This window comes from Microtus oregoni, unplaced genomic scaffold, assembly GCF_018167655.1.
Source record: "Microtus oregoni isolate MIOR12 unplaced genomic scaffold, Mior012 000004F_ref0000308, whole genome shotgun sequence".
In the NCBI taxonomy this organism is placed as follows: domain Eukaryota; kingdom Metazoa; phylum Chordata; class Mammalia; order Rodentia; family Cricetidae; genus Microtus; species Microtus oregoni.
This window is the reverse complement of record NW_024543063.1, coordinates 8936093-9210645: the sequence shown is the minus strand read 5'-3', so window position 1 is coordinate 9210645 and position 274553 is coordinate 8936093. Positions and strand designations below refer to the sequence as shown.

At 48.1% G+C, this 274553-nt stretch overlaps 4 protein-coding genes across 7 annotated transcripts; 3 read left to right on the top strand and 1 right to left on the bottom strand.

The window, feature by feature from the left end:
* The first annotated feature begins 7211 nt into the window (after positions 1–7211).
* Snorc (secondary ossification center associated regulator of chondrocyte maturation) lies at positions 7212–12530 on the top strand. Of its 2 annotated transcripts, none has more exons than XM_041649513.1 (3): positions 7212–7313; positions 12116–12298; positions 12421–12530. In XM_041649513.1, exons 1-3 carry the CDS (start codon positions 7241–7243, stop codon positions 12528–12530), a joined length of 366 nt encoding a protein of 121 aa, XP_041505447.1. In that variant the 5' UTR covers positions 7212–7240. The 2 variants fall into 2 exon arrangements, with proteins under 2 accessions (XP_041505447.1, XP_041505448.1); XM_041649514.1 differs by having other exon boundaries at positions 7241–7313; positions 12119–12298.
* A 1536-nt stretch (positions 12531–14066) lies between these two features.
* Positions 14067–107160, bottom strand: Ngef (neuronal guanine nucleotide exchange factor). 2 transcript variants are annotated; one of them, XM_041650713.1, is made up of 15 exons: positions 107011–107160; positions 83078–83412; positions 78888–79002; positions 50944–51086; positions 45220–45518; positions 28638–28798; positions 27178–27330; positions 25533–25662; positions 25027–25101; positions 22684–22773; positions 18532–18695; positions 17970–18125; positions 17051–17130; positions 16298–16402; positions 14067–14967 (listed from the first exon to the last, which is right to left on the bottom strand). In XM_041650713.1, exons 2-15 carry the CDS (start codon positions 83337–83339, stop codon positions 14777–14779), a joined length of 2124 nt encoding a protein of 707 aa, XP_041506647.1. In that variant the 5' UTR covers positions 83340–83412; positions 107011–107160; the 3' UTR covers positions 14067–14776. The 2 variants fall into 2 exon arrangements, with proteins under 2 accessions (XP_041506647.1, XP_041506648.1); XM_041650714.1 differs by lacking the exons at positions 78888–79002; positions 83078–83412; positions 107011–107160 and adding an exon at positions 51793–52132.
* A 113-nt stretch (positions 107161–107273) lies between these two features.
* Neu2 (neuraminidase 2) lies at positions 107274–134125 on the top strand. 2 transcript variants are annotated; one of them, XM_041650605.1, is made up of 3 exons: positions 107274–107372; positions 131215–131426; positions 132828–134125. In XM_041650605.1, exons 1-3 carry the CDS (start codon positions 107366–107368, stop codon positions 133764–133766), a joined length of 1158 nt encoding a protein of 385 aa, XP_041506539.1. In that variant the 5' UTR covers positions 107274–107365; the 3' UTR covers positions 133767–134125. The 2 variants fall into 2 exon arrangements, with proteins under 2 accessions (XP_041506539.1, XP_041506541.1); XM_041650607.1 differs by lacking the exon at positions 107274–107372 and adding an exon at positions 125356–125485.
* A 23111-nt stretch (positions 134126–157236) lies between these two features.
* On the top strand, positions 157237–269240 carry Inpp5d (inositol polyphosphate-5-phosphatase D). Its single transcript, XM_041650784.1, has 27 exons — positions 157237–157472; positions 173416–173479; positions 209095–209245; positions 211637–211808; positions 214078–214218; positions 220579–220666; positions 226649–226729; positions 226851–226922; positions 228198–228321; positions 237246–237352; positions 239843–239945; positions 241761–241957; positions 242311–242428; positions 243375–243471; positions 243977–244115; positions 245559–245667; positions 245823–245911; positions 248473–248554; positions 252294–252383; positions 254535–254648; positions 255939–256021; positions 257043–257130; positions 258044–258193; positions 259219–259315; positions 261610–261885; positions 266134–266728; positions 268110–269240. Exons 1-27 carry the CDS (start codon positions 157330–157332, stop codon positions 268110–268112), a joined length of 3573 nt encoding a protein of 1190 aa, XP_041506718.1. The 5' UTR covers positions 157237–157329; the 3' UTR covers positions 268113–269240.
* Positions 269241–274553: the final 5313 nt, after the last annotated feature.

The following is a 274553-nucleotide window of genomic DNA, read 5'->3' as shown; positions in this document are numbered from 1 at the left end:
GTTTCCCCTGCCGGGAAGTCTCCAAAGCAGTGTGGCACGGCTTCCAGAAGGCTCCATGTCAGCATTAGCCTCATTAACCATTCTTGTTTCTGGAGCTCAGTGTCCTCACCTGTCAGATTGTTTGGGGGTAGGGTCATCTGGGAAACTTGAAATAGAACTAGAACCCCTGCAAGCCTCACAACTGGTAGGGAGAGATCCATATAGTGATATATTATTTGTGTTTAATAAAGCTTTCCTGAAGATCAGAGCACAAAACAGCCACACTAGTTAACCACACAGGCCAGGGAGTGGTGGCACACACCTTTAATCTCAGGACTCGGGAGACTGAGACAGACGGATTTCTGTGAGTTCAGTGCCACCCTGGGCTACACAAGATTGAATCTAAGAGAAACAGCTCATACAAAGGTGATCCTAGCATTTGAGATAATAAGGCTTTAATCCCGGCACTAGGGAAGTGGAGACAGGAGTTATGTGGCTGGGCAGAGGGGACTATAAAGGGGAAGAGACAGGAACTCATTGGAGTGTGGAGGCTGTGGATTCATGGAGACAGGATCTCACCCTTTCGGCCTGAAGATTTGGTAGAGGTAAAAGGTTTCTCGTGGATGGCCGTTTTGCTTTTCAGATCTTCAGCTTGAACCCCAATATCTGTGTCTAAGTTTTTATTATTCATGCTACATTTGGCGCCCATTGTTTGGGGTTTAAATTCACGAGAGGTGCCAAGTGGTAACCACATTGCTTCCAACAAGCTAAAGTGCTGGGAACATCCATTAGAAGCACTATGTGTCTGGGCTCTCGGGAGGCAGAGGCAGGCAGATATCTGAGGCTAGCCTGGTCTACAGAGTGAGTTGCAGGACAGCCAAGACTGGAAAGAAACCCTTCTTGAAGTGGGAAAAAAGGTACTGTGTGACAAATCATCCTTACGGGACAGTTACCTCTCTAGTCAGTTGCAGATCCCAGTAAAATGATCTCTCACGGTCCTCTTGATTTTTCTACTAACTATAATACACATAAAAAAAATATGCTTCTGGATTGTTACCAGTTCAGTTTCAGATTACAGCAGGCAATTAGTAGTTATGTTTGGGGGAAACAAGTGTCAGTACCCCTAACTTGAGTATTGTTGAGAGTCAATTATATCTCCTCAGTTGTTCGCTAATGATATGCCATAGTAGTTTTGTAATTGTTAATCTGTGCCCCTGTGAAAGACAACTTTGCAACTTGAGGTCAATAGACTCTTGCTCCCTGACAATGCTTTGGTCTTCACAGGACTGTAGTCCTGTAAGACCAAACAGACGAGTGATGTGGTAGCCATCATATTGCATACTCTCTGGTACTTGTCCAGTGATAAAGTTGCCCAATGATGAGTATTTCAAATGATATCCTATTAAGTGGTATATCGCTATACTTACAGAAATAACTCCAAAGTGAGTAGCAGTTGTAGGTGGGAGGTTGGGGAGAGTGTGAAAATGAATGAGTGACTTTAGTCTGTTCAGAGAGGTATAGAGCCTATCTCAGAGGAGAACAATTATGCTCCAGCCTAGCAGAGGGTCCCTTTCCAATCCACAGGCTGTGATACGTGGCAGCTCCATGGTAAAGGCAGGATGAGGAGGTGGGTGGGTGTTGGCTTCTATCGTGGAGGGCAGATGTGGGGCTGGACTCAGCTAAAGCAGTTCAGCTGCTGGAACAGCCACAGGAAGCAGTTTCCTAGTCCCAGTTTCGCTTCTATCTTACCCTGGTTAGTCACACCTTCATGGATGTGACCATCTGGGACTCAGGAGCAGGTGTGACCATGGGAGAAGGTGAGTCAATAGCTCATGATACTCAATCAAAATCTTACCGATCCAGAATTCTGAGACCTAGGCCCAGACATCTCCAGAGGGTTGTCTTAAATATACTGAGGGGTCCAGTTTGGAATGTGGACACAGTGAGATCACTAGATGTTGAAGGTGTTAGTGTCTTAGCAGGGCAGGACTCTCAGGGACAGTGATGGGTGTGCACTGCTATGGGACTAGTGTGGGGATGCCATCTAGGTGACTCAGTGCAGAGGCAAGTGGACTTGGAGAAGTATCACAGTAGCAGTCATGCTCTGGAGTGGAGTCCAGGTCAGCCTCACTGAAAGATAGGACACTTGACCCATTTACCTCCCCAACAAAGCACCCCAAATCAGATGAGAATGGGAGACCCTGGGGGTCCAAATTCAGCTTGATCAACAAGCTCTGTGGGCTCTTGCTCCTGACCAAATGGAGTGAGACCAGAATAGACTCTCACGGAGGGAGCTCGGTCGGTTTTCCTTCCAGCACTCACACAGACTCGTAAGCATATCTAATGGGCCGTGAGGGCTCTTCAAACCCTAAGTCCTAAATACTCAATAGTCCCTCAAGCCAGTTCCAAAGGCTGAAGACCTACACAGTCAAGTTTCTCAGAGTGATAGCCCCATTTCTCAGAACTGATTCACTTCTGCTGTGATGAAATGCTGTGGCAGAACCAACTTACGGGAGAAAGGACTTTATTTTCCTCGCCGTTCGAGCTCGCCATGGCCAGGAAGACATGGCTTGTCACATTGCCTCTAGAGTCAGGAAGCAGGGAGAGTTGACTGACAACACTCCTCCCTCTCCTTCTCATTTTCAATGCCTCTGGCCTAGAATGAGTTTGGCCATTCAGCCCACTAGACTGTTGGAGCAACTATTGGTGCCCTGGCTTCTGAATTTCCTTAAGCACCCCATCAATACATGTTACTGACCCTAGTCCTAGCCACATCCTGTCCACTCTACCATCTGAGAAGTCTGACACCTCCAGGTTTCTTGTAATAAAAGCAGCAAACTCTTCTTTGTTTTTGTCGCTAGTGTACATTAATAGTAGAGTTTTGTCCTTGACTCTGAGTCAGGCTCCGGGCTTGTCCTCTGGGAATGCTGGCATCTGGCTCATGTGGACAGGGAGAGAATGAGTTACCTGGGCATCTTCTTGAGAGGGAATTTAGCAAATGAGGTGGTAGTGTAAACAAGAATAGGTTGCTACCACTGCCAGGGAGGCCTGTACACTTGGTGGGACACTCTTAGATTTGTCTGTTCTGCCCGAGTATCCCCACTCAACTCTCAAGGTCTCAGTGGTTTAAAGGTTGGTCACCTATGAGAACTGACAAGGCTGTAATCTAATTTGACCATCCTGCAATCTGCCCAACTAGATTTTGGGCCTGATTTGCAGTCAAGGAAACTATGAGAAATAAGAGATTCTTGTATCAACTCTCTAATTCTCTGCTTGGCCTTGAAAGTAAGTCCCGAACTTATCCACTTTGTGTGAGCATTCAGTTCATGGCATTGTCCTTCTGATCATGCCACCATGAATGTCTGTGTACAACTGGCCTTTAAGTTGTCTTCAGTGGGTATAGTAGCTCATGTCTGTAATCCCAGCACTTGGATGAGGCAGGGGGATTGCCATGAGTTTGAGGCCAACCTTGTATTTATAATAAATGAACTATAAGCCTACATATGATATGCCATGCCATGTCACCAGTATCTCACTTCCACTGGCAATGAGGTCTTCACTGCACTGGAGGTCAAAGAACAAGCAAATCCAGCCAAAAATAGACCTCTGGGTGTCTCTTTCCTGGGACAGTCCCAGATAACTGTTTTGGTTAGAGTCTGTAGGTATCCCAAGCAGAAAAGGTTCAGCTACAAGTATGCTATATTGACATTTAAGATCCATTTCAGGGGAGGTGGGGCTTGTGGTATGTAGCCCAGCCCTGCTTCCTGTCCTGTCTCTGCTTCTGATCTGGATGCAAGCAAGCAACTTCTACCCACACGAACTATCTGCGACCACGCCTTTCCCCGTGATGGACTGTGTCCCCTCAAACTGTGAGCTAAAATAAAACCTTTCTTCCTGGAAACTGCTTCTTTTAGGCATTTTATCACAGCACTGAGAAGAGTAACACCCCCGGCATCACAACTATCCAGCAGGGATCCGGGAGCCTGACACCTGCCTCCTGTGGCTGTACATACAGCCGCCACCATCACTGTTGTCACACAATACGCTGTCAGAAGTCTGAGCAGAGCCATTGCTCCCATCCTCGTCTCCCACCAGTGCGGCTTTCCCACGGACGAACTCGACAGAAAGTTCACATCCACATGCCAAGTTCCTGCTGGATGAAACATGGCACTGGCTGGTCTCTGGGAGTCACTAGGGAATAAAATCAGTTTCCAATGAAGCTGGAAATGTGGCTCAGTGTTAATGGACACTTACTACTCTTCCAGAGAACCAGGATTCAGTTCCTGATACCTACTTGGTGGTTCACAGTAATCTGTAACTCCAGTTCTGGGGAATCTGATGCTCTCTTCTGGCCTCCCTGAACATCAGGCTTGCATGGCGTGCACAGACGTACATGCAGGCAAAACACACTTGTACACATAAAGTTTAATGAAATTCTTTTACAAAAATGAGCTGGGGCATATAGTCATGGGGAAAGAAACGGTGGGGTTGGGGGAGCCAGTGTACACTTTATCTGAAAGGACTGTCCAATATATATGACAGAGGATTTTTATCTGGAAGGTACAAAAACACCCTAAAAATAAGTTAAAGTATTAGGTACAGGGCTGGAGAGATGGCTCAGTGGTTAAGAGCACTGGCTGCTCTTCCAAAGGTCCTGAGTTCAATTCCCAGCAACCACATGGTGGCTCACAACCATATGTAATGAGATCTGGCACACTCCTCTGGCGTGTGGTCTTACATGGAGGCAGAATGTTGTATACATAATAAATAAATAAATCTTTTTTTAAAAAAGTATTAGGTACAGAAATAAGCAAAAGACAAAACAACCAGGTCCAAGCAGACATACCTGATTTACTCATCACGGGAGGTAAATAACACATAATTACCTAGGTGAGTACTAATAAAATGTCAAAGCTGGGGGGTGGCACAGTGGATAAAGTGCTTGCCACCCAGCATGAGGACCAGAGTTGGAGCCCCAGCACCCCCATGAAAGCCAGGGTGAGCAGGATATCTCGGCTGTGATCCCAGAACTCGGGGCAGAGGGCATCCCTGGAGCAAGCTGAATGAAGCAGTTTGATCAGCAAGCTTGGGGTTCAGTGCAACCCTGCCTTGTTAAATGATGTGACAAGTGATTGAGAAAGACACCTGATGTCAACCTCTGACTTCCACATGCATGAGCACAAGAGCATGTGCGCCCAAATACATGTGAACATGCATACATACACATAGACCACATGACCACATATACATACAAAAAGAATTTTTAAAGTCTGGCAACAGTTAAGTACCCTTGAGGAAACAAAGCAACTGGAAACTCAAACCGTTGCAGAGAGTGCAAACCAGAGCACATTGCCTGCATTCGGACCCAGGCGGTTCATCTTCAGACCCGTAACCAAGAGATACTGACATCCACAAAGGAGCATGTGCAAGAACATGGAATCTGTATTCAGAAAAGCCCCAATCAGGAAACAGCCCTGATCACTATGGATGTCCACGAAGACACACGCTTACACCAGTGCTCTCAGCAGGGTGGGTGAATGACACCGCAGAGAAACTTCTTGTATGAAGTGAATCGCTAGGGTACTTACTGGCTGGGGAGGGGCTCAGAGTGTCCTGTTGGCATGCTGAGCATGGTTTTGGTTGAGAGGGGTCGAGTTTATACATGTCTACGTGATGCAAAAGCTCCTCAACCTGTAAACAAGATTTATGCACATCTTTTATTATTTGGATATGAAGTGTCACCTTAAAGTTGAAGACTTAGCCCCCAGCTGGTGGCACTATTGATAGGTGGCTGGGTTATGAGAATGGCAACCTCATCAATTGAGTTGATCCATTAATGAGTTCACAGCTGGAGGAAGCACAACCTGGTTGGAAGAAGCAGGCCTCAGGGCATGCCTTCCGAAGGCTGTCTTGTCCCCAGACCCTCTTTTTGTCCTCTGCTATGAGAGCAGCAGCCTCCTCTGTCACAGTCACCAGCTCTTCGTAGGCTCACAGCAATGGGGCAGGCTGACCAGAACCATAACCCCCGGATACCATGCGCCAATGTAAGCCTGTGCTCCCTCTCAACAGCTTCCTCCCTCGGGTGTTTGGTCACGGTGACAAACGGTTGATTGACACACCTAGAAAGAATGCCTTTCTTCAGAAAATGGACACAGAAGGACGAGGAACATGAAAATTCATAAATACTGAAGTGCTACGAAGAAATTCGAAGAGATACGATGAAAGGACGCAGGCTGACTGACCAAGCCGAGACCTGAGGGGAAGGAGGTGCAGACTGAGAAGTGTAGGCGCTACCTTCTGGCCAAGGAGCGCCAGCGCAAAGGCCCTCGGGCAGTATCCAGTCTGGTGTCATGGAGCTGAAACACAGCGAGGGAGCAGGGGAGTGGAGGGAAGCCTGGCTAGGGGAAGCCCTTAATCTGGCTTTTTGTTTGGGGATGTATGAATTAGAATTAGCAGGGCCGTGGGGACTTGGAAGTGGGCACAGGGGAAAGAGACTTTGGGGACTTTCATGGTGAGCACACCTGAAAGGCAAGAGGGCTGGAAGTCCATCTATGGGCGTGGGCAGAGGCCTGGAGGCCAGTGTGCTTGGTCGTGAGTGGAGGCTCGGCAGCTGCCTGACAGAGCTTTAACAACTTCTCCAGAGTCAGCTGAGAACTCAACGGGGAGGCGACCGAGCGAGCTGAGTCTCCTTTGCAGGCTGCTGGACCACTCAAGAGCCCTGGGCACAGAGGCCCCAATGCAGTGGTCGTGCTCAGGGTCCCTGGGTGAGGTTTCTGTCTTGGAAACCTGGATAGTTCACACTTCCAGTCACCCAAAGATACATGCAGATGGTGTGTGTGTGTTAGACAGAAGAGAAAGAAAGGGGATGGGGCAGAGTCAGAGGAAAGGTAGAATAGAGAAAAAGAGAGGTAAAGAGAAATAAAAAACAATTTTCTCCGTTCCTTTCCAGGGTGGGGCTGTTTGCTCGTTCAGGACTGCAGGTCTGCTGAGCTTTAAACTCTCTCTTTCCCTCTCTCTCTCTACCTCCTTCTCTCTCTCTCTCTCTCTCTCTCTCTCTCTCTCTCTCTCTCTCTCTCTGTGTGTGTGTGTGTGTGTGCATGCGCGCGTGTGTTTGCATGTGTGGGGGGCGGGCACACTGTCCCAGGAGGACAGAGTTTGCATTGATGAAAACCCTTCCCAGCTCTTTGAAGCTCCTTTCCCTGCTGCCCGAGCCCAGCCGCTTAGTCCTCTGTGTCCCACACACTGCTCACTCACTGCCAGGATGGCATCTTGTCTGACCCTGCACATGGTGCTGCTGCTCATCTCTGGGGTCCTAGCCCCTGCGGTGCTCACAGGTAAGGGGCGCGGGCCGTTGGCTCTGCTGCCACCAACTTCTCAGGGCCAGCATTTACCAGTGGGGGATAGATTCTGCAGTATCTACAGAGCACAAGCCTCTCACAAGAGGCGGGATGATTCTCACAAGAGGTGGTGATTCTGGGGGTGAAGGGGATCCCCACAATGCTGACTGGTAGAAGTGGAATAAGATGATGTGTCAGGGACCTGTTAGCAGCCGGGATGGGTGACATTGACTTAGGAGGGCGACCAGGGTATCAGAGTTGAGGACATTCAGTTGTCTGGAGTTCTGGGGCGTATTTTGTCACTTAGGAGAGCTGGAGGTTTCTGGATCTGGGAGGCAGGAGGTCTCATCAGACAGAGGGCAAAGGGCTAAGAGGCCAGAGCCCTGGATGCTGAGCAGAAAACCTAGCGACTTGGAATTCCTTTAAAACCTGCAAACCCTTCCATGCTGGCTTACGACCTAGGTTCTGTTCCCATAGAGGTAAATAGCTCTCAGAGTCCTTTACAGCACAGTGAAGGCAATGCACAGAGACCCAGATGGCTGCATCGGGGGTCTGATGAGAGAGGCCGCATTGGCAGGGCTGTTCCAGGTCACCTTCAGAGCAGGGACATAGGCACAGGTAGGCTTGGCTCTACAAGGGAATAAATTGTCCGCAGTGGTTCAGTAGTCAGCAGACGGGCAGCCTGCCTCTGAGTTCCCCAATTGTCTCACAACATTGCCGCCTGAACTTCAGGGGTGTTTGCGAATCTCTGAAGGAGAGCAGTCACCTCCGTTATGAAAGCAGGGCCTGGGAACTCCCAGTCACACTCCAGGAGGCGCAGTGATGGTGGTCTGGGGGCCTTTCTCTCCTCCTCGACACCCCAGGAAGCAGCTTAAGGCCTGCTGGTCTCATAGCTCTCCTGGCCCTTTCCCCACCTCCAGGAGGTAACACTCACTCCACTGCCTCTCTCACAGGGGCATGGTGAGACCTCACCAGGTCTGATGTGCAGGACTCTCAGGGTGGCCAAGTGCCCAGTCAACAATCTGTCTTCAGAGTTTGAGCAGGGTTCCCAGCCCCTCAGCTAAGCCCAAAGGGATCTTAGGGAGAGCCATCTCTTCTTACCGATTAGGACACACCTAGTTTTTTGGGGAGTGGGAGCAGTGCCCAGGGATGTAGTCTGAGATACCCCTGATGTTGGGAGATGTGACTTACAGTGCTGGGAGGCATTTTCCATTACCTTGGACCCAGGGCTGAGACCCATGCAGCTTCCTGCCACAGTGAGGCAGTTGCTTGGCAAAGCCCTGCAGCTCAGGCCTTCCTAGTGGCTCCTGCCCAGATTCCCGCTGCCTCTTCCAGCTCAAACTTTTAGCCAGAGCCCCGGTCAGGTGGTGCTCACACAACTTTGGTAGGTGGGCTTTCTGCTCCCACAGAAGCTTTGGGAATAGTCAGGACCTCACCTGACCTCACCTCCCTCTTCCTTCCACGGGTGCCCACCTCCAAGTACAGGCAGGCCCACAGCAAGCATGGGAACGCCAATTGAGTCTTGGGGTTCTGACTGTTCTGGCAGCGGGGAGATAGGAGCCCTAGACCCACAGGTCTGAGCAGGTAATGTACAAGGTCCACAGCCCGACTCTCTCTCCTGGGCTGTAGTCCTGGATCAGGAAAGAGATGGCATAGTCCTGGGGTTGAGGCCCAGGCCAGCCTGCTACCCTCCCTGCCTCAGCCAATGGCCATAGCCACCAAGGTAGAGGAGCAGGCCAGGGTGAGCGGGCAGGAGGCCAGAGTGAGGATGAAAAGACTCTTCATGATTGCACAAAGGCCGTCTGTGAGCCTGGGCGCCTGGCCTCAGGGCCTGTGGTCAGACTAACCGTTGAACAAACTTATTTACCAAAAGGTAGAGCAGCTTGGGGTGGTGGGGCTAGGGGACAGCCTGAGGTGTCCGAGCTTGTGGCACTGACACCGTGCCCCCTCTGCCAGAACGGAAAGTCCGGTGGCATTGCTCACTCTCCTATGGTAGGTCTTGTTGTAGCCAAGGTGGACAGACCCTTCTCAGGAGTCTCCTGCCATGTCTCCCTTCCTTAGCCTTACTTGCTGTCACTCAGCCTACTCCCTCCACATCCTGTTCCTGGGGCCCAGGACTACCCCCCCCCCCCCATTTCTTCTCATCGTTACCCCTTTCCTGCTGGTACACTGACCCATAGTTCCTGGCTTCCCCGGAGGACTTGGAGGGAGCCAGCTTGTTGCTCTCCCTCACTGTTCCAAGTCTGGGGAACATGGAGTGTGTAGGAAAACAAGATAAGGCCTGGGCTATGGCCCACAGAAGCATCTCCTTCTTTGGTGGGTTGGGGCAAGCACAGTCCCTGGCCAGGGAACAGGCACTGCTTAGGCAAACTTGGCCTGATTGAAACTCATTCCTTGGGCGGTTTTCCTGGCATTGGTGGTGAGCTTTGGCCAGGAGTGATGGGAGAGGGAGAGGCCTGCCTGGCTGTTTGGGGTGTGTCCTGAGGAGTCTCAGGGCAGACTGTCAGTCTACACGGCCCAGACCTCAGGGCCGTAGGGCAGGCATGCTCAGGGCTTTTCTCTGTCCAGCCCTGGGAGCCTGAGGCTAGACTGCTTGAGGCCTTTCAAGAGGGCTTTCAGGCTGTAAACACTGCCTTCTCTGACCAGGTCACTTTGCCCTCTTCACAGAGGGCTCTTCATAGTTAGCGGGGGGGGGGGAGGGGGGGGGGGGCTGACCTGGGCGCCAGACCTGAACTCTATGAGAGGGAAGCAGTCTTGGGAGGCCTTTTGCATGACAGTACTCCTTACCTCCAAGTTGAGTCTCAAGTTTGGCCCAGACTTGTGAGAGGTTTCAGGGTAGAACCTAGGGAGTCAGGGGTCGGCCAAAATCTTATAGTAAAAAGATTCCAACAAGATTCCAAGTTTACCAAAAAAAAAAAAAAAAAAGTAAAATTATCTACGGAACCCCAACACAGCCTTTACCAACATCTGCCACGCTGCTCCTTCACCAGTTACCAGTGTCTGCTACACTGCTTCTTTGCCTAGTTACCAGTTACCAATGTCTGCTACGCTGCTCCTTCACCAGTTACCAGTTACCAACATCTGCCATGCTGCTCCTTCACCAGTTACCAGTTACTAATGTCTGCCACGCGGCTCCTTCACCAGTTACCAGTTACTAATGTCTGCCATGCTGCTCCTTCACCAGTTACCAGTTACTAATGTCTGCCACGCTGTTCCTTCACCAGTTACCAGTTACTAATGCCTGCCACGCTGCTCCTTCACCAGTTACCAGTTACCAGTGTCTGCCACGCTGCTCCTTCACCAGTTACCAGTTACTAATGTCTGCCACGCTGCTCCTTCACCAGTTACCAGTTACCAGTTACCAGTTTCTGCCACACTCCTCTTTGACCCCAGATGCAGAAGCAGTCCAAAGCCAACTTTATTTGTCCTGAGTCGTTCAGTTAAGAACAAAGACACTCTCTTTCCCAACCCGAATGTGGCATCAAACTGGCACATTTGATGGTCCTTACCAGCCTTCCTGGGAGTCTCTGACAGGACATCTGACTCCTCCCTTGTCCTGGCCACAGATCCTTCTCATTCCCAGACCTTGGCGGTTTTGAGGACTTGGTTATTTTGAGGCTGACTGGAGTCAGGCTTTGGCTGTGTGCTCTGTTTGCCCCGGGTGGGCACCATGGGCAGAAACACACAAATCACTTGGGTCTACCCTGAGCAGTCCCTATCCTGAGCTTGTCCATGGGGGGCAGGGGGAATCACCCAAAGATGGAACCCTTGGCTCAAAGGAGTCTCAGGGACCTGCAGGTTGTGGCTGGGCTGGTAACAGAGCTGCAGCTGGAGTTCTGTCAGATGACATGGCCATCGCCAGCCTGCCCCGAGCTCAGGACCAACCCGCCCTGGCTCTCTCCTCTCAACCCAAGTCTTGGCCCTCCAAGCAGCTAGAATTAATAGAATGAGATCCTCTGGGTCTGTGTGAGGGACCTGTTTGGGGACTGAGTGTTCCTGGATCACTTGCCTTCCAGGGACCAGCTGAGATGCTGGGGGGGCAGGCCAAGGGGAAATCTCAGAGCTTTTGACCAGCCTGGTCTTGAACTTCTGTCTGGGGGAGGAGGCGGTGCTCTTTACAGTGGTGAGTGTTAGGGAGAGGGAGGACTGTGTCAGGTGGAAACATCCCTTGACTCCCGTAATCCTGTGTTTCCTGTCTCCTTCCTTCCCTCTGGGATCCCTTGGGTGCCCCCAAACCATGCTGACTCCAGCAGAGGACTCTTGGTGAAAAGGCCACTCAGGGACCCATGCTCTGACTGAGACTGACTTAGTGTGAGAACCGCCTTCTCTTCATCAGCCCTCCTTCCCGTAGGCAGTGATGTCCTTGTCTTGGGTTGAGGGAGGGGCTGTTAGATGCCTACGGTTGGTCTCCTGATCTGAGGCTGTGGCTTAGGTGGGCTTCTCCTGGTCTTTCCTTGAGTAGTGGCACCCTCAAAAGTCCTTGACTCTCAGCTTTTGCCCCAGGTGAAGACTGAGCCGTGTCTGCCCTGAGGGACAGAGGAATCCCCTTTTTGCAACTGCCCCTGTCTCTCTGCCCCAATCAGTCTGACCTCCTGTGAGCATTAGCTCAGTGGGTGTTCTGGGTCACACGTGGGTGGTCTCTCAAACTTAGGAGTGAATTTCCTAGCCAGGTGCCCCACCCTATGGAATGTAGGGGCTGGGGTACTCCTAAGCATGAGTTCTCAGTTGTTTTGGTGGGGAGGGTCGGCATCCCTACCAGCAAACCACCTGAGTCCCACTACTTGTCCTTGGCTTTGCAGCAGAGGGTCCCCAGGTGCCCAGTCCCACCCTGTGGAACGAGCCCATTGAATTGGCATCAGGTGAAGGTCCTTTGGAGAGCACCAGCCACAGCCAGGAATTCGCAGCCTCAGGCCCGCCGTTCCCCACCTCTGCCCCAGGACCAGAGGACAACAGCCCTCCTGCGGGGGTGGACCAAGACGGAGGTAGGGTGTGGGCCGGGCAGGGAGAGGGAGGAGGATGAGAGGGAGGGGAGGGAGGAAGAACAGCTTGAAGGGTCAGGCTTTGGCTGGACCTCTGAGGTGACAAGTTCCTCTGTTCTCCACAGGATCACTTGGGCCTGGCGCCATTGCAGCCATCGTGATCGCCGCCCTTTTGGCCACCTGCGTAGTGCTGGCACTCGTGGTCGTTGCGCTGAGAAAGTTTTCTGCTTCTTGAAGCCAATAAAGAGCTGCGCAGGCCCGCCCGCGGCGACTCTGCAACCTGTGCTCTCCTTTGTCCCCTCCGCGTCCCCGATGTCCCCGCGTGTGTGAGCCTGCGTGCAGGTGTAGCGGCATGTGAACCTGACGGGGGGGGGGGGCGTGTTGCTGGGCCACGCCGCGTGCCTGGAGCCGTGGGTGGAAAACTCCAGGCGGGGAACATGTGCACGCGTGGCAACGTGTGTGTGTGTGTGTGTGTGTGTGTGTACGCGCGCGCGTGTGTTGTGTGTGCCGGGAGTGCACGCAGGGCGCGGGGAACTCCGGTGTCCACTCTCTAAGGACCATTCGCGGCGGGATTTAGGGCCACCGAACTCCTAGCCCTTTGTGCTTCTGCCTGGCAAGACTGGGGGCGGGGAAGCAGAGCTGGAGAGCTTGACCCAGGTTCCTTCTGTTTCTTGAGACCAACTGGCAAATGGTGGAGGACTGACATTGGGTGGGGTAGTAAAGGCTTTTAACCTTGACTCAGGCAGGAGGGGCCATCTCCTAATTCAGAACCCCAATCCTTGTGTCTTCACCCCTCCTCCCAAGGCTCCAAATTTTCCCATTTCCAACCACACACTCTTCTAGGCCTCGGGTTCACATATGTTCTCCCTGGGGCTGTTCCTCTTTCTCTATCTGACCCAGAAGTTGGAGAGCACTCCCGGACAGAATGAGGAGGGGAGTGGAGATGAACCAGCCAAGTAGGACAGGGTAGGAGCTGCGGCCCTCTGGTCGCACCGTGGCAAGGGGTCATCTCCTCCCAGGAATGCTCAGGGGTCTGAGGTCTCAAGATCACCAAGAACTGTGCACGATCGGTGGGAAGACACTACAAAGTCCAGCGGCTCAAACTCAAGGCCTGCTCTGGGTCTGGCATGGTGGCACATGCCTGCAATGCCAGTACTTTGGAGGCTGAGGCGGGACGATGAATTTTAAGTCCAATCTGGGCTATATTGGGACAGAGTCTCAAGAGACTAAACAAACAAAAGGCCTGTTTTGAAGTAGAGCGTCTCTCTGGCGGAATCGCAGTGCGCTGGACACTTTCCTGGGACAGAACTGGAGGAGACACTCTGAAACAGAAACAGGGTGGGGGTGGCTATGCAGGCCTGGGTAGGTGCAGCCACTCGGGGAACCAGCTGCCACCGAAGGCACAGGGGAACATCTGAGGCCAGTGTCTGGACCAGGGAGGGAGTCCGTGTCCCAGGGCTGGGGTCAGATCCCCTAATGGCCACTGCTGACTGATACCTGAGGGTCCCTGTGGCCTTGTAAGCGTGTACTTATACAGCAGCAGTAATCTCCCATTCTCTCAGAGAGCCCTTTCTTGAATCCCCCCATAAGCAGAAGCCCAAATCCATTCTCACTCTGAGACCCAACGTTAGCTGTTCCCTTTGAAGTGTTTGCAGGGCCCCTCCTCGGGGAGAGGTTTCTCCTACCAGCTCCCCCCTCCCAACCCAGAACCAAATGCCTCATTGCTGTGCGCATGGGGGTGATAAAGAATAGGCCTCCACCCCTTACTTTATACAGGATGCTTCTTTTAATGCAGCCAAAAAAAAATGATATTTGCTTTTCTCAAAACCATGACCATAAAGGATGCAGTGACCAATTCATTCTGCAAAAAAACACCTGGGCTCCTTCAGGGGCCAGGAGACACAAGCGACATCTAGCCCTTCAAGGAGCCAGAGACATGAACCCTCAGCCAAGCTCTGGGAGGCCTGCTGAGGGCAGGGCTTGGCCGTGCAAGAGAGGCTGGCAGAGGCGCAGGGAGGGGCGGGCAGCTTCAGCACCGCTCACAAGCTCCCTCAGGCAGGGGCGGCCCATTGCTGTGCCCGGTGGACTCTTTCAAAGTAGGGAAGGACATGTGCAATTCAGGGGACCTGACAGTAGTCACCTCCTGCCTGCCTCGGGCCAGGAACCCCTGCGTGGGCCTTTCTAGGCGCTGGAAGGTCTCCGGAACATTCCTACCCTCTTCTAGCTCGGAGAGACTGGGAGGTGGTGGTGTAAATCTGCTTAAGTACTTAGCCATGGCCGCCAGTGTGTAAGCAAGGGAGTGACCAGGACGTTAGTGCCCCCTACAGTGCAGGTAGGGACAGTGCAGGCCCAAGCCATTCCTGCTGCCTGGGAAGGCACTGACTTTTCCTCCCTAAGACCCTCTGTATCTTTTGGGGTTCTCTGCTGGGTCTGCACCCCCCTGCCCACACCCCTCCTTCAGGCTGGTGCCTAAGCTGGGGTTCATTGCCTATTCCGGCTGCCCAACTTCCTGCGGTCCTTATTCTGGCTGCGCTGAGGGTCCTCCATCTTGTGGACTCGGAAACATTCCTTGAGGTTCTGGGAGCGGATCTTGGGGTTGAGGATCTCCTCTGTCATGGAACTGGGAAACCAGCCTCTCTCCTGGTCATGCAGGCGCTCGCCAAAGATCCACCCTGCAAAGGAGGCGGCAGGGTCAGGGTGAGACAAGGCTGGGCTTTCCTTACTAGGCTTCCCCTCTGTCTGGGAAGCAAGGACTGAGCCACACTCAGGAGTTCAGCATTTCCCACAGGGCAGTGGCCGGGCACCCCACCTAAGCTCGGATTGCTCCTATGATGTGCTAGGAAACACATGGAATGTGAAGAACCAGGCGTCAGGCTCTCCCATGAGTGGCAGCCTATTTCTGAAGGTTCCAAGGCTGCCCCATACCAGGACAGGAGGAGACCTGGAGGGCCACCCCTAACAGAGGCATCCAGGGGGCCAGTATAGGAGACAGCTGATCACTGGGCAGTGAGCTCACCCGCTCACTGGGCATATTTTCTCAGAATCTCACTTGGAGGGCCAAGTGGTTGCTGGCGGGTGATGAGGATAGCCATTATAAACTTTGAGGACACCCTGAGTCCCCAAGTGCCCTCACATTTCTCTGTTGCCTCTTCTCTCCTAGAAGTCTTTTGCCAGGCTTGTTGCTAAACAGCCTGTCCCTACCCAGGTCGGAGGTGTGCCTTCTGCTGGCCACCTTGGGAGGAGTGTGAGGCAGTGGATTATGCTGGGGAAAGGGCAGGGAGGTCCCTGGGACCCCCAGAGGGATACTGTGGAGATCACTTTGTTTCCCAATCATGGCCCGGGACAAAGGAGGGGATAGGAGAAGGGGTCTTTGTTCTCTTCAGGTATGTTGATGGCCTCTGTTGTAAAGACATCCGGTTTTCACTCTGTGGCCAGGCCACTCATGAAATTTCAGGCATTTTTTTTTTCTGCCTCTGCCTCCCAAATGGTGGAATTACAGGTACATGCTCCTGGGATCTGGATCAAGAACATTTCATATACAAAAGTGGGGATTACTACATTGGTTACTTGGGGTTAAAAAGGGCAGGGGCCACAAGAAAACTCTTGTTTGGAGCTAATCCTGCCTGCCACCCACAGGGTGGGCAGGAACAGGGATTCATAGCCTGGTGGTCTCAGGCAACCCCAGAAGCTTGTGACCAAAGAGGTTGAGGTCAGGGTTAAGCTCCCTCCTAGGGGAGGGCTGAGGCCATAGGCAAGGCTGGTGAGAGACCGAGAACACCTGCCAGGCCTGCTGGAAGGGAAGGAGCACGGCAGCTCACAGGATGGAAGAAAGTCTGAGGAAAGCCAAGGATGCTGGGCCCAGTGCTCAGGCAGGATGTCCTGGGTAGTGCTAGCACCAGCAAGGATGCTGGGCTCTGCCTGCCCACCTGCCAGCTGTGCCATCGGGTCCTACACCCAAGCTACAGTCCTTTATCCCCTCCCAGGGTCTCCTGGGAGCCTCACCGTCCTCTGTCTTCTCCAGGATGTTCAGGATGTCTGCCAGTTCCAACGTCAGCTCATCAGGCTGCTGGGCCACGTATGGGTGTACACACTGGACCTGGGGACAGTCTGCAGGATGGGAGAGTGTATGGTGTGTCCCCATCACAGGTTCCACCCTGCCCCACATCCACACAAGCAAGGACGACAGGCAGTGACCCGGGACAACGCTGCTAGCAGCAGGTGGCTAAGTCCAGTCTTAAACAGGACCCGGGACAGCACATCAGTGAGAAAGGTCCCCTCTGGGAGGGAGGAACTCACATCCTAGGGAGGCCTCATTAGACTACCAGGAATTCTGGGGAGAGGGAGGAAAGGATTCGCTAGCTATAATGGGGTTCTCAGCCTAGAAGGCAGGAAGAACCTCTTATTCTCAGGTATGACCCAGTGAGCAGCTTGGGGTGAGGACAGGCCAGCAGGCTGGGACAGTAACTTTCTTCACAAGCCAGGCTCATGCTCCCTTGGGTCTTCTAGGAGTTTTAGACAACTGGAAAATCCAAAAGAACAATGGAGTTTGGGTCCAATATTCTGCCACCTGACTCTTAAGACTCAGGGACTTCCATTTCTTCCTTAACCATCCAATTTGAACGAAGCTGAGGCAGCCAGCATACACAGGCACTAAGCTTCCGGTTGGTCCCAGGCAGTCAAGGAACCCTGGAGCTGAGGCCCAGTGAGTCTTAGCTAAAGCCCATCGAGAGCCCCTTTTCTAAGTCAGGGACTCACCCAACAGCCGGGATGTGAAGGACACGAACTTGGTCCTCCTGTTGGGGGCCAGTGAGGTCATCCAGCGCTTCATCTCACTCCTGCATAGGAAGGGGACAGACAGTGCCCCAACTTTAGAGCCAACAAACTCCTCCCTATTGTGTGCACTTGGGCCCCCAGGTCGGCGACATTCTGAGTCTGGCTCCAGGACAGCCAAGTTAACTGCACAGGGAACCCAAGTACATTCCTCCCAGGCTAGGGGTTTGAAGCCCGACAGAGTGAGGAGCCGCCATCTGCGAGGTCCTCAAGGCTAGCTTTCAAAGATGTGCTAAAGTGAAGTCTCTCTGCTGTGGCAAAGCCTGGAGTGTTATCACCACTTCCTGTCAGTCAATCCTGTGACCTAGGGCCCAGAGTCTCAGCAGGGCAGGAAGCAATTCCTGGTGGGGTGTGGTTCTGGGCAGCTGAGCACAGAGGAAGGAGATGACGCCACCTGGGCAGGTCTAAGAGAAAGCTGGGGCTCCGTGGTCCACCAAGCAGTTCCTACTGTCTTATGTATCCCCCAAGGGCTTGGGACTGTAAAGCAGCTGCTCTGATTGCTCAGACAGAGAAAGTGAAGGACTGGAGGTCACACAGAGAGTGAACAAGAAGGGGAGGAGGGGGATAGTGGCTCACTGGCATATCAGCTGTAAGCATCCCATTTGACAAGATGGACTTGCTCTTCTGCCCTGCCCATAGGCAAAGCCAGGAACGTGCAACCATCCCCTGCCATCCACACCCCAACAAGAAGAGCCTGCAAAAGTCCTTTATACAGGGTCCCCATGGGAAGGATGGGTGCTGAATACTGAGAGACAAGCCTCCTACAGAAGTGTGTGGAGGCGTTTTACCTGGGAAAGACTGACCTATGAGTCACTGGGTGTGGCTCATAGCACTGGATACTCACTGGGAGGATGCCTTCAACATGTAGGTGGCCTCCCGGTCATCTGCATTTTCCAGCAGTCGCAAGATGAACACATTAGCCAATGTTTGGCCCTGGTCCTCCAGTTCCTCTACTCGCAGCAGGCCCCTTGGGGCTGAGTCGAATACCTGGTACTTGTCTCTGGGAGCAAAGGAGCCAGGGTGAAATGGTTGGTCTCAGAGAAACCTTCTGGCTGGCTGGAAGAGCCCTAGCCATTCCTTACCACTCCCACCTAAAGAATCCCAGCGTGCCTAGAAGAGCTCCCATCCTGGGGTGTGGCAAGGCAGTGGCCACTTTATTGAGCTCAGTGGTAGATACAGTGCCGGCTTTCCACATTTGCAGGAAGGAAACTGAGGTTCAGGGATGTTTCATCGTGACCCAAAGCTGGGCAGGAGCAGAGCAGACCTTTGAAAACTTGACCCTAAAGACTGTTCCGTGACCAAACCAAGGTTGGGTCCTCTCCAGTGCTTGTCAGGGGCAGGCTCACCCAGCCAGATCCACTGCCCCACTATGGGTCCTCTCCAGTGCCTATCAGGGGCAGGCTCACCCAGGGATCTGCCGGCAGATCACCAGCAGGTCGTTGAAGAGGAAGAGGTAAATTTCTCTGAAGAGCTTCTTGGTCCGCAGGGTGCGGGAGGTCTTGGGGCCGGACATCTGCTGCAGCTCGCCCTGCTTCAGCAGCCACCGGGAGTGTGAGATGATGGGCACTGACTGGGAGGGAGGGGGGTGTCAGGTGGCATCACCCTTGCACCCCCCCTAAGGGTCCTACAAACACCACAGCCAGAACAAAGCTTTGGGATACGGTGTACAAGGGCCGCATGGGTCATTGTACTACGCACCACTAGCCAGAGTCCTGACAGCAAAAGAGCAGCAGGTGCAAATTTGCTTCTGAACACATGCATTCCTCGTGTGTGTATGTACATTTGTGCACGTGCTGCTGTGCATGTGTGCTGTGTTTCTTTGGGTATTATGCTGTCTGTGTACTGACATTTGAGCTTCTGTGCTCATGCCTGTGCTTTGGTGTGTGTCTGTGTGTACTTGTGCATGCATGCCTGTGTGTGTGTGTGTGTGAGAGAGAGAGAGAGAGAGACAGAGAGAGACAGAGACAGAGACAGACAGAGAGAGACACACACAGAGAGAGAGAGCATCATCCCACTAAGCTCAGCTTGCTTGATGTAGTCTAAGAGGTCAAGCTCACAGAGGAAAGGATGTATTGGTGCCCATGGGTTGAAGAGGTCACGTCTTGCAGATAGTTTTCTCAGGAATGGGAGCTGGGCACTCTGCAGTCATCCCAGTGAGTATAACCCTAAGAGGTATCAGAAGACCCTTCACATCCTCCATCTAGGCTCAGCTCCCAAACCTTGACCTCTGACCTCTGGGACCCTTTTATTTTTGCTCATGCTAGACAACTGTTGTCCTCCTGAACTACACGCACAGCTTTCCAAGGCCGTTAGTAGGCACCATGTGTCAATATGCAAGTCACCAGAAACCTAGAGAAAGGAAGTAACTTGCAAATCTCTTAGCACTGAGAATCCCTTGAACAGTCCCTGTCTCCACACACTGACTGCTCAGGATTGCCTCTGTGGTAAAACTGTCAGATTCACACAGGCATGGTGTGGGAAGTTCTTCCGTATATGTGTTGCTTTTATTGGTTAATGAATAAAGAATTTGTTTTAGCCAGTGGCTTAGCAGAATAGAGCTAGGCAGGGAAAACTAAACTGAATGCTGGGAGAAAGAAGGTGGAGTCAGGGAGCTGCCGTGGAGCTACCAGCCAGAACCTTGCTGGTAGGCTATGAGCCTCATGGTAAAATATAAAATAATGAAAATGGGTTAATTCTTGATGTAAGAGCTAGCAATCAATATGCTTAAGCTATTGGTCAAACAGAATTACAAATAATATAGTTTCTGTGTATTGATTGCAGGACCAGTTGGGACAGAAACCTCTGCCAACAAATTGGCACACCAACATGGCTGACTACATCCATGTAAAACCTGAGAAAGGTTGGAAAGGAATTCTACACACACACACAAAACAGAGCTTAGCCGTACCCCCCCCCCCACCTCCACTGGCTGGTAGCATGCCACAGCTTCCTTAAGAGAGGTCTTCCTGATTCAGCAGTAGCAGAAGAAAAAGCATGCAGTTTCAAAATGGTGGTTTCCTGGTTTGCCAGCACAAATGGCTCTGATTCTTTAGGGAGGTCCGGCTACAAAGCATTTAAATGGGGTTTGTAAACAGAGTGCTATAACTTCCTTAATGGCAACACAGACCTGCTGTGACCTAGCCCTGGATCTGGGGCAGAGAGAACGGCTCTCAGAGGCAATGAATGGACTTTCAACATGTTAGTCTGGGCAGATTCAAAAGGCTTAATCCTAGTAATGTTGTTTGTATTTTAAGAGGTACTCCTGGAGAGAAAAGGATTTCAGATACACAACAGGACAGATTCAGACATGAGACCTCTAAACAAGACACAGTTGTTTAAAAAAACCCTGTCTCGAAAAACCAATAAATAAATAAATAAAAAGGTATGTAGGCTTGGAAGAGAGAGAAAAAAGAGTAAAGAGACAGTAAATGTAATATAAAAGAGTATAGGGCTGGAGAGATGGCTCAGCAGTTAAGAGCATTGCCTGCTCTTCCAAAGGTCCTGAGTTCAATTCCCAGCAACCACATGGTGGCTCACAACCATCTGTAATGAGGTCTAGTGCCCTTTTCTGGGGTGCAGGTACACATGTAGACAGAATATTGTATACATAATAAATAAATAAATATTTTAAAAAATATTAAAGAGTATAGACAGCCATATATTAGAGGAATAAAGATAATAAACTTGTTGAAAAATTAATAGAGTAAGAAAAACAAGCCACATAAAGATAGAATACACAGGGAGTCTGGATTATGTATACTATTGTGTTTTATTTGAATGTTTTGACTGCAGAGAGATATTTGATTCTGGGGGCTGTGAAGATAAGCCAATATAATGGTATCTTGACTTCAAAATTTGAGTCTAAGGATATGTTGCTATAGAAAAGAGGTTCTTTTGTTTCCACAGAGGATGAGAACCTATAGAATCCTCCCAGACTAATGTGTTTGATGGACCAAGACCCCCCCAAAAGGTCATCATAAACACTTCCAAAATTACTCTGCCCAACAAAAAGTAGGAAGCAGTTTGGAGAGAACTACGCCCATATCCCCAAATATTGTTTATAAACATTTCTTTACATTTAAAGGGGGATATGCTATAGAGATTTGCATTGGTATGTTTCTTGGTTTATTGATACAAATTTAAGGTCAATTTTGTTATATGTATATTTCTGTTCTTGATTAAGCTATTGTATTTGTGCAGTTTATTTAAAAATGTAATGTATAATTAAGAAACACAGGTTAATAAATAGCCATCTATAAGAAAGCTTATAGTCATGTACAGAGTTGTAGTTCATATGGATAGGCATTCTTCAAACCTTTCAAAGACTATAGAATATGGCATTTAAAATATTTTAAGAACTTAGGACTTTTCATGACAATGAGACACATCTTCTCCTGGCAGCACCAATCTACTTCAAGAGGAAGATAGTCATAGAAGAGGAGTTGGTTAGCCATTTGGGCAAGAAACTGCTCTTGCCTGGACTGTTTGATGTTATGCTATGTGAACTGGACTTGTAGAACCCACAAAAATGACTGCTGAAGCTGCTTAAAGAAGGTGAGACAGTCCAAAGTTCCTGCTTCATGAAAGAGTCTGCCAGACATTCTGCAGAACACAGAAGAAAGTGACTGACAAACTGCCAATATAGGCGGAACTGTCTTTGGAATTTCCTCCTTCATGGAAGAGTCTACCAGACACTACGGGCCTATAGGATGAAGATGGATACCCCAACAGTACAGAAGAATTTTGGGTGACTGTTCAGGCAGTAAGATGTCTCTGTTATTTCTAGAGTTTTGGAAGTTGCTTACAATGCATTTCTTCTTTACTTAGGTAATATTATATACTTCTGATGTCTTTGATGGAGTTGAAGAATAGTTTAATTATAGTTTTCCTTAGTTATGATAAAAGATAAAGTAGATATTAATATTGTAACTGTAATAACTTGCTTGATACCTGTTTTGTTATATATAATCTTGCTATGTTAAAGCTAAAACCTTTTTTTTTTAAATAGAAAGGGGAAATGGTGTGGAAAGTCCTTCTGTATTTGTGTTGCTTTTACTGGCTGATGAGTAACAAAGCTGTTTCAGCCAGTGGCTTAGCAAAATAAAGCTAGTCAAGGAAAACAAAACTGAACGCCGGGAGAAAGAAGGTGGAGTCAGAGAGCCACCATGGAGAAAGAAGAGAGAGACAGAGGAGAAAGAAGTGAGCCACCAGCCAGAACCTTGCTGGTAAGCCATGAACCTCATGGTAAAATATAAAATAATGGAAATAGGTTAATTCTTGATGTAAGAGCTAGCTAGCAATATGCTTAAGCTGTTGGACAAACAGTATTGCAAATAATATAGTTTCTGTGTGTTTACTGCGGGACCTGGTGGGACAGAAACCTCTGCCAACATAGGCAGGCAGCTGTGCCCCGCCCCCTGCCACAGCTCTGGGAGGGTAAACTCGGGCAGATAGTGCATGATGATTGGCTTCCACCACTAGGGAGGGCTGTGGGGTGTAGGCTGGACCACTTATGCTTCAGAGTAGGGTGTGACTGTCATGACTGGGCAGAAGCTTACCTTGATCTTGAACTCCATCTTCTTCTGGATGCTAATCATCTGTTCGGTGCGGCTCATCTTCCGGACGCCCTCGTTGCATGCCTTTACCACCTGGGACAGGGAGGACACGTCAGGTCAGCCTGCCAAGTATTTCCAGCTACCACTGTGACTGGTACGTCCAGGAGCTGACACTGACTGATAAGCCTCATAGCTTCCAGTTCTTTCTTCAGCACAGTGTGGAACCAAGTGGGACACCATGTGGGGTCAGGAGGATGACTAGAAAGCCAACATCCCAGACCAAGAGGAAGTGGCCTTCTCGGCTGGACTGGAAAAGGAAAGGCTCCTCCAGGCTGACCTCTCACCCACTGGGGATGCACAGGCTCTCTACCTCCCTGGAAGGCACTCAGGAAACAATAATGCTGCCATTCCCTAGACTTCTGGGCCTCCATCTCCAGAAACAGAGCTTTTAATGGCTCATGGGGTCTGGGGCAGAGCCTGACCTGCTGCAGGTGCTTGGTCAGTAATTGTGAATAAGCACAGAGCCCAAACAAGCAACTACAAGGATGTTCCTTGTAGTGTTGCTTAGAAGAGAAAATCCATCAACTTAAATTGTCCATGAAATAGCAATGACCGAAGCACAATATATCTGTGTAACCGAGGGCTCTGAAATCATTGACATGTTCTCAACTGAAGAGCAAAGGCTGTATTTTAGAAACAGCGTCTGTTTGTAAAGAGCATGGTGACAGTGTGTATGTGCGTGCTTGTGTGTGTGTGCGCGTGTGTACATGCGTGCATGCATGTGTGTGTGTGCGTACGTGTGTGTGATATATCTGTATGGATGTATACGTGCATGCTTGTGTGTGCGTGCATGCGTGTGTGTATGATGTATCTGTATGGATGTATAGGTGCATGCTTTTGTGTGCATGTGTGTGTGTGCGTGTGATGTATCTGTATGGATGTATACGTGCATGCTTGTGTGTGCGTGCATGCGTGTGTGTATGATGTATCTGTATGGATGTATAGGTGCATGCTTTTGTGTGCATGTGTGTGTGTGCGTGTGATGTATCTGTATGGATGTATATGTGCATGCTTGTGTGTGCATGTATGCATGTGTGTGTGATGTATCAGTATGGATGTATATGTGCATGCTTGTGTGTGTGCGTGTGTGTATGATGTATCTGTATGGATGTATACATGTATGCTTGTGTATGCATGTGTGCATGTGCGTGCATGTGTGTATGTGTGATGTATCTGTATGGATGTATACGTGTATGCTTGTGTGTGCATGTATGCATGTGTGTGTGATGTATCAGTATGGATGTATATGTGCATGCTTGTGTGTGCGTGCGTGCATGTGTGTATGATGTATCTGTATGGATGTATACATGTATGCTTGTGTATGCATGTGTGCATGTGCGTGCATGTGTGTATGTGTGATGTATCTGTATGGATGTATACGTACATGCTTGTGTGTGTGCATGTGTGCATGTGTGATGTATCTGTATGGATGTATACGTGTATGCTTGTGTGTGCATGTATGCATGTGCGTGCATGTGTGCATGTGTGTGTGATGTATCTGTATGGATATATACGTGCATGCTTGTGTGTGTGTGCGTGCGTGTATGTGTGTGATGTATCTGTACGGACGTATATGTGTATGCTTGTATGTGCATGTGTGTGCATGTGTGTGTGGGTGTGCGTGTGTGCGTGTGTGTGTGATGTATCTGTATGGATGTATATGTGTATGCAGGCATCTGCTCAGGAGTTCTGGCCAAAGTGTTGTTGGCAGGGAGTATGGGCAGTCAGACATCTTTGCTATCTTTATTTTGCTTACGCTAATTTCCTGAAAGACCTCATATGGATCACTGATATGAGCCAAGTGCCCAGGACAGCACTTGAAGGGCACCTAAGGCTAGAGAAAGCTGCTGATGCCCACACAACCCATCCCTACCAAGGAATTTTCTCCAAGGACCAGGGATGGGGTGATGCTCCTGGGCAGAGCTCTGGGTCAGGTCTACACCAGTATACACTGGATCCTGGAGGATGGTTTGACACAATGGACCGTGGCAGTCATGGGGATTACAACAGACTTCTATGTTGGTAAAGAGTGCCAGGCAAGTGTCTCCATAGCCACCCTGGGCACATGAACAGAGAGAGCTGTGAAGGGGTAGGGTGGTGTAGAGAAGGATCTGATGAAGCCACATTGGGTGTGATTTTTTTCCAGCCCCAGTGACTCTTCAGGATTGCAGAAGTCTATCTCAGAATAAACGGAATGCCAAGAGGACACAGTGATAGAGGATGCCACTAGAGACAGTGGTTTAGAGGGGAAATGGTTCCTGGGCCACATAGGAGGGAACAACTCACCATCTCTAGCTCCTTGTGGGCATCCAAGGCAGTGCCTTCGCGGTCAGACCTTTCTTCTACTCTCTTCAGTATGTTCTGAAGGCAGGGTGGAGCTTTGTTACTCCCATCCCTTCCCACTTCCCCTCCCTCTCCCTCCCTGGAAGCGGCATTGTCTCTTAAGCATAGTTTTAACGGAGGCAACACACACAACCCTGCACCCGAATGGACCGAGGGCATGGAACCCTCAGCTAGGCCAGAGATGGATGTCGTGGCCCAGGAGGATAATGGACAGTTCGAGCCTCATAGGATGGGGTCCCGAGGGCCTGAAGATACTCTCTGACAACACAGAGCCACCAGACCATCAAGAGCAAATCACAGAGGCAGTGAGAAGCAGCAGGGGACCCTGGTCGATCAGGAAGGTCTAAGTTTAATAAATAGATTCCCTAAAATACCAGCAGGGAGCTGGAAGGAGCGAAGGCCTGGACAGGGGAGGCCTGCAGAGCCCGGGGCACTGTTAGGGGTCACACCTGGACCAGCAGCTTGAGTCTCGTGATCCTCTGGAAGGGCAAGATGAGGAAGGAGGAAAAGGGCAGGCCCTTGCACTTGGGGTCCAGCTCCAGCTGTGCGATCAGCTCCCGGAAAGCTGCCTTCTCCTGTCTGAAGATCCAGACACAGGGGACTGTCTCTGAGCTCAGACCCCAGAGGTGTGAATAGGAGATGCTCCCCTTCCCCACGCACAGCCTCCCAGAGACCAGACAAACCACAGGCACATGCTGAGATCTATCTCCCTTTTCTTCTCTCCACCCCTCCACCTCATTTCTTTTTAATGGAAAATAAATCGTTCATGTAAACGTCAGATAACAATAGTGGCTCCATATGCCAGGCCATGAAGACTTGGCAAAGCATAGTTTGTGTGGGAGGGGTAAGAATCCCATTGTAGTCAAGGTTATGAATCAGACATACAATTAGATGACTTCACCCGGCAGGAAGCCGTGGCAAGGTAAACCCACGGAGTGATGCAGAGATGGAAACCGCACCAGGCACGAGGCACCTGCCAGGAGAGCCTGGGCTATTTTTTGACAGGTTGGCTTGGGCACGTGGCACAGTGCTGCTGAAGGCCAGGGAGATGACTGCCAGAGACTTACTGTAGGGCAGCTGCAGATATCAGGGCAGCACACGGTACCTGTTGTTTCTAGCGGGGCCAGGGGGAACTGCACTTACAGGGTAACGTGACAGAGTTACCAGCTATCTTGGGGATTCTCAGGAACTGCAAGACGTGAACCCCTATTCTGCTTGCCTTTTGACCTGGCAAGTAGCACTGACTCCCTCCACTCTCCAAACAGTTGCTGGAAAGCATCCAAATGCCTGGATACTCAGACATTAAAATGTCTACTTTAACCATGTGGCTTGGTAGAAAAACCATCAAAATCTAGATGCTGTTTGAACAGTGGGCACACAGCACACAGAAACCTTCCTGGCCCAGCAGCTACAACAGAGCCTAGAAGCCATAGGGATCTCTCTGTCACAAATGACGGCCCTAAAACCTCTCCCTTGGGGCCAGCTGCAGTACTGTTTCTTAGTGACTGTCACAGGACTGTGCCTCTCAACATAGTAGCTGCTGTCACGTGACAAGCAGAGCTTGCCAGTCCCCTCAGGCAACTTGTATAGATTTGGCTGTCCTAATGAGGTCCCCAACCTTGCCTTTGTTCTCAGGACATTTCACAGACCCCTGTGCCTGTGACTGGGACTGCAAACCTGGTCTTGCTTCCACAGTGCCCTTACTAGAGAGTCTTTTATTTCTAACATGGGTGGGTACCACAAGGGAAGCCCTTCCCCGTGGTGCAAAGCAGGCTCATGCAATGGGAGACTGGCTCCCAGTTCCCAGGCATCACTAGCCTTCCTGCCCACTTTTGCCTTTCCCACGGCTTCACACCCATGTTTCCAATGTTCTGGACCTTGGATCATTCCTAGGGCTACGTATTCTCTCTTACAAGGCTTTACTGGCTGTTCTAGACACAGGTACTGGGGACATCAGGTGACTCTTCCAGAGTACAGGTGGAGTTGAGATTTTCTAGTGACCCCGAGATGCACAGGGATTTGGATGTCATCACCAGCCTGGCCAAATTCTGGTGAGTTCCCAGACAAGGATGGCTGAGCCCCGGCAATACTCACAGGAGCTGCTTGTACGTCCTCTCCTGGTAGGTCTGGTTACTGACGTAGGTGATATAGACTGAGAAGTGGTCAGCCGCGTAGCGGTACACGATGTCGCACACGTCCGAGATGACAATGTTCTCCTCCATGCGGTGTTCCAGCTCCAGCAAAAACCTGCAAGAGGCAGATCCTGGGCTGAAGGCACCTGCAAATCAGCCTGCCTGGTTAAACAAACCAGCATGCTCACGGACAAGGTGAGCGGGTCTCTGTGTCCTGGTGGCGCATCTGAGCACAGTCAGGAACAGGTTGTGTTTTTAGGTGGATAGCGCCGTCAGGAGCACGTGGAGAGGGAGGAGGCACGGGGCTCATTGTTATCTCTTAAACGTGTACCAATGTGTCCTGAGGTAACAGAATGGCAGTCAAGCTGTGCCTCACAATGGTCCCCTGGGTACTGGGAAAGGCGGGATCAGATGAACCTAGACTGATTCCCATGCCCGTCACTAATTAAGCCAGCAGCCAACACGTGGTGTCTCTACTTCTGTATTCTGGGATTTTTCAAGTTAAAATTTGAATTGATAAATAAATGGCAAGCTCAGAGACCTCACGGGTTGCTCTGGCCTCACCGAGCCATAGTTACTGGATAGGATGGCTACCAGGAGGGGCAGACTACAGAGAAAAGGCAGGTGTCAGTGCAAAGGGGGCAACCAGAACATCTGGGCTTCCACATGTGACATGGAGGGACCCTTCACTGCATGGGAAGGCTGCCTCTGCCATTTCTTGCCTCATTTGAACGGGAAAGTGGGCTGCCCAGGTTACTGGGGCATTGCTTAATGAGTCCTTCATCTTAATTTTTCTCCTCCTCCACAGGAAACACAGATCTCACATCCTTTCCTGGATGGCTGATGCCTCATGGGAGGGGAAAGGGAAGTAGCAATCTGGGCTTCATTGACATTGGCCTGCAGGGGGATTTAGGCTTTGGCACTTCAGGGTAAGCAGTTACTCCCAGATGACCTTGGACCTTAAGATTCAACTCAACATCACTCCATCTAGTGTGGGAGAGTCCTGTAACTCACGGCATCATAAGGATGCACAGGTCCCTGAGGCTGATGGGAAGAGACCAGGGGAGGGGGTACCATTGGCCAACCTGCTGGAGAAGATGGTGGGCCTTTGGGCTTACATCTGGGTGTGTGCAGACTTGTGTGTGGAGGTCAGAGGTCACTCCTCAGGATCCATCTGCCTAGTTTTTTGGGACAATCTCAATTAGGCTAGACTGGCTAGTTGATCAGCCAGACCCAGTGACTCTCCCGTCTCTACATACCCAGCACTGGAATTACAAGTGTATCCCACTGCACACATGTGGGCTCTGGGGATCAAATTTGTGATTTACAACTTTATCCTACTTTTTTACGTAAAATCCAAAGCATTCAAAACACGCCCTGGTATGGAGAAGAGATGGAGGGAGGTGGCCCTCCAGTGCTTACCGCTCACTGACAGCCATGACATCCAGGACATTGGAGAAGAGGATGTGTGCCTCGGACGGGTGCAGGATCTTCTTCAGCCGCTCATTCTCCATGAAGTGTGACACCAGCAGGTTCAGGCTCTTGTAGTAGGAAGCCTCGGAGGTGACCAGCTCGAACATGGCCTGTGCAGACACAGGAGAGACCTTTGTGGTTACTGCTAAGACGAGCTGAGGATGCTCGTAGCTGCAGAGCTACTGAGGCCTGCGGTGGCCGATGTGTGGCAGAAGCCAACCCACGCCAGTGTAAAGGAGAAAGCTCTTCCTCCATGGGAAGCACAGTGTCATAGCCTGCCGCCAGGACATCTAGTAACAAGCTATGACAGAGCCAGATGGTGGCAAAGATGACTCTTGCCCGTGACTGTTGGTGTAGAGATGGGCGGGGCAATCAGCAGAAAACAGACCAAGATGCCAATCAGGAAGGGTGTGATTTGGGGTAACTTTTACACTTTTTTTTTAATTATCTGAAAAAATCCTAAATAAGCCTCTATTATTTCTTTCAGCATCTGATTTTATAATGCAATCAAGAAAACCATTTTCATTTTGGAAAAGAGAAAAAGAAACACAAAATCTACTTTACCTTTCAGGGGCACCTATCAACAAACACTGTTATCGTCCTGCTGAAGTGATAGATTCAAAACTCCCCAGCAGCAGGCCTGGCTAGCTTGCCTTTAGTGCTTCCAAAAACCTCCCCTGAAACCAGTGGGAGCCAGGCCCACCCTCTCTCCTAATCACCCTCCAGGACTGGTTCAGATGCCTGAAGGGACAAGGCGGCAGGTTAAACTGTTGACCCCTGAAAAATCTCTGTTCATACCCTGTTCTCCGGGATCAGCAACTGGACCCTGGAATGAAATGAGTCTTGGTGGCTGTGCTTGAGTTGAAAGTCTTGAGGTGAGACCATTCCGGAGTCAGGGTGGGTCCTACCCCCAACGCTAGGTGTTCAGTTTTGTTTCTGTCGCTGTGATGGAACATCCCAACCAAAGTAACTTGAAGAAAGGTGTAGTCAGCTCACACTTCCAGGTCCATCCCGTCATTTGGAGTTAAGTCGCGGGGGAACCTGAGCAGCTAGTCACCCCATGGTTAAGAGCAGAGAGAATGAATCAGGTCTGCTTACTCAGCTCACCCTCTCCTCTTTTATACAGTCTGGGACCCAAGCTCAGCCTATGGGACCATCAACTTTTAGTCTGGATCTTCCTGTGTTGCTAGGTGATAAAACAACCCCCCACAGACAGACCAACAGGCCAACCTGATGTAGACAATCCAGATAAAACTATCCCCATAAATTTACCCACAGGCCAAGCTGATCTAGACAATACAGATGATTCTAGATTATATCAACTGACATTTAAAACTAACCACCATTCCAGACATCTTCATGTCTAGAAAGGAAAAGGAGAAAAAGGGAGACACAGATACATGAAGGATGGGCACCTCTCTCCCTCCCTCCCTTTTCCTTCCTCCCTCCCTTTCCCTCCCTCCCTCCCTCCCTCCCCCCCTCCCTCCCTCCCATCTCTTTCTTCTCTTCTGCTACTCCTGTCCCCAGAGGCTGGTCTCCCTTTTTCCCTACCCCCCTTTTCCACTCACTTTCCCCCAATAAAAAAACCTCCCCACCTGAGCTCTATCACATGACATCTTGCTTTCATGTGCTTTTTTTTTTTATTACAACAGTGGGGACCAGGCTGTAGCCAGAGACTAGAAGAGGAAGGAAGGCTCCTTCCTTGGAGCTCAGGAGGGAGAATGGCCCTGCTGACAGCTCCACTTCAGTTTCTTGTGTGTGTGTGTGGGGGGGGGGGTAAATTCCATCATCTCATGCCAGCTAGTACGCAATAGCAGTCCTCAGAGACAAGTCCATCAGACTGAGGACAGAGAGCAGCAATGGTCAGGGGTCCAGCAGTGCAGGTTCCAGCTTCAGGAATTATGAAGGGAGGGAGGTGGGTGGTGGAAGGGAGGGAGGGGCTGCTGTCTGTCCCCAGAACACATGCGCCTGGGTGTGGCTGAGGTGGGCGATGGATTTCCCACACTGTCTCATTAATCCTCAGGGTCTTCCAGAAGGGAGATGTAGAAACTCCGTCTCACCAGAAGAGCACAGATGCAGAGTGGTGACCAACACCCTCAAAGTCATGTGACTTGATGCAATAACCCAGATACCCAGATTCAATCCAAGGGTTTTCCATGTCCTGGGCTCTGTTATGGCTCCTGCCAGGCTGGGTCCAGGCAAAGCAGGGTTAAGTGGGTGTTTCCAGCCACCTCTCCCTGTGAAGCCCTGTCAGCCAGTAGGTCTGGTGAGGCCCTTTTGAGACAAGGGATGCATTTGTAAGCTGGAGACGTTCTGCAGCAACAATAAGAAAGTCTACAGAGATATCACAGCCACACCAGACCCCAGGTCCCCGGGCTGCATTTGACTTGATACAGTGCCGATAGGGTTGAGATGCCATGAGTTGTGGCCCTGGGACCAAATGCTGGCTGAAAATCCATCTTTGGTTTTTGTAGCTGCCTGTACGCAGCTCAGACTAGAAGAAGGCTATATTGGACATGACATTTTCTGGAAGCTTCTCCGCTACAAACACATTAGTAACTCATCTTCCTGCTGTTAAGTTTAATTTCTCAAAAGGATGCTGAGATAACTGAGTGGCCAGGCTCCAAGCTCATATGTGTAACTGACCCAACTGACTGCAGACGACCCTATCAGAGACTGAGGGGTCCACCACCCCCACGCAGTGACACAAGAGGCACACCTATCAGACGGCTCTAAGGACACTGTCAGAGACACCGAGGACTATCCTCGCAAGTGCACCCTGCTGAAGACAGCATTTGTCCCAGTGACTATGAGGAGCAGGGTCTGGAGACTTCAGGATTGGCTGTGCTGCGGTTGCCACCCAGCAGGCCTTGTCCTGAGTCACTACTGATGCTGGCTGAGCCCATTCACTCACCCTTCCCCGCCTTATCCATTTATAGGCGGTTAGTCATCTGTGAGTTTTCCTTGGCCGGGATGTTTATCTTTATTTAGCAGGCTACATTACTTGCTACACCAATGCAGCTGTCTTTTCCTCATCAATCTTGCTTTGACTGTCAGCCACTCAAGCCTTTACATGGTTATACCGGAGAGACGAGGGGTCCGGGCACGTGAGTCACTGGTAGGGGTTTTGCCCACCATGTGAAAGGCCCTCAATTTGATCCCCAGTGCAAACAAAACTGCTAAAAAACCTTAAAAGAAATGAGGGATGAGGGACCCAGACCCTGTGTGCTCTTCACTTAGGCATCCAGCCATCTGTGCCACACACTCACTGGGCACCTGCTGCGAGGGTGCAGCATCAGGCTCTAGGGGTGATTATCCCACCAGTGTTACAACTGCAACCCAAGGGAGCAGAGAAGGGCACACTGGGTGACGCCTCTCAGGCAACACCAGGTAGTGAGGTGCGCCTGAATGTGGGTTTAAAGAGTGTATGTAGGCCAGGCGGTGGTGGCACCTTGGGAGGGAAAGGCAGGTAAATCTCTGAGTTCAAGACCAGCCTGGTCTACAGAGGGAGTTCCAGGAGAGTCAGAGAAACCCTGTTTCCCAAAACCAAAACACACACACAAATACACAAACACACAGTCAGACACAGACACAGACACACAGACACACACACACACACACACATGAGTATATATAGATGTGGTTTGAATATGAGATTTCCACTCCACCCCCAGGCTCGCATGTTGAAAGCCTGGTCCTCAGCTGCTATTTGGGAGATGGTAGAAACTTCAGGACATGGGCTTAGCTAGAGGAAGTAGGTCCCTGGGAGTGGTAGCTCCTGTCCAAGACTCTTCCTGTCTCCCCCTGCTTTCTGTGATGAGGTGAGCTGCTTCCTGCCATGGGATTCAGCCTGATCTCTAGCCCACAGCAACAGAGCCAGCGGAGTATGGGCCAGAACCTCTGAAACAGAGTCAAAATAAATCCCCCTCCTCCTCTTTGAGACAGGACCTCTCTATGTAGCACTGGCTGTTCTGGAACTTTCTCTGTAGACCAGGCTTTCTTCAAACTCAGAGACATCCTCCTGCCTCTGCTTCCCAAGTGCTGGGATTAAAGGCTTGCAACACTATGCTGGATTCTTTACTTTGTCTCAGCTATCCCATCTCATTCAAGAAAAATGACTCTGTGTTCATATTTGTTCACACACACATATGAATGTGTGTTCACGTGAATGTGTGAGAATGTGTGTATGAGTAGCTAATATGTATAGTGTGTGTGTGAGAGAGAGGGGGGAGGGAGGGAGGGAGGGAGAGAGGGAGAGAGGGAGAGGGAGAGAGAGAGAGAGAGAGAGAGAGAGAGAGAGACTACAAAACTTTTTAGCGGCCATCGCTACACTTCATGAATTAGGAACACCATAGCTTCCTCCCTGACTGCCGGATGGTGTCCTCAGTCACACAATTAGACTGACCCAAGTTTCATGAATCACAGCTTGGTCCCCCAGTGGTGCTCTTAGATCTCAGCTCTTCCATTTGCTACCTGCCAAGAACCATGAGAATCACAGGACGCCCTGCCTGGATTCTTTGTGCAGGCTAAGAGCTGGCTCACATTTGCTGTTTCCCAGAAGGCCAGTGCAGGTGAGGACTGTGACATGTCTGCTTGCTGTGAGCAGCTGGGCTGCCAACAATGCCCTGGCTTTGGGAGGTCGGCGATAACTGCCTAATTAATAATAATGTGGTATTATTATTATATATATGTATGCATGTGTGTGTGTGTTCATTCTCTAAGTTTTGTTTCTCTGGTGAGCCCTGTCAGAGAGGGTGCTTGCTATCTCACTGTCCTCCACGTCTGACTCAAGGCTGGGCCCTTTCTCTACAGGCTGTTACCTTACTTGTCTTAAACTTTGGACTCTGCACTTCACCGAGATCTGGATGTCAGGTTGGCTCCTCAAACTCCCTGAATCTTGGATGCTCCAATCTCCAGGAAACCTCTGTGGGACTCAGCACCAGGGGCCTACAGACCAGAGACTGAAGATAGATATCTTCTTCCCACCTCCCACCTCCCTCACGTGAAACAGAAGCCCCACCTCAGGGTCCCAGAAGGTCCCTTTCTATCCTCTCAAGGGAGGAGAGCTGGGCTTTCTCAGACAAAGGATCATCTCAGGGGTCGAGGCTGAGTCTGCGTCTGAGCCCCACAACAGAGAGCAGCCTGTGTTTCTCCACTGGTTAGAGACTGAAGCACCTCCCTCTGTCTCAGTGGGGGTTTCTGTTGCTGTGATAAAACACCATGATCAAAAACAACCTGGGGAGGAAAGGATTTATTTCACCTCCACTCCCACATCACGGCCCATTGTTAAAGGAAGTCAGGGCAGGAGCTCAAGTGGGAATATAGAGGCAGAAGATTTTTAATGGTTCTGAGGCTGGAGGTCCAAGGTCACATGCACCAGAGAAGAGGGGTCTGACTCATTCGGAAGACAGAATCCCCTCCATCGATAACGAGCCCATTCCCACCCTCAAGGCCTAGCCCCCCTTTAAAGCTTCTTTCAACACTTTACTTGGGGATTAAATTTCTAGCCCCCAACTCAGGCGACACATTGAAGCTCTAACCATGGCTTTGCTGTTAGCCCATTTGCCTATGTCTGGAGGCGGGTGCAGGGCAGAGAAAGCATGAACCATAGTGTCAGAGGCCTTGGGGTGTCCTTAAGCTCTGGGTTTCCTTAGAGGCTGTGGGAACCTTACCCACTGACGCCATTGTTCAGACCCACCATCCAGTCCCCATGTCTTCAGTAAACCATCAGAGGTTACAGGGGCTCTGAACACTGCCAAGGATCAGCCTGAGCTTCAGGTGCCAAGCACTCGGCTCCCCAGACACTCTGAGGGCCTGTGGGTACTGTCTTGGGTCAGGGTAGTGGCTCGGGTGAGCGACTGTCTCGGGACAACTCCACAGCTCCTCTCAGTAGGGTGTCACAGGAACAGAGGAGTCCCTCTACCCCTGGGATGCCTGCTTTCTGCCCGCTCTGGTCCTCAGAGCAGCCACACAGGGCAGTGAGGGGTGTGGGACAACCCACACCTCACTCTTCCAGACATTCTTCATCTCTAGGGTGATTGGCCTGCAGAGCTGGAGCCTGGGACCAGCACACACCACAGGCTTGAGAGTGTAACCAGGGTCTGGAAAGTCTCCTCTAGTCAAGAAGAACCTCTGGGCAGGAGTAAGCTGTTAAGGGGACTCCAGGTTCAAGACTGAGCCCCTGGGGCTGAAATCTTGTGAGCATGGGGCCTGCCAACAGAGCTGGACCCAGCAGGGGCACCATTGACAGCTGCCTGGGCCACAGTGCCTGACTGGGAGTGACAAGAACCTTCCCACGTAGCAGCTGTGTAGTGCAAGAGCTGAGGGTCTAAGGTTCCCTGGCCCAGAACACCAAACCCAACCCTCAGCAAGTATCCTGTGTCACAGAGCCACTGATGAAGTATATGCAAGAAGACCTGGCTAACAGAATAGCTCACAAAATCTTTTAAGGTACAGGACCATGAAAGGGCCTGGCTGACAGAAGTGTATAGACAGAAGCTGTAAGCCAAGAGAAGCAGTGAGATAATGTGCCACAGAGACGAGGAGCTGGGGCACTCACACGTGGCTGAGGTGGGGGAGCATCGTCCACATTGTGAGAAGCAGCGAGATAATGTGCCCACAGAGACGAGGAGCTGGGGCACTCACATGTGGCTGAGGTGGGGGAGCATCGTCCACAAACTTTAAGATCCCTCAGCTGTAACCAGGAATTCTACATAGCAGCCATGATGCCCTCGGCACTGAGATGTGTACACGTTCTATTTCTTATGATATACGGCGTATATAACAAAGTCAATTGCAGTTGTTCATCCCCAGGAACTGGCTACGCTATGGGACAGCTGCACAGTAAGTCCCATAAATCTGGGGCGGGGAGAAGAATCAATATGGGGAGATGTGATAAGCAGCTTGCTAAGTGAAAAGGAATGAGCAACCCTGTCCCCATCCCTCCTCACTTTCTTCTACTCTGAACACGTGTCTCAGGGGACACAGGAACCTGTGAGAGACAGGAGTAAGAGATACTTGGTACTTTGCTTTTTTTTTTTTTTTTGAGACCACCTTATTTTTAGCTGATGTGTATGAGTGTTTGCCTGAATATTTGCCTGTGTACCACATACACACAGTGCTTGTTAAGGCCAGGAGAAGACATCAGATGCCCTAGGACTGGAGTTACACATGCTTGTGAGCCATCAGGTGGGTCCCGGGGATTGAACTGTATGAGTGGCCACTGTTCTTAATTCCTGAATCCAGACCAGAGATAATTTTGTCATTTTGGGGCTCTATATCAGATACACAAACTACTTTGCTTTGCTGGAGCGTTTTCTGCTTGCTTTCTTTAACAAACAGACCAGAAATGTGATGTTTTAGGAGATAGCTACTGGCTACCTTAGAGCAAGGGGCCAAACTTCCCATCCCTCTCCATTTATTTAGGACTTATTTGCAGTGTTGTTAGGGTTTTCTTCATTCAGGGATCTGATAAGATGATATCATGACTAAGAAAACTTGCTGCTCACAACTGACTGTAACTTTAGTTCTGGGATATCTGACACTCTCTTCTGTCCTCCAAGGCATACACACACACATTCACACACACACACACACACACACACACACACACTCACACACACACTTACACATATAATTAAAAACCAAACAAGTCTTTAAAAGCTCCTAATAATTCAACGGGGGTTGGGAAATAACCTAATAATCATAATTTAAGTGTGTGTTTGTAGTACTAGGAATCCAACCCAACACTTCTCATGTCCTAGGTAAGTGCTTTATCATCGAGCTACACATAGCCAATAATTTAAGTTTTTGTTAGAAGTCTGCCATACAACAACAGGAAGTACTTTCCTTCTAAAATAGTTTCACTGTTTGCGGGGGTGGTGGTGGAAATGGCTGCTCTAAGGTATAAAAAGAGGGTGAAAACAATAAATTACAAGTCTCATTTCAGCCTCAGTAGACTCAGACTGTGGTTGACTGTAGGGTTCCCTCCCATCTCCTTCCCCAGAAGAACGAGGCCCATTCCTGTCTGGGCATGCTGGGCCTTGCTGCCAGTCCCATTGCCAGCCTGTAGGCCACTCCACCTGTGTGCTTGAGTGTCTCTGTGCCCTGGAGATGCTCAAACACCACTTCCTGTTCATGTCCCCAGTTCTGTCTGGTCTGCCCCCTCGATCAAAGACGCCCCTTTGCAGAGGTAGGGTCCTGAATGGAGTTGGGACACAGGCCACCACAGCCAAATCAACAGCCATTCCAGGCGCCCTTGGCTTCTTCATTTTTCGTCATGCCAGGTGGCAGGCATGCACTGTCAAGCAGGTTGAGGTTTTGCTGGGTGGAGAGCCCCACCCTCCCTGTCCTTGCCTCCTCCCTGATCTGTAGTCTCCTTCCATTCCTTCCTGCCACCTTCTAGAAAAGACCCCTGTCCTCCCTGTTGAGATACCCTACACATTTTTTTCTTTTGAACCTCAAGGACAGTTTTACTTGAGTTTAAAGGAAAAACCCTCGGGCAATAAACTCTAAGTCTCTGAAGGTGCTGGGAGAAAAAAGATGGAGATAAAAGGGGGGTGAGGAGCCACTCCAGTTCAGCTAGGTCAGCATGAGGCACCTGCCACATTGTAGATAAGACATCACATGGTGGGGAGGGGGCTTTAAAGAGAGAGAGAGAAAGCTTAGAGCACCGGAAGTATATGGAGGCTCTGGACATCTGAAAGAAGGAGGCAGAGAAGCAAAAGGCAGATCTGTCTTCTGAGTCAGGGCTCAGCAGGACGGACAGACCCAGCTGAACCTCATAGCAGCTTGGAGTCACCACCTTCCGACACCTTTTACACACTCCTTCCTTCTGGTCTTTTAATTTGAATCAGTTCTAATTATTATTTTTTTTTTCAAACTGCCCTGCTTTTAAACAGTGACTCAAAAAACCAAGGGCTTCTGAACAAGCTAGCAACTAAAAATCAGTGGAGAAATCCCCCCACGGTAGCGCTTGCTTCCCACCCGCAGGCTGTACTTAAGTAGACGGAAGCACACACCTTTGCTTTAAATCCTGATTCTTCTAGAACCAAGTCAGACTCAGGCTTACCCAAGGTTGTCACGGGGATGAGGGGGTCACGGACACTTGCCACTTACATAGCTAAGGGACCAGGGATGCTCTGGCCGCACACTGACTTGGTGGGACCCAGAGGCTGCCTGTCTCACAGCAATATAGACGGAAAAAGAGGTCTAAGGGGCCTGGAGAGATGGCTTAGTGGTGAAGAGTGTTTACTACGAAATCATGAGGACCTGAGTTGAAATCCCAGCAGCCACGTAAATATAGATCTTTGTCACTGACTCAAAGAATAAAACCTGAACATCTCAGGTCCATTGTCAAAATAGAAAGCACACATTAAAAATTTTAAAATCAATCTGTAAAGCCAGGCTCTAAACATCCAGAGCAGGACCCATGGACATCTGTGTGTGTGTGTGTGTGTGTGTGTGTGTGTGTGTGTGTGTGTGTGTGAAGGAGAGAGAGAGAGAGAGAGAGAGAGAGAGAGAGAGAGAGAGAGAGAGAGAGAAATTGCTGCTGAATACAGTAGTGCATATCAGCTTGGACTCATTGAGTTTTTAGATATATCATTCCGATCCATGGGAAATTGCAAAAATGTGTAAAGGAAGTATTTTCTTTTTAAAAATTACATTTTATTAATTTGTGTGTGGGTTTGTGTATGTTGCGCGTGTGTGAGGCAGGCAGAGGATGACCCTGAAGCTGGGTCCTTTCCTTCCACCACGTGGCTCTGGGAGATGGAAGTCAGGTTGTCAGGCTTGGCAGCAAGCATTTTTACCCACTGGGCCATCTCAGCTGACAGTCTGCTATAGACGTGATGCTCGACTCTTTGGAAACACTGTATGCTGTGAATATCCACTACTTAATTCTTTGAAAACCTGTTTTTACCCCCCTACCCCCCTTGCTGAGGATAGGACCCAGGGGCCTTGCACATACCCTGCAAATCCTCCATATTGAACAGCACCCTGGCTGCTGTAAACCCATTTTTAACTACCTGTAGTTCAATCTTAGTAGATAATTCCTCCATCTTTGAGCATTTAGGCTTCTCCCCTCACTTTCCTAATTTTTACGGGGCCAGACATCCTAATAAGCAGATACTTGTGCACGTGCCTGACTATTTTACAATATGGAGTGCCAGGTTAAGAATGACTGGGAGCCATGCAAATACATTCTTTATTGATCTTGGTAAAAATATTGCCATATCTTTATTGCTGGTGCTGGCAGTGCTCATAAAGTATTCTCCTAAACTAAATTTTAGGTGTAAGTACATGGCTGGAGCTGAGGATGTAGCTTAGGTGGAACTAAGCATGCATGAAGTCCTAGGTTTCACCCCCAGCATTCTCTAAACTGCCAGGGGTGTACAAGCCTGTAATCCCAGCATTTTAGAAGTGGAGGCAGAAGGAAAAGAAATTAAAGGTCATCCTCTGTCACTCTGAAGTACAGAAAACAACCTGGATGCCACTTTGGTTTGGATTTTTTTGATTATCAGTGAATTTGACTTTCACTTCTTCCATTTACTTAGTGGCCGTTTGTAGTTTTCTTTTTTTTTTAAAAATCATGTGTGTGTTGTGTGTTTGTGTGTGTGTGTGTGTGTGTGTGTATGTGTGCGTGCATGTGTATGTGTGTTTGTGTCTGTGTATATGTGCACATATGAGTGGGTACCCACAGAGGTCAGAGGCACTGGATGCCCCTGGAGCTGGAGTTACAGGCAGTTGTGAGCCATCTGATAGGGATGCTGAGACCCAAACTCAGGTCCTCTTCAATGGGAATGCACACTCCTGACCCTTGAGCCCCCTCTCCAGTCCTGTTCTTCTAGGTGAACGCTTTGGTCATTTTTCTCTGAGTGGCTCATCTTGTCACTGTTGATCAACCTCCATAGCTGATTGGAATCGGGGGTCACCAACCCATATGAAAATAGGAGATTTTTTTTTTTTAAATTCACTTCCCATCTATCCTTTTGCTTAAGATAGGGTCTCTCAATGGCCTGGAACTTTAGGCTAGCTTGTCAGAGGGCTTCCAGAGATCTGCTTGTCTCTGCCTCCCCTCTCACTGTTGATGGTATGACAGCCATACCACTGTGCCTGGCCTTTTATGTGGGTTCTGGGGACCCGAAGTCAGGTTTTCACACTCTAGAAGTAAGTATGCTACCCAGTGAACCATTGTTCCAGCCCTCCACCGTTTGATAGTAGAATATGGGGCGTTGTGAGTGCCCCCCGAATGCAGCTCAGGCACGATGAGTCCACAAGACTCTCAGTGTAGCGCCCTCACCACTGCCGGTGATATAGACTGAAGTTATTAAGCTATCCCAGACTCACTATATGGCTGGCCTTGAGCTGGGGAGTCTCTTGCCTCAGACTCACGGACGCTGGGATACACATTTACAGATGTGCACTGCCATACTGAAGTGCCCTCAGCATTTATACACTTTATTGTCTTGTTTTACTGTAATAGACTAGGTAGCGAGATGTTATGACTTGTATAATTTCAATAGATAATAGTAACAAATATAAACTTTCCTTTTTTAAAATGAAAGTTTTATTTTAAGTGTGTGTGTTTTGATTGCATGCATGTCCGTGCACTATGTGTGTGCCAGAAGACTGTGTTGGATGCCCTGAAATTGGAGCTACTGATGGCTGTGCATTGCCACGCAGGTGCCAAGAATTGAACTCGGGTCCCCTGGAATGGGAAGCCAGTGCTCTGACCCATTGAGGCATTTTTGGTGGTATTTATGGTCCCTAGAAATAAACGCCCCTCCCCTTTAGGGCGGAAATAGGAGTCTCAGGTTGGGCAGAAGACTCGGTGGGTAAAGGTCCTTGCTGCATAAGCCTGAAGACTTGAGTGTGATCCCCGGAACCCTTGCAGAGGTGGAAGGAAAGAAGTAATGCTACAAAGTTGCCCTTTGACCTCATTATGACTCAGTGGCATACACACCCAGACACATACAAGTATGCATGTACATACAACAATAGTAAACTTGAAACTATGTTTAAAAACAAGATACAAGAGTCTCCAGCAGTTCTCCTGCCTCAGCCTCTCGAGTGCTGGGATTACAGGCACAAACCACCAGACTGGCTCTAAAGATTTTGAAGAGGTGGCTCACATTCTCTTTCACTGCGCTGTCTTTGGACTACGGTGTTTTACACAAAGTACCCTAGGATTCTTCTTCAGGCTCCTGTGTCCCTGTTGTGTCTCTTTCCTACAGTACAGCATGGTGTGCAGCGTCCTACGGGATCTTAAGGCCAGATTCATCATGGCTCCTCCACCCGCTGGAGCCTGCCTCTCTTCCTCCTCAGACATCCACCACCACCATCACCACACATAGACAACTAGGAAGAAACACATAAGCAGGCCAGAAGATTTTCTAAGAAAAGGAAGAGAGGAATTCCATGAAGGAAGACAGCTGTCACAGAAGGAGAAGCCTGGGTTATGATGATCTTGAACTTGGAAATTCTCTTGATCTGCGCAGAGCAATGGCAGGAACCAGGAGAACCCTGCTATGGCTTGTGTCCCCCCTAACGCTCACATGAGGCCTGACTCTCAGTTCGGGAGGTGCTTGGGTTGCAGAGAAGGTGACCTCATGAGTGATTGAAGCTTTCCTCTTGGGAATAGGGAAGCTATTGGGGGATTTGGCACCTCTTGCTGTCTTTGTGCCTGATTGCATTTGGCCTCCCGCTGTGAGTGGAAGCAGCATTACCCCCCCCCCCATCAGTCGAAGCTCCTTCATTTGACCTCCTTGCTTCCCGAAGCTCAAGCTGAACACACCTCTGTTCTTTATAAACGACCCAGTCTCTGTACTAGTATGGCAACGGAAAATAGATCCAGATAAGATACTGGCATTTTATGGATTGGCCAGTGTCGTCCAGCTAAGAAGAAACAGAGTGGAGAATCAAAACCCAGGCAGATGGGTGCCGGCACAGGTGTAAGTTCTATCACTTCCCCCCGCTATACTGTGGGGAAGACATTAAAAGTGTGGAAAGAATTAATATCCAGAATATATAAAAATTATAAAATATATAAAATATGTAAAAGCTGCTCATCAATCAAGAACCTGAATACAGAAGCCTGACAGAAAAGGGGCAATGAGGCTGGGGTTCATGCAGTTCAGTGGGTGGAGTGTTTGTCTAGTATGTGTCCTGGGTTCCATCCTCAGTACCAGCTAAATATGGCACGGTGGCATATGCCTGAAATCCCAGTACTCAGGAGGTAGAGGCAGGAGGATGGACAGTTCAAGACTGGGGCTCGAGAGGTGGCTCAGCAGTTAAGAGCACATATAGTTCCTGCAGAGAATGTGGTTTGGGGTCCCACCACCCACATGGCAACTCACAGTCCTATGGGACCTAAACACCTTATTCAGACACCCGAGGGCAGCAGACACACATGAGGTGCACAGACAAACACACAAGCAAAATATGCACGTAAAATAAATATTTACAAATAAATAAGAAAAAGACACTATTTTTAAAATGACCAAGGCCATTCTTGGATACCTAGTGAGTTTGAGGCCAACCTGGGCTATATGAAACCTAGAAGAAAGATGAAGAAAAAAAGAAGAGGAGGAGGAAAGAAAAGAAGAGAAAAGAGGGCAAGAATAAGACATACTCTTCATTCAGTAGATCAAAGAGCAAGTGGTGGTTTAGGACTGGGGCTAGAGATGTGGGTAACCACAGCCTCTCCCACGGTTGGTAACAAGGTGACATTCTAGTGTCTTTAGCCCAACACTTGCGACCAGCAGAGTTTCTGACTTCAGATTTTCATTTTTGGATTTGAGGATATTTGCACAAAAATAATGAGCAATGTTGGAAGCAAGACCTGGATTAACTATGGAACTCATTTATGTTTACAAGCATTTTATGCGCACAGCTTAAAAAGTAATTTAAATGGAATTTGTGTGTGTGTGTCTGCAGAGGACAGAGTGTGTGTTAATCCCCTAGAGCTGGAGTTTTCAAGTGGTTGTGAGCGATCACCATGGGCAATGGGAGCCAAATTCCAGTTCTTTAGGAGAGCAGCGAGTGCTCTTAACCACCGAGCCATCTCTCCAGTTCCCTAAAAGTAATTTTACATAAAACATTTTCGATAGTTTTACACGCGAAAAGGTTGGCTGGTGTAGAGTGGTCGGCCTGTGGCATCACATCTGTGCTCAAAAATTTCTGGGTTTTGAGCGTTTTATTTTAGATTTAGTGTTTTTCAGACTGGGGCTGCTAAGCCTATACCGCCTGTTGAATGCCCTGTGCTGGGATCTGATGAAAGATGCCCCTTTCACTGCTGTGAGGTGCCCACAGTCTTGCAAGAGTAAAAGGGTGTACCACACACATGACTGAGTTCTCTTGAGCCCACACTGCCCGATGCCACCCCTGCACCATATCCACAGAGCACCCTGGCCAGCCAGTGAGCATTGTTGACCCTTGGTCATTTATGCTCCTCCATCCTCATTCAAACTTCCATCCTTATTCGACACAGTTGTGTCTAACACTAAAAAGCAAGCAGGTGTGGATGCTGAGGGAAGGGGTTGTTGTCTTGAGACAAGGTTTCCACGTGCAGTCTGGAAGTCTGCCTTCCAGCTGGGAAGGGATCAGTGGCCTGTGCTCTCACGCCTAACAGAGCAGAGATTATTTTCATAAAAACTCAGCTGAAAGCTACAAGGGGCCCATGAAGGCTCTGGTATTGTCTGCTTTTGAAAACATCATGAAAAGGTGGCTGGTGGGCTACTTATGGAATTTTAAAACATTTAGAAGTAAGTGGCACCTTTATCCACCTGAAGGGCCTTCGACAGTGCTTTCTATGTCTGATAATATGGTTGGTGTGGGAAGTCCTTCTGTATATGTGTTGCTTTCATTGGTTAATGAATAAAGAAGCTGGCTTGGCCTGTGATAGAGTAGAGCTAGGTGGGGAAAACTAAACTGAATGCTGGGAGAAAGAAGGCAGAGTCACAAGATGCCCTGTAGCCGCCAGAGGGGAAATATGTGAGTTGTCAGCTGGAATCTTGTTGGTAGGCCATGAGCCTCTTGGTAAAATAGAAAATAATGGAAACAGGTTAATACTGGATGTAAGAGCCAGCTAGCAATATGCTTAAGGGATTGGCCAAGCAGAGATTTAAATAATATAGTTTCTATTTGGAGTCTGGGCAGCCAGAAACAAACCAGTTGCCTCCTACCACACATGGTGGCTTGGTTTCTAATCCACTAGTGAGCTCCCTAGTGTTCATTTACCTTCATAACTGAGGTGTGTGTAAGTGTGGCCACTGTATGGTATTTATTTTTTGCTTCTGTTTCAGTTTTTGCAGCAGGCTGTCATGTAGCCTAGGCTGGCTTCTAGGGCCTATGTGGGTGAGGATGACTCTGAACCCAAATCTTCCTGCCTCTGGCCATGGTGCACTGGAATTACAGGCATGTGCCATACATCCAGCCCCTCTTCTTTGCCACTTGCTCCTTCCTGTGTGATATATAAAGGGCACATTCCTCTGTGTTTAGCTCTATTTATGCTGGAAAAGGTTTATACTATGTTTCAAAGTTTTAAATATATGCATTGATCTCTAAGTTTTACTTAATGACAACCACCACCACCCAAATAAGGTCTTGATGTAGTCCCATGCTAGGTAGGATGTCAAAATTGAAATATATTTCTACTTGATTCAGCCAGACAGACACACCCGTGGAACCTAGGGGGTCCTTCAAAACTACTTCCTTCCCCAGTAGCGGAGCCTGAATTGAACTGGGTGGCACAGGCAGGAGCTGGGCTCTGTGTTGGGCATTAGCCTTTAGACATTGTGACATTATTACTTTCTTCTACAAAGTTCATACTCAAGAACCACAAGAGCAAGTTACAAATCAATCTCTCTCTCTCTCTCTCTCTCTCTCTCTCTCTCTCTCTCTCCCTCTCCCTCTCTCCATTGACCACGCTTTCTCCCATGGACTATCCTCTCCTCTCTACCATACTTTCCTGGCTCTTAAAAGATTAAGACCATTGCTCAACAAAAACAAACACTTGTTACACGTTTCTGTTACTGATACTTTCCCATTGATTATTTCTCACTGCTAGCAACCGGCCATTGTACCGCTCACCTGCTGCCTCTACCTCCTTGACCTCTGGGAGACTGTCCAGAACCATCACACAAAGGGTCTCTTGGACCCTCACCCATCCAGAATCTACAAGGCCCCCAAATGTGAAAAGAAGCACGGCTGATCATCACCTGCAGAGGTCAGGAGTCACTTCACAGACACCAGTTCTGTACCACCTAGGGTTTCAATGTCATGATACAGACATGCAGTCACCCTGCCTAACAAAAAGTATTAATGCTTCTAACCCTCAGCACGGGCACTGAGCCAGACCAGAAAGTGGCTGGGTGCTCTGTGACCTGTGAAATGTTTCTTTTCCTATCTGTGGTAGATAGACACATTCAGCTCTGAACGGCTTTAGCAAGCCAACTGGGAACCTCAGCTCTGCAGAGGACCCCTCAGACTCCCTGCACCTCCAGACCCCCTCTGCTCTGGAAACCTTCCTTACCTCCTGCAGCTTGACCTCCTCAGGCTGGAGAATGTCCAGTATGCCGCTGCTCTGAATTTCAGGGAGGTCTTGCCAGAGGTTGAACCTGGAGTGGGGGTTGCTGAGCAGGCAGATCTGAGGCAGAGCCCTCCTCTCAGGTGGACTGGCCAGTTCCTCCTCCTCCTCTTCCTCTTCTTCCTCCGGTGTGTCTTCCCCAGCCTGGGACTCATCTGAGTTGCTTTGTATTTCTGCATCCTGTTGCCTCCGGGTTTCGATTTCTTGGAGGGTCGATTTGTCTCTATACTCTTGGTACAGGAGCCCTGAAATCAGAGTTACAACAAAGACAAGAACAGGAGGTCAGGCGAAGGTCCTTTCGAAGCCCCAGGCACACACAGAGGAAGGCAGCACACCCTAGGCCCCAGCAGCAGCTCTGGCCTTGCAGGAGAGACCACCCATCGCCTTCATTCCTGTGGAAGAGCAGCATAAGTAGGTTTCCTCTGACAAGTAAAGAAATCCTTGAGTAGACTCAAAATCGCTTTTCCCACGCACACAGGAAAAAAAAAAAAACAAGAATACAGACCTTGATGTGTTAATAAGTATGCTTACAAAATTGATGGAAATGTCCCAATTATGTTTCAGTCTCCCACCAGGTTCCTTTCTCCAGCTTAAGTGTTTTAGTATTAAGACGTGTAGTCTGTACATCCTGTGAACTGGGAGTGGCTATGAGTTTTCATGTTGAATCAGTGTCTCATCAACTGAGCCCAAAGCCAAACTGCTGTCTCCGCTACTCACACTTGAGGCGTATTCCCTGACCAACCACATTTAAAAACAAATGTGACCCAAATCTCAGGGAGGATGCTAGGGATGTTGGTGGATCAGTGTAAACTCAGCACCTCCCGGAGAAGAAATGAGATGAACATTTGGGATATTCTGGCTACAGAACAAAGTGACAGTCCCTCCATACAGGCTGGCAGGGACAAGGTGTGGGATACTGCCTGCCAAGAGGCAGTGGGAGGGGATTTACTCCAAGAGTCTTGCAGGTCATGCTACAGAGATAGAACTCTGCCTTGAGAGCCTGCACAGACCCCAGATAGGCACGTTGATGTATCTGCATGCACGGCAGGGAGGATAGGGCCCATGGCACTTCCCAGGACTATAAGGGCAAGGGCATCAATTAAGCAGGGGCAGGGCAGAGACACGGCACGGTAACAAGGTAGAAGATGAGCCCCGACAGCTAGCTGGCACTGGATCATGAACAATATTAAAGTAACCAGTTTGGCAAGAGGTCTGATAGCTTCATTGGTGGAGGCAGGGGGCAGAGGGCTAAGGTGACAGAGAGATGCAGGTATACTTGGAGTGCCCTGGAAAAGGTAAGATCCAGTAAGTCAGACCCTTGAAAAGTCTGTTGATGGAGGCAACACGGACATGAGCTGAGCTACTGTTCCTTCTACACGTGGTTCCGAATTATGTCTAAATGGCAGAAAGGGGGAAAGGAGAAGCAGATCACTGTGGAAGTCCTGACAGCAGCGGGATAAATAGCATTCACTGGCAGGAGTGAGTCTGGCATAAATCCATCCCATGAATTAAATTATTTGCTTCCGACACTTGGTGACTCTGTGACTGTACATTATGAAGCCTCTACAACAAGGCAGGACAACCCTGATTTCCAAGGATTAGGATCCTGTGTTTTTACAGTTCTCCTAGTCGCAGAATTCAACATGGAGTTCATTGCTCGGAGGGATGCTAAGGAGCAGTCAAGTCCATGCTGAACTCCACTTAGGTTATGCTCTCCAAGGACAGTCTAATGTCACCTCAGAAACCAGCATAACATACGCACACCATACACACACGCATGCTGGTTTTGTGAATGCTGGGGTGCACATGTATGTGCATGAACATGTATGTATGCATGCATGTAGGAGGCATGCATCATTCTTCAGGTGCTGAGCACCTTGGATTTTTTATTCTTTTGAGACAGGGTTTTTTATTGGCCTGGGCTCATCCAGTAAGTTAGGCTAGCTGGCCAGTGAACCCCAGGGGTACCCTTTAGCAACCTCTCAGCACTAGGGCTACAAACACGTGCTTGCATGCCTGCCTTTTAGTGTGTCCTGGGGGTTGAACCCAGTCCTCATAGTAGTCTGGCTGGTGTTTTATTTCCCTCTCAGCCCTCCATGCTAATGATCACGCAGAGATTCTGACCATGTTTGCTGGGGATACCTCCAGATGACTTAGCAGAGGGGATGCTTAGTCATGGCTGAACACCTTTCGAAATCACCATTTCTAAGCGTCCGGAAAGCGTCTAGCTTAGCATGTTTTAAAGGCTCAAAAAACACATGCCACAGCCAGCACACTGCGGGCAAACACTACCCCAGACTTCTCGGTGGCGCATGTACTGACAGGAGACAAAAATACCAGCACTGTGGGTAGCTGTGTTGAAAATGGTATTCCTGAAAGAGCTTCACAGTGGACGCCGCCTCTTCCCAGTCCCCTCCCTTCGCTGCTTTCCATTGGAGAGGGGAGGGTTGGTCTGGACATTCTGTGCTCAGGGAAGTGGATGGGGACTGATGGAGGCTCTCACCTCCACCACCAGTGGGTCTCAGTATCTGTATTTGCACCACTGGAGGACCGAGGTCTAAGTCCTGCTGCTCCTCTCTCCCACTTCCCACCTCCCTCCCTACCCCATTCCAATGCTGGGGTCTGGAGCCCAGTGTAATCATCTTAGGAGGAAGGGCCTTTTGGGAAGAGGGTCCCCTGGGTGGAGCTCCAGGCTGGAGGGTGCTGCAACTGTTCCTTCTGCCATGTGGGATCTTAGAAGATCCATGAAGCAGAGAGAGCAGCCCTCACCAGACACAGTCTCCTGGCAGCCCGGATGACTGACTTGCAGCAGAACTCGGAGGGAAAGCATCTAAAACATTATAAATTACCCCAAGCTAAGATTTGGATGTAGCATTTTCCCCCAAAGGCTCATGTGCTCCTGCTGGTCTGATTGGTCTCCACTGTAGCAACGGTGAAGCCTCGCTGAAGGTAATTAAGTAACACAGGCATCTCCCCCTGAAAGGGTCCATCTGAGCTGTAGCTCAAGAGCTGGTCCTTCTACAAACAACTGTCTAGCCCGGGACCTCTCCAGCTTCCCTCTCATAATCTTGCCTTGCTATCATTTCCTGTGTGTGCCATGGCCCTCACTAGGGCCAAGAGAAATTGGTGCCCTAAATAACTGCTTTTCCGGATAAGGGTCCTAGCCTCAGGAATTTTTTCAGAGCAACACAAAATATACCAAGACAACCAATCTAAGGTATGAATTAATAATCTAGCCAATGAGACAGAAGAAGGGAATATCTTCTAAGGGTTCCTTAAAACGACACCTGTGGTCCTTGAATAAGAATGGTCCCCATAGGCTCATATATTCGAAAGCTTTGTTACCAGTTGGTGGACAGTTGGAAAGGATTAGGAGGTGTGGCTTTACTGGAGTAGGTGTGTCCCTATTGGAGAAGGTGTGTCACTTTCAAAAGCCCACACCAGGCCCAGTCTCTCAGTCTCTGTCTCTGTCTGTCTATCTACTGTCTGCCTGCCTGTGGATCAGGATGCACCTCTAAGCTATTCCTCAGCTCCATGCCATGCTCCCCACCATGTTGATAATGGTCCTCTGAAATATTAAGGAAGCCCCAATTAAACACGTTCTTTTATAAGTGGCGTCCCTTCACAGCAACAGCACACTAAGACAGTCTCCACCCGCAGTAGACGCACGAAGACAAACGGCTTTCCCTGCCATTACACACCTTGGCTTAAGGGTGTGGTTTAGCCACCTCCTAACAAAAGCCCAAATAAAGGAGGGGATGTACCACAGCTGGGTGACCGTGTAGGTGAAGGAACCAACTCTTGAACCTTTCCCCTCTTGACTCATTAAACGAGATGGGCCACCTCCATGGCTGAAGACCCTTTGCTTCTGGTTATTGCTACTTCCAGCCAAACACTCAACACAAGTCACGTGCGAACATTTCAGAGGGCCCCCCACTTTTCCGAGGTGCACTCCAGCTCTCGCCTTTCTGGGGTTACCGTGATTACTATTGTCTAATGCACCATTTTTTTTTTAATAATCTTTCATTTTTACCTTAAAGTCTTTCTCTTAAATTCTAATTTCCACATAAATGGAACAGGTTTATCTCATACAACCCTTGTCCTCGTGAATGCCTTGTGGTTTGGTTTGTTGTTTCCTATCTGTGCCTCTGGTAAGTATCCCCTTGGGTGTTAACTGTCCCTGTCAGGGCTCAGACTGACATGATCTGCAGGCAAAGCAGAAAGGCTTCACCCCCATCTCTTACTGAAATGGTCTGTACTGGGTTGGCCATGTTCTGTTAGGGGGGAGCCCCCAGTTCTCCTGACCAAAGTACCCCACCCCACCATTCAAAATCTCTCTTCCTGAAGAGAAAGCATTTTTTCCTTCAAAGCTTTCAAGCCTACTTGTAAAGGGAAAGCTCCTCACTTATTATTTAACACATAAAGTCTACGTGCCAAGCACCCTGTTCAGTGCCCGAGACAACGCACAAACACGCTCGCATTCCCCGCACCCTCCGCTGGACTGGTAGAGAACCACAGAGATAAAACCAGGGTTGGTGTGGTTTTACCCTCAGGCAATAGTGTCTCTAGCCTCCTGCTCCCTCCTCCCAGGGCCCTGGTAGGAAGCTTTGAGCACAAAAGAGCAGCAGCCTCCCTAAGAAGTCTTCCTACAGCTGGGTTTGCTCCACATCCTTCCTGGAGACCTCCCAGGGTTTGGCAATGGAAGATAATCATTACATTTCATATATATGATATATATTGAGTATGAATATATTCAAACTATAAAGTCTGTATTTAAGAGAATAGACTGTGGATGGCTTTGAGAACATCCCAGACTATTTTCAAAGCGGCTAGCATCGTTTTCTGATTAACGAGAACCATTCACAGGTGACCCTGGTGGTAACAGAAGAACCAGTAACGTTGCTACTACATTTTTTTTTCAAGCGCAAACACTTCAGCTCTTGGGACACCTCAATTCTCTGAGCACTCCCAGGGCTCCCTCTTATCTCTGAGGAGTAGGACCCCCAAAAGTGCTGTTCCCTTAGGTCCATCCTGGGCAACCTTCTGGAAAGAGTCTCTTTGTCTTCTGGGAGCCGGTGGTATCCCCACCTCTATCATTTCCCCTCGTGCAAAGAGGGCACCGCCAGCCTGGCTCTTCCCAAAGCTCCTGAGTACAACTTCAACTCATGACCACCTTTCCAGGTCCTCTCAGAACCTCCCTGATGCGGCCAAGAAAGGCTCCATTCTCTCTCTTCAGCCAGGCTACTCCATTCCCTGACTGGGAGCAGAAGCGACCAGAAACAGCGTTTTCTGCAGGAAAGGGCTGGACCAAGAGTGTTCTCCAAGAGATACCAGGATCAGAACCACTGCTACAGCCCAGCGTCTCAAGCTTCTAACCTTAGCACTCAAGCTCTTGAGGCAGGGGCCCTGCTCGAGGTTCAGGTTAGCCTGAGCTGCTGAGTAAATTCCAGCCTAGCCAGGGCTGCCGTGTGAAACAGTCTCACAAATAAAGCGCAATCCCCGGCTAAATTAACCCAGTGGTGCAGCACTAATAAAACACAGCAGTTCTGCCTAGGAAACCATTAGAACAACTCGTGTCAAAAGCCGCATGCCTGCCCGGCAACCAGGGACGCCCAGAATCCCCCAGACTCTCATGGCCCAAACGAGCTGCTGCCGGCCCGGGACTCTCACCTATTTGTTCAATAAGGTTTCTCCAGGAGTCGGCGGGAATGGGATGGATCATCTGCAGGGCCTCAGTGAGCGTGGTGGGGCTGTCGGTGAGGGCCGGGCACTCCTCGGGCGTGGTCCCATTTCCAGGGGTGGAGGATGACTCGCTGTAAGAGAGGGAGGAGAACGAGGGCCGTTTATTTTCAAGCAACGACACACCTTGGCTAGATCGCAAGAGGTGACTCTCCGTGGGCACAAGCGGTTGCTGGCCAGGGGTACTGCCTTGCGCGCGTCTAAGTCGAGGGGGCCACAGTGGCCGCCACGTGTCCGGGGCCGGGCGAGCCCTACAAACCCTTTTTGTCACTATACCAGGGTGCGACGGGGTGATTCACTCCCACACCAGTCCGCCCAAGCCTTCATGTTTTTCGAGCTCGCGGGCAGGCATCGGAAACTTGGCGAACCCTGGCCGCTCTGCAGCGCGGAAGGCCGCCCCAACGGGTCCTGCCAGCGGCTGCCACCCTAAGCCCTTCTCCGTCGCGCGCCCCCTGGTCCCACTCGGGGCTCTGATCCTCCACTCCCAGAGACTCGGAGCGCAGAGAAGGGCGCAGGGCAGGATACGCGCGCTCTGGGCGTCCAGGGAGAGGGTCCAGAAGGCTGCTCCACGCAGGGACTGGGTGCTAGTAACCTAGACCAGGACGCACTGCTCTTCTTGGGGAATGAAGGTCCGACGGGTTAGAGTTAGTGGGGGACAGCAGAAGCCCCGGGGCTAGGAACCCGAATAGGCCATAGGGGTCCGTGAACATCGCCCGGGACGCGAGTGGGAGGAAGTACGCAGGGAAGGCGTGCGGGGGCCGGGATGCTACCGGTCCTCACCTGCCGGGCAGGTGTCCCGCCGCCGAGTCGCGCGTGTCGCTCTCCGAGGTGGAGCTGTCGTGGTCCACGGCGCAGGCGGCGCTGAAGGCTGCAGCCAGCAGCTCCATGGGGACAGGCGAAGGGACAGGCGTAGAGGCCGATGGGGGGCCACGTGGGGGGCCCAGGACCCGGCCGGAGGCAACACGCGGGCTCCGGAGAGAGGTCGCAGCGCGCGCGGCTTGAGCCGGAGCTGCCGCCGCCGCCGCTGCCGCCACTGTCGAGCGCTCCCGCGGACGAGAACGCGCCTGGAGGCTCCCAGAGTTGCCACGGCAACGGGGGAGGCGGGCCGGGCGCGCGCGGCGGGGGCGAGGCCAGCGGCGGCGGGGTGGGGGCGCTGGGGCCTGATGCACCCGGACCAGGGGGCGGTGACTCCCCACATGGACTGGAGCCCCGCGGCGCCTGCCTCCCCCGCGGCCTCTGGGTGCCGGGAGATGCGGGGACAGAGGGACTGCGAGCTGCTTCCTCCAGTCTCCCACTCTTACCCTACCGGTGGGCCGGTTGCGGCAGCTCCCCCCGGGGTTCCTGGAAGGACCCTCGGTCCCATCCCTAGATCTGCGCCTTGCCCACAGCGGGGACCCTTGGCAGTTAGTTCCCATTATAGCCGAGTCTCTTGGATCGCGTCTCTGTCACTCGGCCTAGAGAATGTATACCCTCTAATCCCAGTTGGAGGTGAAACAGTGCTGCTCCCTGCGCTCCTGCTCTTGACCCTCACGGTGTGTGTGGGGGCTAGAGGGGGACCCCAGTGCAGGTGTTTCTCTTGAATGAATCTGTCTGCTGGAGCAATCTCTCCCAGCGACCCCAGAGGATGGCAGACCGTAATTAAAGAGAAAGACCGAAGTTCCCTGAAACGGCTCGGCTCGTAGGATTTCCTGCCCCTTGGTCTTTGAGCTCTGCTCCTACTGTTTGTTAGCGCAGATAAGTGAGAGAAGTAGGTGAGTAGTGTAGCACAAGCTCAGCTCCACTCAGAGGCAAGGGGAGCGTGGGCCAAGGCACGCAGTTCTTCCATCACAGCATCCATCCCGCTGCCAGGTCTGGTGTGATGTGGGAATATCTGGAGGGCCTGCTGCCTGATTCCCTTAGCGGGAGGCCAGCCTACTCCTCTTGGTCGGTGTCCAGAGGACAGCTGCGTTTCTTTGTCTGAAGCAGCTGTAGCCAGTTCTGTAGGTACCTGGGAGTGAGGGTGGGGTCCAATTTTCCTATGCACGGCTTTACAGAACCAGTTCCTGGGGGTTTGGGGCAACCATGCTAATGGTTGTTTTGCCCCCTTTTATGTGTGTATTTTGCCTGACTGCATGTATGTGACCAACGTGTTTGCCTGGTGCACTTGGAAATTACAAAAGGGCATTGGATTCCCTGGAACTGGAATTACAGATGATTTTGAGCCACCATGTAGAGCCTGGGAACCCAGCCCTAGGTCCTCTGCCAGAGTAATAGGTGCTCTTAACCACTGAGTTGCTCCAGCCCCAAGTTTGGCTCACTCTTGGATGATAAGACCGGAGGCAGGGCTGGACAGGCAAGAGAAACAGGGAAGTTTAACTGAGGGGAGGGCTATTTTGCTGGGGGAGGGTGTTTAATTTTGATTGTCATTTGACACAGTCTAGCACCAGCAGACAGAAGTCTGAAAGAGGGGTTAATTGCTCAGCTATGTCTGTGGAGGGATGGTCTTGTTAGGTTAACAGAAGTGGGAAATCCCAGCCTGCTTTTGGCTGTGCCATTCCCTGTTTGGGTCACAGACTGTGTAAGAGTGGAAACAAACAAACAAACAAAAAAACAAACCTAAGCTAAGTGGTCCAAGCACGCACACCTTCTTGTCTCTCTGCTGTTAACCTTGGGTGTGATGTGACTAGCTGCTTCAAGTTCCTGCCTTGACCTGAGTCAGATAAACCCTTTCCTTGGTTACTCTTGGTCTGAGTGTTCCAGCACAGCAACAAAAATGAAGGCTCGGCAGGAGGGCTCTGCTTTTCCCAGGTTGCAGGAGGCCAGAAGTCCCGTCTCTCCCTGACTCAGTGAAGGGGATTCAAGGTGGCATGAAACCCCCTGAATCCTGAAGCTGCAACTCATCCATCCCTAGTTCCCTGTGATACAAGGTTCTCTCAAGGCCTTATGGGAGTTGAGAGACAACCTCGGGGCCTTCTTCCCCAGCCCAGTACCTGCCTTCGTGTTTGCCTCCTGGACACTGCTCACCCAGCCTCTTCCTTCTGCAGTTCTATTTGCTCCATGGCCATCCCCATCACTTCCATCCCAGGCTCTGCTCTGGCTGCCATGAACCATCAGAGATGGGGCAGCTTCTGCACAGCACGAGTCTTTTACAGCTCTGGAGGCTGATGTCTGAGGTTGGGAACTGCAGAGCTCTGCTTTCTCACTGCATTCTGGCAGAGAGGGAGGGAGGGTGCTCTCCAGGGTTGGGTTGGCCCATTTATGAGGGACCCACCCCCATGTGATAGCTTCCCAAAGGCCACATGTCCTAATAGCACCATATTGTGGGGATTATTTCAACATGTGAATTTGGAGAATATATTCAGTCCATAGTATTCTTCCACTGGAGCCTCCCACCCTGAATTTATTTCCACATACTCAAACTGCATTTCATTCATCCAAATAATACAACCATCCTAACTTCTTGCAGTAACAGCCCTAAAGTCTCATCAAAATCAAGTGTGGTGGGCAGGATAATTCCATGGTATAGTTCAAGAACCTGGGTCGGATGCCCATTCCCCAGGAAAAAGAAAAACCAACAATAACAAGTTAACTATGGTTCAGACCCAAGGTCTGGTTTAGCCTCAGGTAACATTTCTTGCCAGTTGTGAACATCCAAAATCAAACATGAAAATGCCCTTCTAAATATAGTATTTGAACAGGTGGGTGTTGGGGGCTGTGGACCCCCAGACCCTGAATTTCTTGTAAACAACTTGCTTGCAGCTGCTCTGAGCAGAACAACTTGTTTTCCTATGTTTGCAGCTGCTCAGAGCACGAGACAGGGGAGTGGTGTTTGGTGGCTGCAGCTGAAAGATTGGATCACGAGAGCTGGGGAGTGGCCAGAGCACTAAATAAGCTGCCCCTGAACACAATATAGTTGGCATTCTTGGCATTCTTGTTTCAAGGATGACCTGTGTCTCTGTCTGTGCCCATATGTGGTCTTTGTGTGTTTAAATCTCCAGGCCCCTTTCCCGGCTCGCGAACGTCCCGTAGTGCAGGCGCCACACTACGGGCCTAATACCATAGTACACATAGTAGCACGGACGGACGTTACAGGTGGGAATTTATGTCCCAGTTCCAGAAGGGAGGAATAAGATTGAAGAAAGAGGTGACGGGTCCCTAGGAAGAATCCTGGTGTGATGGTCCATCTTCATTGTCACCTTGACTAGGTCTAGAATCATCATGGATACACACCTTTGGGCGTACCTAAGAGGGCTTCCAGAAATGAAGGAGACCCCCCATGAGAGTGGTTAGCACCATCAATGGACTGAGGTCCCAGGCTCAGGGAAAAGAAAAAGCTGGGTGAGCAGTTTCACTCATCTCTCTGTGTTTCCCGCCTGTGGGATACAATGTGGCCAATTGCTTCATTCTCCTGTCGCTACCGCAATGGACAGCACCCTCCAACTGTGAGGCAAAATAGTGTAAAACCTCCCTTCCCGAAGTTGTATTTGCTGGGAAATTCTGTTTTGGATGCAAGAGCGGCAGCTAAAACACCTGCTCAAGCAAATTCCATGTGGCTTGGGCATGGATCTCTCTGGATTGTGGCTCTGCCTTGAGCATCCCTGGAGAGGTGGTCCGGTCCTCCCTTGAGATCACCTAGTGGGCAATGTTACCTTGCTGCTCGTTGGGTTGGTTCATGCTGCAGCGCTTTATGGTCTGCACTGAGGCCCCACCAGGGTTTGCAATATCCAGGCCACAACTCTATATCTGTGGTCCTTAAAGGTGAGAGTAGACCAGTGGTTCTCAACCTCCCTAATACTGCAGCCCTTTAATACAGTTCCTCATGTGTGGTGACCCCAACCACAAAATTGTTCATTGCTATTCCATAACTGTAAATTTGCTAATGTTATAAGTTGTAATAATGTAAATATCTGATCACAGAACATCTGACCCAAAGAGGTTGCACCCCACAGGTTGAGAAACCCTGGAGTAGAGGCAGCTCTGCCCCAGCCTGGACTCTCTGTTCTGTCACTAGCCCAGGGTCAGCCTGAGAGCTAACCTCGACTCCTGTGCCTTCTAGCACACGCTAAGGTCTTACTAAGCTCCATAGATCTGCCCAAACCCCTCAGAGCAATCTTTTTCCTTGGTATCTGAACTTTCCTCTCAGGATTTTTTGGGCCTTGCTGTCTGCCTGCCTAACTCCAGGTTCAGCAAGAGACCTGTCTCAAAGGAATGAAGCAGAAGAAAGTGATACAGCTGGACCCCGATGTCCTCCTTTGGCCTCTGTGTACAGGTGCACATGAGGCATGATTGCTCCCCCATATACATACAATGCACGCACATCCCATGCATTCATATACATACATAAAAATGCTTTTAAACTACTTTTCCTCCACTAGTCTTCCCCCTCTGTCCTCTTCCTAAGCTGTGGGCTGGATTTTAAACACTGCCATTGGAGCTCTGTGACCAGAAGGCAAAGCCCAGCCCCCCTCCTGCAGTCCGAGCCTTCCAGTGTCCCCAGCTCTCCAGGCAGAAGGATACATCCCCTCCCCCTGCCCAGGTTTTGACCTGTGCTTACTTTCCTAGGCTTTTAAGAACCGTTACCTCTTCTAGGACCTTGCTGCCTTGGTGATACCTTCCATCTGGAAAGCTGTCCCCACCCAGCCCCCTTCCCTTCATCCCCAGCGGCGGCTGCTTGGCACTGGGATGCTCTGTGAACCAGGCATTCCTGGGAAGAGCAGAGCCTGCTGGTTTGCATGGCTCTGATGTGGCACGAAATGGAAGCTGTCACCTTCGCACTCTCCTGCACCGAAGAATAAAAACCCAAAAATACCACAGCAAAATTACATACATTAACATGAATATAATAAAATCTTCCAGTTGAAAAATAAGCTAAAAATATGCTCCTAATTATAAAATCAGTTTAGAGACTCGCTGAGTTCTGAGACATGTAACCTTAAGCTAAATTCCCCATGTTCTAATTCCCATCATATTTAGGGCTTATTAGGCAGGCTATTATTAAAATCTCTGCTTCCCTGACATTTTTCTCTGAATCATTCAGAAAGCAAAATGCTAGGATATATTTCTACCTGGCTGACACACAGTAGGCTCTCTATACACATGTAAGAATAATTTAATGTTGTTTTTTTAAAACAGTATTTTTCTGGCAGTTTGTCTAAGAATTATTTATGTTTTCTTTTAGGTCACAAGTATTGGCCTTTTCTTTGTATGGCAAACACCAGTCTTTAGGTATCTTTGTTTATGCTTCCTGAGCCCTAGGTCCCGTAGGTGCCTCATGGCACGTTAGGAAGCAGATTGTGATGGCTAGTGTCCTAATTGTCAATGTGACAATCTGGAGTCCTCTGAGAGGAAAATCTTCAACTGAGGAATGGCCTCCAACAGGGAGATTGTATTGATTACTAATTGATGTGGGAGGGCCCAGCCCACTGTGGTCAGTAGGGTTTCTCAGGCAGGTGGTTCTGGTTCTTAGAAACTAGTTAAGTATGAGGCAGGGAGGGAGCCAGAGAGCCAGCAAGCCAGCTAGGAAGCAGCATTCCTTCATGGATTCTTGCCATCAGTGATAGATCATTACTTGGATGTGTAAGTAATAATAATAATAATAATAATAATAATAATAATAATAATAGAATCCTCCCTTCCTCGAGTTGCCTTTGTTGGAGTTTTATCACAGCAACTGAGATGAAACTAGAGCAGTTAGATTAACTCTCAACTTGACCCAGCTGAGAATCACCCAGAAAGAGCATCTTAAGAAGGGATGGTCTAGGTGGGTTTGGCCTGTGGGCATGTCTTGGGGGGCAGGGTTGATTGACTAATTGGTGTGGGGTGAGCCAGCTTGAAAGTGGATGCACTACTCTTTGGCTTGGATCTTGAGTTGTATAAAAGTAGAGAAAGCTGGCTGAGGGCTGAGCCTGGGTGGGTTCCTCTGCCCTTGGCTGTGGATGTGCTGTGGACAGCTGTTTCAAGTTGCTGATGCTCACACATTCCCACAGTGATGGACGTGAATAAACCCCTTCTCCCCTAAGTTGTTCTTTGTCAGAGTGTTTAGCATGACAACAGAAAGGTAACTATGTCACACATCACAGTCCACATGACTTTTGTGGATAAGGAACCACAGTTTACTTTTCTAAATAGGAGATTAAGCCCAGAGTCCTTTGCATGCTAAGCAAGCAAGCCCTGTACCCCTGACCTATGCTCCAGGTCTTGAAGACACAACTTTCTACATACCCATTCTATTTTCAGAATTGCGTTGTATGCTGTCGGGCTAGCCTATCTCATAGGAAAAATTCCTTATGTGTGTGTGTGCATGTGTTAATATAAAAGATAAAGATATATTTTTAAATATAAACGTATTCCTCTGTGGTAGTTTGAATGTAATTGGCCTGCATAATCCCATACAGAGTGGGCATGACCCTGTTGGAAGAAGTGTGCCACTATGGGGGCAGGCTTTGAGGTTTCCTATGCTCAGGATACTGCCCAGTGTCTCAGTTGACTTCCTGCTGCCTGTAAGATTTAGGACTCTCAGCTACTCCTCCAGCATCATGTCTGCCTGCATGCTACCATACTCCCTACCATGATAATGGACCAAACCTCTAAAATAGTAAGCTTCCCCTCAATTAAATGTTTTCCTCATAAAGGTTGCCAGGGTCATAGTGTCTCTTTACAGCAACAGAAACCCTAAGACATCTTCAGTATACATTGCAAACCTCAAAACTCCCAAGAGCGTTTGTCTGTATCCTTCATCTATAAGCACAATTGCTTATTTCTGTTGCTTCATGGGATAGCCTGTACATTTGAGACTGTCATGTGTCACAGAAATGGTCTAAACAAATTCAGCCAAGTTCTGTGGAGAGAATTCAATGTACCTCAAAAGAGGTCTGGCCTTTTGCCTGACCCTTCTGGGAAGTGAATTCTGAGCTGTGGGAGGGCGTGGCTAAAGAGTATGTTTGCTTACTTGGGGGCTTTGGAGCACAAGGTATGGGTTCAGACCTCAGAGTTGAAGATCAAGATCAGCTGAGTAGCTATCAAGTTCCCATATTCCCTCCCTACTCAAAAACTTAACAACGAGGCTCAGGTGAGGTCCTCTGGTTGGCTGTTCTCTTTGGTATGCACATTGCCATTCTGTGCCCAAGAAAGTACTGTCCCAGGGTTCGTGGGAGAAGAGAAGACCTTGGGTGTTTATCTCTGTGTGGAAGTCTCTTGGCTCCACCCTGCTCACCTCATCTGTCTGTTGATTTGAATGTCCTTTCCTGGTAGCCACTACAGTGGGGGTTTAATAGCCATCTGTGGAGTCTATGAGTCCTCCCAGCAGATTATTCAAGCTGAGGGTGGCCTCACAGACCCCCGATAGGCTTATAATTATTCCTCAGTTTGTACTAAATCACGGCAGCCGCGGTTCCTCCCAGCCTCCCCTGCTGCTCTTTCCTCTCCTTCCATCACCCACCAGGTAGGTTTCCCCCAGCTCGCTCATCCCACACACCTGTTACCTCAGTGCCTTCCTGGCAATTCACTGTGTGCTGGTGTCAATGCCCAGGGAGGCTAAGGGCAGTGGGGGTAATGTCTGACAGCTCCCGTAGCTGGGCCCTTATCTCTGTTAGTACCTCTGCCACCCCTGAACGTCTTGGGTATCATTGTGAGCTGCGACTATGCCACTTATCTCTGCAACCCCAGCCTCCTGCACATCTTGGGGCCACTGAGGGAGACGTCAGTAAATACAAGGAACACCATTAGGCGTGAGCTGTAGGGCCTGGCTTTAGATGTTCCTCTGTGGCACAGCAGCAGTGGTACTTGCATTGCATCTTGGGTATCTTTGTCCAAAGGCTCCCTCAGTTGGCTTTCCCCGGAGGGAGTTAGCAGCTCCTGCAATGAGAGCCCCCCCCACCCCCCGGCTAAAAGGAGGTAGACCCACATTGCTGGGGGTGCTCTGCAAGCTACTTTCCAGAACACGATAGAAAGTGACATGGGTATTGTCGCCTGGTGGGAGAATGCATAATTCGCTGAGATGGAGATGGTGTTACCAGAAAGATTTACATAGTACAGGAAAATATGCTTGGGTCTGCTGTAGACTAGTAGCTTAACTGGGCAAAGACGCGTTGCATTTGTTTATGCGGCAGAATATTGCTTTCACTGTGTACGGGTGTGTTACTTTCGTTTACGGCTGCAACTGTTTAACGATGTAAGAATGCGTGTTTAATGATGTCAAAATGTGTTATATCTACTTCACCTTGCCTGTCTAAGGCTCCTGATTGGTCGAATAGGGAGTTGAACTGCCAATAGTTAGGCAGAGAAAGGATAGGTAGGGCTGCCAGGAAGAGAGAATAAATAGGAGGAGAAATATAGACTCAAGAAGGAAGGAAAGAGGAGAGAACGAGAGACACACCTGGGACAATGAGCCAGGCATCCACCAGCTGGACAGACACAGAGAAGCAGTAAAGTAAGCTATACAGAAGGAAGGAAGGTAATAAGTCCTGAGGCAAAGGTAGATAAAGAGAAACAGGCTAATTTAAGTTTAAAAAGCTAGCCAAAAACATGCCCAAGCTAGGCTAAGCATTCAAAACTAATAATAATAAGTCTCCATGCCATGCTATCAGAGCTGGTTGGTGACCCAAAAGAAAAAGCCTGGTACATGGGTCTCTGGATCTCTAACTTGCTATGTAGTCAAGGAGGACCTTGAATTCCCAATCCTCCTGCCTCCACACTCCAAATATTGGGATCACAGGTGTGTACCACCACATTTGAGTTTTATTTGGGGTTGTGATTTAAGCCCAGCGCGTCATGCTCACTAAGCAAGCCCTGTATATACCGAGCTACACTCTACCATATAAGACATGAAAGAAAAACTGTGTATCCATAAAGTAAACTTGAAAGGATGGCATGTAGTTAAGAAAATTAATCATTAGGAAAGAAAATTAATCATTAGGAAAGAAAATTAATCATTAGGAATCATAACTGAATTTTAGAAAACGGGCCATAAGCTCTGGGGTAGCTTTTAATTTCGTTTGGAAACAACCACCTTGCCCTTACTGTCCTTTTGGCCTTGGCTTATTAGCAGTGGCTGCCTAAGGGCTGAGGATCTCGCAGAAAGATTAGCATGGTCTTGAAGGAGATGAGTTGTGTTAGAGACACAGGGAGGTGTCCATCAAAATGCCCAGTCCCAGGTCCTCGCCTGTCTGTCATGAGGCTTAGAAAATGGTTTTCTTTCCTGGAATTCAAAGCTTTGTAGGCAGATGTTTTAAAGAAAAAGTGTGACAGCTCAAAAAAAAAAATCAGAAATCCATCAAGGGGTTTTTAAATGCAGAGCAGGTGGTCGCCCAGGCTGCATGAAGACCCAGAAAGGTCCGGCCCCGAGAGGGTGGGAGTGTGAACTGGCCTAGCTTTTCCGAGGGCAGCCTGGTAACTGTGTGCTGCAAATCTGTGATTGTTCCTGCTCTCCAGAGAAGACAATCTACTTCTAGGAATATATCCAGCGAACTATTATGTCTGTGCAGAGAAATCGCTGCAAGGATGCACTATTTATAACTGCAGCACTTAGATCTGTGTAAATATCCAGTTACTGAAGATTGACTGTGTGTGCACGTGTGTGCGCATGTGTGTGCACGAGCCCATCCATGTGTGTGTGAAAGCCAGAAGTCAGTGACAGGTGTCTTCCCGAATTGCTCTCTCTCTCTCTCTCTCTCTCTCTCTCTCTCTCTCTCTCTCTCTGACAATCTCTTTGAACCTGGAACTTGCGGATTAGGCTACACTGGACTAGGGATCCTCTTGTCTGCTCAGTGCTGCCGAGGTCAGCTTTTCACGTGACTGCTGAGGATCAGAATCCACGTCCCCATGCCCGTGTGGCAAGCACTTTACCCACTGTCCCATGCCCCAGTTGACTTTAAATAGTGACATAGTTCTCCTATGGGATACTGAATAATATTTAAGAATCTGAAAATATGCCTATGTAGCTTAATACATTATATGGATGCCTATATGATTTTATAGTTTGAAAGCAAATATTATGACAACTGGCTTGGTTTAATTTTTGCTTTCAGAGATAGGCTCATACTCTGTTGCCCATGCTGGCCTGAAATTCATTATGTAGTTCAGGCTGGACTTGAACTTGGGGTTTTTCTGCTTCAACCCCCAAGTGCTGGATTATAAGCACACACCACTACATCCAATTTGTTTTGCTTATAAGTCAACTTTTAAGCATGGAATTTTAAGTTTTTGAGTTAAAGGACTGATGGAGAGGCTAAGGGGATGTCTCAGTGGGTAAGCGCACTTCCTGCAGGAGCCTAAAGACAGAGTATGAACGGTGAAGGAGAGGACCTGCTCCCCACTAGTGCTGTGGCATGTGGCCCTGCCCCCGCAGGTGACATGTTTCACATATGTGATAATAAAGAAATAACTGGGGGCGGGGGAGGGGCTAGCTACAAGAACAATTACCAAAAGTATTGTACTGTACTTGTAGCTGGCTGGCTGGGTTCTGCGGGAACTTTCTTCTTTGTACTCGTGTGTTTAATTTTTTTCTACAATAAATGTGTCACTTACATAACAAGGGGGAAAGTTACTTTAAAAACAACATCAATCTTTTGATGTGCATAAATTTAGAGCCCGAGTTGAAAGTGCGCTGTAACTATGGGAGATCACGATGAACTGGGAAAGGGTGGGGCTGCTTCTGCAGTCTCTCAATTTACCTGGGAAAAAATATCTCAATCTGTCACGTCCATCAATCTCTGGGGGGAGGGGAACCCTTCAGTTTCCAGAGAATCTCGAAGTCAAAGTTGACCGTGCTATTTCCTGGCACCATTAGCATTAAGGCACTTACCAGATACTCTGATCTGTCTGTTAAAAAAAAAAATAGTCTCTTTTCCAGAAATTGCCCTTTTCTTTCCAAAAATTATGGCGTAGGCGTTGTAATCAGAATGCTGCTTCCATTTCAGCCAGAGCTGTAGTTATGGGCACTCACTACCTCTCGTTGGAGGTGGGATCCTCCAGCACCCCTGGCTCAGCTCCATGCCTTCCACTTGGCAGATGCCTCCCCTCTTAGAAAGACCCTGTCTCCTGCTCAAGAGGCAGAGCTGGGGGCCTCTTAGGGTCTGAGCTCCCTTGATTCGAGAGTTGATTTGCTGGCCTACTACGCTGTGCTTAGAGAGGAAGGATGACCGGATTGGCTCTGTTTCCTTCCCGGGCTTCCAGGCAGGGTGTCTGGCACACTTCTGAGGTTCCTTGATTGAAACAAACCGGGAGGGAGGCTGTGGGGGAACACGACCCTCCTAGCACCCTTCAGCAAAACACAACCGCAAATGCCATCAAACCCATTTTCTTCTCGCCTATTCATATAAATCTCTCTTTCCGGCTTCCTTGAAAGAAGAGTCCCCTTAGCTAACACGCTATTATTTTCCAGGGACAAGGTCTGTTTGCCAGCAAGAGCTGTTACTCCACTCCTGTTTTCCTCCCTGCTGCCTGTTCGTGCCTTCCTGGGTCTGACCAGTGGCTGCCGCTTTTTGTACTTTTAGAATCATGCCTCATTTTTTCCATGCAGCATGTTACATTTTTTCCCCCTGTTTCTAAAATGCTGTTCAGCCCTTGGAGTGGCTTTGATTTGTCACAGTGAGTGGGCTCTCCTGGCCTGGCCCCTCTCTCTGCTTAGCTCAGGCCAAAACGATGACCCATAGAGGGCTCCTTTTCCCTTCCTTTTTTTGTGGGGGTCTTAGAGGAGGGTCCTTGACTTGGGAGCAGCACAGGCTTCCAAATGGAATTGAAATTCGTTCCTGAGGAAGGGACCTCAGTTGTCAGTAGCTATTGTCCTCTAATAAGTGATGGGCTCTTCCCAGGAGACGGGCAAGTCTGCTCTATGGGTGTGAGTCAGAAAAATGACAGCATAGAATGGAAAATTCCCTTCCCTGGAAGAGCACCTTGGAGCATGCCTGTCCCTTCTCCAGCCAAGCCCTGGATCCAGCCACACCCCATCTCCTTGTGTGTGGCCATCACTCCAGTCTCTTAAAGATAGAACAATATGAATTTTCTTCATTAAAATCTATTGTGACTATAAAAACATAAGTCAGAGAAGTATGCAATAACACATGCTTCTGTTGAGAGGATGAAATCATTCCAGCCCCTATGGAGGGGAATCAAGCAAAAACTTCTAGATGCATGCTTGCTTGCAAGCAGCAATTCTAGTCTAGAATGTGCTCTAGAATACGGAACAAGAAACGCACAAAGTTAGTTAATTGTGGCATCATTTCTCAGAGCTCTCTATTGGAAACAACCTGTGTCCCCACCAAAGAAGACTGGCTGGACACATTGCAATAGCTTTATACCAGTCAGTGAGATACAGCTGTAGGAATAAGCTTGGGGGGGGGGGGGGACACCAAACTCATGATGTCCAGGGTTGAACTGAAGAAGCAAGGTTGGAAGGAGTGTGCAGCTGCTATTGCAACAGAACGGAGACAGAAGATATTAAATGGCAAGATGGTTCAGGAGTAAACGCACTTGCTGACAAGCCTAAGGACCTGAGTTCAATCCCCAGACCCACCTTGAGAGAGGGGCACTAAACTCACGATGTCTAGGATTGAGCTGAAGAAGCAAGGTTGGAAAGAGTGTGCAGCTGCTATTGCAACAGAATGGAGACAAAAGATATTAGATGACAAGATGGTTCAGTAGTAAACACACTTGCTGACAAGCCTAAGGACCTGAGTTCAATCCCCAGACCCACATTGTGGAAGGCGATAACTGAGCCATGCATGTTATCCCTCTGACCTCCACATGCACACCGTGACATATGCATGTACACACACATAAGCAAATGCTGACAACACCTTTTAGACATGTATATCTTCACTGACTCCCCCAAAAGGTATAACTAATAAGACTACTTTCAGAGCAGGGACAGGGACTAAGATTTTCCCGAGTATACTTTTTGACTTGCAAGTATTTTGACTATTCACACAGAGAGGGAGGGAGGGAGGGAGAGAGGGAGGGGGGGAGGGAGGAAGGGAGGGAGGGAGGGAGGGAGAGAGGGAGGGAGGGAGGAAGGAAGGGAGCGGGTGAGGGAGAGACTTGGTTACATCTCAAATCACAATCCCAGCTGGGCCATCAGCATTTGTGTAAAGCCAGGCATTGGCTTTACTACGGAGCGGAGCATGGTGGACCTCCACCTATGTGTGGAACCTCCTTATTCTTAGGAGCTGCACGCCAGGTATTTCAGGGTGAAGACTTGAGAGTCTTGTTCACTTTCACACAACTCAGGAAACAGAGAATGGAGATAGAACCTAAATATGCAAGGGGCTGCCATCTTTTGAGTCTGAACTGAGAACACACAGGAGTTCAATGTGCCATGTTTAATCCCCTCCCTCCTTTTCTTCCTTCAGAACCGGGGGTTATATTCAGGGTTTCATATACAATATATGGATAGTCTTATGTGGTCCTCTGCTGAGCTAACAGCCCTAGACTTTTTTTTGCCACTATTTATTTTGAGACAGGGTTTCTCTAAGTTATCCAGTCTGTCTGTGAACTTGCTTGTAGCCTGCTTAGGCCTTGAATTTGTGATATGAGATTGCAGGTCTGTACTACCAGACCCATTCTTCTTAAAACTCTTCTTTATAAGGTCTGGAGAAGCTTGGCATAGTGACTGAAGGGCCATAGCAGGCCTGAGCATGGCAAACATGGCACGGACAGGTTTTACCCTTCACTCTCCCCTCTCTCTTCCTAAAAATTATTAGGTTAACCTTTCTAAAGCTAGCCCCCAAAGACCATTCCCTTATTGGACCACTGACTCAACCCTGAGAATAAACACCAAGATCCAACAACCAAAATCATTATTTGGCTAATATGTCCAACCAGGAGTTTACCAACTTGCCATAGCACAGACACACACACCCCTTTTCTCTTTAAAAACCTACTTCTGCAGAAAACGCTTGCTGTTGCCGCCACCACCACCACCACTACATTTGCAGGCTCCCCTCCACCCTACTTGCCCCTCTAGGGTAATAAATCTCCTTTATGCTGAGAATTTGGTGTCTGGGTGTGCCCTGGACCAACTCCAAGAGGGTTGCCTTCCTTTACAGTGATATATTTCTGTAATCTGAGCATTTAGAAATCATAAGTTTGAAGCCAGACTGAGCTACATAGTTGACACCCTGTGACAAAAATAGATCAATAGGGGCCACTGAGCATGCTCAGTGAGTAAAGGGGCTTACTGCCAGCCTGATATCTTGACTTCGATCTCTAGATGCATGTACACATGCATGCATACACAAATAAAATATAACATTTTTGAAAAGGTCAAGGAAGGGCACCAAGTGTGGCTCAGTGGGTTCCATTCCATCACCCCAAAACTCAAATTTGGGGGTTGGAGGTGTGATATAGAGGCCCCATTTTTAGGTGCGGTGATTTGAGGGGTGAAGATGCTGAGTCTAGACGGTACAGGGATGAGGGGTGAAGATACTGAAGCTAGACAGTACAGGGATGAGGCATAAGATGCTGAGTTTAGACAGTACAGGGATGAGGGGTGAAGATGCTGAGTTTAGACAGTACAGGGATGAGGGGTGAAGATGCTGAGTCTAGACAGTACAGGGATGAGTGGTGGGGAGCTTTGCCAGTTCCCCAGTATAACTCAGGAACTCTGGGTACCAGTGCCAGCTGCAACGTGGGCCTCTCAAAGTGGGGCTCTCTGTCTCTTTGAGTCCCTGCTATGTCTGCAGTGTCCTACAAAGCTAGGATCACAATGGCTGCTCAAGGAGAAACTGGAATGTCTTGGGGCTGAGCCTCCACATCTGGCTTCTTTTAGTTGAAGATTAGGAGCAGTTTTTATTGTGTTTCTATGTTCAGATGTCAGGGAAGTCAAGCCAGTTTGTACTCAGTCACTAGTGTCTCCTCGGTGCTCTTTCCAATATCAGAGATTTGTTTCTGAAGTGTCAATTTTCTCAACGAAACCAATGTCCTTTTCTTTTATTTGTGAGTTGGCTTTTAAGTGGCTTTGTAGTCTGGCGAATAATCTTTTCATGCCTTTTTCTGCTTCCAAGTTTTGGATGTTTATGGTTTTTCTAATGGGTTTGTAAACACAGCGTTGTTTCCATGAATATTTTACATATATTTTTAACATGACCCATTTCCACGAAAGGAACTAGCATCTAAGGGTATGTGAATCAAGATAGCAAAGAGGGCCAGGGATGGTGGCCCATGGCTGTCCTGCCAGCACTTGGGAGGCTGAGGCAGGCACATCACAAGGTCAGGGCCAGCCTGGGCTTCCTAGTCAATTCCAGTCTAACCTGAGCTGCACAGGAAGGCATTTTCTCAGACAAACAAACAAACAAACAAACAAGGAGAAGGCAGTGCTGGGAGCTGCTGTGTGCTGAGCATGGGCTGAGGGACAGCGATGAAACATCTGTCCTTCATGGCTCCCGCTCTTCCTGAAGGTGAAGATTGGGGAGAAGCAAGCCTCACAGGTCTTGTGGTCCAGCCCTTGCCTATGTGCTGGCAGGACAGATGAGTTCCAGAGAGCTCTGCAAACCTTGGCAGGTCCAGAGGCTAGGGTTGGGGGAGGGAACTCACATCCTCCCTGCCTCTCTTCCAGACTCAGAGATCATGTGACCTGCAACTGTTGCTATGAAGCCTAGACCTTGTCTGTCACCTCAGCCTCTTTTTCATGAATATGTGATTAACTCCACAAGCTTCAGAGAAACAAGAAAGGGGCAACAGCTGACGGATTTGTATTGCTAGCTGCTCGGGGATGAAGTTATTATTAATCAAATGGCCATCACCCATCCCCTGTGAAGCCCCAGCAGAAGGCCAGGCTGCAAGCCCCACGTGTGACTATGGCTGACGTCAGAGACCCGCAATACAGTAGGGCCTAAGAATCCGATTCGGAGAGAGCTGATTGTCCTACCAGGTCCTTCTGGAAAGGTCTCTAAAGAATTTGCTTTGTGGACACTCCTGTCAGTGCCCTGGCAAATGCTTTTGAAAAGTCATTGGATCAATCACATGTTTGAATTTATCTGCATCTATTTTCTTGGTTTAAGAATCATCTTTGTTGATTATGGGAATGGAAGAAGGAATAATGCTTCTTTTTGAAGGTGGCAGAGTTCAATATGGGTGTCTTGATTCGGGTTCCTGGGAGAGCCAGGCATAAGACAGTAAGGCAAGTTCCCAGAAGCCCATGAGGGTGTTGAAGCAGGCATGGGGATAAGGAAGAAGCCAAGCTTCTTGCATGCCATCTTGATATCCTGGTCTCAGCTGCCCGGAGGAGAACACAGACTCCCTTTCAGAGTTCATTCCTGCCTGCTTTGAAGATGTCGGCAGCAAGCTAGTTCTTCTCTAAGGGCTGTAAGGAACTGGGCCAGGAAGGTCAGCTGCAGGGATCCCATTGACAGGGACCAGGAGAAAGTGGTCTCTGAGAGACACAGTGTCGGAATTCTACCCAGCATCATCGGCATGTAAGGAATTACCTTCTATTTCTCACTTCTAGAAAATGCTACCCTTATATTGCTTATTGGTTGCCATGTAAAAATAGCCCAAAGACTTACATTTACTCTTTCCATTAGCTTCTACGGACGATGAAGCTGGTGGTTTTGGGCTGGTGGTTCAAGCTTGTAGGCAATCGCTGGCTGGGTCTTCAGGCTCATCTTCCAAGTTCATGGCTCCTGCCACTGGCAGGAAGTCTCTGCCGCCTCAGTCTTCCTCACCACCAAGCAAGCAAGCAAGCCCTGCCCTGGACTGCCATGGGAGCACACATATTCTCTTGCTGTGCTGGCCAGGGTTGATAGATTTCAGATCTTTCTATCAGAACAGTGACTAAGCTCCATCTACTCTTGGGTGTGAATACGGGGCTGGGAGGGGCTTGGGGGCCAACCTGAGGTGGGCTTCTGTATGATTCTTGAGTTTTGGCCAGAAAAGTAACAAAGGCAATAGAGTTAACACTCCCAGGGGCGGGCTGTCTCTTTACCCGGCTTGGAGGAGGTGTGAACTTTGCTGCCAGGTCCCTTCCTAGGGTCCTCTGCTACTTGATGATCTGTCTTGAACGAGTCCCATCTCATTTCTCTCTTATGCACAATTAGCTCTCTCCAGGCCAGGGCAAGGCAGGTTTTCTAGCACACACGTGACATCGTCACCTGGCAAGGCTTGGATCCTGGCAGTCATTACACTGGGTCAAAATAGAGCCTGCTATTATTCTGCACCGCAGAGTCGAGGTCTTAATTTAGAGGTTCGACGATGGCATGATGGGCGGCGTCGGGATCCAGCACTGACGGCACCAATTACCCGAGTCAGAGAGAGACGACTGAAAGCAGGAGAGTTCCTGTCTCCTCCCAGGGCTCAGGGTGCAGGCTGAACTCTGGAACTGCCAGGATGCCAAGGATCAGGTTTGGTGCTCCTTTTGGTCTCTACAGCACTTCCCCGACTCATGATGGCAATCCCGAGACGTTGTTCAAGGGTGGAAGGAAGGAATTCTCCCATAGGTTCTTGCGCAGGAAGAATGCGGCTCTTAGTGCCCTGTTGCAGCCAGCGCAACAGAGAAGTCTTGAGTGGCAGTGTTTCCCGAGTTTCTCTCCACAGGCCCAGGGCACAAGCTAGAAATGCAGCTCCTTGTCCACACTTCCACAAGAGGAGACGGCTTGCGGGACAGAGCAAATGGTCGGGTCTGTGTATGTAGCCCAGATGTTTGGTGCGGCATGGGAAGAGAATCCGAGTTCTCCAAGATGCAGGCTATGAAGCCTTGAAGGATAGCAGGGTTCTGGTGGGGGTAGGGGATGTGCAGAGGTGATGAGGTGTGGCTGAAACCTCAGGATTGCTTGCCTGGTGATTAGGGCAGATCTTTAAAAATATGGGTAGTAGCTGGTCAGGGTGGTGCACACCTTCAGTCCCAGATAAAAGTAAGCAGACGCCTACTAGTTCACGGCCAGCCTGGTCTACATAGGGAGTTACAGACAAGCCAAGGCTACACAGTGAGATCCTATTTTAAGCTGTAAACCAAACCAACAGTAAGTAGTGCTGACAGGTGACTTAGGTGCTTGCTGAGCAAGCATGAGGACTTGAGTTCAAACCTCCAGACCTCCCCTAAAAGAGCTGGGTATGCCAACACATGCCTAGAATCCCAGTGCTGGGGAGATGGTGACAGGAGGATTTCTGGAGTCTAGCAGAGTCAGTCAGCTCCACTTCAATGAGAGACGATAGAGAAAGATTAAGGAAGATGATACAGATATGAATAATTTGCATTGGTATGGATCTTGGTTTATTGATATAAATTTAAGGTCAGTTTTGTTATGTGTATAATTTCTAATCTTGATTAAGGTATTGTGTTTGTGTAGCTCATTTAAAAATGTAATGTATAATTAAGAAATATAGGTTAATAGGTAATTATCTATAATAGTCAAGCTTGTAGTCATGTTAGATTTTTCTAGATGTATAGAGATATGTTTCAGTTAGATAGGTATTATTCAAATCTTTCAGAGACCTTCAGAATATGGCATTTAAAATGTTTAAAAATTTAGGACTTTTCATGACAATGAGACACATTTGCTCCTGGCAGCACCAAGCTACTTCAAGAGGAAGATGGGCATCGAAGAGGCTTCTTATGGAGCTGGTTAGCCATTTGGGCAAGAAACTGCTCTTGCCTGGACTGCTTCACTGGATTTGCAGAACCCACAGAGAAATGACTGCTGACCTTGCCTAAAGGTGAGACGATCCCTCAGGATTCTTGCTTCATGAAAGAGTCTATCAGACTTTCTGCAGGATAAAGAAGAAAATGACTGATAAACTGCCAATATAGCCAAATCTGTCTTTGAAATGTCCTGCTTTGTGAAAAAGTCTGCTGGATACTATGGGCCTGTAGGCTAAATATGGATGCCCCAACGGTACAAAAGAACTTTGGGTGACTGTCCAGGTACTGAGATGTCTCTGTCAATTCGAGAATTTTGGAATTTGCTTACAATATACTTCCTGTTTACTTAGGTAATATTATATCCTTCTGGAGTCTTTGATGGAGTTGAAAAATAGATATAGTTATAGTTTTCCTTAGTTATGATAAAAGATAAAATAGATATAAATATCGTAACTGTAATTCTTGCTTGATAACTGTTTTGTTATATGTAATTTTACTATGTTAAAGTTAAAGCCTTCCTTTTTGTTTAAAAGAAAAAGGGGAAGTGGTATAGGAGGTCCTTCTGTCTTTGCATTGCTTTCATTAGTTAATCAATGAAGAAACTGCTTTGGCCCTTCTACTCTTTACCCTCACAAGACCACCTCCCGGCTCAAGCTTTTCTTTTTTGAAGGGGAATCTTGCATAGCTGAGGTCAGCTTCCTTCCAACACACTATAAAGTCAGTCAAGGATGACCTTGAACTCTAGCCTACCCCTCTACCTCTGGAGTGCTAGAATTGCAGGGTTGTTCCAGCAGGCCCAGTTTATGCAGTATTTTTCTTGCTAGACAAATTCTCTACCTCTGAGCTTCTAGCAGACCTGCACAGTTATTACTAAATGGTGGAATAAGTAAGTCTGGGCTCTCCAGCCTTTCCCATTAGAGTCGCTGCTCTTCTCGACCCCTGTCTGTTCACCTATCATGCCTGACTTAAGGCAGAGACGGTCAGAGAGCCTCGTTCACCCCCAGGGTCACACCTCAGAGATGTGTTTGACGTTCTGAAGAGGACAAGCTTGTCTCTTCAACATCAGGAAGAGGGGGGGAAGATTAGAAATTCTGTAAAGAAGACACAGCTGTCAAAGGCTTGTGAGCTGTAAGATGGAAGTCACAGACTGTCTAAAAATAGGAAGATGCTCAGAGGTGACACCCAGCCTCCCCGGAGACTGCACAGCCGAGGCCCTGGAATCTTCTGAAGCTCTGGTCCCTTCACTGAAGACCACAGAATGGGGCAGTCTATCTGGACACCTGGCGTGGAGAAGACTGATTTGTGTGCCCCTTGCTGGGCACGTTGTCTTCACCTCAGCTGGCAGTAGAAGCATGGGTTATTGGGCAGAGGCCAGGATGTCTTGTATGCTGGATAGTTTATGTCAGCTTGACACACGCTAAATTCATCTGAAAGGCGGGAACCTCAATTTAAAAAATGCCTTCATAAGATCTGGCTGTGAGCAAGCCTGTATGTAGGACATTTCCTTAGAGATTTGTAGGTGGTGCCATCCCTAGACTGGTGGTCCTGGTTTCTATAAGAAAGCAGGCTGAGCAAGTCAGTGAGCAGCCTCCCACCATGGCTTCTGCATCAGCTCCTGCCTCAGGTTTTGTCCTGTTTGAGTTCCTGCCCTGACTTCTCTTGCTGAACAAGTGATGTGGACGTGCAAGCCAGATAGCCCTTTCCTCTCCATAGGGCTTTTGGTCATGATGTTTTTTTTCTTTTCACAGAAAAACACCAAGACACCCTGTTACTCAGAATGCTGCACCCCTATGGCAGCCACTTGGCCTTTGCATGGGTGTATCTCTGAGAATCCAGGGGTGGAGGGCTCCAGGTCCTGGACTCTGTAGGAGCGTGCTTGTGTACAGGAATCATGTGCAAGACCCATGAGGTGGGAACGGAACCTGGCCTGGCCTACCTTCAGGCTTATATAGTAGCGCCCTCTGGGTGGCCTTGGGTGGCCTTGGTGGACAGTAAGACTGTAAGAACTGATGGCTCTCCCAAGCTCCTGGAAACATCAGATATGGCCTCAAGGATCTGGGATCCGGGCCACTTCTCTGAAGATCATCCCTTTTCCTTTTTAAGTTGGTTTTGTTTTCTTTTTAAAATAAGTTCCAGGATGTAGCATGTAGTTCAGTGCCCTGAGCTTGCACCAGGTCCTGAGTTCTAGCCCAGCATGACCAATAAACAAATAAACAACATTTTAAAAATCTTTCAAAAATGAACCTAATTTTTTTTAAAAAAAATCCTTTTTATTATGGAAAATTTCAAGCACACTCGAATAGACAGAAGAGTATGAGGAACTCCTCAAGCCTGCACCCCAAGCCCAGCAGTTCTCAGCTCAGGGCCCCGTGTTTTATCTCCACTCTCCGCCCACTCCCTCCTTGGCCTGGATTATTTTGGAGCAAATCTTGGACATCATCTTGCCACAACCAAAACATTCCAGACTGTCTCTCCAAAAGATGCAAAGATTTACACATGGCCGAAGAATAACTCTCCTGCCGTGAGACTGTCCGAGGAAATAAACAATCATTTCCCAGCGTCGTGAGACATTTGACCTGCGTCCAAAATTTCTCGTCTTTGAACGCTTGAAGCCCCACCCCCGACTCCCAACGTTCCCTCCACCCTCACCCCTGGGTCTGCAGTGTGTTGGCTGAAAAAGGGAATTTTGAAAGAGTTTCTACGTTGCAATTGGTTAATACTACTTCTTGCGTCTCTCGGGGCTTGTTTACACTTCTGTTGTGTTTTATTTTAAGAAACTTTCTTACTGTAAGGCTCGCTTGTAGCAACAACCCAAACAGGCACCAATGAACAGGCTGCCCGCCCCCCAGGAACTGTTTGTGCCATTTGTGTGTTTCCATGGAAACACAGTTTCAACTATGGAACCTGGTCCCTGCCCAGCTTCAGCAATTCACACTCACGGTGGCACACTTGAGCCTTTGGTGCGACGCCGAACAGTTCACGGCAGTGGCCACGTTGGAGATGGGTCAGCGGACGATAGTCACCGGTGCTTAATAACCTCTCCACCTAGTTAAGTTACATAAACAATAGGCCATCGCTGGGAGCGGGCAGGCAGGATGGGACTCTTCGCTGGTTTAGCAGCTGGTCTGGGGGTCTCCAGTGATGCAGTTTTATGAGTTGTCGCCTATGCCAGGGACAGGATTTACTGTGATGCTCTTGTGTTCTTGCAAGCAACCCCTACCCTTGCTCCTATAGGAAACCCCAGTAAACTCATTGGATCACCACCCCGGACTTGGCAAAGTCATTTCTTTGGTACGCCTTTGCCCTCTCTACCTCAGGAGACTAGAAACACACTCTCCTGGAAAGGCCGCACAGACTCTAATTCTGATGTGCTGTAATTAGCTCGGCAAACAGAAGCACCTCCCAGCGCCCCTCTAGAAAGCGCGGTGCTCTGCCGTGCCGGTGCCTCCCACCTGCCACCTCGCTCAGCACCATTGTAACTCCCACTGCTCCATGGTGCACGGAAGAGTGCTGGGAAAACACGCTCAGGTAAGCTGCAGACAATTCTAGAACCTGGAGGATAGGTACTAACCATGACAACGTGATGCATGTCCACCACCCAGTCTGCTCAGAAACTAGAGGCCATTCTGAAGACCTCAGCCCTCTAGTCTGCAGACTCTGGTTTCTCCTGTTCCTACCTCCAACTGTGACTTTCGCCTTGTACACACTGCCATCAGTGTTCTCTTATGCGAGGCCCAGGGCCTAACTGATGAGACCGAGGGTTGCCTGACTCTCCTTGATTTTCTTTTTTCTTTCTTAAAAGATCATTTTTGTGTCTGTGTGAATATATATCATGTGTGTAGGTACTTGTAGATGCAGGAATAGGTCATCAGATATACCCTGGAGCTATAGTTATAGGCAGTGGTAAGCCACCGTTTGTAGTGGCTTGAAACCGAACCATATCTTTACTACCGAGACATCTCTCTAGCCCCTCACCTTAGGTCTTGCAGATGCAGGTCCCACTGAGTGTGAATGGCCCATTAATCTTGCCCTCCCTTCCTTTAGCTATCATCAGAGAGGTAGATACCTGACCCAAAGGTGGCCAACCAAATTCTTTCCCTTCACGGGTCTTCTCTAAGAAACGTGAAGGAAGTTCTCATTGGCTGTGGAGGGCACGGTGAAAGGTCACGTTGGCATGGCTGCTCTTTCGATTATGGGCAAACAGGGAGAAGAAGCTGGGCAGAAACAGATGACAAAAAAAAGCAGGGAGGAAGAACCCCAGAGAAACTGATCAAGTGTTTCTGGCTCCTGCCACTGTTACTGCTCCTGTGAAGATAGGCTCGTTTCTTAGATTCTTTGGAATTTCAGGAGTTTTCTATAATGAATTGATTGAGCACGTGAATAGGCTTCTGATCTCAACCGAAGCAGCCTGTGCTGGGGAATAAAATATGGATGTCTACTGTGGCTACTTCCATTCAACTTTCCCATCAATGACTGCCTCGCTAGTGCTGTATGGCAGGAAAAGCAAGAGCCCCGGAGGTTGAAAAGAAAGAAACAAGGCTGTATTCACAGTAAGTATGAGTCTGTGGGTAAGGGGTGATACAAACAGAGCAAAAAAGCAACTCTGTCAAGATCACCGAATACTAGAGAAACTTACATTACATCTCCCATTTAACCAAGCCTATTGCATTTTATGCACTACCAATGTGTTCTGTTCATCGATCAATAAGGTAAAAACAGACATACAAACACTAGCATATAAAGTGAGATAAAAAGGCAAAGAAACAGGGACAAATTTAATTAAAATACATCTAAAACTAGGCAGGAAGAATGGCTCAGTGGATAAAGCACCTTCCACTCAAGCTTGAGAAGTTGAGTTCAAGTCCACAGAATCCATGTAAGGCCAGACACACTAATGCACATCTGTAGTCTCAGTGTCTCCATGGAGATGGGAGACAGAGACAGGAGAATCCTTGCAAGCCATCACCGTAATCAAGTCATCATCACTGTAAGCCATCACTGTAAGCTATCTTCACTGTAAGCCATCATCACTGTAAGCCATCATCACTGTAAGCCATCATCACTGTAAGCCATCTTCACTGTAAGCCATCTTCACTGTAAGCCATCTTCACTGCAAGCCATCACTGTAAGCCAGTGAGCAGGCCAGCTAGCCCAGCTTACATAGTGGCGAACAAGAGACCCTGCCTCACACAAGGTAGAAGGCAAGGACTGACCTCCATAGGTACACTGTAGTGCACACACCTATAGTCACACGCATGAACACGCATATGCCCAAGAATACCCATGCACATATGAACAACACGCACAAGGATTTAAAATATGCATCATTGCTTGCTTAGTTTTAAAACATCTAAATAGAGGGGATGTATTCATAACTAAATAAGTTGGGATATATTCATGGTCTGAACAATTTAAGGAGTCAAGGATCCCCAAATTTATCTGTAAGGATCATGAAATTTCAACTGCAGAGCCCAACAGACATATTTTTGAGAGTAGAAATTGACATCCTGATTCTAAAATGCATATGGGAACACAAAACCTAAAATAGGCTTGTCTTTAAAAAGAAGGATGTAGGAGGGTCCACACTACTAGATTTTCAGCATAAAGCTACAGAATTGAAAACAGTGTGGTACGGGCATAAGGAGAATCAACGAGATCAATGAAAAGTCTAGCGACAAACCCACCTGTGTGTGCGCAGTATGGTGGCTTTTTAAAAAAAGGATCAACAAACTGGTCCTAGTGACGCATAACTTCCAATCCCAGCTCTTAGGGGGCTGAAGCAGGAACTCCACGCGTTTTAAGGTCAGGCTAGACTATGTAGTGAATTCAGGGTCAGCATGGGTTATATCTGTCTCAGAAAGTGAAACACACATAAAAGAAAGAAAAAATAAAAGTATGGCAAGGCACGGATGCCATTCACTGACAGGAGCCAAAGGCGGTTTATGTAAACGGCACTGAAGCAGCTGCATGGCCATATGGACCGCAAGACAGAAATGCAGAGCTCAAGGTATGACGGCCTGTGGAAGTCAGATATTTGTTAGCAAATACAGCGATGAGAGAACAGCATTGATAAGCTTCTGTCAACAAAATTAAAAATCTATGCTCATGGAAAGACAAGAAAATGGTGATACATGGGTATCAATGTGTGCGGTGCGTATCTCAGGACAAGAGCCTTTGTTTTTTTCGGATTTTTTTGAGCCAGGTCTCACTCTTAGCCCAGATTGCCTTGGAACTCACTATGTAGGTCAGGGTGGCCTTGAATCCACTGTGATGCTCCTGCCTCTGCGTCCTGAGTACTGAGATTACAGACATGATCACCATGCCTGGCTTGGTCATGGATTCTTTTATTTAACATATAAGAATTACAAACACAAAAAAATAAGGATGGGCAAGTGACCTGAATGAGCACCACCCGAAAACAAGTGGAGAGCCAATGAAACCTTCATGGTCATCAGGGCCATCGTGTGTCAGAGCAGAACTGAGTCAGAGTGACAACCAGGACAGCGAGGGACAGAAACAGACCTGACATGAAGAGATGCCTTTCCCAGTGTCCTTGACACTGATGGAAGTGTCACACAGCGTGGTTTTAGCCAATGAGATGTAAGCAGTGTCAGTGGGATCAAGGAAACCTCTTAAAAGAAAGGCAGGGAGCTGGCAGGAACCATCCACCCCTCCCATCTTCCCTCCTGAACTGTGGCTGTAACGGCTGCAGCTCTGGAGTCATCGTAACAGATGGCAGAAAGGAATTCCAGTCATGATCTTCAGACTTCTTTTATACAGAAGCCAAGTAGACACCCACTATGGTGAACTGGGTCGTGTGGCATTTGGTTATAAGGAGTGTGCTAAATAGTTTTATGTTAACTGGGCACAAACTGAAGTCATTTGAGAGGCAGGAACCTTAATTAAGAAAATGTCTCCAGGGTTGGGGAGATGGCTAGGTGGTTAAGAGCACCGGCTATTCTTCTAGAGGACTCAGGTTCAATTCCCAGCACCCACCCAGCAGCTCACATCTGTCTGTAATTCCGGTTCCAGGGCTTCTGAGACCCTCAGACAGGCAAAATGTCAATGAACATAAAATAAAGTTTAAAAACTAAGAGAAAAATACCTCCATAAGATCTGTCTGCGTGCGAGTCTATACGGCACTTACTTCGTGATCAATGAGGAAGGGTGAGTGATGCCATCCCTGGGCTGCTGGTCCTGGATTCTATAAGAGCAGGCTGAGCAAGCCATGTGAGCAAGCCAGTAAGCAGCACCCCTCCATGACCTCTGCATCAACTCCTGCCTCTAGGTTCCTACCCTGTATGAGTTCCTATCCTGACTTTCTTTGACGACAAACAGCATGGAAGTGTAAGCCAAATAAACCCTTTCTTTCCTAAATTGATTTCGGTCATGATGTTTCATCACAGCATAGTAACCCTAACTATGGCAAGAGCTAAATTCAATTCTAACTGGTACCATACACAAATACCCTACAAATAAGAGTGCAATGAATAAATCAAAGTCCAATCACCCTACAGCACATGGTATGGCTGGCTGGTCCACATATGTGTAGAAAATGATTTAAAACGCTGTTGTTTGTGATACATGAGTAGACAGAAAACAGAACGAATAGCAGAAGCTGTCTGATGGAGACAAAGTATGCATAAGATGCATAAAATGCACAGGAAAAAGACCAAACACAGGCAAAGTTTATTAAAGCCTCTCTAGGGTGGTGGAACCATAATATTCCTTTTCTAATCCCCAGTGTGCATAATATCCCCAAATTCCTATTTTGTAATAGAATAGCTTTTTACAGAAGAAAGTTGTGAGTTTAAAAACAAAGTACATGCAAGCAGCCAAGTCATTGTAAGGGGAATTAAAACTAGCAGTTGTGAGTGCAGTTCAGGTAGTAGAGTGGCCATCTGGCATGTAGGAGCCCTGCGTTTAAACCCCGGTGCCATGTGAACCTGGTATGGTAGTGCATTCTGTCTGTAATCCCAGCACTAGGGAGAAAGCGGCGGGAAGATCAGGAGTTCAAGTCCTGGTTCCGCAGCTATAAGCTGGGACTCAGAGAGGAAGGCAAGAACTGACTTGTGCAAATCGCTTATGCAGGCGTGCTCGTGCGTGCATGCGTATGTGCACGTGCATGTACACACACACGCCAAAATAATCTCTGGCTATCTAGTGATTTCTTTTGAGGGCAGCCTGGGCTATATGAGATCCTGTCTCACATCAAAACAAAATAACAAAAATGACAAACAACTCCCTGTAGCTCTGAGAGGACTCGGTAGTGTGGGTGTCTGCCATGCCCTTCAGTCCCAGACCCTCCTAGGCTTGCACGGCTCACCTGGCTTCCTGGGCTCCTGTGACCCTCTGTGCTGCTGTTCTCCAGGGAGACACTCCTCCCCGGGGCAGATTCAAGGCCAAGGGTTCGTTTACAGATTTCCCACTTTCTGACGAATCTGTGGCGTTTAAAAAATGGAGCAAGTTAGAAAATACGCCTCTCTCCCCTTTCAGGAAAATCCGTGAGTGACAGTAGTGTCTGTCACCCCAAGAAGAGTGAGGGTGGCCCTATTGTCACCCCAAGAGTGAGGGAGGCCTCTCTTCTCACTCTCCAAAGGGATATTTGCTATGCCTTGTGTGGTATTTGGTGATCTGGGATGTCATTGCCATGGACTTTTTAACTAAGATACCAGCATCTTCATATATGTGTACACACACATTTACACACAGTGGGGGTGGGCACTGGAAAATAGCAAGCTCACATGTGAGCTTGGCTGGTATTTCGAGGACCACAAAGCTGCCATTATGGTGAGCTCACTTCTGGACAAACATTTGTAGTTTGTCAACGCCTTCACATCTAATCTCAACCTCTGTGTCCTAATCAGCGGGCAGTCACAGCAGGTCTCGACTGCCCCATCAGCCCGGTGGGCAAGCGATGCTGCCGCTGTGGTAGGGTTCACAAGGGGCACATTCTCAGCAGATGACATGGGGGAAAGTCCCGTGCCTTGGAGCTCCAATCTGCACGTGGTGAGCCCAGAGTGCCTGCTGTCTTCTTCTGTCCTTGGGGCACAGGGTCAGAGAAGACTGATGGCCAAGAGCGTGTTGTCTGCGCAGTGGAGCAGAGCCAGGCTTCCCGCTGGGCCGTGGGTCGGGGAATCTCAGGTAGTCCTGGAGAGTTAACTCCAGAGAGGAGGGAGGAGTCACTTTAGCCACCAGACTGTCTCTAATGAGACTGACTTATCTGTGGGCTGAACACCGGTGGCACTGTTGTAGGTGACAGGGGAGGGGGGTGACCCTGCTCTAGCCTCCATTTGTGTCCTCGGGTTTGGCTAAGGGAAGCTACGGGCTCTCTTCTTATTCCACTGTGACCCTCTTCACCCTCCTCTGGGACACAGCCCTCTGCCACCTTCAGGTGGATGAGAAGTACCTAGGCTGACGTGTTACAAGTTTTGTCTCCAGCTGGTGGTGCTGTTGGGAGCTGCTGGACACAGGAGGTGGGGCGTGGGAAAGAAGCTGGTCATTGGGCTATCTCCTGGAAGGCTTATCTCTTCCTAGACCCTCCTTCTTTCTCTGACTGGTTCTTCCTCACTTTCCCAACATACTGGCCACCATCTAGATACCCTGCTCGTCTCTGGCCAAAGCAGGACAGCCTGAGAAGCCCCGACTGAACCCCTCTTGCAGCCATGAGCCCCAGGACACTTTTCTTCCTTCCAGTTGATGTATCTTGAGTATTTTGTCAACAGTGGAAAGCTAATGAATATACCCGTCTTGCCTCCCACCACAGAAGGACCCTGTGGCCCCAGATCTGGCAGCTACACGTATTTTTCAATACCCTACACGCCTGCTCTGTCCAATAGGGCAGCCACTGTTCACGAGAGGCTCTTACATACTTGGGATACGGTTGATGTGGCTGGAGAAATGCATTTTCCATTTCCTTTGACTTAAATCCAAACATGAAAACAGAGTGGTGGTTTGATGATGGGAAAACTAAGAATATTTGGAACAATTTGGGTATGTAAATTTACTTTTTTGACTGTACATTTTATGAGATCTAAATCCAGATCAAGTATTTATTTCCCGTGAGGATTTGGAGAGTGAACACAAAAGGGCTGCACTATAAAACGCTCAACAGTTTTCAAAGACAGTGCACACAAAGGACCTGGCTCACTGATAAGTCATTTTTATAAGGACCCGTCTCATTATGTAGCCAGGCTAGTCTCAAACTCCCAGTCCTCCTGTCTATTACTAGGATTATAGATGTGTGGGATTACACACAGATACATATATATTTATATACACACATGCATATTTATACATATATGCACATTTACACACATGTGTGCACACTCATGCACATATATGTACATTTGTATATACACATGTATATTTATATGCATGCATTTATATACACATGTACATTTATATACACATGCACATTTATATACACACATGCACATTTATTACACATGTACATTTATATACATATATGTACATTTTTACGCACATGTGTACATTTATATACATATATATTATGCCTGGGTCACTGATACTTTTTATGCTAATTATTAACTATAGGACATAGGATAATATTTTGGAAATGATTGTTCTTGTTTCTAATTTCTCTGTGTAACCCTGGCTGTCCTGAAACTCGCTCTGTAGACCAGGCTGGCCTCGAACTCAGAGATCTGCCTGCCTCTGCCTCCCGAGTGCTGGGACTAAAGGTGTGCGCCACCATCACCCAACATATTATTGTATTTAATAAGACATATTACTACAATAAACCTTATTCATTTCTTTGTTATTAAAAACCTTTTAGATTTACGTATATTATGCGTATGAGTGTTTGGCTGCATGTAGGTACATACACCACATGAATGCCTGTGCCCACAAAGGTCACAAAAGGTCATCAGGTTCCTTGGATCTGAAGTTATGGATGGTTGTGAGCCACCATGTGAGTGCTGGGAACTGAACCCATGATTCCTCTGCAAGAGCAGCAAGTGTTCTTAACCACCGAGCCATTTCTCCAGCCCCTCTTTGTAATTTTTAATATGGCCACTGAAAGGTTTAAAATGACCTTGAATACCAGCTTCTACAAGGGTGGTGTTTTAGGTATTGCATCCCTGTATCCATTCTATCTGGACCCAGGACTCTCAGTGTCCGTGATAGATTGCAGACTCAAATATTCTCACCCTCAAGCAGTAGAGTCAGGGTCTCCCCCACCCCCTTTCCCCCCCCCCCCTGGACTGGCCACGTGTGCTGTGCTGACCACATGAAGCTGAGTCTAACCCCCCCCCCCCCCCCGGGTTTGAAGGCTTCTGCCCATCTCTCCAGGATCCTGTGTTGCATGAAAACCAGTGTCCAGACTGAGGGAAGACGAGATACAGGTGGGGTGCAAGGGAGCCTTCTAACTGAGACCCCTAGACTGAAATGACTAGAGGGTTGGACAAGGCTGTCCCCACCTCTCAGTCCCATAAGCCACCAGCAGGCTGTGGAGACCAGGCACACTGTGTTGGTGAGGGGAGGCCCCCAGCCATCCCCACAATCAAGAGAAGCGACAGTATGTCTTTCTATATTGGGGGTAGTTTGACTTTAGGCTACTAAACAATCGGCACAGCAGTGATTCTTAACCTGTGGGTTGTGACCCCTTTGGGGCAATGAACACAGGGGTTGCTTAAGACCATCGGAAAACAGATATTTGCATTGTGATTCATATCAGTAGCAAAATTACAATTACGAAGTAGCCACAAAACAAATTTATGGTTGAGGTCACCAAACATGGGAAACTGTATTAAACAGCCACAGCATTAGAAAGGCTGAGAGCTGCTACAATACGGGGTTTAACGGCTGTTTTTGAATAGCCAGCAAAGCCCCTGGACCTCCAACACACTAGGGGAGACACGCTTTCAGAGGACAGCTGCCATGCCCAGGCTTTGGGAAGCCATCCCACACTCTGCAGTCCCAACGCAGTCCCTTCAGAGTCCTGGGGACAGCCCCACGGAAAGGTGTCCACCGCTGTGGCAGGCCCTACTGACAGAAGTTTCTGAACTTTATTCTGCTCAACAAGTATATATTTTGAGCAGATGAAATGTACCAGAACCGATGCAAGAGAATCAGGGGTCTCACCCCAAAGACCCCCTCCCAAGGTTTTAATCTCACGTATATTCATGGTAACAGAAACCCCGACACTAGCAGGAACAGCACAAGGCAGGTTAGACTGACACCAGTAAGGAGATTTGTGTTCCCAAATGACCCAGGATGTGGACACTGCCATCTCCCGACAAGAAGACATTCATATATGACTTCACCGTGTCCCTTCAAGAGAAGCCTGTCATGTCGTATGACCTAAGGTGATCCTTTCTCGGAAGAGGACATGGTGTCCTACTATGGGAAAGGGAATTCTTCATGGGAAAATGACCTCAAGTGTTCCACCTCGCTGGACCCAACCCTGGCCATTTCCAGTGCCTTTGGGTCTCCTTTCATTTCATGAGACTCGGAACATCAGTAGCTCACGTGACAGGTGTGCCCGGTACTGACCTGCTTGGTGGCTGGCGCTCTGCTCAGACTTGCCTCTGGACTTGCGCTTGTGTCTCAAGGCACGGTTGAGGATGGAGTTCCTCTGGATTGGGATGAGGCAGCGGGGCTCTTCATCCTCAGCCTGCTCACCAGCCTCGGGTGCCTCCCTGGACTCTGGAAGTAACTCAGGCCTCATCTCAGCGGGACCGTGATTGCTTTCCCACAAACGGCTCACTGATTTCCTCTGAGGTTGTTCCCAGTCTGCAGAGTCTTTGGTCTCCATGGCAACGGGACTAATGGTTTCTCAGCAGGGCTGCTGGGGTCAGTCACCTCTCTGACTTCATCAGTCTTCAGGGCTTTAGGATAGACAGAGAAGAATTGTCAGAGTTGTTGGGCTAAGTGGCCCATTCAGAGCATGGAATCCTTTTCCATTCGGGGTTGATGAGATTTGGGATAATCCACACACCCCACCAATCGCATCTTTGCCAACACGAGTTGCAGCACAAACCGCTCATTTGGAGGCAGTCGTGCATCGTCGTGTAATTGAAGCTTATTTGTCCTATTCATAGGCAGCACTTTAAGGGAAATGCTTAGAGTGGTTTGTAGAACTAACTCGCAAGTAAATATTTCCTGAATAACTCCAGACAAAGAGCACCAAACTGCGAGAGAAGCCTAGGAGAGCAGGGGGAAGGGAAGGGCAGGCTGTAGGGCAAGGGGAAAGGGTGTTGGTATCGGCATGCCTCACGGGGGTCCGTTTACATCCAAGCAAACTTGAACTCCAAGTCAAAGCTCTTCCATCATCTAGAGGCCAAGTGCAGCTGAGTTAGTGGTCTCTTTGTATAAAAAGCTTTGTCCCATGGCCTGGAGTCACACAGGGTCATCTCCCTCCAGGACAACTCTGACATGGACTTCCTTCTAGGACAGGGCTCTGAGGTAGTGAGGAACCTGAGAGGTCTTTTGAGAATGGGTGCCACACTGGCGGGACAGTGTTCTGGGTGGTGAAGCCATGGAGTCTTTATGGTTGCAAAAGTCACGCATAGATTCCGTGTATGTAGGAGCTGTTTTCTGGGTCATAGGTCAGAGCTGTCATTGCTCTCTCTGTGGGTCAGAGACTCGGGCACACTTAAGCGGTTTCATACCTTCTCTAAAACAGAGACAGTGGGAACTGTGCACAGGGCCTCCACACCTCTCCAGTCCAGCTGTTACACCTTATTCTCAGGGTAGCAGCTCAGCTAAGGTTCCCTGGAGACGGGGCGTGGCTTTGAGCAAGGCAGGGTTTGAGGCCTGGCACCCACATGCCAGAATCACCCCCCCCCCGTGGGGAATGCAAAGGGACAGCAGCTTTTTCCTACCTGTCAAAGGTCTGCTTGCATCCCACAAGCAGGCTTAAGCTGCATGAAGGCCTTAGGAGGCAGGGACTCACTGAGAAAGGGCCTACCTCAGAGCAATATGGCCAGGCATTGGAGTGCTACCTGAGTTCGTGGGATCTGGAGGCTGCCACTTTCCACCCTGGTCACCACTTCTTTTACTTTGTGTTTGCTTTGTTTTCAAGACAGGGTCTCACACTACATAAGTAGCTGCAGCTGTCCTGGAACTTGTTATGTAGACCAGGCTGGTTTCGAACTCACAGAGATCTGCCTGCCTCTGCCTCCCAAGTGCTGGGATTTAGAGGTGTGTGCCACTATACTTGGCTTAAAACAACAACAACAACAAAATATTGTTTTGTGTTGATTATTTTGAGATAGGGTTCTCTACATAGCTCTGACTGTCCTTGATCCATGAAAATGCCATGTTCTGTAATCTGTGAGGTCCCTGTCCAGCAAACTGTAATGCTGCTACCTCGGGTGCCCAAAGAACACCTGCAGTGGCCAAAAGACCATATTGTGGTCAGATTGTTAATGTCCCATCCCTTCTAAGAGCTCCGAGGAGGGATGACATTTATAAACGTGATGAGGAGCCTCAGCCCCGACAGCACCATGGGAAGATTCTCGAAACCGCGAGTTCAGCCTGAGTCAACAGGGGCGGTGACTGTAGTTAAGCTAACGTATCCCTGAGCCAAGGACAAGAACTAAAGAGGTGTCTGTCCCAGCCAGACGAGCAGGGGACCCTGCCCTGGCTCCGTAGCGAGAATAACTACTCAGGCCACAGGGACCGGGAAAGAGGAATTGGTGAATCAGGAACAGCTAGGTCTCTCTGTCTTCTGCGGGCAGAAAAGGAGGCTGGAATGAAAACCATGACTAAATATAAGGCAGGAGCTTGGCAGTTCAGAGCTCTCACCAGTTCAGAGCTGCATGGGGACAAAGACCCTACTCACTGAAGGAAGGAGAGGGTTTGAGATTTGAAGATTCAGGGATCCCCACCTAGCCTGACATCTCTCTTCTTCTGCCTGCTCTGCTTCTCACTGTGGTCATTTAAACAGCGCTGCGAAGAGAAGTCACGCCGTGCAGCAGGGCTCACAGGGGAGGTTTATTGGAAGAGGAGAGAGAAGGCACAGAGAGGAGGGCAGAGACCAGTTTCTGAGGACAAGAGTGGCAGATGAGAAAGAGAGAGGGAGAGAGAGAGGAGGAAAGAGAGAGATGAGAAAAGAGAGGATGAGGAGGAGAAGAAGGAGGAGGAGGAGGAGGAGGAGGAGAGAGAGAGAGAGAGAGAGAGACAGGAGAGAGAGAGAGACAGGAGAGAGAGAGAGAGAGAGAGAGAGAGAGAGAGAGAGAGAGGAGAGAGAGAGACAGGAGGAGGGTCTGCAGTGAATGTGCACAGGAGGTGCGTGCTCTCAGTGCCTGCAGCTGAGGACGTATTCTGGCAGCCAGTACAGACGTCTAAACACCAACACTCACCTCACACCACCTCTTCCACAAAGAGTATGTGCTTAGCTCAGTGCTAGATCTAAGACAGGAAGGCGGTGTCCCCGGGGAGGGGAGAGGTGTGGTGTACGGCCGCGGCCGTGATGTGTGGAGGCTGACCTGAAGCTTGCATGCCCTTGAAGAAAATGATCCAACAGGTATCAGGATCCTAAGTCTAGGGACACAATGACCATGCTGAGGTGTGGCAGGGTGTGGCCGGCGTTGTACAGGCGTGGCAAGCGGACAGATACCTGGGCCTGGGAGAAGGAAGGAATGTGAGGAATCTGGTGTGGTGACCCACAGTGAAAGAGCAGCCAGAGCTCTGCTGGTGGTGGCCAGGCTAACGTGCTGACGAGGCCCCTCAGAGATGTGGGTGGGGCCAGTGTTGGGTTAGAGCATGCTGGTTTCTAGGTGTCAAGTTGAGGAGAGTCCATAGCAGGAACACCTGATAGGAGCTGACTCTGCCTGGCTGCCATCTTTCTGCTCTGACCCGGCCTGAGGCCTTAGCACAGGCCTTTTGGTTTCCAAGGTCATTACGCTCACCATTGGGTCAGTTTTCATTTTGCGCTATAATAAAAGTCAGGAGTTTAAGAACTTTACAAAAGCTGAGTGTGGTGGTGCACGTCTTTAATCCCTGCACCAGAGAGAGAGGTGGATCTTTGTAAATTCAAGGCAAGAGTGGGTTATATGGTGAGACCCAGTCTAAAAAAAAAAAAAAGAACTTGCTGGGCATTGGCGGCTCATGCCTTTAATCCCAGCACTGGGGAGGCAGAGGTAGGTGGATCTCTGTGAGTTTGAGGACAGCCTGGTTACAGAGCAAGTTTCAGGACAACCAGGGCTGTTACATACAGAAACCCTGTCTTAAAAAAATAAATAAATAAACAAAAGGAAAAAAAAATAAAAGATCTTGTAAAAAAAATTGGGGAGGAAACTGCTCACCCAATGGCAGCTGGAAAGGAAAAGACTGGAAAGGGGCAGTGACCCCAACATTCCCTTTAAATGCATGTCCTCTAAGGTTTCTTCCCCCCAGGTCACGTTTCACAATGGTTCTGCCACCTCCAGGTATTGCTACAGACTGGGGACCTGGGACACTCAGCCACCATGTTATAGTCACATAGCTGTCGTGGCTGATGTTAGCTGTCGATCTGACAGGATCTAGAATCACAGAAGAGACAAAACTCTGGGCATGTCTGTGAGGGATTATCTAGATTAGATTGGTCAGGTTGTTAGGCCCACCCTAAATATGGGTAGTCCCGTCCCATGGATGTTGTGGACCAAGCACCAGCGTCTACCGCTCTCTGCTTCCTGTCAGCGGATGCACTGTGACCAACCGGCTCCTTCACCCTCACATCAGCTGCCGTGACTTCCCTTCCCCCCCTTAAACTGCTCCTTTCCAGGTCTTTCGTCACAGATAGAAAAGTGGCTTATTTGCCATTTTAAGCTTGCATTTTTACAAATTGAAACCAGATTTACATAGAGTAAACTAGGCTGTTTTTAGACCATATTTTATGAGTTGACCAATGTGTACAGTTCATGGGATGCCCCAACAAAACACAGTTCCTTTGTCCCTTACACCCCATCACTGCCCCTGGTGACCACTGCCAGTGAGGGTTTCCTCCTGGTCGTCTGCTCCTGATGACCATGGGGGTAGAGCTGGGTGTCAGGGGATGTCTTTATCCTGTTGATCTATATTTTCAAGTCTGTCCACCATTGTCTGGCCAGTGTTGGACATCAATAGTCACTGCAGGCTGCTATGGACATGTGGAAGCCAAGATATCTGAGCGAGGACCCAAGACCTGGCTTCCAGTCTCCACCTCTGCTGCCTTAACATTGGGCAAGTCAAGCTTCAGTTTCTTGTCTAGGACACAGTGTCTGTGGGCATGGGGTGGGGTGGGTGAGTGTGGGTGGAGGTGGGTATGGGTGCTACTCTCTACATCCTCTTCTGGCTAAAGTTCTGTGATCTAGGGAAGCTGGAAAGGCCACAGTGGGTGCTTGTGGAAAGACAAGAACGGGGGAGGGGGTAGATCATAAACCATTCCAACCAGTTTCTCTAAGAGAGCAGGGGTTGTGAACCTTGAGAAAATATATTTCTAGCTCCTACGATCTTTTGGGGGGCACAGAAACCTTTGTTATGCCCCACAAATACCTTTCGAGGTCTATAGTCATTAACCTCCCCATGTAGCCAGGAAGCTGCAACCCCAGAGCGCGAGTGATGTGCCCAAGGCCACACCATTGGTAAGTGGTGTGGCCAGGATCACACCCCATGTGTCTGACTCATGGTTGAGGAGAATGTGGTTCATACACAGCCTGGGGGAGTCAGAGGCAGGAGTGGCCATCTCCTTGTGCCTTGGTGCTTGGGGACACGAGCCAAAAGTGACTGTTAAGGCTCCCAGAGCTGGGCCATGGGCCAGGGGCCTCCTACATGAGTCAGTGGCCTGGGAGATTGAGACACTTGGGAGATCGGGATACTTGGAAGGAAGGCTATAGGAGGGGCAGGGAGCTGGCTGCAGGCCCAGCCATGGCATGTGAAGCCAGTTTCTGGGATGAGGAGGGCCAGTGAATAGAAGAGGTTCCTGACCCAGATCCCTTCAGACTGCCATGTGCGTAAATCACCTGGGATCTTGCTGAAAGCCAGATTCTGTCATGGTCCTGGTGAGGTCAAGACTGCATCTGTGACAGGTTTTCTGGGCCTGTCCATCATGCCAGCCTCAAGCAAGGACAGAAGGCCAGCATTTGCAGCAGATAAGATGAAACAGAGAAGCCAAATGAGGGAGCTGCCTGGGCTATTGCCCTTATACTCACTGGATCTGGGAATATCACAGGTCGGAGGCAAATGGAGGTCCTGAGATGAGGAGAGCTGGGGCAGGGAGGAGGAGGAGGCAGGAGACACAGCCAGGTTGCTGGAAGTACGTGCTGGTCTTGGTGTTGCTTTCCACCTCTTCAACTGGGAGTAAAGAGGTGGTGAGGCCACACACACAGCAGAGCCACACAGAGTACTTAGGTACCCGCTCCACAGTAGGCTGCTTTGGGGTAAGACAGGCTGCTCTGGGTGTTAGGCCAAAAAGATGAGGCTTGTTTTCCAAAGCTCTAGAGTCCACCAGAAGGATCAAGTGGTGACAAGGGAAAGTTACAGTAAAGAACAGGTCACAGGAGACTACAGCTCAGAGGAAGATCCCAGGTTGGGGACCCCTCCTGATGTTAGTCATTCTAACTGTCTCCATAAACCATGCAAGGAAGACCTGGAGTGTGTGTGTGTGTGTGTGTGTGTGTGTGTGTGTGTGTGTGTGGTGTAGGGGTGCCTCTTGTTCAGTGAGCAGCTATGAGTCCTTACTAATCTCCTCAGAGAGGGGACCCAGGACAGTATGTTGCCATGTGGCCTTCAAGAATGAGAGAGACTGTGGCAAGAGAAAGACAAAAGTCACTCTTGTTATTTGCCCCTCAGGTAAAAAGCAGGCTTTCCTGGGCTATCAGCAACCAAGGCTTTGTGGGTGGGGAACCAAAGGTGTGTAGAACTTGACAGGAAGCTTTTCGGCAGCAGAGGAAAAAACCAGAGACATTTTCCACAGGGCTGAAAGTCCCTTCCAGGAAAGACAAGGGGATAAAACACCCAAAGGGGAATATTCTGGGAAGGTTAAAAGCTGAAGTTTAGAAATTGGGGTACTAGCAGTGGGGAAGGGAAGGGAACGAAAATTGGGGGTAGGGGTCAGAGCAAGACCTGGAAGCCAATCAGCTCTGCCTATGGAGAAAGCCCTAACTATCTGGCTCGGTGTGGACTTTGAGGTAGAAGGTCTTTCAGAACCAAGTCCAGGCCCAAGGCAGAAGGTGCTCCCTGAGGCTTGAAGGGAGCTGAGACTCTCAGGTATGTGAGGTGGGGTTGCTGGCCTGGGAAAGAGACACCTGAGGAAGGAAGCCAGGGAGGTACCAAGAACCAACACCTGAGAAACTTTGTTGCCTTGTTGACTCCAGAAGGAGGGGAGTGAAGGGACACTGGTTGTCCTGAGGATGTTCAGCAGAGGGAGGAGAGGGAGAGGGAGAGGGAGAGAGCGGGGGAGGGGGGGAAGGAGGAAAAGAGAGAGAGAGAGAGAGAGAGAGAGGGAAAGGAGGGAAAAGGGGAGGACAAAAAGGTAAGCACTCTATCCCCCAACCACACTGCAGCCCAAATCCTAGGAACCTAAGCAATGTCTCTTTCTGGTGAGAAGACTAAAACACACTGAGGTTTAAGAACAAGCCACATCCTGCCCCTAGACTCTGGTAGCACCCATTTCTACTGCCTGGTTGCTGTCCATCTTACAGAACAGGGAGTGGAGTAGTAGCAGAGGGGACATTGCCATGAACAAGAAGTGATGTGCACACAGCACTCCTTTCCCGATGAGCTGGGACAGAATGGTTAGAGGGATTTCTACCTGAAGGAAGGAACTGAGACGTGGGCGTGACGTGGGACAGCAGGAACAACCCAGAGAGCCCTGCTAGCAGAAGAGTAGGGCCGGGAGTAGAGCTGGGACTGCAGAGGTCCGAGGCCCAGAGCCAGTGTGGGAGAAGGAGGAAGAAGGGATCTGAGTGAGGAAGCCTCCAGGCTTGGCAGGCAGGAGGCACAGCAGACCAGCTGCAGACTCTACAACATTCTGAAAAGCAAACTTGAAATGTTACGTTCACAGAAAAGGGTGCAGATGCTGAACTTTAGAAACCAGTTCTTCAGAGACCTGAAGGGCACTGAGCTTGAAATTAGAAAGTTCTGGATTTGGGATTTGGAGGGGTAAGTGTTTGCATACGGTAGTGGCAAGCAGAAAGGGCCAAAGGATAAAGCAGGCCAGGGGGAGTCGGGAAATGAAACTAGAAAAGGAGTCTATTAGAAGGATCAGAAACGTCCCCAGGATCTGCCAATCACACTCTGTTTGCTGGAGGGTTGTGAGCTTGCCGGGCATCATATTTTGTACATTTTTCCCAAGTAACGGTATGCTGTCCCTGTTATCGAGTTAGGCCTTTTGAAACGTTTCTCTAACCAGTGTGTCTGCATCCCTTAACCACCTCAGTCTCTTACAATCATTATACTCTCAACTTCTGAGAGGTTACCTCTGAAAAAAATTCGTTGCACGTATTCATCATACTTGATACTGTGTTGCAAAATGACATTCCACACAGGTATGTGTCATATACTGAGTAAGGTCCCACTAGTCCCACTCCTCTCTCCTAACTTCGGTTAGTTTCCATTGTGACAGTTTTTGCTTCTACTTTCAATGCATACACACCTGCACAATTGCATGCATCTACATAAAATGTAGCAACATGTAGAAAACATGTAACGTCTGTCTTTCCAAAACTGGCTTAGTTCTCTTAAAAGTTCAACTTTTTAAGATCCTACATGTCTTCAGTAGGGTTTCTGTTGCTCTGATGAAACACCATGACCAAAAACCACAGGGCAAACTTTCAGCTTCCAGTCACAGCACTTCGGAAAGTCCACCACTGAGTGAAGAAGGGAGGAACTCAAACAGGGCAGGAACCTGGAGGCAGGAGCTGAGGAAGAACCATGGAAGGGTGCTGCTTACTGGCTCGTTCCTCATGGCTTTCTCAGCCTGCTATCTCTTAGCACCCAGGACCACCTGCCACACACACAGAGATGCCCCCTCCCCCTCAATACCAATCATCAGTCAAGAAAGTGCACCGCAGGTCAGTCAAGGAGGGGAATTTTCTCAATTGAAGATCTGTCTTCCAAAACGATTATGGTTGTGTCAACTTGACAAAAAACCTAGAGAGCATGTGACCTGTGAGTGAGAACGCAAGATGCTTGCCTTTCTGTGAGTGGCTTCACGTAATATTCCATGTTCAACTAATTTTGCCACACTGATGAAGACACCCCCCCCACTTCTGTGCTGGACAGCATTTCATTGCACGTACTCCCCGTGATGTTCTTATCGTCTCTTCTTTGCTGGGTGCACAGGCTGCTTTGAACCTTGGCTTTTCTGAATAGTAGTGCTGTAAGATAATCCTTTGGTATTTTGATTTCATCTCTTTTGTGCATACACCCAGACACAGAGTGGTTCTAGATTTTAGTGTTTTTGAGGGTAAAACTGAGTAGAAAATAGAAAACAATTCTGCTAAAAGATGGCACAAACCCCTGACAAACCCCTGGCACACGACACCAGGTTCTTCCCCCAGCCCAACCCCAGCACTAACATAAAACATGTTCTGTGGTATCAGCAATGAGGGGACCCAGTCACAGCTCTGAGCTGTCACCTCCATCAGCCTGACAAGTCCCCCAAATCTTTTAGGGAGCTCCTCTTGGGCCAAAGTCTTGACACTGATGGAGAAAAGGACTTCAGGCCTAGACACCTTGAGGCAGAGTTGCAGAGTTTTATTAGATAGAGATTTTAGTACAGGCTGAGAGTCAGGAGAAAGAGAGCTATCCAGAAGAACGTAGGACATACCTGAGTCTGCTCCTCATGGGAGAAGCAAGGGTCACTGTCTTGCGATTAGCTGTAGGCAGACAGCATTGATGGCTCTCGAACTTCACCTGAAAAGGTTGGTAGGAAGTCCTTCCTTCTCCCTTCTTTTCTCTCCTGACAATGGAGATTACTGGGAGGCTCCAGAGATGGCGCCAATGGAGCTATGGTCTGATAAGGTAATGCCAGGAGCCACTAGAATTGTATAAGGTATTTAGGACTCTCCCTTCCCCTGGAGTTTTTTGGTGAAGTTTCTAGAAAATTGCAGGCGTCCAGTTGTTAACTGTGCTGGAATGCTGGTGAGATGCTTCAACAAGACTTCACAGAGAAGGGCTCCCTTCCCGGTGATCTTCCCTCTCTTTCTATCCTGCCTTCTTGGGATCCTCTAGGACGAAGGTTTTGAACGCCCTCTTTGGTGACTGGATGAGGCGCCTCCTCCTCTAGAAATGGTATCCTCACCACAGAAGTAGAGCAGACGCATTTACCAAAAATGGTTGCATTTGTTTGAACTGTGTGGGTCAACAGCTTCTCTCTGGTTTTAATTAGCCAGGCTGGCCTGTCATGTGTTGAGGCCATTTTGGGTTGAATTTGTGAAAACACTCCAGCCAAGGATAAAAGAATGCCCAGCGTTTAAGTCGCTGGAGCACATGAGGGAAACCCTATGGTCTCCCTGTGTGACGAGGTTTCAGGATGAAAGCGTGCATGCAGCTCTCATATGCTCTTATGCGTTTTCATATTAAAGCAAATACTAGTGAGCTTAGCCTACTAACTCATGGTGCTCATATTTAGTGTGCAGATTGCTGGACACACAGGTCTAACCAGACCCAGATTCCAAAGGAGTTCAGGATTGCTGTTCCCAGCATCCCCACCCTCAAGGATAACAACCGCCTCCAGCAAGGATCTCTGTGTGTTGGGGGACTTCTGTGAGGTGCTCCTGAAATTTGGCAGCTTTTCTCAGAACTGCCTGATTGTAGTTGGTTCTCAGCCTCTGACGGTGGCCCTCACCTGGGTGCCCTCAGAATCCCCTGGAGAGTTAACGCATGCGTTTTGACTCAGGGGGACTGGTCTGGAGTCCCAGAGTATGCATGTCTGAGAAGCCCTCAGGGGGCAGATCTTCCTGGAATATCTCTTTCTGTCTGGAAAAGCAGCCTATCTTTTTTCCCCCAATGTGCCTCCATCAGTAAGGCAGGAGAGTAAGGTAGAAAGTGAGGTCTCAGGGATCTTTAAAAATTTGTGTATGAAACAATAAAAAAAAAATGGTAAAGAAGAAGGCTGAAAGACGTATACAGCGGCCCACTGACTCCAACCCCTGGCATGGATACAGGGGCACTCCCATGTCCCAAGGTGGCCGTGGCTCATTATGATATAAAACGTGTATCCCTGATGGAGAGTCACCATGCTGTTCTAGTTGATTTCCGTTGCTGCGACACTTAAAGCAACATGGAGGAGGAAAGGGCTTATGTGACTCGCAATCCCAGGTCGCCATGGAGGCAGAAACTTAAAGGTAGGCCCACTAGCTAGTCTATACTACATGACCTCTGGCCAAGGAACTCACTCCACAGCCAATGAAGATCAGTAGGAGCTGTGGGGGATGCTGCTTGCTAGCTGGCTTGCAGGCTAATTCTTTCCTACTTCAGGACCACCTGCCTAGGGATTGATGCCACCCATAGTGGGCTGAGCCTCCTACATCAATTAACCATCCAGCCGATCCCCCCTAGACATGCTTACGGGCCCATCGGCTCTATGCAGTTCCTCAGTGGAGTCTCCCTTCCCGGCTAAGTCTACGTTGTATCAAGTTGACTGGTAAAGCTCCCCAGGATAGATGCTGAAGAATCACAATGTGAGAAGATGTATATAGCACTACGCCCAATAGAACGTGCTCCAAGAAGCTCATGATGTACAGATGAGAGAGAAAAAAAGTTGACACTCTTTCCCCTATCATTTGTGTATTAGAACCAGTTGAGTTGTCTAGGTTTGTACTCCACCAGTTTCATCATTTATAAAGTATCCTTTCAAAACAAAACCAAAACTATCTGTTTCTGTCGCAACTGTGTTTCTCTGATCATTTTTTTTATTCAAGGACGGCAAACCTGGAGTCCCACTGAAGGTAACCTCCGGACCCTGCTATTAACCAAGTAGTATCTCTGGACCAGGAGAAGACTAGACCAGTATCCTGAGGTGACAATGGCCTTTGCACTTGGATTAGGAAAGCTTGACTTCACTGTGCCCTGTGATATGGGGCACCGGGCCTCCTGGCTTATCGCTAGTCCCTTCTGGAGCATGCAAACTTATGGTAGGGATTTCCTCAGACCTATGGGATTTCTAGACCAAGGCCAGAAGGTTCCAGGGTCCTGTCACACACAGCAAATATTGACCCTTCCTCCCCCTACCCATGATATTGTCACCAACTTGGAGGACAGTGCCAGCATGGTCGGAAGACACAAGAACCCTCTGGACAGAAAGCACCGAGACACGGATTCCATAATCTTCCCATCCTAGTGAGGGAAATCAATGCTGACTAGATGCTGAACTGTCCCTTGAAGGCCCTTGCTTCTCACTCCCACCTGAGATTGGAGAGTGTGGCAGGGACCGTAACAGGTTTTCTCTCTGAGATGCTCAGTGACTTGCCTAAGATCATACAGCTGGGAAGAGGGTGAGGCAGAATTAGAATTCAGGTCCCAGGGTAACGGAGTGGCTACCAGCCACACAGGAGAGGGAGGGGGCTCTACCAGCCGTGGAAGCCTAGTCGCCCTTGCTAAAGAGCAAAGGTCAGGGCCATGACGACCACCAGAGAGCTGAGCATCCTCTCTTTAACGACCCCTCTTCCCACATAGTGCAGCCCTCCATGCAGGAAGCCCTGGACAGTTCACGGAATTGGAGTTCAAGGCAGGTGCAGATGCCCCCCTCAAGTGTGTCTGTGGATGCCCCCTCTTTCCCACGTTTAATGAGCGCTGGGTCAGGCTGATTGTCTCCTGCGAGTTCTTCTGTAGCCCAGAGGGTGTGGGGTGAGTGGGCCCATCTTCCCTTGGTATCTAATTGCCCTGAGACTGGGGAAGGGGAGAAAAGGTGGTCCTCTCAACATACCTGGCAGGACTTGGGGACAGGTCTCCGTGGGTGGTTAACACCCGTGAGGTATCATCAGGGTGACGCTTCCTACCTAGCTCAGACATGGTGTTCAGCATGGGTCCCTCCCTCTGAGCACCAGTATCCCCCAATGAGACTGGCCTGTCTTTTTTTTAGCTGCCAGCAGAAAGGGATTTCCTGGGCTCCTCATTTTCCCAAATATGAACATGCCCCACCCCAGCCTCTTTTCCTTCTGGAAGCTTCTGTCTGTGCAGTGACAGGCCAAGGATTAAGAGAGATGGTGGTGCCTCTTTTGTCAAATGGACAAGGCTTAGGCAAATCTCCTAGGCTGCTCCTTTATGTTCCCGGCTGAACAAATGGTCCATTTACATAAATTACTTTTATTTCTCTGTGTGGAAAGAGTCAAAGATTGTGAAATATATATATATAAAATGGGCAAAGGTTGCTTGAAAAATAAATAGAAGGATTAGAGGCTTTCCATTTGTACCGGAGTGAAATGTGTTCGCTGTCTCGGCATTGGCTGATGGCTAGACTGAGAGCCAGTCCCCTGTGGATGTGCTGGAGACGACAGCTCCTCTCAGCTGGAGACATAGGGCGAGGAAAGAACCCAGCCTTCTCTCTGGTTTTGTTCCTTTGCTTTTATCACGGTTAATTTTTGAGATAAGGTCTGACACCGCAGCCCAGGCTTGTTTAGAACTCACTGCATATCCTACACTGGCCTCAGGTTCATGGCAATCCTCCCACAGTCCTGAGATTAAAGCATGAGCCAGCATTCCTATCAACCTGTTTTCTCAGAGCAAAGCTGTGGGGTTAGCTGGAGGAGGCAGCTCAAGCCTTTAATCCTGGCACTCAAGAGGCAGAGGCAGGCAGATCGCTGAGAGTTTGAGGCCAGCCTGGTCTACAGAGCCAGTTCCAGGCTAGCTAGAGATACATAGTGAGACCCCTCCCCTCCTCCCCCCCCCAAAAAGCCACGGGGAAGCAGTGTTTGCTTGGTCTCTTCTATTCGTTGTCACCCTTAGTCAGGGTGTGATTCATGGGAGGAGTGACCTGGGTACAAGGATCGGGCTTCAGAGCCAGACACCTCAGGCCCCAGCCCTTGGCAAGTGACACACCCACGCGTGGGCCAAAGAGTGGAGAGCTGAGCTGAGTCTGGTTTGTAAAGCACAGAGGAAACAGACACTGTGGGTGGATGATGGCCTTCCCGGGGCCAAACAGGAACGCATTTGGAAACCTCCTCCCTCTACTGAGTCTATGTGGCTTTCTGAGAGGGGCAGTTTGCTGGTCCGAGTGTCGTGACTCAACCACTGGTGCACATTCCACAGCATTCACAGAGGCCTGACGATAGCGGGCTCCATACTGATGTCAGTCTGCCAGGACTGCCACAGCAAAATGCACAGAGACTATGACTTAAAAAAAATTCTAGCTTCCCAGCTCTGAAGGCTCCACGTGTGAGGTCAGGAGGCCAGCACAGTGGGGCTCTAGAGAGTGCCAGTCCCTGGCTTGCAGATGTCCCTTTCTGTCTGTGTCCTCTCCCGGCCTTCGCTCTGTGTGTGCATCCCTCAGTGTGTGTGCTTGGTGGGGGTGGGGCTTTCCCCTCCCTTCTTTGGAGAGGGATGTTCTGAGCCTGGACGCCCACTGTCCTCACCTCACCTCACACTAAGTAGCCTCCAGAGCCCTTTCTTCATGACCATCTCACTCCGAGTCTGGCCTTCAGCAGAGGAATTTCAGGGAGACAAATGTTGGGACTGTAACCATTGTTGTAATCTGCTGGTCTGGTTTGTTACCTGGGTACCCTGTCTGTAGGAGACAAGCTCTGCCCACTCCTCCTCCCCAGTTCTCTCTCTCTCTCTCTCTCTCTCTCTCTCTCTCTTTCTTCTTCTTCTGGAGAGGCAGCTTCTGCCTCTCTCTCTTCTCCCCCTCCTTCTTCCATGTTCCCTTCTCTCCTTCCCTTCCCCCTCCATAACCCACTAAATAAACTCTATACCCCAGCTCTCTCTGCATGGCATACCTGTCTGTCTCCTACCCGCCGTGGTCTCTCAACTGCCAAAGGGACCTGCTAAGGCCTGGGGTGGCCTGCCGCTGCCACTTGTGGGATGCCTCCCCTCATGGGACTGGCCTCGAGTGTCACCGTGTTTATAAATGATAACCGTTTGGAAAAGGGATGAGGTAAATGATTGACAGTCAGGAATGTGAAAAGAAAAGGGAAGAAACGCAATGACAGGAACACAGAAGAGCTTTTCAAAGCAGAGTCAGTCAGGAGATTGTCCTCAAGCAGGGCCCCACAAAATCCCAGCTCTGGCCCCCTCCATCTGTGAGTCAGCACCTGGTATATCTACACTGGATAAACACACTATGCCCCAAGGCTCGATGTGCAGACCCGAGTTTGTGGACTCTGGATCTGTGGGCATGTCCATCCTGTTCATGCCTTCTCTTCTATGTCTTCTATTGGCCGTGCAACCGTTATTCCCTCTCGAAATTCAAAGTCCACTTTCCCCTGCTGTTCTCAGGTTTTTTTTTGCACCTGGGTCTCTAAACTGTAATCCCCCCCCCCTTTTAAAGTATGTGTACCTCCAAAGTCAGCACCTGAATCAATTTTCCTAAAGCCACAAATCAACTCTCTTTTCTAGTGTTGGGAGTTGTTATTTTATTGGGATTCTCTAAGAGGAACAGAACCAAGGGGATTCATCCGTGTGTGTGTGTGTGTGTGTGTGTGTGTGTGTGTGTGTGTGTGTATGTGTGTGTGTGTTCTAGGTATGTATAAGAACATAATCAGAATTAAGTGAGCTGCCCGGCTTGAGCTTTAAAATAGTAACAACGGCTTTAAAATAGCAATGATGGCCAAATCCACCTGAGATGTTGAGAACCCCAGGCTTGGTTCTTGAAGCTGGGTGCCTCCATCAGTCAAAGTGATCCCAGAATAACTATCTGTCACTCTTGGGGGCTACAATAGTAGTCACCCAACTCACAAGGTGGGGTGCCTCAGTCCCAGCCTGGCAGATTTCCTTTCTCCAGCAAGTACCTTTTGCTCTGACAGTGATCATGCTGGCCCTCTCTGAGAATCCCAGCCTCTCCCTGTCCCTGCTGGTCATGGCTCAAAGACCCCTAAGAAAGTCTGAAACTGGAGGGGGTCAGGGTGTACCCAGCCTCTCACTTCTGAATCCTGCCCCACCCCTACTTCTTCCTCTTCCCATTCCCAAGCGTCCCAGCCTCTGTTCCTGGGAGGATGTTCCATTCTGACCCCTGTCTCCCCGCCTCTTCTCTTTTTTCCTGGAATCTTCACATCTGTGCATTCCTTTGAACAGGCTCCGCCCTCTCTGGAGCCTGCACCCTCCAGCCCTGTCCAGCCTTGACCAGTCCTGTCCAGTTTGTCAGCCTTGACTGGGGGCTGTTCTGAACGAGAAGTGCTCCTCAGGCAAAGGCTAGCCCTCCCTCCAAGCACGGGGCATTTTCTTCCAGATGCCCTGAAGAAAGCTCCTCAGGGCTGATAGCCAACAAAACAGTATATGCTGGGGACCCAGTCCACACAGAGACCTTCAGAATAAAATACATTGTGTCATGATTCTGCTGACAGTTTGGACATGGTACACTTGTGAGTATGGGTCTGTATAGGCTAGAGACAGCCTCAGATTTTTAACCCCAGGCCCCATTACCTTGACTTTTGAGACAGGGTCTTTCGCTGGGCTGGAACTCAGCAAGTAGCTAAGATGGCATGTTTGCCTCCGCCCATATGTTGTGCTGGCATTACAGGCCATGGCACAACATCTAGCTTTTTTGCATGGGTTTTGGGGATTGTACTTGGTTCCTTATGCTTGTGCAAGAAACACTGTACTACCTCAGAGCTCCCTCCTTCCTGCCACACCTTTTTCTGGCTCTCACTGTTGTTTTGGTGTGTGTGCTTGTTTGAGATAGGATCTTGCTACGAATAGTCCTGCCTGGCCTGGAACTTGCTACATAGCCCAGGCTGGCCTTCTACTTATAGAGATCCCTCTGTTTCTGCTTCTGCCTCCCAAGTTCTGGAATTACGAGTTTAAACCTCCATCCTCGTGATGTTTAAAATGCTTTTTCTAGGCCCTGCCTGGTCCTTCTTTCTCCTTTCCTCCCCCCCCCCCTCCTTTTCTCCCATTAGTTATGCTGCCAAAGGGAAGTCCCTTTCCTGCAATCAGAGCCTCTCACTTCATGCTGCATATGCGGGAGTCAGTGCCCACCTGTGACAGCATGGGGTACCTGGTCCCCAGCCTGGACTTCTGCTCCTTGCTCAGCCCTACCTTGTAAAGCCACCTGCTCCTAGCACAAGGCTGCTACTGCCTTGCCCCTTCCATGTATCTCTCTAACCCAGAGATTTTTCTTCAAACCTCCACCTCTCCCTGCTCAAACAAGTGTATTAAATATCTTCTAAGCAGACAGGGTCCATGGGGTAATGACGCAGGCTCAGATCTGCACCAGGCCAGGACCCATCACCAAGACAGTGCTGGCTGGCCAAAGATTGTTTCTGTGCACTCAGGCCTCTGCCCCACAGATACAGAGCCGACACTTCGTGACACCAGGTCCTATCCTTGATCATTTACTCAGAGGTCTGGAAAGGGCATTTCCAGCTTCTGTCATTTAAAGACGAAGAGGCAGAGACCATACCAGCCTACCCAGGTAAGGTACAACTTTTTCTTAGGGGTCCCAAGCATCTGTCTGGTCACAGATTCCCTCCCCCTTCCTCTCTATTAGCAGAGCAGGGGTGCACAGACTGTCACCTCTTTGCCAAGACAGACATCACTACTCGATCATAGTGCTCCTTCCTTTAAACTTAGATGGGACCTTTTTGTCCTGAACAGATCCTCTGGGCGTCAGCATGGATCAGAGCCACCGTGTGATGGATCCCATTTGCCATTCTGGAAGCCTGGCCGGAAGCCGATGAGCATTTGAGCTGCAGGAGCCTTGCACTGGGCTTCCTCATCCACCCCCTAGGATGATGAACCTACCAGCCTGGCCTGAAACATTAACCCTTTATCTCCAATTCCCCATCTTACTCTCTGAGTGACCCTAGACTCGTATGTCCTGCTTTTGCTCTCATGGCAACTCCTCAGATGCCTCTCTCATCCGTGTGAGGGGAGAGCATTCATGGGGCTTCCATATGACTCAAAAGCATGGGTCTATAGCTCCAGCAGAAAGCAGCCACACCCCAGTCCCATCCTCTGGGTCCTCAGCTGGAAGATGAGGGCCTCTTGACTTCATATCTGCCCCTCTCTAACTTGCTGTGTTCCTGAGATTTCTGTGGTGACACAACCAAAGAGATCCACATTCTCAGGCCTCCCAGAGTCTGGGACTGTGGTAGAGACACTCCCGGCAGGTTCCAGTGCAGGAGGCAGGTCTCAGGTATAAGCTTTGGGTGGTAGAGAGTTCAACAAAAATAGCAGGTATAATTGATTCAGCATGTATTAAATGAAGTTAAACATAGATATCTGTAGAAGCATGAATAATTTGGGATGTTTGATGCAAACAATCTATATTACAGCTTGTTTTTGACTGTTAGTGATGTGGTTTTCTACCAAACTGAGATATCACAAAGGGTCGTCCATTCTTTCTAAACGTGTATTTAGAAAATGGATTTAAAAAAGTTCTAGTTTCTCCTAGTGTAGTCTTACTGATACTAATACAGTACACATCCTGGACCCAAGACCAGTGGTTATATAAGTTTATGTGGCAAAGGGACTCCACAGCTGTGACAAAGCTAAGACCTTGAGACAGGGAAGAGACACGGGACCTGATGTAATCATGGCGGACTTAGACGCCAAAGGTGAAATAGTAGGAACAAGGCTGGGGCGCTGTGCTTCCGTTATTGAAGATGGGGGAAAGCCAGAAATCAGAGTCTCGTGAAGGACCATCTCTGAAGAGGCCTTGGTTTAAGCCCAGAGAAACCCAATTTGAGCTTTTGTCTTTCAGAGAGGTGAGATGACACCCCTAATACAGTACACTTCTGTGTTTTAAAACCACTAATTTGTGTCAATTGTTTGCAGCGACGACAGAAAGTTAATACTCGCATCCTCCCGATGGAGCATGACATCCACGAGGTTTGTCACCACCCAACTCCCCCAAATCCCTTCCAGTTGGCATTCACCAAGCATTTTTGTTTTAATTGAACCACCAGGATTTAGCTAGAAAAAAATATCAACTACCTTCATTTATCAGAAGCTATTCATTGCTGGAAGGAAGCAATCATTGGCTCCAATATGCTGATCCACCAGCAAGAGTTGGGGACACATAGGCTCCTGGCACCATGGAAAGAAGTGGGCTCCTACTTAGCCAAACTCACAAGCTTGAAGCATCTTGGCGAACCCTTCAAAGACAGCCAGTTCTCTTTAAATACTTTTTTAGAGCTACTTATTTTTAATATACATATATACACACATATGCACACATACACACACAGACAGGAACAGAGAACTTCCACTTGCATGGAGATGCACACACACACCCGTCTCTGAACAATAGAGTCAGTTTCTCCTCCCCACAAAAGCTATCAAACTTAGATCCTATTCAACCGTGCTCCAGTTCTGCCTTGGCACAAGGCTAGGGAGTACATTCAGCCTAGACTATTTGTGGGTACATGCACAGTGATACAAACGTTGTCCTCTGAGTGAACTTTTAGGGAGAATCCCCTATTTATCATCTTATGCATAGTTTGGCACGCATGTGATTAAAATCAGATGCGTTATGGAAAGGGACAAGCACTGTGAACAGAGACTTAGCTAATCCAATCCTGTCAATCAAAACGGAGAAACATCTGTATTACACGCTGGTAGCCAAATTCCTCCCTGTCTTGAACTTCATAAAAGGAAGCCTTAAACACTAACCGGGGCTTTTGAGTGCTCTTTCACGTGGGGGGGCCACTATCATTCTAAACAATGTATTCAGCCTGGATTGCTTGTGGGGCCCACTATCATTCTAAACAATGTATTCAGCCTGGATTGTTTCTTGGTTTTGAATAAATTTTCCTTGTTACCTTTGAAAATTCTTGTGTGCCTTTAATTCATTCTTTAAAAATACATCAAAACCTTGGAAGCACCTGACTCGGATCCCAGCCCCAACAACAATTCTATATAGTACAGTTGTTATAACTCTCCTTGTTCTGCTTCCCCAGTTTTTAAAGAAAGGACATGGACACTAAAAAATGCTAAGAGACTCATTCATGGCCACCCAGGAAGTAAAAGGGGCTGATGTTCAAATCAAGGCTGCCTGACTGATGCAAAGTTGCCCAGAGCCTGACTTCTCAACTGTTTCTTGCCGCCTTTAATTTAAAACAGCCACCAAGAGCACCCAGCCTTTCAAAATGGTGGCGAGGAGTTGGCTGTCTCTCTGTTGGTAGAGAGCTTTCCCAGCATTCCTGAAGCCCTGAGTTAATTCCTAGTGCAGAATAAAGCAGATATTGAGTTATGGTGGGGCAGTCCTGTAATCCCAGCCCTCCAGAGGTGGAAACGGGGATCAGAAGTTCAAGGTCATTCTCTGGTATATAGTCAGTTCAGAGTTAGCCTGGGATACATGAGACCTTGTCTCCAAAAAGGAAGAAAAAAATGTTGGAGAGCTCAGAGAGGGACAGAGACGGGCACCGAACCCCAGGTTTATAGGTCGGCTTGATCCTCCACAGCTGGTGCTGCCAGGCAACCCAGTGATCTGTTCCTACTCAAGCTGGTTGTGGGGGCACAGATCCAGCAGGCACAGGTCAGGGGGACAAGCAGCACAAATTAGCATCCTGAGAGGGCCCAGGACTAGAGAACCAGGAATAGAGCCTGACCCTGCAGGACACCAAGCCTGCTGTTTATCTTACGAGATTCTGGCTAACCTCCGGTATGCCTTCCTTTTGTCAATTTCTAAGACATTGTCTCCAACAAACACGTGTTTCCCAAAGACAACCTGGGTGGATCTAATTTTTATGAGTCTCAACACAGCTTCTTTTGGGTCCCTACACTTCAAATTCTTCATTCCCCTAGCTCAGCTAGCAGCCTAAGATGACCGAGTGCAGAGATGTTGCTTTAGACTCACAGCCTGCTCCAAAGAGGCCAGAGGCCCATGGGGAGCTACAGGCAACTATGCTGGTAGTTTCCAACACGAGAAAGGCTTGTCCCTGGGCCAGACACCCTTTTAAATCCAAAAGCAAAGGATCTGAGAATCACTGTAAGGGTCAAAGCCGACTTCCTAAAAAGGAACTCTGCAGAAAAGAAGGCTTCGGTCCAATGTCCTAGGATCCACCCAGGAACGCTTCTTTGAAAACATGGCTTTATAAATGCCCACACTTCCCTGAGAGGGTTTCCAACTAGAGGATGTCCAGGATAAAATAAGATCCTTGTACTGAGGTTCAAAAACTGGCAACGATTAAAGGATGTTTGCCCAACTTGTGGGGATCTGTTTGGATACAGGAATGTGAGGTCGCTCAGGGAGGGAATCAGATTTTTCGACTACTTATCAGGACAACAGAAAAGGAGGAAGATGTAGCCTGGGTCCTGAGAGGAGGGCAGGAAGTTGGAAGAGCACCCAGTGTTTCTCTTCTTTCCCTTTTGAGTCAGGGAGGCAGGCTCACTAACTGGCTGAGGGAGTGTCCCTCGGAGGCTTGCTATCATGATAGGCCAAAAGTCTCAAGAAAGGTGGCTTTCGATTATATGTGAGATTAGGTGATACTATGCAAGTCAGCTGCTGGAGACCAACTCTTTCGACTTCAGATGGGACCTGGGGAAGGATCCTTACACTCAATGTGGCCTTCCTTCCTCACCCTCTCTGGCCCTTGACCCAGAGTTCCCAAACTCCTCTTTTCCCTTTCTAGGTACCATCCAGGTGACTGGTTCTGGAGCCTCTGTCAGGAGACACCCTCATGAGATAAGGAGCCAGCAAATCCTTTGTAAGCTCTTTAAGAGTCTAGACGATGACTAACCCAAGCTTCAGTCCATAGAAGACCACATGACTGATGGGTGCCTTTCCCACCAAAGATAAAGGTGACAAAGGCAGAGCCAGCCTGCTGTGTCTACAAGTGAAGGGTGTATCTCCTGGGAGGCATGTTGTCTCCATGTATGGAGCCCCCACCTCTGAGTCATGACTCCATGGATGAGAACACTCCTCCATCTTGCACCTGCTTCAGCAATTCTATTCACACAACATTCTTTAGGCAGGCTTCTGCTTCCCCCCAGGAGCTTTCTAGTCTACTTAATTAACACCTCAAGTCCTCATCCTAGGGTGAGCACAGGAAGTTACTGCTTTATTTGCAAGTTCCTACAGCCAAGCCACCAGGTATTTTCCCAGCAGACACTCACTTCAGGACATTCTGGGAAATGCTTGTCATTAATATTCAAACTCACTGTGGTGTCCCTGAAAGAAAGGCCACAGGGACTGCTGTAGCTATCCATAGGAAACAGGTTGGGCTGGGTGTCTCCTGGGGCATTTTCTCTGCTCTAGAAGTTGAGCTTCTGTCCATGGTCTTTCTTCTCCCAAAGGAGACAAAGTGAGCAAAGCCAAGAACAGAGAAGAACTTATCCAGGGCCTGGGACTGCTCTGCACAGACACATCCTCCCAGGGCCACAAGCAAGGGCCCTAGAGAGACACCCCAGTTGGCTTGGCCCAAACCTCTCTCAGCCTTGTGACCCAGAGGCAGTGCCTAGGGTGAAGCCACATCCTTTGCTCTCCTCAAGGAGGGGCTTCCAGCTGACCTTTGGGTTGGGGCCCAGAACTCTTTGCTCTGCCACCCTGATGGACACTGTCATCTCACCTGTATCCCCAGCCCCATCTCCAAGCCTCATAAGTACAGGTGTTCAATTCCTTGATAAGGGAATAAAGGAATGGAGGTGGTGCTGGAGTGTAACTTCAGAGTACTGGAGCAGATGTGTACATGTGTGTGTGTGTGTGTGTGTGTGTGTGTGCATGTGTGTGTGCGCACACGTGTGCATGCATGTGTGTGCATGTGCGTGTGTGCGTGTGTGCATGTGCATGCGTGTATGTGTGTGCGTGCATGTGTATGTGCATGTGTATGTGTGTATCAAGGTCTCACTAGATAGCCCAGGCTGGCCTTGATCTATCTTTTCATTTCAGCTTCCTCAGAGGTGCCCACAAACCACCTCTCCCTGTCACACTGAATTCCTTACTGGGCAGGGGTGGTAGAGGAAAGGACACAGGTCCCAGGAGAAAGAATGTCTGTGTAGGGCTAGCAGGCTCACTCCCTTCTTGGGACAAGCAGTGACTCCTGTGTCTGGTGGAGTCATCAAACAATGGTGGATCTGGCTACTCTGGAACTCTTGGACAGTCACAAGTCTTGGCTGGGTGGGTTGTCCACTGGTGTGAGAGTGGCAGGCTGGGGCCAGAGCCTCCATGGGCTAAGTAAAGTTGAGATCCTCTGGCTTTCCTACTTTCCTATGGGGTACACCTCTCTCTCTCTCTCTCTCTCTCTCTCTCTCTCTCTCTCTCTCTCCTGGGAATGACATCCATGGAAATCTGAGTGGACTGGGAGTAGAGTTGACGAAGGTGGCCTATGGCTCATCTTCATGGCCCAGGATGCCGAAGTCTCCCAAGAGACACTGGTTTCTACTTTTCAAGGCTAAGTAACATCAAATGTGAGCCAGCATGAGGAAGGGGACATCTAATTGGAAAACCAGAGATGGCTGGGGTGTGTGTGAGAGAAAGAGAGACAAGGAAACACAGCAAGGGACCCCAACCAGAGCCTTAGTGTCCTCTCATTAAGACAACCATTCAAGGCAGCTCATCTCTAGCTGAGGCGGCAGAAAAGATAAAGCTACAGGAATTGCAAGTTCAGCTCCCTGCAGCTGAGGGCTGTGTGAATATTCCAAATATTGACAGGAAATGAAAACCTTGTATTGTTACATCCAAGAAAACCTTCCCCAACTGAACCACATCATATTTTGACCTCATGCCCACTAAACACAGAGGCCCGTAAGATTCTAAGGATAGAGAGAGAGAGCAGGAGCAGTCAGTGGAACAGCGACACAGGGATGGTGACTTGATAGCTGTGACCTCTCTTCCCCTGGGGCACTCGGGGACCCTGAGGTTTGAGGTAGCAACGCACAGAAATCACAGCACTTCTCAGTCTACATTTACGTTTACCACCAGGGTGTGTACAATAGAGAGCGCCCTATCCCCGGAAGGTTCCTCACCTGATACTGCCTCTCTGAGATTCTGGCTCAATTTTTAACATAAAGCCCTGCATGTGCCTAGCACCCGGGGCCCTGGGAGTTTTTTATCGAGACCTTTTCTGTATACTGTATTGTCTCCCCAAAGCCAGAAGTAGAGGAGCTGAAAGGAATCATCACCCCCCGATTCACGGATGTTTAAACACACTGGGAAGGGAAGGTGAGATAGTCAGGATGGGCTGGGATCTCACAGGTGGCGCCAGGACCTCAGAGGGACTCTGGGACATCACAGGCATATCTTGGAACCTTGTAAGGATAACCAGATTCTCCCACTGAGTGTCTGGCTGCTTTTTCCCTCATGGTTCTTTCTCAATCAATGCTTATAGCACTCTCTCCACTTCTGACCCAGCAGTGACCTCCAGTTTACATCTTCTTTAGTCTCATTTCATTAAAATACACACACACACACACATTTTGCTCACCTGCCAGCCAGAAGAAGTTTCCAGGTGTTGCGTTCCCTCGTTAGCTCTTGGGTTTCTTCTTTTCCCATCCACCATCCTGCCCAGACACCTCAGAGCAATCCTGTATGTCTCCAGCAAAGTGCATATGCTCCTGACCTGCCCCTGAGAACTGCCCGGAAAAGCCTCCCTGAGAAGCATGCCTGACCTTCAGACCCGCCTCAACCGTAGCTGGCTCCATTCCTGTGACAGGCACTTCCTGTCTGGGTGTTTACCTTGCTGGGTGCCCTGAGCCCAGGCAGGGTGGCAACCACATAGCTGCCCAGAAGCCAGGCAAGAGGGGAGGTGCCACCACTGGACATGACCGGAATGCCCCTGGATGCAAGGTAATACTGAAAGCAGACTAGAAGGGGGAGTCCCCACAACTGGCTGACCCGCACCCTGAGCCTGAGGTTGGGAAAAGGTTTAGGTTCTCTGGGGTTCTAGTCACTTTTGTGTGAGTATGCATACATGTGTGAGCAGGTGCACACACACACACACACACACACACACACACACACACGCGTGTGCATGTAGAAGCCAGTGGTGAACGCAGGCATCTTCCTCTATTGCTCTCCACCTTATCGTTTCCTTATTGAACCAGAATTCACTAGCTGGCCAGCCCCCAAATCTCATCTTCACCCTCCTGTCTCAGCCCCCTGTTGTGGGGATTAAAGGAACACACATTTAATAAAAAAAATTGGCCAGCTTTTTATATGGGAATTATGGATCTGAACTCAAGTCTTCGTGTATATATGACAAGTACTTGGTCAACTAAGCCAGCCCTTCTAATCACTCCTTTTCATGGCCATCAGGGCTCAACTTGACAGCTTCCAGGCAGGGGACACCAGCTGCTCTTTGAGGGGTCTTAATCAATTATGACTATCATAGTGAATTATTATTAGTGGCAGCTTCCTTCTGCCTGGTGTTTACCACATGGCAGACACTGAGCTCGGCATATTGTTTAACCCCTCTGTGTAGCCCTGAGCTCTCGTTGTAAGCTGAGAATTAGGTCCATTTTAAAGACACATATGCTTATAGACGTGGGTCATCTTGCCCAAGGCCACGTGACTAGTAAGCTGCTTCAGGATTTCAATCCAGATCAGCTGGAACCAAAGCCTTGGCTCTTAAACCACAGTCTTCATTCATCAATGTTATTAGCCACACTGGCCGTATTTATGTAAGCTTCATATGAGCTATTGTCTTTGTGACCTACCACTGGTAACAAATTAACCCAACCTGTACTGCCAAGAAGCAGAGCATACTTGTAATCTGGGCTTCTGTGGGCCAGGAATCTGGGCAGGACTTGGCCACATTCTCCGCTCAGGGTTTCTCACTGGCTTGAGTCAAGGTGGCTGAGGGCCAGGGCTCCTTTCAAGGCTGTAAGGGAAAGGCTCCTCTTCCAGGCCTCATGGGGTTGTTGACAGACCCGTGTTCCTCCTTGGGGGTTGCTAGACAGAGGGTCCAGTTTCCTGCTGAACAAGGCTGGGTGCCTGCTGTGTTTTGTTTGCCTCTCTGTCATGGCAGCTTGCTTCATTGAGTGTGCAGAAGATTCCAGGAGATGACAGTCACAGCCTCTCTCTCTCTGTGCTTCTCTCTCCCTTCTTCCCTCCCTCTCGCTCTTCCTCTTTCTCTCTCTCTCTCTCTCTCTCTCTCTCTCTCTCTCTGTGCGCATGTGTGTCTCCACTTTATTGAGGTAGGGGCTGTCATTGGACCTGGAACTAGCCGATTTCATTCCCAGGGATCACGTGTCTCTGCTTCCTGCATGCTGGGAACAGCCATGCCCACCTCGCTTTCATGGCCTGGAAACCTAAGCTCTACTCCTCATGTTTGCATCCCAAGCTCCATCTCAGCCTCGCAGACTTGTGTGATGTGCTCATGGAAATGACATTAAGTGGCACCCCATCACGTTGCCATGTCCTGCTTGTCAGAAAGCAGATATTAGGTACAGCCCACCCGTCACAGCAGGACACGGACGCAGGAAGTGGGCATCATTGAGTCCCGGCTATCTGCTTACTATGACGTCTGACTGCCACAAAATGTTGCTTTTGGTTTAGCCACTGAAAGCCAGATGGAAGTAATATCCCATCATTCATCCCTTCATTTTAAAAATAAGGCATCTGTATTTAAATTAACTTACAAATCAAATATTACACACACAGCTAGATTAAGGCAGTCACGGAAACCCTTGCCCAGTCTCAAACTCTCTCTCTCTGTCTCTCTCTCTGTCTCTCTCTGTCTCTCTCTCTGTCTCTCTCTGTCTCTCTCTGTCTCTCTCTCTCTCTCTCTCTCTCTCTCTCTCTCTATATATATATATATATATATATATATATACAGACACATAACACACATAACAAACAAACAAACAATAACTCTGACCCAGCTAGTCCATTCTGGGCATATGCTCCAAAATTCCTTATCTTATTTCAGAGATGTTTATATATCCATGTTTGGTGCTGTTTTATAGCAAGAAAGTCGGGCTGACCTAGACGTCTGCCAACGGATGGATAATGAAAGCATAGCAATGCACAAAATGGAATATTATTTGCTTATGAAGAAAATGAAATTTGCAGGCAAGTGTGTTGTGGGATATTTGTACACTGTGTGAAGATATATTGCTGTGATTGGTTTACTAAAGAGCTGAACAGCCAATAGCTAGGCAGGAGGAATAGGCAGGACTTCCCGGCAGAGAGAGAGGAAATTGGTGATGAATCTAGGCATGCGTGTGAGAGAGACGTGAGCGAGATGGCAGGTGACATGAATGAAGGAGGGTGGGCGGTAGGTGAGAGAATGGTAGATTAATATAAGTGGGTTAATTTAAGTTATAAGAATTAGGAACAAACCTTACCTAAGGCCAAGCTTTCATAATAAATAATAAGTCTCTGTGTCATTATTTGGGAGCTGGCTGGCGGGACAGAGAAAGATTAGTTACAAAAGTGGATGGAATCAGAGAATATAATACTCAGTGAAGTGACCCAGACTCAGAAAGAAAAAGAAAAGATGGCTTTTCTCCCTCATATGTGGTCCTAGCACGAATCATACACGTGTGTATATGCAAACAGGTGTAAGTGTGTGAATTAATTTATATAATTATCGCCACTATCTTGTGATGAGGAAGCCAGATGTACAGAGGTTAAATAGTTTGCCCAAGGTCACATGCATTTCCCTGAACACACAGAGATGACGGTCATGTATTTCTCTAAAAAAAAAAAAAATAAACATTTCTGTTCAAAATTAAGGTCAACCTCCAAGTGCCACGAATGAATGGCTAATTCTGTTGTTACTCCGATACACTCTTATGATAACCTCTGTGGTCTTTAATTGCTTTCTTTACTTTATGTGTGTGTCTCTCTGTGTGTATGTCGCATGCATGTGGATGCCTTTGGAGACCAGAAGAGGGTGTTAGACTCCCTGGAGCTGTAGGTCCAGGTGGCTGTGAGCCACCTGATGTGTATGCTGAGAGCTAAACTCAGGTCCTCCACAAGAACAGTTGGTGCTCCTTCTTCCCTCCCTCTCTCCCTTCCTCCCTCCCTCCCTTCCCCCTCCCTCCTTCTCCTTCCCTCCTTCTTTCCCTTCCTCCCTCCCTCTTTCCCTCTCATCTTCCTCCCTCCTTCCCCTCCCTCCCTCCCTTCCTCCCTCCCTCCCTTCCTTCCTTCCTTCCTCTCCCCCCTCTTTCTTTCAAATCTGTGCACATGCATGATGTTTGTGTGTGAGACCATGTTCACGAGTGAGGTGGGCATACATGTGCCATGGCATGTTTGGAGGGCCGAGGACAACCTGGAGTGTCAGTCCTCACTTTCCAAGATGTTTGAGAACGGGTCTCTTGCTGGTCACCACTGTATACATCAGGCTCAATGGCCCTGGATCCCCCAGAGCTTCCTGTGTCTTTGCCTCCCATCCCAACCGCATGAGTGCTGGGATTCAGACCCTGTTCCCACATCCAGCTATGCATGAGTTCTGAGGTCTGAACACGGGTACTCACATTTGCTCACCAAGCTACCCCCTCCTTTTGTTTGTTTAAAACAAGTACATACGAGAACACAAGAATCTGAACCCTGTGGGTGCAACAGCAAACTTGAAAAGAACTTTCAGTGCCAAAGTTGAAAAATGCCCCAGGCTGTGGAGAGAAATTAGAATTGCCTATGGGGAAATAGAAGCATGCACTGGGGCCACTTATGAGGTCTAACTCTTAGCTACTCCTGATAACCAGAAATCCCAACACGGAAACTGAGAAAGATATTTGAGAGTCTCCAAATCCTTAAATATAGAAAGAGGCAATTATGGGGGAGAGAGGCTATGTAACCCCAAACACCAGTAAGAACGATTCATCTGAGCACCCCGTGAGGGTGAGCTGACCCAGGAAAGCACTTGGGGCAGCCTGACATAAAGGGTAACTCAAAGAAATGAGAAGGGGGACAAAAAGAAAAATAGAAACAATAGAAAAACAGAAAACCCAGATTCTAAAAGCAATCATGTGAACTTTTACCCCCACTATGATTCCGGAGTATGGAAATTAAATATTTTCTCCCTTTTTTTGTCAAATAATAATAACCGAGCAAGCTAGACATCCATAAATGTGTGAGCTGACCAGAGGCAGGGGTTAGAACTGGCTGTGTGTGAAGCCGGGAGGTGTTCCGCTGGGTTTGCCGTAAGGAAGCACCATGGGTTAGAGCCCTTAAACAATAGAAATTTATTGCTTTACAGTAGTAGAGCTCAAAGTCTGAGATCAAAGATCCAGTAGTGTTGGTTGTGTTTGAGGCCGCTCTCTTTTGAAGTCCAGAAGAACAGGGCCAACAGGTTTGGCTCTCAACTTGCAGATGCCTGGGTTCGTGTGGTTTTTCTTCTGTGTAATGTGATGTGTAACATCCCCTGCTTATAAAGGCATCAGCCAGACCCCAGCCTGTACCTCATTTTATCTTTTCTCTTCGTAGACCTGTCTCCAAATGCAGTCACACTCTGAGGTACTACAAGTTAGGTCATAGACACCGGCTTAGGGTGTCTAAGCTTGGGGGGGAGGGGTTACTCAGCTCAGTCTGTGGTATTCTGAACTCCTGTTTTTTTGTTTGTTCGTTTTTTGTTTTTTGTTTGTTTTTCACATTTAAGTCCAGTTCTGCAAATTTTGGGGGGTGTGATATTGGTCTAGGTGCCTTGTTTCCTTCTTTGTAAGCAGACGTGACAGTGTCTGTGAAGTGGGGCTGCTATTAGAATTAAACACATCCATGGCTATAAAGCTTTAAAATAAGCACATGGCCAAAACGATGGTTCAGCGGTTAAGAGCACCTGCTGCTCTTCCGAGGACCTGGGTTAGATTCCCAGCGTTCACATGGCAGCTCATACCTGCCTGTAACTCCATTTCCAGGGGATCCCAGGTCCTCTTCTACCCTCTCTAAGGACCAGGCATGCACATGCAAACTCATATACACGTAAATGAACACTCCCACACACCAGACTTCTCTGACTCCCCAAGGGAGGCCTTACCCCCTCTGAGGAGTGGAGGAGGGGTGGGACTGGGGAAAGTAGAGGGTAGGAGAAGGGGAGGGAAGGGGAACTGGGGTTAGTATGTAAAATGAAAAAAAAATTTAAGCCAGGCGATGGTGGCACACGCCTTTAATCCCAGCACTTGGGAGGCAGAGGCAGGCGGATCTCTGTGAGTTCGAGACCAGCCTGGTCTACAGAGCTAGTTCCAGGACAGGCTCCAAAGCCACAGAGAAACCCTGTCTCGAAAAACCAAAAAAAAAAAAAAAAAAAAATTAAATAAAAAATAAATTTAAAAATTAAGTACGAAATATTTAAAGTAATAAAGATAGGAAACCTATAAAACAAGAATGGGAAATTTTTGTGGCTCCAGAAATCATTCTCGGGAACAGAGGGGTGATGGTCAGTCTTCTGTATCTTTTTCCATCTGACAAGGGACAGAGTTCTCACCTAGGAGGAACCATAACATTCTCCCTACTCTATCTCTTGGTCAGAGACAAGGCTTTGGATTCCCTATGGTAGGAGTTGGCTGGAATCCCTGTATCGTAAGTTTAACACAGACTTTACAAGATCTAAGCAAGAAGAACCAATGGCCAAGAAAGGGTAAGAGCTAAGAGCCAAGAAAATCTTGGCCGTGTTTGTTCCAAGAGAATCACCCTTGTATAGTTTGCTCTTGAGTAAGTGTAATCCCTTAGGTAGTTAAACATTTTTTTTAAAATTTTAATTACTTATAAAAGCAGATTCAGAGAACAAAGGAGAAATTATAAGACTAAAAACATTAAAGAAAATCCTAACTACCTGGGTGAAATGGTGCACACCTTCAATCTCAGCACTCAAGAGGCCAAGGCAAGCAGATCTCTGTGGCTTCCAGGTCTATATAGCAAGTTCCAGACCTCCTATGGCCATGCAGTAAAACCCTGTCTTAAAAAGAAATTTGAACTAGACAACTTTATTTTTTTTTTAAATTTAGACACAAATTTTGATTTAGTGATTTGGGAAATAGGCTTGGGAAAAGTCTTGAATGAAGCATCAGGCAGTAATGAGACAGAAACTATGATAAAGGTTCAAAACCAGCCACAGAATAAATCACAACAATGTAGGAGCCATTGTGAGGGAGAGCACCAGAAGTGGAGGAGAGAGTATTCAGAGAAATAATAAATGAGGAGTCTTCAGAGTCGAAGAGAGAGCCCCCAGTTTGAAAGGACGCTGGGTCCTAGACCAGGTCAGCGGAATTCACAACCAAATTCACATCCAACCCGGAACGCAGCTGCAGGATACCAGAGATAAAGGGGAACACCCTAAATGCCTTCCAAGAACAGACAGATTCCTGCAGTCATGTCCTGTTCCCATAAGGTTTGACACACTTCCTACCTCCCTTCCAGGGATGTTGCTGAGATGGTTAGCACTCTGCTGAGATGTTCTGTCTCTGCCTCAAGACATTTTCCTTTTCCTCCCCTGGGCCACCTCAAGAGGTTCTCCTGACCCCGCTTGTCCTCTCATCTCTTCCTCGGTGAGCCCTGGCAATCTGCTCTGCTGTTGTCCCTGCCTTTCCCAGCTCAGTTCCTCCCACATATTAACAGGCAATTCTGAGATTTCCACTGTAACGTTGTTGTCTCTTCCTTCCCTGTGAGCGTGGTGCTAGCTATGCTGAATGTGTTCAACAACATTTTGTTGAGGCAAATTTGGAGTCCGTATTAAGGGACTTTATATAGATTTGCAGCACTGGGGTTAAGAGAAAGAAAGGCATTGAGGAAGAAAGTGAGACACACCCACGCTGTAGAACGTGGATGTGGGCTTCTTAAAGGAGAATCACCCAACGAATGTTCTTTTTCTTAATTTTTAAATTTTTTATTGTTTTTATTGAGTTATATATTTTTCTATGCTCCCCTCCCTTCTTCCCCCCTCCTGTTATACCCTCTCCCATGATCCCCATGCTCCCGGTTTACTCAGGAAATCTTGTCTTTTTTTACATTCCATGTAGATTAGATCCATGTATGTCTCTCTTAGGGTCCTCTTTGTTGTCTAGGTTCTCTGGGGTTGTGAATTGTAGGCTGGTTTTTCTTTGTTTTATGTCTAAAAGCTACTTATGATTGAGTACATATTATATTTGTCTTTCTGGGTCTGGGTTACCTCACTCAATACGATGTTTTCTAGATCTATATACATTTGCCTGCAAATTTCAAGATGTCATTTTTCTCCCCGCTCTGTAGTACTCCGTTGTGTAAATGTACCACATTTTCTTCATCCATTCTTTGGCTTAGGGGCAATTAGATTGCTTCCAGGTTCTGGCTATGACAAATAATGTTGCTATGAACATAGTTGAGCATATATTCTTGTGGCAGGATTGAGCATCCTTTGGATATATACCCAAAAGTGTTATTGCTAGGTCTTGAGGAAAGTTGTTTCTTAATTTTCCGAGAACTCGCCATACTGATTTCTAAAGCAGCTGTACCAGTTTGCACTCCCACCAGCAATGCAGGAGTGTTCCCTTTACCCCACATCCTCTTCAGCATAAATTGTCATCAATGTTTTTGATTTTGGCCATTCTTGGAATCTCAGAGTTGTTTTGATTTGCATTTCTTTGATGCCTAAGGATGTTGAACATTTCCTTAAGTGTCTTTCAACCATTTTAGATTCCTCTGTTGAGAGTTCTCTGTTTAGGTCTGTACCCTATTTTTCATTGGATTATTTGTTCTTTTGATGACCAATTTCTTAAGTTCTTTGAATATTTTGGAGATCAGTCTTCTGTCCAAAGTGGGGTTGGTGAAGATATTTTCCCATTCTGCAGGCTGCTGTTTTGTCCTGTTGACTGTGTCCTTTGCTTTACAGAAGCTTTTCAGTTTCAGGAGGTCCCATTTATTAATTGTTTCTCTCAGTGTCTGTGCTACTGGGGTCATATTTAGGAAGTGATCTCCTGTGCCAATGTGTTCAAGTGTACTTCCTTCCTTCTCTTCTATGAGGTTCAGTGTGGTTGGTTTTATGTTGAAGTCTTTGATCCATTTGGACACGAGTTTTGTGCGAGGTGATAGATATGGATCTATTTTCGTTCGTCTATATGTTGATATTCAGTTATGCCAGCACTATTTGTCGAATATGCTTTCTTTTTTTCCATTTTATATTTTTTGCTTCTTTGTCAAAAATCAAGTGTTCGTAGGTGTATGGATTGATATCTGGGTCTTCGATTCGATTCCATTGGTCTTCCTGTCTGTTTTTATGCCAATACCAGGCTGTATCTCTGTAGTAGAGTTTAAACTCAGGGATTGTGATTGATTTATTGTACAGGATTGTTTGGGCTATCCTGGGTTTTTTACTTTTCCATATGAAGTTGAGTATTGTTCTTTTGAGGTCTGTGAAGAATTTTGCTAGAATTATGATGGGCATTGCATTGAATCTGTGGATTGCATTTGGTAAGACTGCCATTTTTACTGTGTTAATTCTACCTACAAAGAACATAGGAGATCTTTCCATTTTCTGGTGTCTTCTTCAACTTTTTCTTCAGAGATTTACAGAACACCTTCAGTAGTGTAGCAGAATACAAGATCAATGCACTGAATGTTCTTAAACACTTACTCTGTTGCTCCTTTGAACCTACATATAAGTTAAGCTTACGCATGGACTCAAGCATATCCACATAAGTGTGTTATTTTTTCCACTTGGTGATCCAGTTAGGACAGAGTCAGCAAGCACCCACTCTTATTCCATGCTTTAATTTTTAAAACGTGTTCCCATGTCCATGTGCATATATGTGTGCATGCATTTGGAGGCCAAAGGACAACCTCCCATATTGTTACATGCTATCCACCTTCCTTTTTACTTTTAGCTTATTAGTACTAAGATTGCTATCGCTGGCATTTTGAGACAAGGTCTCTCTATGTATTTATGTAGTCCTGACTATCCAATACTTGCCATGTAGATCAGGCTGGATTTGAACTCACAGAGAACCTCCTGCCTCTGTCTCCTGAGTTCTGGGATTAAAGAGGTGAGCCACCATATTTAAAGGGGTGGCTCACCATATTACTGTCAGCCATATTTTAAGATGGGGGTCTCTCATTGTCTTGGAACTTACTATTTAGGCTAGACTGGCTGACCAGAGAGTCCCAGGGCCCCTCCTTTTTTTTCTCTGTCTCTTGAGATTACAAGCGTGCATGCCAACACCCACAGATTGCTGTGTGAGCTCTGGGGATCCAACTCGGGTCCTCGTGCTTGCTGTGCCCGCTGAACCATCTCCCCAACCTCTCAAGCCACATTTCAGTACTTTCGTTAAATGCACGGCTATTGTTAAAGGCGTGGGTCAGAGTTGGGAGGGTACTCTCAAGTTTTCAGGTTCTTGCATCCCAGGATGAGGAACCGTACCAAGGAAACCCAGTAAAGTGGAGGAAATAGAGACATTTTTTTAAAATATTTATTTATTTATTTATTTATTTATTTATTTATTATGTATACAATATTCTGTCTGTGTGTATGTCTGCAGGCCAGAAGAGGGCACCAGACCTCATTACAGATAGTTGTGAGCCACCATGTGGTTGCCAGGAACTGAACTCAGGACCTTTGGAAGAGCAGGCAATGCTCTTAACCACTGAGCCATCTCTCCAGCCCCTAGAGACAGTTTGTTAAGAAAGAGAAAGACACTCCTGAGATTGGGAGCGAGCTCAGGTGCTGAGAAAGAGCTCAGAAGCAGGAAGCAAGGAGTCTCATGACCCTAGACAGGTCCTCTCCAGACCACCCACCTTCCCTCGCTTTTGTACATTGTATACTCTTTGGTGCCTGCTCTGTGGGTGATCTGGACTCGGGGAGAGAAGGTTCCACAGACTTTCTGCCAACTGGCTTCTTTGTGTTAATATTGATGTTGCTCACTCTGCATTCCTATCCTAAGGCCACCACGCCCCACTAAGAGCTGTGATCCCAGAAAGCTTTTGGGGAAGCATACAGTAACAGTCAGTCTCTGTTCATCTTCAATGCTGATAAGAGACAGAATCCCTCTCCAGGAGGGACTGAAAGCTTCTCTTCCTGTTTTACGCATTGGTTGGAGATGAGGAGGCTTTAGCTTCCCTGTGGCAGAAGCTGGCTGAATCCCTTCATCTCAAGGAGTTTAATTTGAAATTGCCGTGCACCCTAGAAGTCACAGATTTTTACAGGACTAAAATACAAGGCTTGTGTATGGGTTTGTACACAAGAATGCACAAACCCTCGGAGGCTAGAGATGACACTGGGTCCCTGGAACTAGAGTTTTAGGCAGTTGTAAGCAACTCCATATGGGGACTGGGAATCGAATCCTAAGTGCTGAGCCATCTCTAGGCTCTAATTTAATTTGAAAACATTTGCAATACCACGTTTGCATATAATATGCTATCATTCCATACCGCCCCACCTACTTCTACACCCCTCTACTTTCTCCTGGTTAGTCCCTCTCCTCCCCTTGAGCCTTCTTGCTTGCTCCCTCTTCCTCCCTTCCTCTCTTTCCCCTCCCTCTCTCCCTCCCTCCTCCCTGTCTCCGTCCCTTCCCAATCCTTTGATTCCTACAGTCCTTCCACCTCCCCTTCCACAGTGTTCCCTGGACCCTGGAGAGGGTGACATGCATGTCCCATTTAGGGTTAAGTACTCAGCTATCACCAGCTCTCAGCACTTGGACCAGTCATGGGTCCATGCTTTGACCATCTCTTTACGATTTACAGCTATTGACAAAACTCTTATTCCAGTTCTTGAGACTGCATGGTAGCATGTAGTTCAAGGGACACTATGTGAGGAAAGAAGTACCAGGAGCTCCCTCTCCTCTGCCCTGATCCCCAAGATCTATGGCTTGGAGCTCTGCTTCCCAGCCAGCCGACCTGAGTCACTGGTGGGTCTGAGCAGTCCTGGGAGAATTGGAACGGCTGCTTTGAATGGCCTGCTCTTCTGCAGTTACCTTGCCTGGCGTTTAAATCGGTTGCCTGTGTTGTCCTTCTCCCAGGACCAGGTCCCTGCTATGAGCGTGCCAGAGGCTATTTCTCTTACCTCCGTGGAATAAGGTCTGCCTCCTTAAGAGCTCTAAGAATAGTCCCAAGTTATTGAGCAACTAGGCTCAGAGAAGGAGCTGGCTTATGTGACTAGTGGTTTTGGAGTCTTCTGTTTAAATCCCCATTCAGGCTAAAAGAGAGAACAAGCTGGCCCCGCCTCCCCCATCTGGATTACAAGCTCAAAGAAACTGCCTTATTACCTGGGGAATTATCTCCATGCTCCCTGGGACAGGACTGTCCACAGCAAATGCACAGAGAGGACCTGAGAGGAATTAAGGTATGATGTAGCAGAAGCGAATATATCACAGTTATAGAAAGAGGGGAGCTTAGTAAATTAGGAATGGCTTGGCCCTGGCACCCTACAAAGGTGGTGGGCAATAGGACCCCGTGGACGGCAAAGTCAGCATTTGTGCTGCCAATGCCCAAGCTTAGAACTGCCTCTGTCTGAGTCTGTCATTCCAGCCACGCTGCCCCGGGGCACCTGGGAAGGTGAAGAGATGACTGGATTGTAGGGGTAAATGGCAGGAGAGCAGAAAAGTCTGGGGTGTTTTGCACATGGACCCCAAGCAGCCGCGTGGATACCCCTGTCTTTTCTGGTCTCCACCTGTGGCCATGTAGGTGTTTGTGTGAGCACGGGCCTCTGTTTATGCTGTGGGGTTCAGCAAAAGAACCCCTTCATCTCCCAGACCCAGCACTGGGTTGCTATGGGCCCTGCCACAGCTTAAAGGTGGATCACCCTCAGCTCCCAGGAAGGTGCCTTTGAGTCTAAAGTTCTGAAGGCCTGACAGCTGCCAGCTCCCTCAGAAGTGTGTTTGCCTCTGAACAAGCTTAGGTAAGGTCCCTAGGGCAGGAGTAAAGTTTTAGGAGCACCCACTCCTGGCAGCAGAAGCTGAGGGAAGGAAGGAGAGGCAGGAGGGAAAAGGAGAGACGCCCCCACACTAGCAACTTCTCATGGAGCTTGCCCCAGACAGTGAAGGGTGTGCCCAGAAGAAAGAAACAAGGAACAGCCCAGACCCTACCTCCTGTCTGTGCCAGTTGTCAAAGGTGCAGAAGAATGTCAGGAGGGTACCCACCCAAGTTTCCAGGTTCTCATGCCCCAGAGTAAGGAACTGCACCAACGACGTGTGGTGGGTATTAAAAATAGTTTATTAAGAAAGAGGAGTTTCCGAGAATGGGAGCGGGCCAGTGAGGGGGGTCAGGAGTCTTGTGACCCTGTGTAGGTATGTGTGCAGCACCAACCATTTTTGCATACCGTAGGCATATCTCCGCAGGCTGTGTTTGTCACCCGTGGCTTGGGTAGGGAAAGTCCTCCAGTCTTTTAAGCCGGCTGGCTTCTTTCATGCATTATTCTCGTCTCTCTGCATGCCTTGCCTTTCTTCTTCTGTTCCATGAGTGGAACTGGTCTGTGCATGGAGGAGCACAAGAAAGTAAGCAAGTGTCACCTGTCTAACATCAGGTAAGACAGATCGCCAGGGGCGTTTCTTTGCTTCCTATAAGCCTGGGTGTGGCAGTGCATGCCTATAATCGCAGATATTTTTGTTTGTTATAATGCAGGTTTTTTTGTTTGTTTGTTTGTTTTGTTTTGCTTTTCGAGACAGGGTTTCTCTGTGGCTTTGGAGCCTGTCCTGGAACTAGCTCTGTAGACCAGGCTGGTCTCGAACTCACAGAGATCCGCCTGCCTCTGCCTCCTGAGTGCTGGGATTAAAGGCGTGCGCCACCATCGCCCGGCTAATTGCAGATATTAGGAAGCTAAAGGAGGAGAAGTATTAGTTGGAGGCCGACCTGGATACCTAGCAAGCTCCAGGGCAGCCTGAGCTACAGGTGAGACTCTCTCTGGAAAAACAGAGAGGTAAATATACGTTAAAATAAAAAATAATAATTCTACATGCAAAAGGTGTTTACTGTGTTTCATTTGTGGCACCGTGCTAAGTTTGGAGGATGCATCAGTGCGTGGTTTATTTGGTTTTATCTTTTAACAGAGTTTTGAGAGTTTAGTAAACTTACCAAAGTGGGGCCTTATTTGCCATCTTGTACCCTACTTTCTCTTGCATTTAAACAGAGCTTTAACTGTTTTTCTCTCTTTTCTGTGGCTTTTCTGAGGCACAATTTTATTCTGCAACCTAGAACTCACCTAGAACTCATCATTTGTAGCCTCTTGCGGGGACACTCTTGCCTGCACCTCCCAAGTGCTAAGATTACATGAGACACCATGTTGAGCCATTTCCTTCATCTCCTGTACTTACTTCACTCTGAATCAACTCTTCAGGGACCTACCATTCTTCTGGTGGGAAAATACGGGGTCAAAGCATTCACTTCAAGGACATTACCTGACCTACACCTGTAGGTCAAAGAAGGAAGTTTACTGGGGCCTTTTGTGTGGGCTAGCCTTTGGGTGGAGGTGGTGCTCTGAATGAGAATGGTCCCCATAGGCGCTTAGACTTGAATACTTGGTCATCAGGGAGTGGTACTCATTGAGAGGGATTAGGAGGTGGTGTCTTGTTGGAGGAAGTGTATCACTAGGGGTGGCCTTTGAGGTTTCAAAAGCTCCAGCCAGGCCCAATGGCTCTCTCTTTTCCTGAGGCCTGTGCATCTGGATATAGAACTCTTAGGAACTTCTTTTGTACCACACTCCCCACCATGATGCTAATGGACTAAAACTATGAAAATCTAAGCAAGCCCCAATTAAATGCTTTCTATTATAAGAGTTGCCTTGGTCATGGTGTCTCTTCACAGGAATGGAACACTGACTGGGACAGGGGGGCTTCCACGAAGAAATCCCAAGTCCACATTGACGGCTATCTTCCAGAACTCATGCGAGAGAGGCTAAGACCAGAGCATGAGGACCCAGAAGAGGCTATAGAGGTGGACCATTGTGACCAGGGAGGTGGGCAAGTGAGATAAACCTCCCAAGAAGTAAAGAACTGAATGTATCCTTAGCTCTGAGCCAGGGAACACTCTAGACCTGAGCAGCCAATGGGAAGATATCATGAAAAGACTTTGGTATAAAAAAGGAAATAAAAGAAAATCCTTTCTCCCTCCTTTTTTTAATTGATTTTTATTGAGCTCTACATTTTTCTCTGTTCCCCTCCTTGTCTCTTCCCTCCCCTTCAACCATCTCCCAAGGTCCCAATTTACTCAGGAGATCTTATCTTTTTCTACTTCCCCCTTTCTCCCTCTTTTGTCAAGACTAAGAAAAAAAAATATGATTTGAAACCAACTTGACTTTAGCTAGCTTTTGACGTGTCCTGTGTTCAGCCCATCCATGTCCTGCAATGGACTGGAACGAGGTGGTACATGCTTTTGGCTGTGTGCCCCAAGTGACTTGTCCCTCTGGGAAGGGCCCCGGAGCCTTGCACAAGTTGGGCCCAGAAGATATGAGCTCATCACCAGGGACTGACATCTACTGGGTCTCTAACCTACTGAATGCTAGGTTAAAGGTTAGACTGGTTATCTGGTCCAATCTCCATGGATGACAGCCATCTGCCCATCATGGAGACACCAATGGTGTGTCAGAAAGTACCTTAGATTAGAGCAAGCAAGGCACTGGAGATCTTAGCTCTCTGTAGGTAGCTGTTGAGCAAGAGGAAGGGGTGAGGAGGGTAATGAGATATATTTGGAAATTGACATGGCCATGAGAACATGTGTGGGTGTTTTTTGAAGGGAAAGGGAAATAGGAAAACTTTCAGAGGCAAAAATGAAGATTCTGTAAGTTACTTTGAAGTCATTCTTGGCCACAAAGATTAGTAAGAAAGGTGGCCTCCATCTTGGGTTGGATAGGATAGTTGCTCTTGCAGTATTTTCTGTGTGAGCTTGAGTTGGCCTTTGTGTTCTGAAAGAGTCTTTTCTAACTGCTATCAGATATATATGTGTCCTGACTGGGCTTTTAATTTTATTTATTTATTTAGTCAACTTGACACAGCTAGAGTCATCTGAGAAGAACCTCAGTTGAGCAAATGTTCCTTCAGATTGGCCTGTGGATAAGCCTCTGGGCATTTTCTTGATTGATGATTGATGTGGGAGGCCCTGTCACTGTGGGTGGTACGATCCCTGGGCAGGTAGAAAGTCTAAGAAAGCAAAGTGAACAAGCCAGGAGGAGTAAGCCAGTAGTCAGCGATGCTCCAGGGTTCTGCTTCCTGCCTTGAGTTTCTGCCCTGACTTCCTTTAGTGATGGAATAAGGTACAGATGGTTTTGCTCCTGGTGTGTGTCACAGAAATAAAAAAGCAAACTAAGAAAATGCGCGCGTCCCCTGTATCAGAGCCGTCTGGCTGATGCCGTGTTACGGTCAGGGTTTCGCAAAGGGGGCTCCATTCCGATTCTGAGCGCTTTCGCGTAGTTTAGGATCGACATGAGGTTTTTCATTTTTCAGAGAACCTGAGGTTCCAAGGGGTCATTTGGCTATCACAGCTGAGCCAGAATGGCAGCCAAGTTCTACGTGACTCCAACCTACTCCTCCCCAGGAACGTTACATTTTCCCAAACCCCAGGAAGTCTGCTCCCACTGAGCGCGTGTTGCTCAGTGTAACCATTTGTAAGAGACAACTTGACTCACGCTGTGATGCCCGAGGTCATCTCTGATTCAGGGGTGACGTCGGTGGTTGGTAGCTGGCAGACTTGTTCCAGACTAATGAAAGACAGCATCCTAATTAGGCCAGGGCTGGGCCTGGACGCTGACACAGTCCCCGAAGTGTGCCTTGTCAGATGAGTGGGAGGCACACAGGAGGACTCCTTTAGCTGTATATAGGCATGGACGGACAGAGGGGCTGAGACGGGAGTCAAGGCCAGGGAACGACAGGAGCCACGGTGACCTTTCTAGAAACCAGATTCCTACTGCCTCTCTCTGTCTTTACAAGCCCAGACCTCCCTGGATCCTGCTTGGCACACGCTCCTGGAGGTATGATGTGACTTATCTCTAAATTGACCCGTATGTCCCTCTGTTGACATAAACAGGAGTTCTTGCTGCCAGGGCATCGTCTGAAGTGATGTGGTACATGGGAAAGCTTCCAGTAGGATCAGTTTAACAAGCATGATGGTTTCACAGTATCTCAGCCCATGCTGGTGGAACACACACCTTCATGGGTTCTTGGGTACCTAGAGGGCATGTAGGTTGGGGACAGGTTGGGGAAGGGGGCTCAGATAAGCAAATGAGCAGCTGATTCTACTCTTGAATGGCTGGCTGTCGCTCTAAACAACTTCTTCTTCTTCTTCTTCTTCTTCTTCTTCTTCTTCTTCTTCTTCTTCTTTTGATTTTTCGAGACAGGATTTCTCTGTTGCTTTTGGAACCTGTCCTGGAACTAGCTCTTGTAGACCAGGCTGGCCTCAAACTGACAGAGATCTTCCTGCCTCTGCCTCTGCCTCTGCCTCCCAAGTGCTGGGATTAAAGAGCTCTAAACTTCTAAAGAAAGCTCTCAGTATGTCCATTACATGTGATTCAAGGCCCCTTTCAGTTTAGAATGGATCCAGGTGGAGTTGCTGAACTGGCTGGAGATGAGTTTTCTTGGGAGAGAGACTGATGGCTCTCTACACTTTGGACTGATGGCGCTGCCCAAGGCTGCCTTCCTGGTGCTGACCCTTGCCTAGGGTAGGCAACTGCCATCCCTTGGGGAAAAGGCCCCATTCCAGGACTGCAGCCAACAGGCAATAACTCAGAACGACTCAAAACTCACAGCCTGGCTCAGCCCTAAAGAAACAAGCTCAGAACAAAGGCTTTTCTGTGGATAGCAGCACAGACCTCGTCATCCTTCGCCATATTACTGACGTTTGGCTGTTCTTTGGGGTTCCGGAGGGCAGGGCCAGGGCCTGGTTGCTTGTGTTTCCTGGTATTTAGAAGGTGCCACTTTGCAAATTATCCGGCATCTCCTTGAAGAGAAGAGAACAAGTGAACCAGCAATGAGATCCCTGGCTTTGCAAGATCTGTGCCGGGCTGTACCCCAGGGGGAACGGAAGAGGAGGCAGCGAGACCCTTGGGTAAATGTCTTCGGGGTGTGTGGGCTGTGGAATCTGGCAGATCCAGGCCCAGAGCCACATGCCTCTACCACCTGAGGCTGTGTACTCGTGGGGAGCCACCTACCACCTTCCTGACCCACTTTTCAGTTTCCTCACAGCTGTGGCAGCTCCAACGCCTGCTTCCGTGGTTATGTGGGGGAAGCGAGCTTCCTCAGGGAAGACGCTGTGAGCTTGGTGACCACAGCAGTGAGTACCAGTCAGCCTTGGGTAGCCTTAGGGAGGCCCAAACGAAATCTCTGTTATACAGTCCTTTCTGATCTATTGGCAGCTTCTTGCCTTGAACATGATGGTGTCAGTTTCTCGTTGCTGATCTACTCTCAGGCTTGGCTTACACTGAGACCCTCCCCCTCCAGGTCCCGTCCAGGCTCATCCGCTGCTGATGGATGGGATCTCTGTGGCTGCCTAGCTTAGTCTGCTGCTTCCTATGAGGAAAGAGAAACTTTTCCAACTGTGAATAATCTTTTAGGGGGTGACTAAGGTCAGAATCTGAGTTTGGGTGAGTGTGGAGGCCGGAAGTCAACCTTGGGTGTCATTCTTCAGGGTCTCTCGAGACCTTTACTGGGAACTCATACTTTAGCTCAGCTGGCTGGCCAGGGAGTCCCAGGGATCTGTCTGTCCCTGCTTCCCCAAGGATTACAAGCATCCCGTGTCACGCCTGGCTTTTTACACAGGTTCTTAGGGTGGACTTCAGGTCCTCATGCTTCTGAGGCAAGCGTTTTATCGACCGAGTCATCTCTCTCCAGCCTCAGAATCTGGGTTTTTGACTCTTGATTTAGTTCTGTTCCCACTGTGTCATCTGGAGGCAACTGCCACTGTTGGGAGTAGAGCTGTGTCAAGGGACCCCAGAGGGCCCTACGCACTTGCTCACGTGCTGAAGATGGAGTTCGAAAATACCTTTTCACTCGGCTTGGCTACTTAGGCATTGGTGACGTCATACTGATTTCTACCACGTGGGGGTGTCAGGACGATTCGATGATGAATAAATATTTGTAAGTACCAAAATTTCTAAATGCAGTTCACAAGGATTTCTAGAAACATCGGGTACTTAGAGAACACAAGGTCTTTGGTAAGGAGCACCCGGGTGGGGGTTGGGAAATTGCTAGTGGGTGTGTGAGTTTGGGCTGGAGGGGTGGGTAAGACACCTCGTGCTCACTTTGAAGTCCTTTTCGCCCAGGTCTTCTCCACCCCTGGGCTCAGTCTTGTCTCTAATGTACAGGGAGTGACTGCTTAGAGATGAATGTCCTGTGGCTGGACCATGATTAGCAGGCATCTGCTGTTCTCTGGCCTCTACTACAGCATCACTGGGCATCGCAGGCTTGCAGAGGACAGGGGATCTGTGGGATAGATGAAGTAATTGCTGTCAAATGCTCAGCCAGACCCTAGCCTTGGCAAGCACCATGTAGATATTGGCGATAATATTGACCTTTGCATCCCTGATGAAATACTCACTTCACCAGAACAGGCTTCTTGGCCTATTTTATTTCTGGTCCATCCCAGGTTCCCAGAATACCACATGGCCCTGTGATGGGAATGACCGTGTTGGTTGCCATCCTTAAGGAGGCTAGACACTAAAGGAGGGATCTAGAAAACAGCCATGGACACTGTGGAAGCCAGGACCTAGCTTCTTATATAAGCACTGACCAGGCCTGACCTGGTTTGCTTGCTGTTTTTCTGATAAACACAGAGGGAGCCCAGGGAGAAAAGAGTTTATTCAGCTCACACATCCTCATCAGACGAGGAACTCACAGAGGCCATGGAGGAACACTGCTTACTTCTTGGCTTGCTTTCATGTCTTGCTCAGCCTGATTTCTTATACAACTCAGGCCATATGTCCAGTGGTACCTATAGAGAGATGAGGGCCCCCCACATTAAACACTGATCAAGAAAATGCCCCCACAGACACACCCACAGGCCAGTATAATAGAGGCAATTCCTCAGGTGCCAGGTGACCTCAGTTTGTGTCAAGTTGGCGAAAACTAACCAACACATACTCTTGATCATATTGCTTCTGCTGCCTCAGTCTCTAGGAGACAACATCACCACCACCAGTTTGGTCAATGTTACCTGTTTCATCCAGATCTCTATCCTGTCTCACATGGAGAACTGTAGCAGCCTCATCTGCTCTCTCTCCCTGAAACTGAGAAAGGAACTTCCCTAAAGTTGATTCAATTGCCTGCCGAAAAAAATCCCAGAAACCTTCCACTTGCCTCTAGGCTAAAATCTAACTCTTGTGACCAGTAAGGCTGTGCAAAGATGTTCAACACCATTAACTACTATGGGACACAACCCAAACTACACTGGGCTATCCCTGCGCAGCCACAAGATGGCTAGAATTGAAAAGACACAATGACAATTGCTAGCTACAGTGTGTGTGTGTGGTGTGTGTGTGTGTGGGGGGGGGACTGGAACTCCTTTCACACCCAGGGAAAAGATGGACGTGGTAAGCTAACGTGGAAGAGATTCAAAAGTAACTCAGGAGGGCTGGAGAGATGGCTCAGTGGTTAAGAGCATTGCCTGCTCTTCCAAAGGTCCTGAGTTCAATTCCCGGCAACCACATGGTGGCTCACAACCATCTGTAATGAGGTCTGGTGCCCTCTTCTGGCCTGCAGGCATACAGACAGAATATTGTATACATAATAAATAAATATTTAAAAAAAAAAAAAGTAACTCAGGAGTAGAGTGCTCACCCAGAATACTGAGGCTTTGTGTTTGATCCCCAGTACTGTGCAGCGCTGCATAAACCAGATTGCTGGGCCCAGGATCACACAATGATGGGAAACAGACCACCAAAGTCTATTAAACCAGAAGCAAGCTTTTTTTTTTTTTTTTTTTTTTTTTTTTTTTTTTTTTTTGGTTTTTCGAAACAGGGTTTCTCTGTGGTTTTGGAGCCTCTCCTGGAACTAGCTCTTGTAGACCAGGCTGGTCTCGAACTCACAGAGATCCTCCTGCCTCTGCCTCCCGAGTGCTGGGATTAAAGGCGTGCGCCACCACCGCCCGGCTCAGAAGCAAGCTTTATTCAGAAAAAAAAAAAAGGAGAAAAAAAACCCCACAGGGCACACAAAGCTTCTCAGCTATAGCCATGAGCACAGCCAGAGATGAGGCTTCTAAAACTGTGGCAATGGGGGCTGGTTTGGGGCCTCCTCTTATAGCAAAACCAAGCACCAGGTGAGGGTCAAAGAACTTTTACAACCTCAAGGTCAGTCTTAAAGTCACATTACATTTTAAGTTTTACAACTTTTGGTTATAGGACGTTAAGCTAGGATGTTTGAGAGAGCCTGCGGCCGACAGCTGCTTCTCACTGTCCCTGTAAGGATACAAGGCAGAGAGTAGCACATGGAGGAGAGGTAAAGATTAAGGGAATACAAGCAGAAGGTCCTATAGAGGCAACAGTTAGATGCTAACCTTTGTCCACAGTACCTGCCTAGCACACGTCTTTAATCCCAGCACTCGGGAGGCAGAGGCAGGCGGATCTCTGTGAGTTCGAGGCCAGCCTGGTCTACAAGAGCTGGTTTCCAGGACAGGCTCCAAACCTTGCGAGAAATCTTGTCTTGGAAAAACAAAAACAAAAGTTTACGTCTGCACACAGTGGCTGCCAGGATGTCTGCTCTTAAGACAAAGTGTTCGTTAAAGGTTAGCAGTGACTGCCAACTTTATTATTTTTCTAAAATGTGTTTGGACTTACAATTTTATATTTCTGTAGTCCTGGACCAGACCCTTCATTTCTATATTCTATTCCTGGACTCTTCAAGATGTAGCTGAACATGTCTGCAATCCTAGTCCCTGGGCAGTGAAGGCAGGAGGATCAGGAGTTTAAAGTCACCTTTGACTCCATATTGAGGCCCAGGCCAGTCTGGGCAACATATTTAAAAACAACGAATAAATAAATAAGTACTGGTGCATGCTGTAACATGAATGAACTTAGAAACAACACGTTAGGAGAAAGAAGCAAGGTACAAAGACCATGCACTGGGCGACTGTACTTGTATACGACGTACACAACAGGCAAAGCCAGCGATAGGACTGATGGTTTCCTGAGGCTTGGGCTGGGATAGAGCAGAATGACTGCCCGCAGTTACAGGATTTGTTGGTGGGCAAGGAAAACAACTGGATTAGATAGTGGCAATGTCTGCGCAGCCTTCGGATGGTCCTTTGAGAAGCTGAATTGTGTATCCTACGATCTTAAGCATCCCTTTTGGAAATGGAAAGTGGCCCTTCTCTGCAGGGTGGACCATCCAGGATACGCAGTCCCTAGTTCTAGCCAGAGGTCTCCAGCCCTCTCCCAGACCCCATCTTCTCTCTCTAAGCCACGGGCTTTTGTCACCTCACTGTGTCAGAGCCCTCTGATCCCTCCTCTTGGTTACTCTCAACCCCTGCAGTTGCTCTGAAATCACATTCCCCTCTTTGGACCCAAGGGCTGACTCAAGCTCCTTTCTAGTTCCTCCTGACAACTCCTCTGCCTTTCTAGTTCCTCCTGGGGACCCCTCTGACTCCCTTTCCAGTCTCAAGCTTCTTGGTGGATGTCCTTGGCTCCCCTCCCACATTATATACCCAAGGCCACTCATGGAAACGGAGAAAGCTTCGGCCCTGAATACATCTAAAACCAACATTTAAATCTGATTACATGGATGCTGAAGAATTCTCTTCAGGACCAGCTTTTCAGCCCTTGACGGAGTTCCTAAGACACGGAAACTTCAACTTTCTTCTCAGTTTTTTATCTTAATTGTATTCAGCTCTTTCCTATTAAGTTTTATGACAGTTGTATCCATGGAGCAAGATGGCAGTTGGCAGGCCTAGATTTTTTTTTTTGTTTAGTTTTTTTTTTTTTAACTGTCTCGGTCTAGCCCAGACTGGACTTGAATTCCAAACACTCTTCCTGCCTCAGCTTCTCATGTGGACATAAGCCACCCAACTTAGCTTCAAGTCTCTGCTTCAAAGCAAGTCTGTCTCCACCCATTGAACATTTTTCCTTAGCTAGCATCTGCCCTTCTAAACGTCATTCTGTCGCCATGTTCCAGTAACATTCACTGTGGCTTGAACACCTCTCAAAAGAGGTTAAAGACAAGTATTATTGAATAATGTGTTACACGGTAGAAAAATGTCGGAAAGCCCTGTCTCCTGCTTGCTGACCCCAGGCTTTCTTTTCCCTTCTCCAGAGGTTAAGGCATGGGTAAGACTTCATAGAAAGCTGGTGGCTCCCTTGGCAGAAATTGGACTGAGGTTTCTGAACTTGTAACAGCTTTCTTGTTGGATTTTCTTTTGGGCCTCCATCCCCCCCCCAAATAATGACACAGAGACTTATTATTAATTATGAGAGCTTGGCCTTTAGCTTAGACTTATTCCCAACTATCTCTTACAACTTAAATTAACATGTTTCTGTTAATCTATTTTCTGACACATGGCTTTTGACTTTTTCTCCATTCTGTGTGTCCACCTCCCTTCGTGTCTCCCTGGAGTTCCTCTCCAAGCCTAGATTCATCCCGAGTTCCTCTCTCTGCCTGGAAGTCCCACCTAACCTCTCCTGCCTAACTATTGGCTGTTCAGCTGTTTATTAAAGCGATCAGGTGCCTTAGGCATGCAAGGCAAAACAGCAACATCTTTACAGTTTGCTCAAATATCCCACTACAATTATGCTTAGCAGGGAAGAAAAGAAGTTTTTATGTTTCTTACGTTCATATGTTTTATGTCTTAGCCTTTGCTTTCCTGTCTGCAGACCAGGCTGGCCTCGAACTCACAGAGAGCCTCCTGTCTTGGTACCCGTGTGTTGGGAGTAAAGGGATGTGCTACCACCACTTGGCTTTTTATCTTAGCTTTTTTGTTTTGTTTTCCGAGACAAGATTTTGCTGTAGCTTTGGAGCCTGTCCTGGAACTAGCTCTTGTAGACTAGGCTGGCCTCGAACTCACAGAATTCAGCTTGCCTCTGCCTCCTGAGTGCTGGGACTAAGGCATATGCCACCGCCGCCCAGCTATATCTTATCTTAACATCTGTTATGTTCTGGGTAGGTAGGTAGGTCATCAAATACAGTCCTTGTTGGGGATAATCTTGGCTTCTGGTTCTCTCAGCCAATGGTGGTTATTCCAGCTAAAAAGTTAGCTGTCAACTCTTCGCCAACCATAGTCACCAAGTTATCCCCTGACTTCTCAATTCTTTTCAGCAAATGCGCACCATTTTTGTCGTTCATTTTCTTATACCTCTAGGGCTCCACCCAGCCCCATTAGTAAGTAAAGCCTCTCTCTCCAGATCCACAGCCACCCCCTGCCTGCCTCAGGGTGGCACCCACACAGTGGGGGCAGCTGGTATATCAGCCGCAGGCAGCTGTGGGAGCAGAGCCTGGGGAATGGAGGCATTTTCTTTTTCTCTGGAACAGCTTTCTAGGGCTCTGGAGTTATAAAAGGCTCTTGTGTGTCATTCCCTGGCATCCGGACAGCTGCAGAGTGCCACTCAGCAGGCTCTTCTACTCTACCAGGCTCGGCAGCAGAAGGTTGTCACAGATCTGTTGTGAGGGGAACGGGTGACTTATAGCAGGAACCTAATACAAAGCACACTTTTCTGTTCCTAGATGGAGTCCTGCCAGGGTTACTGCACAACCGGCAAATGGGGTCTTGGGATATGAGAAAGGAGACACAGGTCACCAGACAGGACCTGGCTTGCTGATCAGATGGGTATCACCTGTTTGGCACAGATATGACAGCAGACAATGAATCTTCTCTCCCTGCCCAGATCTCAAGCCCATGGCGACCTGCCCTGTCCTGCAGAAGGAGACACTGTTCCAGACAGGAATCTATGCTTACAGAATCCCGGCTCTGCTCTACCTGTCGAAGCAGAAGACCCTGCTGGCCTTTGCGGAAAAGCGCCTGACCAAGACGGATGAGCATGCAGATTCAATCGTCCTGCGAAGAGGAAACTACAAGACAGCCACCCGTCAAGTCCAGGTAAGGCAGGACCCAGCTGCAGTAACTCCAGCTGGGGTGTCTCAACACACAGCCACATAGGTGCTGGGCGCTGTGGAACAGGTCATAGATCTCAAAGAACACAGGGACAAGCTCATCCCTTGGTGACTGAGATGCAGATGGGATCTAGGAAGCCTGGGAGGGACCTGGAAACCCATCCAGGGACAGGATGGCCAAGAGGCTCCAGTGCCCAACCCAGATCTCACTGGGGCTCAAGGAGCAAGATTTGTTGGCTGACCACATGCTTCATCGCATGCCTGGCTGAGTGTCCCAGCATCCTTGAAAGCCCAAGGGAGGAGCGGTTCATTGTCATTTAACAGGAGTGGTACCCTCTGAGGGCAATTAACCTGGGGGCTGGGGATTGGATGATTGTGTACACTCATAACATTATGAGCTACAATTCCATGGTAGCTGTTCAGAGGATGGCAACAAAGTTTCTTTCGATTGGCACCTAATTGTGATACGCAGTCATGGCGCTTGAAGCAGATGGGGCTGAGTTCAAAGCCTGGGTCCGTTCCTTATTCAAGGGACGGTCTTAGGCAACTTGGCTACCTGATTTAGGGCCTCTCATTCTCAAACTATGAAATGAAGCTAATGGAGCTAGCTGCACTTCTCCTTCAGCACTGGGGAATCAGGCAACACAGTAGCCATCTGTCTTTAGACATAGTGTCTCTGCATGGGGTACCGTACTGGGGCAGCTGGTGCAGAATAGGGAGAGACAGTGGCTGTAGCATTGGCAGCAAGGAGGTTCAGTGTGGATTTTCACTATGAGTTCACTGGTGGAGTATCATAAGCAAGTGATGCAGGGGTGACCCTCATCTTCTGTCTTGGATAAACCAGCCTGATGTGGTCCATACTAAGCCTTTGCCTTTAAGAATGCTGGACCAGCCAGGAAGAGGAAGGATGGAGTTCCTACCATTACTACTTACAATTTTTTAAAAATCACATTTACTCGCTCATTTGTCTATATGTGCACACCCTGGAGTAAGATGGTTCTCTTGTTCCATCACATTGGCTGAAGATTGAGCTCGTCATCAGGTTTGGTGGCACAACCTTAACTTGCTGAACTGCCTGCTGGCTCCTGAGTCACTTTTGTGTCCTGGGGGTCTGGCACATCACGGGTGCCCTGCAAATATATGTTCGTGGGAAGCAAAGTAACAGAGCCTTCAGAAAGGGAAGTGGGGAGGGAGGGAGGGAGGGAAGGAGGGAGGAAGAGGAGCCTAGCCCTGACTGCTCTGGGTGGTAACCGGTAGGTGAAGCAGTCCCTTCGTGGCCTTTGATTCCATCTCTCAGAGACACCTGCCCCATGGACCCCCCAGGGGAGCTGCTGTCATTGTCACAAATAAGTTTGTGTCTCTCTTTTTCCTCTCCCCTCATACTCAGTGGCAAGCTGAGGAGGTGGTGTCCCAAGCCCGGCTGGAGGGCCACCGCTCCATGAACCCGTGTCCCCTATATGACAAGCAGACAAGAACCCTCTTCCTGTTCTTCATCGCCATCCCTGGGCATGTGTCAGAACACCACCAGATCCAGACCAGGGTTAATGTCACACGGCTATGCCACATCACCAGCACTGACCACGGGAAGACCTGGAGCCCTGTCCGGGATCTCACAGATACCACCATTGGCAACACTCACCGGGACTGGGCCACGTTCGGTGTGGGGCCTGGGCACTGTTTGCAGCTGCGAAACTCAGCGGGGAGCCTGCTGGTGCCCGCTTATGCCTACCGGAAACTACATCCTAGCCAGACACCTGCCCCCTTTGCCTTCTGCTTCCTCAGCCACGACCATGGGAACACTTGGGAACTGGGTCACTTTGTGTCCCAGAACACACTGGAGTGCCAGGTGGCTGAGGTTGGCACTGGAGCTCAGAGGGTGGTCTATCTCAATGCTAGGAGCCACCTGGGAGCCAGGGTCCAGGCACAAAGTCCTAACGGTGGCCTAGATTTCCAGGACAATCAGGTAGTGAGTAAGCTTGTAGAGCCCCCCAAAGGCTGTCACGGAAGTGTGACTGCCTTTCCCAACCCCACCTCAGCGGCAGATGCCTTAGACGTGTGGCTGCTCTATACCCACCCTACAGACTCCCAGAAGAGGACCGACCTGGGTGTGTACCTCAACCAGAAGCCACTGGACCCCGCAGCCTGGTCAGAGCCCACCCTGCTGGCCACAGGCACCTGTGCCTACTCGGACTTGCAGAACATGGGGAGTGGCCCTGATGGCTCCCCACAGTTTGGGTGTCTGTATGAGTCAGATAACTATGAAGAGGTCACTTTTCTCATGTTCACCCTGAAGCAAGCTTTCCCAGCAGTATTTGGTGCCCAGTGATTTCATTGCATGGGACCCAAAATCTTTCCTTGTGCTTCAAAACATCCATCTTTCCCCCTTTCAGCATTCTCTAGACTGGAGGCCAGCTCTTGGGCTCTTCCTCGGGAGTATGCAGAAAGCTTGGTCTCTTGGCTCTTCACAGGTTCTGTTGTTCTGGCTGCCACAGTGGATTTTATTTCCAGCCCAGAAATCAAAGGAGCCTGGCTTTCCCCAGGCTTTTGACAGGGAAGGTGGGGGCAGAATATACAGAGGCTGCTCTCCTGTGTGTCAGCTGTCACTACGCTAGCTTAGCCTGCCTCTTTCCCCACTCCTAGTTTTTCAGTGAGTTCTTAATAAATTATTCAACCCAGCCTATTTCTTCCTGGAAAAAAAATGTTCATATAGTCCTTGGGCAAAGGTTAAGCCAAAGATATGAATTAACAAAGACCTGTGTGTATGTATATGTTGTGTGTGTGTGTGTTTCCGTCCTTGACAATGCTTTAGAGTAGACAGAATCAGAACACTTTTTTTTTAACCTGTTAAGTCATTGTATTAATCTCCAAGGAATGTTCTAACAAATTCAGAGGTACAAAACAGCAGTTTTGCAACCCCCAAGCTCAAGCTTGCAAGCCATGTTCTCTGGGTGCCTCTTCTTTCCTCCTCCACATTCTGGTGGTTTCCAGCAATTCCTGCCCATTCTTCACAGCTTATGGCTGCCTCGCTACCTCCTGGGCCTCTGTCTCCACATAAATGCCTCCTCCAAGTTCTCCCCTCTGTCACTCAAGACAAATCCTGGTTGGTTTAGAGTCCACCAGTTGACCCAGAATGGGCTCATTCCCAACATCCCTCATCACGCAGGCTAAGACACTCTCCTACATCCAGCTACAGTCACAGAGGCTGGGCGTTAGCTGTGTCTTGGGGGCCCTTACGCCACCCACTGCAGGTACCTTAAACATGGCTTTTCCATGCAGCTGATGTCGATGAAGGTAGGAAGGTGGTTCTGATGGAGCAATAAGTTTGGAAGAATCGGGGTGGGGGTATGGTTGTGGGATTGGGGGAGGTGGATGAGTATTAGAGGTATAGGGCTGCGTTGGGATACTCAGGTCTGTGGTGATGAGGCAGCCAGATGGCGGTGAAGGAAGGAGTCAGGGATGCCAGGTAAGTGTAGCTCTTCTCACAAAGAAACAGAAGAGCGAAGGCTCTCCTGGGCTGTCTCAAGGGGTCACCAAAGGAAGGGACTGACATCTCTCTGGTCCCCTGGGACTGCTAGAGGCCTCTGTGCCCTTTGTGTTAAGAGCCTCGTGTCCTGTGAAAGGCTTGCCAGACCCTCTGTCATCATCCCAGTGACACTAGTCACAGGTGTAACTGAGTCTCAGCAAGTGTGGAAGCCAGAGCCGTGTGTTTCATTGGAGGAGAGCGGCCCTATTAGAACGCTACACCGCCTCTCCTTGTCAGGGCTTAATCCAGCCAGCTAGGAGAAAAGCTAGTTCCTCTATTTGGGGGATTCCCATCTGGTGAAAAGCATTCAGAGTAGCTAGGGTAGGTCCTGGGCTGAGCGCCTCTCCTTGTCAGGGCTTAATCCAGCCAGCTAGGAGAAAAGCTAGTTCCTCTATTTGGGGGATTCCCATCTGGTGAAAAGCATTCAGAGTAGCTAGGGTAGGTCCTGGGCTGAGCGCTTAGAAGGTGGAAGGCTTGGAATGCAGCCAGGCAGTGACTCTGGCGATGATGAAGGCAGAAGACGGCGCAGTAGGTATCCAAATCCAGATACTCCGAGAGTGCAAGGGGTCCTAATAAATATTACAGCAGTCGATAGCTCTTACCCAGGACTATCCTCGGGGAGCTGCGAGAGTTAAGGGAGCCACACACGAGACTGAAAGGTGTTCTCTGGGAACCACTTGCCCGTTAGACCTCCCTGGGGAGGCTCCCACAGCTCTGATACCAGGGTCTCATCCGGTCCAGCTGATGCAGAATCTATAGCACTGGGGCCAAGGGTGTGGTATTTCATCAAAATCTCATGTTATTCTGATGAACACGAGGACTGAAAACCATGGACAAATATATTCCTAGAATTCCTTCTAGTTTTAAATACAAATGCCAAAGTTCTCTAGTTTGAAAGAAAATCAATTTGGTTAAAGCTGAACTGATCCATTCACCAAAAGAGGCTGTTATGGGTGAAAACAAAAGCTGCCGATAGGGAGGAGCTATTTAGGACATACATATCTGACAAAGGATCCCTGTTCTATAATACAGAAATTAATAGGAAAATCAACAAGCTGAATAAAAATGGGCAAATGTCCCAAACAAGCCCCTTCCCAGAGAGGATATTCTAAAGGTTGCTAAACATACAGGGAAACACCCATCACAACATTAGTCCTTGGGGTAATGCAGATTAAAACTTATCCATTAGAATTATAAAGATTTTAAAAATCAGGGCTGGAGAGATGGCACAGTGGTTAAGAGCATTGCCTGCTCTTCCAAAGGTCCTGAGTTCCATTCCCAGCAACCACATGGTAGCTCACAACCATCTGTAATGAGGTCTGGTGGCCCTCTTCTAGCCTGCAGGCATACACGCAGACAGAATATTGTATACATAAAAATAAATAAATATTTTTTAAAAAAAGATTTTAAGAGTCAGCAGCAGCAAGGCCTGGCAGGGATCTAGAGCCATGGAGCACCTGTGTACTTCCAGAAGACGAGTCACTGGTGCAACCACTCGGGAAATTGGTCTGAGCCCCTAAAGCTACACATACCAGTGTGTGATGCAGTAATCCCAACTCTGAAACCAGACTCAGAGAGAAATGAGGGCCTGGGTCCACCAAAGACAGGAAGTTTGTCCTCAGCAGTCACAGAGAAACAGTCGGCCTGGATGGATAATGGTGTACTACTCAGACATCAGAGGAGGAGCTGTTGCGTCACCCTGTGATGTGGGTAACTCTCAGCATGTGCTGAGGGAAGGAAGCCAGCATAGCTCATCCTTGACAAGAGTGTAGACTTTTCTCATGAAGGGACAGGCAAAAAAAAAAAAAATCTATAATATGTCAATCAGGATACTGGTTACTTCTGATGAGGGAGCTGTCTCCTGGAAGAGAGGAAGAGAGAGGATTCTGGGGTCCGGAAGTACTTCTGCTTCACATGTAATTGGTTAGGTGATCAATTCCATCCACAGCCGAGTTCTGTGATCTGTGCACATCCAGTTTGCATAGCTGATCGCACGTAAGTTCTGTCCTAAAGAGAAGGAAGTTGAAGTGAGCAATTTAACTTCAATAGTGACATACTATACTGGATTTTTAAAACCCTGGAATGGAACTTTTTAATTTTGGAAGAATTTTAGATTTACAGAAAAATCACAAAGGCAGAAAGTCTTATGTAACGGCGATCTATTTGTCAAACTGAGACATTTGCACTGGCCTGAGACTAGTAACAAAACTCTGGGCTTTATTCCGATCTCACCGGTTTCCCCTGGACATTATCCTTTACTAGTCTAGCTTCCAAATTAGGATGTAGTCAGCACATTTAGAGACAGGGTTTTTACTATAACAAATTTGGGTCTAGCTTATGCCACATTGTTGGTGAAATGCTAGCCAATCTCAAATGCAGTGCTACCTCCTGCTGTGTGTGTGTGTGTGTGTGTGTGTGTGTGTGTGTAACATGTGCACACACATGAGTAACTAGCACATGCTCGTCCCCTGGTCCAAGCTTGGGACTGGCAGCCCAGAACTGTTCAACACTTGTCTGGTAACCTGACAGCCAGGTTGTAAATGCAATAGGAACCAACAGATTACCAAAGACCAATGAGAACTAGAGCTCCTGGCTCGGGCCTCCATGGTCCTGGCTCTTGACACCTCAGTTCTGAGCAGCTGCATCTGAGAAGCCTCTCTCTTAGATGCCATCTTCAATATTACCCACTGATGTGGCATCCAGGTGGGGTGGAGCCACTGAGAAAGGCTTTCTGAGCTGGGGAGGGGATCGGTCAGCTTGAGCATCTGCCCCGGGAGGGGAGGTAGGTGCTGATGAGCCTCCCAGACTGCCTGTTGTCCACTTCTAGCCCTTAGAAGAGGTCAACGTTGCCTTCCAAGGACTTGGCAGACAGGAGTCAGTGAATCTGGATAGGGGGAAGCTATCTTAGATTAGCCAGGTGAGATACACACATCACTGCGAATGTGAGAGGGAGCGGGGGGCATTCTGTGGAGGAGAAAGCAGGATGAGCCCCAAAGTAAGACAACCTTTGAGGATGGAGGCAGTGGCTAGAGCCAAGGAAATGAGGGAGTGTAGCGCTGGGCAGGGAGGACTCTGCCCAAGCCTCAGGGGAGTCTGGCTCTGCAGACACCTGGACACGAACTAGCCCAGAGAGCTGCTGGCTTTGGACTTTTGTCCTTCAGAACTGTGAGGGAAGAAATTCGCTACTTCATAGGTTACCAGGAGTGTGAAGGCTATGCTATCTGAGCTGACTTGAAGCCATGACTGGAAACTCGGTGAAACTGGTTAAGACAGGAAATGAAAAGCTTACCAGTCATAATTTGGTGACATGTGTTTTAGCCATGTCAGATTCTGTCTTCTTGTCTAAAAGTTTTATTTATTCCAAAGTCACACACATACTGCCACGTGTATATGCATATGTGTACACACACAGGCACATATAGCCACACATGTACACAAATGCACACACAGACACATGTATGCACAGGTGTGCACACAGAAACACACATATAATGCCTGGCGATGGTGGTGCACGCCTTTAATCCCAGCACTCGGGAGGCAGAGGCAGGCGGATCTCTGTGAGTTCGAGACCAGCCTGGTCTACAATAGCTAGTTCCAGGACAGGCTCCAAAGCCGCAGAGAAACCCTGTCTTGAAAAAAAACCAAAAAAAAAAAAGAAACACACATATAACATGCACACAGGTACACAGATGTATACATGCAGACAAAGGTATAGAAATATAAAGCATATAGACACATACAAATATGCAAAATAAATTAAACGCATGCAGTCACACATGCAAATACAATGCATGCACGTATGCAAATATGTGTGCATAATCATTAAAGAATTTCTGCTCCTGGACTCTCCTCCCATAGACGTCAGCTTCTTCTCGTGTCAGATTATGCCATGAAAAGCCGTGCCTCCTAGACAGACAGCTCTTCTGCTTGGACACTTGTACCAGGCCCCTTCCTGGTGGAGACCTTTCATTGCACTGGAAACATTCAAACAGCTCCAGTAAAGAGCATGGGAGAGGAACCAACTGGAACATCTCCAGGGAGGTCGCCTTGAAGTTGCCCTGCTGTGAAATATACTTTAACTGTGTAAAGATGTGTTACCTTTGTTTCTGCTGTGGAATATTACTTTAACTATGTAAAGGTGTGTTACCTTTGTTTCTGCTGTGGAATATTACTTTAACTATGTAAGGTGTGTTACCTTTGTTTTTGCTGTGGAATATTACTTTAACTATGTAAAGGTGTGTTACCTTTGTTTTTGCTGTGGAATATTACTTTAACTATGTAAAGGTGTGTTACCTTTGCTTCTGCTGCATTTGTTTACCATGTAAAGATATATGTTTAATTATGTAACGAGGTGTTGCATTTGTTTCACCTGGTCTGCCTAAGGCACCTGATAGGTCTAATAAGAAATTGAACAGACAAGAGCTAGGCAAGAGAAAAGATAGGTAAGACCGGCAGGCAGAGAAAATAAATAGAAGGAAAAATCTAGGCTCAGGGAAAAACAAGAGGAGAGAACAACAGAGCGAGAGCGAGAGCGAGAGAGAGAGAGAGAGAGAGAGAGAGATACTTGGGGCAGGAAGCCAGGCAAGAACCAGTCAGTCAGACAGAAGAAGCAATGGAAGTAAGATACACAGAAGAAAGAAAGGTAAAAAGCCTTGAGACAAAATGTAGATGAAGAGAAACAGGTTAATCCAAGCTAAAAGATCTAACCAGAAACCAGCCTCAGCTAGGCCTAGCATTCATAGCTAATAATGTCTCCATGTCATGATTTGGGAGCTGGTTGGTGGCCCAAAAGAAAAAACCTGGCACATTGCCCAGCCTGGCCCTGCAAGAAAGGATGTAGGGTGTTGTTCTCAACGCAGCAATGTCTGCTAAGAAGAATCTGCCTCCCCTCTGTGAGCAGGGCTCACATCAACACGGCAGCTATAAAGGGATTCTGAGCGCGAAGGTCACAGCAACAAGGCAAGAAATGTTAGTTCTCTAGAGGGGGACCTGACCTTGAGGCCTGGTGTGCCTCCCTTACTCATTCCTCAGGTGGGTGAGATGGCAGAGTGGTTTGAATGAGACTGGCTCCCATTGGCTCAAAGATTTGCACGCTTGGCCCCCAGTTGGTAAACTTCTTGGAAGGATTAGGAGGTGTGGCCTTGTTGGAGGAGGTGCATCACTGGAGACCGGCAGTGAGGTCTCAAAAGTCCACAGCAGGCCCTGTTTCTCTCTCTCTCTCTCTCTCTCTCTCTCTCTCTCTCTCTCTCTCTCCTCTCTCTCTCTCTGTCTCTCTTTCTCTCTCTGCAGATTAGGATACAAAGTGCTCAGCTATTCCTGCAAGCAAGCCCCCAATTAAATGTTTTCTTTATAAGACTTGCCTTGGTCACGGTGTCTCTTTCACAGCAATAGAACACTCACACACTCACTAAGACAGATGGGGGCTGATGACTTCCTCCAAATCATGTAGTTAGTGAGAGGCAGGGCCAAGAAAGCTTTTGGGTTTGCCAGCCGTAGCACCACACCCCTACCTCTGTCTGAACATCCACAAAGTACAAAGGTTCTCCAGGTTCTGAGGCATAGGGTCCTATGGGCCTCCCTCTGGAGCCTGTGGGCACTGAGCTCCGCCCCTGCCCTTCCTGAGGAAGGGGGCCTAGCAACTGCTGCAACTGCTGCTGCTGCTGCTGGTTCCAGGCTGCAGACTCGCCAGCCCAGATGCCTGGACCCAAGAACATGAGGAGCTGAGATACAGATTCACCTTCTCTCACTGACAGCCTGAGACAGTGGCGACGCTCTCAGAGCCAAGCAGATCTGGGGGGGGGGGGGGGGTACTGTTACCCGCCCGCCTGGCATCTCCCCAGCCAGCAGTGAGAATGAGGGGGAACCCAGCATTCGAATGTGCTGCTCAAGGAGAGGTGAGAGCGCTGGCTGCACTTTTGGCAAGGCTGCTGCTTTTCCAAAACGCCGGGGTTTGGACTGCCTTTAGAGCGGGTTTTAAAGCAATAGGTACCAAATGTTTGGAGATAAAAAAAGAAAAGGGAGAAGATTAGTCTACTGACCACATTTTCTTCTCATCTTTAACCTGAGAGTGTCTTTTTTTCTCCCAAACTAGACTGTATTTCAAAACTGAGCTAGAATTGGACTTTCCCTCTCTTCCTGCTTTGTGTGTGTGAGCCTGTTCTCTGTAGCTCTCCTGCTGGTGGTAAGACACCAAGGGACACAGCCTGGATGCCTTAACCACTCCCCTTTGGGCTAGACACTGAGGCCACCCTTCCTTTTGGTTACAAACAACACTGGAGAAAACATCTTCGGGGACACATCTTGCTCTGTATTGGGGATTGTTTCTGTAAATCAACCCCTCTGAAAGGTAATATCGAGTCAGGATAAACATCTAACACTCTCGAAACGCTTTCACAAGGAAACATAGCTCCCCGTTTTGAGCTAAAATGTTATGGGGTGGCTTTCTAAACCTTCAAACACCTGAGTTCCCAGAAATATTGACTCCGTCATTCATTTGGGGTTGAAGCGATAAATCCCGGTCCCTGTTTTCTTCCTGGCGGGGACGATCTAGGTAAAATACCCAAAGCGGACAGGACTCCGATATTAATAACCCAGCCTGACTTTGGTCATCTGACCGGGGAGGGGACAGTTGCCTGGGAGGCTGGGTGACTTGCTAACCCCACCCGGGCCCAGAAGCTCAAGGAGCTCAAACATCAGCCATTGCCTCATCTTCTCCCTTCCTTCCAACAGGAAGGTTGTGGGTGGGGCAGTCAGATGCCCTGACAGCAACAGTCTCCTGTGCCATGTTGCTTCCTTATGAAAAGCTTCTTCCTTTCTTCTAGATCTTTCAGCCATGTTCTGAATGTGGTTTTGAGTGGATTCTGATGTCCCGGCTTCTCAGGCCTTTTCCTCCTTGAGCGGAGTCAGACACATACTGCAGACTTACATGCTTTGCACTGTCCCCATGGGAGAGTCTATTAAGGATTGCCATGTACCAGATTTTAAGCCCTTGGCGGTACGTGATCTGATTCTTCTGAGTGCCGGTGACCCCATCATCACCCTCACATTACCAAGAAAGAGACCAAGATAAAGGAGGATGCCATCTCTTGCTCATGACCTCACAGGCTGAGGAGGGACTAGAACAGACTCCTGAGTCTGTTTCTTTCTCACCTGGCCACAGAGCAACAGCACAACACCTAGGGAAGGCTAGCCCTTAGGTAAGTATCATGGTGCAGAGTAGGAAGGCCCCAAGAAACCCCAGCATGCTCTAGGAGGCACGAGTTTGTTCCCTGATGTGTCTGGTGCAGGCTGTCCAACATATCTGCTGAAGACATGAAGGAGGAGTCCCACAAGGTCCCAATTTAGTCCTGGGGCATAGAGGGGTGTGGTAGAGGGAGCGCAGAAGAGCAGGGTCAGGAAAGGAGGCAAGGGGGAGCTTGGGGCGATAGACAGGAAGCTGGCATTTTTACCCCAGGACAGAGACAAAGCAGACAAGGATTGAATCTGGAGGATCTGTGTGTCAGAAAGACAGCCCCTGCAGACATGTGAAGAGGTGGTAGTGGGGGAAGATGGCCCAGGAAAGGTCCTCCTGAAATAGCCCAGAGACAGCGTTGTGAGGACAGATGGCTGCAAGGCCTGAAGGAAGTGAATCCCAAGGCATCGTGGAACTCATCGGATGTGGGTGGTGGGAAGAGGTGGGAATGAGGATGTCACCCTTCGGCTTGGAAGAAGCCAGCTTGGTGGCAACAATCTGGGTAGGTGACGCTTGTGGAAGAACAGGTTTTCGCGTGAAAAAGGGAGGCTTCACAGGAGTAGGGTGTCAATGCCTCTGGGATTAGCCACAAAGGTGTGTGGGTGTGAGCCTCAGATGAGGTCTCGCCAGGAACACAGATTTTAGGGCTACAGGCAGAGAAGGTGTTTTCCGGCCAGAAGAGCATAAAGACATGAGGCAGGGAAGGGGGGCTTTGGTGCTCAGCAGAAATAGAGGCTTCCAGCTAAGGAGGCACCAAGGTCCTGCTTGTCTGATTCAAGGTGTACAGCACGTAGTGCGATTCTGTTTGATCACCAGATGTGAGCCGGGAGCTCCAGGCTGCTGCTAATTTGCTTATTTGGTTATTTAATCTGGTTCTCACTTCCTGGAGCAGGAGGATGGAGGTCATATCCACCTTGAGGAGTGTCTATGGTGGCCTGGATGAGGTAACTCAGATGCAAACTTTAGTGCAGTGTCCATGCCTAGAGTGAGCCATTGCTACAACCCAGGTATTGTTTTGGGGTGAATTGTGGTGACTCCCAAAGTGACTGTCTGTGGCGGTGAGGCATCTAGGTGGCATCTGAAGTCAAATGAAGTCTTAAAGGTGGGGTCCTAACCTGATAGGTTGAAAGAAAATGACGGAAGCCTTGTGAGGACAGAGTGAAGGCAGCCCTCACCAGAACCAGTCAGGCCAGCACCTTGACCGTGGACATCCACCCTCTAGAATGACGAGAAATAAAATGCCTGTTGTTGAAGTCACCATCAGTGGTATTTTCTCATGGAACCTGAGCTGACAAAGTCAAGTGCCCACGACGTGTCAGTGTGGCGGGGAGGGGGTGCGGAGAGCGTGTGTCACTGGAGGCGCTCTAAAAGCGTGGGACATTGTGGAGGCTCGAGGGTGGGGCAAAGAAGATGGACAACGTTTGGAAGGTGCCTGAAAAGGCTTACTGCCCGGGATGAGGCAACAGCAGGCCCAACCAGAGTGGAGAGCCATTTCAGACATGTTTTTGAGAGGTTTGGGGTTGCTAGTCAACTAGCCAGGGTGTAACCCCCAGAAACTCGAAGTCTGCTGAAGGTGGGGCGGGTGGCATGGGAGGAAGAGAGCCTGGGGAGAAGACGCTGGAAGGCACAGTGAGGGCTGTTTGGCAGATCGGTTAAGAGAGCTGCTGGCTGAGGAAGCAAAGAGGAAGAGGTAGAAAGTCTGAAGCTGGAAGCAGCTGACACGTATTCACCACGGAAAGCGGGTAGCTGTTGGCAGAAAAGGCATTTAGGAAGCGCGGCGACAGACCCTGCCAAGGGAGGCTGTCGTGATTCACGCTTGGGAAGTGCTGCAGGCCGGAACCAGGGTTGGAGGAGGTGCAGACCTGGGGTGAGCGAGTGGGACAGTAGGTGGCCTGGCAACTGGCCCGTGCTGACCCCCTCTGGTCTGGGGCTCGACTCAGAATGAAGTCCTGGGGTGGGAGAAAGGATCTTAGGAATCTGCCAGTAGAGTAAGCCTCTTCAGAGCAGCCAAATCTGTTTCCTGGTCTCTTTTCATTTACTACTGTGTTATTAATATAACCCCCTGTCCCTAAGACTCCTGATGTGAACTCAAGTCTCTGTTGTGGATACGGCACTTTCTTACTCAGTTCCTCCCAGAGTTGGTCCCACCCAGATCTCCGTGTCGCTGTCTGGTTTTCTGTCCCCCTCGGGGAGCTCCTCACAGCCAGGCTCTTCGTTCCCAAGCATGTCGTGGAGCACAGTTATGGACGATATGGTCCTTTTATCCGCTTGGGAAATGGCCTCGGATCCTGTTGGTGGCTTCATTTGGAAAGTGACCCCGCTGGTCTAGAAAGACACCTGAGCGCGCTATTCAGGCATGGGGGCCAGAGTTCAAGGCGCCCCCTGGTGGTAAGAACTGCAAGGCTCAGACCTTAACCTAGGGGTTTAGGAGCTGAGAGTCAAGTGTGAATTTCTGGGTCCCAGTCCTCTTTCAAAGCAGGGTTGCTAGCCAGTGCTGACGATTACTGGTGCTGGCTGCCCTCTGGAGCCCACCTGAACCTGTGCTCACCAAGGCCCTCCCTCCAGGCACTGGTCACCTGAACCACATAGGATACCTATGTGATAGGATAGCCATTCTTCACAGGCTCTCACCCTTCCCCACTTTACTGAGATACAATGTGACATATGGATGGGCTTCAGACTTTGGCCCTGTACTTCTGGATCTACCTGTACTGTTGCAATAGAGTTTTTGGGGGATTTGACTTGTATTATTGCAATGGAGTTTTCGGAGGTACAGCAAGGATAGAGGATAAACTGAGAACCCATCATCCCAGCCTCAAGGCAAGCCAATACCAAGAAGCCAGCCACGTGTTCTAAGACCAGATGGAATGAACCCTGCAAACCATTAGGACATCTGTGTCTGCTGAAGCCTGTGACTCCAAAGACCACCCCGAGGATGCGGTCCTGGAGCAGAAATGAAAATGGGACTGGGGAGGGAGAGAGGCTAGCAGAGCGTGGTGCTCTGACTGAGGCAACTTAGAGGGGATGTGATGGTTCTGAGGGACAGAAAGAAGACTGGAGAGAAAGCTGGGGTAAAAGAAGTGAATAGACAGATAAGAGAGGGGGGGCTAGATGGGAATGGGGCCTTCCCAGCTCACAATCAGGGTGCTGAGCTCCTCATGAGTGTCCTTGGTCTTTGGCTTGGAAGAGGCTAATGCGGTTCCATGCTGCGAGGGAAGCTCCGAGGACCTAGAAAGGCATGGCTGCTGCATGTTATCAGCTGTGCGACCTACCCTGGTACTCTGAGGATCACAACGGACAGAACAATGCAAGATCAAGTCAGGTCCAGGAGAAGATGATGCCTGGAGCTCTGGACTACAGGAAAACCTTTTCAAAAGTAGGAGTACAGCCGGGCGGTGGTGGCGCACGCCTTTAATCCCAGCACTAGGGAGGCAGGGGCAGGCGGATATGAATGAGTTCAAGGCTAGCCTGGTCTACAGAATGAGTTTCAGGAAAGTCAGGACTGTTACACAGAGAAACCCTGTCTTGGGGGGGGGGAGACAGAAAATTAGGAGTGCAACATAAAATAACGGCAAAAAGTATAGTGTGGTGAAGACTAAGCCAGCAACACAGCTATCTGTTATCACTGCAAAACATTTGCACCGTTATGAAATGTCAGTTACACGACTGTAATTCTAGCACTTAAGGACCTCATGCTTGAGGCCAGTCTGGGCTACATAGCAGGGTTTTTGTCTCAAATAAAAAGTCAAATAAATAAACAAATATGTCATTCTGTATGTGACTGTATTGTTCTGCTTTTATCCAGCCCACTGTGCAGTGGGTTTGAGTGATGCAACCAGCCTGGACCATCAGACGCCCATGGCATCACTAGCAATAAGAACTTTTCAGCTTCATGACTGTGTTAGGAGATCCCTGGCAGGGTGTTACTGGTGATATTGTCACATGTATAGAGTCGTCCACCACATGTGAGGGTATTTGAGAATTGGGGGGAATTCAGCATCAGCTGCTTGTGGAGGAAAACTCCACACTTGAGCACATGTTGTGTATGGCTGAAGTTTCCCTGCTCTGGGACAGAGACATGAAAGGGTTTTTCATCCCTACGGGGCCAAGTCAATGCCAGGTCTAGAGGTTCTTACAAACAGGGCAGATGAATGCTTAGGACCAATGTGGCAAGCTACACGTTGAATCCTCTGAGCTCTGGCCAGATGAGTGCCTCAGAGTCTTCCAGTCTATTAATAAGCACACACTGCCAGTGTCCTCCAGGACTGGAAGGGGTCCCAAGTGATTCAGCTTCTCTGCCAAGATGCCTCTGGACTTGGCAAGCTGCAGAGGTGGAGAAGTACTGGCTGGTAAACACCACACCTTTCAAGGGTTGTTTATTGTTGGTAAACATTCCTCCTTTTACTGGGGACTCTGAACCATTATCAAAATGGTGGTCTGCCCTGGGTCGTGGTTGGAATAGGAAGTGTACTCCGCAAGTTCACTTGGTCCCCTATTGGTGGAGCTGTGTTTACAGGTTGTAGAAATTGGCATTGGAAAGGATGGAGGGGTCAATAGGTCACAGATCAGCCTTTTTTCTTGCCAAACTCTCTGCTTCTTCGTTCACCAAGATGTAACAAACATTAAATACCTCACCCCTGCCTTCCCCCACCATGACATATGTACCCTTTCCAACTAACTAACTAACTAAATAAATAAATAAATAACTAAATAAATAAATAAAACCTTCTAAATGAACCCCCATCCTTCAAGTGCTCCTGTCAAGCACTCTGTCACAATGTTGAGATGGACTTCTTTGATCCAGTCCTGGGCCAGCTTTGAAGTCCTACTCTTTGAGCAGGAGAACTCAGGCCAAGCTATTGCTACAATAGAGGACGATGCTGGCAAGGTCCTGACGCAATTCTAGGCTTTCAACATCTATGATCACATCAAGTACCTTGCCCGGGTTAGAGGTGATGTCACCAAAGACTATATGAATGGCATCTAGAGGTCACTTGAGAGCATCATCCATGACTTCAAAGGTGTTTATCAAGATGAAAAAGTTGCACAACTCAGCAGGGTGGTGGACACTTGCAGCAGGATGTGGACAACATTGACTCTGAGGAGCTCCTTGCAGGTGCTTCTGACCAGACAACCAAGGAAGGACCCTGCTCCACAGACAGAAAAGAGGAGCCATTTAAAAAAAAAAAAAGCCAGGCAGAGGCAGCACACATTTTTAATTCCAGCACTTGGGAGGCTGGCAGAGGCAGACAGATCTCAGGGAGTTTGAGGTCAGCCTGGTCTACAGAGCAAATTTCAGGGCAGCCAGAGCTACACAGAGAAACCCTGTCTCAAAAACAAAAAGAAAAGAGCCACAAGGAATCCATAGCAAAGGCTTAGCAGAATTCTCTAGAACCCAGCAGTGGTAAGTTTGATTCATGGACAGGAATGTCCATGGCGCCCTATCTGCCAGCGAGCAAATCTGCCACAAGGGCAGAAAATGCAGGCAAGCACCATGAACGTGTTTCTGGAAAGAGTGGCCCTGCTCACAGATCCTCTGGAGGGTGCAGACCTTGTCACTGAGGTGGCAGACCCAGGCTGTCCCTGCCCTGAAGAACTGACATGGGAATAGAATGTGAAGGTTGATAACAGCAATATTGATGATCCTAGCCCTATAGCATCTTAAGTCAATGTGTTAATTGATGGCTGATTTTCTTGAAAAAAAAAAAGCAAAAAACATAACTTCCATAATAAAGACAAAGGTGGTTTTTTTTTGTTGTCTTACAATGTGTTTGTTTTAAATGGTGTTATTACAAAATCAAAAAAGTTTTAAAATCCCCTTTAGACATACATTTTATAATGTTAATAATAAAAAGCAAAAGAGTGGACTGGAGAGATGGCTCAGTGGTTAAGAGCACTGCCTGCTCTTCCAAAGATCCTGAATTCAATTCCCAGGAACTACATGGTGGCTCACAACCATCTGTAATGAGGTCTGATGCCCTCTTCTGGCCTGCGGGGATATGTGTAGGCAGAATATTGTATACATAATAATAATAAAAAAAAAAAAAGCAAAAGAGTGCCTTGTTGGGTAGAAGACAGAAAGAGAGAAGATCTGATTTTAGAGTGGAGTTTCTCTGACCGTGGTGGCTCAAGCCTGGAATCCCAGCATTCAGGAAGCTGAGGCTGGAGGATAGCCAGAGTGTACTGCCAGCCTGGGCTATTCAATGCAACTTTGTTTCCCAAAACCAAACAAACAAACAAATAAAAGCGTGTTCCTACTCCCATTCCTAAGATTGTCACATCCTCCGTACGTATTTTTTAAACAATAACTGGGATGGTGTCATGCACCTGTAATCTCAGCTTTGGGAAACTGACACAGGAAGATCGCCATGAGTTCAAGGTCAGCCTGGGCATGTTGTGAGTTCTAGGCCTTTCTGAGCTACATATAAGACCCTGTCTCAGTAAACAAACAAACAAACAAAAACCTTCACCGCCCCCCCCCCGCTACATTAAAATAAAAAATGTCATTCAGTTCCTGCTCAAGGACATCAAAGTTCTCCAGACCTGAGCTATGCCTGCCTCCCTTCCAAAATCCTAGGGAAACCCCAATAAATAGACAGTTCAGCTGCACATGTGCTCTTAAAAACATGCATACCATTGAGCTGTGGTGGCACATGCCTTTAATCCCAGCACTCAGGAGGCAGAGGCAGGCGGATCTCTGTGAGTTCGAGGCCAGCCTGGTCTACAGAGCAAGTTTCAGGACAGACAAGGCTACACAGAGAAAACCTATCTCGAAAAATCAAACCAAAACACAAGAAACTGTCATGTGCTAGATCATCACATTCTAGGACTTTCCTCTGGGTCCTCGAAACCATCAGGACCCTTTCAAAAGCTTGGGCTCTTGCTTTGAATATCTGAGGAATCACACACATGCATCTCTTCCTATTCCCCTTCGAGAGACACAGAAGGCTGTCCCACTGTCTGGCTTCCCAGTCAGGTCCAATTGAGAAGGGTCTTATAGAAACCCTGAAAGGGGGGCTGACCATATGTAGGGCAGACAGGAAGCTTCTAAGCCTCTTGTGGAATCATGGGAGTGGCCCCTGAAAGATTAGTGGATGTTCCAGGGAAAGGGAGGCGGGAGATGGCAGCTGCCCACTCAAATGCACTCCTTGGGCTTCACAGACCAGCTTCATGGTCTCCTACTAGGAGAGTTGTGTGTGGGGGGGTGGCTTTCCAGTCAACCATGAGAAGGGAAAGGAAGATGCCAGTAGTGGAACCAGGAAATATAGAGGTGATAGTCACCCATCACCAGAGCCTACTGGTCTTAAAGACCTCTGAGCCCCAGCCTTCAAAAGAAGGGGCCAAAGTCCAAGCCATGGGGGACAGGGTTGTTGTAAGTGGCTTCCAATGGCCAGCATACACATACAAGAAAGGTTGTACCTGTGATCTAGTGGAAGAAACCACTGATTATGTACAAGTGTGCCAAAGTGTAGGCAGCAGAGATGCCAGCTGGGCCCCTGGGATCTGAAACGAGGAGTTCATATTGTTGAAGCTCTCCAGATTACAGCCTCTGGAGGTTCATTTCCACTGTCAGCTTGGTTGGATTTAGAATCACCTGGGAAACAGCCCTGAGCGTGTGTCTGTGAGAGGGTTTCCAAAGAGGCTGAGATGAGAATGGAAGACTGACCCCAAATATGTGACACCATCCTGTAGACTGGGGTCCTGATCCAAATAGAAAGGTAAAAGAGAGGAAGCCAGGGGAGTGTTTGTTTCTCTCTGCTTCCTGACCGCAAATGAGACGTGACCAACCTTCACCTCCCGTTGCCACGCGATGTGACCAGCCATCTCCTGCTGCCACACAACGTGACCAGCCATCTCCTGCTGCGATGCCATGTGACTGGCCATCTCCTGCTCCTCTGCCATGCCTTCTGTAGCACCTACCTCTTTACTGTGACAAATACCTGGCAAAAGCAACTTAAAGACAGACAGAAGGGGCGGGTTTATTTCAGCTCATGTATGAGGGGAGACAGGCCATCCTGGCAAGGGAGGCAGGGCAGAAAGTGCAACTATAAAACCTCGGGCCAGCTGTGTCCACAGGAAACACAGATGACTGCCAGGCTCCACTTGTTTCTCCTTTTCATTCTGCCCTGGACCACAGACCATGGAACGGTGCTGCCGACACACAGAGTCTTTCCTCCTGTGGTAGTCTAAATGAGGATAGTGCCCATAGACTCTTGTGTTTGAGAGCCTGGACTCGAATTAGTGGAGCTGTTTGGGAAGGATTAAGAGGTGTGGCCTTGTTGAAGGAAATGTGTCACTGGGGGTAAGTTTAGAGGTTTCAAAAGCGTCCATCAGGCCCAGTCTCTCTGTGTGCTGCAGCCACGCCCATTGCCACAACCATCATGGACTAACCCTATGAAGATGTAAGCAAGCTCTCAATTAAATGCTTCCGTTTACAAGGTGCCTTGGTCGTGAGGTTTCATCATGACAGAAGAACAACAACTAAGACCCACTTCGGTTCACTCTCCCTGGACTCTCCACGTCACAGACACTCCCAGAGTTTGTTCCCTAAATGTTGACACCATCATGTCAAGTTGGCAATGGACATTAACCATCATACCTTCCCTGCCAGGATGGACGTGTGCCCTCAAACCTTGAGACAAAACACACAGGGTGACAGCCCAGAGGTGTCGCAAGCTACTCCATCTAGGCTTGTGTAAGGACACTTCATGATGGTCACGCTGGCCTGACAATGTCTTTCTTAGACTGTACTGTTATTAAGCAATGCACTACTATCTATAGATCTAATTGGTTTTTTCAAGTGCTGGGAATTGAACTTTGGGACACATACATATCTCATAGATCAGGGGTTCTCAATCTGTGGGTTGTGACCCTTTCACAGGGCTCGCATGTCAGATATCCTGCATATTCGATATTTGCATTACAATTCACAGCAGTAGCAAAATTACAGTTATGATGTAGCAATGAAGTCATTTTATGGCTGGGGGCCACCACAACATGAAGAACTGTATTAGAGGGTTGCAGCAGCATTAGGAAGGTTGAGAACCACTGTATTAGGTGGATAGGTGACTGAAGGATAGACAGGCAGACAGACAGATATTGGTTTTCCAGTAACTCAAGACACAAGCAAGTCCAAGTCTTTCAGGCAAGAGTGGAAACCACAGTTAGAATGAGCAGGGAACCTGCCGGCAAGTGCCCTCTTTAGAGGGAGGTCAGTCTTTCTCTCTTAAAGCCCTCAAGCCTTTGGGTGAGGCCAGCCCACCACAGAAAGGATAATCTGCTTTACTAATCTACTGATTTCAATGCTAATCTCTTCTTTTAAAGTGCCTTCACAGATTGGGTGGTGGTGGTGGTGGTACACGCCTTTAATCCCAGCACTTAGGAGGCAGAGGCAGGCACAGCTCTGTGAGTTCAAGGCCAGCCTGGTCTACAAGAGTTAGTTCCAGGACATCTACAGCTAGGACTGTTACACAGAGAAACCCTTTCTCAAAAAACAAAACAAAACAAAAAAGTGCCTTCACAGGGATACCCAGAGTAATATTTGACTAAATCTCTGGGTACCTCTGCTAGTCAATGTGCCTGATAAAATTATCATTATGACCTTCTTTGCATCTAGTAACGTAATCAGTGTCCATGCTTTCTGACCAGTAGTGGTTCCAGGTAGTAGGTGGCAGGCACTTGTCTTCCAGGCTGGCGTAGCAAGGAAGCCCAGAACAGTAAAGGGGTTTGATGGGCACAGGAGAGGAAAGGAGATCTGGTCATGAGTGCTGTAGCCTCTACAGGCTCAGTTCTTGTTCTCTGTCAAGTCCCATCCATACAACTTGGACTTGATGATTCTTCTACTGCTTCTCCATCTATCAATTATCTATCTATCTATCTATCTATCTATCTATCTATGTAGATTCATATTCAAGTGAGAATGTAGCTCAGTGATAGAGTGCTTGCAATTCTCAGAACGGAATAAAACAATGAAATCCATCTATATTACACACTGATGCAGTGATGCATTGCTTAACAGCAGTAGGCCCTTCTTAGCCCCCAGAGTCCATTCTATCCTAGGTGAAGGACCCCTGGGCAGGTAGGTTGATAGTGTCTCCATTGTACCTCTCTTCTAGCTTTTTCCAACCAAGAGACGCAGCCTGCTCTTGTAATCTGCCCTTCAGACACAGGATTTGTGAGGCCTGGCACAGCACTGGGTGCTGGCTCTTCCAACACAGCTCTCTCTGTCCCTTCAAGAGCTCTAGAGATGGCCCAGTGCCTGCCAGACCACCCTGTTGCTGTCACTAACTTGACTTCCCAGCAAATTTCCAAGTCTCCTCCAGTGCCCACATACTGGACTTAGCTGGCAGGGGTACCCTAGCTGGACTTGCCGACCATGTGAGTCTTAATCTTACTTCTCTCCCTCAGATATTATCCAAACCTCTGCCCCATATGAGAGATTATCAGATTGCCCAAAAGAATATAGAGCTTCATACCAATAAAATCATACGTGGCTTCCAGAAATAGCCTGGGGGACAGGTCATTGCTGTGTGACCCTAAGTGCAAGTGGAGCAGAGGTGTCATGTTGTGATTATTATTTTAAGACGTGTTACATTTGTTTCTGCTGTGGAGCAGTTGTCCAATGATGCAAGGCTGTGTCGCATTTTTTTTACGTTGCATTTGTTTAACTCTGTGAAGCTGTGGTTCTTTTCTAAAACACCTGTTTGGTCTAATAAAGAGCTGAGCGGCCAGTACCAAGGAAGGAGAAAGGATAGGTGGGGCTGGAAGGCAGAGAGATTAAATAGGAGGAGAAATCTGGGGAGGAGGGATCAAGCAATGAGAAACAGATAACAGGAGGACACAAGGGGCCAGCCATCCAGCCACACAGCCAGCCACAGAGTAAGAAGTAGAAAAGGTATACAGAAATAGAGAAAGGGAAAAGCCCAGAGGCAAAATGTAGATGGGATAATTTAAGGTAAGAAAAACTGGCTAGGAACAAGCTAAGCTAAGGCCGGACATTCATAAGAAATAACAAGCCTCCGTGTATTTATCCGGGAGCTGGGTGGCGGGTCCCCAAAGAGCAAAGAATAAGAACAAACAGCTACAGTGGGTTTCAGATCTGAGCCAGACAGCCACTCCTCCCCTCTGGAGGCTCCCTACCAGGGATCAGGCAGCTTTCCTCTCCAATAGCCTCTGGTAATTTGGAGGCACAATGCCCACAAGTGCCTCCAATCAGCATCTCTCCTGCCTCCCATCCCTGCTGCATTGCAACACGCCCTGGGTTGATGAGAAGTCATGCTGGGTGTGCAGTGAACATTTCTGGCAAGTGGGGCCACTCTTCCACATGGGAGACTAGGCTGTAGTCACCTCTGAAAAAGATCACCCTATAGTAGTAGGGCAGTGAGCACCTGAGATGTCAAGAGAACATGGCCCAGTGATATGTGTCCTCCGTTCATGTTATAAAATTCAGAGCAGAACATTCAACATAACAAGAAAACAAAATCCCCATGCCTGGGAAGCAGAGGCAGGAGGATAAGAATTCAGCATCACCTTGGAACACAACAAGCCTCCATCTTGTAAAAAGATAAACAATTTATCATTTTCTTTCATAGTTTAGGTAAATCGGGCAAGGGCACGTTGTGGTCATGAACAAAGCAAAGGTACAGTGTCAGCAGGAGTTATTGGAAGCCATATTTCAGGGCGGCCTGTGTGAACAAACCAGCCATGTTCTCTAATGAGCAGAAAGTAATGGTGCTAGGGAAATTCGGAAGCTGTGTGGTTCCAGGTTCTGCAGAGCTGTGGCACTGAATAAAACAGCTTCTTACTCTCAGTGTTCAGTGAAAGTGCAGAATCAGCCAGGACAGTGTCTCAGACAAAGGCTTATCATTATAAGACACCAGGACCGGTTCTTGGCCCTGTCTGGGGCGATGAAACAGAGAAGCATGAAGTGCACACTAGACTCTGAATGTTTGTAATTCATTCCTTTCCTCTCTAGCCATTATTCCTAGTATCCTTTGGCTCCTCACTTCATCCGGGGGTTCCGTGGACTTTGTGGCATATTTAATTGAGTTAGTGATGCAGACAAAAGCCTACCAAAAAAAAAAAAAAGACTCTCCCAGGCTCTGCCCACCGCTGGGGCAACGTTGATCCTATGTTGATATTTTCTCAAAGCAGAGAGGACAAGGAAACTGTGCTTATGCCTCAGGCATGTGTATAGGGAAGGAAATGAAGATGAATGGGCCTTGATAATCAGGGAACATGAATGTGCCGTGTGTGTTACATATGTAGTAGGTAATCTTTCTATGTTTTTTGAGACAGAGTTTCTCTAAGTAGCCCTGTCTGTCCTGGAACTTGCTTTGAAGACCAGGTTGGGCTCAAACTCACAGAGATTCGCCTGCCTCTGCCTCGCGAGTGCTGGGAGTAAAGGGATGTGCCACCACACCAGATTTGTAGTAGTCAATCTTATTGAGTTCAAAGGTAGCCAGGTGTGGCAATACATACTTTAATTCCACTTTAATCCCAGGAGACAGAAACAGAGGCATCTCTGTGAGTTCAAGCCCAGCCTGATCTGCATAGCAAGCTCCCAGCCAACAAGGGCTGTATAGTAAGACCCTATCTCAAAACAACAACCACCACCACAGCAAAAACAAACCAACAAACCAATAACGCCCCCCCCCCAAAAAAAACAATGGTAATGAAGAAAACAGAAAACAGAAAAGGGATACAGGGAAGGACTGGGATGAGATAGAACCCTAAAGGGCACACACACACACACCCAGTGACCTCTAGCTAGGTCTCACCTTTTACCTTCTCTCAATAACACAATAGCATGTATTCATTAAGGCGAGAGTCCTTGTGGCCTGATTATATCTGGAAATGCCCTGGCAGATGCTCCCAGAGGTGTGCTTCTTAGTCTCATGAAGCTGACAGTCAGGAGGGATGCTGAGAGGGGCAGAGGGGACTTATTCATCAGTGAGTCAGTCACTGATGCTGAGGAATCAGAAGAGCTGAGCTGAGCAAGGCACAGAGGGGCTAACACTGTGATGGACTCTGGAGGCTCCGGGGATAAGGACAATGGAACATCTGGCAGAGGTTTTAAAGAAAGAAAGGAGGGTTCAGGGATGCATGCAGATGTGTAGTACATGTGATGGGCAGAGATTTCCTAAGAACTGGATGGATGGATGGATGGATGGATGGATGGACGGACGGACGAGGTTCTGTGAACACAAGAGGCCTCCATAGTGCGTCCATTATAGAGTTAGCACCCTCAGCACCCAGGTGGCTGGGCAAAGTCAGAATGTGGAAGTAAGATCTGTGTCCCCTCCTTGTGGCTCAGGACCTGGCTGGAGGGAACTTCGACCAAGAGAGTGCTCTACTTGCTCACAAATTTCTTACCAGCCATGCCGGGCAGGCCCCAGGGCTCCTGTTAGGGATGACATCCGCACAGCTCCCAGGCTCTCCACACACTGGAACTCCTTCCAGAATCACACTCTGCAGGCTAAAGAAGAGGAAACTGAGGCTGAGAGTGACAAGAAACTCAACCGAGCTCCAAAGGCATGCACGTGGCGGTAGGGGGAGGTTGGGGAAGTTGCAGGGGGGGGGGGTGCGCTGACTGGCTTAGGTCTGTTGCCACATCTTATGAGACAGGATTCAAGTGAAGGAGTAAAGGACCACTATTTCTGCCATAGGCCAACGCTTTCCATTTTCCCACTGACAGACCTGGCCTGAGGAATGAGGTCACCCAGCCCTGGGGTCCAGGCGACAGTGGTTACCTTAGCTTGCAGAACTCAGCTGGTACTGAAAGGAAAATTTGAGAGATGTGCAAATATGGCCATGTCTAGCCACAGGGGGAGCAGGCTGACTGACTTTTTGGACTGCTGCCATGTAGTAATCAGTGACACATGTCATCCAAGGGGCCAGCTTGCCCCATGGGGACATGTCAGTCCCTCCATGAGGGGTCCCCCCCCCCCCGCAGCAAAAGTCCAGAGAGTCAGTGCCCCAGATACAGGAACAGAGTGTTGCCCGTGGAAAATGGTTGACCACGGAGTGTGTGAAATTCAGTGACGAAGCTGTCCCCAGACACTTGGACTCCTCGCCCTGGACAGGGATGGTGTGTGTCTGGAACCCTGGGAGTCTATGCTCCCTCCATTTTGCTCTGGTATGGGCACACGCCTCGAGAAGCTCTACTCCCTGGGTATGTTCTAGATCCATTCTTCCGACTGGGATGAAGCACCCTGACAAAAAGGAACCTTTAGGGAGGAAAGGGGCTGCTTTTGCTACAGTTCCAGGTTCTAAACCACCATTGTGGAGGAGCCAAAGAGGAGTTACTGTGAAGCACTTAACATAGTAGCTAGTCTATCCACAGTCCAGAGTAGAGAGAAATAACTGTGTGCTTGCCACCTGCTTGCTTGGGTTAGCGCCATGTCTCCATCCTTGTCTAGTTCGGCACTCACTGCCTAGGGATTAGAGCTGCCCACAGTAGGCTGGGTCTTCTGACGTCAATGAACTTGATTAAGACAACCCCCTGCCACATACACACCCACAGGCTGACCCATGTAAACATCCCCTCACCGAGGCTCTCTCTTCCCAGGTAATTCTAGGTTGTGTCAATTTAGCGATCAAAGCTGACCATCACAAGTAGGATGGGGGGTGCAAAAAGGAAAAGTATTAGGACTGCCCTTGTGAATACCTGCACAGATTTGCCAGTGGCCATTCCTTTGGCCCCCTCCACAAATATTAGGCCACACTTCAGAAGCCAGTCATGAAACCTGATGCCAAATAAGAGCTTTTGTCTCCCCCCCTCCCACCCATGCAGAACTCTGGCTGATAATGGAGGCTTCTGGAAGTTGAGTCCCATTCAGGAGATACTGAGAACCAGCGAGTTAAGAGGGTGGGGCAGGCAGCCAGCGACTGGGCTGGGTGGGAAGGTAGATGATGCCCCCCCTCAACTTGGTTTCTATAATGAGGAAGTTCTCTGCAGCTCAGTTTCCTCTCCCTCGCTGAGCGCCTGAAACAGGAAGTCAGTCAGTTAAGCTGGTAGTAGCAGCAGAGGCAACTTCTGAGAGACAACAGGCGGCAGGTCTCAGCGTAGGACCCTGAAGTGCTCTGCTGGTGTGTCCGTCCTGGGAGTGGCTGCTGACCCAGCCCAGGAGACCCATGCCTGCTATGGGCCCTGGGTGGAACCATGGCAACATCACCCGCTCCAAAGCAGAGGAGCTGCTTTCCAGGGCCGGCAAGGACGGCAGTTTCCTTGTGCGTGCCAGCGAGTCCATCCCCAGGGCCTACGCGCTATGTGTGCTGTGAGTACCCCCGTCTCTTCCCAACTGCCAGATCCAGGGACCCCTGAGGGGTGGATCAAAAGGGCAACCCCTGTAATGGCTTGAGTTAGTTTCACGTCACAGGTGAAACATGACCGGCTCCCTATGGGGAGAGCAGAGGTAGGCAGCTTCTGAGGCCCAATTTGGACCTTGGCTTTTGAGTTCTGGGAGCCTGTGTCCCAACAGGCTATGGTGCTAGGGCTCTTTGAGTTACTCTGGGCCCGGTTCACAGTGCAGCCCTTCCCGACCTGTTGTGCCAGGGGTCTCCCTGGGCTCCGGAGGCAGGAGAACGGGTCCTCATTTTGATCCAGGAAGAAACTTGGGCCTCTCTGGTGAAGGCGTGTTGAAAAGCATCTTGGTCAACTTAAGTGTCAGTCAGGGACCCAGCGAAGGGCAGCAGTGGCAGGAGGGATCCCTTCCTCCACCCAGGCACAGTCTTGGAGCTAGTTCTATTTGGGGAGCTGAGGCTGGGGTGCATTTATTCCGGAAGGGACTCTTCACCCAGAAGCTTTATTCCAGGTGGTAAGCTTAGACAGAGGAAGTCACAGAGCTGCTTTTGGAGCAGGTCTCCATCCCTCCCTGCACTCGGCTGCATCCCCACCCAGCTGGGTCTCTGCCCCAGTTGGTTCCCCCTACAGCCCAGCATGGAGATGTTGCTGAATGTGTTGGTTATCCTAACAACAGAGGAAACAGCCACTTGCCGAAGGTTCCTTTTTAACACTACATCTGTCTAGTGTTTGAGGAAGGCCCTTACCCCTACAGCCCTGTGGTCTAACCATGTCCTGGCTTCAGGTTGGAGCAGGGCAGGAACACAGTCAGGAAGGGTGTGTCCACTTGAACAGCTCAGGTAGCATCTGACAGAGTGTCCCTGAGCTGACAGAGAGCTTTCAAGAACAGCCAAGGCCCTCATATCTTCACGCAGGAGGGAAGTGGGTGACTGAGCACAGACAGTTCTGAGCCTGACTCACATTGGGATCTGCTGTGCTAGGCAGTTATAGACTGGTTTCGTCTTCAAGGCAACCAGGAGTGAGGTCCTCTGAACACCTAGACCTGGAGATGACGAGTGTGAGGCTTGAATAGGTTAGGAACTGATAACAGTCCAGGCTAAGGCTGTTGGCTCCCAGAGACCACTAGCTCGTGCTGCCCACCTCTCTCTGCCACCAACAAGCTGGGCATGCCAGTGGACTCGGGTGGAAGCAAGGGGAACGAGGGTGTGCGCGGAGCTAGAGGTGTGTGGGGGGTGGGCACTAGAAACCAGCTCAGGCTCATGGCTGGCTGACCTTCTTGTGGTGCTGGAGGTAGCAGCCAGCTTCCTGTACACCCACCAGTGAGTCTCAGGAGAAGCGTTGCAGGTGGCCAGAACCTCCCCAAAGCCCCATCCCTTGGGGATCTACCAGCGAGGGGCCCTGAAGAGGGAAGGAAGGTACTTTTCACCATCTCACAGGCTCAGCCGGACTCCACTGGCCCAGCTACAGTTCTTTTCTGCCCCAGTGGGATTTGGGCCAAGGGCAATTCTGTTGGGAGTTGGCTATGGGCTAAGAGACTGCGGTGTGCTTGGGTTACAGGCCTGTGTTCTCTTATGGTTTCTCTTACTCTAAGCATCCAGAAGGCTGAAGTCAAAGGAGGTGTTGGCTGAGCTGAGCCCACGGGGTCTTGCAGGTCCTTTAGGCAGACAGTCCCTGGCCCTTTTTTCTTCCCTTTCTCCCCTACCTCAGCTGCCTTAGGCTCATGCCAAGACAAGGTAATTTGGAGATTTCAAACTAATTGGACGATTGCTACAACCGCAGTATATGGAAAAAAGTATATTTCATGCCCCCCAAAATTTGCAAACTTGTTAGAAGCCACCCCTTTAATGCTAAGACACTTAGCTTCCTTAAAAAACAAACTTCACACCTTACTTCTCCCCAACTTCCCTGTGAATAATGGAGCCTGTCCACCTCATCCCCACCCCTCATCTCATCCCCCACTCCCTTACCCCCACCTTTCCCAGGCCCCCACCTTCTACCCTGGCCAGAATCCCAGCTCCTGCCAGAGGAGATCAAGGCAACAGTCTCAGGACAACGGCAGGGTAAAGGGGAGATATGAGGCTGCAAAGAGGAGATGGAATACAGGGTGCAGGTGGGGTGCAGGGTGGAGGTGGGGTACAGGGCAATAGAACCTTCTTTGGTCTCAGAAGTAATAGATTTGGCATGTGAGCTGTCTTCCTGGACACCGGTCTGTGTGGACTCTGGGTCATGCAGCCGTGGGTCAGGAACTTAGTGACCCTGAAGCTGGAGCTTCATCCATGTCCCTTCTTGTGACTGAAAGGACAGCAGCAGGGGCCCCATGTCTGTGGCTTAGGTGCGTCTGACACTCTGGGGAGAGCACAGTCTTGTCAGGATGGCCTTCGGGCTAGGAGAGTTGACTAGACACAGCCAGGGTAAATGCTTAAAGACAAGGGTGCATTCAGTACCACCCGTGTGATGTAGGACACGCATTCCCCCCACACCCTGACCCTCACTGCCTTGAGAAAGAGCAGCCCTGTCCTCTACCGCCAAGCAAGAAGGCTTTTGTCTCTTCTCAGTCACTCAGAGAGCCTTGTTTTAGGGGAGCCTGGAGTTACACTGAGGGCCCAGAGCCTGTCTTGTGGGGGGATCTTGCCAGTAGGATTGGAGTCCTAGTCTGCCTTCCTTGAAAGGGAGTGTGAGCTCTTCTAACTGGGGCCCATGTCATCACCTCTCATTTCTACTCAATTCCTCCATGGTGCATCAGCTACACTCCCAGGAGCCTGTGGGCCCTGGGTGGGATATTGGCCAGGTGGATGGAAGCCATTCAAGAGGCTATGAGGCTCGTGAGCAGGGACAGCAAGGCCTGGTACTGTGTGCTACAGAGAAGATACTGCTTTGGAGGGTAGGTCAGCAAATTCAGGGTCTGTGGGTCAGCCAGCTAGCTTCTTTTCTGCTTCAGCTACACAGGAAGAATTTGGGTGCAACTGCTCTTCCTGAAAGAGCTGGCCAGACCTAGACAGTACCCTAATTCAACTAGATCAAGTTAGCTACCATCCGCATGTGTGGCATTCTCCCATGAACCACTCTGGAGCCATCTGGCTTCCTCTCTTGTCGGGAGAACGTGGCTGCCTTTGATCCAGTCAGATGTGTGAGGGATCCCCTCGACAAGCAGCCTTCCATAGTGCCTGATGATGGGGTGAGGATCGAATACCAGATAGTTCCGGGCTTGTTAGTCCTGGCAGTACAGAAATGAAGAGGAAAAAAAACATGGGACATTTACCATCGAAAATGCCCTCAGGGGTGGCATTCTAGTCATCTGAAGGAAAGCAGTGACTAGCCAGCCCCTGGAGGGAGAGCAGGCCCCAAGCCTGCCAGAAGTGATAAAACAGGCCCGGTTTTTGGGATTCTTGAGAGTGGGGTGAAAACCTTGTCACACCTGGTTTTGGTGGAAAGAGAAGAATTGCAGAGAAGGGCTTTTAAGGGTGGAAATGCCCAGCAGAGGGGTCAGGGCATGGGCTGTGCTGTGAGAGGGTGTGCAGTTGGCTCCCTTCCTCCAATCTCCATTTTAAGTTTCTGTGAGGTTTCCACAGCTTGCTAACGCCTTTTGTGCAAAGGCAATGTGGAGTTGTTTTCCTGTATCTGGCCCTGAAGGCAAATGAGGAAAGGCCAGCATAGGCAGAAGCCAGAACTGGAGGTCCGCGGGCTCCTGACATCCTCTTGACATGAGAAAAAGCCTCTGTCTGAGGATGGTGCTCTTGGAGACCAGGAGGGAGGGCTGAACCCAGCAAGGCCTATTTAATTATAGCGTTTATATGAAGTGACACAGAATGGATCTGTCTTCCCAGGTACAGGGTAGGCACTGGCTTAGGTGCGCTTTGCAGCTCTGCCTACCACGTAGGTTACGCTCACCTGTGCAAGGACATTAGCACTCTTTAACATCAACCCCATCTCTCTGGGACACGAGGCTCCTGCCTCCCTGCCTCGCAGATGGAACAAGAACTCTGCTAATGCTCCCCGGTTCATGCCAGGCCACATAGCCCTGAGGGGCAAGACTTGCTTAGGATCTGCTTAGAGTCGCTTTGTTATATTAGCAAGATCCCTAGAACCCAGCTCCCAAGTGAGGCTGGCCAGGCCAGTTCCCTGGCTTACAGTGCTTCTTCTGAGGTTAGTGCTCACACTGTAAAGTCACACAGTGCTCCTTAATACAGCCACATTGTTGTGCAGCCAACACCACTGTCTAATTCAGAGCATTCTTACTGTCCCCCAAAGACCCCTCCACCATACCCTGAGCAGCTGCTTGCTGCTGCTCTTTCCCCGACCTCTGGAAACAGCCAATCCACTTTCTTTCTCTAAGGACTTACCTGACAAGTGAATTTCCAGTTTGGGGAACTATGGATTTGTTCACTTGGCATTATGCTTCAAGTTCATCTGAATTGCAGCAGGTGTCCATCTTTTGGTCAGTTTATGAGTTTATTAGTTCATTGTATGGGCACACCATGGGCACCTGTTGAATGACTTTTGCACTGTGTTTTACCTTTTCATTGTTATGAGCAATGCTTCTGTGAAGAGTTATGAACCAGCCTTTGTGTGGATTCTGTTTGCAGTAGTCTTGGGTATGGCCCTGAGAGGCGGGGCTGGGTCATGTGGTGATTTGATATTTAGCATTTTGAGGAACTGCTGATCTCTTGTGCTCAGCTGTGGCACCCTCTCACCAGCCATGTGTGTGTGGGGGGGGGTCCAGTTTTTTTACTGGTTTGGTATCTAGGGTGTGTGTGTGTGTGTGTGTGTGTGTGTGTGTGTGATAGAGGACAGTTTCAGGGATTGATCCTCTCCTTCCACCATGTGGGTCCTAGAGACGAAACTCAAGTAGTCAGACTTGGTGGCAAGCACCCTTACCCCCTGAGCCATCTCACCAGCCCCACCTTTTTAATTTTTATTTTATTTTTTTTACGACAGAGGTTCTCAATGCCCTGGAACTTGTCATGTAGATTAGGCTGGCCAGGGAGAGAGCCACTAAACCCAGTTTGTTGTTGTGGTTAGTTGGTTGGTTTTTAATGTACATTCTGGGCATCAAACTAGAGTTATCATGCTTTCAAGGGAAACGTTTTACTAGCACCTATCTCCCTCCCCATCCACTTGCTTGTTTGCATGTTTGTGAGCCGTGGTCTCATGTAGCCTAGGCCAGCTCCGTATTCCCTATTACAGTCAAAATTGAACTCCTGATCTTAATGCTTCTACTTCCTAAATGTGCCTGTCTTTTCTATTCTCCCCAGCTTAGTGGTGTGAGACAACATTTAACCGTGATTTTAAGTTGTATTCCTCATGTTACTGCTGCTAATGGGTCGTCTGTATGCCTTATTTGGAGAGCTGTCTATATAGTCTTTGCACATTCGAGTGGCTACATCATTGAGAGGATAAGATAGGAAGATGGGAATAAGATGGATATCCCCAGACCTAGCCCTAGACCGGTCAGAGTACACACACCATGTGCTTTGCATATGTAAAAATACATCTGGCCATTGGTTTTATGAGCTGAGAGCACCAGTGATGTCTCAGAAGCAGAGAAGCAGGGGACCCATCTGTGAAGAAAGTTCCATGACGGGAGAGCGGTGACACTGTCACTTCCGGGACTTCCTGGAGGCCTCTGGGAGACACGAGCTGTCATGTGGGGCCTCCACAGAGGAAGTGCTCAAAGCGATTGAGGCAGGAAGAGGACTTCACTGACGCAAGAGTGTCTGGTGGCTGCTGCACCACCAGGGCTGACCGCCTGGGAGCCTGAGAGAGGGAGGGGCCTGGGCACAGACACAGAAAAAAAAGAATGCCTAGAGGACCAGAGAATGAAGGTGAAGTCTAGAGGAGAGGCAGGCTCCTATAACCTTCTAACTCTAGCTCCACCTTAGTAAGGAGGTGCCAAAGGGTTGAAGTCCCACAGCTGTGGAAAAGCTACACAGGACTCAGAATATTCTATAAGAGGGAGCCCCACACTGGTAGCCGCAGTGGGTTCTTGCCCTTTGGGAGAGAGGTGGAAGAGGTGGGGAGAAGGAGTGTAAGAAACATTAAGAAACATATGGGGTCAGATTTCTTTTTTCTTTTAACAAACCCTACAAATTTGCCCATCTTGTAAAGTTGCCTCAACGTAGCGCACATGGTCTTTTTGTCTCCATTACTTAAAAAACCATCTTACTGGGCTAGGGAGATGGCTCAGTTGGCAATGCACTTGTCTTGCAAGAGCAAGAACCTGAGTTCCATCCCCACAGCTCACACAAAAAAGCCAAGCGGGATGATGAATGCCTGTAATCCCAGTGCTGGGGAGGCAGAGACGAGAGGATCCCCGGGGTTCACTGACCAGCCAGCCTAACGAAACCAATGAGCCTCAGGCCACTGAGAGACCCTACCTCGATAAAACAAAAAACAAAACAAAAGATGGCATCTGAGGGAGGAGGACACTAAAGATTGTCCCTGGTCTCCACTCCTATGTTTAAGCATGTGCACTTGTGCCCCTAAACACATACACGGAAGTGGACATGCTGTTAGCAGGCTTCAGAACCCATCAGTTTGGGTTTAGTTTGCAATTGAAATAATACCGTGCAGGGCTGGCCAAAGGAACCTCTGCAGAAAGGGAGTGCTCACCTGGCCCTGCAGCTGGAGTGGGCAGCGGAGGAGCGGACAGAGCTGGAGATAAACAGTGAAGTCTTCTTTCCAGTAACCGAAGTGGTATTCGCTCTGTGTGGTGGGCCACGCCTGTAATGCCACACTCAAAAAGCTGAGGCAGGAAGATTGCCATGAGTTCAGGTCAGCCTTAGTGAGACCCTGTCTCAACCTCCACAAACAGTTAAGCATAAAGTAAAAAGTATAAAACAAGTATACCCATCACCCAGTCACTGAGAGACTAGAATAAGCCTTGTTGATTTGTTTGTGCCTTCTCATTCTCTCTCCATATATATATATATATATATATATATATATATATATATATATGCAAGCTCTATTGTATAACACACACACACACACACACACATACACACACACACACACACACATACACACACAGAGCACCACCTCTCATTTGTGGTCTGAGGTTTCCAGCAACCTAGTTAGCAACCTGGGGTTTTCCTGCCTAGTTAGAATTTCTTCCTAAACATCACCCTTGCTGGAAGCACAGGCTTCTCTTCCAGGATGTTTCATGCTTTATGGAATGATTCTCTGATTATCTGACATTTGCATTATCAGCACTCATCCAGCAGAATTGTTACACATGTTACTGGTTGCAAATCCCCAGGGGACTATTAGATTACAGAGCTGGAGCCTTCAAAGGCTGTGGATACAAAATGGCAAATTGCTTAACAGAGATCTTGACTTAATTTATGCTTCTGGCAAGCGGCATGAGAGAACACCCACCTCCTTCCAATATCCTATTCTACATATGGTTATTTTTAAGAAAATTAGAGTCTAAGGTGCAAGGTCATCCTTGCTCATTTTGATTTACTTTTGATCGCTGATCTGGTTTGAGAGGCTTGCTGGCCGTCCTCTTTTGCAGATGGTCCTCTCTATTCTCTTAGCCTCTTTTCTTCAATTAAAAGTGTATGCAGCTTGGGAGGAAGGACGGTTATGCATCCCAGGCCACCATGGACCATATAACGAGGTCCTGTCTCAATAGAAAGTGGAGGGGCTGGAGATGTAGCCCAGTAGTTAAAATGTTTGCCTAGTATTCATGGGGTCCTGGGTTCAGTCCCCAGCATCAGGGCTACTGCAAGCTTCGTTATCTGCCTATGTGAGTTATTGTGTCCTGCTTTTTTGCAAATACATTTTCATGATGGTTTGTCTTTAAGCTTTATGTTCTCTGACATAGAAGGATCATAAATGTTCGTAAAATCTATCACTTTCTCTTTTTTCTTTGTTTTCATTTTTCACTTCTTCCTTGGATTTCCAATACAGAGACTCCTTCTGCATGCAGAAACTCACTTATGAGGGTTAGGACTGGGTCTTTGTAGCTAATCAACTCGGGTGACAGAAGGAATGTTGGGGAGGCCGCTTGTTAGTTCCCAGCTGCCAAGACCACAAAATAATCACTCAGAAACTATATTATTTGCAATGTTGTTTGGCTAATAGCTTGAGTGTGTTGCTAGCTAGCTCTTACATCTAGAATTAACCCATTTCCATTACTTTATATTTTACTACAAATTTCGTGGCCTACCGTAGGCAAGGTTCTAACCAACAACTTGCATCTTTCCCCTCTGGCGGCTACATGCTGTCTCACTGACTCTGCCTTCTTTCTCCCAGCATTCAGTTTAGTTTTCCCTCCTAGCTCTACTCTGCTAAGCCAGTGGCCAAAACAGCTTCTTTATTCATTAACCAATAAAAACAACATGCATACAGAAGAACTTCCCACATCAAAGGAACTTCCATCGTTTATCTAATTACCCTGGGCCTGGGCTCCTCATCTGAAAACCAAGCATAAGAGGATCGATGTGGTAGAATTATTGCACGTGCTCACTGAATAATGAATATTGTGTGTTTAGCATCCTGACTATACAAACAAATATAGCAGTGGCCTAGGCTGTTGTCTCCTTATTTTTTTTTAATTTTTTTTTACCCCGCCCCGTCTCCTTATTTTTTATTGTTCACATTGAAAACTTAAATCTTGTTGGCCTTAATGGATGACAAATGATGGAAATTTATGCTTATTTTTCTCAAGTAGCCATCTTTCCCGGGAGCTCTTATTAAATGATGTATCCTTTCCCCTCCATGATTCCTTTGTTTGATAATTGCTAAGTCTTACTAAGGTCCTTTTTGGTTGTTTATCTGTCCAAGTATGTCCCCCTACACCATTCTTCTTACAAAGACAATAGCATCATTTTGCAAAATGTTTTGGGATTTTCTTATATTATCTTATATTCAAGTGTTTTGCCATGTAAACCAGATAATAATACTTTTCAAGTTGGACAAAACTTTGTATTGTAACTTTCACTGGGATGGCAAGAATTATAATGTAATCTGTGGCCTTGACATTTTAGCGACATTCAGTCTTATTATGTTATCTCTTGATGGTGTAATATTTTTTCATACAGACCCAGAATATTTCTTGTCAGGGTTTCTGCTGGTGGCTTTATATTTTTATTACTATTGTAAATGTTACACTCTCCCTGTTGTTACTGGTTCACAATAACAAATTGCCTGCAGAGAATTTTATGCTTTCATCTTTCACTCTGTCACTTTCTTTGACAATTCCTCATTAATCTTTCAGCTGCTTCTTTTATCTTTGCTTTTTAAAGAAATGTTAGCATCTGTGGTGTGTGTGATACCGTGCATGTGCACAGCTGTGTGTGCACATGTGTGTGTTGGCCTGCTGTATTGGCTGGTTTGTGTGTGTCAACTTGACACAGGCTAGTGCCATCAGAGAGGAGCCTTAGTTGAGAAATGCCTCCATGAGATCTGGCATTTTCTCAATTAATGATCAATGGGAGAAGACCCAGCCCATGGTGGATGCTGCTATTGCTGGGATGGTGGTCCTGGGTTTGCTAAGAAATCAGGCTGAGCAAGCCAGGGGAAGCAAGCCAGTAATCAGCACCCCTCCACAGCCTCTTCCTTAATCCCTGCCTCCAGATTTCTTCCCTGATTGAGTCCCTGTCCTGACTTCGTTTGGTGATGAACAGCACTGTGGAAGTTTAAACCAAATAAACCCTTTCCTTCCCAGCTTGATTTTTGGCCATAGTGTTTTTGTCACAGCAATAGAAACCCTACCTAAGACACCTGTGCATGTGAGTGGAGGCCAGAGGAGGACATCGGATATCCTGATCTATCACTCTCTACATCGTTCCCTTGAGACAGTGTCTCACTGAACACAGAGCTTGCTGTTTTGGACTAGGGCTGACTGACCAGACCCAGCAAGCCTCCTGTCTCTGCTGCCCATCCCCTCCCAGCCCTGGAGTCTCACTATGTCACCCTGGCTGGTTTAGAATTCACAGAGATGTGCCTACCTCCCATGCTCTGGGACTCAAGGCATGCACTGTCACATAGGCTATACACCCCACTCTTTTACATGGGTTCTGGGGATCTGAACTCCGGTCTGAATGCTTGCTCACCAAGCCTCCTGCCCAGCCCTAACTCTTCTGAACAGGTCTTCATATCATCTAGAAATCAAGATTATAGTCTTTTCCTTCCAAACGCTTACACCGCTTACTCACATCCCATGGCTCATGACATTGGCCAGTATTTCTAAAGTCATATAGTGGAGCAGGATGGAAAAAGAAAATGTCTTCCTCAAGGAGAATCTCTTATACCCTGCCAAAGTAGTCTTTTCTTTGCCTTTGGTTGGGGTAGAACTAGGATGTATGGGTTCTAGGAATTCAGATTTACCTCCCTGGGCCTCACCATGCTGTTTTGAAACAATGGGTTTATTTAAGACAGAGATTACTCCTTTATGTCCTTCTGGGGTGGAGGTCTCTTTTGAGTGGTGGTATATTTCACAGATCCAGTAACAACGAGAGAGAGAGAGAGAGAGAGAGAGAGAGAGAGAGAGAGAGAGAGAATGTGCATGTACAACTTCTTTTAGAATCAAAAGTTCATCTCTGCCAAAATTATCTTATCAAGCAAATAAACAAAATGTAAGAAGGAAGGAGATAAGAACTCCCTCCCAAACCAATAAGAATTGGGTGGTACTGGGCCAACTCTCAACAGACAGATGGAAGGCTGCCTTCTAGGGGCCTTGCTCCCATGCCTCTGCTTCCTAAAGCTTTAGGTCAAGAGTGACCACTTGGGTTCCTATGACTGAGGACAGTGTTGTGCCTGCCTACTGTCAGCTTCTCACCTGCTGGCCACTTGACCCTCCTCCTCTTTTCTCTCTTCTGGAGGGACCCATGTGAGCCACAGATGGCCTCTGTCACTCTATCTTAGCCCTGTGACTCTGGAATTCTTTAGGTTTGGGTAGCAGGTGTTAAACACTCTTGATTTCTGGGGCTATGTCCATTCTCTTAGTTCTGTGTTATCCAAAATGACTTGACTCCTCTTTTGACTGGAGCATGGGGGAAGTGTCACATGTTGGCTTTGAATTCTCTATCCTCCTGCCTCAGCCTCCCAAGTGCTGGAACTGTAGGTGTGCAGGACCATGCCCAACTCCACATGGCATCCTAAATGCAGACTTCCCATTTTGCTTGTCTTCTATCCCATCTTGCCCAGAAGTGTGCCATATGTAACCTTGAAAAGAGAAAACGCAAGGAGTATTTTCTAGAAATTAGAAGTGGTGCTTAGCAAGAGTCAGGGTGGGATTTACAAGCAATTCCAGGAGCAGATCGTGGAGTGAGACAAGCCCTGGTGTCTGGTTTTCAAGTTCGATTTCTCTGCCTCTCTATGGGACTCACAGTGTGGAAGGTGATTCTAGTTATTGCTAATGTCGTTGGCTAGGAATCATCAGACTTGACCAGTTTCCTACTCACATGTGACTGCCCTCTCCTCTTGTGGTGAAACACAATTTCTCATACTATTCATTCCAGAATTGTCCCCCGACTCTTCACCCACCTCCTACCCCAGCAAAGGCAACTTCCCACTTCTGCTCCTCCCCCAGGATCAGCTCAGGACAGACTTCTGTCACTTGTCACCAATGGAGCAAGTTAAGTGGCAATTCTGCTCTTAGACCGCCTTCCCTTGAGGACGGAAGATGTCCTTTGGTAACAGAAGAAAGATTTGTCCTGATCTGGATCCCATGGGGATCCCATGGGGCCATGGGGCAAGGTAGAGTCACACAGCTGAGAGTTAGCATTAGCAACCCCACATTGGTACCAAATCACCGAGAAGAATGACAACGACTGGTCAAGAGTCATCATCCCCAGCATGCAATGAACACAGTATCTGGAGATGCACTTGTCAAACAGAATTTACCTGCGGGATCTTTGCATGCAACATATTAATTTTCCCCCATGGAGTCGAGGATTCAATCAGGGCTGCTCACATGCTAGGCAAGTGCTCTACCACGGAGCCACACACAGCGTGCTCTCGAGATTATGGCTGTAATATCTTGTACGTGTGTTAGAAGTGTGCTGTGCATCCATGTGTGCATGTGTGTGTGTGTGTTATGTGAATGCACATGTGAGCATATGTGTCATGCACATGAGCTGGCCTGTGCACACATAAGTATGTGGCTCATACTCTACATAAGACCAGGGAGAAGGGCAGCTGCTGATGAACGGAGCTGGGGTGGGGGCTAGCCTCTCTGTGGAGGCCCCAGAACTCTTTGAAATTTAATTTTGGACTGGTGTTTGCATAAGGGTGATGGCTATGATGTTGTCTGCATAAGGACAGCTCTCAGGCAGGGTCATCTGAGATGCTCCTGTTGTATTCAGTTCTGATTTCGGCCTTAGTCCCGTGAGACTTGTTTCTTTGTTTCAGTTTCTAGAACATCTTTGAAAAGGCCAGGCAGGTTTTCCCCCCAACATTTAACTAAACTAAGGGGGTTTTCCTGTTTGGAGTAGCCCCTCTTTGCCTCTCTGTTTTTTTTCTGTCTGTGAGTCCATGTGTTTTGCCAGCTCCTTGTGGCTCTTCCATAAGTAGCTGCCCTCAGCCAGAGAGAGCCATTTTCACCCTCCTGAGCCTTTCGTTATCTGTAGGAGGAAATGTCAGGGCTCCTGAGAGATAAGCCCTGAATAGGGCAGAGCAGGCTCTACAGTCCCCTGGCTCTGCATAGGGTTGAGGTTAGGAACCAGGGGGATGGCTAAGGGAGTGTTGTGAGGATTCCCTGTGTTCCCAAGAGATCTCTGAGACCTGAGATGACATCAGGCCAGATAGTGGTGGTATTAACTTGGGCCGTGGAGACAGGTTTGGAGGTTGGGGAACGGGGACAGAAAGTTGGGCCTAAAGCCACATGAGCTCTCCTGAGAAGTTTTCCCATGGGGAAATGAAGCAACAAAGTCATGCAATCTCCCAAAGCATTGCCCCAAATTTTCTTAAAGTATATATGAATGTCACACCGTAAAAGAAAAGCTTATAAAACTGACGACATAAAAACGTAAAATTACCCAGCTACAAAAGATAACGAGCAAACGTCATTGAAAAAGAGTAGCAACACAGATCAGAGTTCTGTAAATAAGCACAAGATGACAGAAAGAAAAAGCGAGACAAAGACGTAAAAAGGAATTCAAAGAAAAAGAAACAGAAACAGCCAAGAACAAGAACATGCTGAACCTTTCTCACAGGGAGAGGCAAATGAAGGCAAGCTGTCATTGTTCTTCCCCCTCTCAGATTTGCAAAGATTAAGAAATCTGATAAACCAGTCAGCAGGGTGTGAGGAAATAGACACTCTCATATCCGTTAGGAGGAAGAAAAAAAATGACAGTCTTGCTGGATGGCAGATGGTAGTCTCTACCAAAATGCAGACTGCCAGACAGACACAGTGGCTCACACCTGCAATCCCAGCGCTTGGGAGGCTGAGACAGGAGGATTATCACGAGTTTGAAGCAGGTCTAAGCTACATAAAAGTGTGCATGTGTGTAAAATGCCTATGTCTTTTTGTCTGGCTGACTCTGCCTAGTTTTATTTATACATGATAACTAAGCTGGGTGGTGGTGGCACACGCCTTTAATCCCAGCACTTGGGAGGCAGACACTCGGAGGGTCCAGTGTAAGCCAGGCACTGCTCATAAGGCTTTCAATACATGAATGCCGTTAGTCTTCCCGGCAGCAAGCAGATGTGGCATTGCTATCCTCTTCGTCTTATGATGACATGAAAACAAAGAGTTCATCCAGTGTGCACAGATGTAGGAGCAGAGCTGCTTGTTCACTGCAGCATTATTGAATAAAGGCAAAATATTCAAATTACCACTACCATCAGGTCCTGGTCAAGGGCATAATGGGGTATCTATGTGGAAGAATGCTGAGACCATCAGCAAACCATCTCTCTTAGCTCACGTGTCTTGGTTATGTCCCTGTTGCTATGAAGAGATACCACGTCCAAGGCAACCTATGGAAAAAAGAGTTTACTAGGATTCCAACAGGTTTGGAGCCTATGATCATCCTGACAGAGACCATGGCAGCAGGCAGGTAGCTGAGAACTTACATCCTGATCCTTTTAAAACCTCACTGTCCACCCCCAATGACACACCTACTCCAACAAGGCCACACCTCCTAATCCTTCCCAAACAGTTCCACCAACTCGGGACCAAGTATTCAAACATAGGAACCTATGGGGAACATTCTCACTCAAACCAACACAATGTGGAAGAACTCCGTGATATTTTATGAAGAAAGAAAACTTTAATACAATGTAAACAGTATAATTTATATACATTTAAAGGTATATATAGATACATAATCGTATGTATATTTTAAAAATATTTTACAAATAAGAATAAGTCTAAGAAACTCATAGGATGGAGGAAACATATTTTTCATTTTACAACTTTCTGTGTGTGTCATTTTTTTTTCAATATACAGTCATTTTTGGATATGTTTGTTAGTTTCTGGTTTTGGAGACACAGTCTCATGTAATCCAGACTGACCTCCAACTCCGTGTGCAGCTGAGGATGTCTTTGAACTTCTGATCCTTTTGTTTCCACTGGCATTAGAGATGTGTGTCGTCATGCCTGGTTTGTGATGGGAATTGAACTCAGGGCTTCATAAATGCTAGGCAAGCACTACCAACTGAGCTAAACACCCAACCCTCAGTATAAAAACTGTAAACTGACTGTAAACTGAGTTAACTAATAACACATGTGAAATCGTGGTACTGAGTCTGGCACATGGGAGGGGTTAAGTGACTTTTTGTAAGATATAGTTGTATGTGTTTTGCCTATGTGTGTGTGTATGTGTGTATGTGTATGTAGTATGTACATGCCGTATCAGCAGAGGCCAGAAAATGATGCTGGATCCTTTAGAATTTGAATTACAGTTAGTTGCTGGTCTCCATGTGGGTGCTGGGAATTGAGCCCAGGTCCTCTGGAAGAGTAGCAAGTGTTCCTATCTACTGAGACTTCTCGCCAGCCTCCCTAACTCTCAGAAGCATTGTGTTGTTGACAGAACTTAGCCCTTGGGGCAATAAGGATACCTAGCTTTCACTGTTTACATAAACCCCAAACAGAGGAAGGTGGGGGAGAGGTCATTCTAGCAGACCTCAGGAGGAGCTAGTAGTGATGGTGTTCCCCAAAACTTCTTACAGCCTTCCAGCCTTGGCCACCAGGAGACTCCCATGGCCACCATGCTATCAGATACCAGCAAGCTGGAGACTGGTCACCAATGGCCCCTTACCATAGGGTCCTTAGCTTAAACAAGTCCTTACTTTCAGAGATTCTAGGAAGGTCAAAAGTGCCCGGTATCCTTGAGCCAAAGAAGATAGAGAAGGAGATCTTAGGTACTGGGCCCTTCCTCTACAGAAATAGCCAGAGATTTCCAACCCTCTGCAAATCTGAGTGTCTGAATGGGTAGGGCTCACTTAAGGAAGAAGGAAGCCATAAAGCAAGGAGTCCACAGGGAAGGAGCCAAGTAGGGAGAATGAGGTCCCAGCGGAAGGTAGGTACTGGGAGCCACACCTTGGCCAATGTGTTCCCTCTGCAGCTGTACTCCAGACCCGGTTACCACACCATCTTGCTGAGCCCCTGGGAGTTTCAGTTCTTCAAACACATCTCTTGCTCCATTCTCTTAGACAACATGGCAGCTAAGCAATTGAGGAAGCCCCTGTGGATGACGGGCGCATTTAGATCCGACCCCCATGGCTATCTAGCAGTGACATAAACGGTACATCCGTGGCCACTCTTGGTGTACTGAGGCAGTGGAGAAACAGTGCTGTATGCAGGACTGTGAGACATTGGCTCAGCTTCGCCTCAGAACACCATCAACGCTGACCTTTGGAGACTTTGTGCAGACTCCCCACGGTGTGTCAAACAGCCTTGTTCTTCTTGGTCCGAGCAAACTTTGTTTCCTTGCACAGTTTCTAATGTCGTCTTTGATCTATTTCAGGTTCCGGAACTGTGTTTACACTTACAGGATTCTGCCCAACGAGGATGATGAATTCACTGTTCAGGTAAGTCCCGAACCAGCTGGTGCCTACTCTGGGAGAAAGTGAAAAAGAGGAGGAAGAGCAGGTGGCCCGAGGAGCCTCAGTGTGAAGACCTGGCAGAGCTTAGCTTTGTCCCCAAAGCACACGTTTTGGGCTGAGTAAATAACCGTGACTCTTCACAGATGACGAGTCGTAGGATGATAGTCACGCATGTCAGGGACTGTTGGCGGCCGTGGCTGAGAAAGGGACACGATGGTGAAGGGAGCCAAGCCAGTGGCTGTGTCTCGATCTACTGTTTTCTTTGACTACTACCAAGGAGCAAATGTAAGGGGCCCAGGAAGCAGCAGAGGGGGGTGAACTTGCAAGGGAACAAGATGAGGTGAGATGGTGCCTTTAACTTCCCATAGCCCCCTTCTGCCCAATGCTGATAGCCGTGGCATCTGAATTCACTATACAAAGGCAAAATACACAAAGCTATAAATAAACTCTATCTATCTATCTATCTATCTATCTATCTATCTATCTATCTATCTACGTGGTGTGCTCGTAGTGGTCAGAGGACAATTTTCAGGAGCTACTTCTCTCTTTCTGTCATGCGGGTTCTGGGGATTGAACTCAAATCCTAAGCTTTGGCAGCAAGAGCCTTTACCCACTGAGTCATCTCACCAGCTACAGGTGAACTTTAAAAAAAAAAAAAATCAAGAGTGCCAGTCAGTCCGCGAAGACCACCATGGTGGAGCTGTGGTGCAAGCATGAGGGCTTTGTCTGACCACAGTGTGTGGCAGCCGGGTGATGTGGAAGGCAGGGAAGTTATTTTTTGCTGAGCTTCGTTAAGAGAACACGGGAGTGTGCAGAAAGGAGGTGACAGTCTCGGGGTCTTGTGTGTCACTAAGTTCACGGGGACCACAGGAAGAGCCACAGTGGCGTGTGGCTCACATCCGAGCAGTGCAGGAAGAGTAGATGAGCATTTAGGTCCCATGTCACCAGAGCGGCAAGGAACAGAGTTTTCAGGGTTTAGCTGAAAAGAAAGTAGAAGCAGGAAGGGGCGTTGGTGACTTCCAAAACTTGAAGGGCATGATTGATTACTTAGGCCGAAGAGGTAGACTCGCGGCTGCCTTGACCAAAGGCGGTGAGTGCCTGGAAAAGCCCCTGGAAACATGAAAGAGAGCAGCCATGACTAAAGGAAGGCCTCCCAGGGTGACTAATAATGAAATTAAAAAAAATCACTTCGATCACTTCCACCAGCTGCTTGCTTCCGGGAGTTCGAGGCTGGAAGGGGACTGGCTCCATCCAGATGTGGCAGAGCTGCCTTCTAGGGGACAGATCTGCTCACACCAAGCTTCCTGTGACAGGCCAGCATAGGCCACTGTGGGCTCAAGTAACTGCCCCGCGGCATGGCATGGTGGTCAGGCAGTTCATGCTTCTACCCGGCTCTCATGTGTGCATTAGCACCAGGATGGATGGAGGGTCGGCTGGAAGGTCTCAGGTTGGTCTAGGGATCAGAAAGTACCTGTGCCCGCCTAGTGTTTACTGGGAATCGCCAGGACAGACTTGGGTCCACTTAAGCAAACGCTCTGTTCTAGGTTTCAGCTGATGTTCATCATCCGAATATTTTCTCACATGTGGACGCCGCAGCTTCTGAGGACGTGGCTGGCCCAGGGGAGGTGGCTTAGGCAAGTGGTGGGCCTCTGTGGTCTCTGCTCTTTTATCCGAGCCTAGGTCTGTGTGAACTTTGCCTGGTGGCCTGGGGTCCTTCTCAGGTGGCTTCCTGCTAGGAGTCAACTCTCTTAAGTTAAAAGTTAGTCGGTGTCTTTGATCTTTCTCCCCCTTTGTGGTTTCTTCTATTCCTTCAAAGTGATGACAATTTTGAGTGTGACTGGAAAAGGCGTGACTTTGTGGCTTCTTGTTGAGGGTTTGTGCCCACAGCTCGTAAACCCGTAACTTCATCTGTCTGGAGTCTGTGCCCACGTTGTCTTCACTCTCTTGCTTTGGTGGCTTCCTGTGACCTCATAAGTGACCACAGACCTTCAGTGGCTCTTCACTGGGAGCTTCCGTGGGTTTAGGGGGTCGCTCTGGCTGATTAATGCAAGGGGCTACTGTCCTTGGTGGCCAGAAGGACAATAGGAAAGCCCAGAGCTTGGGCCCAGAGGCGCTGGGGCCCTGGCTGGGTTCTACCTCAGTGAGTCAGCTCTTCTGTGGGTTTGTCCCTCCCCTGCTGAGAGCAGTGCCCTTCTCACGGCCCAGCCCCCAACGGGAATCTGATTGGCTCAGACACCAACAGCTTTCTCTGCCTGGACCACTCACAGGCTGCTGAGCTCTGTGTTGCTTGGAGATTAAGAAGCAGGTGTCTGCCCACCACTGACAGATGGGGACAGAGCATAGCCTGCTATGGCCACCTCAGCAAGGCAGTGGGCAGGCAGTTTTCAAGGAAGAGATATGGCATCTCTGGGCATAATTGTTTCCAATCTTGCACTTGACCTAAGACCGTCTCGATCACCAATACTAACCAAGAGGCAGGAAGCCATGGACCTAAATGGTCTAGGGAATTCCCCGTTTGTAAGGATGTCCTTTCTTATAAAAAACAAAAACAGAAGGAAAACAAACAAAACAACAACAAAAAACAAATGCTAGTGGCAAGGCCTGTTGCTCAATTGGTAGGGAGCCTGCCTAGCATATGCAGCCCACAGCTGGATTCCCTGCAACTGCATAATGTCTGGCATAGTAGCACATACCTGTAATCTTAGCACTTTCGGGGCTAGAGCTAAGGCGATCAAAGTTCTAAGTCATCCTCGGCTACATAGTGAGTTTGAGATCAGCCCAGACTACATGAGACCCTCCCTCAAACACACACAGGCACACACACATATGCACTCACACATATGCACTCACACACGCATGTGCGCGCGCACACACACATATGCACTCACACATGCATGCACGCACACTAAAATAACCAATAGCATATGACTACTGAGGAGCAAATCAAAGCTCACACCCAGTGAAGCCAAGTCAGAGCTGTTCTTCAGGAAGCCCTGCGACTGGTCCCAGCTTATTTTAACTCTAGTTCCCCTTTTCACATTGAAACGAAAACCTACATTCTTTCCTGAGCTTAGCCACAGTTTCTGTATAACTCATTCCTACTACCTGAACCCGTTCAGTGTCAGCAGAAGCGGGAGCTAGGCTGAGACACTGCACATTGCAACACCAAGACTGTTTCGTGGATGGGAGAGGCAGGGCAGAGGGCCCTCTGAGATGGGCCCTTCCTCACCTGCGTGGCTGCTGTTTGATCATGAGTAGCACTCGGCCATGGGTTCCGTGCGTTCAGGACTTTGTCCAGCGACTGCTAGGAAACCAAACAGGAAAGTAGAATGTCACATTTTCCCTGCTATGGTCACAGTTCTGTGAATGGAGGGAGGGAGTGGTCTGCATGGACCCATTCCTCCCTTTGCTGCTTAGAAGCGATGCAGCCATGTCCAGATCTTGGTAAGAAGGGAGACAGCCGCGACTACTTCCTTAGTCTGCAAGGTGAGAAAGGGACGGAAACACGGAAGAAAATGAGAGGGAACGAGATGGAGAGGGAGAAGGACAAAGAGCAAGAGAAGACACAAGGAGGGGGCACGGTAAAAGAGAGAAAGGGAAGGATAATGAGGGAAGGAAAAGTCTAGGAAGAGGAAGGCTTTGGATGAGATGGGAGCAGTTCCTGCAAATGAAAAGAGGTGGGTGCCAGACAAGAGGCAGCAGAGCCTATGGTGACAGGGGGAGGCTATGGGTGTGGGAAGGTGTCTATGGCGGCTGTCTACCCCAGGCTCTGTCAGTCTGCTCTCAGTAAGGATCTGCAGTAATGGCAGGGATCTGTGAAGCCGTTTAAGACAGGTTCTCAGACCCAGAGAATCTTCTGTATCTAAGGTTCACGTTAACTTCCTCTGGGTACTGTGTGAGGCCAGAGACAGACAGGATGCTCAGCCCATCTGGTCCCAGGTTCCCACACCCAAAGATGGGGTTCTTATGAATCCTGGGTCCTTCCTGAAACTACAAAGGAAGTGACTCTCCCCTCGGGGAAGTGGCACCCATCTTGGGCCTCTGACTTCAGAATGAGCTGTTTGCCCAGTGCTACCCTTTGGAGTAGCTCTGCTCCCTGGGAAGCAAGGGAGGGTCTGGGTCAGGACAAGGAGACCTAAAAGACACTGTAGCTGAGGGAGGCTGCAGGGCTCTGAGCAGCCTTTAGACAGGGTACCCCAACCAGGTCCACCATTGAATTGAATAGGGGCCTCTAGACTTCACTTGCTGCCAGACACTTATTCCTGTGAATAAGAAGAAAAATAGTCCCACTCATAACTCCATCACACTGATATCTCTGAGAACTTCCTGTCTCTGCTGAGCTGGCAGCATGTCAGGGATAAGGACTGTGGAGATGGGGGTACCGAGGCTCTTGATCCATGTTCTGAGGAAGATAGACTCTGAGATGATCTTTCCCACAGACTCCGAGGCTACTCTTTCAGACAGAAGGAAACCCCAGAGGCCAGAGCCTGCCGTGACCTATGTAGTTCAGACGTGTGAGTCAAGTTCCTGGTCCCTGGTGGTGTCTGTCACATTGCTCTGGACAGTGTGGCATCTGGAGAAAGAACAAAACCACGCTGTAAGAGCTGACCCGTCACAAGTGTCTGGGAGGGCAAACGGTTGAGTAGTTGTTATGAAGTTCAGGAAGCCGGTGGCAGCTGTTATTGTTCTGAGTGGTCACCAAGTGAAATAAAGATTCCGTCTGAACCTCTGGGCAAAGGATGTGGCTCAAACACACACTTCCTGACGTTGCACAAGGAGGGACTCAGAACAGGTTCAGGGGCTAACATGGCCATGTGAGGACACGGAGGCCCTCTTTGTGTCATGGCAGCTATATCCTGGGGTCCTGCATTTTAATTTCTTTCTGTCTGCTGTAAACACAGACAGGTCTACTTTTCTACGTCTTTGACTGTACAAAACATCTTGCAGCTGGGTTCATATTTGAAAGGGAGATTCTTGGGACCAAGTTTCCTTTCGACATTCCCCAGAGGTGTTCCTCTGTAGCTTTCGAGATGCAGTGCAACTGAGTCCTAGACACCAACCCAAATCCAAGTTCATGCTGGTTCTAGTGGTGGGAGGGATGGGTCCTGCCATCCTCTCTCCACGTCACCCCCCCCCCCCCCCCCGTGGCTAATGTCTAGATTATTTTGAACCTGGTCGCTTTGCAAACTCAGGTTTTTCTTTGACTCAAAGGTTTTTCTTGTTTCGCTTTTTTTTTATTTGTTCCAGCTCATCTGTTTTATTGTCTCAGATTCTCCTGAGAAAGTCAAGTCTCTCCCTCATCTGTTAGCTGCCTGGAGCATCCTTACTCTCAGGAGCAAACAAAACACCACCCTCTTCTCCGTGTGCCTGTAGGATAACTAATTCATTCCCAGGTGACTGGGCAAAGATATTCATTCCATCTACCATCTCTACCTCGAAACACTAGCCTTTTCTCCCCCATCTCTGCACACCCCCAGGCTATCTTGTTGCTTCATAGCCCAGAACCTTAGGGTCTGCTTTGTTTTTGCTGGAAACAGCATCCTTTCTTGTCCCACACAGTATAGAGCTGACGCTAGCCCTGCCTTGCAGTCGATGGGCTCAGACCAGGGAACAATATGCAATTACAGTCAACGAGATGTGACAGGAAGGCTCTCTGTGGGGCGTCTGATCAAAGTCCTTCTTAGAAACAGACACAAGGAAAACTGGCTCCGGACCCACCAACTAGGAGATGATAGCTGGAGTCACTGCCGCTGTTTGGTGACCATAAGGGAAGGCAACCAGAGAGTGAGGTCAACGTGCAGATGGCAGAGCAGAAACACAAAATGAACCCCAGCCCGAATGGTGCCATTGGATTCGCTGAAAAAAAAAAAAAGCAAACCTAGGAACTGGCTGGCCCCTGGGTTTCCTGTTAGTGAGAGGGTTCCTTTGGGTTTAAGTTCTTAAAGGGGTCTGTTACCTGCAGGTGAAAGGGACCTAACATATAAGGTTAGGTCTACTCTAGGAGAATCTCAAAACAGAAAGTGTACATTTTAAATTGAGCACCAAGTTTCATTGCACCACAAGCCCCTAAACCACGGTTGGCAGCCTCTGATACACCTCCCTTCTTTGTCCCTGTCAGCGCTATGGTGACATGATTGGTTCTGTCCCCTACCAGACATTCCTAACGATTTGTCTGTGTGCTCAGTAAACTTAAATCAGAAAAGGGGAAAAAAAATCAATCCCCATTTAGCAACCTCTGTGCCCAGGGAAGACATCTCAATTTCTGGCTCTCTGTGGGATGATTTAGTTTTCCGTCTCAGTTTGCCCTTTGAGATCAGGGGCCACTCAGAGCTGTATTGAACAGTGTAAATCTTTTCTCTCGGGAAATACCACTGCCTCCAGAAAAGCAATACTAGATCACTTGTGAACACAGCCACCTTGGGCTGGGGAGGTAGCTCACTCACTCAGTAAAGTGCTGGCCATGCAAACTTGAGGACCTGCGTCCATGGCAAAGAAGGGCACAGCTATGTGTGCCTGTAATCCCAACAGAGGAATGGGAGGGGCAGAATAAGGTGGATCCTGGGAGCTCATTGGCCAGCTAGTCTAGCCTAATTGGTCAGCTCTTAGCTCAGTGAGACCTGGTCTCAAAAAATAAGATGGAGGGGCTGGAGAGATGAGAGCACTTCTTCTAGAAGAGCAGAGTTTGATTCCCAGCACTCACATGATGGCTCACAGCCACTTGTAACTCTTCTGGTCTTTGTAAGCGCCAAGCTCATAAGCTTGTAAGCTCAGGCCTACATGAAGCAAAACACCCATACACACAAAATTTACATTTAAATTTTTTTACAAAGATGGAGAATAACTGAGGAAGGCACCTAACATTTGCCTCTGGCCTCCACACATGCACACACACGTATGTGCATACCTGCACACACACGCATATTCCCCCACAAATGCATGCACGTGAACATGCACGCGCACATGCACACAAACACACATAAAAAGACAGACTTCTCGCCCTCTACCTTCCAGGTGACTATTCAATTTGATGTCTTTGTTCTGCTTATTTGGGATTCCCAAAGCTCCTCCCAGTCCACAGTGAGCATCCAGTAGCCACTGATGGATCACGTCTGCTGGCCCCTTGAGAAGACAGAAGCAGCTGCAGGCCCCACTGGACAGCAAGACTTGTTTTGCCCTGCTGCAATTGTTCTTAAGCCTCCACGACCCTCTCTGAAGTCATCACCCACTGACACATGCCTTTCTTCCTGTGGTCAAGTTCTTTTGAACCCTGGGAAGGCTTCTCTCCCCAGTGACTCACTCTTGCCGTAACTACCTCCCAGGAGGCCTGCTCTTCAGTATTGAGATACTGGCTGTGACAAGCTCGCCTCACTGTCTAGTCACTTTCTTTACTGACCCTGATGCCAGCTGCTCTTTCACCATTCCTTCCTGTGGGTTCCCACTCCTGGTCTCCGTGGCCTCATGGCTTGAGGCTGCTGTGTGCTGCCCAGGTAGTCACTCCTGCAGCCCTGTTTTCAGAGAAGGCTCTTGGCCAGGTTTTAGGTGACACTGTGTACTGATTCCCTTGGTGATACCGCCCATGCTCCTGAACCTGTCTCATTCCCAGAAGCAATGGGCCACTATGGCAATGCTCTCCCATGAAGATTTAAGAACTGAGAGAGACCGTCACATAAAGTACAGAACCCGGGATACCACAATGATTGGTTTTACACGATGGAACAGATAAACCCAAAGTCCAGAGGCTGGTTAGCTGCCGCACCAGCACAGGGTGACCCTGGCAACCACCTAGGCTTGCTCAGATCTGGGAACACCAGACACAGAAAGGAGAGATAGCGATGAGACATGGAAGACTTGAGATCTCCAGAGTCTGGGAAAGGCGGTCGGAATGTCCACAGGGGAACTGGAACCAAGGCTGAGTGGTCATGGACAGAGTGGGGGGAGACCCTGGATCCTGTGTCTAGGAAAGACTGCCGACACCTGCTCACTGGGGCAGAACCCCTCTGCTTGGAAGAACCAGGAAGACAGAGGCAGGGATGGAGTCAAGGCTGGTTGGTCCCTGGAGTAGTCCCACTAAGGGAGGGTCAGAGTGAGTCCATTATTTCACTCAGTGTCTATCATATCATCCCTTGTTGACATGGAATCCATTTAGTGAGCCTCCGCAGGAGCCGGGCACGCAGGACACACTATTTCACTTAATCCTGGAAAAGGGAATATTATTCTAACTTTAAATTTAGGGAAACAAGGCAGCGAGATGGCTCTCCGGGTCCGCCTGTGGCTGATCACCACAACATCTCGTCTCAGAGCCTTTCTCCTCAGACCTCCCCATCTAGTCCCTCCCCACCGCTCTCCTGTTCCACACCGCTTACCTCTATCTCAGCTGTATTTGTTTGCCAATAGTGATACAACTCAGTGGTGTGCAATTCCACACACTCATCATTTCGTATTTTCGGAGACCCTAGGTCCGAAAATGGCCTTCACTGGCTGTGCCGATATCAAGGTATGAGTGGAACCGTGCCACTTCTGAAGGCTTCAGGAGAAAAGAAAATCCTCTTTCTTGTCTTTTTCTGTATCTTGGGTTCCCTGGAATCCCTGACTGGCGGTCGCCTCCTCTGTCCTTCAAGCCAGTAATGGCGGTCATCACTGTTTCATGATGCCAGTGGCCTAGCCCTGTGATTCTTCTGATGAACTGGTGTCCTTTCCTATCTCAGATCAGACGTGGGCAACTTGAGTTCACGCTTGCTATGTGACAGCTTATTCACAGGTTCTGAGGTGGAGACACGGACCTCTATGGAACCGGGTGGGGAAGCCATTATTTTGCCTTACACAGCAGTTGTGTGCCTGATCTATCCACTCAACTATCTTATCTGTCTCCGTTCTGAGAACAGAAGATGTATCCAACCGAGCTGAGACCTTGTCTGCCTTGTACTGAAGAACTAGAGATGCCCCTGTACCCATTAGGTACACAATAAACATTGGCTAAATGCAGGCGCCATTAGGGACTCCATAAATATTGGCTCAATGCAGGCTCAGTGGTGCCGGCTCGCCAGCTTGTGCTGAGGAAGTGAAGACAGGAGAATCCCTGGGACTCACTGGCCAGTCAGCCTAGCTATGAGTGAGGCCAAGCCAATGAGAAACTTTGACTCCGAAGCAGGGTGAACACTTCCTGGGATGTGTGATACCCAAGGTTGTCCTCTGGCCTCCACACGCATGCTCACACGTGCTATATACAAACACACACACATGCACACACACACACTCCCCCACAAACACGCACACACACATAAACACACATAAATAAAGATCGGCTAAATAATTCAGCACACAGAAAACCTCTAAGGAGAGGAGATGAGCCATTGTGTCCTATAGCCCTGTCCCTCATGGCGTCACCAAGGTCCCCCAGTCGGTACCTTCAGGGCCTCCCTGCAAGCCCAGTGCACCTGGGGTGACACCAGGGCATGGAGCATCTGGGGCCAATCACACATCTACTGAGACAGCTCTCCCGAGTTGCTCCTTGAGGCAGCTCTTCTCTGGGCTGGCTCCCGGGCCAAGCACGCCCACCTGTCTGCCAGCTGTCACTCCTGTCTCCCAGAGTACCTTGAGAGTTTTACAGAAAGTAAAGAAAGAAGCAGGGAGGAAGAGCCACTCGGGGATATCATTAAGGATAAAAATATGCCACATCGCTGGCTCTGGCAACCTGGAAATGGAGAACCAGGAAATTGCTCGTGTTCCCAGAACTGTGGTGTCTGTATCCGAGTGGTCCCAAACGCTGTGTCTAAATTCCTAACAGGGGACAATTTAAAAGTTATGTAAGTGTCTATCTCTTTTCTTTTTCTCGTGATGCTAAGAATTCAACCCAAGCCAGGTGGTGGTGGTGTGCGCACTTGGGAGGCAGAGGCAGGCGGACCTTTGTGAGTTCAAGGTCATCCTGGTCTACAGAATGAGTTCCAGGACAGACAGGGCTACACAGAAAAAAATCCTGTCTTGAAAACTAAAAAAAAAAAAAAAAAAAAAGGAATTCAACCCAAGGCCTTGCAGACCCTAGGCAAGCTACACCCCTAACCCCGCAGCATGCCACTAAAGACAGATTTTGCTTGTGTGAAGTGGGAGAAGGACTTGGAAATAGTGAAAAGATGCCCTTCCCTGGTTGTATGCAATAGAAGAAGGCTTCTTAAAGTCTGATGTCAAGCATGGGAGGAGGAGACTGACAGGAACATCTCCTGTCCCCAACTTTTCACCTAGTCTTCTGCCTAGAAACACAGCCTGGCCAATGAGCCCGGCCTTTGCTATCTCCAGTCCTCAGGGACACCTCCCCCATACCATCCACCCAGGGCTCAGTAGATTCCCTTAAGATAAAGGATGAGTGGGTGGAATAATCTTGACCTCAATAGGAAAATGAGCACACAGGAAGAACAAGGGGAAACTGTCATGGCCTGAGAGAAATGGAGGAAGCAGTAGGCACCCTTCCAACCTAAGGGAGCCACACACACATTTACAACACCTGGGAGCACTGTGTGCTACCATCCTAGTGGTTACATCTGAGGGTTGCTGCGATCGAATATGTGCTGTTTCTGCTTCTTCTTTAAGGAAGGTAGAAAGCAGGAATGAGGGCGTTCAGATCGAAAATATGAAACACAAGTGAAAGCCCCTCACCCCGAGACCAGTTTCCCTTCCTGGAAAGGTATCAGTGGGAGTGCGTGTCTCTCAGATGCAGCTGTAGAATTTGCAATGCATTTGGCACCATAGAAATCGCGTTGAAGCATGACAAGGGCTCACAGAGGCATTCTTTAATGGTGTGTGGCGGGGACGAGCTGCAAAAACTTGACAGGAGCTGGGGCGGTGGCTTAGTCTGGAACGCACCTGCATTGCAAGGTCAAGGACCTGAGGGGATCCCCAGAAGCCACAGAACAGCTCTGGGTGGAGTGAGAATGATCACACCCTCAGCACTTTGTGAGAGACAAGAAGATCCCCATCTTATCCAGCCTAGCATAATTGATGAGTTCTAGGCCAATGAGGGATCCTACTTCAAAGGATCCTGAGGAGGACACTTGAGGGAACCTCTAGTTTCCACAGGGATGTGCACATACACATGTACAAAACACATACACATACGTGCACAATACATGTATATAAATTTACATAAACAAGATGAAGAAATTGTTGGCCTCCCAGCAGCATCTCCTGGCTTCCCTATGACACCACATACAAACAAAGGAATGCATAATTTAACATTGTTTTTAATTTGGGAATAATTGTGTGATGTCTCCTCAGCAAAACAGTTGTGCCTGGTTAGAAGTGCACTGGGATTTTGGCGGTTTCGGGGGTTGTTGCGCAGGAACAGGCACTACAGGTTGAGTGATCCTTGTCAACCAGGAATTAGTCTGGGAGGAGAAGTGGTTTGAATTATGGCTTCTTTCCCCCTGGATGTTGGAATATTTCTACATACAACCTGAAGCCAGAGGCCAAGGCAGCACCAAGACCCAAGTGAAAACACAAAACCCTTCTGTTTCGTGTAGACCTTACACAGCTAGCCTGAAGGTCGCTTTCTGTAGTACATTAGCATTCCTGTGTTTTGACTGAGACCTGTCATGTGATGTCAGGAGTGGAGTTCCCCACTTGTGACATCTGTTGGCTTACTCAAAAGGTTTTGAGTTTTGAAGCATTTCGGATTTGGGGTTTCTGGATTAGAGGTACTCCCTGCCATAATCACTGTTCCATTGCTGTGAAGAGACACCATGACCAAGGCAACTCTTACAAAAGGAAGCATTTAACTAGGGCCTTGCTTACTGTTTCAGAGGTTAGTCTGGTGTCATGGTGGGGAGCGTGGTGGCACACAGGCAGACATGGTGCTGGAAAAGGAGCTGAGAGTTCTACTTCTTGGTATGCCAGCAGAGAGAGAGAGAGAGAGAGAGAGAGAGAGAGAGAGAGAGAGAGAGAGAGAGAGAGACTGAGCCTGGTGTGGACTTTTGAAACCTCAAAACCCACCCCGAGTGACACACTTCCCCCAACAAGGCCACACCTCCTAACCCTTCTAATTCTTTTCAAATATTGCCACTCCCTAATGATTAAGCATTCAAATGTATAAGCCCATGAGGACCATTCTTATTCAATGTAATAATTAATTATTATTCATTATTACTAATTAATTATTTATGAATGTAATAATTATTACAGTTCCTCAGTAATAATTAATGTAACAGCAGCATTCATCCCTTGAGTCCTCAGAAAAGTGTGTGTGTCTTATACTTAAAGCCTCCAAGGCAGAAACTGGCTGGCAGGGTAATCTTTTGATTCTTAAAATTTTATGAATTAGTTGATTAAAGCTACACTAGCTGCTGGCCTCCTGGGAGAGAAGACTCCTCCCTAGGCTGGAACTCCCCTGGGTCGAGTCCAGGCTGGCGGCTACTGGGCACTGTGGGGGAGAGAGCCAGCCTGCCTCACATACAGACATCCTTTCTTTTGTGTTTCTTGTCTTGGCTTTTGTTCTTTCTTCCGCCTAAGAGAAACACAAAAAGCTTTAAAAAATCATTCTGGCAGGGTCTGGCTGAATGACTCAGGAATAAAGGCACCATTCACACAAACCTGACCACCCGAGTTTTCATCTCCAGAACACACATAAAGGCCAAAGGAGAGAACCACGCCACACCCGTGTGTGTGTGTGTGAGCCCCTACCCCACATACACACAACAATAACAATAGTAAACCTTTTACAATCTGGGCCAGGCTTTGGTGACACATGCCTTTAATCCCAGCACTCAGGAGGCAGAGGCAGGCGAATCTCTGTGAATGTGAGGCCAGCCTGGTCTACAAGAGAGTTCCAGGACAGCCAAGGCTACATAGAGAAACTCTGTCTCAAAAAAATAAAAAAATAAAAATAAAATAAAAAACCTTTTTACAATCATTTTAAAGAAGATTTAGCACAGCCACACTGGGCTTGTAGCTCAATGGTAGGGCACCGGCATAGAGAAGGCCCTGGGTTCCAAGCCAGGAGCTCCAAAACAGTCTCCATCCCCTCTCCATCCCCCTTTCCACTTTGAACAAGGCTGGCTGCTAGACTCCTTCAGGCCTCATTTCAGCAATGAAATGATCCCATACCTCTTATCCTTCACTTTTCTTTCTCCTCTCATCATCCCTTCATTGGGGTCTGTCGCGGTCTCATCACGCACCCTGTGCTTTGATTAGCGGTGACAGGCGGGCGGGCATACTGTTCCTTCCTTGCTGGTGGTGCTGTTGTTGTAGAGGGCACTGTAGTAGTGAGGTCTGTCTGCACAGGCCTGTACATACACACACATGCACACGGACACCGTGCACACCACACACAAGCTTTCTTTAGTAAGAAAGAGACCTCCATTAAAGGAATGCTCAGTTTTATTGTAGATTTGGCCAAGTCACCTTGCCCAAAACCTTGTCAAGTGAGCCTCTCCCCAATAAATCTTAGCACCTCCCAAGTCCCTCCCGCCTCAGTACTGGACGTTGTCAGGGCCTGCGGGGTTCCTCAAACAACAGGTGAAGTTTGCATTCTCGGTAATGTTGGTTTGCATTTTCCATAGTAGAAGTGACAATCAGCCTTTTTTTCACATGCGCACTCATCATTTGTATTTCTTTTCTTGTAGTTTGCACATTTACCTTTTGTCAGTATCTTCCTGCTTTGTTTGTTTGTTTGTTTGAGACAGGACAGGTCTCATGTCCCAGGCTGGCAGCACACGCACTGTGTAACTGAGGCTTCCTTAACGCCTCCATTCTTGTGCTTCTGCACTTGGTGCTCGTTTAGAGGACGTGGGTTTGATCCCCAGCACCCACGTGGTGGCTTATCATCATCTGTGACCCCAATTTCAGGGACTCCAACAAGCACACATGTGGTAAACATACATGTATGCAGGTAAAACATTCTTACACGCAAAATAAAAATAAGTATCAAAAAAATCTTTTTGATTTAAAATATGCTCTTCCCATGTATTTGGTCAATTAATTTTTATGTGGTTAGTTTACTTTTTCTTTTAAAAGCTCTTACTTACGTGTGTGTATTGTTGTATATATGTGAGGGATGTGTGTGTGTTGTACATGTGTGTGGTGTGTGTATGTGTTTGTGTGGTATGTGTGTATGGTGTGTGTGTACCATATGTGTGTGTGGTGTGTGTATGTGCGCATATGTGTTTGTATGTATGTGGTGTGTGCATGTGTTTGTGTGGTATGTCTATATGATGTGTGTTATATGTATGTGTAGTGTGTGTATGTGTTTGTGTAGTATGTGGGTATGGTGTGTGCATGTGTTTGTGTGGTATGTGTGTATGGTGTGTGTTATATGTATGTGTAGTGTGTGTATGTGTTTGTGTAGTATGTGGGTATGGTGTGTGTATGTGTTTGTGTGGTATGTGTGTATGGTGTGTGTGTTATATATGTGTGTGGTGTGTGTATGTGTTTGTGTGGTATGTGTGTATGGTGTGTGTGTTATATATGTGTGTGGTGTGTGTATGTGTGCGTATGTGTTTGTATGTATGCGGTGTATATATGTATGTGTGTTCTGGTATATGTGTGTTGTATATGTGTGTGGCATATACGGCATTTGTACCTACAGGCACATTACAGCTGGAGGGCATTGTCTAGTGCCTCTCCTTGCTCACCCTCTTGCTTTATCTTTTGAAACAGTATCTCTCATTGAACCGTTAGGTCATGAATTCCTCTAGGTTGTAAGGCCAATGAGCTGCAGGGATCCACCTGTCTCTACCCCCCACCACATGACTGGGGTTACATGCACACCCCAACACACCCTGCTCTCTGTGTGAGCTCTGGGGACCCTTTGCACCTGTACAGGAAGAATTTATAGACTAAATCACCTCACCAGTCCTTACCCCCCCCCCTTTTTTTGGTAAGATTATTTAGCATCTATCATGTCCTGTGAGTGAAATTTTTAAACAGAGGATGGGATAGAGTTCACTTGGTGAACCCAGTGCTTGTCTAGCACACACAGAGCCCTGTGATTGGTCATCAGCACCAGATAAAAGTGGGCATGGTGGGGCCAGGTGGTGGTGGTGTACGCCTTTAATTCCAGTGCTCAGAAGGCAGAGGCTAGGGCTGTTACACAGAGAGACCCTGTCTTGAAAAACCAAAACAAAACAAAAAACAAACAAAAACTGGGCATGGTGGCACATACCTATAATCTCAGCACCTGGGTGGCGTAGGTGGGTCAAACAGAAGATCAAGGCCATCTTCAGCTAAATAGGGAGTTTGCAGCCAGCCTGGGCAACATGAGATTCTGTTTCCAAAAATAAAAATCATTTAGTTTTCATGTAGATTCTGGGTCTTGTGACTCACCAATCTCAATTATTGGGAGAAAATAGTATTTTTTTTTAATTTTCTAGCACTTTTATCATGTTTTTATGTCAAGTTCTTTATTTTGACATTTTATAAAACGGGGCTGTGAGTCAGCAACCTCGGATGTAAACAGTCCACCCTTGGCTGCTGACTCACGATTCATCAGCCCGTATGCCGATTTCCCACTTCATCTAGGTCTGGAAGCAGACGCCTCCTTCTGTTACACTGATTGATTAATCTCTTACAACAACACAGCACTGCACATTGATAGTGGCGGCAGTCCCTGTGGCCTGCTTCTGATTCCTGCTCCAGAAGGAGGCTAAAATTAAGACCAGGAATAAGAAGGCATGCCTGGAGAAAGGCCTCGACCAGACAGTGCCACAGCAGGGCAGCAAAGAGGAGAACAAGATGCAGGTAAATAGGATGAGGGTCAGCACAGGTCCTGCGAGAAGGTTCTGCCGCTGTGTACACCTGCGTGGTCAGCACCAGGCAGCAGAAACTCTCAGACGGTAACCTGCGTATCCCACAATGTGTCCTTGAAGGGGGATGAAGCCTTCCTGCAAGGACCATCCCTTCCCATGGCTGCTTCTACCCCTCATGAGATGCAAAGTCCTCAGCTAGTTGGAGAGCAAGCAACTGTCCCTGGATGAACTCTGTGAGTTCTGCCCACCATTCTGTATGTCCTTCAGGCTGAGCTCTGACTTCTGTCCACCATCCCACGTGTCCACCCTCTCCTCATTCTTGATGTGCTTGGGCTGATATCTCCTTCCCAGGGGGGGGGTCTTTGGTACCCAGTGCTGCAGGGCATGCTTGCTCTCCTGTTTGGCAGTCTCAGGGAGCTCAGCTTGACCAGCTCTACTTTTGAGGAGGTTGTGCTATTCCTTTACCTACGCTGTATTTACTGTCAGTCTCCTGTCTTTCTTGTATGCACATCTTCCTGCTTCTGCTCAGAACTCTAGCATAGTGTTCCCCTAAACTTCACGTTACCAGGTCCAGCGTATCACTTCAGAGCATCCAGGTCTGCCTCCTTCTGGTTTGGTCCCCCAGCAGGCTGGAGATGCCTCCTAGCTGGGTGGCAGCCTTCTGTGAGTAAGCTCCCCTCTAGCAAATCTGAACAGCTGATGGAGCAGAGATCGATGTCCATGCTGAGCCTGTACTTTTCCGTGTGGTCTTCAACAACTTCTGAATGAATTTCACAAGATGCTTTGCCCAAATCTACATGGATGAGATTTATAGTCGGAAGCAGGTGGCTGCTGTGTTAAGGAAGGTTTGGCACTATCGGTTTTCTGACACATGTCTTTCTTTAGTTACAGACCAATGAAAAACATTTCTTAAAATTTAGCGATTTTTTTCCACACAGTTATCTGACGTTCTTAGCTTCTTTTGAAGAACTGTGACTTTCTGATGAACTCAGATTTCCATTACCCCATGATGAAGTGCTGGCCATGGGTGGAATCTTCTGCCTTTCAATGCCATAGTTCCCTCCTCATATGCTATCTCACCCCAAGCCTATCCTACCCTAGAAACAAAAGAAGCTCTTCCTGCTATGGAAGGGTGAGCAATTTGTGAGGCCCCACCACTCTCTGAAGATTTATAGACAGTTAACAATGGGGAGGGGAGACAGTTTCTTCAGTGGTGTAGCCACTAGTAAGTTGCCCATGCTCCTTAATCTATGCTCTTATAAACAACCCTAATTAAACTCATTGGTACACACACACACACCCACACACATACCCACACACACACACGCGCGCGCGCATGCACACACACACTAAATGAGACATAAAGCGGGGGGATTAGAAACCGAAAGAGATCAGTAGGAGTGTATGTGGGGTAACAGAGGGTAATGGGGTGAATGTGAACAAAATACATTATATATATGTGTGTGTGTGTGTGTGTGTGTGTGTGTGTGTATGAGCATCACAGTGAGACCTATTATGTTTAATTAATGTATAAAAATCTAAAAGATCCAATAAATAACCTTCCTGCGAAGCAAGCAAACATACACCGGCCTTCTACACAAAATGTGCAAAATAGTTTTTGCTGACTGGATCAGTTCCCAGTGCACACCCCCTGGTTCCTAGACCACGACACACTTTGCATTTTCTCACAATCCCTGCTTTGGTAAACTGACCTAAAACCTTACCCAGGATGCACCTAAACCCACTGAAGTGTGAACTGCAGAGTAAGCCATCTCTCCCATTGTGAAAGTCACAGCTTCCGCATCTGCCCTTCCCCTTAGAGCTCCCCTCCCCACCCCCCCACCCCCAGTTCAACTCTCTTGCTCGGAGTTCTCTTCCTTCCCTGGAATGGGGTTTGTAAGTGACAGCAGCAAGTGTAGCTGCCGCTCCTTGCCTGCCTTGGCCTCTGGTCTCAGGTTGGACCGTGCCTTGCTCAGTTCCTCTGGGCAGCTGGAGGCTGCAGAGGGAACTTTCGGTTCCTCTGAGGGCCAGTGTTTATTGAAGTCACTGTCTACCTAACTGAGCTTCTGGTCCCAGAGCCAGGGATCTGGATGGCCCATGGCTGTCATGTCAACTTGCCAAGCAGAGAACACTTTGTTCTTGTCCCTTTCCGGCCTCTCAGCCACAGACAATCCCACCACCCACCAAAGCAGGCTGGAAGCTTCCTGTTTTGATCTGGGCCTTTGCCATCTTTAAGTGGGAAAATCTTTGTCCTTGATGAATACTGCTTTACCTATGCATTACCTCAACAGCCATTAACCTTTCGGTGGCCGCTGTGCCTTTCTCCTGATTCAATGTTGCCTTATAATACTGGGGTCATGCAGAAGGAAAAGCCATGTGTGGACAGGAGGCCCAGCCCCTAGGAATGGGAGAGCTGATGTCGTCAATGTGGCTGAGGTCGCTCCCCATGACATACGAAGTGGCAGACATTTGACAGTCATTCTCCAACAAGGAAAACAATGCCCCACCATCTGCCAATGTCTGTGGTGTCAATACTCCCACTATGGTACCCTCTGGAATGGCTGCTTTGAACAACCAGCTCTTAAGGTTTAAGCCAGTGGGAACCATTGGTAACAACTCTGGACAGTGTGGTATAAACTCACATTGGAGGAGATGGCAAGGTCAGCCTGCTCTGGACTTGGGCATCCTTATCAGAGCCTCCTTGTCCTAATCAGGGTTTCTATTATTGCGGTGAAACACCGTGACCAAAAGCAAGTTGGGGAAGAGAAGGTTTATCTGGCTTACACTTCCACATCACTGTTCATCATTGAAGGAAATCAGGAAAGGAACTCAAACAGGGCAGGATCCTAGAGGCAGGAGCTGATGCAGAAGCCATGGAGAGGTACTGCTTACTGGCTTGCCCCCCTCCCCCCAGCTTCAGTTTATTAGTCTGGAAAGTGGGAGGTGACTACACTTAGCATAGATCCCTGAGGGTGATGACTCAGGCCTAGGTTTACAGTAGCGACAATTTACAGTCTTGGCCAAATAGGTCTCATAATCCTCGTTCATGGCCAAGGAGACGGGTGTAGCCTGAGAGTTAAGTACAACACTCCACACTGCAATGACAAACTGTCCCATAAGAAGCAACTGAAGGAAGAAGTAAGGGTTACTGGGGCTCACAGTTTGAGGGGATATGGTCCGTCGTGGTGGGGAGGCATGGTAGTGGGCGCATAAGGTGACTGGCTGGCCTTCTTCCTTCTGCAGTCAGGAAGCCAAAAGAGATGAATGTTGTCGCTCAGCCAACCTTCTCCTCTTTCCTTTTTTTTTTTTTTATTGAGTGGCAGATGTGATGCCTTTTTTAAAAAAATCAGTTGTGCACATTAAAAAAGAATCTGAAAACCTGGACTTCTACTTTCTCTCGACAGCTGTAAATTCCAGTAACTCTGGGTCTGTGTTCCTCTACAGGCTATAACTGGAACTAAATGGAAACTTCTTTAAGGGATAATTCTCCCTTGCTGCAGTCACCACCTCTCCCTAGTGTGTTACACAGCCTTCTTCCCTCACACCGAGCTTCAGATGCTATGCTCTCCGCGATGTTACTTCTTCTCGCCCAGCCCTCCTGCATTTATTAATTTTACGTTATTTGACAGGGTTTCCGCGTGTAGCCCAGGCTTGCCTTGAACTTACCACGGTAGCCTACACTGGTTTCCAACCAGCGGTGATCCTCTGAGTGCTGGGATTACAGGTGTGAACCACCCTGCTTTGCTCTGTCTCTGCATTTAACCCAAGGGGAAAACCTCAAGCCCAGAATAATTGGCAGTAAATTCAGGTCGGAGAGCTAGGAACCAATCTTGAACAATTTACATGATCAAAACCATAGTCCACGCTCACCATAAAACAGTAACTCTCCAGAATGATTCAGTCCTTTCTACTGTATGTGCTTATGGCCCTCCCCTCCACAGGCAACCATTTAAGGGGTGTCTTTTATTTGTATACGTCTTTGACTCAAGCAATATCGTAAGTCTCATTCTGTTTTCTAATTTTTCACCCAAGAATCTTCGTAAGATTTTTTTCAAATTTTTAAATTGTATTTATTTATTGTGCATGGATACACAAGTACATGCCCATGTAGCATATGGGGAGGTCACAAGACCACCTGTGGGGGTTGGCTCTCTTCTGCTTTGTGGGTCTCAGAGATCAAACTCAGGTTGGCAACCTAGGCAGCAAGTGCCTTGACCTCCAGGGCCATCTCACTGGCCCTGCAAGATTTTTCCATGTTAGCTGGGTGTCACCTCATGCATTTAATCCCAGCACTTAGGAGGCAGAGGTAGGCAGATCCAGGGCTACACAGAGAAACCCTGTCTTTAAAAAAAAAAAAAAAAGATTTTTTTCTATGTTGCTACATCCTTTCGGTGGGACATCCTGTGTTTGCCTTAATCAACCTCACCTGTTCAGTCTCTCAGGGACACTCACCCAGGCTCCCTCCAAATCTTATTCACCATATACTAACCTGTGATCATGATCCACAGAGGTGGCCCAGTATGAGCCCTGGCTACCGACCAGGAGTGAAGTCACTAGACCATGGGATTTGCTTATATTTCATTTGCCTGAATTATTCCCTAGCTGTACTCCTGAATGGCTGAGCCATTCTACCCTCATAAGGTTCCTTATACAGCATAGGCATGGAGTGAAGGAGGGAATTTTCTATATTATTATCTAGTAGGAAATAATGCCCTATGGATGGAGTTCAGAATAGGTACCAGACACAGATAGTAAAATGAAAGGATGGACCACACTGTACAGTGTACTATCTCAGGGACCAGAACCAGGACACATCCAGTCTTTAAAGATTTCTACAAGCAGGTCCCTACCTTATAAATCTCTACAACTTTCTAAAAACCATGTTTGCTGGGCATTGGTTGTTGTTGGAGACCACTTGTTTGTTCCCGGCTACCCAGACCAACCATGAAATAATCACTCAGAAACTATATTATTTGAAATACTGTTTGGCCAATAGCTTAAGCATATCTGGCTAACTCTTATATGCTAAACTACCCATCTCCATTAATCTGTGTATCGCCATGTGGCAGTGGCTCACTGGGTAAAGTTCTGTCCGGTGTCTGTCTCCAGTGGGGCTACATGGCTTCTCTTTGACTCCACCTCCTTTCTCCCAGCATTCAGTTTAGTCCCCCCCTGCCCTGCCTACCTCTATTCTGTCCTATCACAGGCCAAAGCAGCTTCTTTATTCATTAACCAATAAAAGCAACACATATACAGAAGCCTTTCCACATCAAGTAGTGGCACATGCCTTTAATCCCAGCACTTGGCAGGCAGAGGCAGGCAGATCTCTTAAGTATAAGGCCAGTCTTGTCTTCAGAACAAGTCTCAGGACAGCCAGTGATACACAGAGAAACTCTGTTTCAAAACAAAAACAATAACAAAACTAAAAAATTATGCTTTGGGCCTCGTAATGAATCAGATAGGAACATAGTAAATTTAAACTATAACATCCCTCTGATAGCATTAGACTTCCCAAAGCTTCTGCCCCTGACCGTATTTCTTTATTGACTTTTGGTATCCGTTGATGCCCAGAGTCAAACCCAGCTGGATACTGATCAGAGTCCAGTTACCACACGTGAGCCATCTGCTGTCTTGCTGGGCAGCCATCACTAGTCTACTCTGGTGTTAAGGGGTGTGGTGTATCCTGCATGGTAGCTTCCACGGGCAAGGATGCAAAGGTGGAAGCTTGGGAGAGTGGAGGGCACCAAGAAGAGGTTCTGGGATCCACAAGAGAGGTGCCAGAGGGGACTGAAGACCCCCACAAAGAATGAGATCGAAGGACAGTGAGCCCCGTGAAGCTGGGATGAAGGTGTGTAAGTTTGAGATTTAGCCCCGGTGACAGTTGCGGTGATAAAAGGAACTGAATAACATTGGACCAGATACTCAATCTCTTACAGCTTCAGCTTCCTCAGGCCAGTGAAGATGATGATATCCTAAAGTTCAGTAAAAGGAAGGTCCTTGGGAAATGCTCATTCTCCCACTGTCTGTTTTTGCATGACCTTCTCAAGACTCTGCATGCTGCCTACTGTCATGTGGGCAACCCACTAGAGGTCCCACTGTAACTTTAATGCTAGAATTAAAAGTGGTTTATGTCCTCCCATCCAAAAAGTCTTTATGCTTGCAGTAAACATTGATTTTTCTTTCCTGGCTTTTACAGTCTAGTCGTCACTGGCTAATCTAGATGGGCTCTGCTGGGTCAAGTTGGACCCCAGGTCAGATCTGGGTCTGCTTCTTACATGTTCTTGTCCCAGGATGATGAGCATTTCTTCTTCTAGAAGGACATAGGTCCCAGGGGTGTCAAAGAGAGACCCATAGCGCTCTCTGCTCAGAAGTGATACATTTGCCCACATTAAGTTGGCTAAGGCAAGTCACATGGCCGAGCCACACTGATAGGACAAAGAGGTAGGTCTCTCATATTCTAGTATAAGATGTTGCAAAGCACTGAGATGGGGGTGTTGATTCATATTTCCACAGTAAGGCATGCCATGAACTGTGGAGAAAGTGCAGCAATGGTTTCTATAGGTAACAGATGACCTCACTGAGATGCTGGTATGAGGCACAATGTCTGGTTGTCTGCTCTGACTTCGGTGACAAAAGACCCCATGTTGTCTCAGACTTTCATTTTGTCCTGAAGTACCAGGCGAGGATTCTTCTGCCCAAACACCTAAGTCCATTTGCTGACAGATGACATTGCCATCATTCCCCTCTTTTATCACCGTGGCAATACCAGAGAGCTCAGAGGAAGCATCTAGAGCTGTCATTGGGTATCAGCCGTCTCCTAGTCCTAAAGCTCCTTTGATATGAGATGTTCAGAGTGCTTCATGAGCTGCTCACATCCTTGAGGAGAGCTGGGACTTGTTCACAATGTAGATTCAGGAGACTGAGGGGCAGGGATTTGGGCCCAGTGACCCCAGCCTCTCAGCAGGGATCACAGCCCATGGGAGATAAAGTCAAAGGAGCCCAAGTAGTTGTTGGCATAGGAGGTGTCTTGGCATCCTGAACTTCCTCAGCAGGAGGATACCCGGGGCAGATACTGCTGGCTGGGCCTGAGGGCAGAGCCCATATTCAGTTATCCCACAGAGACTTCTCAAAGGCATATGAGCAAAAATCTGGATGAAATTGGGGAGAGGTTAGAACAGGGATGACCCCAAGGTACTGGCTGAATGCAAGCAGGAACCTGCCCCTGATAGACAGCCTGGTACTCCCTGAATATCTGGGTCAGGAAAAATGATTTCATTGTGACTCCAGCTCATGGATGTCATGAACTGGGGCAGGGTTGGCATTGTGTCCACTTGCATTCCTTACCCTGCAGGTGTCCTTCTGAGAGCTGTGTGGCAGTCCCTTCTGCTCATTTCTCTGCACTTTGGTTCTCAAGTCCTCAGTTTCAGAATCCTGACATGGGCCAAGCCAGCAGAAATAAGGACTGTGCCCAGAGAAATGAGCGCCAGCCCGCTGCCCCTCTCTTCATCTCCATGGGGAAGGAAGAACAGGGGTCCCCCATACAGGGTTTTCCCAAACCCCACCCAAACCATCCTTTGAACCCAACAAGCTTGTCTTCAGCTGTCATTCATTTGTGACAAATCAAACCTCCAGGTCCCGGGAGAGGAGAGAAGGATCCACATTGATTTCCATTCTGTCTCCTCTCTCCCAGCCAGCCAGCCTCCTGTCCCACTCATAATATCTGACTTGCTCCTGGATGCTGACACTTTGGCAGGAGCCCAGATCTGCCATACCAATTGCTCACGCCACCTTGAGTTCTCTAGCCCCAGCTTAAGAGCTGTGCCAATAAAGGGGGCACTGCCCCTCCCCAGGCAAGCCTGGTAGCACTGCATGTGAAACAACAATCGGTACTTGGGGGAAGCTTGCCTGGGGTGTCACCACCCCTCACCTCCATCCACTCACACAGAACTACCAGACTTTCCACCATCGTTTTTATGTTTTTCCTGTATCTGAATTATTACAGTTGTCTGAGCACGGTAGGTGTTCTAAGATAGCTGGAGATTTTATACAGGAACCTCTGAAAGTGTGTAAATCTAGAGTGGTTTTATATGAACTTTTAAAATGTGACACTTTTAGACAGGATCTCTTTGACAACTCTGCCCTGTGTATACGCGTGTGTGGGCACGTGCCTGTATGTGCACATGCTAAAGAAATGGTCTAGGCTACATAAACTGATTCTAAGAATGCTTTTTATAACCATGTGGAGCTCAAAAGAGTGTTTGCATGTAACCAACAAAGATATAGACCATTCTCAGCCTGGTTGTCTTTTTAAAAAAAATAATAACTTATTTTGAAAGTAATTTGACGTAGAAAAATTTTAAGAACAGTACAAAGAATTGCATTTTCCTCTCTCATTTTCCCTCATTGAACATTTTAGCATACAATATGTTGATCGTTGTCTCTTGTAGTTCCATTGCTGTTTTTCTGAGTCCTTGGAGAGTAAGAGCCTGGCAATGCCCCCTTAGCTCTCTCTTCTACGTAGCCCCATTCAGTCCTCAAAATTAGGATGTTGAGGGGCTGGAGAGATGGCTCAGTGGTTAAGAGCATTGCCTGCTCTTCCAAAGGTCCTGAGTTCAATTCCCAGCAACCACATGGTGGCTCACAACCATCTGTAATAGGGTCTGGTGCCCTCTTCTGGCCTGCAGGCATACAAACAGACAGAATATTGTATACATAATAAATAAATATTTAAAAAAGAATTAGGATGTTGATGCCAATCTCCATCCAATCCCAAAACTCCATTCAAATCTCTCCGACAATCTTAGCAGCAATATAAAAAAAATCTATTTGTATATCCATGTAAACCATAGCTTACATACATAAAATAATTTTCCTCCTGGACCAATGTTCAATACAGAGTCTTGTCCCTTCTTTTGTGACATTGACCTTTTTGTTTGTTTTTGAGAATGAGCTAGTTAGCTAGTAATTTTGTAGGCTGCCTCTTGATTTGAGTACTTCAGGGCTTTCCCCCACAGCTGGGTCCAGTCCTGTCTTTCCACCAGGACTTCTCAAGAGTAGTACTGTGATCAACACACCCACTCAAGGAAAGGCACAGGTTGCTCTGCCCTGTTGTTGGATGTTGGAATAAACTTTGAGTATGGGGCTTTGATGGCATCTGCTTTTGCAGATTTTGTAGATGGCATTGCTTTGCAAAATTACTATAGATATTTGAAGTTTTCGTTCTCTCTCTCTCTCTGTGTGTGTGTGTGTGTGTCTGCTTGGAATTGAAACAGAGTCTCACACATGTTAATCATTCTGCCACTGCGCTATATCCCCAGCACCAGAAATTCAAGGTCACTTTAGGCTTCATGGTAAGTTCGAGGCCAGCTTAGATTATGAGTCCCTGTCTAAAATAATAAAATGAAATAAATAACTGAAGTCAGGTATAGCAACACAATTTGTAATCCCAACACTCAGAAGTTGAGGCAAGAGGATCATGAACTTGAGTGGCTCTTGGGCTAAATGATAAGACAAAATATAATAAACAAAAATCTGATAACTAAGCTAGGGGTATGATTGAGGGTAGATTGCTTGCCTAGCCCACCAAACGCTCTGAATTCAATACTTGAAGAGTAAATAAAATAAAATTAGAAAAGTCAACACATCCACAGAACTGTTTTGTGGCAATAGTCTGAATCTATCTAAATATCTCGTCCCTAGCTTTAGCATCTCCCGGTAAAGCTTGCCTGAATCAATTATTACAATGACGGCTGCCAGATGCTAACTGCCTCTTCCTGTCATTGGTTCGACAGTTATTAATTGGCATTCGACCGTGGGAAGAGCTTTTCCCTCTGGTTTATTTATATAAGGATAGACTCATGAATTCTCATTGTACTCAGTGGATTATAACTATGTCATTATTTACTCTGATGTTCAGATTGTGCTTGCTGCTCGCTCCCACTGCCCTTTCAGTTGGCTCCTGGCTCTTTTTGATCAGTTGTTTTCATGTGGAAAGCATGGCTCCTCTCTCTCTTAGAGCAGCGGTTCTCAACTTTCCTAATGCTGCAACCCCTCCATACAGTTCCTCATGTTGTATTGGCACCTAATCATTAAGATTATTTTTATTGCTACTCCACAGCTATAATTTTGCTACTGTATATAAACTATATACTGTTGTAAATAATTTTTGGAGATAAAGGTTTGCCAAAGGGGCTGTGACCACTGGTTGAGAACTGCTGTTCTAGAGCCGTAGATATCATGGATTCTGCTGTACCATCCTGGCCCTGGATTATCAGCTGGTAGCTGAATAAAAGGATCTCTGGGTCTTTCTATGGGGAAAGGTGTTCAGCATCCAAGATTTGAGCAGTGAGCATGCTCATTGCTGTTAGCGTGTCATAACTTCTAGGCCTTCTCAGCAGACAGAACCAAGAAACGGGGTGTGTGTGTGGGTGTGTGTGTGTGTGTGTACACATACACATTCATACTTTTCTCCTAGAATCATCTATACGTTAAAGACAATGAGTTTGAGGGGTTAGAAAGATGGCTCAGCAGTCAAGGGCACTTTCTGTGCAATCATGAGCACCAACGTTCCAATCACAGCCCCCAGGCCACGAGCCATACATCCCTGCACACACATGTTCCCCTGGCTCTGAGGTAGATAGAGACAGAGGTTTCATGGACTTCCTGGCTTCCAGAAAAGCTGAAAAAAAAAAAAAGATCCCCAGGTTCAGGGAGAATCTCTGTGTCAAAATAAAGGGGGGGGTAAGTAGAAAGTGATAAAAGAGGTCACCTGACACCCTTCTTTCACACACACACACACACACACACACACACACACACACTGAATTCCCACTGTTTGATCCTATTCCAATCCAAAACAACAGAGTTGCTCTGTGGCTCCTTCCCTAGCCCGGCTTGCGTTCTTCTGCTTGTTTCCTAGCAGGTGTGGAACCCGGTCCCCTGCCCTGCTGCCTCATTGGCCTGACCATCTCCAGTGGCTTCTCCGGCTGGGGATAATTCCTTATCTCAACCTCCACTATGTCTTCAGTCCAACTATCTCTGTATCCTTCTGCGTCTTGACCATCTCCATGACCTCAGCTCAGAAGTTGACCCTAGCTACTTCACAGGCAAAACATTGAAAACACGTTCATAGAAAGAGGAGTTGGGCCTATAATCCTGGGCCTATAATCCCAGTACTTGGGAGGATGAGGCAGGAGGATCTCAAGCTCTGGGCCAGCCTAAGCTATGGAGTGAGTGCCAGTCTAGCCTGTGCTCCAGAGTGAAGTCCTCAGTGGTAGTGGTGTGTGTGTGGGGAGGGGGGGGGTTAGCAGTCTTCTAATGGGGATATCCTGTAGAGGTACCATGCTAAGCCTTATAATTCCAAAGCAGCTTCCAAAACTATTCTCAGCCCAACCTCCACTTTTCCCAGGCTCCCGAGTCTCTCTAGATGGCCATGCTTCCTGGGTAGATTAGTGTTCTAGCTAGACCAGCTCCCCATCCCTGCCACTTTCTCCTTCTTCCCACCTAACCTCCCTAATTTAATTAAGTACAGCATCCCCTCTTGCTGTCACCTCTTGATGTCATCTAGGCCAGCTGTGGCAGTTAACACCTGTCACCTCCACACTCAGGAGGCTGAGGCTGGGGGATGATGAGTTTAATTCAAGTCTGGGCTATAATATGAGACCTTGTATCAAAAAATAAAAATTAAAACATCAATCCATTTATACCACTTGTATATACACTCCAGCTCCTAAACACTCCCAGAAACTTCGAATTGCTTTTTTAAAAAGTTCAAGTGCTACCAAAGCCCCAGAGACCCAAAGAACCATGCCCTCCCCCCTCTCTCTTCACCCATTATTGGGTCTGTAATTCTCAGGAAGACATTTGGTTGAAGCAGAGGAGGTAACTAGACACTGAGAAAGAAGAATCCTGAAGGCAGAAGGGAGGGAGAGGAAACCACCTGATGGCTGCAGAGATAAGAGAGAGACCCAGGAAAAGGTGGGACCTAGCCACAGTGATAACCACATAGGAAAATGGCAGGGCTTGGTGTCTTGATGTGCTGAGCGGCTCAGAGCAGAACACAAAGGCCTGACCAGGCCAGCTGAGCTCTAAGCTTTCCATCCCTCGCCACAGCCTGCATTGCCCTCAGCTCTGCTGAGTTCTAGTCGTGAAGTACTCCTAAGCCTGGACTGAATCTAGCCATGCCTGTCCCTACTTCACCATCTTTCCAACTTCTGCAGACCCAGGGTCCTTGCTGAGGAGCAGAAATAATAAGAGCAACAGGCAGCACCCCTCTGCCCAGCAGACAAACTTATGCTCGCCTCCTTCCTAAACCCTTTCTCCTGACTTTCTCCTTGGACCTGAAACAAGCACTCGGAGGTCGTGAAATCATGCAGAGAGCTTCTTGTTTGGTTTGGGTTCTCCACTTCATACTTCTCATCATCTGTAAAGTCTCCATGGTAACTGGAAAGGCTGGCCTCAAACTGGCTGTGTAGCGGAAAATGGCCTTGAATTCCTGATCTTCCCGCCACTGCCTCCTGAGTGCTGACATGGCAGGCCTGCAGCCCAGCTCCGGGTAGGCTTTTCCATCTAAAATAAAAGCTGCCCAAACCTTCAGGAGTGACCACCCGAAGCACCACACTTCCTGCTTCGCGGCTGGCAGACTTCCTCCCTGTGCCCAATCTGATTTCAGTTCTGCATTTAGAGATGGCAGACAGTGCTGACATTAAAATTATCCCCTGGGAAGTTTCAGCTCGTCTAGGGCTCTGACCTCCCGGCTGCTGTCCGCCCTCCCCCTCCCCGGAGCGTGTTCTTAGTCATCACCAGGTTTGACTATGGAAAGGCCTGTGCAGCCTGAACAGCAGCTGTCCTTCAGCTGCTGCCCTTAAGACATGAGCACCCTCCTCTTGCTGACACCCCAGTCCGAGGGGTAGACCTCCGTGCCTGACTTTAACAGTATCCCTGTCAGGTAGATGCAGATGCCAAGAAGTGGGAGAACAAGATCTCTCCCTGCAAGGTCCAGTGGGCAGTCCAAGTTCCTCTGCTTCCTCCACCTCTTTCAATGACAATCATGGGGTAGATGCATCTCAGAATAGTGGTGGGTCCTTATGTGTGAAACCAGTTTCCCCTGTAGAAAGACTTGGGCTATCATGCTGGGTTTCTCAAGGCTCTTGCCAGCTTGTGGGAGAAGCAGACACTGAAACTGTATCCGAGACAGAGTGAACTGGGCTTCTTGGGTTGCTGTCTACAAAGACCGTATAGAAATGCTGTTTCTGGATACTCTTTATAGACATATTAATATACTGGAAGCAAGGGAATATACTGCATTTTGTTTTGCAAATAGAACTAATCCTTACCTCATTTTCTTGTGATTCTGAACATTCCTGCCTAGTCTGTTGATTAAGCAAATCCCAGAGAGAGGTCTTCTTCAAGCCAGGGATATCCCAGGTACAGGTTCTTTAAAGTGGAAAAAGCTTGGGGCTGAAGATGGAGCCCAGTGGAAGGGTACCACCAGTATGTGCCTGCCCAACACCGTGACAAAATACTTTTTATCAGACATCCCGTCTTCATGTTTTTCTAAAGCAAGCTGCCTGCCGCATGGTCTAGTTGATCTGTTAGAGAAGAAAGGGATTCGTCCCTGGCAAGGAGAAGGGGAGAGTCACTATGGAGCAAGAATCTCACGGGTATCACCTTCCTGAGGGGCAGCATGAGCGAGGGAACATGGATCACTAAACAGCTCAGAAATGTTAGGCACACACGGCTAACACGAGACCTTTGGAGTTCCTTCTCTATTTCAAAATGACTTCATGTGTCATTTAAGGAAGGCCGTAACTGCAGAATGAGGAACAACAGCAGGCAGCCTGGCCCTTAAGAATCCAGGGCCACACCCCTCTTCTGGTGGGGAACCATGATTAGGGCCTTCTTGATCTGGGCGCCTTTCCCATGCACTACACAGGTGCTGCCCTCCCCCTGTGAGCTGACATGCTGAGAATCTACTGTTTGTACTCAGGTCTGTTCACTGCCCTTGCTTCCCATGGCGTTAAGCCAGTAGGAGCCCCAGCCAGGGGCAAAAGGGTGAGAAGACAGGGAAGAATTAGAGTGAGGGTGGAGGACCTGTAGCCTGGATCCCTCCCTGTGAGGTCCTGTGGGCCCCTCCACAGAGGCCTTTATTCCTGTTGGGCGCTCTCTCTGGGTTCTAACACTATCCTTCCCCTGGGAGCTCCTGGAGATGGGGGTAAACAGCTACCCTCTGCAGCTCTGGGACTCCACTTCCCTACCTACCTACCAAACTCTCCCAAAACTCCAGTTTTATATGACACCTGCTTCTTGCTAGGACTCCGACTAATGCCTATGACAACTTTCTTGACAACATTTTATGTTTTAAAATATTGAAAAAGTTTACCAGGCAATGGTGGCACACGCTTTTAATCCCAGCACTCAGGAGGCAGAGGTAGGCAGATCTCTGAGTTCAAGGCCAGCCTGGTCTACAGAGTGATTTCCAGGACAACCTGGCTACACAGGGTTTGAGAAACCCTGTCTCAAAAAATCCAAAAAGAAAAAAAAAAGAAAAGAAAAGAGAGCAACAAGAACTTAAACAGCTAATCACACCCATAGTCCTGAGCAGAGAGAAATTAATATATACATGTATATATTATGCTCAGGCTCTCCACTTAATCTTTCACAATACAGGACCCAAAGCTAGAGAATGGTACTGCCCACAGTGGGCTGGGTCTTCCCAATCTACTAAGTTTAAGTTTAGCGAGTACTCCTCTTCTGCCCGCCCCCTCTCCACCCCAGACACCATAGGCTGACCTGATCTAGACAATTCCACATTGAGGCTCTCTTCCTAGGTCATTCTAGATTGTGTCCAGTTCACAATGAAGACCACCCACCACGGTCCCTCCACCGTTCTTCCAGGCTCCAAATTCTTGCCTGTAGTTCTGAACCCTACAGAGTCTGTAATTGCCAGTAGCTTAGGTGGCCAGTATGATTGATCTGGATGTAATATGCAGACCTGGCTCCTGGAGTGGGGGTGGCTCTCAGGCAGGTAGATATGAGTGCTATCTAATGGAGGAAGGGACCTCTAGTCTCATTAGAAGGAGATGACGGCTTTTCCTGGCCTACAGTCAGTACTCTGTATCTGGAAGCCCCCTCCCAAGTGTTGGTTTAGACTTAGTGGGATTTATTAAGCTGCACCCAGTGATAGCTGTCCTTCGCTCAGAGCCAGACACTCACTGGCCACCCTGCCTGGACACGGGGCCTTTTAAGCCCATCTGAAGAATGATATGCCATGGGTAGGCTACTATTTCCTGTGCTGTATGGACAGAGGCTTGTACTCACCTATATGGACTCCACTCCCAGGTCTGCCCCTGTGTGAGCTGGCTCATGCCTTCTACAACTCCCGCCTTAGACCACATTTCTCTAGAATGTGCTTTGAATCTAAATTCCTCATGGAGAATCTTTATGAACCCATAAGTCATATTACCAAGTGCCAAGACACACGAAGATGCCAACGAAGACAGTATTTTGAACTGTGCCCCTTGAAACTTGAGACCCATACTTCCACCATCTCCTGCGTGAGGAAACAGGCTGCTTCCTGCAGGCCCATGTGGTATTATAACAGGTCTCCCCTTCAATTGAAATTTACCCTACGGGGGTTTGCTTCCCTTAGGAGGGTGTGTATTCTTTTGGGTGCTAGAACTAGGAAGCCTTCTCAGCTGGCCCTGGCTGCTGAGTAGTAAATCTACTTTTTAGTGTAGACTTGTGACCTCCTCAAGGACACTTTTTCTCTTGAATGATCTCAGGCTGTTCACCTAGGATCTCCGCCTCCCTGTCTCAGCCCCGTCTGTCTCTTCAGTTGCATTTGTATGTGTGCGTATTCACTGCACACGTACACAAACAACTGCATACCACAGATGGGGTCATTTATAAAGAATAAAGCTTAAAGTCTGGGGAGGTAGCTTAGTGGCAGAGAATCTGCCTAGTATGAACAAGGTCCAGCAAAACACACGCAGATAAAGGCTTACAGCTTACTTGGCTCACGGTTCTGGAGGTGGGGATGCCTAGGAGCAAAGTGATAGCCCCTATCTGGTGAGGGCCTTCGAGCTGTACTACAACATGGCACAGGGCATCAGATGGCCAGACAGCAAGTGTGAGTTTGCTTTTTCTCTGCTCAAAGAGCCATTGATCCCATCATGGAGCCCCGCTCATCCAATGGCTTTACCTCCAAATGTAAATATGGGGATTACCTTTCCAATCTATGAGCTGGGGAAAGCCAATCCAAACTGTCCCAGGTGGAAAAAAGCCTCCCTCCCCAGGAATGCCATTATGAACTGGTATATGCATCCACCCAGAGGTGCCTGCTTCTCCATCCTTGAAGTGTGAACTCAACTCTGCAGTCCCCATCTTCTGGAAGTCTGTGCCACCTGGGCAGTCAGCCACCCTGGGCTGCCAGGCCCTGCTCCCTGACCCCTATGACTGGTGCACGTTCAGGCAGTGGCCAGAGAGGTGGTCTTGACTGACAGCTCTCAGAGCCTCTATAGCTGCTTCCAGCTTCTGCCTCCACCCTCCTGGGTTTCCTTTCAGCTTGTCTGTTTCTCTGCTTGATCAATTCTCAGCCTGTTCACCCTTCATTGTTTTTTTTTGGACTGACTATGTCTATAATTCAGTAGTGTAGCATAATTCCAGTTCCTCTCTCTCTCTCTCTCTCTTCTGTTACATAAAATGCTCTGCATCTCAGCTTGGGTGCCTCCTAAAACCCCAAATCACATGTGCTTTCACACATGCGGTCCTCAGGCCCTCCACACACCCCGCTAAGACTCCTTTCCCAGATTCACAGCCTACCTCGATTTTCTTTAATATTTTTATACTGTTTCCAAATGCCTGGTGGCATGCTATCTGTTAGGTGTAACAACCCCCCCCACCCCCCCCACTCCCCCCACCCCCGCGCGCCCTGCCGACAAGACCACAATACTTACGACTGTTTTAACGGAATTGAGTTCAAAGGTCTTACATCTTATCAAATTATTTCTGCTATTCCATTCTTATTTGCATTTGAATCATTGAAAGAATATTCTGAAAATCTCAGCGGGGCCACTCAGGTGGTTAACAGAGCTTCCTGGAGACTGTGCAGTGCGGGGCTTTGAGAGAACAAGGGAATTTAATGAAAAGAATAAACAAATGGTTTTGCTAAGCTCTCTGCAGATTTACTAAACAGTCTAAGCCATACAACACACACACACAAACACACACACACACACACATATACACAGATTTTTATGTGCAGTGCACATGAGGACACAAGTACACTTGGAGAAAGAAAGAAGCCGAGAGAGGCAGGGAGCCCATGTGTATGGGCCGAGTCTCACACGAGACCTTGTGTCCTCACTATTGTGTGGAAGACCCACGAGCCCGGGATAAGAGAAAAGTCTGAGAGCTGGGATTCCTAGTTGTATCAATTGTTTGTCTCATTGCTGTGATAACATGCCTAAAAGAAGCAACTTGAGGAAGAAAGGGGTTACTTTGGTTTACAGTCGACCGCGATGGGGTGACAGGGAAGGTACAGCAGGAGAAACAGAGGCAGCTAGTCACACTGTGCCCACACTCAGGAAGCAGAGAGTGGTGAATGCTGGTGTCAGTTTTGCTTTCTCCTTTCTATTCAATCCTGGTCATCAGTCCATGGGATGCTACGTTAGGAAGGGTCGTCAATAACCCTAACCCACGTAAGCCCAAAGACTTGTACCCATGGTGAATCTTAATCTCATCAAGTTTACAAAATACCTCATTTGGTCACATTCGCCTGTGATCCTGATGTCACCAGGCCAATGTCCTACCAAGCCTCCTAAATGAAGCCCTCAAACTGTCAACAATAGGAATCTAATGATTGAGTCCACCATCTGCTTGCCCTCCTGTGAGGACTTCCACCCCAAACCCATTTTCTTATTGGCCTCAATTACAAGCAGTGTGTCTCTTTCAGCAAGAAGGCAGGAGCAGCCCCCCTTAAGAGATATTTAACCTCTGATTCCCAAACCTGAAAATGGGTGTGAGAGTCATTGTTGAGATGATAGGGACAGTCGGACATGGTGGCTCATGCCTGTAATCCCAACACCCAGGTAGCTGAGGCAGGAGGATTGTCATGAGTTTGAGGCCATTCTGAACTACAATGTAAGACACTATCTTAAAATAAAATGACAGACTATGGGCAGACACTTGGTGTTTGGAGGCCCAGGTAGAGGAACTGGGACTCTACAAAGCTCCAGCCTTTCAAAGCCATTAGAGACGAGGTGTATGTGGTACCCATCGTTACCTTCAGGATCTTCGTCTCTTGCTCCAATCTGACTGCCTACAGGGATATTGTCTTAGTGGTGGATGAAAGATGGATGCAAGGGCGTCTTGGTAGGGACTGAGCTAGCTGTTCAGAAAAGACCTTGAGCTTCCTGCTGGAGTTCCCTCTTCCACCAACACACACGAGAGTCCTGGTCCCAGAGTATTGGAAGAGTAGCGCAGAGGCACCTTCATCATCAACAGCAGAGGCACAAAGTGGTGAAGATTCCTGTGTTGCTTGGATCAGTGTCTGACTTTAGATTAAAACAAATATAATCAAGAACTAGATAGATGGCCATGTGGTTAAAAGCATTGTTCCTCTTGTAGAGGACCCAGGGTTCAGTTCCTAGCACCCACAGGGAGGTCTCACAAGGATCTCTAACTCCAGTCTGAGGGATCTGGTGCCCTCTTCTGGCCACCATGGGCATGGTCCTCATATGGTGCACATACATATATGGAGGTAAAACATCATACACATAAAATAATTTTATCTTTAAAAAAGGTAGCTAAGTCCGGCATAGCAGTGCACACCTTTAATCCCAGCACTCAGGAGGCAGAAACAGACAAATCTCTGAGTTCCAGGCCACCTAGGGCTGTGTAGTGAAACCCAATCTCAACAAATAAACAAAAACAGAATTAAAACAAATTTTAAAAATTACAAGAGCAAATTTTCCTATCATTAAAAATAATAGTCAGTTATGGTGGCACAAGCTTGAATTTTAAGCACCTGAGAGTCTGAGGCAGGAGGATGGTTGCAAGTTTGAGGCTACCTTGTGCTACACAGCCAGACCCCAGTTCAAAAGCTTAAATAAGTACACAGACAAGCCTTGTATGGTGGCATGCGTCCTTATTAATCCCAGTTACTCTGGGGGTTGAGCCAGAAGAAGGATGAGTTTAGGATCAACCTGGATAACTTAGAGAGACTCTGTCTCAAAATAAAGTTAAAGAGGGTAGGCAACAACTGCAAGTGAGCCCCATACCTGTAATCCCAGCACTCTGGGCAGCGATAGGAGATGCTGCATGGTGGTAGGATGCTCGCTTAGTGTGTGTAAACCCGGGTTCAGCCCCCACTGCTGGAAGAATGGGTAATTGATACACAAACAGCCTGTGCCTGTAAGTGTCCCTTAGTGGTAGGGCTGTGCTTTGCATGTGTGAGGACCTGAGTTCAACACCAAAAATAAAAAATAATTTTTAGAAACGATCTGGGGTGGGGGAGCAGAAATAGCTCTGCTCACCACATACACACCTAAGCTATTAAAAATAGAACTCGTGGGCCTTTGATTTCTTTCGAAAATCTGAATTTCCTAATTTAGGCATTAATAAAAATATACTATATTTGTATAGTAAAATACTTAAAAATAATTAACAGATGAAAAGAAAAGTAGTTTTAAAAATACCCCGATTTGCCCCTTTGCAAAGGACTGCTGGGAGCCACTGGCTACAGGATGTGTGGTGTGGGTGGAGAGCCTGAAGCTTTTTCTGAAGTTTGGTCACTCCCTGTCTCTCGGGTGTCGGCTGCAGGTGGCCCTTGTGGTTGGGTGACATTCAAGTTAAAATGTGCTCCGTCCTCAGGCATCTGAAGGTGTCCCCATGAGGTTCTTCACCAAACTGGACCAGCTCATTGAGTTTTACAAGAAGGAGAACATGGGGCTGGTGACCCACCTGCAGTACCCTGTGCCCCTGGAGGAAGAGGACACCATCGATGAGGCTGAAGAGGACACTGGTAGGAAGAGAAGGAGAGGATGGCAAGGGTGGGGAGGGCTCTGCCGGTCTTGTCTTACAGTTGCTCACAGATCAGAAAGGGAGTATAGCTCAGGAATGATGGCTGAGAACCATGGGCTCCGAAGTCAGGTGTGGACCAGAACTCCTCTCTCTGGCTTCTTGCCTTTGTGGCTTTGGGTGACCTCGACTCTCTGAATGACAAGCTTCCCTTTAAAGCAATTAGGTGATGCCAGGTGGTGGTGGTGCAAGCCTTTAATCCCAGCACTCGGGAGGCAGAGGCAGGAAGATCTCTGTGAGTTCGAGACCAGCCTGGTCTACAAGAGCTAGTTCCAGGACAGGCTCCAAAGCTACAGAGAAACCCTGTCTCGAAAAACCAAATAAATAAATAAAGTGGTTAGGTGACTGTAACACATATCAGTCCCTCAGCATGTCACAGGACCAGATGACCATCACTCACAGTGCACAGCAGACACTCCATAAATGAAACTCCCTTCAGTTCCGTCATTGTAGTAAAAATGAAAGCCACCCTTGCACCTAAGTGAGAAGATGGATAAAGTGTTTCCTTCTTCATATACCATCATTGAAAACAACATGGTGGGTCATGCCACCGGCAATCCCAAAATTCGGGAGGCTGAGGCAGGAGGACCATGAGTTTGGCCTAGCCTGGGCTACATAGTGAGACCCTATCGTCTCTAAAGAGGCTCCTAAAATAAAATATATGTGTGTGTGTGTGGGGGGGAGTTCCCAAGAGTGGGTGGGGGGCAGCACAGGACAAGGAGCCAGTAGTCATGGAATGACAGTTATGTAGACATCCCTCCAGCAGATGGATGCCCCTCCTTCTTTTCATCTCAAAGGTTCCTTGCCTAACAGAAGACCACAAGTAACCTCTTGAGCCCCTCAGCTAGACAGCATGTCCCTGGGGAAGGCTTTAGACCAGCAATGCTGACGTCCCAGGTCTGGCGTTTGCCTTGCCCTGGTGAGACTATGCCAGGCACATTTGAGGCATCCTCTTCTACAGTGGGCTACCTGGAGATCACCTGTACTCTTCTCGAACCTTCTGCCTCCTTGGAAAACCCCATTTCCTGCCTGTTCAGCTCAAACTACCTGCCAAAAGGCAGCCAAGAGCAGCAGAGGAGGGCCAGGGAAAGCATGTCGTAGATGACCACAGTTCTGAGCTTGCTGATGGGGACTGCCATGTCCCCTCTCTCTAACCTTTGGAGATCAGCAGCTGTGGTATAACTGGAACCAAAGCTCACATGAAGGCCACATGGCAGCCTTGATCTTGTCCTATAGATATGTCCCCCACACGTCAACGCTCTCACTTCCCTCAGACAATGCACCCAGTTTCCTTCAGCTTTCCCTGCCTCTGGGATGCCATCGGAAACAAAACCCCAATGCTTCCGGCTCCAGAGACAAGCCCACCTTCCTGACCTTGACTTCACTCCCCCAAACAAGTCTCCTGTCACACACAAGACCCAAAGCTAAGGGACGTCCAGCACCTGGACTAGGTGTCTGATTTGACTTGGGTCTTCTCAAGGGCCTGCAGTTCCTGGTTCCAAAATAGAATCAGAACTGTCTTCCACAGCTGAGAGAGGGAGAGGAAGGGGCATGCACATACACTAAATAAGTCCTCCTGTTCCTGTCATTCAGGAAATGCTATCCTGGGAGCCAGGGTAGCCATTAGGGGTCAGGAGGGTCTTGGGCAGGAAGTCCTGAACCTAAATGTTTGGCGACCTTGGCCTTCATGCACATGAGAGATATTTGAAAGGAATTGTCAAAGGTCTTGATCTCTCAGCCCAAGGTCAAGCTGTTTGTTTGATATGTTGGGTCTCTGAGTGGGAGGACCCCGTATTTTATAAATTTGTTTCTGAGGGAAAGGAGGCCTGAGGCTGGAGGGAATAGAGAGAAAAGGAGGCAGAAGTCGGGGAGAGAGAGAGCAATTGAGACAGCGAGTGGTTGCACGGGCTTGATTTCCTGCCCATAAGCCCTGAGAACCAAATTACCACGCTGATCTGTCAACTGGTCTGTGCAAGACCAGCAACCCTGCAATGTCCCTGGGCTTCCCAGGGCCAACTGATAACAGTACGTCTTTGCTGAGCAACAAGGTAGAACAGACCACAGCCAGAGAGGCTCCAGGTCTAAGGGTCATGAAACCAGGCCTGCTTCAGAAGGCTCTCTATCAGGGTTCAGGTCTAAGGGTCATAAAACCAGGTCTGCTTCAGACTCTCTATCAGGGAGTCTGCATGGATGTAGGGAGGAGGAAGAGGAGCAACCGGACAGACTGGGACGTGGAACATGGTAGCCTGGGCCTCACAGGGCTGTAGGGAGATGCACAGCAAGCCTGTCTACACGGTGTCCTCACAGACGGCATTTGTTTTTGCTGTTCTGGTAGAAAGTGTCATGTCACCGCCGGAGCTGCCTCCCAGAAACATCCCTGTGTCTTCTGGGCCCTGCGAGGCCAAGGACCCTCCTCTTCCACTAGAGAACCCTCGCGCCCCTGAGGTCACCCGGCCGAGTCTCTCCGAGACGCTGTTTCAGCGACTGCAGAGCATGGACACCAGTGGGTGAGTTTCTACCTGGAGGGTCCTCCGGGAAGCTGGCCTGTGCCTGGTACCCAGCATCGAGCACCCCGGCATGCAAGCCCAGGCTGTAGGGAGCAGCAGGCTTCTCATTCTTCTTATTAATAGTAAAGTTGAAAGACAACTTCTGTAGGTTTAGTCAGGACTGTCTCCCTCTAAAAACCCCAAAAAAAAAAAATCATTTTGTCCTTAGCCCATTTTTTTCAGATCAGGATCTTTGTATTTTTCCTGTGAGATTTTACAGTCTCCTCGTACACTAACGCTTCATCCGCATCTTTGTGAGGGAAAATGTCTCTTCTCCTTCTTTGCTTACTTTTTTAAAAGTTTTGGAGTATTTTTTAGATCTATAACTTTTGGGTCTTTCTGCCCTGGCAGGTGCAAGATTGCTTTTCATTTAGAAGGTCACTACCTCCACACCACGGCCACCCACGCTCCTAGAGTGTTTCTCACAGGAAATCTCTGCGAGGCTGCTCCTGCTTGCTGCACTGCGTCCTGTCACGGTCAGCTGCAGGGGGATGCTCTCCATCCCACAGACACACCCTAATCTCAGAAACAGTAGCTCTGAACCCCAGGAAATTCAATGTGACTGACCATCCACAAGTTTTCCTCACACAGCTCCTGTGGGGCCCCAGAATGGCGCCATGAACTTATGACTTCACTCATAGAGAACTGTTCCCCCAGTCAGCTCTGTCCTGCCAGCTGGCTTCCAAATAACCACACAGAGACTTATTAATTGTAAATGCTCGGTCAATACTTTAGACTTGTTACCAACTAGCCCTTACATCTTAAATTAGCCCATATTCTTACATCTTAAATTACCACGTGTGTAGTAAGGAGCTACAGGCTGCATTCCTAGCTTATGCCCCTAAATGACAACACACAAATTGTATTCTTTTAAACACCACCTGGCCCATTATATGTAGCCTCTTCTTGGCTAATTCTCATATCTTGATTAACCCATTTCTATTAATGTATGTAGCACCACAAGGTGGTGGCTTACCGGGAAAGATTCAGCATGTCTGACCTGGCGGCTGGATTCATGGCGTCTGCCCTCACACGTGACAGTACCTTTTTTCATGTACATGTTCATGTACATGTACATGTTCCTCTCCTGTTTCCCCTGGCGACCCTTTGTGACTCTGCCCTCCTTCTTCCCAGCATGCTCTTAGTTTGGCTCTCCCACCTAGCCTTTTCCTGCCTAGCTATTGGTCAGTCAACTCTTTATTGACGATGAGAGCAACACATGTTCACAGTGTACCAAAGGATTATTCCACAGCAGGGTACAGACATTATTCATAGAACTATGTCAGGTGCTGGGGGAAAGGCTGGCTCCTACGAGCTGGAGCCCAGAAGCATGTGGTTCCTTGGTATATGTGATGGTGGACGTGGGGAGATCAGGTAGTGCCTCCTGATCGAAAGGAGACAACTTGGTTCCCAGAGTTGGAAATCCACAGCCACAAACACCTACCCTTTGACCCTATCACTTCCTAACTGAAAAGGCCAGGCCAAATAGGGGCTTGGGGTTGGTGGGTAGGCACAGTCAGGCCACCTGAACATCCACTGCCTGGTCTCACGATCCTAGCCCTCACAGAGAAGCCAGGCATGGTGGTCTGTGTCTGTAATTCCAACACTTGTGAAGTCAACTGGACGTGCAAGCACTAAGGAGGCTGAGGCAGGAAGATCAAGAGTTCAAAACCAACCTGGACTGCATCGGCAGACCCTATCACACCTCCCTGACCTCTAGTCCCTAAGGAAACAAAATCAATAACACATTGATTTTCCCATAGAGGCCCAGGGTGACCCCAACCCCTCTATTACTATAGTGCCCTGGGTCACCTTTGACTGTGAATTTGGACTCTGTATGAGGGTCAGACCTCTTGTTTCCTCTAGACTGGATTGTCCTTCCAACACTTGGATTGGATTTCAGCTCTATGAGCTGAGGAGATGGAAAACTGCCCCCTCCGTATGTTTTGGAGGCTTTTTGTCTAAAAAATAAATAAATAAAAAATAACCATTCCCCCACACCCAGCCCTATCACCCTCTGTCATCTCCCTCCAATAGTATCCAAAAGTGCTCATCCCAAGAGTTATTCTTGCTGGCTTTGGTCTATTCCTCTGCCTCTGCAGTCCCACCTGAGGGACCTTCTTCACACAGGCACACTGACAGCCCAAAGATGTCTCAAAATCCTCATCATGTCAGCGTCTCTGTGGCTGGAACAGATGAAGCGGATTTTCACTTCCCTTTTGATTTTTAGGCTCCCAGAGGAACATCTCAAAGCCATCCAGGATTACTTGAGCACTCAGCTCGCCCTGGACGCTGACTTTTTGAAGACAGGCTCCAGCAACCTCCCTCACCTGAAGAAGCTGACTTCGCTGCTCTGCAAGGAACTCCATGGGTAATGGAGGTCCCCGAGGGAGGGATGCGGGGAGCCTCCAGTGGGTAATGGCACCGCCAGAGGATGGCCACAGCGAGAGAAGGCACATCATTAAAGTGACCTCATGTTCTCCTCTCCGTCCAAATGTCTCTACTGAACTCACAGTAACTGGACAGTGGGCAGAGTCTGGAAAGCCCTGTGCTCCTTTGAAGCTCTTGTTCTCATAGAATCTGAATTCTTACTGGACTTGTAAAGGTTGCTTAATTGTTTGTTCTTTGTTGTTGTTGTTGTTGTTGTTTGGGGGGTGGTGTGTGTATGCATGCTGGGAACACAGAGCCTTGTGCATGCTAAGTAAGTGTTCTGTTTCGGTTTTGTTACTGTCGTTTGTTTTCTCTGTAAAGAAAAGTGGAGAACATTGCCAACTCATTTGCTCAGGACCTGGCCCTTAAATATATATATTTTATTTATGTGTGTGTGCGGCACGGGGCGGTGGGGAGGGCACGCATGTGCTATGCTGTGCTTGTAGAACAGAAGGCAGCTTTGCAGAGTTATTGGTTCCCACCGCCTGCCTTTATGTGGGACCCAAGGCTTGAACTTGGGCTGTCAGACTTGCACAGATGTGCTCTGACCCGCTGAGCCACCTCAGCCATCTGATCAAGTCCCTTAGACTTTTGTCGCCACTTTTCCTCCTTGCCACAGCCTCCACATCCAACGCACACATAATGGCACCAGCAGGAAATAAATTAAAGCCATTTTGTGTGTGGGTGGTGACAGCTCAAATCTCCTGGTGGCGGAAGTTTTTAAAGTGAGCCGATTCACCATAGCGTCAATTCCCTAACACTGAAGTTATCGAATCACTGACCAATCGGTAAAATTTATGAATTTTGATTGTACAATTTGAATTTCATTAACCTTAAACTGAACTCCAAACATAAGCACACTTCGGTTGTAGCCACTAACGGCCAATGCCTTTAATCCCAGAATTTGGGAAGTAGAGGCAGGCGAATCTCTGTGGGTTTAAGACCAGCCTGGTCATTATGAGTTCTAGAACAGCGAGGCCTACAGAGAGACCCTGCCTTAAAAAGCAAAACAGTCCCATAACTACACTTTCACCATCAGGAGGCCAAAGAGTCAGGCTGGTCTGCAGTGTGAGGAATTAGCAGGGAATATTTCAAATGCCCACAGCTGGGCAAGGGTAAGTAACACCAGGAAGCAGCTGAAAACAGTCACGGGAGCCCAAACCGCTTACAAAGAGCAGGGAGCATCTCATGGGGCGAGGGCTTGCCGCAGCCCTGCCCTATTCCGTGCTTTGGTACACTTGGAGCCGTTTCCAGTTCTCTGGTGCTGTACCAATCTTCATTTGGTTACCGCTCAGAAAAGAGTCTTTCATCACCAGTAATCTAGTTCCCTGTTCTATTTAAAGGCTCTTAAAGGCACAGGCATTTGTCACGTTTGGTAAACGTGACAAATAATTTCTTTGACAAACCAAGCAGTCGTCAGGCTGGCCTGCCAGCCTTTTGCTTCAGTGACCTGGCTTTCTCTGCTGATGCTGTCTGTGGTGCAGCCAGCTGGGCGCAGGCTGTCGTTTTTATACATCTCCGTGATATATTTTGTTCTGTTGTTAGAAATCATTTATCACTAGGGGAAAATATACACAAATGGCCATTTCTTTAATATATATATATATTAACATTTTGTGACAGCTCATAACAAGCTGTTATTTCTGCCTGGACACAGGTCCTGACCTTTGTTGTGTCCTTGCTAGTCCTTTCATGACTCCCCACAACACTGAGTTCCCCAGCGCCTGCCTCACCCCATCACTATGGTGACAGCAGCTTCCCTAATATGCCTGCTTCTCGTACATTATTCCAGTGTAAAAAGCTTCAATATCTCTATTTATTGGATAATTAACATCAAGTCATTCGAGGCACTGGAATGTTCTGAACCTCCTCACACACACCTTTTTCGCTGTTATAGATCAGGTGGTGGCCAGGCACAGAATGCTAGAACAAATTGCTTCCCCCACCCCCGACATCCCTGCAGGTGCATCCCCTGTAAACCCAGTGTTGGAAGTGCTCGATTAGATAGGTGTGTTCACTCATCCATGTGTTCACTAACCCTCCAGCAAGCACCGAGGGCCTCCTCTGCACCCGTTCTGAGAACTAAGTTAAAGATGAGTCAACATACAGAAAACTCCAATTTAGCAACAGATTCAACAAATAAAGGCACAGGGGCCTGGAGAAATGGCTCAGTGGTTACGGACATTTCCTTCTTTTACAGAGAACCTTGATTCAGTTCCCAGCACCCATAGGGAGGCTCACAACCATTTGTAACTCTAGTTCCAGGGGATCTGATGCCCTCTTCTGATCGCTATAGACACAAGTCACACTAAAGTGCACATAAACTCATATACAGAAAGTAAATTTAAATTTTTTTAAAATTTATTTTTTTATTATTATATAATGTTCTATATGTATGTATGCGTGCAGGTCAGAAAGGAGCATCAGATCTCATTATAGATGGTTGTGAGCCACTATATGGTTACTGGGAATTGAACTCAGGACCTCTGGAAGAGCAACCTGTGCTTTTAACCTCTGAGTCATCTCTCCAATCCCCCCAAAAATATTTTTAAAATAAAAGAATTATTTACATAGATATTCAGATAAACAAATTTTCATTTCTACATTTTATTTTTGTTTAAATTTATTTTTGTATGTGTGTGTGTGTGTGTGTGTCCTTATGTGTATGTATAGCATGTCTGTGCATGTACCCATAGAGACCAGAAGAGGGCAGAGGATTCCTTGGAACTGGAAAGATAAGAATCGTGAGCTGCTTTGCATGGCTATTCAGAATCTAACTTGGTTCTGTGCAACTGCAGCCAGCTCTTAACGGCGGATTCCTCTCTCCAGCCTCCCTTCCTCTAATTTTTAAAATTTGCCCTTTTTCCCTTCTTTTTAAGACAGAGTCTCAGTACGTAGCTCATCTTGACTTGACCCCTCTCTCCTCTTGCCTTAGTAAAAAGGCTGAATTTATAAGCATGCACCACGATACCCTGCTTAGAAGCTCACCCACAAGGCTGGAGAGATGGCTCAGCAGTTAAGAGCACTGAGAGCTCTTCCAAATGGACCTGGGTTCAATTCCCAGCACCCACAAGGCGGTTCACAACTGTCTGTAACTACAGTCTAGGGGACTTGTCAATTTTTCGTGTGAGGGGGAAAAGTGAAGTGATAAGGGCTCAGAGAAGAAGAAAAATAAGGTGAAGAATAAGGAAAAGAAAGGAGAGTAAGGGGAAGAAGCACAAGAAGTAGCGAGGAGAAAAGTAAGGGCTGATTTCTGTGAGGTTTCTAGTTTTACAGACGGAGTGGGAAAATTCCGTAGGCAAGGACAATGATACTTTCCATATCAAAATCACAAAAAGGGCGGGTAGAACCTGACAAAGCAGTACTCCAAAGCAGGTGGCCAGATCCAGGAAAGATCAGCAGACATCCCAAACCAACAGATAAAGTCGCTAAGATCCCTGAATCCTGATTCACTCATTCTCATCTAATCTCTTTGGTGACAACCAGCTTTGGGGACGCCCAGATTTGTTTGTTAGCAGAGGTGGGGCATGCTGCCTTCCTGCTCAGTGCCTGTCTTCTATAGAAATTTCTATGTGGTCTGTTAGCAGGTAATTTTGTGGGATTGACTCTAGGTAAATTTGACTGTTAGAACAAAGAGTGAATGCCCTAGCTCCAAGGCCTCAGGGGTAGGGGGTATGGAGCAAGGCCACTGCAGTGGTGTTCTGGGAATGGATCCCATTTCAAAGGGAAGAATCACGGCTTCACAAAGTTTCCACAGATATGACAGTGATTTTTCCAAAAGACAAGTGAACACAGCTCTGCAGCTCTGCAGCTCTGCAAAACGGGTTGCCCCATAAATTGTCTCCTTGTGGGTCTGCCTTGATGAATCTGTCAGCTGTACATTTACTGTACAGTCTTGTGGGTTCCAACAATATAGATACAAAGAAAATTTTAATTGCTCCCTAGTAAATATTAATGATAAATTTTTAACTATACGGCTAGAGAAAAAGTAATAGGGGAATAAAAAGTTATAAATCACTTTATAACAGCATCTAATCCATCTAGAATGAAAATAATGTGGTAATGCCAAAAGCACTAAGTAAACTTTATAGCAATATATGAAGATGGCATGGTTCCCAACAAAAAGTTGGCGAAAGAGGTAGTCAATTTATCTAAAGAGAAACAGCGTAGAAGTCAACCACAGAAAAATACTTAAAGGCATTTGAAATTAATATAGAAGCCCACTCAGGACCCCAGGTATGCTCAGTCCTAAAGTATGACACAACTATGGACTTTATAAAAGGGAGAGAGAAAATTCAGTTGTAGAATGTGTGCATAACACACACAAAGCCTTGTGTTCAGTCCCAAATGCCATTTAGACTGTGTGACAGGACAAGCCTATAATCCCAGCACCGCGGAGGAGGCGAAAGAGTCAGAGGTTCAAGGTCATCTTCAGCTACTTGCAAATTTGAGGCCAGCCTAGGGGGTGGGGCAATGGGGGGGGGGTTGGAGATGGAGAAGAAGGCAGTAAAAGCCGTTCAGAAGGCAATCAAGACCTTGTCCCTGGAACAGTACTGGCATCCTGGCCACCTGTGCTGTCACGAGAATTGCCAACATTGAAATAAAGCCACAACCTCTGGTTCTCCTAATTTTGTGACCAGAAAATTTTTTTAAAAGGCTATGTGAACAACACTGTTCAAAACAGTATTTACACATGCCTTTAATCCCAGCACTCAGGAGGCAGAGGCAGGCGGATCTCTGTGAGTTCGAGGCCAGCCTGGTCTATAAGAGCCAGTTCCAGGACAGGCTTCAAAGCTGCAGAGAAACCCTGTCTCGAAAAACCAACCCTCCCCCCCAAAAAAACCCCACAAAAAATAGTATTTATAGTAACAAAGATTTCAAACTAACCCTCCAACTTCTAGACATTGATTTGGGCACATCTCTTGTTAGCTTAATTTAAAAAACTTTAGGATGTTAAACATGTAGAATCATGGACAGTTTTTAAAATTTTTTTTTATAAAATGCTAAGTGGAAAAATCAAACTTAAGACTTCCCACTCTGAGTAACAATAAAGGGTGTAACAATAACAGAAAGAGAAGGAAATAGAGAATCCATCAAGCCTAGTTCTGGGGCTATCAACAGACTTGACACTCTTTAGCTTCCAGGAGATCTGAATCTGAACACAGGGACCCCCTACCCAACACCCCATAGTTGAATTATTTATATTTCTTTATCCATTTTTGTTTCTGTCCTGAAACTCACAATAGATCAGGCTAGCCTTGAACTCAGAGACCCACGTGCCTCTGCCTCCTGCGTGCTGGGATTAAAGGCATGTGCCATCACTCCCAGCTTCCTTTATCATTTTTAAAAGGAATTTCATATGTGAGTACTGTATTTGTATTATTTCCCCTCTTCCTCCCTCGAACTCCTCCCAAGTCCCCTTTCACTCACTCAAATTCCTACCTCGTGTTCTTTATTATTGTTACATATATACATATAAATACATAATGCTATCTGCTGAGCCCACTTAGCGTTGTAACATATTTAAAATGCGCTTTCTAGGAGGCTAGGAAGATGGCTCAGTGGATAAAATTCTTGCTGCGCAAGTCTAAGGACCAGAGTTCAGATCCTCAGTTACCATACAAAGGCCGGATGGGTGTGGTGGCTCACACCACACGGGTTTGCATGCTGGAAGCAAAGAGAGAGAGTCCCTGGAGACAAGGGGTCCCTGAAGCAAGTTGGCTGGACAGACTAGCTGAACTGGCCCGCTCTGGGCTCGTCAAGAAACCCTACCCCTAATATAAAATGGAGTGTGATAGAGAAGACACATAAAGTTAACCTCAAGCCTCCACATGCGTGTGCACACATATACATACATACTCATCACGCCACACACACACACACACACACATAAATAAAAGAAAAATTTGGCTCTCCAGACCAAATCATAGTGAAGCCCAGGAGTTTGCATTTTTAATGAGGTGTGTGTGTGTGTGTGTGTGTGTGTGTGTGTGCCCGTGCATGCATTTCCTACATTGGAGAGCATGTTCTTAAATGATTTTAAAGTAGTATCTGTTTCCAGATTGGATTTTCCTACAGGTTACCTAGTGCAGGGTGGGTTCTGCTCCAGTCTGATGGAAATCGGAAGGGTGGGAGTTTGGGCCAGGCTGATTGGACCAATGATCTTTGCCCGGGCATGTCATACTGGGGAGGGCTCTGGGATTTGCCACTGGGGTGTGACCTGTCGATAGCTCAGGCCGGTGTTGCCTGGGGTGTTTCTGGTTCCAATTTCTTGAGCTTAGCATCGGTTCTCCACTTCCAGGGAAGTCGTCAGGACCCTCCCATCCCTGGAGTCCCTGCAGAGGTTGTTCGACCAGCAGCTCTCCCCAGGCCTCCGACCGCGACCTCAGGTACGGGGAGCTTTGAGTTTGAAAAGATGAAATTGCTACGCCAGAGAGAGGGACTCTGAAGGCAGACAGAAGCACCACCCACCTTTTCTGGTGTAAACATCGGGTGGGGGGTGGGGTAGAACCCCTGCCCTGGAAAGGCAGCCTCTCATTTCAGACAGTGCACCCATCCAAAAAACTACCTGGTGTTGGGTGAGGAGGCAAGCAAGGCCGTTCCCATCATTTCTACTCAGAAACTGGAAGGAAAAGAAACCACGCGGTTCTTCGTGCTTTTAACCCCAGGGACTACAAAATGGTGGTGCCCCTCCCCCGCAGCTGGCAGCAGACTAGGGTCAAATTAAGCATAGGTCTATCTATCTGTATTTTTAGTGCTTTCAGTAAATTTAAAATCCAGTAAGGGCTAGGACCTAGATCCTAATATTACAGCATTGTTAAAAGTGAGAACACGTGTAGCCAGACTGTGGTGGCTTTAATCCCAGCCCTCGGGAGGCAGAGGCAGGCAGATCTCTCTGAGTTCAAGGCCAGCCTGGTTCACAAAGTGTTTCTCAGAAAGCCAGAGCTGTTGAGAGAGAAACTCTGCCTGGTGGGATGTGAGAACATGAAATAGCACAGCATAGTCTAGGGTCAGAGAGGGCAGTATCCAAAAACACAAATATTACTTACTGTAAATACTAGGAAAAGGAAATAAAATAGATAAAAATTAGCCCTATTCTAATGATGTATTTTTTATTTTTTCAAAAATTTAAGTTATTTATTTAAATATATTTGCATTAAATTTTTTTAAAATTTCATTCAAATAACATTTTTTTATTTATTTTACATACCAACTAGCTCCCCCTCCCTCCTCTCCTCCCATCCCCTCCCCCTGCCTTCCTCCTCTCCTCCCCATCTGCTCCTCGTCCCTCTCCATTCAGAAGAGGGCAGGCCTCCCGTGGGCTTGCACAAAACCTAGCACACTAAATAATGATGTGTGTTTATTGTTGATTTGGGGAAACTGGCCTCCAGCTTTCCATCTCCTGCCTTAGCCTCCGAAATGCTAGGATTACAGGCATATGCGAACACACCTAGCTAAAGGCTATTGTGTGTAGAAGGGGAGTGACGAGTGTGTGAGTGTGTGTGTGCGTACGCACGTGTGTCCATATGTACATGTACTTGCATGTGAAGGCCGGAGGTCAATGTCAGGTGCCTTCCTCACTTGTTCTCCACCTGATGCTTTCTATCACATTGTATTTATCTAGTGTATGAGTGCCTGCACACAGGCACTCAGGAGCATGTACCAGGGCCCAGGTGTGAAGGTAAACATCCACCGTCTGAGTCCCTGAATCAAACTCCGGTCGGTAGACCCTGGCCATACCTTTACCTGACGAGCCCTCGTCCTGGCCCTCTACCTTATGTTTGGGATGGCATTCTCTCTCAGAACCTGGAGCTCCTCTAGATTCACCTTGACTGGCCAGCCAATAATCTTCAAGAATTAAACCCTCCTTCCATCCCCACCCCACATCCACCCTCAGTGCTGGAGTTCAGATGACTGCCGCCAGGCTCAGTTTTTTCGTGGAAGCCGGAGACCCAAACTCAAGTTCCGTGTTTGCATGGCAGGCGCATTATAAAATTAAGCCTTCTCCCCACCCTTTTACCCGGGCCTTCAATGGGGGAAAGACTATAAACTCAGCTGCTCACTGACAACAGGTATGAGGAAAGATGTTCAGCGAGCCCATGGGTAACCAGGAAATGCTGTTCTACTCCTCTCTTGCTTATCAGATAGAACTGTTGATTGTGGCCAGTAATTTTGGCTTTGGGAATAATAGTGGCATTCATAGGGCCTCACTCCTCTGCATGGGACAGTAGAAACGGGTTTTCTGAAGGGCAGACAAACTGTGTAGAAAAGTTGGCTGCTCTTTTCTGAAGGGGAATGGAGGAGTGGTTCTGGGGGAGTGGGAAGGAGGGGACTTGGAGGAGTGGAGGGAGGGGAAACTGCAGTGGGAATATATTAATGAGAGAAGAATTAAAAACAAAAAAAAATTAAATAAAAAAAAAAAAGACTGCCTGCAGCCTTCAAGGAGTCAGTCCTCTGTGTGGGAAGCTGGTTTAGAAAGCACATGGTCACTGAGAGACACTGACCAGGGCAGGAACTGACGCTTTGTCTCTGAAAATGAAGACAGGAAATCAGATGGATGGCAAAAGATGGCGAAATGTGGCCGAATAAATTAGGAGGATTGCGTCCATGGTGCAGGCGCCGCTGTGGCGTGAGCTCCCGCATTCTCTCTTGCTGTTTGAAGACACCTTGTTACAGAGCAGTATGGGAAGGAACGAGAATGAGGGTGCAAGGCATGAGCCAAGCCAGGAGGATTTCAATCCAAAGGATGCTGGTCACCGCCACGTGACCCGTAGGGCTGGAGAGAAATGGGCCGGCTAAGAAGTTTGTAGGGTGTTAAAATTACTCTGAAGCTTTAATGTTTTGAGACTCCGGAGCAAGCTGACAGTGGAGTATGCACATACGTGGGGACATCACAAAAATGTGGGACTCTGAGACAGCCCCTGTGATGGCAACTTTTAGGCCACCCTCAGACAAAAAGAGTAGCTAGGGGCTTAGAGCCTGGCATGCTCGAATCTAGTGACCATGCAGCTCTTGGGAGCTTGAGGAAGGAAATTCCTGGAAAGACAGGTTGTTTTCATAGCAGCCTTGAGACTAGATGAGCTGTGCCAGGCAGCACCTGCTGTAGTCCTAGTTCTTCAGAAGACTGAGGCAGGAGGATTACTTGAGCCCAGAAGTTCTAGACCGGTATGGACACATAACAAGACTCCAATCAGAAAAATGGGAGAGGAACCGAATAGGTGAGGGTCATGCTAGTGTCTTCCTGCTCCAAATGTCCTATGCAAATGAGCTTCCCTGGTATCAGACAAGGGAGAGGTGGAGAGGGCAGAGACCCTCCTCTCCATCACCCCTTGACCTTACTAACAGAGCCGGCTATAATCTGTTTTACAAAAGGACAGCTTTTCGGGCCTGTTCCTGTCTGCGGTTGCTCTGAATAGCCATCTTGAAATATGCCAGAGAAGAATATTTTGAGGTAGCCTATTTTGGTCTCCCACAAAGATTTTACAGGGAAGATGTATTTGTGTTCTATTTATACAGCTAAAAATATTCATCAAAGCGGGGGAAACTGGTTCTTTGCTGTCTTTGAAGTGAAGGATGGGTTAATTTCTGAGAAAGTAAATGCAAGTCTAGGCAAAATGGGCACTACCAGACACAGGCATTGAAATAGTCTGAATGGGAGCACACACCCAAAATCTTTGAAACAGATAAGGAGAGAGACCAGGTCTCCAGAGCTAGGGCCTTCAGTGGCCAGGCTAAGACCAGCGGGCAACATGGAGGACTGTCCTTGCGATTAGAAGCAAGACACAGTAGTCACAGGGTAGAGGGTGACACCCTCTACATGGGGTAGAATTCGGGTCTCACTCCTGACCCCCCATAAAGCAGAGAAGTAGCTATCTTTGTTTTAAATGTTTATCTTTTTTTTTTTTAAACTCAAAGATCCACCTCCCTCCGGCTCTCCAGTGCTGGGATTAAAGGTGTGTGGTGTGCAATCACACTCAGCTGTTTTTGGTGTGTGTATGTGTGTGATCAGTGCAGGTGTCCACAGAGGCCAGGGGTGTGTGTGTGTGTGTGTGGTCAGTGCAGGTGTCCACAGAGGCCAGGGGTGTGTGTGTGTGTGTGTGTGTGTGTGTGTGTGTGTGAGTGATGTGTGCAGGTGTCCACAGAGGCCAGGGGTGTGTGTGTGTGTGTGTGTGTGATGTGTGCAGGTGTCCACAGAGGCCAGGGGTGTGTGTGTGTGTGTGTGTGTGTGTGTCCACAGAGGCCAGGGGTGTGTGTGTGTGTGTGTGTGTGTGTGTGTGTGTGTGTGTGATGTGTGCAGGTGTCCACAGAGGCCAGGGGTGTGTGTGTGTGTGTGTGTGTGTGTGTGTGTGTGTGTGTGTGCAGGTGTCCACAGAGGCCAGGGGTGTGTGTGTGTGTGTGTGTGTGTGTGTGTCCACAGAGGCCAGGGGTGTGTGTGTGTGTGTGTGATGTGTGCAGGTGTCCACAGAGGCCAGGAGGTGTTGGATCCCCCAGAGTTCCAGGCAGTTGTAAATGTCCAGTATGGGTGCTGGGAACTGAGCTCAGGTGCTCTGGAAGACTGGAAAATGCTCATAACCATCCACCCCCTGTCAGCCCCAAGAATATTTATCTTGATAGGCCCTCAGACCTTATAGTCCAGAGCAGTGATCTAATACAGGGGTAAGGAAAGAAGACTGGCCCCTGTGCCTGAGTTCAGTCTTATCCCCATTGGCTCTTCATTCCTTGTCCATGTAGTAATGCCCAACCCTGCGCAGCGGGAAAAAGAGCAGATACGCCCAGATAGGTGTCTGGCATCTTAACAAGGCTCTGACTCTTGCCACCATAGAGTCTTTTCCCCTGGGGAGGCAGAGGTGAAAAAATATGACAGTCAGAATAGTTGCGGACCAAGGGAACTAAGGAATGGTATGGGACCTGAGTGAGGCCTGCAAACTCTTTCAAAAGTGTAGTTAAGCTGGACATGGTGTTGCATGCATTTAATCCCAGCACTCAGGGGGCAGAGGTAGGCAGATCTCTGTGAGTTCAAGACCACCCTGGTCTACAGAGTGAGTTGCAGGACAGCCAGGGCTACACAGGGAAACCCTGTAGCCAAAACCAGATTTGATGGCCCAGGCCTATAAGCCCAGTTTATAGGATGCTAAGAAAGGAAGATTGGAAGTCGAAGGCCTGCCTAGGCTATCTATATCTCCAGACCCTGACTCAAGCAAACAGGAAACAAACTAAATCAGAAGTCAGTGTATGACTGATAGCATGGGCAAAGGCTGTGGGGGAAGGGCTAGTGTTCCAGTTAGTCATATGCCGGTCTAGTTTGTCTATTCTACTTCCGGAGGCAGGGGCAGTACATCGTTAACTCTGCCTCTCCGGGAGGACAGCATTTCCAAGGTAAAAGAGTGATTTTAGAAAATAGCTTCTGTTTTGTTTTGTTTTCAGTGCTTAGAATTGAACTTGAATCCTACTCATGCAATTCATGCCTCAGCCTTGCAAATGTCTATTCTATAAATATATGCTTGGAGCGTACATGGGTGCCAGACCCAGTCTGTCATTTATTGGCTGTGTGTCTTTGGACAAGTGACTATAGGCTTCTGGTCCCCACTGTTCATTAAAAAGGTCTGTTAAGCATCTTTATTAGCCAAACATCAGTGTTGAAACCCTGAACACTATTCTCTCGGTCTCTCTCCTCATAGAGCCAACATACTAGCAAGGGAATCATAGACCAAAACCATAATTGAAAGCAATGACTTCACCCCATGGTGACTGAAACAGACCACATCAGGGTAGTTTGATGGTGACAACCAGTTTTGAGCTATGGTAGTCAGAGAGGAGCTTTTTATGGATCTGAGATCTTGATGGCAAGATGCCCTTCCCAGATGAGATCCAGGCCCCTGGATTTTTCTTACCAAGCGTAGCTCACGGTAGACCAGAAGCAAGGAGGAGGGTGGTTCAGAGCGGAACTTGTGAGCCTGTAGCACCTTTAGAGACGGGGGCTGGAGCTTACATGGGGTCCTGCCCACCGTGGGAAGCAACCAGTAAGGGATTTAAGAGGTGGGGATGGGTATATTTTGGAAGTAGAGCAAGAAAAGCAGCTCAGGCGATGTAGGAGGGCGGGAAGGTGATGCTCAAGAATGGCCCCAGAGTTTTAAGGACTGTGTAGGTGGGGTGAGAAGCACTGTGGGTGAGGGAAAGAGAGGCAGTGAAGATCTATTTTTCTGGCCATGAGGAATTTGGGGTGCTTATATATACTGCAGTGTCCTCATCTTCTGACAGGGACAATAATGGCACTGCGGGATGGGAGACAGAAAGGGGAGCAGCAGGGGAAGTGTTCAGAGCCCATCCCTCCCCCAACTCACCGTCCACCAACCCTCATTTGTGCTCCCCAGGTGCCCAGTGAAGCCAACCCCATCAACATGGTGGCCAAGCTCAGCCAATTGACAAGTCTGCTGTCTTCCATTGAAGATAAGGTACTCACAGGTTCCTCCAGCGCCTCTTGCTTTTGTCTTTAGTCCCCTCTTTGCACCAAGAATGTCCAAGTCCCCGGTTCTGCATTCCTATGACTCTCTGACTCATCATTGCTGTCTGCAGGTCAAGGCCTTGCTGCACGAGGGCCCTGAGTCTCCCAACAGGCGTTCCCTCATCCCTCCAGTCACATTTGAGGTAAGTCACCCTAGAGGAGTGGAGCCTGACCTCCAGATCCACCCTTGGGAGCCACCATGGTTCCTGTGAAAAGTGGGCTTTTGATTTGGGCTGTAGAAGGAGAAGGAACCCAGTGGCAGGAATTAGTAGTCCGTGAAACCACCTCGTTGGAAAAGTAGATAAACATCAAAATGGTTCTGTAACTTCATCAGCAAAGCCCCCTTCATGGGGAGCCTGTAAAGAAAGAGCTCCTGATTGGTCCCAAGGTGGTTTAAACTTTGTCCTCCTTAAAATGGGAAGGAGGAGTAACATCAAACTGAGGGCCACAGACTTAGAATAGAATAGTATCTGGGGCAGGGGACAGTTCGAGAAAACAATTCTTGTGATTCCCTTAAAAATGACTGACTTAGACTGAGACACAGAGGGTGGTTTTCCTCTAAGGACCCTCATTATTCTGATGCTTCCGGCCCAACCTAGTCCGGCCTTCATGAGACACCCCGCCATCCACCCCAAAGCCTTCTTCATCCCTGAAAAGGAGTCCCACAAAAGGCCGACTTCCATTTTATTTTCCCGCCTTGCTTTTTTTAAATTTACATTTATTTGTTTATTGGGTGTGTGTGTGTGTGTGTGTGTATGTGTGCGCGTAGGTAAGAGGACAGCTTGCAGGAATGAGTTCTCCAGGTCACCAGGCTTGGTGGTAGGTCCCTTTACCCACAAAACCATCTTGCCTGACCCATCTATCACTCCGTTTGTTTGTTTGTTTGTTTGTTTGTTTGTTTTAGATAGAGTCCCACACAGCCTCCTCTGTGCCACCATGCTCAGCTTTGAGTTTCGCTTTCTGAACATGCCCGGGCAAGAGCCGTCTTCGTAATTATTACCAGTAGATGTTCAATTAGTGGTTGTAACAAGGCCCCGGAGTGTGAATCTATTAGTAAGACTCTTCCCAGAAGTAGATGACACATCGGATTAATAACTGTTGTCAAACTAATCAGTGAATAAACCATTTCCCAACAGTTCATCTGTTTCCTCCACCAAATCTGTCGTGGAACAGCTGGGTCGCACAATGGGCGAGCCTGGCTCGGCTTCAGTGCCAGCCATTTTCAGGCGTGCTACGTATGGGATAGCGGGGTGTTGTGGGATGTGCGCGTGCCAGGCCAGGGTGGAGAAGGCCTGGAAATAATAGCCAGATAGCCTTTCCTAGGACATTGACCCAGTGTTCCTCAGCCATGTAGACAAACTGATCAGAGTTGGTAGCCCCAGAGCCCAGCCTCTGACTACATCTCTTCCACTCTGAAGGTAAAGTCGGAGTCCCTGGGGATTCCTCAGAAAATGCATCTCAAAGTGGACGTCGAGTCTGGGAAACTGATCATCAAGAAGTCCAAGGATGGGTCTGAGGACAAGTTCTACAGCCACAAAAAGAGTAAGCCACCCGCTCCCCAGCCCACCCTAACCCTTCAACACGCACCTCGTGTTCTGCTTCTGTGTGGGAACTCCTACAGACGACCGGTGCCCAACCGTCTGGCCAACAAGGGTCTCAGTTACTTTTCTATTGCTGTGACGAAGCACCATGGCCACGACGACTACAAAATAAAATGTTTGAGGTGGGGCTCACAGCTCCAGAGTAAGGTTAACATCCATGCCTATCCTGACGGTAGCAGGCAGGCCAGCATGGCACTGGATCAGTAGCTGAGAGCCTACCTACATCTTGATTCACAAGCACGAGGCAGAGAGAAAGCTAATTAAGGATGGTGGTTTTTGAAACCAACTGCCCCCTCCACTGCCACACCTCTCCCAACAAAGCCATTCCTCCTAATTCTTCCTAAATAGTTCCACCAACTGGGAACCAGGCATTCAAATAGATGAGCCAATGGGCACCACAGTGACGGTCAGCAAAAGCCAGTCCCCCTCCCCCACTCTTGAGGGTGGTCCCTGTCCCTGAGTGCTCCCAGAGCTTCTCCCCGCCCATTGAATTCCTTTCCTGCTACAAGGACACACATCAGGAATCTCCCTGAGTGCATATTCTGCCAATGCCCCTGGAAATGAGATTGTAAATGGATTTCTTGTCACAACTGCCCCGTAGCAGTCCCGTGTGTATGCATGGGGATTTTATGTCTCTGCGTGTGCCTTGTCCTGATGATGTGGCTAGGGAAGCTGCTGGGCTGGCACTCCTAGCAAAGCACTAACCGCACGGATCTCAAGTGTCTGAGCTCTGTGTCTCCGTGGTCCAAATTCACATCCCAGCTCTGTCAGTTAGAAGCTGGAGACCGTGACCCACTTCTCTGAGCCTCCGGTTCTGGTTCTCAGGGATGAAAACGATTGAATAAGCAGCACATGGGGTTGTCTGGATTCTGTATATCATGGTACAGCTCAGCATCCAGCCTCCCTGAGACCAGCTGTTCTCACGGGCACTCCCGAGCCACTGCAGCCCTGTATGTCACACTGTCCGGTATTTATGTACACAGTGGGAATGATTCCCACAACAGCTGGGGAAGAAGCTGCTGTGGGCAGAACAGCATCCAGGACAGCTAGCAACCCATATGGTCCCTGCCCACATGCAGTTTGCGTTCTGGTGCATTGAGGGTGAATAAATACTCAGGGAAATCTATCAGTGCACTCAGATAAATCTATCAATTCAGCTACTGGGAAGCCTTGGAGGAAACAGAACAACAGGATAGGGAGTGGTCCTCTGGGAAGAAGGGATGGTCTAGGGAGCAGACAGGGCAGGCTGGCCCTTTTAAGCAATGAGCGTGTGAGCTGAGACCTCAGGTTGGGAAGGGGCTTGAGGGAAGCTTCTTCAGAGAGGGCAAACACCATATGTGGAGTGACACAGGGTCTGGAAGAAGAACAGAAATGGGCCTGGGGGTGGTGCATAAACAACTGGAAGGCAAGGGGGGTGTTGTGTGTTCTAACCTCCTGGGACAGGTAAGTATCTTATGAAGAGGACTTTGGGAACACTCCCAAGCCAGAAGTTTCAGGCTAGACCTTGGTGCTGTTGAGTTAGTGCCACAGGTGGCTCTGATGGTGCAGGGTCATCATCCCAACATGGGGTTTGACTACCCGGTGCCTTCAAATCCAGGCTCTGCCTCCTGCTGTGCATCACAGTAACCTAGTAACACAGCCTCTCTGGGCCTCCAGTCTCTGTCTGTCAAATGGGAATGATGACAACAGACATCATGTGGAAATAGCATGAGAAGCCATGCATTCATGCTGACGAGAGCAATTCATGCATCACTTCTCTGGGTTGAGTGGGAGAATGTCCAGGCAGGGACTAGGGATGGGGCGAGGGCCTGCTGACCTGCACTTCCGCTCCTGAGTCCCTCCTGGGCACTGGCCCTGTCAGGGGTAGAGTAGAACCAGGGAAGGGTCAAGATAGTACTGGGGAAGAAAAGATCTCCTTTCCCCTCTTGCATCTTGAGTACTTGGCAGAAACCAGGACAAATTGCCAAGAGGAAAGAGACTAGATTGATCACATGTCAGTCTCATGTGACGTGGAAGCCCCCACAGGGAAACTAGGACTGGGAGGATGGCTGAGCAGAGTCTCATAACCAGGTTTGGGAAGGAGGTGGGCTGAGACTGGGCAGTGGGAGGAGCTTAGCCAGGCCTGGAGCTCAGATTCCCCTCAGCCTCCTTTGTCCTTGGCAGTAGGACATTCTTCCCTCCAAGTATGGACAGCATCTTAAATGGTTTTATCACCATCTTATAGACAAACCAGAAAGTCCTTTCTGCCTCCGCATCCCTTCTGTCAAGGTGCTATCCTTTGGGGTGCTGGGTCCTCCGACCCATCAATAAATACCACAAGGAGTATTAGAAGTCCAGAGCTGAGTTCCCAGCTCAGCCATCGTGACTTGGTTTGGCGCCTTCTCTCCGGTCCTCAGTTGCATCTTGCAAAGCTGCTGCAAGGATTAAAAGGATGAATACCAAAATATGTTTAGCCCGGCATGGAGAGGGTGCTTAGTGCCGCTTGGTGACACTGTCAGCGGTGTCAATGTTAGAATTACCCTTCCCATGTTGCTGTAAGGACAGAATGGAATGGGGATACGGTGGGGTGGGGAGATGGACTAGGAAAGAGAGCCTCTGGGCTCTGGAGTAAGGAGCTGCCGGGTAATTGTGGAGTTGAGCTCACAGCATCAGGGCAGGGCTCCGCCTTACTGCGTCCAGTTGGGGAGCGGCAGAGGGTTTGAGCAGGAAGCCTGTGCCGGAAGCGGCTAGCTTAGACAGTGTGTACCACTTGCGCAGGGAGAGTAGGTCAAGAGAGCCCTCGCAGCGGGGTCACTGGTGACAGGTCATGAGGTCACACTGAGCTCCTGAGAGGTGTCAAGAACTGGGTTTCGGTGCTGGGTGCTGTGGTCACTGTGACAGCCATATGATTGACCGTCCATGCTGCTTAGACAGATTCGCCTGTTCCACACTGTCCCCGCGTTCCAGAGCCTCATGTGTGCCTTCATGTAGATTTCTCTATCAATCAAAATAAATAAATAAAAGGAAAACATTGAGAGAGACGAGGAAGAGAGGGAATTCCTTTCTGTGGATGTTTTGTTTTATTTGGTTGGTTAGTTTTTTGTTTTTCTTTTTTTTTTTTTTTTTGAAACGGAGGCTGTTTTCTAAGCTAGTTTTGAATTCACTGTCTAGCCAAGGTTTAGAATTCCCAGTGCTCCTGACACCAGTTCTGTAATTGCATTCCATTCTATTTCTCACTGGTTTCAAGAAAGCAGAAAATACAAATAAGCAAATGTTTAGAGCAAAATCCTACGTTGTCAGATGACCTTGGACTTTACCCTCCCAGATGCTTGCTTTTCAGACAGTGCTAGGCTCTGCACGGTGGTGCAGCCTTTTAATTCCAGCACTTAGAAGGCAGAACAGGCAGCTCTTCACAGAATTCAAGGCCAGAGTAATCTACACAGTAAGCCTTGGGCCAACCAGGGCTACATAATGAGACCCTGTCTCAAAAAAAAAAATAAAATAAAAAATAAAAAATAGATTAACAACAACAGTAGTGCAAGCTGTGCATTGTGGTACACATCTACAGTCTCCTTTCCTTTTTATAAATGTGTGTGTGTGTGTGTGTGTGTGTGTGTGTGTGTGTGCATGAGCGCAGATGACCAGAAGAGGCATTAGATTCCCTAGAGAGGAGTCACAGACTGTTGTAAATTGCTTGACATGGGACCTGGCAGCCTAGCTCGTATCCTCTGCAGGAGATACATGTTCTCTTATCCACTGAGCCTCTCCAGCTTTGAATGAGGGCACAAACATTTCATCCTGCATCATACGAAAGGGCCAACACTGATGATCTCAGACCCCACAAAACCCAGAAATTTCATGATTGAACCTCATAATTGCAAACCTCAGTTGTCCCCACTTCAGCTTACAAAAATGTAATAGTGGCTTCCTCACTGAAACCTATCTTTAATTGGAAATGGCTCAAGGTTTGGTGTCTTGCTTAGTTCCATGTCTTTATTCTTCTGAGCTTGCAGCAATGAAGGGAGCGTGGGACAACATGGCAACAATGAATGAAAAGACAGAACACATGGGGGGGGGTGAGTGCTATGGATAAAAAGAAGTTGGGCTATGAGATAAGAACATAAGACTGCGAAATAAGCTGGAGAGGTGGCTCCGCAGCTAAGCACACTGGCCGTTCTTTCCGGAGACCCAGGTTTTACTCCAGCCCAGACATGACAGCTCTCAACCATCTGTGTCCCTAGTTCTGAAGAACCAGTTGCCCTCTTCGAAACCCCCATGGGCTCTGCATACATTTGGTGCACAGATACGTGCAGGCAGAACACCCATAGCTGGGTGTGGTGGTGCACGCCTTTAATCCTATCACTTGGGAACCAGAGGCAGGTGGATCTCTGAGTTCAGGGCCAGCCTGGTCTACAAGAGCTAGTTCCAGGACAGGCTCCAAAAGCTACAGAGAAGCCCTATCTTGAAAAACCAAATAATAAGATAGCTCTCAGTTGCAAAGTGCTCGTCTATCATGTTTGAGGTCCCCAGTGCTGCCAAAAATAGAATAAAAACAGCAAAAGAGTTAAAAGGTAAAAATTCAAAGGAAGCTCTCAGGAGGAGGGTCTGTTTTTGTCTTTTGAGGCAGAGTCTAATGACCTGGGCTAGCCTGCAACTCACTGTATTGTTGAGGCTAGCCTCAGATTTGACCCGACAGTGGCGTTCCTCGTTCAGTCTCCTGACACACACCATGGTGCACAGCATGCTTTTTTAAATTGATGTACTAGCCCAGGGAATTCGTAACCATCACAAGTATTAGTAAAAGAATCCAGAAAAACATGTCACCGAATAGCACGTGTGTCCAGGTTGAGGATGTCCCCAGTCTTCAGCATAGCAAACACCTCCGACAGAGGGGACGCCCACTACACTGGGTTCTGTGGAAAGGCCCCAGACTTCCTGAGTGAGACAGAATACAGACTATGTTAGGCATCCCTCAGCTTCTGTGGGTGCTCTGAGATCTCCCAGGACTCAGCATGGGACCCCATATGGTGTCTGCCGCTAGGCTTAGCTGCAGATAAGGACTTCTTCCCGAAAAAGAACTCCAATAGCTTGGGAACTGTAGCAGAACTTGACAAATGGGAATCTATAAAACTAAAAAGCTTCTGACCAACAAGGGAAAACAGTTAACCGGGTAAATAGGCAGCCGTTCATCTGACAGGGGATTAATATCATAGTGATACCTGCACACTCATGTTGATCATAGCCGCATCCATTATAGCCAAGTTAGGGAATTGACCTTAGTGCCCATCAGTGAATGAAGAAAATGTTCCTGTAGGCAATGGAATAGATATTACTCTATTGAAGAACAAGGGGATACCATTTACAGGAAAATGGATGGAACTAGGGGTGAGAAAAGGGGAGGGAGAGAGAAGAAGGACAAAAGAGAGACCGAGAGGAAGGAATGTTGGGAAAAGATGACCAAGATGGGGGAGAGAAGTAGAACGACATGGAGTAACTGTGGACTGACCCGGGTACATCACGTGCGTGAGTGATGACAGCACTATAAATGGGTATGTTAATATATACTAATTTAAAGGTCAGGCGAGTTTCAGAAACTAAGTCTTGGAAAGCTACTAAAAGTGCTACTGTGTCAAAATGAAGGTGTAAACAAAGAAAGAGGAAGGGATGTGAGAAAGAAGGTCCAGCAAGAGGGGCAGGGGAGTCGATTTCAAGGTGTTGAAGAAGGAAGGCCACCTAACCTAGAGGTTCTGGGAAAGTGCTTAGTCACTGGACACGGGCAACAGAGAAGTGCTTAGTCACGTGAGAATGAGTGTTACAAATTGGGGGGAAGAGTTCGAATCAGGAAAGCCTGTAGCAGAGTTAGGGCGGAAGCTCAGAGTGTAGGGTGACCCACAGCACCATCGAAAAAGAAGAGAGCAGGGCAATTGTACAATTACAGAAACCCAGGAAATGTTTAATATTTTATTTATTTATTATGTATACAATATTCTGTCTGTGTGTATGCCTGATGGCCAGAAGAGGATGCCAGACCTCTTTACAGATGGTTGTGAGCCATGTGGTTGCTGGGAATTGAACTCAGCACCTTTGGAAGAGCAGGCAATGCTCTTAACCACTGAGCCATCCCTCCAGCCCAACGTTTAATATTTTTATTCCTTGAGAATTTCATACATGTTCACAATGTATTTTGATCATCTTCACCCCCACATTCCTCCCCTAAGTCCTCTTAGATCCACCCCCCAACTTCGTGTCCTCTTACTGAGTCCAATTTGTGCTGCCCATATGTTTGTGGGAGTGAGACCATCCCCAGGGTCTTGGTACCTACCAGTGGCTGTACCTTAAAGAAAGTTGTATTTCTCTCCCCCAGCAGCCTGCTGTCAGTAGCCCCTCAGCTAAGGGTCCGTTCTTGAGCCCCAACTCAGGAAAAGCTGTTGTTTAGGGAACGAAGAACAAAGAAAAAGACAAGTACCAGTCTGTCAGGAGCCTTGTCATCGTCATGGTGATATAGCATTGAGTGTTTATCCAGCAAAAATAGGGTGTTGGAAAGATGATGGGGAAACTGAAATTATGTTTGATAAGGAATCAGGGGGGTACAAGGTGGTATGTGTGAACAACAGCAACAAAACCTAAACCCTCACGTGTATGGTAGAAAGCTAATGTGTAATAGGAAATCTTTCTGTGTTGTGTATGTGTGTATGGAGGGTGTGTGTGTGTATGTGTGGTGTGCCTGAGTGGTCTTGAGCTGTGACTGTGTGCTGTGTGGAGCTCAGAGGACAACCTCCAGGAGTCAGTCTTGTTTTCTATGTCATTTCTGGTCATTTCTGCCACCTTGTACATTCTCCTGGCTGACCAGCTCAGGAGTTTCTAGGTAATTCTGTCTCCACCCCTGTAGGAACACAGCGTGATACCGAATCTAGATTTTTATTGAAGTTCTGGAGATTAGAATTCAGGTCGCTGAAGCAAATGATTTTACATTTTACTCACTGAGCCGTCTCCTGACCCCAGAAAACATTTCTACATTTCTCAAATGAAACCTCAGGAAACTGGAAGCAAGCAGAGGACTTAGTTTTGTTTTTCCTGACAGGGTTTCTCTGTAGCTTTGGAGCCTGTCCTGGAACTAGCTCCTGTAGACCAGGCTGGCCTCAAACTTACAGAGATCCACCTGCCTCTGCCTCCCCAGTGCTGGGATTAAAAGCATGCGCCATCACACCCAGCCTTTTTTTTTTCTTTTTTTCTTTTTTCCTTAAGAAACATATGAGATAGGGGCTGGAGAATTGGCTCAGGTGTTATGAGTACTTGTGCTTACAGAGGACCTAGTTTCTACTCCCAGAACCCACATGGTGGCTAACAACCATTATCTATCTGTAATTCAAGTCAACCTGGAGGAATCTAATGCCCCCTTCTGACCTTCAGTGGTACTGCATGTATGTGGTTCACAGACACATGCAGGCAAAACAACCATGCACATAATATATTAAAAAAATAGGGGCTGGAGAGAAGGCTCAGAGGTTAAAAGCATTGGCTGCTCTTCCAGAGGTCCTGAGTTCAATTCCCAGCAACCACATGGTGGCTCACAGCTGTCTGTAATTTGATCAGGTTCCTTCTTCTGGCATGCAGACAGAATACTGTATACATAAAAATAAAAATTTAAAAATATTAAATAAAAAAGGAACAAGAAACATGGGATAAATTTCAAAAAGAGTTCATTGGTAATTGTTCACTGAAATTAGTTGCCTTCAGGGGGCAGGACATTGGAGGGAAGTGTGGAGGAAGGGTCCTATTAACTAAAGGGAAAAAGCCTTGTGGAATGTGGAATGATTTGATTCTTTTTCCTTTTCCCTTTCTTTTCTCTTTTTTTATTTTTTATATTTTTGGTTTTTTGAGATAGGGTTTCTCTGTGTAGCCTTGGCTATCCTGGAACTCGCTCTATAGGCCAGGCTGGCCTCAAATTCAGAGATCCATCAGTCTCTGCCTCCCAAATGCTGAGATTAAAGGCGTGCACCACCACCACACCGCTCATTTGTAGTTTTATCTTTATTATTTTCAGTTGTGAGTATGTGTCTGTGTATGTGAGTGCAGGTGTCCCCAAGAGAACAGAGGAGTCACATCCCTCTGGAACTGGAGTTACAGGTGGTTATGAGTTGCCTCGTGTGGATGCTGGGAATTGAACTCAGGTCCTCTGAAAGAACAGTTCATGCTCTTACCTGCTGAGCATGGTACCCAGCCTTTCAACTTTTGATAAAAAATGAAAACTAAGCTGGGTGGTGGTGGTGCATGCATTTAATCCCAGCACTCAGGAGGCAGAGGTAGACAAATCTCTGTGAGTTTGAGCTACAGCGCGAATTCCAAGACAGGCTCCAAAGCTACAAAGAGAAACCCTGTCTCAAAAAAAAAAAAAAAAAAAAAACTACAAATTTGGGGGGGGGGTTTGTTTTGTTTTTCAAAACAGGGTTTTTCTGTAACTTTGGAGTCTATCCTGGAGCTAGCTCTTGTATACTAGGCTGGCTTCGAACTCACAGAGATCTGCCTGCCTCTGCCTCCCTAGTTTTGGGATTAAAGGCATGTGCTACCACTGCCAAGCTTTGTTTTGTTTTGTTCTGTTTTGGTTTTGGAAACTACAATTTTTATTAAGCAAGACAGAAGGGAGGGGGAAGCAGAGCGGCATGGAAGGAGGAAGATCACAGGATGGGTGGGTAGAGTTGCATGGTCTGTGTAGTGAAGCCACTTCTAGATGGTTCTGGGTACCCTGCTTCTCAAGAGTGAGCCTCTAGAGCTTAGCCCAGGAATGTAAGGGTCAGCTTGAGGGTTGGGCACCTAGAATGCCGTGGACATTGGGCACAGTGGTTGAAAGAACAGATGATAACTCTCTGAACTTCTGGTTTTCTGAAGTCCTGCAGCTCATCAAGTCCCAGAAGTTTCTGAACAAGCTGGTGATTTTGGTGGAGACAGAGAAGGAGAAAATCCTGAGGAAGGAATATGTTTTTGCTGACTCTAAAGTAAGTGACAATAAGCATCTACTGTAGGACGAGAAGGGACATGTGTCTTGAGGGCTGGGATGTGCCAGGGGGTTGCAGTCATAAGCTCCCTGAGTTGCAATCATAACCCTTTTCACACCTGGGAAGCTGAGCTTAGGTGGTCAGGACCTGGGCCGGCTGCGATTTGCCGAGTTCTGGTTCCTCTGCCCCAGGATTGTGAGTGCTGTCTCCCAGTGGAGAGAAGGCATCCCTTGCCTTGTGCCTGGTGCTGAGCTGGCCAGGAGGCTTCTGTTACCAGTGTCTCTTGGCTAGATTTAGGACCCCTTTGCGTCAGCTCTGGTTTGAAATCTGCGTGCTGGCCGGGCGGTGGTGGCGCACGCCTTTAATCCCAGCACTTGGGAGGCAGAGGCAGGCGGATCTCTGTGAGTTCGAGACCAGCCTGGTCTACAAGAGCTAGTTCCAGGACAGGCTCCAAAACCACAGAGAAACCCTGTCTCGAAAAACCAAAAAAAAAAAAAAAAAAAAAAAAAAAAAAAAAAAAAAAAGAAATCTGCGTGCTGACCAGTGCTTCCTTGTGAAGACGTCTGTATTAAAACTGCCCCGCCCTGTGGAAGTAAGATGGCTGACAGAGGAAGAGGCACTATGGGCCACAAGGAAAACCCCTGGATGTGCCTCATCCCAGCCAGATGTGGGTTCCCTGCCCCTTGATTGCTCACCACAGAAATAACCTCAAGTGTTCTGAATCCCACCTAGAGGCCTTGCTGACCGTGCTCGTCAGTACCATTTATTTGAGGCAGTGAAAATGGATGGCAGAGCACATAGGGTGTGTATCCTGGCGTGTGTGGCTGCCCCTGCCTGTCAGATACTGGAGACAAGCTAATGGAGCAGGGTGGGGGTTGGGGGCTCCCAGTACAGTCTGACAGAGGTAATCCCCACCAAGTCCCCCTAGGTGCGTACTTTGTCCTGTCCTGGGAGTGATTATGAGGTTATAGCCCCAGGCATAGGCTGACAGGGACAACAGTGAGCCAGTCCAGACTGATGATGGGAAAAGCAGTATGAGGTCACACAACTGGGCAGTGTTCTGGGCTTCAGGAGCACAGGTCCCAAACTAGTTATTTCTACCGTGTTGCTGCCCGATCAAAAGGGTTGAGACACCGACTCTTGAGCCATCCCCAGCTAAAGGCAGGTTTCAATAAAGAAGTCATTGTTAGGTCCTGATGAGCTGGTGTTTTTGGAGTGGGCAGTTGTGAGCCTTGCAACGATGAGGTTGAATCATATAAAATTGCTGGCTTTGTAATCAGGGGCACCAAGATTCCGGCCTTTCATATTGCACTACTGGGAATTTGGTGTGCCTTCATCTCAAACCTGCTGCCCTCTTGTCAACAGCCCTCTTGACCAAGAGAGGAACAAATCGGCTTCGTGCTCCACTGTGAACACAGGGACAAATAAGCGTGAAAGATTAGGGAGGCTCTTTTCTCAATGCATTCTTTTGCCTTTGCTTAGTTTCGTTCAATTTTCTTTTAAAGAAGATTGGTTTTACGTATTTGGAGTTGGGGCTTGCATGTACCACAGCGCATGTATGGAGGTCAGAGGACAGCTGGCAGGAGTCACTCCTGTTTATCTACCGTGTGAGTCCCAAGGGTTAAACTCAGCTCCACTGCAAACGCCTTCACCCACTGAGCCATTGCATTGGCCCTAGTTTCTTTAAATTTTCCATCATTGAATAAGTAATTCAATCTCTTTGGTTTAAAAAAAAGAATAACTTATACAAATAATCAAGAGTTTAAACAAAACAGTGCTCACTGTTAACTCTGAAGTATCCCCTTCCAGGTGTCTTTAGGATTTTTTTTCTCTGTTTTTATGTTCTGGTTTGTTTTAGGCTTTTTTGAGACAGGATTTTGCAGTGCAGCCCTGTCTAGCCTGATACTCACTATGTGGCACAGGCTGACCTTGAACTCATGGCAGTCTTCTAACTTCAACCTTCCGTGTATTGGGGTTAAAGGCATGAATTCCCATGCCCCACATGTATTTTTTTTAAAGATGGAAGTGTCATGGTAGCACTCAGACCATGGCCACGTCTCTGTGGCTCAAGTTCTTCTGTACCATAATTTTAAAACTCTATGGAGTTCTAGCTTAGGGATGGTGCACAATATAGTTATTTGTGTATCCTCTACCTATGGACACACTGCAGTGCCCTGATGTGGTTGGATCTTGGTGTAGCTCCTAAATTTTGGCTTCAAATCACAAAGAATGGCAGTGGAATGGCTGGGTCCAAGAAGCCACATGCTCATGGCTTCAAACACTGCTCTCCAGATGGCTGCTCTTCTCATTTGTAGTGATATAGATCTCCGTCTGTGATATGAGATATATATATACACACATATTTATATGTATGTATATATATATATTATATAAAACACCCCTCAGTATGTTTAAGCTGGCACATACGTTGAAGGCCACTGTGCAGGGAGGTGGAGGTCCTTCTCAGTGTGTCTTCCCTTCCTCCTTCAGAAGAGAGAAGGCTTCTGCCAACTACTGCAGCAGATGAAGAACAAGCATTCGGAGCAGCCAGAGCCCGACATGATCACCATCTTCATTGGCACTTGGAACATGGGTGGGTCCCTTTGCCCCAGCCCTCCTACCAGTTTTGTTTGGATTCCCTTCCTGCCTCAGCATCCACAAATGGCACAAGGGGGCACCTCCTTCTCCCGCTCAGAGTCCTGGTCTCTATCCCATCTGTACAACCCCTTTTCTAAAGAGTTCTACTGTAGTGATGAGGCAAGCAGGCCTGCTTTTCATCCTGCCTGGCTCCCGCATGGCTAGCTTATCCCCAGAATAATTACACAGAAACTGTATTCATTTAAACACTGCCTGGCCCATTAGTTTCAGCCTCTTATTGGCTAATTCTCTTGCTTTAACCCATATTTAGTAAGGCAGTTTCTTTATTAACCAATGAAAGTAACACAGACAGATGACCCTCCTACATCATTCTACGTTTGTCCAATGATGGTGAACAAGAAAAATGGGCTTCAGGACTCATGCACCCCAAGAGCAGTCACAGTAGATTACTCTATAGCTTGACAAAGGGCTCCAGGTCTTGAAGAAAGAAGTCTGACCCTGGGAGGGTATGAGGTATTATGTAGGGAGGAGGTGAGGGAAGAGAGAGAGATTGGTGGGTAGATAGATGGATGGGTGGATGGATGAATGGATAAATGGTCCTAAGTTTAAATTCCATATAAATAATGTATGTTTTTAGCATAGGTGTGTGTATAGAAGTATTAATATATATCATATATATAGAAAATATGTGCTAAATATATGGTAACATATTTCATATGATAAATATATAAGTAAAATATTTAAATAGTTATTTAGTAGAAGTACTCAGCTAGAAAAAAAAACTAAGGAACAATGTGTGTGTGTGGTTAAATATATATACCATATGTTTATATATATAGTTATATAACCATATATTATTATACTAAATATATGAATTATACTAATTGTCAATTATAATGGATAATGTTTTAATATAAATATTGAGCTAGAAATAAATAGTCAGAAGATGTCCAGTTAAATCTTACTCTCAGACAGACAACTATTGCATGGGGAATACTTATTCTAAATCGCCCATCTATCAGAAATTCAAATTTAACAGGTATCCTAGTGTCTACTATTAACCCCTAGGCTCTCACGCCCAAGGGATCATACATGTGACACAAGGATGGGAAGGTCTCCATATGTGGTCACTGACAGCCCTGGGGAGCAGAGTTTGGCAGTGACTATTATTCAAGTCCTGGCTTCCTGTCTCTCTGGTAGCCAAGAGACATACACCTCTTTGGAGTGTGGGGAGAAAGAACAACTACTCATCCTTAGGGCGTCTCCAGAAGCATATCTCCCATCGTTCCTTGAAGGAGCTGCTCCCACTCTTTTTTAAATGGAAGCCGAGGAACGTGGCATGCTCTTCCTGTTCCCCTGTTGAGCACCTCTTCATCTCAGTTCTTAGCTGAATGTCACTTCCTCCCAGGAAGCCTTTGGTGTTCCTGGCAGTGGCATAGAAGCCTCCATCCTGAACACGTCACTCTAATTGGAACTTTAAACTCCTGTGTGACAGAGCCACATCTCATGTGTTTCTGCTGCCCTAGAGCCTAGGACATGTTTGCCAACCAGTTCAGTTAGATCAGGGCTCTACAGAGGATGTCCCAGTGTTCCCATTCTTGGAAATGTGATATTATCTTTGCAACAAGATCTCACTGAACTTTGGTCATTGCTAATATGTAAGGTGATATCGGTACAGAGCTCTTCATCTAGGACATTGCCTCAGTGATTTTTGTAATGATGTGATCTCCCCCGCCCCATTTTGAATCCCCCTGATGCCCTTGACCTGACCTGCCTTTAACTCACTTGGTGTTGGGTTTTGCTGTTGAAGGTAACGCACCCCCTCCCAAGAAGATCACGTCCTGGTTTCTCTCCAAGGGACAGGGAAAGACACGGGACGACTCTGCTGATTATATCCCCCATGATATCTACGTGATTGGCACCCAGGAGGACCCTCTTGGAGAGAAGGAGTGGCTGGAGATACTCAGGCACTCCTTGCAAGAAGTCACCAGCATGACATTTAAAACAGTGAGCAGCTGGCCCCGGCCGGGGAGGGGAATACAATATGCTTTTCCAAGCGCCAAAGATGCATAGGAAGGAGCTCAGTGGTCCCCCCATTTTCAGAGCTAAAGATATGCATCCAGGGGCCATCCTTAGAAGTTGATAGGGTCCCGAGTCCTCCCTCCACCTTCCCCACTCCTGTGTAGAAGGATAATATTTACCTCTTGGAAGTATCTTCAGCCCCAGGTCTCATCTGTGAGGCGCTGTGTCTCATTCTTAAGCTAGGGATTACAAGACAGGGTGTGAGAGCTGGGGTGAATCCCTTTGGGATGTTCAGGGTTCCAACACTACACATCATCTCCCACCACCACCACCACCAGGTCGCCATCCATACACTCTGGAACATTCGCATAGTGGTGCTTGCCAAGCCAGAGCATGAGAATCGGATCAGCCACATCTGCACGGACAATGTGAAGACAGGCATCGCCAACACCCTAGGTGAGCCTAGAGGGAAGTCCCATTCCTGTGCATGCTGCGTCACTTCCTTCTCTTCTTGGCAATGTTCCCAGATTAAACCCTGAGAGTCCTGCCCGGGGATCCCTTAGTCTTTTTAGCAAATCCAGATGGTTTCCCCTGCAAAAACTCATCCAGGGTCTCTACCAGCTCTAGAGAGCTGGTTAAAATGTGCGTTCGGATTTAGTAAGTCTCAGGTGGTTTCCAAAGTGCCATTGGTCCTAGATTCAGATACTCCCTTCAGAACCCAGTGGTAGAGTACTTGCTTAGTATATGCAAGGTCCTGGGTTGGGTCCCCAGCACCAAAAGAAAATTAAACAGGTAATCTCCCACCCGCCAAAATACAGATGCTGTTTTGGTTGGTGGTGGGCCCCTGTCTACCAACTCTTTGCTTGCTCGGGTTTGCCAAACACATAATTTTAAGCCCTAGAATTTCCGATTTAGGCCTCTTCAGTGGACTCCCTGGGGCTACTGTGCTGGCCTCAGGAACATACTCTAAGAATCACTAATGTAAAATAAATTAAAACATCAGCAGCAAGGTGTGAGTTAGAGGGGGCGTGTAAAGGTTTTTTATCCCACTCGAGACCCTGGGTGGACAGTCAATTTACTCATCTGGGGGGGCACCCCCCAAATCCCAAGCTGCTTTGGTCTTTCCTGTCCTGTATCTGCTCAGTACAAGTGACCCCCAACATCCCCATACCCAGATATGGATGACAGCATCCTCTATTCTATATAGAAAATAACGAAGCTGGTACCGTCTGCCCATCATTGGCATGTCCTGCCCCATGTGACCTGTCTTCTTTCCTCTTTTTCCTCAGCCTGCTTCCCTTACTCTTTGTTAACAGTGTTAGTGCCCTTTACCTCAGCTTCTGACGCCTTGACCAGCCTACTTGGCTAACATTCTACTTCTTCTCTTTCTTCCCTTCCTCAGGAAACAAGGGAGCCGTAGGGGTGTCCTTCATGTTCAATGGAACCTCCTTGGGGTTTGTTAACAGCCACTTAACTTCTGGAAGTGAAAAAAAACTCAGGTAACAACACTCGTCCCCTCCATATGGCCCGAGCCCTCTGCACACCCGGATGTCTTGTTCAGCCTTAGCCTCAGACCTGGGCCTCTGTTGTTTAAACAAAGACAACTGTATCCTAGTATAGATCTAGGTATATGTGATTCTTATCTGGAGGACAGAAAAGATACTTATGTCATTAACTCAATAGGCTCCTTCCCTGGTCCATTTCTAAAGGAAAACACCCCTCAGGAGCATCCTATACCTTGAAGTTTGTTCTGTTTCAAGTAACCCTGTCATGACCATAACCATCAAGTACTGATCCTATTTCCTGATGGGTAGCTTCCTGCTTGAGACCTAGACTCTGTGATCCCAGTGGGGTCTCCCAGGTGCGCTCAGGTGCCCACTAAGACAGAACTAGAGTGTAAGTCCCCGTGTCCCACCTGCCGCCCCTGACCTCCAGTCATGGCAGAGTGAGGGCAGTGCCCCATGCGAGATGTGCCAGATGATGGTCCTCATTTCCCTGCATTAGGCGAAATCAGAACTATATGAACATCCTGCGGTTCCTGGCCCTGGGAGACAAGAAGCTGAGTCCATTTAACATCACCCACCGGTTCACCCACCTCTTCTGGCTTGGGGATCTCAACTACCGCGTGGAGCTGCCCACCTGGGTAAGGAGAACCTGCTTTGGGCGGAGCTGTAGAGCCGCCCAGGAGTCTGCTCCAGACAGAAGAGCAGAGAGACACAGGAACACTGAGAAACAGGCTAAGGCAGCAGCTCCTCTTTGGGACTCCCATACAGCTCCTGTCTTGAAGCCTTTGTCTTTCTTTACAGTTCCTTCCTGGCTATGTCTACTTTGCCCCCAGATTTCAGGGGCCACCCCTCATCACTGCCAATGTCACTCCTGCCAGTCAGCCAGCCAGCAGCAGCTTGCTTGGTCAGGAAGCACAGGCATCTTGCGGGGGCCAACTCACTTATTTCAACAAATTATGGGGATCATTGGTGGACCTAAAGATCTTGTTTGCCTTCCTACAGAAAGGGGACCGATTGATGTGGTCACAGGATGAATCTAGAACCCACACAGTGGTTTTTCATGCTTATAAGAGTTGAAGCAGGAGACAGCGTGGGGTGGAACAATGAGTGTCCTTCTATCTAGAAGTTGGAGTTAGCAGCCTGTTTCCCTCCCACTGAGGGACTTGAATGCATTCCCACACTCTAGTCCTGTGAGGGACAAAGGGGACACAGCAGGAGCTAACCCTGTTTTACAGTCAAGTACACAGAGAGGCTAGGGAAACTGCTGAGAGCAGAGTACACATCATTTATAGTTGTGGTTGAACCTCTGGTGTCCCTTTATCCCAAGCATTTCTCCATGTGACCCCATGTCCCTGAGCCATCTCTGGGCCTTCAGCCACCATCACAGCCCTGTAGACTGTGAGCATCTGCAGCCAGCTCAGCATACCTTCCTCACTAGAGATCCCCAGGTGATTCCTCCTGGGAATGAACAGACAGGTAGGAACGTGGGAAGAGTTCACATCCGGACCCTCCTGGGGGAGGGTTGCCACATCTCCACACTCACCTGGACAGGAACCTGGTTCAAAGTCACAGAGAAGTAGGCAGGAGGGAGGACTGTAGGACACCTAGGCCAGCACACACCCCTCCACTCCTAGTGTGCTAGACACCAAGGTCAGCACACTCTACTCCCCCCACCAATGTGCTAGACACCAAAGCCAGCAACCCTCTAACCCCCAGGGTGGCACCAATTTTTCCTGGGTAGGTCTCCAAGATAGTGATGCTCAGAGCCAGGAGTTCCTGGGTCACTTGTGGATTTATAGCTGGATATCCTTGTTCTCACAGAAAGAGCCAGAGAAATCAAAGGAAATAGGCTACCTATCTCATGAAGTATTACTAACAGTGGTGTTTAAAAGCCAGTGCACAAAAACAACAAATCCCACATGCAGATTTGGGCCAGCCTGGAGCCAGTTCTGGTGATGTCACAGCCCTTCCAGACTTTCCTTATCCTTACAACAACCCAGACTGCTGGGGCCCAGGCCTTGGTATGGTCAGGGAGAAGTCTGGTGAGGAATGGGGTCTGACCTGGCATGTCCTCCTTCTAGGAGGCAGAAACCATCATCCAGAAGATTAAACAGCAGCAGTATTCAGATCTTCTGGCCCATGACCAACTGCTCCTGGAGAGGAAGGAACAGAAGGTCTTCCTGCACTTTGGTGAGAGCACGCTGCCTCTCTGTCCGTCGTACCCTTTCCCGCCATCTTCTCTCTGCCTGAATATCCTAACCAAGGGAAGAGCTACATCTGCAGAGGAGGGAAGCTGGGTTGGAGGCATCAGGGAAGCCAGACTGAGGGCCCTGTGTCTGTTTCAGAGGAGGAGGAGATCACCTTCGCCCCCACCTACCGATTCGAAAGACTGACCCGGGACAAGTATGCCTACACAAAACAGAAAGCCACAGGGGTGAGTGAGTCCTCGTATAAGCAATTCCCCTGCCTCATCCCACTTCCTTTCCCCACCCTACCATTCCATGGCCGTTCCTAGAAAGTGGGAAGCATCCTCCATCACCAGGGATCAACAAAACAAAAATTAGAATACACATGCAGCGGCTGGGGATGTAAGTCAGTCGATAGAGTGTTTGCCTGGGTGCACAAAGCCCTGGATTCCATCTCCAGCCTCAAGCCAGGCTGGGACCCTGCATCTCTAACCCCACCTCTGAGGAGGTGGAAGCGAGAGGGTCAGGAGTTCAAGGTCACCCTTGACTACACAGTGAGTTTGAGGCCAGTCTGGGCTTCATGAGACTGTCTCCAAAACCAAAATTTTCACATGTAAAAACTGCCACCAACTTGCACACACAAAAAGCTGAGCTAACAATGGCCCCAGTCAGGATGCTGAGAGAATTTTAAAGCATTGGTTCTTATTTGTACAGAAAAGCTAGTTTTAAAGATTTACTTATTTTTATTTTATATGTGAGTGTTTTTGCCTGCATGAATGTCTGTGAACAACATGAATGCAAGGCCCACAGAAGTCAGAAGGTGGTGTCAGATCCCCTGGAACGGGACTTAAAGAATGGTTGTAAAATGCCGTGAAGGCACAGGGAACCAAACCCAGAGCCTTCCGCAAGATCAACCAGAGCTCTTAACCACTGAGCATTGACTGCAGCCCTGTAAAGCTGATTTTAAAAGACCAAAACAAACAAAGCCCTCCACCCAAACTCGGTTAGCCAAGATTGAACAGGTTTCCATGCATCTTAATGTGATGGTGCATGCTTGAAATCCCAATACCTGAGAAGCTTAGGTGGGAGAATTATGGGTTCAAGGCCAGCCTGGACTACATGGCTAGACTCCAAAACAACACCAACAAAACTGGTTTCTTTGCTGCAGGGCTTATCAGAGCCTATAAGAGCTTCTGAACATTATATTCTCCATACGTAAAACTAAACTGATCACAGAATAACTACTAATATATTAACAAGGCCACTCCTATTGAAAGGACAGCATTTGGGGAAAGATACAATAAACTACTGCTGTATTCAAAGAGTTTCTGATGGGTGAGGAACTCTTCTAGGTGAAGAGAGGTCAGAACCAAATGAACATTGGCCCCAGGCTATTTATAGGGAGAGAGAGAAGACGAGCTTGCCACTGAGTACCCCAATAGAACATGACGTCATGAGGAGCAGGCAGAGAAGGAGACGACCATTGGTCAGGAAGGATGGGGAGGCTTTTTAAAGAGGCCATCTGAAGCCGGGCGATGGTGGCGCATGCCTTTAATCCCAGCACTTGGGAGGCAGAGGCAGGCGGATCTCTGTGAGTTCGAGACCAGCCTGGTCTACAGAGCTAGTGCCAGGACAGGCTCCAAAGCCACAGCGAAACCCTGTCTCGAAAAACCAAAATAAATAAATAAAAAGAGGCCATCTGAGGTGCCTGGAAGGGCAGCGGGAGTTCAGACTGGGAGGTTTGAAGAGAGGGAGGTGACACGTTTCAAGCTCAAGGATCCATTAGAGAGAGCTCAGCCAAGCAGCAAGTTCTGAATATCAGTCACTTTTCTGGGGTCCAACCCAAGGCCATCAACCTAGACAAGTCCAGGAATAAGCAGTACAAGATGATGGGCACTGAGAGTTGCTAAGGATGCAGAGAGAAGGCTCAGAAAACCCTGTATGGATGAGATCCTGGTCCCAGGAGCAAAAGACAGCGAAATGGAAGGGGAACGTGAGTAGACTGCTGGGAGGGTCCAGGTGCAAGGCAAATTAACCTCATTCATAGCAAGACGCCAGGACATCTAAAAGTATAGCACCCAAAGTAGAGTTTAAAGAGTTGAAGAAATTAACACTTAAGTGAAATAGCCAGACTCGGAAATGCAGATATCATATTTTCAGTCCTTTACAAAATTTAGGTTTAAATATATATTCTAATTTTTACTTATAATCATAAAAATACTTTTGTATTATTTGCATATAACACACACATGTAATATATATGCCGTCAAGGCAGAAAGGGGGCTATGTGGGGGAAAGAAGGGGACCGGAAGAGATGGGGAGGAAGAACAAGAGGTACTGAGGGATGAATATGGGCAAAGTACGATGTTGCATATTTGAAGATGTCATGATGAAATCCATTGTTATATATGCTACCCTAAGAAGAAACACTTAAGAAATAGTGTAAAGGGCTGAGATGCTCAGTCATTAGAGTACTGGATGATCTTGCAGAGGACCCAGGTTCAGTTCCCAGCACCTACATGACTGCTCACCACTGACTATAACTCCAGCTCCAGGGGATCCAACACCCTTTTCTGACCTCTGTGGGCACTGCACACATGTGGTGCAATACATATATGCAGACAAAACACTCACGCACATAAAATAAGTGGAGTGTATTTTAGATAGTTTAAAGCTACCTGCAGGGAAAGAGCCAACAGCGGATGAACTCGAGGATGGCAGATCTCCCCAGTTAATACTGTGTGTTTTGTCTTTACTGATAACAATGGAAGTAGCGCGCATGCTGTAAAACGGTGATGTTGTTCTGCAGATGAAGTACAACCTGCCGTCCTGGTGCGACCGAGTTCTCTGGAAGTCTTACCCCCTGGTCCATGTGGTTTGTCAGTCCTATGGTGAGTGGATCACTGGCGGAATGTAGACTAGGGTTTGGGCTCTGAGGGCATCGGCAAACCAAAGGGCTTCAGTTTGCTTGGAGCCCTAATCAGGGATCCGGATGGAGTTGGTGCATCCTTGGCCTCCCTGGGCTGCAATGCAATAAGTAGCCCTACTCAGAGAGGCATTAAAGCACTTTCAACAGCAGCTTGCTTTCTTTCTATTGAGAATTTCATCCAGTTGTGTGTGTTCTGATCAAATCTGATGGAGGAAGGTCATTGGCTAATAAAGAAACTGCCTTGGCTCATCTGATAGGGCAGAATTTAGATAGGCAGAGTAAACAGAACAGAATGCTAGGAGGAAGAGGAAGTGAGCTCAGACATCATGCAGCTCCTCTCAGAGGCAGATGCAATGAAGCAAGCTGCCAGGTCAGACATGCTGAATCTTTCCCGGTAAGCAACCATCTCGTGGTGCTACACGGAATATTAGAAATGGGTTAGATAAATATGTAAGAGCTAGCCAATAAGAGGCTGAAACTAATGGGCCAAGCAGTGTTTAAAAGAATACAGTTTGTGTGTTGTTATTTTGGGGCATAAGTTAGCCAGGTGGCCGGGGTGCCAGGGACCCAGCCACACCGCTCCTATTACACAAATTCACTGCCACCTCCTCTCCTCCAGTTCCTCTCCTATCCCTCATAGCATTCTACCCTCCCAATTTCATGGACTCTCTCTCTTTTTTAAACCTACTCAGTCCACTTAGTGCTGTCTGTCTGTGGGTAGGTGAAGCACCTACTGGAACATGGGTAGCCTTTTGGAGAACCAAATTCCTCAAAAAAAATATCCTGACTCTCCCTCAGTAGCCATCAATTGCCAGTGAGTCCTCAGCTAGGGTGAGACTTCATGAGTCTCTCGCCCATCCATGCTGGGATTTCGGGTGACTTGATCTTGAATGGGTCTTGTACATGCAGCCATAGCTGTTTTGGTTTGCTCTCATATTTAACAAATGCTTCACTGCCTATGTCCACTCCCCTGGGCTCTTACAATCTCTCCGCCCTCTTGTCGGCAGTGATCCCTCAGCCTTGGAAAGAGCAGGTGTGATATGTATGTCCCATTTAGAACAGAGCACTCTGTAGTCTTTTGCTCTGCTTATTGACTACTTGTGGGTCTCTGTGTTAATCGCCATCTACTGCAAAAAGAAGCTTCTCTGATGCGGGCTAAGAAATGTACTAATCTAGGGATATAAAGAGAATAACTTAAAGGACAATATAGTACTATGTTAATTTATAAGAATAATAGTAGCAGATTCTCCCTTAGAGCATGTGGCCCAGCCAGTCACAGGTTTTTGGCCCAGCTAACAGTAACAGACATGAGCTCTGTCTGGGGGTGGGGGCTTCAAATTCAATCAGAAAGTGGCTGGTTACCCCCATGACGTTTATGCCACTATTGCACCAATGGGTATATCTTTCCAGGCCAGCTGTCACTGTGACTCACAGGGTTCACAGATGGCTAAGACTGCTGAATAGGACCTTCTGGTACTATTCTTTTTTAAAGAACCATACTGAGTTTGAGCCGTATAAAAGTGATAATTTTGAAGGCATAAAGCAGGCAACCACCAGGGAGTTCCATGGTTCAGCCTAATACATATCATTAAATATGTTCATGTGGATTTGGGGGCCCTAAGTTTCATTATGGGGCTAGAGATATGACTCAGCAGTTAAGAGCACTTGTTGATCTTCCAGAAGACCTGAGTTTGGTTCCCAGCATACTTACTATGGCTCACAACTAACTATAACTCCAGTTCCAAGAGATACAATTCCCACTTCTAGCCTCCAGAGGCATCTGTGTGTACACACACACACACACACACACACACACTTTAAAAGACATCACAAGTTCCTAATCACTGGCACTCAACCCTCATCCCACAGTGCACCACAAGCCAGAGACCCCTGATAGGCAGTTCATGACCCATACTTGTTCAGCTGAGCCCTCATACCTACCCATCTTCAGAGTAAGGAAATAGGTTGGGGGGGAGTTTTGCCACCCTCTCTGGAGACCATTAAACTCTGATCCCACAAATGAAGTTGGTTCCTGTTCCCTTGATCTGTTCATGTCTACTGTCCCACTGGGGTAGTTTAGCATATGCGTTACAACCCCCATTCCCGCCTCCTTCTCTTGAGCTCTGTCTCCCAGAACACTTCATGCATCACCTTTAGATGTGTGGCACAGCCACGTCTCTTACACGCTCAGCTTACACTATTAACGTCTCTGACACTTCTATACTCATAGCTTCAGCCAAGGCACTATTCTGCCTTCAGAACCTGAAAATGGGACAGGAGCTATGTATAGCTTAGGGGTAGAGTATTTTCCTGCCATGCATGAGGTCCTGGCTTCAATCCCTAGTACTGCCCTAACCAGCCAGACAAAATAAATAAAGACAGAAAGTACCCATTTCTCATCCTTTACCCAGACTCCCTGAGTATTTCCTGTTTGCCCTCTCCCACCCACACCTGAGCTCTGCATTATACACGTTAACTCTTACTACACTGATTGCCTATAACACAGAGTCAATCATATGGATACCTACGCCCCAAATCCTGCAGCCCTGAGGGCCCTCTCACTTTCTGTCTCAGAAGATTGGTCAGCTGTCTCCATCAGTCAGCTGCCTCTACAGAGGGCCAAATAATGGTGGAGGCTCATAGAATTGCCACTGTCTCTTTTGACCCTAACCTTGACCTTCCGACCTGCCCCATAGTGCAGGTTTTAGGAAAGGGGAAGGAGATGGGTCTGAAAGTGGCAGCTGGGGTTGAGGAGGGCATACATCCCACACGTTATTGTTGTAATATGATCGGCTTCCCCAGCACCAGGCTGCCCGCATTGCTAGCTTATGCCCCGAAATAATTACACAGAAACTGTATTCTTTTAAACACTGTTTGGCCCATTAGTTCCAGCCTCTTATTGGCTAGCTCTTACATATTGATCTAACCCATTTCTAATAATCTGTGTAGCCCACCAGGTGGCTTACCAGGAAAGATCTTAACCTGCGTCTGTCTGGAGTGGGAGAATCATGGCGACTCCCTGACTCGGCTTCTTTCTCCCAGCATTCTGTTCTGTTTACTCCACCCACCTAAGGGTTGGCCTATCAAATGGGCCTAGGCAGTTTCTTTATTAATTAACCAATGAAAGCAACAGATTAGAAAGAAATCACTCCCACATCACATTACCCAATGTGTGATGGGCAAAGAGGAAAACCAACTCACAGGTAAGGCTGTGTTATCTTCCGTGGCAGGATGAAGACATAATATTTTGCTAATATACCATTGAGTACCAGAGCACACAGTAGAAGGGTTTAAGGAGTTGGAGGTGGAGGAGATCGAGAAGGGGCCATAGAAAAGAAAATGCATTTCTAGAATGTAAGGAAGACTGGGAGCCTGGGTTTTCTTGCAGCTCTAACATAATTGGGTGTACCAGCGATCTATTCCTGCATAACAAATGCCCTGAATCCCAGCTCTTCAAACACAGAATCTTTTGCTCACAATTCTCTGGGCTGGACTGAACTTGTACAGCTCATTTCTGCTGTTTGGTGTCACTGGCCACACTGAGGTATTTAGTCAGAGCTGGGGTCGACTGGCTGTCAGTAAGGGTGATGGTGATAACTCCTGACAAGGTCCCGGTCTGTCCCTGCTGTGGGCTTGCCATCCATGCCTTGGCCAGAAGGCCTTCCTCATCCCTGCTTAGAAATACCTTCCCTCCTTTGCAGGCAGCACCAGTGACATCATGACAAGCGACCACAGCCCTGTCTTTGCCACATTTGAAGCAGGAGTCACATCACAGTTTGTCTCCAAGAATGGTAAGCAGTGGGCAGCATTGGCTTTTCTTGTTTTCCTCACAGACAAGGGCCCTAGCGCATTTATCCTATGGTTGCAGCTACCATTTGTCCATGTTAGAAATAGGCCCATCCTTCCCACAGGACCACAGTCTGCCCACCTGGTCTCTTCATGTCCAGGCCATATCACAATCTCAATCCAGAAAACCTACTTTTGAAACTCATTTTGGCGTAGTTAAAAGTGGGTGGTTGTAAATCGGTGTCTACCAAGGTATGGTACCTAACCCCAAAGAAGGTTCTGGGCTGGGGATACATGGGTGAATGGTTATTCATGGTATATATACTTTCGTGTGTTTTAAATATGTCTCTTCTGGATAAGCAAGTACTTCAGTTTCCTCCGATCGTGGCATATTTTATTTAATTACATCTAAGTTTAAAAACTGGCTCTAATTAAAGAAAATATTAAGCCAGCGTTAGTGTGGCTGCATAGTAGGTGGAGACGGTGGAAGTTGTGGAGGTGGGATGCAGATGAATGAGTCCCAGGAGACTGGAATAAACTGATGCTTAGGGATGCAGTTCTGTTTTCAAACTGCCCAGCCCAGCCCTGGTTGCCAGGCTACCCTTGTCCCAGGAGGGGCTGTGGCCTCTTAACAAGTCCATCCAGCCCTGATCGTCAGTGATCAGGAAGCCATGTTGCCATCTCCTCTGCCCACTCTTGACTTCAGTGCAGCAGATAACTGATTTAGGAATCCTGAGGGTGAGGCACCAAATACAGGCAGAGGACAACTGTGTTCCTCTGTACCCTCTGTGCTGAGACACATAGATGAAGAGAAATCATTGTCTTACTAGGATACCCTTCTCCCTCCCATTGGACCAAACATCTGTGGGTCTGATGTGACCCACCTTCTCCACCTATGTCTTCTCCCTGTCCTATCTCCTTCCTATATATGGCCATCTTTGTTCCACCACCTTGCTAGCCTGTGGGCTCCACCTCCTCCCTACTCACACCCATCTCCCCTTTCTCTGAGTCCTACAGAATTGGTGGAATAGTCACCCCTCCTCTGTCACTGGATAAAGCATCTTCATTTTCGGGCTGGGTTTCTTTCTGCTGGGGCTCAGTACATAGCAGATGCTTGAAAATATTGGTCACCAGTGTGGAGCCTGGACGGAACATTTGCCTAAGCAGAGCCTGGCCAAGATGCTGTGGAGTTTAGAAGGAAAGAAGGAAGGTTGACAGGTGTGGTGGTGGTAACTCTCAAGTGGCTTAGAACTTATATGGGAAGACAGAACACTTGCTTAAAAACAGTTCAGAATCACTTATAGTGACACACACCTTTTGTCCCAGCACTTAAGAGCCGGAGGCAACAGGCTCAGAAGTTCAGTGTCATTCTTAGCTACATGGTGAGTCTGAGACCAGTTTGGGGTACATATAAGACTCAGTCTTACAAAACAATAACAGTGATAAAAACCAGTTTCAGGTGTGTAAATTAACACAGTTATGAGCATGTTAGTTGAAGCCAACAAGTCCTAGAGCCCGGAGTAAAAGGACTGGACATAGCTATGCAACTGAAGTAAGGGTAGTCCTCCCTACCTGTGGACTCAAAACAGCAGATTTGAATGTTGAACCTCTAAATAAACTTGTATGAGCTCTCTCTTAGAACTAATGGGGAAATCTGGATGTGTTGGCTCATACCTTTAACCCTAGCAATTGAGAACTTGATGCAGGAGGATCACAAGTTTGCAGCCAGCCTTCGCTACGTAGTGAGTTCTAGCTAGCAAAAGAAAGGGAGGGAGGAAGGAAAGAAGGAAGGAAAAGAAAGAGAATTAATTAGTAGGTGAGATTGAGGGGTTGCCTTAGGCCATACGGATTTGTTTGCAAAACTGACATTAAAACTTGGGTTCTTGCCATCTTTACTCTTTCTGCTCGACACCCTACATGGCCAGCCTGTGACAGATTAGAGCGACTGTGGCCATTAGGGATGCTGAGCTTGCATGGTGAGTCATGAAGCTTTAAGGAAAATCTCTCCTCCACCTGGACATTCCCCATCCTTGGGCCCTCAGAGGGAGCCCAGCATGGTGGGTGGACACAGAGAAAAGAAGCCCTGGAGAGAAGCTGGGAGGAGCCTCCATCTCCAGGAACAGGGTGCAGATAAATGCCTGGTCTCCCTGTTCCAGGTCCTGGCACTGTGGACAGCCAAGGGCAGATTGAGTTCCTTGCGTGCTACGCCACACTGAAGACCAAATCCCAGACGAAGTTCTACTTGGAGTTCCACTCCAGCTGCTTAGAGAGTAAGTGGCTTGCAAACCCCCCTGAGGGGTGAGTCTTTGACACAAGTGTCTTTGTTAATGATTGATCCCCCACTCAGTTTCTTCTCTCTCTGATGAAGATTCACGGATGGGCCTCAGTGGGTCCAGCGAAGTAGGCTATAGGTGGGTTTTCCTAAGGGATTATCTGGTGTCTGTGAGGCCCCTTCTCCACCCTTGTGGTCCATGCTTTCACTGCCTCAGCCCTGGAGATGGGGCAGCCACTAGTGTACTGTCCCCTCTGTCCCCTGGCTCCTCTATCACTATTCTCTAGGCAGACTCTTACCCACTTGAATTCCCACTAAGCTGAGCTCTTATATATACTCAGTTTTGTCCTGGGCAAAGCTCCAGAGCTCTGAAGATCAGTCAGGGTCTTAACAGTTGCTACTGCCTTCCTGATGTAACCCTGGGCCCCCTCGCCCTTTCTATATTGTGGCGCTTTCATTGTGGGGCTCACTGTAGCCAGAAGCAAGGTAGCACGGTTCCATTTCAGGTGGTCATGTTGAGCACCTGGTGTGCTTACAAGGAATCCTTTCTAAACAGCATCTCTGGGCATATTGCCTGAGACTCCCGTGCAAGAGAACTTTACACTTTCTAGTTCTCCCTGGGGTGGTCTCAGGAGCAGTGGAGGAAGGATATGCACCAATTCTACAAATAGGCACAGACTCCTTGCTTCTAAAGTCCTAGGGCTGCCAGCCAGAATTCTGCCCCCTCATACCTTTCTGCGCCTTCCTGCTTCCATCCATCCCAGCCCTTCCTAGGGATAATGCCACCTTCACCAGAACATCCCGAAGCCTCAGTTCAGCAGGCAGGGTCAAAACAGTTCCAAGAGGGATGAGGGGTTTTGTGCGGGTGTTTTAAATAAACTCTCGAGACATTTGCATAGATTTCTATGGAAACAGCATATTAGGAAGCTTAAATTAGAATTTCAAAAGGCTGCTATCTTGAGTGGCGTGGGATGAGCTGTCATGCTTCCCAATCTTCTTGCCTGCGGTGTGATGACTTCTTCGTTGCCTGGTGTGCTGCAAAGAAGAGTCAAAAAGGAGGGGGATTCTCTCTGATTTTCCTAAAAGTATAATTAGCCTGTTGGCAAATGACCATCCCTTGAACAAAAACAGAATCCCCAAGGAACCTGATTCCTAAATGGTACTGAAGCCCTAGAGACTTCCAAAGAAAGAAACCATCTTTCGTCGTCCAAGGAAGGTGACCCTTGGAGTCTTTTTTGTCTTGTCCGAGCTCTGTGGTCTGCAAGCCCAGCTTCTGATCCTCCGACAGGTTTTGTGAAGAGTCAGGAAGGAGAAAACGAAGAGGGAAGCGAAGGAGAGCTGGTGGTGCGGTTTGGAGAGACTCTTCCAAAGGTAATACCGGAAGAGAAGGTGCCTGGAGGGGAGGGCATAGCAATGGAGGCCAGCAAGCCGCCATAGCAGCAGGCCTGCCCAGTGTGCAGCAGCTGCAATAGGCCTACCCAGATGGTAGCCATCCCAAACGAAGGCCAAAGAGGCCAGCGTAGAGACTCTGTTCTCAGGTGATTTAAGGCATACTTTTCAGCATGGATAAGCGACTTTAGTATTCCTAAGTGGTTCTTCAGCCCCTAGTACGCCCATTCCCCCTTCGGTTCTTACAACTGACTTGGTGCTTGTAGTAATGCCAGGCAAGCATTCTACCATTGTGCTATGTCCCTGATATCTCTGAACAATCTTTAGCCGCAGGAAGTTGGGGCAATGCTGGCATTCAGGAGTCTGTCACTCACCAAGCCATACTGTTAGCAAGCCACAGGATACTTCAAGCCCAAATGAAGGTCTTTGGCAAGGAAACACATTTCCCCAGATGGGGAGCAGTCCCGTAGTACCCTCTTTATATGCAGCTGCAGACCTTGGAGGGGCTGGAGAAGAAGGATGGAACTGCAGGCTTCTTCCTTTGGCCCCTAGAATAAACAAAGAAGGGGAGGAAGAATGGAGATCATATGGACAAGGGGCCTGGAAGCTCAACCCAGTTGAGGGTTGGGGAGAAAGTTATTCCTCACTTACCTGAGCAATGGGCTCCACCTGCTCTCTAGGGCAGGGAAAGTCAAGACTTGAGTTTGGTTGAAAGAACATCTTCAGCCGGGCGGTGGTGGCGCACGCCTTTAATCCCAGCACTCGGGAGGCAGAGGCAGGCGGATCTCTATGAGTTTGAGACCAGCCTTGTCTACAGAGCTAGTTCCAGGACAGGCTCCAAAGCCACAGAGAAACCCTGTCTCAAAAAACAAAACAAAACAAAACAAAAAGAACATCTTCAGTTCCATCTTCTTGTGTATTCTAATATCGAGACTGGTGGGCCACACCCACTTGTCCCTACCTATTCCCACCTGTGGACTCTAATCTGGTGCCTCCTCCGCAGCTAAAGCCTATTATCTCTGATCCTGAGTACCTACTGGACCAACACATCCTAATCAGCATTAAATCCTCTGACAGCGATGAATCCTATGGTAAGCATCCCGGGCCAGGGACCTTCCCTGCCCGTTAGCCTCAACCTCTAAAGTGACTCAGTTATTAGTAGTGACTCAGTCTTCCAAGAAAGAAGAAAGCCCGTCTGCCATTTCCCATCATACCACCATGCTGCCTCTTACTCTGTCCCTTGGCTGCCGGAAGAACTTTTCCGAATGGGTCATCATACCTGCTCCTTGTGACTTCTGGACACAGCCAGCAACCTCCCTCTTAGCCTTGCTGGATGAGCTGCAGACACTATATAATTTAATCTTGACAAGAGCTTCAGAGGCGGGTTCTATTCCCCGATGAGCAAACAGGTAAACTGTTTACTGTATGAGGCTCATAAAGGTCAGGTGACTTGCCCAGATCACACGGTCAGTCATCATCTGAGTTGTGACGTGAACCTGAGTCTTCCTGGGCCATCACACCTCTCTTGTGTCCCCAGCCGGCTCCTCAGACCTAGGTACAGAATAGCAGCCCCTCCCTGCTGCCAAGATAGCTCTCTAGTCTGTCTCCCTCTCATTTCAGACTTTCTCTTGTATAGATGTTTCAGACTGACCTATGCTCTTACCTGCTCATATGGTTTTGTTTATTTCTTGTGCTGTTGCAAACCTTGGGAAGTAAGCTTTCCCTACAGCAATCAGATTAGCATTTAATGCTGTTTCTTGGATGGATTTTCTAGGATCCAATTTTTCTTTCCACATTGATCTGTATAGAGCTCTTTCTCCTATGAGGCTTGAGACATTTGCCCCTTGTTGCTAAGGCATTGATCGTAAAGGTTTGTCAGTTAATCCCTGCCTGGTCGATTGCTTCAAGGAATTGGCTCCCAGGGCTACAGCTACATCGCTAGACATGTTCCATGTCTGTCTCATGCCATGGTTTCCATGTTCATGTTTTCTCTCCTCTCCCCAGGTGAAGGCTGCATTGCCCTTCATCTGGAGACCACAGAGACTCAGCTTCCCATCTACACCCCTCTCACCCACCACGGGGAGATGACTGGCCACTTCCGAGGGGAGATTAAGCTGCAGACCTCACAGGGCAAGATGAGGGAGAAGCTCTACGGTAGGCCAGCCCCTTCCCAACCTTCCCAACCTTCCCAGGGGCCACTGCACTAGGGACAGGCATGCCTCTCTCTCAGCAAGGCTATCAAGTGTTCTGTGACCCACACCCTCAGAATAGAACATGGTTGGAAAGCCTCGAGGGTAGCGTAGTGGTGCACACTTGTTATCCCGACACTCGGGAGGCTGAGGCAGGAGGATCATGAGTTCAAGGCTACCCTGGGTGACAGAGTGAGATGATGTCTTTGACGAGAACAAAAAATGGCATCTTATTTATCTCTCACAGCAGCCCTGGGAGCTAAGTGTGATGGCCTTGACTTGGCAGCCAGGGAAACTGAGGCATAGTTAGGCTAGGTGACTGGCAGAAGGTTACGAACTCAGGAAGTGGCTAAGATAAGCTTCACCCAGGGCCAAGCAGGAAATGGTAGGCACAGTGGTTGCTTGCCTGTTATGGAAGTAGTAAGAGTGGAATTCACAACACAGGAGAGTAGGGCTCCCCATGCCAGGGAAGGCCCTAGTGCACCAAGGGTCACTGCTTCTGTCCTTGTGACTCCCCTGTGCCCTGAGAGAGATCTTTTCTCTAGCAGGACAGTGGGTTGACGAGATGGTGGTCATCACCTAGCAATCATATGCCAGATTCAGAAATAAAGTTGGGGGGGGGGGTCCCTTTAAGCCCCATAAACAGATTAGCTCTGCATATGAGGTAATCTTACGGGGTGACCTAGTAGTGTTCATTTTGTTCTAATCTGACAAGAAATGTCTGCTTTGTCCCTGGCTAAGCTAACAAGTTAGAAATATTTCATGAAGCAACAAGAGTCGTAAGTACCTGTTCTCCTTCTGGACCCATGGCAGACATCATTAACCAGTCACCAAGCATAAAGATTTTGAAGCCTAAAAGCCTTGCTTGAAATCCCTCTGCCTGTATTTACTTTCCAGATTTGGTCTACAAATGGATACCACTTTGCCATGTCTAACCCATGTGGTGGCCTGGCACTCATATGTTTTCTTTTCCTGAACCTTCTCTTCTAGATTTTGTGAAGACAGAGCGGGATGAGGCTAGTGGAATGAAGTGCCTGAAGAACCTCACCAGCCATGACCCCGTGAAGCAGTGGGAGCCTGCCGGCAGGTAGATGAAGCTTGCCAAGTCCTACTACAACCTGGCGGTTTATGTGAACCAGAGTCCGGGAGAGGGTAAAGTGGGACCCAGGAAAGCCGAGGTCAAAGAAGGGATGCTGTGGTCCAGCTGCTCTCTGCTCGCTTACTTCAATTCCTGAGTTCAAGTCCCCATCTTTGGGGAGATCACCATGGCTGTGGCAAAGGCTCAGAGGCCCTTCCATGTTGTAACAGTTCAGTTCAAGTGTCCCTTAATAAATCAATGTAACTAGAGAGATGGCTCAGAGGTTAAGAGCACTGATTGTTCTTCCAGAGGTCCTGAGTTCAATTCCCAGCAACCACATGGTGGCTCACAACCATCTGTAATGAAATCTGGTGCCCTCTTCTGGCCTGCAGGCATACATGCAGACAGAGCTCTGTAAACAAAATAAATAAATAAATCTTCGTCGGGCAACGGGCAGAAGTGGCGCACACCTTTAATCCCAGCACTTGGGAGGCAGAGGCAGCCAGATCTCTGTGAGTTCGAGGCCAGCCTGGTCTACAAGAGCTAGTTCCAGGAGAGGCTCCAAAGCTAAAGAGAAACCCTGTCTCAAAAAATCAATGTAAATATAGTATAGGCCATGACCTAGGTACACCACCAGACAGTGGAAGGATGTGGAGTCCAGGAAGAAGGAATTATAGATGACTAAATAATTCCGGTACAAAAACCTGGCCCCAGGGAGGGCCAGGAACACAAGTGGCCAAAGGTTCCCCATCTGTGACTTCCTAGTTTCGTTTCTGTCACTGTGACACATACCCTGATAAAAAGCAGCAAGAAGACCAAAGGGTTTATTTGACCTTCAAGCCCACATTACAGTCCATTGTCATGGAGTAGTCAAGGCAGGAACTTAAAGTAATATAATGATGGTCAAGAGCAGAGAGAATAAATACATGCACCTTTGCTTGTTCCCAGCCCAGCCTAGGAAATGGCACTGTCCACAGTGGGCTGGGTCTTTCTACATTAACAATGAAAACAAGTCCCCATAAACATACCCGTGGGCCAAACTGGTCTAGATGCTTCCTCATTCAGACTCCTCCCAGGGGATTCTAGATTGTGTCAAGAGGACACTAAAACTAACCAACACAGAGAGATGTGGTGACACATGTCTTTAATTCTTCAGCCCTCCAGAGGTAGAAGCATACCTCTCTCTGTGAGTTCAAGGCTATCCTTTTCTACACAGTGAGTTCCAGGACAGAGCTGTGTTATGAGAACCTGTCTCAAGAGAAAAAAACAAAAACAAAAAAACAACCTACCAACATGGTGACTAACAGGAAAGACTAAATTGAGAATAACTTGGATGTTCCGGCCTCTGTTATTTAAGGACAGCATTTCCTAATAACCAGAATCACCTCTATTTCCTAATGTGGTCTTGTTAGTCCTCCCTGAGATGGAGTCCGGCGAGGAGCATGGTGTGGTGTGTGACTACAAGGGTAGCCTCAGCTAGGTCTGGCTACCTATTTTAAACCCAGTTTTGACCGCTGCCTTTCTTAACCCCTCTAGCCTCGGCCTCCGTGACTACACTTTCATCTTGTCATTCCGGTGCCTTACACAGGATGTGCAAACCCACACGTCCCACGTGGACTTGTCCATGGACTGACTTTGCCTTGAAAAATGTACTCTTGACTCTCCCCTCCCCGAAACACACACATACACACACACACATACACACACACACATACACACACACATACACACACACATACACACACACACATACACACATACACACACACATACACACACACATACACACACACATACACACACACACATACACACACACACATACACACACACATACACACACACACACACATACACACACACACATACACACACACAGCTCTGTCACGTTCTCATTCTCCTCTTCCCACATGCTCACTGGTCTTCGGAGAAACTTGCAACAGGCCAATCTCTCCCTGACCTCTGAGTCTTAGCCTGGACCTTTTCCACTGCCCGAAGGCTCGTCTTTCTTTTCCTTTCTTCTGCATTTCACCTCATTTCAATTCAAAGGCAACCCTGAATAGCTCTTCTCCAGCAGGCAGACCAGCCACCTTCTGCCTGCTGGGTCTCAACCTTCCTGCTCATCTCCCCCTCATCTCTTGTTTCTCTTCACTCCATCACATGCATGCATAAATGAGGGAATGAGTTAATGTGCCCCAGAAATGAAGGCTCCAAGAGGTTGAAAAGCCAGGGAACATTTTCCTCAGGCTGGTGCCAACCGAGAAGGGAAGAGGCCTCAGATGTACCAACACATCTTCTTACAGGGTCCTTGCATGTGGTGTCTCCAGTCTCAATGAGATCATCAATCCAAACTACATTGGTGTGGGGCCCTTTGGACAGCCCCTGCATGGGAAATCAAGCCTATCCCCAGACCAGCAACTCACAGCCTGGAGTTATGACCAGCCACCCAAGGACTCTTCCCTGGGGCCCGGGAGGGGAGAGGGTCCTCCCACCCCTCCCTCCCAGCCACCTCTGTCCCCAAAGAAGTTTTCATCCTCCACAGCAAACAGAGGCCTTTGCCCCAGGATGCAAGAGACAAGGTTAGTGTCCTCTGAATTGTGTTTTCCTGCTCACAAGTGCCTCCTGGAGGCTCCCCAGGATAGCGGCCTGGAGAGGGCAGAGCTGTATGTAGTAGATTCTGCCCTTACTATGGCTTCTACTCGTCTAAACAGTTGGTGCAACTTGATTTTTTTTATTTTATTTATTGAAAAAAATTTCTGCCTCCTCCCAGCCTCCCATTTCCCTCCCCCTCCCCCCACTCCTCACCCTCTCGCCCCACTTCTCTCCCCCTCCCTCTCCAGTCCAAAGAGCTGTCAGGGTTCCCTGCCCTGTGGGAAGTCCAAGGTCCCCCCTCCATCCAGGACTAGGAAGGTGAGCATCCAGACTCACTCATAATTGGTTTCTAGCCATAAATAAAGGACATTGAGCCTATAATTTGTGATCCTAGAGAAGCTAAATAAGAAGGTAAACCCAAAGAAAAACATATAGTTATCCTCCTGGATATTGGAAGAGATGGGGAGAGAAAAGTGAGAAGGGGAGGATGGGGGAACTTGGGGGAATGGGATGGTTGGTATAAAGAAAGGGTGCAACTTGATTTTAAACCCAGGGGTGGGGTGCCAAGAAGAACATCTTATAAAACTGCATTTACTATTGCTGGGCGGTGGTGATGGCGCATGCCTTTAATTTCAGCACTCAAGAGGCAGAGGCAGGCGGATCTCTGTGAGTTAGGGGCCAGCCTGGTCTACAGAGTGAGTTCCAGAACAGCCAAGCTACACAGGGAAACCCTGTCTGAAAAAACAAACAAAGACCTGCATTTACTGCCTGAGACGTTTCTGAAACCAATGACAGCCCCTAGCATCCTCCACTCCCTGGAGGTCTCTGGGAAAAAGGTGGGGATTTCTGAGTAGAAACCTTCACCTACCCCAAATCTCTCTCTTTTCTTAAAAATGAGCATCCATGTTCTCATAAAGAAGTCTCTAGATTTTCCCATTGATGACATTTTTTTTATTTTAATAGTTTTCGTTCTTTTTTTTATTTTTGGTTTTGGTTTTTTGAGACAGGGTTTCTCTGTGGCTTTGGAGCCTGTCCTGGAACTCGTTCTTGTAGACCATGCTGGCCTTGAAATCACAGAGACCTGCCTGCCTCTGCCTCCCGTGTGCTGGGATTAAAGGTGTGCACCACCACTTCCCAGCCTCGATGGCAATTTTTAAAAAATAAATTGGAACTAGAAATCCAAATGAAGGCAGAACTGTCACCCTACAGAGAGATTGGCCAAAACTGCCTTAGGAGGAAGAACCACACAGCGCAGGGATGAAGTCATTTAGCAGCCGAGGGAAACACTAGGTGGGGTATCTTATTCCTACAGGATAACAGATGGCCAAGAGTCATCCGGACCCAGGAACGGTGACGTAGACACGTCTCCCCTCACAGCTGCCTTAAACTTTTTGTGATGACACAGGCTGCCGTGTGTGGCCTCTTTCCTGGGTGCTGTTTTCTTTTCTTTCCTCCTCAGGACTTCAGTGCCTGGGTGGAGCTCACTGACAGTAATCAGGAGCCAGTGCTGGGGCATCATTCACAGTGTGGTTCTCCCCCAAACCCTCCAAGTCAAATGCCCATGCCAGGCCTGCCCGGGAGAGTATCTGGAGAGGCACTGATACTCCCATGCCTTGGCTGTTACCTTGAACTAGCTGAAAGGGATTGGGGGTCAGGGCGGGGCAGGTCCTTGAGCCTAGCCAACTCTAAAGCGAGCCTCAGTATCCCTCCCTGGAGATGCAAACCAAGGGTCTCCATCCGGTAGATACTGAAATGCTCGGTTTGACAAAGGCAGTCTCTTTAGTAACCCTAGAGAAACAGCCACAAAGAAAACAGAAGTTCGTGGTGTAATCCTCCAAGGTTCCCAAGGTAGAGGTCACTCCATGCTTCACACTGTGAACAGAGTTTGGTGAAAACATGTTCCCTCCAACCCTGGGTGGCAGCATCCTTCAGGGCCCCATAGGATGAGGTTCTAAGCTCACCTCTCACCAAAGAGAGAATTAAAAGCAAAAAACGCTTGAAGGCCCCATACCTGCTGCTCCAAGTACCCAGCTCAGCCTGAATAAAGGCAGTGGGGTATCCCAGTACTTCAGGGTCCTCCCACCACACCTGCAAGGCTAGGGGACAATGGCCACCCATCCCAGGTAGACCCAGGCTTCCCCAATTTTAGCACTTAAGTCCCATCTTCTGGGAAACACTTCAATCCTTGCAAGCGAGGCTGGCTGCTGTCCAAGGTCAAGGCTGCGTGATGAGAAAGATGCCTCTGCTGGGACCCTGGCCGACATCCAGAGTCTGCTGCATGAGAACAGACTGTCCCCTGGTTCTCAGTTACCTGTACTCAGGAGACTAAAACTCTTAACTCTAATCTGTTCTTCCTAACCTCCCCCTAAGGACGGCAGAAATACCCTGAGCACCCTGCTGGAGGAAACACATTTTAAACTCCATCTCATTGGCTCTGTCTCCTCTCCTGCCCCCTCAGTGTCTATAGCTGAATAATCAGGTGCCAAACCTTGTGGGGTTTTTCTTAGTATGTACGTACACACACACACACACACACACACACACACACACACATTGTGTATAGGTGTTTTGCCTGCTTCAGTCTACCACATGTAGTGCCTTCAGAAGCCAGAAGAGGACACTGAATATCCGAAAACTGCAGTTACATACAGTTGTGAGCCACTATGTATGCTGGGATTCGAACAGGGTGCTTAACCACTGAGCCGTCTCTCCAGCCCCTGGCCTTGTGTTCTCGCTTTCTATCCAGCATTCTGTTTCATCTGTGAGCAGGTTGCCCCTCCCCCACCTCTTCCGAGACCTACCCATAGTAGAGATCTTGCTTAGAGGGTCCGGGACTGGTTCAAAACAGGGTTAGAGACAAGGGATGGCTTTTGTCTTCTGTCAAGGTCTCAGCGTTTCTGGGTATGTAGTGATTTCTAGTATGTAGTGGGCTGCTGAGTTGGCTCAGTGGGTAAGGTGCTTGCCACCAAGCCTGACATCCTGAGTTCAATCCCTGGGATCGACGGAGTGGGAGAGGAGAGTTGTCCGCTATAAACTGTCCTCTGACCTCCACACATGTGCCTGGCTTTCTCTTTTTTGTTTTTTGTTGTTGTTATTGTTTTGTTTTGTTTTTTGTTTTCATTTTTTTTCCTGTCTAGAACTCCAACCTGTGGAATGGTGCTACCCACAATGGTCAAGTTTTCCACCATAATTATCAAGATAATCTCCTAGAGGCTGTCTCCCAGGACCTTCTAGACCTTATCAAGTTGACAACTGAGATTGTCACAGAAACCAGGCTTCCCACAGCCTCTCAGAGAGAAAGTTTATGCCCCTGGGAAGAATACTAAGACTATTCCCTGGACCCAGGGTTTGTTTTGTGGGGCACGGCAGCTCTGCTATGTCACAGCAGGGTCATGCGTGGTGGCTTCTTACATGTCACCCTTTCTACAAAATATCTCCAGGGATAGCCCACTTGTTCATAGATGCTGGGGTTCAAACGGAATTAAGGATGCCTCTGAGAACATGGAAAAACTTGAAATATCATAGTACCGTCCTCTCTCCCTGTCCCATCCCCCCCAACACACACTTCTCTCTTCTCTCTCTCTCTTCCCCCCCTCTCTTTTTCCCTCTCTCTTTCTCTCTCTCTCAGATAGGGTCTCTCTATTATGTAGCTCTGAATGTGTTAGAACTCACCATGTAGATCAGGCTGGCCTCAGACTTACAGAGATCCGCCTGCCTCTGCCTCCCGAGTGCTGCGGTTAGAGGCGTGTGTCACCGCCACACCCAGCTCCACCCATCTCTTGTTTATGTATAAATTTTAGAAAGTTGTCATCAGTTGTGGTGACACATGCAGGTAAAATATGCTGAAGGGATGGAGGCAGGAGGACCATGAGGCTACTACCCTGGACTATACTTTTAGCCTAGCACGGTATTACATGTCTGCAATCTCAGTGTTTGGCAGATAAAGGATCAGGTGGATCTCTGAGTTCTACATCAGCCAGAGATACATAGTGAGACTCTGTGGGTTTTGTTTGTTTGTTTGTTTTTAATTAAGGTTAAGTTCAAGTAAAATTATTCCCTGGAAAATGAACAATTTGGTGGCATTTGGTATAGTACATATTATACCACCACTACTATATTTGGTTCCAGAACATGTTTATATTCCCTAAATGAAAGCCCAGAGGCATGAAGCATCTACTTCCCAGGTCCTGGCTGATCGTGTTTCCTCCCCATTCTCCTCTTCCCCATGGTTCTAGATCTGGTGACCTGGGGAAAGTGGAGGCTCTGTTACAGGAAGACCTCCAGCTGACGAAGCCAGAGATGTTTGAGAACCCACTGTACGGGTCTGTGAGTTCCTTCCCTAAGGTGGTGCCCAGGAAAGAGCAGGAGTCCCCCAAGATGCTGCGGAAGGAGCCCCCACCCTGTCCAGACCCAGGAATCTCATCACCCAGCATCCTGCTCTCCAAAGTTCAAGAGGTGGAGGGTGTCAAGGGGTCAAGCAAACAGGTCCCTGTGCCTGTCTTTGGCCCCACACCCCGGATGCGATCCTTTACCTGTTCCTCCTCTGCTGAGGGGAAAATGCCCAGTGGGGACAAGAACCAAGGGAAGCCCAAGACCGTAGCCAGTACCCAAGCCCCGGTGCCAGCCAAGAGGCCTATCAAGCCTTCCAGGTCTGAAATGAGCCAACAGACGACTCCCATCCCAGCTCCACGGCCACCCCTGCCAGTCAAGAGCCCTGCGGTCCTGCAGCTACAGCATTCCAAAGGCCGAGACTACCGCGACAACACAGAACTCCCCCACCATGGCAAGCACCGCCACGAGGAGGGGCTGCTTGGCAGGACTGCCATGCAGGTGTGTTGAGCCATATATACATGTGTGCATACATGTGTCCGTGTGTGTGTGTGTGTGTGTGTGTCCTGAGAAGTGCTCTATGAGAAAGGGCTGAACTTAGGGTTTGAACCTGGCACCACTGTGGGTGTCCCTGATTGGTCCTAAATAATTCTTCTTTTTTTTTCTTTTTTTGTTTTTGTTTTCCGAGACGGTTTCTCTGTAGCTTTGAAGCCTGGCCTGGAACTTGCTCTGTAGACCAGGCTGGCCTCGAACTCACAGAAATCCTCCTGTCTCTGCCTCCCAAATACTGGGATTAAAGGCATGCCCCACCACCACCACCTCCCTGCAAATAATTCTTGAGAGGGACAGAGAAGGAGCTGTGTATAAACCCCTAGCCCTGTAAAGTAAGGGAATCTGGGTCATTTATATTTTAGTTTTATCATCCTTAATATATGCACTTAAAACATTCCTGGTATTTTAGAAACTTAAATATCTATCCCCTCCCAATAGAGTGTATTTATTCTAGAACAAAACTAGAAAATGATTAAAAACACAGTTGAGACTGGACATGGATGTACATCCCTATAATCCCAGCACCCTGAAAGTCTAAGGCAGGAGGATCGGTGTCCAAGGTCAGCCTGGGCTATATGGCAAGATGCTATCTTAAGAGGAACACGTGGCAGCAGTCAGGGAGCAGAGGTTGTAGCTCAGTAGTAGCATACACATGAAGCCTCCCTGAAGCTTTTGCCTGAATCCCCAGTACCACAGGAGAAAGGAACAGACTCTACAACCAGACTGCTGGCTGTTCTGTTATTGTATTATAATAATAGTTGTTGTTTGAGACAGGATTTCTCTGTGTGGTCCTACCTGTCCTAGAACTTGCTGTGTTGACCTGGCTGGCCTTGAAAAAGATCCACTTGCCTTGCCTTCTGAATGCCAGGATTAATGGCTTTTACCAACACACCTGGCCCATTATTGTACTTTATTGCAGTACTGAGATCCAAACTCAGGATCTTATACGTTAGACAAATGCTGTACTGCAGCCCTGTGTCCACTTTAAATCCCAAGTCTCCACTGCCCAGCTCTATGTCTTCTTAATCTGTCAAAAGAGGATACTAATGGTATCTGCTGTATAGATTTATGGGGAGAAATAGATTATGCCATATGCTGTTACTTTATGTTATCATTTTTATAGTTATCACTCATGTTTCATGTATTATATATAACATGTATCTATTTCATATATAGTCTATGCATATGGCATGTGAATTAGCGTCTAAGACACTGAGGAGTGTGTCCTAAGTGTACTTTCATGTCAGCCTGATCTAGCTCACAGCACTAGGGGTCAAGAGTGGCCCAGAGATAGCAAGGCCCTGATAGCCCTTCTGTTCTCATCCTACAGTGAAGTCTTGGTGAGCTGCTGGTGATGGGAGCCTGGAGGATCAGCACAAAGCAGGTCGAAGCCTCTCTCAGGATGCCTCTCCCAGGACCTCCTGCTAGCTCCTCTTGCCCAGCTTCGAGTCCAAGGCTGTGTATTTTTCAGGAAAGGGCCTCGCTTTTCTGTGGTCCCAAGAGTGTGCTGGCTGCAACGCTGGGCACAGATGCTGAAGCTAGATGGAAAACACTTAACCGTATGGACAGCAGACAGCTGCACCTGGGTCTCAGAACCTTGACTCCAGGGCCTTCTTCCAGTCGTTGTTTTAAAGAAAGGAACTGAGACTCTCATCTGGGTGAAGATATAAATAATAATAATATTAATAATAATAATAATAATGGTCAGGTGCCATGTGCTATGTTAAGTGCATTTGTCAGGCTGGCCTCCAGAGCCGAGGTTCCAGTCACCCTGAACCCTAGACCCAGACCCAAATGGTAGGTCCTGAGAAGTTTAAACAAAGCATTAAGAAAGCCAACAACCCCTAGAATGAGCCAGACTCCACTGCAGGGACCTGAAGAGTCTGCATAGCTAACTAAGGGTACAAGGAGCCCGGCCCTGTCCAACTTCAGAGATGCAAGCTGCTTTAGCTAAGGCTGGGGTCCTGTTAGTCCCAGACCAGATCTGCCTGGTTTCTGTTAGTTTTTCAGTCCGCCAGAGTCGGAGGTCAGCTCCATCTCACCAATGAAGAGATCCGGCCTCAACCTAAGCCAGCCATGGCAGACTCTTGCTGAGTCTAGGCTCAGTCCCCTCTCTGCCACTATAGGTAGGCAGCTACCGCCATACCCTGGGTTGAGCCAAGCACACCCCTCCCCATATCCCCACAGCACTTCTGATGTACTGAGGAAGAATCTCTACCACTGAGCTCTTCGGCCTGCTATCAGGGAAAGTGAGCCTTGGTCCCAGGCTCTCCTAACAGTTCAGCCTCTTCCCAAGTCGTGTGACTCTTCCTTGGTTACATCAGGAGAATAGGTCGGTGATGTCTTTTCTTGTCTTGCTTTTTAATATATCAGGATTAATGTAAGAAACCAGATCCAGAGTGTGCAGAAAAGCAAGTATATCCCCTGTTTCCCAGTCTGTGTGACCAATAAATTGTGCCTTTCTAACGAGGTTCTTGACTGTGTGACATCTTCCTGATACCCAAGGCCACAATTCTTGCCTGTGCTGTAACTACTGCAGAGAGACTTTGGAGCAGGAGGAGGCAGTTGAGGGTTCCTGATGGCCAGAAAGATAGTATCCTCACCATGGAGACAGTCTGAAGTTGGATGTGGACATAAATGAGGGTAGACATTAGAACTGCTTTTATACATATAGCTGCAGCCACCCAACTTCCACAAGTGTCCTCTGACACTGGCTTACCATCAGCCCACAAGTTCTTCCCAACTGTTACCAGTGTTATTATTTCAGAGACAATAGGCCCATTCAAACCATCCCTAGGACGGGGGTTCACAGATTCGGGAATAGCCTCTGGCCAGAGAACCAGAATGGATACTACTTGGTACCACTTGCAAGGTGCCCTGGCTCATGTCATCATTTCTTTCATCTTGAGATATTCAGCATCTCTCCTGCTCACAGACCCCACGCCTGGGCTCTAAATAGAGCTCCAGGGAGCAGCATCCTTGGGAGGCACTGAGCAAACCGTTCACTGCCTGCTTTCATGGTCCTGGTGAACTGGTAGAGCCAAGGCTGAGAATATTCCAGAATAGCTCCTTACCTCTACTTAGGTAAATGTCTCGCTACAGATTCGTTACTTGGTCCCTACAAAGAACTTTACCCCCATCTCCAGCTTCCAGTGGATGTGTAAACCAAGCCCCTCACCCCCACCCCACCCCAGCATTCTGACCCAGCAGACCAAGAGACATGACTGGAGATACCTTGATATTCTAGAGGGAGGACACAGGAAGTGCAGGCATGTTCTACCCAGCTCACTTTTCCTGGGAATCCACCCTGGGTCATACTTCCTTGTGACCCCAGAGCTGAGGGCCAGGACCCTATTGCCTTTGGCCCATGGGACGCCTTCTGTTACTATAATGGGCTTGGCTTGCTATGTGGGATGCCTGCAGCTGCCCATCCATGCAATAGCAAATAGCTCCTTCCCGTAGATGTCCAGGCCGCAGCAAGGTAGGACCTATATCTACTTCCTGTCCCTTCACTCTGAGGTCTAGTCACCTGTGCAGACTCTAGCCCCTCTTCTGCCACTGTCCAGAACCTAGCTTTGCTTGTGAATGGTCAGCTGGGGCCCCCTGATGCTCAAAACTGGAAACACCACAACTGAATTTTCACTCTTGTCCTCCCAGCCCTCCTCAGCCCTGTGCACACCCCTGAGCTCCCTGTCCACCTTCTACGGGCTCTGGGCCACCACCGTCCCCCAGAACCCAATCGAGCTGCTTCATTTGCTAGCAATTCTGCCCTACCCCCACCCTCCAACGCTCCGTTCTCCCTTCTGTGGCAGAGGAATGGAAAGCCAGATATTGGCCCTGTCTCCTCGGTTTTCTTCACTGAGCTCCACAAGAAGTGAACAAGCTTCACTCACAAACTGCCCCACCCCTAAGATGACCCATCACCCCTAAATCATAGATCAACAGTCAATTTGTCTTTCAAGAAGCAAATCTGCTCTTCTTCGCATGGCTACATGGAGTTGGCCAAAGCTTAGATTTCCTGTTACCATAATATTGGTCTCTGGCATGAATGTATCTGCCTCTAACCAACATGCACAGGATTCCGAGGGTGACCGCTGCCCTGCCAGGCCTCCTGTGGGTCTAGATGGGCAGCCACTTCACTCCTCCGTCCAGCATTTCTGTGGCTTTCCTGTAGCTTTCTTAGCAGCGATAAGAGGGAAACGGGTGAGTCACTGAGAAAAGCTCTCTCCCACAGATACCTTCCCTAACCCCAGCCTACCAGGTCTGTCTTTACTTGCCCTTAAAATAGCTCCTTTCTGCAAATTAATTTCCATGGAGACCCAGCTTTGGAAAGACCCAGAAGCTTTCTATGAGGCAGTTAACTCACTGGCAGCCTTTACTCCAACAGAGAGACCCTTTATGATGCAAATATCTGGTCTCGCCCTCACATTTACCCCCCAAGGTCCCATTCTGGGAAAATCTCTGCTCTGCTATGCATAATGGCATATGGAGTCCTGGTACTGGTCATGCTCTGACTGGTGACTGCTCCAAGCGGATTTCTCTCTCGCCTCACAGATGACCTACCCATTGGTCCTGCATTCAAGTGATCTTAGACTTGATATGTATAGTTCTGTTCATCATCCATTCAATCCCAGTTGTGCTGGGCCTGAGGAGACCATGGGGCAGGACATGGCCATGGCTGTGGGTCAGACAGAATGGAGTTTAAATAGCTTAGTTTGTGTTTCCTGAGAATAGTCTTAAGCAAGTCCTACAACCTGAGCTGGATCCCCAGAACTCATGTAAAAAGCTGGAAGCATAACCTGCAATGGTGGCACGTGCCTATAATCCCAGTACTCAGGAGGCAGAAGCAGGTGGGTCTCTGAGTTCCAGGACAGCCAGGACTACACAGGGAAACCCTGTCTCAAAAAAAAAAAAAAAAAAAAAAAAAAACAAAGACAAAACAAAAACAACAAACTGGATGCAGTTAAGCATCTGTAATCCCAACACTACTACTGAGAGGCAGAAAGAAGACACGGGAGAACTGCCTAGAAACTCATGGGCCAGAGAGCGGAATGTTTGCATCATAGCAGCAGAAACAAGCCATGCCTCAACTAAGTTGAAGATGAGAAGCAACTCCCAAAAGTTGTCCTCTGACCTCCACACATGCTCTGTGACATGCCTATGTCCATAACCACATATACATACATGCAACACACATGTACACACAAGAGCACTCAATTATGCACACACACACAAGAAGAAAAGGAGGTGGCAGAGGAAGTAATTACAGTTGTCCGGGCTGCCAATTTGAGGCCAGGAAATCTGTACTTGCCTCATTGGTTTGGGTTCAGACAGTAGAGAAGATTCCAGGGCAAGAAGGCATTCAGTAGAAGGCTGAGACCTGAGGCAAGGGAGGAAAGAATGTCCTTAGGGACAGCTGGGCTTGTCTGGTGGACATCAGCATGTGATAAATACCTATTACCCCACTCAAAGAGGGTCATTTGAAGTAGTGCCTCTGGGAGTTGATTAACCCTCAGTTCTCCTGGTCTAAGCAGAAAGCTACTCCAAAAGCCAGGCAAGAGCCCTCCAGCCTGAAGGGCAGCACATGGGAAACCCATGTGTGGTATGTGTGAGGCACCCGTGTTTCTGCTTCACTTAACCAATAGCACCAAGGACGGGGTTTCAGTACTAAACCTGCCCACAGAACACTGGCCCCTCCTGCTTCTATACTGTGTGTCTACAAGCTGAGATTTCTGGATGCTCAGACATACATCTCTGAAGAGGGGCACTCCCTTTGGATATGTTCTGTCTCTTGAGAAAAGCCAGCATGGAAGACCCAGAAAAGAGCTGGATGGGAAGAGGTACACAGGCCCTAAGGTATCACAGAGAGTGGTGAAGTGTGAAGACGGAATGGGTGGCAGGAGGTGGTGGGGCCGGAGGTCCTATAGGAACCAGTGTCCAGTTGTGCAGAGAGCCATAGGATCTGTGCGGTCATGAGAGAGGTCCATTACTAGAGGAGATCTAAACCAGGATGCTGGTTGGCAGCTGAAAGAGGGAAGAGGGTATCTGTGAGAGGGGATTGTAGGAAGTAGTGACAGGAAAGAAGAGGGAAGGCCATGGGACTGGAGAGATGGCTCAGCAGTTAAGATCACTGACTGTTCTTCCAGAGGTCCTGAGTTCAATTCCCAGCAACCACATGGTGGCTCACAGCCACCTATAATTAGATCTGGTGCCCTCTTCTAGCCTACAGGCAGGATACTGTATAAATAAATAAATCTTTAAAAAAAAAGAAAAAAAAAGAAGAGGGGAGACCACAGGAACCTACACAAGTGTCTTCTCACCCTGTCCCTGGCATATGACCTGGGACAGGCATCCTGAGACCTTTGCTAAAGCTTCTGGGAAGAGCACAGACATGGTGATCCAAACAGCTCTACACTACAGGGCTCCATGGTCAAAAAGTCAGCAAGCTTAGCAAACAATGGTAGAAGAAGCCAATTCAATTTGATAATCTAAACAATGAACAATTTTTAGTGAAAGTATCTCACTGAAGTGTAGGTTTGTGGTTTTCTGTCTGGATTTTGATAGAGATTTTGTATTTTTCCTCAGTAACCTTGTCCTGGTCCCTCTTATCTGAGGACTCACCTCCTCAAGTTGGGGATGAGGGGGTACCATGCTTTCAAAGCTGGATGAGGTACTACCACCTTGAATCCGTAAGACATAAAGTCCAAAGCAAGCAAAGAGAGAGAATAGTAAATCAAATCCATCACAGATTGAGCTCAAGGAAAAAGGAAATATTAAGAAGTCAACCCCCCCCCAAAAAAAGAAGTCAACCAGAATTCTCCAGAGACAAAGGTGAAGTAAAAACATTTTTATAAAAAAAATAAATTCGTTGCTATCAGATCAACCATCAAAAATGGTACAGGAGCCAGGTGTGATGGCACATGACTTTAAGTCTAGCACTTAAAAAGCAGAGGCAGTTGGAACTCTATAAAGTTCAAGTCAGGCTGGTCTACATTGCTAGTTCTAGGACAACCAGAGCTACACAGAGAGACATGTCACATTAAAAAAAAAAAAACAAGAGGAACATGGGCCTTGGGATACAACAATGGGTGGAAACTCAGACAGGAATGAGGAACGCTGAAAAAGGGAAGAGAGAGACAGATAGAAATAACTTCTTACACCAGAAAATGGAAGGACCTCCCTTGCTCTTGGATTGGGAGAATCAACATAGTAAAAATGTCAATTCTACCAAAAGCAATCTATAGATTCAATGCAATCCCCATCAAAATCCCATCAAAATTCTTCACAGATCTGGAGAAGACAATAATCAACTTTATATGGAAAAACAAAAAACCCAGGAAAACCAAAACAATCTTATACAATAAAGGATCGTCTGGAGGCATTACCATCCCTGACTTCAAACTCTATTACAGAGCTACAGTATTAAAAACAGCTTGGTATTGGCATAAAAACAGAGAAGTCGACCAATGGAATTGAATAGAAGACCCGGACTTTAACCCACAAACCTATGAACACCTGATTTTCGATAAATGAGCTAAAAGTATACAATGGAAAAAAGAGAGCATCTTCAACAAATTATGCTGGCAAAACTGGATGTCAATCTGTAGAAGAATGAAAATAGATCCATATCTATCACCATGCACAAAACTCAAGTCCAAATGGATTAAAGACCTCAATATCAGTCTGAACACACTGAACCTGATAGAAGAGAAAGTGGGAAGTACTCTACAACACATGGGCACAGGAGACCACTTCCTACGTATAACCCCAGCAG

Bases quoted from the DNA above. Each gene is read 5' to 3' on its own strand.
- Snorc (XM_041649513.1), top strand. From the start codon at position 7,241: ATGGCATCTTGTCTGACCCTGCACATGGTGCTGCTGCTCATCTCTGGG. The intron at 7,314-12,115 runs GTAAGGGGCGCG...TTGGCTTTGCAG, and splicing joins AGCCCCTGCGGTGCTCACAG to CAGAGGGTCCCCAGGTGCCC. The intron at 12,299-12,420 runs GTAGGGTGTGGG...TGTTCTCCACAG, and splicing joins GGGGGTGGACCAAGACGGAG to GATCACTTGGGCCTGGCGCC.
- Inpp5d (XM_041650784.1), top strand. From the start codon at position 157,330: ATGCCTGCTATGGGCCCTGGGTGGAACCATGGCAACATCACCCGCTCC. The intron at 173,480-209,094 runs GTAAGTCCCGAA...CTCCGTCCTCAG, and splicing joins ATGATGAATTCACTGTTCAG to GCATCTGAAGGTGTCCCCAT. The intron at 252,384-254,534 runs GTAAGCAGTGGG...TCCCTGTTCCAG, and splicing joins ACAGTTTGTCTCCAAGAATG to GTCCTGGCACTGTGGACAGC.
- Neu2 (XM_041650605.1), top strand. The intron at 131,427-132,827 runs GTAAGGCAGGAC...CCTCATACTCAG, and splicing joins CAGCCACCCGTCAAGTCCAG to TGGCAAGCTGAGGAGGTGGT.
- Ngef (XM_041650713.1), bottom strand. From the start codon at position 83,339: ATGGAGACCAAAGACTCTGCAGACTGGGAACAACCTCAGAGGAAATCA. The intron at 45,519-50,943 runs GTGAGAGTCCCG...CTCTGATTTCAG, and splicing joins AAACCTTATTGAACAAATAG to GGCTCCTGTACCAAGAGTAT. The intron at 25,102-25,532 runs GTGTGACCCCTA...CCCTGCCTTCAG, and splicing joins GACTCAAGCTGCTGGTCCAG to AACATACTGAAGAGAGTAGA.